Source organism: Spea bombifrons, chromosome 2 (genome assembly GCF_027358695.1).
Source record: "Spea bombifrons isolate aSpeBom1 chromosome 2, aSpeBom1.2.pri, whole genome shotgun sequence".
Lineage (NCBI taxonomy): Eukaryota > Metazoa > Chordata > Amphibia > Anura > Pelobatidae > Spea > Spea bombifrons.
Genome location: NC_071088.1, coordinates 35,724,427 through 35,942,518, shown reverse-complemented (window position 1 = coordinate 35,942,518; position 218,092 = coordinate 35,724,427). Strand labels below are relative to the sequence as shown.

The following is a 218,092-nucleotide window of genomic DNA, read 5'->3' as shown; positions in this document are numbered from 1 at the left end:
GTGAGTGTGTGTGCTAGTTAGTTACTGTCAATGAGTCGGGGCACTCAGCTGTAACAGTTCTCTCCTGGTACTTACTACTTACTATTACTTTGTTTACAGCACAACAACAGCAGTAAATTGATATGCTATATCACACACATATAACGGAAATTTTACAGTTCTGTTACCGTTAAAGGCCTGACAATTAGCTCTACACAACAACACAGTGAATTGGGTAACGCATAGCAGAGGGCACTGTACCTTTTTTGGGAACATATTTAAAGATTACAAAGCCTTTTTTTGGCGTTCTCTGTCAGTAACACATATTTTCCATGTCTCTTAATACAAGAAGATTTTTCTTTACATGGCAGCCTTCCAATAAAGCCAGCCAGGCAATAGTTCAGTGCAGCCTCTTAATTTGCAAGAATCTAGATAACTGACATTTAAGGTAGTATCGTTTCTCAGTTTGTGATTTAAAATGTGAGCTCAATAAAGGCACCTACAGCTTTTGAACACATAATGTTCAGTTCAGTTATCATCACCATCCCAAAGAGGCATCGACGGTACTGTTGGACTGGGGCAGATTGCTGCTTAGTAGATGTTGTTCTCTACACCTGCATTCTCTTTTCTGATTTCTTATTGACCAGAGTATGGGGTTACTGGGATTCTAATAATAATCATAGCATAAATAATACATATGAACGAGGTTATTGTGCTAAAGTAATATTTGATTTTTGGATTTTTAGGTTCTACATGCTATTTCCCTCATGGCACTCTATGGTATAAAACCCTGACAGATCGACTAGAATGCCGACAGTAGCAAACAGTGCAAAATGTAGTGTTTTTTTTTTTTTTTTTTAGTTACATACAGCCCTTCTAAGTAGATGCCATACACAGAAGTCCATTATAAAAGAATAACAAATCTATTTTCCCAGCTCAGTATTTCCCATCAAGGTTGCCAGATTTGTGGCAATGGAAGTGAGACTAAATGGGTATTATTTACTATAGGTCTTCCTTTGCCCTTATGCATAAATCAGCTGTTACTTTCAGTCTCCTGATTGGATTGGCATTTGTATTACTATTGACCATATTGTGAAAGATGAATTGAAGCCTTGGGCGTAGGGTTGGGACTACCTCGCTGTGCCATTGGGTTAATGGATCTCTATGATTTACACCTTCCCATGTATGGGCTAAGCTGAGTACGACGCTGTGCTGCTGCTGTGTGGATCATAGAAATTTGTACCCGAGAAGGTGCCCCGTTCCCCAAGATAAATGTACATCAAAATGCCAAATAGTAATATAGGATAATAAGCTGAGTTAGTTGATAGGTAGGTCCTCCTTGAGTTTTGGAACTAGACCTGTTTTTCTTATGTGATAAAGCATCAAAGCTCATATTCAGTGCCATACCATCAGCACAATATTAAGCACACTATAACAATAAATATTGGCGGCCATATCGCGCTATGCAATAAAGAACATTTTAATTTCCGTGCGTAGCTCTATCAAGACTTTAATTTCTACCATAAAAGATTGTAAATCACCTTGCACAAAGATGTTGGTGTAAGAATATTTATTGAAAAAAAACATGCCTAAAATGTTTTCTTTGAATTGTCATTGTCATCTGCTCTACAATGTTGGAAAAGAGTTTTCCAGCTGTAAAGTAGCTGAGTTCAAAGGGAAAATGTTTGGTGGATGCCAGAACTGATGGTGTGTATACCATGTGTAATATATAGCACAACCATATTCTATGGACTGCCTGCAATGTCTAACACCAGAATTGTATAGATGTGAAAATAGTGAAAAATGTTTTAACTTTTTCTGCATTAAATTGGCACTTTCCATTTAGTAAAAAACTAACAAGAAGTGAAATACAGCGCTAGCAAAACAGCAAGAAAAGCTCCAAACCAAATACTCAAGGTGGTCTCCCTTGAACACACCCAAAAACAATAAAGTGAAAAAAGAAACTTAGAGTAGGTGAGCTGTGGATAATAAATCACTAAATCAATATAAATCAATATGTAAAACGTGTTGTTCACACCCTGTGATATCAAAAATTAATATAAAAAATAGATACATATACTTATATCCGAATGTGGAAGGATCTTCTGTCTGAATATTTAGAACTCGTACCATGAAACATAAATAAACAAATAATACATAGCGCAACCTCTAATTACTAGATAAATAAGATTGAAAAATTGTGCTGTATCAAACTCACACTTTACAACAGCACTAATGAAGTGCTATATGCGTGGATCATAAAGAGTAAATAAGTTCAGTCAAGGTCCCGCAGAATAAACATATGCTTACAGTTTATTCAATAAAAATGCTTACAGGACCAATGTATACAGCCAGCATAGAAGTCCCAAACGGAAGGTAGAAAACCAAGTCCGTACATTGGTCCTGTAAGCATTTTTATTGTATTTGATGCCGGAATTAAACCTACATATAGAAGTTTATTCTGCGGGACCTTGACTGGCCAAGCATGTCACCAGATCTAAACCCTATTGAGTGTCTGTGGGGCATGCTCAAACGGAAGGTGGGGGAGCGCAAGGTCTGTAACATCAACCAGCTCCGTGATGTCATCATGGACGAGTGGAAGAGGACTCCAGTGGCAACCTGTGAAGCTCTGGTGAACTCCATGCCCAAGGGGGTTAAGGCAGTGCTGAAAAATAGACATTAATGGCTGTGTGTTGAGTTATATTTGAGGGGACAGCAAATGTACACTGTTATACAGGCTGTACACTCACTACATTGTAGCAGAGTGTCATGTCTTAAGTGTTGTCACATGAAAAGATATAATAAAATATTTACAAAAATGAGGGGTGTACTCACTTTTGTGAAATACTGTATATACAGTGCCCCCAGTCTAAATATACAGCGCAGTGAGGGGCCCAAAGCAAATGCTTGCCCGGGGTCCAATTAATATTAAAGAGTGGCCCTTACTGAAGATGATTTGTTGCATTAATGGCCACATATTTTTTTGTTGCTGATTTCATGTTGCAAGGAATCAAGTAGAGTAAAATGTTTTTTTTTTTTAATTGAGTGTGAAACTGTTGCATGCTCATGATCTCAAAAGAGGATATAACGAAACATACCAGTAATAAATTACTTCCTACATAATATTTTTTATGCTTTTGCAGATCGGTTATGAGATATTGCTAAAGCATTTAACCTGTGACCTGGATATGGTGACAGACTCTGAGTTAACTTTCGATGTATGTAGGAAAACAGGAGTATTTTAGCTGTAAAAAGGGAGCATTGCAGTCCATAGAAGATGAAAGGCTTCAATATTATTGTCAGGCCGAGAGGACCACTCTCACTCAGAGCAGGGGTCTCATACCTGCTACTGGTGACAATGGCGGACCAGGCTCATGGCATAGGCCGCATCCCCAGCCTCGCATAACTTGCATGCTGCATTCAGCAACGCGACTTGTTCTCGGCTGGGGGAATCCATGTCTTTTGTTTCAGGGCAGCTTCCTAATTGTGGTTCAGTGCAGCTTCATCCCCTGACCCTATATAACCCCTGCTCTTGCTTCAGTGAGTGCTTGTGGGTTTTAAGCTCTGGTGTCTGTCTTGGTTCAGGCGCCATTCATCTCTACCCTGGTTGATGGCATTTGATAACTGGTCTACACAGCCCTATTCTCATTTGCTGTGTACACTATATTGATAAAAGTATTGGGACACCTGACCATTACACCAACAGGGACTTTTATGGCATTGCAGTCTTCTTTTTTTCATAATATAATTTTTTGATATGCATACGTCCCCTACGAATTTAAACAGCATGGAGGAACACTCCCCACTTAGAATAAAGCTACAGATATACATGTGGAAAAAGAGAACAAAGACATGGCAGCACCCTCTTTTGATTGTGGTAACGTGTGATAAGGGCCAGGACAGAGGACACATCTGAGGCAAAGGAGGAACCATTGTCCTTGGCCAACTTGAAGTTCAGCGGAAAAGGAAAGGTATGCAAACAGAAAGCCAAGTAAAGCAACTAAAATATAGACATAGCTAAAAGGAAAATCCTTTGTGATGGCGGTGAAAGAGGCGCAGGTAATGAGTTCTCCTGATCTACCTAGTATATTGTACCTACCTATTCTTCTTTAAGGAGGAATTCAGGGGACAATCTAGACTCCCAAGGGACATCAACAACAAGAAAACTCCTATTTAAGTTCTGATGGTGTTGAACGTTTTGAGGCTGGTTATAGAAAGCAGGAACATAACATTGATATTTAAATAGCTTTTTCTATTTTTATTACAATGCCTGTTTTATATGGTTTATCTTTTACTGTAAAGGGGTGTTTTTAACAATATAAGACGTGTAAGCAGCATGGTTTAACCTTTTTATCTATTTTCAGCAGAAATCCCACATAACCAGAGCTATAAAAAAGACTGGACATATGGGTCACATGTATGGCTCTTTTTAACCCCTTTAGGACCAAGGCTATTTTAACATTTTTGCAGTGCTTGTGTTTAGCTGTATTTTTCTCCTCTTGTTTAGTGTCCCACACAAGTTATATATTGTTTTTTTTCCAGAACATGAAGGGGTTTCCACAGATACCATTTTGCATCATATAATCTTATTTCCTATAAAAAAAATGTTGATTTTTCTCACTTTTATTAGAAAAAAATTTTACTCATCGAGAAAAGATAATTAAAAATAACTACTAAATAAATTCTACTATTTGTCCTAAGTATACCCAATGTTTTTATGTTTTTTTTTCAAGTTATAGGGCAATAATTACAAGTTTTGCTATTTTAAAACCAGTTTTTTTTGGTTGTTTGGTTCTAAAAGCCCACATTTGGGAGCTACACATTTTTTTGTTTTCATTTTGACGTCTGGTAAGTCTGTCCCTATGTCCTAAACTATGACATCTATGAAGAATTCCATTTACCCCTTCAAGCCAAACAATATCCTTAAACTAGACACCTCATTGTAGCAGAGCATTTCAAATGCTAGTATTAAAACTCTTTCCATTCCAAGATTTTTGGAAAGATACAGCGCTAATTTTGCATTTGCTCATAAAAATAAAAAATGAAAATGTTTTTTTTTTACATTTTGTTGGAACTGAATGGTTCCTCTGATTGTGACATTGCATTATTATTTTCAATATATTTTTTTTTATTTTTTTGCGATTAGAAAGTCGGACTCCATTGACTTGGATGGATGAATGCAGTACCTTTCTAGATAGACCCTCTTGGAAACTTGTTTTCAATTTTGAAAATTTTTTTTCATGGGCGCTGCCATCTTGCAAGAGGCAAAAACTCTTGCAATGGCGCTTGTGACCCCTCTCTAGAGCAGTCACAGTGCGTCCTTGGGTAGATTTCATCATTTTAAGCAATCGCCTCCTAAGCTCTTTTAAAGCAGGCTTTCTAAGTTAAGTTAATTAATGGCACACCATTGGTCTTTAAGGGGTTTAAGATAACTACTGGTAATTTTTCTATGCTTTATGACTGTGTTTTTTAATGAGGAAGTATGGATAGTTCAAAATAGTTCTAAATACTTCAAATACTTTTTGTCACGTTCTGCCCCGGCTGCGGAGCTGCATATCTGTCTTGCTTTAGTTTCTCTGCTTTGCTTCGATCCATTCCTGGATTTCCTTTTGCTTTGTTCTGATCTTCCATTCCTTGCTTCTGCTTCAGCTCTTTGCTTCAGCTCTGTTTCCTTGATAAGGTGTGCCCCACCTATGCGTTCTGTTTGTCTCAGTCTTCAGTCTAAGGTTTGTCTCAGTGCTATGCGTTTGGTTTACATGTTTGGTTTGTTTCGTACCACTGTCAGCAGGGATTAGCGTTAGGACCCACCGTCATTGGAGTACTTTGGCGTAGTGGTGGGCTAAGCATGCTATGGCCATATCATGTGACGGAATCTCCAATTGTTATCTATCAGTCTTAGGCTAGTTCCTGTATTCATGTTTGTCTGTCTTTTATGTACCTTTGCCTTTCTTCCTTGAATCATCTGAGGATTCCGGTTCCTCTCTCCTCTCCCCATGTCCCAGTTAATATGTCCTATCCTTGCTTAAAGGAGAAGCGTCCGAGGGTTCCGGCTCCTCACTCCTTCCCCTGTGTTCCTTGCCTTCTTCCCTGTCCTTTGTTGTGCCCTGTATCATGTATATCTTGTCTAGTAATGTTTATTCCTTGTTTGGTTCACTGTAGTGCCCTGAAACATGTATGTCTTGTCTGGTTATGTTTCGTGCCTGGTCTCCCTGTCCCTTACTTGTTATGTTTCTGCTATACCCTTTGCTTAGCTTCCATACTCCCTGCCTGCAGCATCCTGCACGTATTCTAGTGATATGTTTCATGCCTGCTCCAGGGTGCCTACAGGATTTCGCTTTGTTCTAGACTACATCCGCTGCCATATCAGGGCGCTTATGTTTGGCTGCACAACCCTAGGTGCTCATCACCTGGGTGAGTGTGGTCACCCTGCAACCAGGCCCTGTCCAACTCCACTACTGCATTGTGACTCCTGCACACAATCTTTTGGCGCGCTGGGCCCTTTCAGTCATCTGCTTGGACCCAGTCCGTGACACTTTTAACCTGTGTGAGGATTACAAGAATACCTGGGAACTCTCCAGGTATGACCCAGAGAACTCCGGGGCAAGCACCACTTCTCCAGTGTCAACACCCAAATCCTCCGGGTTGCGGGAGCAGGGTCTTGACACACACCACTTCCTGCCAATTTCTCCTTTAAATGGGGGGTATTTCCTGTGATGTCTGAGGGAATGCCCACTGAGGACCTTTACCAAATGTAGCATGCCCAAGAGAAAACGGTTTTGATGATGATGATTTAATTGCATGGAAAGCAATAAACTTACCCCACATTAACGTACACAATGGGGTCCAGAGAATGTATGTAAAAAGAAAATGTACTTCAGGTTAGTTCCACCGCAAAACACAAAGCGCTCAAAAGGCATAAAAGAAGCTCAAAAAGACTGATGTGCTGGCGTACGCACACCAATGGTATGGTTGTTCTTACTTGTGAGTGTCCTTAAAGTGGGTTATGCCTGTACTACTTTTTCTTTTGCAAAAGCACCCCCGATACCATGCCTTGGACTGGTCGTATAAATTTGGACTTTGTTGCAACTTATTCTCAATACAAAATCTTGTTATCGGCAAAGAACACTTATGTTGACCATCACAACCACAATACAAGAAACATTATCCTTTAATATCTAATATATTTCTACCAATTTCTGTTTTATATATCCACAGTGTTTGCCAACAGATATATCATGGAATCAGAAGATGTATGTATTAACGTGTCTTAACTTTTTAGGCTTTCAGTGGGGGTCAAAAGATCTCATCTGACCCTCCAAGCTGTGAAATGGATTGAGGTCTGGGCTTTTGCAGTACAGATTAGAGTATTTAGAGCTCCCACGTGGCCTGCTCGTGACGCACTGTACCTGTCAGAAGCAGAGGAAATTCAATTATACATTTCAGCTTTTATTGCATTAGCATAAGAGTAAATCAAATAAAAACAACTAACAGTATAAAAACAAATGACCATAATTAACTTTTAATTCCTTGCTGGCCTTGTTGTCCTTAAGGTCCAGTGAATGTAATTTAAAATATAATTTTGTGGTAGCTCATAATATCTATTTTTGTTTTGTTATGTTAAGAGTTGCCATGTTAAATGTACCACTAATTTTAAACAATATATTTCAAGTGTTAAATGAAAGATATTTGCAGATATCAGTCTTTGTTAATGTCAAATCTTATCCTTAGCATTGGCCATTTAGGACTATTAGATATTTTTCTGCCCTTTTGTATCAACTTTTTCACTATTTCTCTGTGAATGCATTTATCAGGGGTAAGCCTAGGTAACAGGATTCTTTGGCAACCCCATAGCATGGCACTGCTAATGTGTCTGCCCTCATAGCATATCCCACTCCTTCCTAATCATCTACATAAATAAAATAGGGTGACACAGGCACGACCTCTTCTTGCCTGTGGGGGTTAGTCTAGGTTTCCCCCCTGTATCTAGCACACATACATTCTAATATCACACACTAAAATATATATTGACTCTTGATTGCCTTATGTGAGGCTCTTTTGAGAGCAGCTCACACACAGTGCTACCATGTGGTCATGTAACACTACATCATGCGACCCTACTCAGCTTCTCAATTACAGGTAAACTTGGGCGCAGGCCAACTCGTGTTTGTCTTCGCGTTCGTCTTCGTGGGGAAACATTTTTCGTATTCCACAAATATTCGCCCATTCCTGTGTTCGATTCAAGCGAATATTCGTGTACGTTCTTCTTGTACGTTCTTTTTCTTGTTTTTTTTAAAGAAGGGGTTAATACAGGGTTAACGCTGTATGCATTACGCAGGAGAGGGGCCTCCTCTGGCATCAACCAATTGGTTGATTCTAGTAGAGGCCCCTGCTGGCGACCAATAGTGTTGCTCTTATGGACCATTAACTCCTGATGGCAAACCTACGTATTTCGCTCTTGTTAACCCCTGCGATGCTGCATAGATAAGGTAGGCTAGTTTGGGAAGGGACCAGGGAGATTAGTAAACGAAAACAAACACGAAGATTCTTCGTGTTGTGTGTCTTCGTCTTTGTGTATGTTTTGCCCCAGCCATGTTCATTCTTTGGTATTCGGGCTAAACAACGAAAACGCACCCTTCATGTTTGTTTTCATGTTCACCCGAATGTGAATGCCCAAGTCTGATTACAGGGCATCCTGGGGTCAATGTGCCCACAGCACTCACCTCAGCATGACCCTGTCAGCTATATTGGAGTACCTAGGCAATTTTAATCATTTTATTTCCATTGTAGAGGGATCCATTTTTGAGGAGCCAAGGTGACATCTGTGCCTTGGAACAATGTCACAATCACAACTTGAAAATGTAATTTGGCTGCAACTCAACAGCAACTGGGAGGTTAATGAATAGCTCATTTTGCTGTTAATTTTCAACAACTTTAACAGTCAGGTTGAGTGAAGCAGAGTTGCTGTTAAGTGGGTAGTCGTCTTGACAATGGGTAATATTCAAGTTGAACATTTTATTCCCATTGTACAGTGCTATGAAATTTGATGGCGCTATATAAAACAATAAATAATAATAATAACTAGTTGGCAGCAATAGGAAAGTGTCCATGACAAGGTTTGTGAAGGTCCATAGAACATCATTAAATCGTACACCACAGACCCCAGTAAATGTCCACCATTAACAATGATGGTGCATACCCCTGCTTGTTGGGGAGATTTTCCCCTGCCAACTTGACTGCTCTGTCTTAAAATATAGATTTTTGACAAAACTGACACTAATCTAATTACAACAATAAAAAGCAACATACACATTATGTTAAACACTACACTAATGTATTCCACATTATAATTCATCTTATTATTATTATTTATTATATCACTGACTTCCCCTTTAACAGTGTCACCTTCAACTCTGTATCCATATGCTGTGGGTTGCCATTCCTTACAGGTCTGAACAGTTTAAAGATCATGTTAATAAGACAATATGCCTTCTAACTTTCTAAATCCTAGAAATGTGTTAATAAGTAACTTGTATTTAGCTTAAAAATTTACAGTTCTCATGAACATGTTCACTGGAATCTTATGTTTAACCCTTTGGATGCCATGGGTCAGACACATGTTTTTCCCCTGGGAGGTCAGGCCAGTTATCGTAGTTTCGTAGTTTTGCAATATATATATTGAACCTATATACACGTGACAACCCTATAAACAGTTCATACTTTGTATATATATATATATATATATATATATATATATATATAGGTTAAGCTATTCATGAATGTACATAAAATAACGGCACTAATACAAAAATGAGATTGAACACATTTGCCCATTATTTCCTTATGTATGACAAACCACATTATAAAAGATACAAAAGATAAGCATTTTTCCCCAAGTCTGTTTGTTCTGTCCTTACCTGAATACATAAGAGTAAAACTGAAATACACAAATACCAAGTAAAATATAACTCAATGAGTAACGTTACTATGGTAATGGAACAGATAGCATACAAAGAAATGGGGCAGTATAATAACTAAGATAGGTTACATCAGCATAGAACTGTAGTCTAAATGACACATAACACAAAATGGAGGTTATGGAGACTGGCTAACTAGTGAGGTAACATAAACAGTAAACAAGTAAAGAATCTAACCATATTATTAAACACAGAGAAGGAAAGAAATCTCTTTTTTGAATAAAAACGGCCAGGGATGATTATACGAATATTTACAATTCAATCTAGGACCAAATACATGTGAAGAAGCTCTCTTAGTTATAACTTCAGTTATAAATGAATGTTGAACAAAATGGCTCCTGCAAAGGTCAGGGGTAGCAGTTGCTATGAAGAATACAACCATAAGAAAAAGAGTAGAAATACAGGAAGGCACCACTAGGTGGCTCGAAAAAAGGTGCTTAACTGGAGCCACAGCACCATTACTTAAGTTTATCAAATTTGTGTAGTTTTACAGATTGCATACATATTACATACATACAGATTATGTAGTCAAAGTAATATTGCTTACTGATCACCCTCATTTAATGGGGTTATATACCCCGATTATGCATGTCTGCATGTAAGCAATGATTGGAGACTTGTTCCTGAGTGTTGACATGTTGATTTAACAATAACTGTGACAATTTATTAAGTTTTCCTACACAAGGCATAAAGACACCCACAAAGTTGACCTGAATCGCAAAATCCATATCCAACCAACATCATCCAGGACTCCCACCCCAGAGGGCTTAGGAAATGATAAAAGGGGGCAGATAGAAGGGCAGACCCTTGCTTTAAACATTGTCCCCCTCATGCATTGATTAGATAAAACTCACAGAGTTTATCGCTCGATTAACCTATACAGTGTGTGGAGGGGGAAAAAAACACTCTGCTTTTCCTCTCGCACCAGGCACCCCACGCAGGTTTTTTTTAAAAAAAATGTTTATTTGCATTTGCATTAAGTTGTAAATTACGTTCACTGTTAACTGCTTACAGGCAAGGTTTGGAGAATATTTGCTGTAAGGAACAGCTATCTCCTTGTATCCAGCATGTATAATGTAAGTTTTATGTATACATTTACACACACAGTTACAGGATATTACTCTTTTATATTAATTTTCCTTCACGCACGGGTATGTTTTTGTGTGAGTGTATGGTAGAGTGAGTATGTGTAGGTGTGTATAAATAAGTGTGAGTCAGTATGCGTAAGTGTGTGTGAGTGAATGTGGGTGTAGCAATTGGCTTTGCCTGCCACATGAATAGAGTTTGCACTCCCTACAAATTAGTTTTTACTTTTATTAACAAGATAAAACAAAGAACAATGGCTGATATCTTGATCGTGGCGCAAGCCATAAGGTTGGTAAAGGAAAAAAGCCACTATATGATCTTCCAATGTCCAGTCCATTTGGTAAAGTTACCTCGGAAGACAGCAAGACAGGTTATGTAGGGGAAGCTATGGATACTTTACCATGTATAAGATCTTATTTATTACCGTATATTTCATTACACATTACATTTTAATTAAGACACAGCATTGATGGATGACTTGCACTGAAGAAATCTTCTGTGATGTTAACTTCATTAGTGAAACAACAGGCAAAGATAGAGAGAAAAAAATAATGTGATGCTGTATCTTCATGTAGAGATACTGTGGCACACTAAAAAGCATAACAGATCAATTTTTATTAATAAAATATCCAGAAAAACGTAATTAAAAACGCAAATGTTCTTAATTCCACATTTGTATTTGCCTTGTGTTTTTTAACTATGTTGGACCATTTCTAAAGCAGACATACATAAAATGTTAAAGTATATTTGCTCTTGTTAAAGTTTAGGACAGTGAAAGTTCACTAAGAACATAAATTATGGTACAAAATGCCTTTCCAAAATTGCTGCCGTATCTGTCCAATCTTTTGCTGAAGAGTATTATTTATCATGCTCTTGAAAACTAAAGGCTGGTACCTTGTAGCAACAAAATATTATGATGGACCTCATGTGACTTTATCTTCAAAGCCACCATTTATGTTTATTTTCTTTGAGAATTTTTTAAGTGTTATTTAACTATTTGAGGATCAGATACTATAGTTAAAAAAGTGGCTGTGCAGCTGCTGCTCGAAGATCCTCATGACTGCACGGCCTGCAGGACTTGAGGTGCTCTTCACACACAACCAAGTGGAAGAGGTATCCCTTAATTTATACGTTATCTGGGAGGCTAGATTCTCAAGGTGCTCAGCTGTTGTTTGGCTACCCTGCTGCAACATGGCGTCTGATATCCTACCTTGTTCCTGATCCTGTACTTGTACCCGTCCCCGCTCCTGCTTCCAGTCTACCCACCGTACCTTCTTTCCGTGACCCCCATCTTGATCTTTTGGTACCGACCTTGGACTCATTCTTGACTATGATTTTTCTTTGCCCTTCGGTCTGAAATTATATTCTGGCTTTGACCTCAGCTTACCTCTTAATTTTAATATTTGCTACAACTACTACCATATGTCAGCATCCAGCTGACCACCAGGTCTTTGGCTCTAGTCTCCTGCTGTTTGCCAGCATCCAGCCATCTGCAAGCACCTTTCCGTTTGCCATCATCCTGTTGTCCCTCCATCCTTCATCCTCTGATAGGGCTGCCTCCTACTTACCTTGTCCTGTCCCTTCTACAACTAGTCATGTTCTCTACCAGTAATGAGTAAGTGAGCAGTGAAAACCATGGACTACCTGCAAAAGATTACAACTTTCCTGAACCCCAGGACCTCTTCTTCTGCAGAAATCAATGTGTGGTCCTTCTAGTACGTGTACTCTGCATGGTACTGAGATATGACATCATATCCTAGCTCTCTGCACTAGGTAGCACTGCTCACTCTCTGGCAGCTCCATGTTATGGATTTATACTTACTTTTTGAGGTGGTGTTTTCTTTCTGGAGAGACTAATAAAACTCACCATGCAGGGCTCCAAGAATTATAATGCTACCATGAAAAATACAAACTACATAAAAATGTAAATGTAACCTTGCTACCTGTTTTGGTTCATGAGCATCTAAAACAGTTGATGGTACATATATTCAAGAAAATCAGTGCTTCCTCCCAACCAGTCAGATATTGAAGATGAAAATAATTCATAAATATAAGAAAATGTTAGTAGAAAGGATTCTTTTCTTTTTTTGCATATGATCTTCAACGTAACCTTACATGTCTCTAATGTTTAGCAACTGGATGCTGAATAGTTTGACAAATGTAAAAATGACTAATAATTAATCAGTGATAAGAATAATTTATGCATTTTTACCAATTTTGCAAGAACACTGCACAAGGAGAAACATGTCAAGGGTGTTCCCTAGTATGTTGCAAAATGCAAAGTTAATGAATACCATCAAGGACTAACCTCAGCCTTATATGTATGTCTGTTGTGTCTTTATAGAAATACATAGTTACCTGGCCCTTAAACACGGAGCGTAATATTTACCTGATATGAGAACAAGTGGAGTACTGTTGGGTAGGTTAATTATTTGTTTTCCTTCCAACAAGGACATTATTTTTAAGCTTTCAGTTTTTATACGTTAGTAAAATAAATGTGTATAAAACATAATTATTTTGTAGTGTTTGGCAAAGTGTCCTTATCAACTGCTAATTTGATCATTTCAAGTGGTTGTCACTGTGATAAGACAGATTTTTTAAATACATCAAAATAACTTGATATACATAACCCCAATGTATAAAGCAAGGGGGCTTTTTAAATACATTTTTAATTCTGTATTTTGCATTTATTTTCTTAAACATAATTATTGTATTAAAATTCATGCATTTTGACTCAGGTTTCACAACAGTATATTTTAAACACCAGTAGAACATTTGTTTTAGCATAGTAATGTATATGTTATTACATTTTGTGTTTATACTATCAACATTGGAGTGATTTAAAGATGATTGTGTGAGTTATTACGGTGGTTATTATTATTATTATTAGGCAAATAAGCAGAGACACAATGTCAGGAAAACCTATGATATGAGACCACATTAAAAATGGGAAATTGTCTGTTAACTACCATCATGAAGGAACCTGAAAAGGCCCATCCTGCAGTTCTACTACACCGTTCATGTGACTAGCACGGCTGTTGCCCTGGTCACGGGACACCTTGCATGATATTTCAAAAATGCATGCAATGCACATAGTTACATGCTAAGATAATTCCATACACACCTGTCGATTCACATGATTGCAGAGTCACATTCACTAATGCATTTTTTGGCGCCTTTGACAGTGATGAATTTATGAAGATCAATGTCTTACTTATTTCCCAAGCCAGCATACACAACCCTATCGTGCAGAGGAGGTTCATCTTTTTCACCGAAAAGCACCAAGATATAAGGTGCCTCCACAATGTAACTATTCCGGTCTCACTGGAGATTACTAGGGAGAGCAATATGGTGAATGCCATCAAAAAAAGCTGATCGATGGCAGTGGTGTCTGCAGTGGATGTATTTCATGTGTCCCAATATGAAGGCCTTTGTTGACTTCATTTTTACTCGCATATATACAACCTTTTATCTAGCCCCTGAATGATCCAGGTTCAATAGTGGCTCCCTAGGACATAATATTATAAATTTCTTAGCATGTCTAGATATATATATCTTCATACAGGCTACAGAATGGTAATTCAGAGGATGAGATGGACACTTGGGGAAAGGCGAATTGGTTAATAACTGGGACATGCAAATAGGTCAGCATGGAGAAAATCTTACACAATTGTAAGATTTGAGGATTTGATGAACAAGTGCATATTGGAAGGGATGTCCATAGTGTTTATTCCTTCACATATTTGGTGAATGACATCATATTACCATTCATGAGTGAAGAGAAAGATAAATACATTTCGTGCATGATTTATTTTTTCAGATTAAATGATGGGTAACCTATATTCAAACCATCTTTACATGTATTTAAAGGGTGTTTTCAGCCTGTATTAGTGGGATAGGTATTTATACCCCATTCAGGACCCTCTTCATCAAGGCGTTTCGTTAGCACTGGGCGTCTTATTAGAGATTGCAGGGCCTTCCTTTCACTCTCCCAGGGCATCTCGTTTTCTCTTCCTGGGCATTTTGTTGCTCACCTTGCTGCATTTTGCTGCACCTCGTCTAGTCCCTCACGTCCATGGGTGTCCCTTTCTGTGCCTCCTGACATTCTCACTCAGCATCCACTCCCTCCTTCATCAGACAGGGTAAGCACTTTAATTTCCTTTTCATCGGCTATTCTCGGCACGGGCAGCAGCTGTACAGGAAGGGAGGGCTTCTTTAGGCAGAGCTGCTCAGCAGCTCTACTTGTTTCATGAGCAGGGAGGGAGGGATTCTCATTTTCTACTCATTTCATGCACAGGGAGGGAGAAATGGAGGCTATTCTCGGCACGGGCAGCAGCTGTACTCCTTTTATGTGCAGGAAGGGAGGGGGTCTCGTTTCATGTGCAGATAGGGAGGTAAGGGGGGCTGTGCTCGTTTCATATGTGAGGGAGGAGTTAAGGGCTTAAAGGCGCTTAATAATAAAAAAAAAAATTTCTACCTACATTCAGTTTTACCTTTTGCCACCTTCTGCAGTACTAAATCTAAAACTCCCCCCAACACTATCTAGTTATACAAAGCAGCATAAGGTTCTCCACATCCCAAACCTGGAACAAGAGGTGAGAAGAACCTTAAAGAACCTTATATCACATGTTTCATTAGCGCTTTAGCCCCCCCCTTTAGTTCACTCTTTCTGCTCCCCTTAGTCTCTATTCTCTATATTCTCTCGTTCCTATCCCTTTTTCTTCTCTTTTCCAAGAGGTAGGTCCCTATCCTATCTGGGGGGGGGGCATTTTCAGGGTCTAGGCACATTTCAGACCCACTGGGCATTTGCTCTTGTTTTACCCCTACCATAAATATTATTATAATATTATAAGCTTTTACCCATATAGTACCGACATTTACACAGGTGTTTCAACATAAAGTATATATTAAATCATAAAAAGGTAAATTATGAGCTCTGGTCTTAGGTGTACAAAGGAGCCTAGATTTCCCTGGTCATTAAGGGGTTGATGTATATAGTGTAAACAGTATTTATGTACTTATATCGAAATACATATATATCTTTCTAGTGTATGTTTGTTGGATCCAGAGGCCATATCTATATTATCACAGTACGTTATTATGTACTATTGATTTGCAGTACAAGGTACAAACCGATATAGCATTACATATTGATAAAAAGTAAAATAAGGTGGAACAGAGGTGATGCCTTTAGTAGGAGTAAAATACACAGAGGGTTATGATCAGGTGCAACTGTATGGTTCAATTAAAAAAATACATATTTTCCGAGGATAAGTAGGGAATTTGCTGCAGTCAATAGGTTCTTAATACAAATATTGTAGTATTCACTAAGTTACAGTAGTGTAGTGTAATATCGTCACTTTTTATTTGTTTGGTAAAGTTTTCTATATGCATCGCCACATGTTGTGATACAAACCACTAGTTACATATGGTAAGACATCCTCAAGAAGGAAGCGCGTAAAATGGTCTTGTCGCCTGTGTTCCTCCAAAACAGATTTTATGCACTCAGACTGAAGAGAGAGGGAGCTAAAGATCTATGAGTTTAGCTGCTGGTCTAAACTCATTCAACGTACACTGGAATGTTTGCATATAAGCCGTCTGCATTTGTATGTACATGACCTTGTAGTGTGTGTGTGTAATTATGGCAGTAAAATTTGCATGGAGGTCCTAAGATGCACAGGAAATTCCATACAATCAATGCATCACATGAGAGTATTTTACTATGGTCTCTTTTTATTCTGACAAAATATGAAGTGTGGAATTGTTCTGGATTATGCAAATCAGATCTTGGTGTGTAATACAATTGTTAAGAAATAAGACAGAAGAGAAATAAATGTGCCCTCAGCAAAAATGCATATAAAATGGTGTGTAATATACGGTATCTGTGCTAACAGCATCACCTGGAGTTTGACTCATTCTCCAAATCCTTGACAAACCGTAAAATTGTAGCACATGTCTGCCTGGTTCAGGAAATGTGGAAATTACTGCATTGTGTCGTTACTTGTTTTCATTTTTTGTGTTCATGTTTTGTGGCTTTTCTCTCCCCATCTTCATTTTGGCTTTAGGCATTATGCTTTTTTATGGGCAGCGCCTAGATCTATAACTATTTTAAACACAAAGTTAGTCTGTGTCTAAAGTTACGCTATGCAAACCAAACCTCTGTGTATTGCGGTATTAAGTGTTGCTGTCAAAATGTTATTTCTGTGAATGTATTGGACATTTAACAATACCAGGACTGGTTTCCAGAACCTTAGCATCCCAGCATGACAATCTTTAATTTCAAGTGTCTGTAGGCCATCTCATACTTTTTTTCTAGGTACATGATCAAGAGTCTATTGGACACTTGCTGTGTTCAGTAGCTGAAATCGTTTTTGCTGCTTCAACTTACAGCTGTGACAACCAAGACAGCCCAATAACAGTGGAATTCATCAGATACAAAGCAGAAATTACCTTGATCCACGAAGTCTGTTACGTATTCATCGTAATAACTCAACCAATCAGATTGTTTATTCAAAGACAATATGATGAACATGTTTCTAGAAAAACATGTGGAGGATAAATGTCTTAAAAATAATAATATTATTAATATAATGTTTGTTGCCAAATTTATGAATGTTATATCCAGTGATGTATTTATGGGGTAGATACTCTATGCCTTAACCAGGGATGGGCACTCAGCCACCCTCCTGGACCTACTCCAGGCCACCTGCCAGCTAGGAGCTGTGGTGTAGCAGAGAGACCAATTGCCCAGTTTGGTGATTGGCGCCTGATAAAGTGGCTCAGAGCCTGTCATCCCCCTGTATCTACCCCTCTAAGCATAACCTGCCTAGTTGAGAGTATACCACTGGTGGCACCATTTGCCTCATGGTAGCAAAGGTGAGGTGGCCTGCATAATTTTATTTGGAAAGGCCTTACAATTGCATTTTAGAATACAATCAATCATCCAGTGTGACTGACATTTGTAACAATCCTGTTTGCCTTTCTTGTGTGTTTTTGTGTATGTTGTCGTGTCTTTGTTTTACCTACCACCTCTCTTGTTTGTACAGGATGGAATTTTACCTAGTCACATCTTCATTTTAGACATTTTATATGGTGTCAGGAGGTTCATCTACGTTACTTGTAATTTGTAAACATTGCAATCGAGTCAATTGTACCACTGGTATTATATATAATCTTCTCAGAGGAACTTGTGTTTTATTGAGGCTTCATATTCCACCCCAAAACATGCTCTAAAAATCTCCTTGGTTTCATCGGCCTTTGAGCAGTTTAGGTTTATAAAACCTTACTTTTATTGAAGCACCAGAGTAATCCAGTACCGTGACCAGCTTGTCATAAAGTCATGCTTTGCACGAGGTAGATGCAAAGAAAAGCTGAAGATCCTGAAATGCTCATAGATTAAATAAAAGTTAATAGTAAGTATATAAGATTCTTTAGGTCACTCAACTCCTTTACCTTGAAGCCATGGCAACAAAATATAAAATGAAAAGTAACAAGGTTGCCTATGAATAGATAGCCAATAACTTGGTTTGACTTGTTTCAATAAACCTAATGCCTCAGCCTAGCCATACATTATGACGGTGATGTGATATGTGCTAGTGGTTATTTCAGCAGCTATGAACAGTGTCTGGAAGCAAGCAGTTACTATTCAGGCTACCCCCGGGAACAAAATATTGAGGCATAGCAGGAGAAGGTAGCAACACTCCTAGTGAAGGACATTTGACTAGATGCCCCATAAGAAACAATGTCTTGAGTACGGACACTTTGCCAACCTCTCAGTGAAAAGTATATGATTTGATACACCATTTTTAAATATTACATTTAAAGAAGAGGCCCCTGTTCTTGCAAGCTTTTAACCTATGATTCATTTTGCACAGCCATTTAGAACAAGACTCAGAATAAGTCAGTAGCCCTATTTTATTCTCACGTGTACCTAAAAAAATTATTTGTATTGGATTCATATTGTATTGAGAAAGATGTTATTAATATGTACATGAATGGCTGAATTTTTCCACACTGCACCCAAAGCATAGAAAATGTAAACATTTGTAACATTTTAACCCCTTAATGACAAAGCCCATTGTCCTTAAGGGGTTAAATTGACAATGGAATACCATATTCTACTAACAAAGTTCAAAATACTTACAAAATGACAAATGTTTCCATATAAAGGTCTAAGTGAGCCCATTACATGGTAACAAATTACACATAGACAAGAAAAAAACATTTTTGTGTGTTTTTATCTCAGTTGTACAACATAATGTGTTCAGTCTCTACATGAGGGCAACCTATCCATCACCGGCAGAGAACTCAAATGTTTTCTACCAAACTAATCAATCAAAAATGTATTTTACTATAAAGCTAGCAAAGCTTATACCAGAGAAACAATTCTTCTGATCGCTTTGGTCAGATTATGGTACGTGTTTTTTTTTTTTTATTATTAAATCCAAGAAAGTAACAAAAATAAACAATACAGTATTCCATATTGAGAGAACATACTGCAGGCGAAAATGTTGCACATTTTGTACCATAAAACCATTGATCAAGGCGTATTAAGAAAATATGTAAAGGATTCTGTACTTTGAGGAGATTGTTAGAGCAGCGACTGACTTTAGATAAAACAAATCCTCTTAAACTACAATTTGCAGGCAGTCTTAGTAATCCTCGGCATTGCGTTCATCATAGGGATAGAAGAATAAAAAAATATATTATAGAAGCCAATTAAGCAGATAAAGGTATTCTTTAGGGTATGGACATTAATGCTGGCAAATGTCCTGTCTGTAGAGGTGATGACTTCATGTACAGTGAAGACTTTTAAAGGGGAAGTCACATGAGAAACGCTTTTGCTTTACACATACAGCTCAAAATAGGGTTCCGTCCCTAAATTTTGGTGAATTGATAATTGGATTAGCAGGGAATAATTAGCTCTGCCATTAATTAAGTCCTTTACCATTCTAATCTAATTACTTTCATTATTTAGAGGGTCTATTTGGTTTATTAAGACTGGGGCATTCATTGTTTACCACAAGGTAATATGATAAGGATTTAGCGTATTTGTCTAAGTAGACTCTGATAAGATAACAGAGCTAAAACACATATATATAGCAAATATGCAGTTATTAAAAAGTGGAAACCTTTCACAAATCAACAGTATTTTTAAGTGATACAAGTAAGAAAAAAACATGGTGAAAATCAACATTTAATTTAGTATATATTATAATAAAACTACCCTCCAACCCATGTACTTAATATTAAATAAAAAGCAGCCCTGGAAATATGTGGACACCAGCCCCATATATTTTATTGTATGGTCGAGCTCATATTCCCACATACCGCACCAGGTCCATAACTAGAAACCACAGGGCCCCGGCTGCAAAACGTGTCCCAGGGCACCCCATCTTCACAAATATGTTCCACAGTGCCACCTTTGCCCCAAGGAGCTTGTCTGTGTCATCTGTTCCCTTAAACATGTCTGTGCCATCTTTGTCCCTAAAAAGATTGTCTGTGACCCAAACTGCCTGCCTGTGCCATCTCTACCCCCTAAACAGCCTGCCTGTGCTCCAAGACAAAGCTGTTTAAGCCCAAAACAGGATGTGCACATGGAGAGGACTCCTCAATGCAGCTTTCTATGGGATCTGTATTTTGTGTTAGTCCCCATTATATTTGTGAATATGAAACATGTTTTTTTTTATTAAATAAAACTGCAAGCTTAGGATAGTTTTCTTTTAACAACAAAATAAAGGATTTTTTTTAAAGCAAGTCAGGCATTGATCAACATGACTACATAATCAAGAATGATTAAAACAAAAACAAAGAATACGATTGTCAAATGAAATTGAAGTAGATGTATCACGAGAAATCAGAACATCAACTTTTGCATAATGGATGTTACCTTTAGCTGACTGGAAACACAATACATATATTGAAGGGGTTAACAAGCATGGTAAAGGAAGGAGTCCTCAACAAGGAGGCCATAGATGTCTAGAACAGAAGACTACATTGTTTCTGCCTTGTTGAGGAAAAGGAATATATATATAATTAAATTCCCAGGGACCAACTAAGTTTTGTTGGATTTTTGTCTATTATAGTGTTGTAAATAGGTACTAACCAGCTTGAGCTAATTATGTTGCTTACGTTACAGAAACGTTAACAAATTTGAATGGAAATTTATAATAAAAGCACAAAGTTACCATTTTCCTGTAAACATGAATTTACAATAAATTACTGTATTTGTAAAGAGGCCAGTTATATGCTTTGTGGGCAGTTTGTTCCGGCTTTGTTACCATAAATAATAAGTATGGCACACTAGAGCTAACACAAAGATTAAAATTAATCTATCATAGGTCATTTGTTCCAACGGCTATGATATGCCATAAGATTATACAGAAATAATTTACATAAGTAAGCAAAATAACATCTGTATTTGTTTTTACAGGACCATAACTGCCAAGGGACAAGAGAGGCGGATGCCCAGTGTACCACAAGGTGAGGGGTGCATTTCAGCCACCCAACGGCAATACCCCCTGCGGATCTGTCCACCTCCATAAGCAGATATGACCCCAGCAAGGCCCTCCAAACTGCCTTCGGATCCAAGAGCGCTAGTGACAGCTCTGCTCTCTCGCCGCAAACACATTTCCATTTGGGACACTAAGTGTGCAAGCAAACAATAAGCACAAATATTGATATTTTTGTTTTTAGGGGGAGGGGAAGGGGCAAACAAAGAGTCCACTCATTTCAAAACTAAAATATCAGACCCAATTTTATTATGCCAAATATACATTGATGCAAAAATCAGTACAGTTTTTTTTCAGGTTCTTTATAAGCAGTGTTTCCTTTGCTTGCAGAGTAGATAGTGGCCCCAAGCCAACTAATCATATCACTCAATCTCTGCACAGGTGATGAGGATGGTAATTGGAAGTTACCATCACCTATATTTTCATGTCTTTTCAAGAAAAGCTGTAAGTAGCACCATAGTGGGCAAGCGTGATAGAATCAGACCCTTTGTTTTTTAAATGTTCTACCATTCTACCACCACTGATGAAATTCTACTCCAAGCATCCGTCTTTTCCCCAAACTTTCCACTTTTTAACTATAAGTTCTCATGATGTTCGGCGGGAAGACATAAATGACAAATATAAAGTAAATATTTTTGGCACAATACATACCTGGCACAAAGTTCAAAATGTACATGAGATAACATGTAAATCACAATAAAAGAACATTTAATGGGTATCTCACCTTTCCACTAACATTTGCCTCCCAGCCCGTAGGTCATGCCTTTTTCTGTAAATCCACATGAAGTATTTATTAATATTGAGTCCTTATGAAGCTGTCAAAGTTATTTAACCCTTTGGCATTCACTCCACCACCAAGAGTTTACTTTTGAAACAATTTTTGAACCAGCAGACTACCAAGTTCAACCTCCACCTCTGGTATAAGATCAAATTGTGGGGTCCTTATGCCCACAGATGGATGGAGATGGATTTGTCACAGCTTGCCTGCTGGCTTAACAAGTCCCTTTTTGCCAGCCTCACCATGTCATATTACACGGCCTTCAGTTGGGCTGTTGGAATCTGAAATGTACTGTTTCCTCTAGTGTCAAAAAGACCACCTTAAAATATGGACTACGATAATGTTATATTAAATGTAAAAACATATTTATTGGGGTGTTTTCTTTTTTCCCTGTGCTTTCCTTTTTATAGATCTGAGACAAATGTATGTAATGGACCTGGATAATTTACTCAATTAGGTAAAAGACTTGTTTAGATCAAAGCGATGCATCTTTTAGTTTGGAGAGAATAACTTAACGACTTTACCATCATTGATGTTTTGTACTTGGAAAGCCACAAATCTCCCTGGTTATAAAACTTGAAATTAATTAACATTGAAAGCTTCTTTAAGCATTTTTAAGTAACCAGACAAATAAAACAAAGTGTTGGGCTGTTTATTTTCTCAGCTAATGACACACAACCATTGTTTATCAAGTTATTTCCTTACCCTTGGTCTTCCCTTATCAGAAAACCAATAAAGATAAGAGGAGTAGGAACAGGAATCTGTCTTAGTTGTTTAGTATTAAGTACTAAGGTGTATATATATGCTCTACAAACGCTACAAAAGTTTGGTGTCACTTAGCTGTGTTCATGGAAAACAAGGAAATTTCTAGCTGTAAAATATTTGCAAAAGGGTTTTCTAATGATCAGTTAGCCACTTCAATTTAAACTTGGAATAGCAAACACACCATGCCATTGAAACACAGGAGTGACAGTTTCTGATAAAGGGCTTCCGTATGCCTACGAAAATATTCCATTAAAAATTAGAAACACACCTTGTGTTTATATTATTGGGGGAACCATCTTTAAGAAAATTTGAATTGTCACTCATCAGCATACCTGGGAACTCTCTGGGTTTGACCTGGAGATTGCCGGGTGAGCGCTGCTCTCCCACTTCTCCGGGTCAAGACCTGAATCCTCCGGGTCGCGGGAGATTTTAAGATATTTTTTATTTAAAAAAAGACACTGTGACTATGAGTAAGGAGCAGGGGATGCATGCCATGCCATGCTGGGTGAGTCTTAATGGGTACTGATACCAAAGCAACCAAGCAGTAGCCACACATCACCTGCTTCTCTATGTGTATATATCTGGGTGTGCATCAGGGTCAGAGTTGTGTGGGCTAGTTAGATTGCATGTGGTTTTGTGTGAATAGCAAATCATAGTACACAAGAGTTGTCAATGTTGGCATATATATTGTATGTGTGCATGCAAATGTCAGTATGTCAATAAGTGGGCAGGGAGATGTGTAGAGAGTGTATGCCTATAACAGGGGTGTCAGTCTTTGCAAATCTAGAATGTTTGGACATATACTCAAACACCATACTCTAACACACACCCACTCTAACACCATACATTAACACAACTACCCCACACGCACACAAACCCTTACCCTTACCTTGTGTGGAGCTTGCACACAGTTTTACTACTGGTGTTACTTATGTAACCCTGCTGAGCACCTCATTAGTATTACAGGGTGGGTGGGTGCAGGGTACTAGTACACTCACCTCCGCATGCCCTCTTTATATATTTCTTAGTTTAGTCTGTAAACATAATTGCAAAGGTTTGTTTACTTCATTGAAGTGTACATTTTAAAACTAAAATTTAAATGTAAGATTTGGAAAACAGACCCACTTTAACCAAGAGATTATTTTTCATTTCCAAAAGGGTAACTCATAAAGGGTTAAAAGTTTGATTTTTAATTGAAAAATAAATAAAATCGTGAAAATAATTAACTGAAACGTAAGATCCTTGCAGGGCAAACTTAGTGCCTCCCACAGGACACATACATTGGGATTGCTTATTAACCCAGGCAGGGTCATGACTAATTGAAATGTGAGGTGCATTGCAACTTGCCAAAAAACAGGTGTTGTATGTCTCCCCCGTTGAAATAAATGGGCACAACATCAAAAGGTTTTGGGAGCTGGAAGCACTCAACAATACATCAAGTCTACTATTTTAAGTCCTTCAAGCCACAGGAAAAACAAGTATATGTCCCCAATATCTATTTAAAACTGCTGATACCCCACATACATAGTGTTCATAAATAACATGGTATGTGTTGAAGGTGAATGTCTTACAAATGAGGAAAGCAGAATGCCAGCAAAGTTAACGATTCTAACCATCACAGGCTGTGAAACAATGTAAGATCTATAACTGAATAACTAAACATAAGTCTTGTTAAATAAACAGCTTATCCTACACGAGTGATGCTCAACTCCTGTCCTCCAAAGCTGCAAATAGGTCAAAAAATTGGAAGTATCTTTTGCCTAAAATCCAGTCATTTCGTGAATTTTTATTGAGATATATGTGTTCAAGAGGAGAAGTTGTAATTGTAACCTGTTTGCAGCCCTCAAGGCCTGGAGTTGAGCACTGTCCTAACAGTCTGATATCTTGGTCAGAAGCTGTCCATTTTTTATATTATTTTGTATTGTTTTGATTTGGCCTTTTACAGTAGGATATTACAGCTGGATGGTAAAGGATCCAGAAACATTGATGGAGAAAATAAAGCATATTTCATTTGGTAAAAGTCTTCACTATTGAACATTGATCACTGTGACTTTAATATATAGAGTGGCTTATTTATCAAGAGATTATATTTTCAGAACGAAACAAGAGCATGGAAAATTATTGCAGTCAGCATATCTTTATATAATAATTTACTTGTGTGCCATTTATGGTGTAATTAAATGTAGTATTCTGGGCTTATAAAAGGCAGTATACCCACTATAACCACAGAAGGGTTTAAGTTAGACTAATATCACTGGCTGGAAAGAGGAGCAGAGGTGTAAAGCAGGTCATGCTGCACCAAGGGCCGGACTGGAGATGGTCTGGCGGCCCTGGCTACTTTTTCTGCTGGCACAACACGACCGCACACTGTCAACTATAGGCATAGGTTTCCTGGCACAATATGCGTGGTTTATTGTAGTAGTGCTTACAAGTGGCAATATGGATTTTTATTTTTCAGGGATTTTGTGTATTTTCACCATTACATAATTTGATGGGTTTCACATTTTGCCTTTAACTGGGTATCTATGAGTTGTCCTAAAACAATGGCCCAGGCTCCCAGGAGAAAAATGTGTCCTGGCCCTCTGACACTTAAAGGGTTAAGAAACTTGGCCAAAAAAAAAGAGAGAAAACGTAAAGACTAGATTATAGCGCCTTCATTCAGATTTACTTTCAAGTCTTCCTGATCTTCGTTAAATAGTCAGCTTTTAATTGTTAACTATGTTTACATTGACAACCAAAACAATGATCCTTCGCAGTATATACATTACTGTAAATGGAAGTCTCCCAGATGCCTTTTGTGGATAGTAGAGTACCTCTGGATTTAATATGCAGCCGATTGTTCTTTAATTCAAAGTGGACCATAAAAGAAAATGCACACAGGATGCCAAATTGTGTTTCATTGTAAACCCATAGCAGGATGTTTGTTCTGTCTTCAGGGATTTGCTTAAATAAGTGGACTGGAAAGATAATGTCTCTTAAATGCAGACCAATGTAACCATAAGTATATGCATTAGGGAAATAACCAAAAGAATACTATTTTGAATATAATGGCTCATGCTGAGGGAATCTTTACAGAGAAGGCTTTTGATATACCGGTTCACTGTCCAAAGTAGCGTCAGCCACTCGGTATATAAAAGGAAAATCAGTCTTAGCTTCAAGAGATGGGATTTTTTTAAATAGCAAGATATATAGAGTTATGCCTAAGGATGGTCATACAGGACACACTATTATAAATTGCATTGTCATTGATGATTAAATTCCTTGTGACATAAATAGTAACAGGTTTGGTGAGTGTCTTCATACCATCTTCTGTGGAGCTAAAGAGTTATCTTAGAAACATGCAACTTAGTGTCTTCTTTTAAAGCAATGCAAGTAACTGGATGAAATGTTGTTTATGTGTCACATTCCACTGTTAACTCCTGCATTCCATAAGCCACTACCTAAATAGAGTTATAACCAAGAACACATAGCTACCAGAGATGTAACGCATATTCGGCATGTATTTATATATATATATATAATCTCATAGCTCAATTAAAATCTGCTAGATTCCTAGCAACCAGTACTAGTTGCTGCTTTCCAACAAAAAAAACAGGTCAAATGCAATATTAGTACCTTAGATGACTTACATTCTCAACGTAGCAAGGGCAAATGAAGCTGAAAAGGGACCTAAACCTTGTCTTTTTGGTTTGTAAATAGACAGCAATTATGCTAGGCAAAAGTAGGTAGACTAGGTGGTTTTAGCTTTACTAAGATTCAGCTTTCTCATTGCACCTTAATAAGTCAGGCTCAAACCAGCCATATAAACAGCCTTCAACAGGCTGCAAAGGTGAAGGTGCATCTAACCAACTCGCAAACCATCAGTATGTCCTTCAAATCATTCTCAGGAAGCCAGGTGCCGAAGGTATTTGATGCTCCCATCAACACCATGAATCCAAACAACAAAATAAGCCTCCACTTTGGCAATGGCTTCCAAAAGTGTTTAATAACACTGCGGTTAGAAACGGTTACATGGAAATGACTCCACTAGTTGACAAGTGTACCATGAGGGAGCAGGCACTGGCATAACAGAGGCACCTGCAGCCCCCATCATTGTAGGAGCCCCTATGGCAGTGCCACCAATCCCTTCTCTGTGGGTTAGGCATACCACTGGGCCAGCAGGCTGCAGTCCCTCAGTCTGAGCACCGGGATACCGCGTGTAAGTATGTTTATATGGTATGTGAGCGTAAGTATGTTGGTTTGTGTTGGTATGTTTGTGTGTAAGTATGCTACTGTGTGTGTGTTAGTTTGTGTTTGAGTATGTCTGTGTAAATATTTTAGTATGTTAGTGTGTGGTTACAGTAGTGCGTATGTATAGTAGCTTGGGGCCCCTACCATAAGTCTCGTAAGAGGGGCCACGGCTTTTTTGTGTTACTCCACTGGGAGCGAGCACAGGTGCTAATTTCCCCTAGACTTATCTAAATTCTTTAAACAAGACCACTCACTGAGGCTGGATCACAATCTGAGGCCAAATATTGTAATGTTACGTAACATTTTGTGACCCTGCACTAATAGCACGGTTACTCACACGGTAGTAGTAGTATGAGTGTGTGTTAGAGAAAGTGTGTTAGCATGTGTGTTTTGTATGAATAGCAAATCTTACTACACAAGAGTTGTCAATGTTGGTTTGTGTATTGTATGTGTGCATGTTAATGTCAGTATGTCAATCAGTGGGCAGGGAGATGTGTAGAGAGTGTATGCCTATAAGAGGGGCCACAGCTTTTTTGTGTTACTCCACTGGGAGCGAGCACAGGTGCTAATTTCCCCTAGACTAATCTAAATTCTTTAAACAAGACCCACTCACTGAGGCTGGATCACAATCTGAGGCCAAATATTGTAATGTTACGTAACATTTTGTGACCCTGCACTAATAGCACGGTTACTCACACGGTAGTAGTAGTATGAGTGTGTGTTAGAGAAAGTGTGTTAGCATGTGTGGGAGTCACTTAACTTTACCTGTGTACAACCTCAACATACATATGTACATCTTAGTATCAATGCCAATTTAAAATTTCAGGCTTAAGCACATCCTATAATTATCACTGAACCCCCTCCTGACCCAGTGATGCCCCAGCCTCTCCCGTGGGACCTACCTCTGTAGCCATTGCCCTTTCTGTGGTGCAGTAGTAAGATGGACGTGTGGTGCCAGGTACTGCATTCTATGGAAGCTGTATAGGCTAGACATAGTCCTCCCTAGTGTTACTAGGCTAGCTGGGGGGATCATAGATCTCCCTTGTAACCGGCCAATAGTTTGCTGTGAACTGTGGAGTCTGATCACCTACTAGGTCTTCACCCCCTGTGTTCCCTGAGCTGTGCTGATCTTTGTTTACTGTATGGCCAAACTCTTTTCAGAATTTCAGTTTGCAAACTGGTAAAATTAGTCTACTTTATTTTCCCAGCATTTTTTTCCAAATCATTTTTGGATTACTTGACACATTTCAACACGAAGGATCAGTGGTGTATTCTAGGCCTAGAGCGGCAAGTCTTGCATGACGGAGGCCCCTCTGCCACCAAACTACAGTCATATCGCTCTGGTGGGAAATCAGGCTCCATGGTGTACCCCTACTTAATGGGCCAGTTACAAGGGAGATCTCTGATCTGGCCAACCATCCTATTCACAGTAAGGCGGACTGTGCCTGACTGGTGCAGTATGTTCTTAAAAGTTGGAGAGCCAGGATATGAGATCATATCATGGATAGGCCTAGGGCAGTGGCAAGTATAAATACATTGCTGAGCAGTACTATAGAGAACACAGAGCTTGGTCTGTTACATTTAAGCATTAACATATTCAGGTATAAATGTTTTTGAAAGCACAACCTCCCCAGCAACTCCACCATGACTGGACAAATAGTGTTATCAGTTGAGTCTGTAAGAACATAATTGATGCTTTAAAAGACATGTATGTTAAGGAGAGAAGTACACGGTATTGTGTGTTGTAGTTGTTGTTTCCTTTTTGTTGCATGAAACACAGAACTGAGCCTAAAGATCAAATTAATGTTTTATTGGGTGCTGCATTCCTGAAGGTGACATATTTTCCTTGGATTTTTATTACAATATCACTTTTTTTTATTACAATAACACTAAACCACCACAATGCAGTATAATTAGCTGAGCGGGTGAGATTAAAACCGAGTTGTAAGCCAAGCGAGCCTCAGTTATTTGCATTTCCTCTTGCCAATATTGCATCATAATGGAATAATTGTGGACTTTGTTACTAAGAGTTTTCGCAAGGAAGTCCTGTATCAGGCCCTGATAGTTTTATGTAAACACACACAGTAAGAATTCTTTAAATATATTGCTATAAGTACTTGTTAGTATTCCTTGTGAGAATAACATTTAGTACTTTTTATACTAAACGTTTATTAAGATGTTCATTGGATTAAAATAAGCACTTTAAAATGTTTTGCTGGATTTTGTACCATGCAGGTGTAACGTTGACATGCGAGTCGATTTGATTTCATGGTCTAATTGAAATTCAGTTTAAAAAATGTTCTGTTGCGTCTGACATTGGATTGACTGCGTTGTGCAATTATGTTTTCAAGTACCGTAATATTTATCACAGGTTAAGTTGCACAAGTTAACAGCATTTTGGCAAACAGGAAAAACCTGTTCACATTAGAACAGCGATTTCAACCAACCACCAGATGCCAATTAGAAAGCCACCAGAAAGAAGTTAACTCTATGAATTCCTATGAAGGTACAAATCGTTTGCTGTGCTCCTTAAGTTCCTTTTATCTGCTGAGGACCTAGGGAACAAAGGATATATATATAACAGCCTAATCATGAGATGAAAACTTGCGATAAAACACATTTTCTATTTAAAAAAAATATATATATTATAAAGCTTTTCATTAATATACTATATGTTACCTGAAATTACATTACAGCATGTCATGTTTTACGGGCCAAATTAAGACACTTGCCCTACCTACCTCCATCAAAATCAGAAGTGGATAGGACCTTTTCTAACTAATAACTAATATTTTTTTATATTTTTTATTGAGTTTGTTGGTCAGTATGTACTGTATTAAACACTGCATAAATTATGCTAAAAACGATATACATACAAACAAATCTATATATATATACAATAGTATAGTATAGTAATGATAATAAAATTAATAATTTAGCATCAATCAGATGACTGCATAGGCCCATGATCTGCCAATGGAGCATTTTCTTTGTAGTGTTTTGGCGATTGCCAGCGGGCCACTGGGCACAAGGTGTGCTAGATGGCCAGTCGGAGCCTGTTGTAGATGTCCTCATGAAAAGAGGCCTTCACTCTGAAATTTCAGATAATACATTTTCATATTTGATTATATCTCCATATTTCACAACACTTCACCTTGCCACAGACACATGGCCTTCTTAATATACCACTTTAAATTTTTGGTAAGCTTTTCTATCACCTTTTACAGCAATTGTGTGTATACCTGATTGGTGTTTCCTGTGTATATATGTTTTGTTCTGTATGTGTAATTAATGTATTTTGCTTTTTTACTGTACATTATTGTGTGTAATTTTCGTTTTGATATACCGGTATATAGTACAATACACTGTTACCTAGTTAGTAATAAGATGTACAGTAATTCAACCTATCAAACATCATATATACTATCATGCATTGGACCATGTCCTGAATTCATACTATAAATGCAGTCTTGCATATTATAGTATTTTTGCAAGCAGGTCATTTGAAAACCAACAATTACCACGAAAAAAACCCACACTATGCCTAAAGGTCCACGCTATCTAGCTCCCGGTATGAGCCAATAGATCCAAATTAGATTCCATGAAGCTGAATATGGTATGGGTGACGTATCAGATTGCTTCCACTAACACATCTATACTATACTTATTGATAAAAATATATTGCAGAGTATGCTTTGCACTACAGACCACCACATCACCTATCTCAAGTCATCAAAAAATAAGTTAATTAGTGACTAGTTACGAATACCAATTATCCCTATCAGTGATGACGGTGAAGGTGTTTGCACAGTAGAGAACCCCATTAAATGTGATGAGTTACTTGGATAAGACTGACAGACACCTTTTGTCTTAACTAGAGTGATGACAGAAATATTCATGGAATGACAACTAAAATGCACTTGTAAATATTAAGGCAAGATATGATGAGTGAGCTGATTACAGGTTTGGTAGTGAAATGACCCAGTAAAGGACATGCCTGCTTAGGCCTGGAGCCTATACCTATTACCTCTACCCAAACCCTTTAAATAAAGACAGACACCAATATGTGGGTAGGGCATTGGCCAGAGCTTTATTGTCCCATGTCACCTATAGGTAAAATAGGCGCCCACCTGCGGCTGCGGTCATTCAGTAAGCGGCTCGCGGTCACTATGGGGCGGAGTGAGAGCGAGTCAGCCAGTTAAGGGGGGCTTGTGGGGGTGGAGCCAAGGGGCGGCAGTAATGTTTTTCCTAGGGTGGCAAAAATACTTGCACCAGCCCTGCAGGCGGTTCTCACCCCAACTTGCCAAGAGTCCTATTCCAGCGAGTGCCATGAGCTGCCCACTGGACCCACCTCCCCAAGCCCAGCAGATTCTGCATCACTACTACAAGTCAAGAGTACATAGTTAACAATTAAATTAGAATTAACAATGCACAAATTTACAATTACAGACACCCCACTAACACATACCTCTGTGGCTGCAATCTTCTATACTGATCTTTATCATGTGATATCATGTCTCAGTGCCCTGCATTTTAAGGACACTAATTTGATATGGATATGGAGTTGCTTGGCAAACATGGTTTGAATAACGGAATAATATTGGTGAAGAATTAGAAGAATGATGACATGGATGATAACAATTGAGAAACAAGAAAGAAAATAGCATATAGGGAAAGGGTGGATAATGCCATTGATAGAAGAAGGACAGTATGTAAAACATACAGGAACATACAGGAATAGAGGATGATACATAGAGTGAAACAAGGACAATAATGCCATTGAAAACGGGCAGAACAAATATAAATAAGAGATTGGACGAATAGGAAGCTAAAAGCACATGTTAACAAGTGTAGGAAAAAGGGGGTTCTAGGAGGATGATAATAATCCGCATTCTTGTGTCATTAATTCATTTGTTTTCATTTCCAGTTCAGAATGTCCCATTCAGATTTAAAGATAAGACTTTTTTTCACAACCAATGACTTAGGCTTTATACCACTGTCATTCACTTCCCCTAAGAACTCTACTCCTTGTTTACCTTGGAATAAAGAATTATTTACTTAAGTTTGCAGCACCTAACAAGTCTCATTATCAATGTGTATTTAGTGAGTGAACACAACTGACTTGTTCCACCAGATTATATATATGATATATATATATATATATATATATTATATATATTATATATACAGACATTGTGGAGTCTCATATACCGGTATATATATGAGACTCCACAATGTCTGCTTTCAGTTTAATAGTCTCAATAGATTGAAATATGCTGGGATACTATACACGCTATCAAGAGCTATCATCGCACAGTTTTTAAGAAAACAAAGTGCGGTAGAGTACCTTATGGCCCAAGTTTGACGCAACAAAATTGTTGATCACAATTTTTCTTATTTAACAAACAAGCCTACTTAATCAGACCGTCAAAAGAGTAACTTGAATGATCTCCAAATTCAGGGCAGTCTTTTCTTAAATCCTGGGAATTAACCTTTAGCTTATTGTACACAGGAAAATAGCCAGTGAGAAAGTTCAAACAATGCCTGCACTGTTTTGTCAATTACCTGCACATTGAATGGCTTGACTTTATGCCAGTAACTAAGTTTAACAACATTCAGTATAGTCTGACCCTGCAGAGTAAATTCTTGGGAAACTTTAATTAGTATCCCTCTTATGTTGTGGCCTTGTCATAATTATTGTTCCTGGTTTGAAACTTTAGAAAGGATTCTTAGAGATTTCATTTGAAACCCATCATTAAATCTGAAATGCCACATTTGGTTGCAGACAATTCTAGCTTTCCGCAAAAATAAGGCTTAACGGGCACTAGACTTGTTGGACTAAGTACACTGCTCTAGTCCAGCTATCAGTCTACTTGATATAATATTTTGTATGGAAGAAAATGCTTGTAAAGGAAGAAAAGTGTTGGGATATTGGATCGATCATTCATTTATCTGCTATTTAGTCAGATTTTTTGTTCTGATTTTAACCCTTGGGCAGAATTTTTTTTTACATTTTATATCCTTTTTCTTGAGCAATACATGTTTTGTATATTTTTCAACAAGTTTTGGAGTAAAACTGCTTTTTGTCTTATAATGGCTACTTTATTTACTCTACAATTGGAGGAAGCTCAAATGTGACCTTCTCACTCATTGACTCATGAAATTCACATTTACTTGTCTGGTTTTCTTGACTTTATTTGAGTTTGTCAATTTTGTGCTTAGCACTGACCCCTTATCGGGTGTAAATATTTTCAACAATTCAAAAGAGCGAGATTTAGTGTAACTAGAAGCTTCACCAAACATTCAAAATCAACAGGAAAGGTATCACTTACCACAATTCAAACAAGGGTTATTGATCCATAAAGTGGATACTGACACCTGGCTGAGAGATAAAAACATACCCATTGTACGTGTATTATGGCTTACTTGTAAATAGGGATGCACGATACTGATACTGGTATTGGTATTGGTATCGGTGCAGATACACAGCAGTTGCACGAGTACTTTTACTGCTCCAATGCCGAAACCGATACCCTACCTGAATCACTGACAGATATAGGGCCGGACTGGCCCACCGGGATACCGGGATTGAAAGCCGCCTCCTCCAGCCGCCGGCGCCTAATGAAATTAAAGGAGGCAGAGTACCCCATGATATGCCTTTTAACCCCCTTTATGCCACTCTGCCTCCAGAAATGCTTTTTAACCCCCTATATGCCACTCTGCCTCCAGAAATGCCTTATATCCCCATATATGCCACTCTGCCTCCAGAATTGCCTTATACCCCCCTATATGCCACTCTGTCCCATGATATGCCTTTTAATCCCCTATATGTCAGAGTACACTTGTTTGTGTTCTTAGCTAGTTCTTAGCCTTAATGCCTTAATAAAAAATGTTATACAACAAAAAAAAATAATAACATAGCTTCTTGTCGACAAGACTATAAATACATCCCAGTGCCACCACTGGTCATTTTTTAATACACTGCTATTTGCACAGAATGGATTACATTTTCGTTTATTTATCTAGCACCTGGCCTCTATTTTCTTAATTTTACTGTTTGTAGGGCCACTTTCCCTGGGCCAGAGATGAGGACACTAGGATGTCATGGCTTGAATACATCATTTTTCCCCACTACCTGTGGTGAGGGCATATGGGTATAAGGGGTAGGATGGGTTTATAGTTCTAAAATAATACTTAACAGTCACTCCCCCTCACACCCCAAAGGGCAAGTGTAAAGGGAGGGGGAGGCAAGGTGCAATTGAAAGCATTAAATTCCAAGGAATTTAATCCCCCTCAATTCAATGGGCAGGGAGTGGAAGGGGGAAACAGAAGCCCCCTTATTCTTCTTATTATTCTATTAATAGATTATACTTACAGAACACAGCACGCAGGAGAAAGGTTAAAAGGGGTCCTGGAGACCCCCATTTCTTTCTATTTATTTATTTTGTGGTTTTACTCTTCATAACCATTTCATATACTTATGTTAAAGCAGGGAAAAAGGGTTTAATTTTTTTAAAAAAAAAATGCATGAATGTACATGTTTTCATTAAAAAAAAAATTCAGTCACGGGCACTCTCATGCTCTCACAAACAACTTGTATATTACTGAATATACTAGTTGTTTTGTGAGTGTTAGCATACGAGGAAATGTATCCATTGATACATCGGTTAAGGTCAGTCATCTTGTAAAAAAGTATTCAGTATGATCTTATTAGTGGAATTTGCATGTCAACCTAACATAATGTAATAGCATAGTGGTTTATGAGTGATAGTCAAAATGTATATGAGAAGGGTGGGGGAATTAATGTTTGATATTTACATACGTTCAATTACTTAAACGTATGTATTAATTGCACTCTTTGTATGGCATAACAAATTAGAAGCAGGTAACGACTTCCATTTTTGGATTTATGCCTGAGTGTCAGTAGGTAACACCTTACTTTCATGCACACAGAGACAGGCACACATTACTAGAGCTCTGTCTATAAGACGTTGTCTGCAATTCAGGGACAGACACCAATTAAATATTTTCTTTGTATACACAAAATGCAGATGTGTACACAGTGTCTTTGTTAGTGGGAAGCTCATGAGCATTTACTTAGTCATGTTCTCGTTTGGATGAAATAGAAAAACCTGAGGCTATTTATCTCAAACTACTATTAATAAATTACTGAGTCAAAGTGTCCAGGCATGTAATGCCTTCCCAGATATGCTTTTTGGCGTGCGGTAATTATTGTTATACCTGAGAACTTGCACAGCCTCTCACTTAATCTCAGGGTCCAAATGGCAAATTCTCAGTGTCACACCATCTGGAGCTGCCAGCCTCATCCTCTATATTAATTTGGTTTATATCCAAACATCCTAATTTGTACTTTTCTCACTGGTAGCTGACATATGAAATCCCTGCTTGAATACAGGTGACAATTCATAATATTTTTTTACCTCCTCACATGTATGGGTTTTTATAAGGACTATTATTATAACCATTTGGTTGCCAATCATTGTCGGCCACTAGTATACAATCTTGTTATGAACTATTACAATCAATTAATAATCAATGAATTAATATTTCTACCACCAATCCAGACATTTTAAGGGTTTCATTCATGCTCCATTGCAAAATGGTGTACTGAAAACTCATGTATCTGGTTAAATTCTTCTTATATCTGTGACATAACTAATAACATTTGTAGCAATCCATATACAGTGTATCTAATTAAGATGTTCTAAAAAAAAACACACACTTAAGCAACTTTTACAGTACCTACCATCAACGGTTAGTTCAGTATTTATTGATAGGAGTTACTCTGTACTACTATCAATGTCTGGCTAATAGGAGTTATGCTGTACCATATCTGTTCCGTTAATTGTATTTATTCAAATGTATTTAATTTATTTAATTATTAATTTTTTAGTTAATTATTTTTTTTTTTTTTTTTTTGTCTAGTTTTTTCCCAGTGGACATAAATTTACAGTTTACAAACTTGTGAAATAAATATTCTTGCCAGCATCAATTTTTTTGTGGGTGTTTTTACATTTAAATGTGGGGGGGCACATGCAAGATCCGCCCTTGGAGCTCTATGTACACCCTTGGGAAATAGCCTGTTTGCCTCTCAATTGCCCAACACATAATACTACAGATTTAAAAAACTGCAGATGATCCAGAATTAAAAAATAAAAAATTAAATGAATGTGTACCTACTTAAGGTAACGATCAAAGGACACTGAAAAAACATGACAGAGCATTGAACGGAGAATCGAAAACAAAAACACCAAATGTTAATTGACCAACGAACATGGATGCATCTTAAGTAGTAGAAATAGCTCTAGTTCCAGCAGTACTTCAACGTGTAAGACTATGGACATGTGATTTATCTTATGGGGCGCGTGAGAGTTAGAAATCTATCATAGAGAGAAACTTTTTTGGAAGACTTGAATGAATGAATTTATTGTGGAGATTCAGTCCCTGTTGTGGTTAATTAGCAGAAACAGGAATGTAAGAGAAAAAATCATATAATAATGGCACAATATCTTAACTACTTGGACAACACTAACTGCGATGTAAGATCTCTTGTATGCCAAGTCTGATGTAACCTGCCAGATTTACATAAATGTCATGTCTATCTTTCTTATTCCCTTGGGACTCTATCGCATCCTCCCACTCAGACAGCAGTGAGCTCCAACCTACATGTTTTCCCAGGTACGAACAAGTCTGAAGAGAAAGCATAACTATCGTCACTGATCAGACAGGGTATTTGCTAAACTTAACCCCTTCAATACCAGGGTTTTTTTTGTAAACTCAAATACCAGGACTTTATTTTACCATTTCAACCATTATTCCCCTTTCCTGCGAATAGTGCACCCATGTAAACTGTATATTGTTTTTTTCAAGGTGAGATAGAGCTTTCGTTTGATACTATAATTACATGAATAGCCGAACATTTAGTATGAGTAATTTAGTAAAAGCTAGAGAAAAATAGAAAAAAGTTAGCAATCATTTCCTGTGCTTTTTTCACCAACATTTCTAGCCATACTTGTTCAGCTGTATATTACGGAAATAATTTTTTTCTGGACATTACAGGCACAATGTGGAATATGCCCTTTACCGTTTACAAACAATTTTCACATGTTGTATTACTTGTCCTATGTCTCATTTGGGACTGTTAAGCATGCCTACCTCAATTCAAAATCCCCCCATAAAAGCATATACTTATGTAAAGCAGACAACCCAGAGTGTTTGGACCCTTTTCATACATCTATCTGGCCACTTCTGTGTTGCTTATGAATTTTTGCACAGGTTATGTGGGAAATTCAGCCCATTTTGTTTAGCTACACCTCCTGATTACAGAAATACCCCACATGTGTTTTTTATGTGTGTTTTTTAATTTCCAGGGCAAAAACGTAGTGCCAATTCAAAATACCCCCTTTTCCCGTTGTGGCTCACCATAACTGAACGTAAAAGAAGATAAATATATCATATAAAAAAATTATCTGCATTGGTATGATATTGTGCAAATAAAAAATCTGCTGGGAAGACGCAGAACATTTTCATCTTGCACCTTTTCTTTTTTAAAAATCTAATTGGAATTCTAAGAAAGTAATGGTCATTTCTTGTACAGCACGTACAAATTGAACATGGCAACCTGGGTCAGAGAGGTGGCAACCTTTTTATACCATGTTTTGTTTTTTCGTAAACTTTAATCTGAAACATCAGGTGTTGACAACTGCTTATTCTGTTTGCTCCACCACCACTCCATTCACATCAACATCTGTCCCCAGTTACCATGCTCACAATCCTCTTGTTCTTCTTTTCACTTTCCTCTATTTATTATCAGTAGAACAGTTATCTCTCTTGAGCCACCAGCACCTCCACGTTATGTCTGTATTGCACCATCATTATTTTCTTCTCCCCTTCTCTCATCCCAAGCATTTTTCAACTTCACCTCCTCCCTTTCCCCCCATCTCCCCTCACTCCCAGCCAGGCCCGGACTGGGAAAAAAAATAGGCCCGGGCATTTCAGACTGAGCAGCCCATTTTTATGAAAAAAACATATATGTACATACATATACATAATACTTGGTCATTCAACATGGGAAGCCTGAAGCCACAATTTACTGCGACTAATCCTTGAAGTAAATATTATAGAGTAAATAACACAATACCTTATCTTTTCCACTAAATGATTTCAGGGCCTTGAATGTTTTGTCCCCTGAAGTCACTACAAATTCAGGAGGGCATTTTATCTCTGGATAAGTAAAAATGAAATAGTTCCTACTGTAAATTAAGGAAACAGATAACCAAAACACACACACCAGGACAGGCTTTTCCATACCGACACCCAGACACACACACCAGGACAGGCTCTGCCACACCGACACCCAAACACACACACACACACACACCAGGACAGGCTCTGCCACACCGACATCCAAACACACACATACCAGGACAGGCTCTGCCACACCAACATCCAAACACATACACATCAGGACAGGTAAAAAAAGAAGAAATGGTTTAGCACTCAACTCCCAGGAAGCTGGGAGCTAGCAGGAAAAACGGGCAAAACGAAAACAGAAAGCATAACAAAAATAGCAACGTTTTGGCCAAACAGGGCCTTTTGAGCTTGACAAAGGCCCTGTTTGGCCGAAACGTTGCTTTTTTGTTTTGCTTTCTTTGAATAAAGTAACCTAAGGATTGGAAGCTGATTTGAGTGCTGGGGTTCTTTTCTGTGTTCATACATACACCAGGACAGGCTCTGCCACACCAACACCCAAACACACACCCCAGGACAGGCTTTGCCACACTGACACCCAAACACACACACTAGGACAGGCTCTGCCACACTGACACCCAAACACACACACACACCAGGACAGACTCTGTCACACCAACACCCATACACAAACACACACCAGGACAGGCTCTGCTACACTGACACCCACACACAAACACCAGGACAGGCTCTGCCACACCGACACCCAAACACACACACACACACACCAGGACAGGCTCTGCCACACCCACACGCAAACGCACACACAACAGGACAGGCTCTGCCACACTGACACCCAATCACAAACACCAGGACAGCCTTTGCCACACTGACACCCGCATCCGGAGGGTTTCCACGGACGGTTTCACTCAGCCTGCCTGTGACATCTTTGCCCCCAAAACAGCTTGCCTGTGGCAACTTTGCCACCAAAACATACATACACCAGGACAGGCTCTGCCACACCAACACCCAAACACACACCCCAGGACAGGCTTTGCCACACTGACACCCAAACACACACACTAGGACAGGCTCTGCCACACTGACACCCAGACACACACATCAGGACATGCTCGGCCACACTGACACCCAGACACACACCAGGACAGGCTCTGCCACACTGACACCCAAACACACACACTAGGACAGGCTCTGCCACACTGACTCCCAAACACACACACACCAGGACAGGCTCTGTCACACCGACACCCAAACACACACACACACCAGGACAGACTCTGTCACACCAACACCCATATACAAACACACACCAGGACAGGCTCTGCTACACTGACACCCACACACAAACACCAGGACAGGCTCTGCCACACCGACACCCAAACACACACACCAGGACAGGCTCTGCCACACCCACACGCAAACACACACACAACAGGACAGGCTCTGCCACACTGACACCCAATCACAAACACCAGGACAGGCTTTGCCACACTGACACCCGCATCCGGAGGGTTTCCACGGACGGTTTCACTCAGCCTGCCTGTGACATCTTTGCCCCCAAAACAGCTTGCCTGTGGCAACTTTGCCACCAAAACAGCCTGCCTGTGGCATCTTTGCCACCAAAACAGCCTGCCTGTTGCATCTTTGCCCCCCCCTTACACATCCATGCTATCACACACACATATTCATTCACTTGTTCACAAATATTTATTCATTAATTCACAGATAATCATTCACTCATTCAGATATTCATTCATATATTGATACTCATTAATTCCCTCATTCAGATACTCATTAATTCCCTCATTCAGATACTCATTTACATATACTCATTCACAAACATTCATTCACTCAATCCTTCACAGATACTCATTAATTCACTCTTTCATTCAATCTCACATACTCCATACAGCCTCTCTCACCACCTTACGTGAACTGATGATGTACGCGCCGATCGCAGTCTTCCGCAGATCTGCACAGGGGAAGCAGATGCGAAGCAGGGTCATGTGACGTACGTCACATGGCTCCGTTGGATTCCTGCGTCCCCCTGGCCTTAGAAGAGACCCTGCTCGTGCGCGTCTGCCAGGTAAGTAGCGGGCCCGCTGCTAGAGTTGCGGGCCCGGTCGCAGTTGCTGCGGGCTTAAGGGGTAGGTGCCCCTTTTGCCCTGCGTTAAGGACGGCCGCATAGGCCCAGTCAGTCCGGTCCTGACTGGGCCTATTTTAAGGTAGGGGCCTGGAGCTGCAGCTCCATTAGCCCCTAAGTCAATCCGGCCCTGCCGCGGCCCGTGCCCGATGGCCAGTCCGGGCCTGCTCCCAGCTATCTCTCTGCTCACACAAGTCCTATTCCCACCTCCTCCCACTCTCTATTCTACTTCTTTTAATGGCTGGCGATATTTCCCCAAATCATGACCCTCCTTTGGTTCTCTCTTCCTCATCCTCTCCCAGTCAACATTCCAGAAATGTCAATAATCTTGTCCACATACCCTGCTGCTCCTCCTACCCCCCATTTACCTTTGCTCTCTGGAATGGACGTTTTGTCTGTAACAAACTAACAGCCTTACAAGACCACTTTGCCTCTAGTTCCCGGCACCTTCTCGCTCTAACTGAAACCTGGCTAATCTCTTGTAACACCGCTTCTCCCACTGCTCTTTCCTATGATGGCCTCCACCTCACCTACACTCCTCGATCTGAATCCAGTGAGGGTGGTGGGGTAGGCTTCCTACTCTCCACAACTTTTCAACCCATTCCCTCTGCTACATCACTCTCTCCTCATTTGAAGTCCATGCTATCCGACTATTTAAGCCCATCTCCTTACGCGTAGCTGTTATATACCGTCCCCCAGGCCCGGCTAACTTTATTGACCACTTCTCCTCATGGCTGCCTCTCTTTCTCTCTTCTGGTATTCCTTCTGTTATCCTTGGGGACTTCAACATCCCAGTTGACACCCCATTAAGTCCCATGGCTTCAAAATTTCTTTCTATTATCTCCTCTTTTGATCTCACACAACATATAAACTCCCCTACTCATGATGATGGTCACACCCTGGGCCTTATTTTTTCTAGCATGTGCTCTCTCACTAACTTCTCTAATTCCCCTTTCCCCCTCTCTGACCACCACTTCCTTTCCTGCTCCCTAACCTTACCTCCTACTCCCCTGCACCCTATCCTCGCCTAACCAGAGACCTCAGCTCTATTAACCTTCAGAAGTTCTTAATCAATTTACACCCTCTCCTATCTCTAACATGTTGTGCCCTAACAACGCTACCTCTCTATAACTCCACTCTCACATCTGCTTTTGAGGATGTAGCCCCAGTTACTACTCGCTCTTCACGACACTCAGGTTTCCAACCCTGGTACACAACTGTAACACTGCTGAGCATAGTTGGCTAAAGTCTCATTACCATGGCTGACTTTCTGCACTACAAATTTATGTTACATTCCTACTACTCCGCTCTCAACCCTACTTAAACTCCCTCATCTCCTCCCTGTCTCATAACCCTAAACGACTCTTTAGCACTTTCAATTCCCTTCTTCGACCTATCCCTACTACAACTTCCACTAACCTTAATGCCTCTGCCACATATTTCAATAATAAAATTGGTATTATCAGATATGGCATATCTGTACAGTCCACCCTGCCCTCACCCTCCCTCTGACTATGCACCCTCCTACTCACTGACCTCTTCTCCCTTCACTACATTACATCAATTCTCTGCTGTCACTGAGGTACGTTGTCTTCTTCTTTCCTCTCGTCTAATCACATGCCCCCTTGACCCGATCCCTTCCCATCTCACCCAGTCTCTCAAACTACATCCCCTATGACCCTCAGCCAGTGCGGTATGTTAAGCATCATGGGAAAGTGAGTACTCAACAACTAGAGTGACAAAGGTTGGCTTTTGTATCTTTATCGATTGGTACTGCAGCTGCCATGGAATGCTCATTTCATGATTCTCAGCCTTCCATTTGGTTGGCTAAACATCATGAGAAATGTAATAACAGCATTTGTGCCAAGTTTTAGCCACAACTGCTGGAAAAGTACCAAGTGTCCTATTTTGGTTCCAAGCCGTTATGCGCCTTGTTTACTCCCCTCTAACTAACCTCTTTTTTGTAATGCCTCAGAATGTTTGTTGTGGATTACAGAGCTACACTACACAACTGCAACTCCCAAGATGTTGAGCCAGCAACATTGCTAGTCGGAGAATAGTAGCCAGTAACTGTAGTTTGGGCTTGGGGGGGCACAGAGTCTGCAGTGCAAACACTAACTTTTGTTGACTGCATCTACTATAATATTCAGCCAGCCTTATTGCTAGCTAAACATCATGGGAATTGTAGCTATTGACTGGGGTTATGGTGGCCTACACTACACACTAACTACAGCTTCCATGGTATACAGTCAGCCATTACTGGATGAACACCATAGGAATTGTAGACTGGGGTTAATCTTTATCACCCTAGCTATTGTAAACCAAAGTTCTCATGTTGCGCAGGCTCCTGATGGTCTGTTAGCTACTACTACCCTGGTTATATAGTTTTTCCTATTAATGGGTAACTAACATTTGCCTCCCACTAGAAAACCCCTCTCCTGAGTCAACCAAGGTAGGCAATGAGGAGGAAGTACGGAGGTATTGGGGTAGGCAAGAGGAAAGGTAGGGAAGATATTTCTGGCCCTCCTACATGACCACAGATGTAAATTTAGTGGATGAAGAACTTTAACCATAATAGAACTAACAATCATACATATTAAGTATTAACATTAACATTAAGTATATTAAATAGTATCAACAGCCTAGTGGATTACATGAATAAATAAACGGGCTCAACGACCTCAAGTAACATAGCAGAAATGAAATCATAGGATAGTATGGTTATCTAAAGATAAGGTCCAGGCAAATCATTTACCAACTAAATTATTAAATTGCTTTTATCCACAGAATAGTAGTAGTAGAAAACGGAAGATATCCACAATGCTATTGGATAATAGGCCTGGTAGTCTTCAAAAGACTTGGATGGTCATACGAAAGAAGAGCAGACCGCGGGATCTGAGGAGTCCTTGCGGAGACATCATTAAGAGACTCATCATTATTTCTCTCTATATTTTGTATTTAGTTCAGTTTTTTCTCTATTTCTTCTATCCACAGAAAACAACTGGAATGTTGAAATAAGTTTTTAGACCATTTTTTGTAATTAGCTGGCACACAAGGAGGAGCTTGGAATAAACCTTCTGGTTTATACAAATGTTGACAGTGTTTTATGTTGGTAAATGGATACCTATGCCTTAATAAGTTTTTTGTTGTTGGGGGGGCAATACCTAATCAATATCTACTTCACTGCACTAGTTTGCCTACATCACAAGCCATGATTTAGTAGGAAATGCATCTTTGTTACTTATCCAGCTGCTGCCTCCTGACATGAGTTCTCCAAGTGTGCTAGGCTAGTAGGAATATGTCCGTTTAGACGTATGGGCTCCCAGTGGTCCCCCAATGTGGTTGGATTTGGCATTGTTAGGCAGCCAGCAGCCATAAGGGGTCAGTTAGCTCTGCATGTTACAGAGATCCAGGAATACAGAAATGTAAAGATTAGCTGGCTTCGTTGAATCAACCTAAACTAAAAACTAGAACAAATGAAGTAAATGTAAAGCCGCATGCATTTTGCATTCCAGATGGAGGAGTTTCTTAATAGGATGCTAAATTACACCAGCTAATCCACATCGACATGAAGAGGCAGAACCTAAGCAAATGTATAATTGTGACTAATAACAAAATAATAGTAGATAATTGGTACTTGTCTCAATAGTAGTTGGCACTTTTTTAATTACATTTTATCAATGTAGAGGAGTCCTTCAATATTTTTGGCACGAAACACAGCTGTTGCTACCAGCTCCAAAATTGCATAATGTGCATTTTGAAAAAGCGATGGAGTTCAAAAAGAAAACGAATCGCTGGTACAGATTGTCCCACGTGCCTTTTATTCAGCATGTTGTGCAAATGAACTATTGTGTTAATTCATTGCAATAATATTTTTGCTTATCTGAAGTCATGAAAATTCCAAAGCTATAAGAATGTTTTTTTTTTTTCCCCCATGTTATTTTTAGACAAAATCACTGAAACAATTTCCAGTAACAAATATACGACCTGTTCTCATTCATGAAGATTTGGCAATGTTATACCAGGATGTGCAGGTCTGATTGCTTTTTCATTATTAGTTTTGACTTGGCAGCTCAGGAAATGGAGAGATTCTGTTCCAGTTGAATATTGTGTGTAAATAATCCCTCTACACAATTGTTCTTTGGTTAGTAGCCACTTGCAGCCTTTTAGTAACATTTAATAAGATAAAAGCGACAATCAGCAATTAGATATTTTTACTAACAAATTATTTATTAAAACTGCTCACCTTTTTTTTGTCATTCATTATAATTGTTTTAGGTATATTTAATCCTTTTGATTCCAACTTCATGTGTAATACATACAGTGAAGGAAAACATTATTTGATCCCCTGCTGATTTTGTACCTTTGCCCACTGACAAAGACATGATTGGTCTATAATTTTAATGGTAGGTTTATTTGAACAGTGAGAGACAGAATAACAACAAAGAATCTAGAATAACGCATTAGAAATAAATTATAAATTGATTTGATCCCCTATCAATCAGCAAAATGTCTGGCTCGCAGGTGTCTTTTATACAGGTAACAAGCTGAGATTAGGAGCACTGCTCATGTTATGCTTTACTCATATTTTGTGCTCGGTGTCAGTGTATGCGATTAGCATGCGTTTCTGTGTTACTGTGTGGTGTTAGCATGTGTCAGCATATGTTGTTAAAAGTGTGTGCATTATAGTGTATGTTAGCATTAATGTGTATGTCAACGTATGGTGTTAATGGAGCTTAAGAGAGGGGAAGAGAGGGGAAAAATGAGGAGAGGGGGTGTGTGTATGTGTATGGTGTCAATGGGTGCATGTTAGAGCAAGTATGGGGGGTATTAGAGTAAGGTGATAGTGTCAGGGTGCTGGCCTTAGTATATACTGTTAAGTGCCTTCTCCTCCTTCACTCTTACAAAGGCATTTAGAAATACTTACCTGTCAGGGTACCAGTGAATCAGGACGGAGGCAAAAAGGTACTGGTTTTATTAATGTTTATTAAAATAAAATAATAACAAGAATCCAAAACATAAGACAAGCGGGTGGTCATAGAACAAGCCAAGGTCAGGAGCCAGAACGGGTAGTCATACGAGCCAAGGTCAGGAGTCCAGAAATCCACGTAGTCCAAAAGCAGGCAGGAGTCAGCACCAGAATGGGAGTCAGACAGGCCGGGTCATACACAAGAATCAAACACTGGAAGGAAGCACGCACAGGTCCGGAACCACGAAAGGGCAACCAGCAACTGAACTAGCTGGTTAATATAGTCACAGCCTGCAGGAAGAGGAGGGGTTAACTTGGACATAAAGTTGGAAGAGGAAGGGGGCGCGGCCTAACAAACACAGAGCCATGAGGAGGAAAGCCAGTGCAGGTAGGCCGAAACCCTGACAGTACCCCTCCCCTAACGACCCCTCCCCCGGGGGGAGGGACCAGGTTTAGAGGAGAAATGCGTATGAAAGGCTCGTACCAGTCTAGGGGCATGAACATCCTGGGCAGGCACCCAAGATCGTTCCTCAGGTCCATATCCTTTCCAATGAACTAAATACTGCAGGCGACCCCTGGACACACGAGAATCGATGATAGACTGAACTTCATATTCATCATGACCATTAACCGGAATCGGGCGAGGAGCTGAAGCAGTGAATCGGTTGCAAACAAGTGGTTTCAGCAGCGAGACATGGAAGACATTCGGAATACGCATGTTGGGAGGAAGATCTAAGGCATAAACCACCGGATTAACCTTATGCAGAATACGGTAGGGACCCACAAAACGAGGGGCCAGTTTGTGAGAGGGAACCCGGAGGTTCAGATTGCGAGAGGATAACCAAACCCTCTCCCCGACCTGGTAGGAAGGAGCCGGAAGCCGTATGCGCTCAGCCTGGAGCTTGTACCGTCGTGCTGATACAATACAGACATAGGGGCGCATGTACATGTGGGAAAAAGAAAAATAATAATAGTGTGATAATGTATGATACTGAAAAATTATAGGTAAGTGTTGTGAATGCACTCACAAAATGTAGAAGGTAAACAGGCTCTTCAGAATAAAATGTATCTTTTATTTCTTCATGTTTCTAAAATATCCAAATAAAAGAGAGAAAAAAACCAATGGTGCAGTATTTTCTTATAATGATTTAAGAAAAGTTAGATTGCACTTACAAGATAGTTGATAAAAACAGGCACTTCAGTATAAAGTCCACGGGTACAAATGAAAAAGTCCTTTGAATAGTCCTCAACGCGTTTCGCCTTTAGGCTTCCTCAGGAGAACAGTAAAAGGTTATATCCGCAATGAGAGTTCATAAAAATGAGCATCTATTTATACGTTAAAGCATGTTCCGTTTTGTCCATTCCGTCCGTCGTCTTCATTTCCGGGTGTGTTGTCATCACGTTCCTTCCGTCGTTGCTAGGCAGCCGGGATGTTATTTTTCGTTCTGTGAATGCCGTTACCTTCACTTCCGGGTGTGTCGTCAATCCGCTCTCTCCGTCATTGTTAGGCATCCAGGACGTTGTGTTAGATTCCACCTCCAAGCGTATCGTCATCACGTTACCGCCGTCGTTGCTAGGCTACCTGGACGCTTATTTCTGTATGTCTATCCGTAACTCTTCCCGCTGGATAAATACGCATCTTCTCGCTTTCTTTTTTTTGTAAAATCATCGGTCATCGTTATTATAATCGTGATGCTCGTTTCGTGGATATTTTATGGGGGGAGAAAAGAAGACATATCAGGGATCTAATCGTGGTGTTTATGTAGATCCACAATATGTAGGAGAGAAACGGGGATGGTGTGTATAAAAAATATAAAAAATATAGGTGAAAAACCACATAGAGTGGAGGAAGTAAAGGTAGTGTAGTAAGTCCAAAAACGGGGTTAGTATTAGAAGATAACGAATAGCATTCAATAAGGTGTAAATATAGAGAGACATATGTTAAGATATTACAACTTATTATTTTTGTTTTTATAATATTAAAATTTGATATTTAATATTTAAATTCATGTCTTAAAATTATTAAATTATTTCTAATAAATTACTAAAAAATAAATAAATAGATTACTATATGATAATAGGATGCTGGTATAAAAATGAATGAATAAAAATCCAGATCAGTATATTAATAAATTAATCAGTAAAAGTATGTATATATATTTTTAATGTCCAGATAAGTATATTGATAAATTAATCCATATATATATATATATATATATATATTAGTGAATGTCCAGATAAATTAATCTGTAAAAGTGTGTATGTATGTTTGATGTCCAGATCAGTGTATTAATGAATTAGTATGTTTTATTGATGAATGTTAATAAATTAATATCCAAATAAATTAATCTATAAAAGTATGTATATCCAAATACATACCGTCGTGCTGATAACTGGAGTGAGTCCTTGACCCGTGCCCACATGAATCGGAGTTCGCGTAGACGGTCCTCGAGAGCAGGGATGCTCTGGGGTGGAAAGCTATCGGGTAGCACGGCAGGTTGCATCCCCTAGTTTACCAGAAAAGGCGAGAGACCAGAGGCGGTGGATACATGGCTATTATGAGCAAACTCCGCCCAAGGCAACAGGTCAGACCAGTTGTTCTGATGATCTGAAATGTAACAACGAAGGTACTGCTCCAAGCCCTGGTTCGAGCGCTCTGCGGCTCCGTTAGATTGTGGGTGGTAGGCCGAGGAAAAGGAAAGGCGTATCCCCAACTGGAGACAAAAGGCACGCCAAAAGCGAGACACAAACTGACTCCCTCTATCCGAGACTATTTCTTTAGGTATTCCGTGCAGCCTAAAGATCTCCCTCGTAAAGACGTTTGCCAATTCTTGCGCAGACGGGAGTTTCTTAAGTGGGATACAGTGGCACATCTTGGAGAACCGATCCACTACCATCAGTATGACAGTATTGTTCTGGGAGGGAGGGAGTTCCACAATGAAGTCCATGGAAATGTGTGTCCAGGGTCTTTCGCCATTGGGAATAGGTTGCAGTAAACCCACAGGAAGATGCCTGAGATCTTTACTTTGAGCACAGGTCTGGCAGGAGGCAACAAATTCCTTAATATCATTACGGATCTTGGGCCACCAGAACTGACGGGTCATACCCCAAATCATTTGATTCTTACCAGGGTGGCCCGCGGCCTTAGAACAATGGTAAGTGCGCAACAAGGAATGTCGAAGGGGAACAGGTACGTAGCACTTGCCAGGCGGTGTGCACGGTGGAGCCTGATTTTGTGCAGCCAGGATTTTCTGCCCCAATGGGAAGGTCAGACTGGTACGGATGCTTGCCAGGATGCGATCGGGAAGAATAATCGGTGTCAGAGGCACTTCTTCTCTGGAAGAGGAAGTGAATTGTCGAGATAAAGCATCCGCACGTACGTTTTTCGAGCCCGGGAGGTAAGATACCAGAAAATTAAACCTGGAAAGGAATAAGGCCCACCGAGCTTGCCGAGGAGTCAATCTTTTGGCCTCGGAGAGGTAGGTCAAATTCTTGTGATCTGTTAAAATCAAAACAGGTGTCGCGGTCCCCTCAAGGAGATGACGCCATTCCTTGAGTGCCAGAATTATAGCCAGAAGTTCCCTATCACCAATCTCGTAGTTGCATTCGGCTGGAGAGAGTTTTTTTGAGAAGAAGCCACACGGGTGTAGCGGGCCTTCAGGTTTAGGACGTTGAGACAGAAGGGCGCCTACTCCTGTCTCGGACACATCTACCTCCAGGATGAATGGTAGTGTCGGGTCTGGATGGACCAAGACGGGAGCGGACGCGAATGCTTTTTTCAAATCCTCAAACGCCTGAATCGCAACCAGAGGCCATCGTAAAGGATCCCCATCTTTTCGGGTGAGGTCAGTAATGGGTTTGACTAAATCAGAGAAGTTGCGTATGAATTTGCGGTAATAATTAGCAAAACCGAGGAAGCGTAGGACAGACCGAAGACCAACAGGACGAGGCCAATTAAGTACCGCAGAAACCTTTTGAGGGTCCATAGAAAAGCCCTTATCAGAAATAATATAGCCCAAAAATGCAACCTGGTTTTTATGGAACTCGCATTTCTCCAACTTACAGTATAAACCATTCTCTCTGAGGCGTTGGAGGACACGTTTGACGTCACTGATATGGGTCTCGAGAGAAGGCGAGTGTATGAGTATATCGTCAAGGTATACAACAACACACTCCTGTAGCATATCTCTGAGTACGTCATTGATAAACTCCTGGAAGACAGCAGGGGCATTGCATAAGCCAAAAGGCATAACCAGATATTCATAGTGCCCACTTCTGGTATTAAATACTGTCTTCCATTCGTGTCCTTGCTTAATGCGTACCAAATTGTAGGCCCCATGTAAATCCAACTTGGTGAACAGCTTGGCCCCTTTTAACCGATCAAAAAGCTCAGTGATCAACGGTATTGGATATGCATTTTTGATCGTAATTTTATTCAGACCTCTGTAATCAATACAGGGCCTAAGTTCACCCCCCTTCTTTTTTACAAAGAAAAAGCCGGCACCAGCGGGGGAAGTGGATTTACGTATAAATCCCCTAGCCAGGGCATTTGAGACATAATCCTCCATGGCCTTATTCTCAGCAACTGACAATGGGTAGACTCGACCACGAGGAGGAGCAGCGCCTGGCTGGAGTTCTATGGCGCAATCATAGGACCTATGGGGAGGTAGGGAACCAGCCCGAACTTTGTCAGAGACATCAGCATAGTCCTTGTATCCTTGTGGCAACACCGGGGTAGCATCAGTACAAAGGACCTTGATAACTTCGCAAAGACACTCCTTTTGGCAAGAAGGCGACCAGGCTAACACCTCAGACTGCCGCCAGTCGAGGGTAGGATTATGTTTTTGTAACCACGGATAGCCCAACACCACAGGAAAGTAAGGAGAGGAGATCATCTGGAACTGGATCTTCTCCTGATGGAGAGCCCCGATGGACATGGAGAGAGGAATAGTCTCCTTGGTAATGAGCGAAGGCTGCAGAGGCCTACCATCAATAGCCTGGACGACCAAGGGCTTCTCCCTGTTAATAACAGGTATACAATGGTTAGCCACAAAGGAGGTGTCACTAAAGGCATCGGCAGCACCTGAGTCTATGAGCGCTTTGGTAACAATCGAAGCCACTGGCCATGACAAAACAACCGTAACTAGAGGCTTGTTTTTGAAGATGTTAGGGGACCGGGTAAGCCCACCTAGAGTGTGTCCCCGACCGGACCCTAGGTGCGAGCGTTTCCCGGGCAAGTTGGGCAGGAACGTAGCAAATGCCCGCTTTGGCCACAGTAAAGACATAGGCCCTCCCTCCTACGGTACGCTCTCTCAGCCTCAGAGAGCCGGGTAGCCCCCAAGTGCATGGGCTCAACGCCCTCCGGCAGGACATCCACAGGAGGCGCGGGAGGAGAGGGAGGAACGGGTGGGTTCAAAAAGGTTGGCGCCAACCTAAAAGGATGCCTCCTCAGGCGTTCCTTGAAAGAGGGTCTCTCCCTAAGCCTTGTATCAATAAGGGTCAGGAAGGTGATTAAGGCTTCGAGGTCAGTAGGGAGATCCTTAGCTGCTACTTCATCCTTAATGGAATCGCTCAGACCATGGAAGAAAGCAGCCACTAGAGCCTCATTGTTCCACCCGACCTCTGCTGCCCAGGTACGGAACTCAATCGCATAATGAGACACAGTCCTAGTCCCCTGGCGAATGGACATAAGGTGTTTGGCAGCAGAGGTAGCGCGGGCCGGAATGTCGAAGACTCTACGGAAAGAAACCACAAACTCTGCATAATTTTGCACAACAGGCCGATTCGCCTCCCAAAGTGGATTAGCCCATGCTAGAGCTTTGTCGGTTAGTAGTGAGATCAGGAAACCAACCCTGGCCCGCTCGGTCGGAAAAGCCTGAGGCACCAATTCGAGATATATGCCAACCTTGTTCAAAAAGCCACGGCACTGGGTGGGGTCCCCTCCATAGCGTTGGGGCAGAGGAGTAGTACCAGTGGTTCAGCTGCAACAGCTGGTGCAGGAACAACATAAGGAGCCGGAGCTATAGGTCGTGCAGGTGGTGGTTCCAAATGCGCTGTACGGTTAAGGAGTGTCTGTACTGCAGCAGCCAACTGGTCCAACCTGTGATCCTGTTGGTCCAACCAGGTGAAGACTGTAGGAACAGGAAGAGTACCAGTACCATCAGGATTCATGGCCCTTTCGTAATGTCAGGGTACCAGCGAATCAGGACGGAGGCAAAAAGGTACTGGTCAAAATGTTTATTAAAATAAAATAATGACAAGAATCCAAAACATAAGACAAGTGGGTGGTCATAGAACAAGCCAAGGTCAGGAGCCAGAACGGGTAGTCATACGAGCCAAGGTCAGGAGTCCAGAAATCCACGTAGTCCAAAAGCAGGCAGGAGTCAGCACCAGAATGGGAGTCAGACAGGCCGGGTCATACACAAGAATCAAACACTGGAAGGAAGCACGCACTCACAGGTCCGGAGCCACGAAAGGGCAACCAGCAACTGAACTAGCTGGTTAATATAGTCACAGCCTGCAGGAAGAGGAGGGGTTAACTTGGACATAAAGTTGGAAGAGGAAGGGGGCGCGGCCTAACAAACACAGAGCCATGAGGAGGAAAGCCAGTGCAGGTAGGCCGAAACTCTGACATTACCTCCATAAAATGTTGTAGCTCCAGTAAGCTGCCATGGGCATTTACCTTTGATTTTCTGTAACGAACACTGTATGTGAACTCAGGGGTTATGTATAAAAATGTGTATTTTTTCCAGTGTTTTCTCCCCCTGCCTGGAGTGAGTCTGGCACAATGCACAGTATTATGCTGAAAGAGGCTACCTCACCATCAATGGAAAAGGAGAGTTCTGTGATTCATTCAGAAACACTCAGAGCAGGAAGGGAAGGAGAAACTAAGATGTAGAAAAACAACAATCATGCCAAAATCTTTGACATGGCTGTTGCTTTAATATTAGTATATGCATAGTGTAATAAGAAATACACGTTTTGAGAGAAGACTCAATTTTGAACATGTTTGTGTCATCCCCCTATCTGAAATGCGACCTTGTGCCACAGCATGCAAATTAACTACAACTACATAGAAAAAGAAACTGGATGCTGTGCCAAATCATGAGATCATTAATAAAGATCAAAGGCAAAAAATATACACTTTTTTCTCCATCCATCAGGACACTGAGGGCTACAGGCAGATCCAGAGGCACCTACCTTATGCCACCAGAGGCAGTGAAGCTGAGCGCAGGGATATGACATGCAGCTTTATTACATTGCGAGGAGGCCATATGGATGCAAATAATTTCACAGCTCAGTGGGCCGGTCAGGGAAATCATAGGGTCTCCAAACCGGCCCGTGATCCTCAATCCAAAGTAGAAAAGTGGGGCTGGTCTGGAAATTTGAACATGACTCTCGGCAATGTGTTTACCAAAGGCAGCTTCAGGGACAAACTCTAGGGGTATCTTTGGCACAAGTGTGGGGAGCAGCCCTGACCTCCCCCTGCTGCACAATCGCTCCATGCGAGCAACTGTGCAAAGTCAATGCCTTGATTGCCCCAATCACGGGTAAACGCTTGTGTCTTCAGTCCCCAGAGGCTTGTTAGGTCACTAATCATTGACCTAACCTGGTGGGTGCATATTATACACAAGTACTTCTTTTTTCCTGTGTATTATACATGGGTTCGTATTATAACTCAGATATTACAGTAATCACTGGGTGTGTTAGCAGCTTCTGGTCATCCCCACTCCCACACTCACAGGTTCCACTCACCCCTGCCCCTTTTACTACTATTTGGGGTAAGCTAAGAAGTTACGTACAGCTGCACCTTTCCCACCCTCAACCCCTTTCCAACTCTTATAAAAAGCAGGCGAGGTAAAGCTCAAGGTGACAGCAGATCTGGAAGTTTCCAGGTATGAGCACAACCCACCACCCTCAATCAATTGGTGTCTGGAACTTTACTACACCACATAAGATAACATTTACTTTTCTGCCCCCTTTTAGAAATTCAAGGCAAAACAGTGTTATTTGGTTGGGTATTTAAAAAAAAAAATCATACAGATATACAAACATTGCAGCTATTCTCCAACATTTGGTCCAATAATATTTTACTATTGAAGATTAAAGAACAAATACTCATTCTGGATTTAATCTATTCTTGCAGATTTCCCTAGTGAGGTACAAGCACCTGGCCCTGCAAGGCCAAAATCTGCTCCGTAGTTAAGAGCTGAGGCGACGTGTAGCGTGTACAAACTGCACAAGCCTGCTTTATCTCATTTATTCTGTGAACAGCTTAAAGGTGACTATACGGTTGCAACTGGAAGCTGACTGGACATCGAAAAGCAGTTATCGTTGCCCTGCACTGTTTTGGGACTGTAAATCTCAAGAAATAAACTGCAGCGGTAACATACGTCTGATTTTCTACAAGGGAAATTCTGGCACTCCCTTTGCTTTCAATTACTCGCTGTCCATATAATGTTGGAATATGATTGAATGGTGGCTATGGCCATTCAGACAAAACCTGTTGTTCCATACCCTACATCTACACATCTACATGTATAGAACTGGTGTCTCACTAGTGTCAGGTCTAATGAGGGGTATGTTAACCATTTCCAGCATACATGTGCATTTCAGAGGTTGCGTTGTTGAGTAAGGTGCTGCCCTGCAGCATAAGAGATGTGTAATATTTGCAGGTCAGTGACGTGAGAAATATGTGCTCTAGATAAAAATGGTCAATGTGGTCACCCTAGTATTCCTTTATTCCAGGGCTAGGGTTGAAAGCTGCTACAAAGGGTTCTAGCAGGGTTCATTTCTGACCCTGGTTCAAGACACATCGGCACAAAAGCCTGCTATAAATACTTGTGCTGAATATTTTCAAGGAAGATGTATTAATATTATAATTGGTTGCACAAGTATCTGAATCTGGCTTATTTACTTATGATGTTTAGAAAAAACTGCTGTGATATACCTATGGTTTCATCTTTTTGGGCGCAGAATCTCACTAGTAATAAAATAATGATTATGTTTATCTTATGGAAGACTTAATTGGATTACCAATCGGTTCTATCGTGCAGAAACTAAAACTGGAAGTTATAGTGTACCAATTCTTTAAATTAAACATTAGATAGCGATTCCTGGAGTCTGCCATGACACATATACTTAAAGGGAAACTGTCATATGTCCCAAATCTTAAACATAGTGTATGTATTAGAAATCCACATTATAACTCCCAGTCTTCAAGGATCTGCATGATTTTTCATTCCAATTAAGCCATTGTTCTCCTATTAAATTGTTTATTTGTGTTAGTTGGTTGACGCCGCCTTTAGGCAAAGAAAACGGAGATAACTTCCTGGCAGGAAAATGATTTCTTCAATAACTTTTTTCTTGCTTGAGCTTATGTAGCCTCTTCATTTTAAAAGAATTATGATGATTGGGAAAAAATGGTTTAGGTAATTTTGACACATTAACTAAAATGTGTAAAGACAAAAGTTCTCCTTAATACTATTTAAAATGACATAACCGAGCACAAAAGAGGGACACTTAATCAGAGATATAATGCAAAATGTAATTAAGAGTCAGACACATCAGATGTGAGTGCCCTCACAGTCCATCATACTTCCAAAAAGTGCCCACAAGACCCCATCTCCACGTCCCAAGTATCATAGAATCGGCATTGGGATTAGTTTTAATATTAGGCTTTACATGGTCCTGGGTAAGACATTAAGGAAAAGAATAATGCAACTTTTTTACATCTTTTAGTTTATCTTCTGTAAACATTATTGTGACTTTTAGGAGTGTAAAAAACATTCTGAGCTACAATAAAAGAGGGACAGAGGGGTTTGAGTCCCAAAGTACATTTGTCTTCTCAACTTGGTTGGTACACTTATTTAGGAAACCTGACCTGGATGATGGGATGTTTGCACTTCTCTATAAGCAAAATCATTGTCATTCATACTCCTCGTTAGCCATGCTAAGCACTGGTCATAAAAAAGTAAAGCAGAGATTCATAAATATAGTTGAAAAGTGCCTCTCGTTTTAGTGGCTTTTAGTATTAATAATATAAGCGGCACTATTTAAGGAACAACATCGTCACAGCTTTCCAATAGTAACATACATATTTAAACAGAATATTCATTTAATTCTTTCCATTCCCAATCACTTAAAACCTAAAGGCATGGTGACAAGAGATGTTTGGGGAGACCAGTACGTGAAAGTACGTGAGTTTGTATAACATTCACAATGAAAACACATATTAGCAAGGTAAAAAGAATGGGCAAATATCACAACTGACCTGCAGTTTACAAAAGGGAGACAGGTCAAGTTAACATAAAGCCCCACCAGTTTGTTTCTGATAAATTCTTACAGAATGGGTATCTGCAAAGGTCTACAGCAAAGGACCTGTGGCCGATGACAGTCAAAAAATATAATATAATATTTATTGATTTACATGGACCTATCACATACCACGGTGCTGTATAACTGACAACCAGGTGAATATAGGACCCTGCAATGCTACAAATTCAAATCAAATACATATATATTCAATAAAGATTTCAATCTGTAGAAAGTGGGCATTGTGGCAGCCATCAACCCAGGCTCCAAAAGTGCAACACATGTGTTTGGCATGCAACATCATTGCATTGCTGAAGGTTCACGTGACTTGTGATTATCAGAGGAAGAACAAAACACCCCACTGCAGCAAAGTGCTAAATTAAATTACTGATTGGATTTGTGGATGGATTTAGTTTAAACCATTTCTACCTGATTTGATGTTCTGTTGTGGCTGAAGGCAGGGCCAGGACAGACTGCCCCCTCACAGTTCCAAAAAAAACGAGACTGTCCTATGGAAAGCAAGACTGTTGGGAGCTATATACTTTATGCATGGAAATGTCAAATATAGGATTTGGGAAATTTGGTATCAACATAGTAAGACTAAAACTCTGTAAGACACCACTTGAACAGCCTCATGGGCCAAACAACAACGGCTTTACTCCCCACTGTCTTTCAGCGTATGAGTATGCTTCCTGTACCAATATGCGAGTCACAGAGATGAAAGAATGGCTGCTTTTTTGGTGATAAGCCTTTTAAGAGCTCAAGTGAGGTAATATACTTATTATATATATACACAGGATCTCACAAAAGTGAGTACACCCCTTACATTTTTGTAAATAGTTTATTGTATCTTTTCATGTGGCAACACTGGAGAAATGACACTGTGCTACAATGTAAAGTAGTGAGTGTACAGCCTGTATAACAGTGTAAATTTGCTGTTCCCTTAAAAATAACTCAACACACAGCCATTAATGTCTAAACCTTGACAACAAAAGTGATTACACCCCTAAGTGGAAATGTCCAAATTGGGCCCAAAGTGTCAATATTTTGTGTGGCCACCATTATTTTCCAGCACTGCCTTAACCCTCTTGGGCATGGAGTTCACCAGAGCTTCACAGGTTGCCACTGGAGTTCTCTTCCACTCCCCCACAGATGCTCACAGATGCTCAGTAGGGTTTAGGTCTGGAGACATGCTTGGCCAGTCCATCACCTTTTCCCTTTAGCTTCTTTAGGAAGGTGTGTTTGGGGTCGTTATCATGTTGGAATACTGCCCTGCGGCCCAGTCTCTGAAGGGAGGGGATCATGCTCTGCTTCAGTATGTCACAGTACATGTTGGCATTCATGGTTCCCTCAATGAACTGTAGCTCCCCAGTGCCGGCAGCAGTTCCAGACCATGACACTCCCACCACCATGCTTGACTGTAGGCAAGACACATTGTCTTTGTACTCCTCACCTGGTTGCCACCACACACGCTTGATGCCATCTGAACCAAATAAGTTTATCTTGGTCTCATCGGACCACAGGACATGGTTCAAGTAACCCGTGTCCTTAGTCTGCTTGGCTTCAGCAAACTGTTTGCGGGCTTTCTTGTGCATTATCTTTAGAAGAGGCTTCCTTCTTGGACGAGAGCCATGCAGGCCAATTTGATGCAGTGTGCGGCGTATGGTCTGAGCACTGACAGGCTGACCCCCCACCCCTTCAACCTCTGCAGCAATGCTGGCAGCACTCATACGTCTATTTCCCAAAGACAACCTCTGGATATGATGCTGAGCAGGTGCACTCAACTTCTTTGGTCGACCATGGCGAGGCCTGTTCTGAGTGGAACCTGTCCTGTGAAACCGCTGTATGGTCTTGCACACCGTGCTGCAGCTCAGTTTCAGGGTCTTGGCAATCTTCTTATAGCCTAGGCCATCTTTATGTGGAGCAACAATTCTTTTTTCAGATCCTCAGAGAGTTCTTTGCCATGAGGTGCCATGTTGAACTTCCAGTGACCAGTATGAGAGAGCGTGAGAGCGATAACACCAAATTTAACACACCTGCTCCCCATTCACACCTGAGGCCTTGTAACAATAATGAGTCACATGACACCGACATGTTGCCAAGGTTTAGACATTAATGGCTGGGTGTTGAGTTATTTTTAAGGGTTATACAGGCTGTATACTCACTACTTTACATTGTAGCAGAGTGTCATTTCTTCAGTGTTGTCACATGAAAAGATATAATAAAATATTTACAAAAATGTGAGGGGTGTATATATATATATATATATATATATATATATATATATAGATAGATATGCCATACTTCACCTGCATTGGACTTTTAGCATGGGACAATAATGTTTAACTGGGGTGTTCCCTTCATTTTACAAATTTAAAAATGATGCCTTAAACAACGTCTGTAAGTAGCAATCCGTGTTATAATAAAGAGGATTGTGTCTAAAAGATTTTTTACTGTTTGCACTTTAATGCATATGATAGCTGCGTGATCCCTTTAAATGTTATTGGGGTCCCTCTTGCAAATGCATATTCCTTTGCTCTTTTCCTCACCTCCCCTTGCCATGCTAGATAAATGAGGTAGAGATGGGTTCATAAACAGTAGGGGCGTTCTATTTACTTAAAGTAAAGAAAACTTCTTCAGGACTTCCTGGATATGCAGACAAATACAATGACAAGTGATGTCTTCGCTTCTGACCCAATACTGGTGTCTTTGATGGATACGGTGTCTACTCCCACATGGGTCTTAACATCAAATTACTCATCCTTTGGAATGGAAATGAGCCGTGATAACACCTTAATTAAAGGGGAAGTTTTAGTTGAAACACTAAGTGCTATAAAGTGTATTGTACCGTAGACACATGATGTGTTTTGTGCTTTAATGTTCGCTTTTACTTTGTTTGCTGACCTGGAGCTCCTAATTGTAAATGACAATGGGATTACTGTGTCCACTGCCCACCTGGCTGCACAAAATCCACACTGTGCTCATTATATGTATGGCAGAGTTTTTTTCAGCCTCGCAGGCTTAATTAGTCTATTGTCAAGCATTCCATTGTTTCCAACAATGCAGTGAAATTTGCACGTTTATATAGCAGATTGGGAGAGATAACAGTTGAAAACCGTAAGTCAAATAAAGAAAAATCTACTGAAATGTTAAGAGAAGAAAAACATACCTCCTCTTTAAAAAATGGAGTCTGTGGTCTAAAGACAAACGTGAAAAATTTGAGAAATGAGGATTATGTCCGGTGCAAAAATGTTCTATTTTCTGTTTCTTTGACGTTGGACACGTCTTCATGGGCTGCCTAAATAGGTATAGCCTTAATAATAAGGCTTTTCACCAGGCCAAGTTTTATAGAGATTTCCTGAATGATACAATAAAAATATACACGGAATTCAGCTGTAGTATGTTTTGGGGGGGGGGGGGGTTTACGTATTTTTTAAGATTTTGACCAAAACTTGTGGTGGTGCTGTTGCTATTTTAAAGGAAAGAGACATAAAGACAAAAGCCTATTGTATGATATGGTTTTAAAGTTTAAAGCATTTTTTTTGTTGATTTTTTGTAGTTGGTACTTTTTCACACTGCCCAATATTTCAAATGACCCCAAAAAGACACTTGTGTTTTGAGGTAAGGTAAGAGATTGTGCTAAGGGGTACGGCTTCGATTTGAGCCTTTGTGACCTGTATATAAATATACAAATGGACAAGGCATTTAGAAGAAAGTAATGTATATTATTTAGAATATAAATAATATAAATATACTTCTGCTGTCCATATACTCATTATTGTGATTGATAAGGCTGGATTATCAATCAAAGGGTTCGGGTGACCAAGATGGCCCATTCCTCCTAAAGAATAACACTTGGAAGGTATATAGTGTATATATAGTTTTAGACCATTGAAACAAGTACTCCATATCTACATATCATACACACAAAAAGGTTAAGCAAAGACTTGGGGTGAAACATATTCAGTGAATGAAATATATTTTCATTCACTATTTGGATCCCTTGTACTTCAGCTTACTGCTTTACAAAGTGGAGTAATTTCAAAGAGACCGTGGGCAGCCAAATGTACAACCTGACGATTTAGGAATATCTGTCATCATCTATGAAAAAAGTGAATGAAACAGTTAAAAATACTAGCCTGTCACAATAAATCTAACGGCCCAGGTGACACCTGCCTTCTTCCGTCAGACAGAATACCTCTAATCCCAACAAACGTTAGGTCAAACCTAAAGACTGATGAACTAACATGCCCTTACAGCCACTTACATCTGTTTGACATACGTGAGACAACATATGCTTCTCAATTCTGCCATGTAAAAACTCTGGATGATGCTCCAAAGTGATAAGTCCATGGTCAAAAAGGCAACCCCTTTGTTTTATCCTAGGCTGAAGCCTGACAAGGACGGGATTGTCTGGCCCACTCCGTGAATATTGGACCCACTGGAGTCAGCCCACCAAAAAGTCTTCAGGTACCTGGCTACGGTGTGGAACCATATCATGAAACCAAAAATTGCAAAAACACACTCCCCAGTCATGACTGGTAGATTAAAATAAAATACCCCTCCGCCACCAGCCATTGGCCAGGGCAATTAAAATGAGAGGTGAATAATAATAAAGAACACATGCAAAAATGAATGGGTCTGAAGAGGACATAACATGCTTACCAACCTGATCATGTGGAATAGAACAATGTGCCCCGCAGAGGACTCATGAGCCAAGTACCCCAGCAGAGTGGGGGGACACTATGAGGAGCCCTCGGACTTCATGACACAATCGTAGCCTTAAGGCCAGATGACCAATGTCACTGGCCAAGAGCTTGCACTGGTCAGATGCAACCTTCGGTCCAACTTGACACTATCCTGAGTCAGGGTCCCTCACCAAGGGGGCATATGAAAATGGTTAGCAGAGATCCAAAAATGTTATTGCATATTTATAATTTTAAACATATATGCATTATGGAAAAGTCATGGTAACCAACCTGCTTGGTGAGTGTTTCTATGACATGACGCACTAACCCGTTTAGTAAAGAATGTGTGTTCCTAATGGCACACAATCGCTCAAAAACATTTAGAGGTCATTTTCCACTGGCCGGTCCCATCCACAGTCACAGTGGTGAATAGGCCGGGCCTGTCTGTCTATATCATTTTACACAGTGTGTGCACCTAGCGGGCACCATTTGGCAGGGCCTACTACCCAGACTGATTCAGCCTCCCCTGGACAGGCTTAGGTATGACTGGGCGAGGTTCTTCTTGGTTTTTTTTTAGACTGTATCAGCTGTATTTGTAAATGTACAATTTTTATAATAAACATTTTAATATTGAACGATGATATAATAATCTTCAGAATGAAGAACCCATCATAACAGGGACACACAAAACAGTATGTTCTATATGAGAAAGTGCTTCCCATATAGAAAATGTTCCTTATATGTCCCAGGTATAACAAACAATCGATTGTATATATGCTGCCAAAAAAAAAAACATTCTGGCATCTCTTGACACAACAGTCTCCGATTTCATTGATGTATCATATGAACTCATTTACTGTCTACTATGGAACTAACAAGGATCTGTATTTTTATCACAGCAGCGGGGATATGAACTCCTTATCTAGCAATAAACTGGATAAATGAGACACCTATGGTAGTGGAAGAAATGCCTTTGAACCGGAGTCGAATGTGCTTGTGACCTTGTACAAAGTGGTTAATAATAAATCCTCCCTTTCCTCCCTCCCCCTCTCATACACCTGCTATAGACTAAGGACCATTGCTCCGGGAGGGGACCGCTGAAAAGCAGCGAAGAGGTTGTTTCACCAGAAGATAAAATTAATCAAGGTCCACACATCCTGCTCATAGTTCAGTACTGAGAGCAATGCTGCCACCCAGTCCTGAACTGGCCACCTGGCACACTGGGGCAATGTCCGGTGGGCCGCTGGTCTTCAGAGCCCCATGCTCACCTGATCTGCTGCTCCAGCGCTCACGACTGCACCTATGTCATCAAGCGGCTCCTGGACTGAGAGTGCCGGTCATGATCGCCACTCCGGCCCTGGTGCCATCAATACATACAGCAATAGCCTTTACAGAACGCCGCTTGGTGTATTTTATGCGCTCCCATTTAATGGGGCATCTGGCTGCCTATCTTCTGGTCATGGCTCTCAGTATATATTTATTTATTGGATGCAAAAAGATTTACTTAGCGCTTTACAGTTTACAGTATAATAAAAGAAGTACTCTCAATAAGTCCTTTTAATGGGCACTAGGTATGAATGCATTAGGAAATGAGCATTCCTGGCAACCTTTAGGGTTTCTGTCCCAATATCAGGGTCAAGGGGTGAGAGGGCAGATTCTCAGGGTCACACAGTCTGGAGCTGACTCCTTCCTAGCTACACTGCTGTGATCACATATAACATTTGGTGCTTTTGCTACCGGTATGTTATGGTTGATATTGCTGCTTGAATGCAGGTGATTCAATTAAATATTGACAAATCAAGGTTTCCATGAGCATCCGTATTATATACATTTGCTTAACACATACGACGAGAATCTCCACGATGGCCCATGAAAGGGTTAATGTTTCCAGCATCTCAGGGTCAGCTCAATGAATGGAAATGAGGTCACTGCCCCTTGGAGCTGACAATCTAACGAATCCATTGCAGGGGGGGTGGTTTCTGCAGCGTTTGGGTGCACTCCCCACTCTCTATTAAGATTCTAGCTGTGTTTATGTACACTGAGGGATCTGTTCCCCGTTACATGCAGGCCCATCCAGTGTGCAGATTAACCCTTTGCTAAAGTACAAACCAGGAGCTGCAACAGAAAAAGAAAAAAAAAGAGCTCCTTAACAATGGGCGGTTCTCTGTATTAAAGTTTAACGCTTGATGGCTCTCTCCGGGTGTCACGTGACGTGACGACGGGGAGGGAAACGCTTGAAAAGTTCTTCAAGGGCAAACAGGTGAAGAAATCAACCCGTTACCGGTCGCAACTCGCCGGTGGATGGGCAGCCGTGGATCGCGTGCATGTACATCTAACCGGGCAAGCTTGGAGAGCCTTGTATGTTTAATGGTTAATCAAGCAGCCTTTTCTCCCTTTCCAGAACAATACACCTGTAAGGGATTATCGGGCTGTGATGAAATAACGGCTTGTACATTTGCTTGAGGCAGTGGGGTTATGGGCGTTGTCCGTGGAAACGTACCTGACTGCCTGTATTTGTACAGTGGGTGATGAGTGTACGTAATAGGGGACATAGAGGCACTTCACTGGCTGTTGCCCATAGAGATGCATCGTGTGTGTATATGTATATATTTATTATATATGTATAATCTCCCCTACTAGTCATCATATCACTTATCCATCAATCAAATACCCTCCTTCCCTGCCTGTCCTTGTTAAAGGACACCACGGCAGCAGCGTGAATCCGATCGGCCTCAGCATCTCCTTCTGTCACGACTCAAACGCTTCTATCACGACTCAAAGAACCGGTCTGCTGAACTAGAAACCCCATTCACTAGCCTGTATTGCCAGGGGCGGGTGGGATGTTTTAATGTTTTTACTCTTAAGGCATTGAAAGGGTCCTGCTCATCAGGACCAGACAGCTGACGTTGTACCTTCCAGACACCAAGGTCTACGGGTGGGGGCGGGTAATGGGGGCTTTTAATGCCACAAGGAGACTTCTGACAGGGCGTGCGGCGGGATTATGCATGAGGTCGTGCGGTGCTGCAGTGTATTTTTTATGCCCTTTAAGATTCTGTCTGGAACATTCGATTCGCTGGTACGCTCCCTGACATTGTCGGGGGATACAGCGGTATCGAGCATCACAGAGAACACGAATAGCAAAGTGCACCTTGGAACCGAGAGAAGGCCAAGGTGCCGCTTTAACCGCAGGCTGTTCTGCACCAGTGCTTTTATTACACAATGTACCTTGGATTGCGGTCCCCTCTGTACTTTGCACCACCCTTAGGCTTTACAGAAGGTATATTTCCAGCTGAGGTAGTTATGAAGTCTCCAGCACCCTTAAGTCAGCAGCCTCCCCGTCCTTGGAAGAGGGAGTACTGTTTGCCCCGCCCATCTTCCACCCCCAGGCGAGAGAGTGCGTCTTCCTCCGCCTATTGGTCCTTTGGTTCTGGTGGGCGTGGTCTAGTCGGGAAAGAAGGTAGATAAATTCAGAGGTTGGGCGTAAGGTTGGTCCTCGCCGGGTCCAAGTATCTCCCGTGATCTATACAGGCATTGAAATCGCCTCCCATACAACCGCTGCCTTCTCATCCCCTTTACTGTATGTATTACCCACCAGCGACTGGCACCCACCCCACACACACCAACTGATCACCCCACGTTCAGCCTTGAAACAGCACAAAATATACAACAAAAGGAGAAGGAAGCACAATTCTTACGAAAAAACAGAAATAACGTCGTTTTTTTTTGTTCTTGTTATTTGAAGAAAAAAAAAAAGAGAAGCCAAAACATCTGCCAAGAAAAGAACCAGAAGAAGGCGTCAGTCAGTGGAGACTTGGGCATTTCTTTCAAAGCGATCCAAATCCAGTAAAAAAAAAGGCAGCTTAAGGAAAGAAGGAAGGAAATATGGCCAGAGATAAAGCGAAAGAAAACGGCGGAGGCTGGAAGAAATTCATCTGGAATTCCGAGAAGAAGGAGTTTTTGGGGAGAACGGGTGGCAGTTGGTGTAAGTAGCTGGCCTTATATATGTCTTTTTATTTTTTCCCCCCTGATCTCGGCTTAACCCCTTTGGTGCCGAAAGAGCTTGTTAGCACAACTGGCACTCAATGGGTTAAGATAGCCTCTTGTGGGTGGCAGTGTCTGGTTACATCGGGAGAATGCCCTTTAGATGTGTGCCAGGTGCTTGTGGCAGACGAGACTTAATATATAATATATATGCATTAACTCTCTCGGCGCCGAATGAATTTGTAAGCTCGCCTTCCCAGCATCCAAGCGGTTAATGGGAGTGTGTTATGGTTGCGTTAGATTATTTTATTATTTGTTTTGCTCACCCCCCCCCCCCGTCACACACACACTCCCTTTTTACTCTCCTTTTTTTTTATAAGTGTGTGATTATATACCCTTTTTTTTTTCTTTTTCGGAAAAGGTCATTTTGAAGGACGCCTATGTAGCCAATCTATACGCGCTGAGAATAGAGGGAGGGGGAAGCCCCCTCTCTGTGTGTCTGTCATCGTCACCCACTACACAGCTAACACGAGGGGGGGTTGCAGTTGTTGCCTTGCCATGGAAAATACGCAGACGCGACATAGTATTAGACTGTGTGGGGAGGAGGGGGGGGCAGTGGGCACTCCAAGGCTGTTTTTCTAGAAACCTTCAAGATATGTGTTTGTTTGGGCACCTAGATGTCCTGGGTGGTATTAGGAGGTGTAGGGACTGCAGTCAGGGGTCACCAAGATGAAGTAGGTATGGAGTTAATAATGCATCACTGCTCAAGGTTAGTCAAGGTGACTGGCTGGGTGCATGGCTGCTCCCTTGGCTTGTGCGCCTGGCACTCAGCGGTGTATTGCAGCAGGCGATGTGGATGTGGGCACTCCAGAATGGGAACAATTTGAATGCATTTTCAGGTGTGTGAGGTACACCTAGCCGGAGGCAGAAGAATAGTCAGGAAGGAACAGGTCCTTGAAAGGTCGTATCCTAGCAACAGGCTGTAATTTGAGTTAGGCCTCAAAGGTGCACAATAGAGCTGCCATTTCAAAGTCCAGCAACAGCTGCAAGAGGCTTTGCTTTTCTCTATGTAATTCATGCGCAGTTGTTGTTGTTGTTGTTGTTATAAAAACCTTATTCAAATTTTATTTAAAAACAAAATCTGTTTTTTCTTTTGTTAAATCTTCCAGATGCCCTTTTATTGTTTAGGGAATTTTTAATGGTATTTTGTGTGTAATACAGGCACGTGTGTAAATTCCACACGTTATGAGCCCCCACCAGTTGAGAAAAATGAAATCTTTCATCCAAAGAGGATTAATCATACATTAAAACTAGACATGGGTGCTTCTGACTCGATTCACGGGGTCCGGAGACTATGGTGTGTGTACCGTCTAACAAGTGCAGCCTTGGTGTTTCCTGTTTATTGACCATCTTATATTCTCGGAATTTCACACCATAGTTTAGACGGACCTGACACTTAATCCCGCGTAACTGATAGCTAGTCACTTTTCACCTCTGACCTGTATTAACCCTTTACTTGGGGGGATCTGGCGTTCAAGCAGTTAACCTTGCAAGTGTGAAGGTGGTGTGTTGCGTGGGCGTAATCGATACAGGTTTATAATTCTCTGTGTTTACCAACTGTGGGGGGCGCTCTACTCGCACAACCTGCAATTTGATGGCAACCGACCGAGAATACAAATGCGATGCTTGTGCCAGGATTCCTTCTGAATGTTTCCTGATTGCCAGATGAAAGGCAATCGTTTCATTAACAGACTTTGGGATCTCCTTATCGATATCAGCTTACACACAAGGTTAAACGTGTAAGAAGTAGAGTGCCGGAGAAGATGACTCACTGCCATATCTCATGTCGCGCATGTGTTTTGCACAATGCGGTTGGTTGCCCCGCTCCCCATACAGTAGAAATGCGTCCACAATGTTTGAATGCGCAGTGTCTAAAGACCTGCACACACAACAAAAAAGAAAAACCGCTGCGTCTTTTCTCTCCTATGGTCGGGCTGTGGAAAAAATTTCCAAATCTCTCCTGACGTCACTGACACTTGCTCATTGCTGCCTGGATACCAGCGTTAACTCTTTCCTGTACGTGAACCGAGTCACCAGGCCTCGTTGTACTTTAGCTTCTGATTGCACTCTGATCTCTTTTTAATTAACTCACTCACTCTGGGCATTCTCGGTGTTAGCCAAACAAGGTTACGCTGGAAGTGATTCAAATGCCTGGATTGTAAAGCGGTTTATGCCCCAAATTGAGTTTTCTGTGACTCTGATCTGAAAATGACCCTCGTTGTTCTAGGGGGAAGCAAGTTACAAATGCGACCATAGTTGCCATTTTAGCATCCGATATGTCAACTCTATATATTTTGGTTTCCATGGTGATTGCGCCATATGTTAAGCTTTGTTTATGTTGTAGACATTACCTGTCTACAAAACAAGCGTGTGTGTATTTATATGAAAGAACGATTGTAGGCGAAGCATGTGTAACATGTTCTCTGTTTTTGTTTTGCAGTTAAAATCTTGCTATTCTACTTGGTCTTCTATGGCTGTTTAGCTGGTATATTTATTGGGACCATTCAAGTGCTACTTTTAACGATCAGTGAATATGAACCAAAGTATCAAGATCGTGTGGCACCACCAGGTAAAAATTAATAAATTCATGAATGAATTGGAAATTTAACAAATCTGTAATGTACCTTTTTCAAAATGTATTGGTGTCATATTATTTACCTAAATGTGGGATGTTGCCCTTGGGGTCTGAATTCTCAAAGGGTTCAATATATTTACGGTTATGAGGGATGTAGGTTTTATGTTCTTAAACATTCCACCCATCCTGTTCGTTCGTTATATTATTGTTTTGAAAGGGTGGTGTTCCTGTTCCTCGGTCGGTCGGGAAAACATGACTATTCAAATCTGCCCGATTGTAAGTTCAATAAACTCTATGGCTACATAGTGACGCGCACACACACACAAATCAATACAATAAGGTATATCAACTGTAAGCTCCAGGCCTCTTAGTATTAAGCACAGTGGAAGCTCTTCATTAGCCCCTTACTTTTTAATATGATATTAGGAATTCTCGATTAGATTATCTGCCATTTTGAAATAAATAAGGCTATCCTTTGAGAAACCACTGTGGCTTTGTTGGTGTCGGTCAGCATGAATTACTATGTTCTAGAACGTGTGGTCTCTGGGGTGAAGGCTGTAAATTGTCTCCCTAGCCAAGGTCAATAAATCCCTCCCAAATGATGGTCTTATGCATGGTAAATACACAGCTGTAGGTAACATTCCCGGTCAGCAGTGGTGTGTCTGATCCTATTCCCAGACATTTGCCTTTATATTATACAATCAGATTATTGCAAGCAAGGATCCTGCTCCAGCATCTATAGGCACTTCAATGCATATGATCCGTTTGGCCAAATAATAAAAGCCATGGCTTTTGCCGTAGAAGCATGGCTGACATAGCAACAGCAGGTAACAAGAACCAAGAGCGGAAATTACCGAATTCTACAAATACAAAGAGCTGTTATTGGGGGTATATAGTGGTTTGTTACCATGCTCTGTTTACTATAAATGATAGGAAGAAAGGTGTCGTCTTAAGTTGAAGACACGCAAACAAATGCACAAGGCAAGACCTTTGCCAAAAAATAAGGTTATGTTTGTATTTCGCTGACTGTACTGATAAGTGTGCAACATAAGCAGTGGTATCTTACAATACAGCTGCACCCCCGCTCAGTCACATAGTTATTTAATTTCATTTTTTTTTAAATGCTATTTATTTTAACTTTTTGTGTATTTTAAACATTGTAAGAGTCTTTTAATGCCAAAATGAAAATCTTTTAGTACTAATAGGTTTATTGTTACTACATACTACTAAACCAATTAGTCCCTAATCCTCTGTTAAAGATCTCATCATCCTGTTCAGTCTATTTTTAGGGTAAAATATTTTTTTTTTCAACTAGCAATTTAAAAAAACAAACTGGGAATATTGGGAGTTTTTCTCATTTTTATCATTTTAATATCTGACTGACCTTACAGCTGCTTGAGCAATAATCTATTTGTGTGCCAGCGAATTGCCAGATCAATCTGCTTCCTCTTTCCAAAAAAATAAGAAAAGAACGATTGCAGCATAATTCTCTTGCGGTAACGCTGAGCAGATGGATGCACCCACAAACAAAAAAAAAAAAAATCTTTTAATAAATTCTAGGCCATAGTACTACGTACTAGGGAGTTGAACTTACAATATTGATTTCTGATTCATTGTAAGGTTGCTAGTCATAATAATCAAAGTGATTGTTATCAGAAAATGTTTGCATTGAAAATACAGAAAATGTGTTACTAAAGAAGAAAACTATTAAATATTCTGCGGTGCTACACGCAATGCAAGTTCTTATTCGGTGGCAATGCCCCTCTGTTCTCTCGTTAAAAGGATTGACACAGGTACCTAAGGCGTTTAAGACTGAGATCTCCTATAAGCTGAACGACCCTGCAACGTATGAGGAGTACGTGAAAAGCATCGAGAACTTTTTGGCAAAATACAACGAAAGCTTACAGCGTGACCCAAAAGTCTTTGAAGATTGTTCAAGTGAGTGAAAACTAAACTTATGACGGTATCGTTTTTAAGATGTTCCCACCCATTGGAGCCTTTGTCGACGTTTTTAGGCTAAATCTATCACTGGGCTGTACAATGTATACTTAAATATGCGTGTGTGTGTGTCTATATATTTTAAGAAGGAAAAAAAAGCCCTTGGAACCCAGATGATCTATGGTGGTAATTCTGCACCAATAACTTGTTTCCTTCAAGTACTTAATTCTGACGTGGGTTACATAAGTAACTAACCTGTTAGTGGTGTGTGAGATCACTCTGTGACATCAAGCACATCTTGTGTGTCTGGAAGACTTGCCTACCCATCACAAAATAAAGGGTGGCTGAACTCTGTCCACCTCCTGAACATATACGATGGCAAAGTTTATGATTGATCTTTACCTCTATCATCTGTTTCTTAAGGGATTATATACTGCTGTTTGTATGGAAGTTTCCCATTACGAAATGGTTGAATTAATTTCCGTTGAATGTAATATGAGCACGATATTACCAACATATCCAAGCTATTTTTTTTTTCTCTCTTTATTTTGTTTAGAGGTGCCTGGTACCTACTATGACAGGGGAACTCTGAAGACTCATGAACAGAGGAAATCATGTGTGTTTGACCGTGCCTGGCTTGGGGACTGTTCTGGCCAGAATGACCCAACTTATGGATTCAAAGATGGGAAGCCGTGCGTGATTGTTAAATTGAACAGGATTGTAGGCTTCAAGCCACGGGTAATATATTTTGATATCCTCAACCACCTTCACATAAAGATAATGCCACTTAACGTGAGGGTGTATGATATTTGAGTGGCATCCCAAACCTGCATTTGTCCCTCTGTCTTTGGATATATATTTTACAATATAAATAATCTTTTGCAGCCTCCTGTAGACAACAGCAGCCTACCAGCAGATATTGCTTCTTTCAACCCATTCACCATTCCAATTCACTGCCAAGGCAAGGTAAGATGACAACTTGTCCGAGGTATATGGCTTGAAAGTAGGTGTGCTTTATTGCTTTCATTTTGTAAAATAGAACTATCCAGAACAGTAATACTCAGTCTCTCCTAACCAGAAACTGTCCTAGTGTTGCCGTCACATGACATTTCACTGCTTCTTCCCAACTTCTCTATTTCTTCATCTCCCAAACACCACACTTCCTTTGGTCCCGCATAGGGTACATGCTGTCACTACTGTCTTTAGATGTCCTCTAAACGCAAGAAGCACAATGAGTCACAGCCCTACCCCTGCTTGTCTGCTCTTACATACACCGCCTCTCGGGATTTGAGCTATGAGGCCGTATTAATTTCATCCGTTAGCAGATTTTCTTTGCTGTGGCCCACATAGCATTAGGTGGCCTAATGGATACTTGCCAGAGTTCCATGGTTATGCTGCTGCTAATATAGCTTGTAGTTGAACAGATGAAAAGACTTTAACATAATAGGCGCTTGAAGGGTGTGCAGAATGTGTGTATCGGGTATTTCTGTTGAAAGTTAACTCTGCCCAGATGCAAAATGAATTGTAACGCTTGTCCAAGTGAGATTGGGGTGTGATCTTTTGTGGGCTGAATTTGAGCAATATGACATGATGATCTCCCACGGCACGCTCTTGCATTAGGCCATATTAGATTTTGTATGTAACTGGGTTTCTTTACAATTTGTGTATGAACAATGCAGTTACCCTGACTGTACTGACACACACTTTACATTGCAGAGAGAGGAAGATGTGCCTAATATCAAATCGATTGCTTACTTTGGAATGAACGGGGAAGCGGGATTTCCCCTGCAATACTATCCTTACTATGGAAAGCTGCTCCAACCCGACTACCGCCAGCCCCTCATTGCTGTGCAATTCACTAACATTTCCTTGGTGGAGGAAGTTCGCATCGAGTGCACGGCATACGGTGAAAATATAAAGTATAGCGACAAAGACCGTTTCCAGGGACGTTTTGATATTAAGTTTGACATAAAGAGTAGCTGATCATAGCACAATCTGTGTAAAACCCAATTAAAATATTTAAAAAAACGAAAAAAAAAATCAAACCCTTCTAGTCTTGAACAAACTGTCATGTATGGGACCTACACTAAGTATATATATATGCTTTACACTAGCTTTCGGCATTTACTAGGTTAGAATGTAAAATCAAGTGTAGCAATAGCAACAAATATTTATTCTACTGTAAATGATAAAGAAAAAAATTGAATGACTTGAACCTTGGGACATGCCCATTTTGCTTTAAATGTATGATTCCATAATCAAAATGTAGTTTCAAGCAGTGTGCCTGGCCCCAAACTATTGCTACTGTTGTATTCTATTTTTTTTTCTGTGTGTACTTTGTAAACATAACACATGTACCACACATTTTGCAATTTCTGCCAAGCCATGTTTTGTTGTATTTTTCTTCTTTGTGAGCATCTTTGCAGTTCGGGTTGTAAATACTCTGTAATGGGAATAATACTGGCACATTTTTTTTTTTTTTTCTTCTCATGTTGCAACGTGAAACAGAAGTGAGAGGTGGGTGGATGTGGCCAATCAGCAAAATCATTTAACCCTTTGTGTTTCAAATGCATATGCTCTCATCCTGGGTTAATAGCACTCCATGAAGCCCTTTTTTAATGCTTTTAATTTTTATTCGGATGAAGGGGAGGGGTTTCTTTACCTTAATTTTTTTTAATTATTCTTATTAAAGCTTCACTTTAATGCAAGCGGTGATGGGTTTTGCTGTGTCCCCCCCCCTCCATTTTATTTAATGCTTCTTTCAAAAATCCTCCCTCCCCCTTAATAGTATGAAGGTGTGAAAGGCTTGGGTCCGACTGTGACTATTGCGAGGAATAGGGCTATTGTGTTGCGTTCTATATATATATAGTTTCTTTTTTTTTTTTTTTTCGTTTTGTTCAGGAAGCATCACAGTTTGGTGCTGTGTCTTTACAAATGTTTTAACCATTTTCATGGTGGAAGAATTTTATATTTATGCAGTTGTACAATTTTTATTTTTCTTCAAGAAAAAGTAATGTATGAAATAAACCAAAGTCACATGTTGAAAAATAAATCTTTATTTTAAACAACTTTTAGAAAAGGCAATGCAGTATCCCATAGGATGTATTAATGTCTACTGTGCGCACATTGTTCGAACATCTGTAACATTTGCCAGGAGTACAGTGCTCTTGTTCTATCAGTCAAGTTGGAACATCAGACAAATAAAATTAATAAACCAAGTCATCGGTTTGTGTTTTTCTTCTGTGGATCTTTAGCTGTCCAAAATTTTGAAAAAATATTGTACCTAAGAGATCGGGGGGGGGGAATAAAACATGGATTACGATTGGCACTGAAAACCATCTCCCAGTGTGTCACAAACCCAACAGAGGATGTGCCGAGATTAAAAGGAAAAAATACATTCAGTAATACTAAAACAAAATGGGACATTCTCAGGACACCATTATGAACCATGTGTTTGAGCATTTCCAACCAGCCAGATTTAATATCTGATTTAAAATAAGATAAAAGCATTTTTCTCAGCATTAAAATTTACTATATTATAAGATTGTGTTAATCTCCCTGGAACCCCAAAATGGTTTATGTTGCTGGGTCATCTAGAATTGTTAAAAAAAAAAAATATACAAACTTGACACGCCAACAGATGTTAAGACAGACTGGTACAGAAGGAGAAGTCAGGACCTGCTCATGTGGGCTTACAATAGCTCGACAGTGAATGGGTTTTCATGCAAAGAATGGTAAAAAATAAATTCCATGGGGAAAGGTAATAGAATGCTAACCTCGTGGATGCTTTTAATGTTTTAATAACCCGTCCAGTCCACTTCTTCACATTTGCATAAATTGATCTAGTGCCCAATTCAATGACCTATCTGTGTCCTTAGATTGCCTGCTAAAAGCATATTCTCGGTAAGCAATTCAGCTCCTGGAGCAAAAATCCCAACCAAATTGGTCAACTGCTCAAACGCAAATATATATTAAGCACAGCAAAGCATGTGCCCAATTCCACACAAAACCATCGCATGTCCAATAAGATAAAACAAAAACATTTGTTTGTGGAGGTTGTGGCCACAAAAACTTAGTGTGTTAAGGTTGTGTACTTTGCCCATCTGCAAGTAGTTAGGGTGTTTATTTCAGTTTATGTTTGTAACATTTCTTTTCAGGTATCTTGGTTATTTAGCTTTTTTTAACCATTTGGAGCATACATGGAAAAAAAATGTTTAAGTTAATGATGTGCACCACTTTGAATCACTTAGATGTTTTCTATTTGTTTTTAGATTACTATTTTCTATTGATTACTGTGGCTTTTTTTTTTTTGCAGTTGTAGAGTTGAATCCAAGATCAATATAGCCAACTAATGAGGGTGTTTAATCACAAAGCATGCATTTTCAAAAATGGCTAATACCAGATGTGGTTTAGGTCACCCAATCAGACCTCCACAGTCTCTAAACGCATAGAAGGAAAGGAATTAATGGTTGATCTTCCCCTTCATGTCCTGGCAATTTATGCATTTACCGATCTTTCAAAGATCATTCCTCTTTTAAAGCAGTTATTTGTTTTACTTGAAAATTTATGTAAAAGCAGATCTGTTACACCCATGTAATGTAGTGTTTAAGGATTGAAATAAGTATTACATTTCAGTTCTTGGGATTTGCAAGTTGTGTCAGTTCTTGTAACCGTGGGATGAGGAAAAATGATCTTTATCATTGTCATAGGCCTGAACTTAGGCATTACTCTTACAACCTCTGCTGCCGGCACTTCCGGAAGGTCATGTGACACCATCGCTCCGTCACAGAAGCCCCGGCAGCAGCGGGAGTTGTCTGCGCACATCGCACAGACCTCCACCGGCTGCCAGAGAGGAGGATCCAGGTCCCCTGCAGCGCTGCAGGGGATCTGGATCTTAGTCTTGTAGTCAGACCTGTTTAGAAGACGACATCGATTATAAGACGATGGTATTTTTCAGAGCATTTGCTCTGAAAAAACCTTGTCTTATAATCGAGCAAATACAGTACTTTGTGTATATATGTGTATTTGTGTGTAAATGTATGTACATATATATATATATATATGTGTGTGTGTACATGTATATATACACTACCATTCAAATGTTTAGGAGCACTTTGGACAGTTCCTTGCTTTTGAAAGAAAAACTATTTTTTTCCATTAAAACAACATCAATTGGATCAGAAATACAGTGTAGAAATTGTTAATGTTTTAATGACTATTGTAGCTGGAACTGGTTTTTAATCTTCACAGGTGTACAGAGGCCCTTTATCAGCAACCATCAGTCCTGTGTTCCAATGGCACTTAGTGTTAGTGAATCCAAGTTTAAATCGAAAAGGCTAATTGATAATTTGTAGTTATGTTACACAGCTAGAAAGTTCTTCTTTTTCCATGAAAACCGCTAAATGACCCCAAACGTTTGAGCGGTGGGGTGTGTGTGTGTGTGTGTATACACAATGCGTGTGTTATAGGGTGAATACATTATGCTATATATATTATCTATATTATATCTCTCACATTCACATATAAAATGCATTTTATATCATATAAATTATTAGGAAGCCCTGGGAACCATGTTGATTTCAGATTTAATAATATACTTATAATGTCCGTAAAATCATTACCAGACATGAGCAGTTTCAGATAATTAACCTCTCTATTACCAGACATCAGCAGATTTAGATAATTAACTTCCCTATTACCAGACATGATCAGATTCAGATAATTACCCCTCTATTACCAGACATGAGTGGATTCAAAGAATTAACAAATCTATTACCAGATTCAAAGAATTAACCCCTCTATTACCAGACATTACACACACACAAACAGGCAAACACAGTCACACACATGCTGGCTGCAGTTTACACTGAGCTTATTGTGAAGGAGGGAATCTGCCTATCAGGAGTAGCTGAGAAGTCTCTCCTGATTGGCTGAGACCTCCTTCACTCAGAATTCTCATTGCATTGTCCCGGATTAAGGCTGCCTGGGACTTGGGACTCCATTGCGGGACTGTCCCAGGCAATCTGGGACATGTGATGCCCCTCGTGGGCTAGGGCAGAATACCAGTTAAAAAGGATGACAAATGTAAAAGGCAGTCAAAGTAGAAGAAAAAATGGAAAACTATACAAAAAAGTGAGTAAAACATGTCAGAAGTGAGGTGGAAAAAAAGAACGCTGAAAACAGGGGAAAAGAGTTTGCTAAAGGAAGGAAATACAGAGAAGGAGCCATTCATGTGTAATTGCAACAGGGCCCATAACTCCTTAAATAAGGCCTCAGTTTCCTTAAGGTAATATAGTCCAAAAAACAAGGGTTGACAACCAAATTACAAGCTCCAATTCATTTTTAGATTTAAATTTTAGGGTTGCACCAAAATGGAAATTCTGGACCAAAACTGAAAATTCAGGATTCACTTGGCCGAAACTGAAACCGAAAATGACCCCCCCAAACACACACCTTTAAAAAAAGTAACACACCAAAATTGGACAAAAAAAAATCAATAACAATATATATATATGATTGTTAACAGCAATCACACTCCTATCATGCCCAGGCAATCATATATATTTATTAATATTGCTATTGAATTTTGGTGTGTTACTTACATTTAACAAGTGTGGTTAACACACCAAAATTGGACAAAAAACCCCAATAATATATCTATATATAATAGCTAACAGCAATCACACTCCTATCATGCCCAGGGAGCCAGTACATGCTAGAACATGAGCATGATAGGAGTGTGATTACAGGCTCCCTATGCCATGCTATCTCCCCACCCATGCTATCACACACTCATTCACAAACATTAATTCACTCATTCATATACTCATTCATTCAGATACTAATAATTCACAGATGCTCATTCATTCCCTTAATCACGCATACTTGCTCATACATCCTCCCCCACCCCCTTACAAACTTCTGCAGGGGCCCTGCTGCTTCTGTCTGTGTGAACAACTTCTCTTGCCCCACCCCCAGGGGAAGAAGGAACGGAGCAGAGTCATGTGACGTGCATTCACGTGACTCTGCTGGGTTCCTGCTTCCCTTGGCCTTGCAGACACTGCTCGCAAACTGTGTGCGACCAACGGACAGGTAAGCAGCCTGGCCCCTGCGGACGATTATTTTCTGCTGGTCTTTGTTGTATTTGTAGCTAAATACTGCGATAGTGTTGCACTAAGTGTAGGTATGGGAGCCTGCAGAGTCCAAAAATTGCACTCGATAGGATGCACTATAATTACTTTTAGTTATAATATCTGTAACTGTTCTGCACATCTAAAATGCAACACAAGGCCACATTTATACTAAACATGCATTTATACATACATAATGTAGAATGGTATAATGTTTTGGTTTTTTCTACATACAGTAATTATACACACACACACATTATATATATATGTATATACACACACACATTATATACATACTGTATATAGTTATATGGATCATAAATCCATGAAAAGATAAAAAGTAAATAATATTACCTCTAATACCGAATCCTCTGGCAAATCAGTGCAGTGAACTGCATTTTTTATTTTATTTTTTCCAAAACGAGCACGGAGGGTCCTGGGTCGTAGATGACGTGCTATTTCCTTAAAAAGAAAATATATTATTAATGATAATACTACATACCATCTTGGCATCTTGAGTGGAAAGTCAAGTCTCTTGAGAGATCGTATTAACCCACTACTATGGCAATTCCCCTCTATACCAAACAGACACAGCCCCCCTGAGGCAATCTCATACTGACTACTTCACCACATTAAACATGATCACTCTCAGGGAAACACACATTGCTCACAGGTAAATAACGCTAGGTAGACCTTAGATTTCACTTTCATTTGCCCCACATCTGATTTTAACAGCACTGTTCCATCAAATAATACGTCATAATTTGATTAACATACTGAAGAGTGCAATTAATGTCTTGTTATCCAGGTGAGAATATATAAAAATAATAATATTAATATTTAAAGTGGACCACGGAATTCACATTTTTATTTATATCCATTGATGACTTACAGACTTCTCAAGTAAAAACATAAGCGATTTCTTGCGTCATCAATAGTGCTGAAGCACAGTGCAAGCATTAAAAGGATAAAAAGATCCAGAAATCTTGGCTCAAGTAAAAATAAACATTTCTCTTCCGCAATAATCTAACACATCGAGAAAGGAGACATGAAAAATAAGAAAGTCCTTGACCTATGTGCAGGTCCAGACAGAGCTAAGCAACAGAAAAAAAGTACATAAACTACCAATCTACAATGTACAAATGACAGTGAAAGTATAAAGCAATCACAATAATAATAATAATAATAAGCACAAGCACAATTAAGGATATTGTCTTCAAAACCCAGCAGATAAGCAAAATAAACCAGCCTAGTGGCTACATGTGGAACTGCAAGGGAAAAAAAAGGCTGGCAGTAATGGCCCAAAATCATAAAATTGCTGCCCCATGGTGCAGTTCCCCCTTGCCCTTCCTGCCAGCACTTCTTTCAAGCAAACACTATATATAATGTATTTAAAGTTTAAAAAAATGTATATACAAGAAACTAACTCTGCCTTATCTTAAAAAAGAGTTCTACAAAGGACAGCTGACACTAAAGCACAAGGCCAATTAAGAATTAAATTTAGAATTTAAAAAAAAAAAAATAGGCTAAAGGTCACTAGGCCTATACTAGTGCGCACAGTTGTAATGATAAGACTCTTCGTGTCCCGCAAGGAAAGATTTTTATTGAGTCTCGGGATTTTTACACCAATGCCAGTGTCTCAGGGGGCATTGGGCAAATGATCAGGCTCACACAGTCCTATGTATGTGTATGGATATTAGCATCCAGTTAGGTTTACCATATTGGCCATTTTTTTTCCCCATAACCTAAAAACATTTTACATGTTACTGACAGACATATATAAAGTGCTGTACGCCAGTGTAAAATGTGTCCTAGAACTTTTCTCATTAGTACAAAGAGAGGATTTTGGCATATCTACCGCCATTATGAAAGTGTTACGATTTAAAGGTTCTCAAGTCAACTCATTTAGAAAGTTCTTACGTATAAGTACATTGGCCTTCAGCCACCCTGGACTTTTATAAAACTTTAGAATTAGGGGTAGTAAATATATGGAATATATGGAAATATGCACATTTATTACTTACATTAGACTCAACAGTAGTTATGTATAAATAGCAACTTCCAGTTCCATTGGTAGCTAATGGGGTTGGAACCATACTACTTTACACTGGAATCCCTCTTCATACATTAGTCCTGTTTTTTTTCTAGTAAACCTATTAAATATTAGAAAGCAGAAGACACTAGATTTGTAAGATAAGGTTAACAGGCTGTAGGAGGTTGATTATGGCATAAGGCGTCCATCAGAGACACTGCATGCTGCAGATATATTGCATGGTATTTCATTTACTGTAACTCATGTTGCATATCCAGGATAGAAAAACATATCATAAATTACTCCTTCACCAATGACTAATAACCATTTTATATTCTCCACATGTGAGAAGTAGGGAATGTGAATGCAAGCAAGAGTGTTTTAACCCTTGCATGTCAAAATAGTGGATTTTTACACTACATATTATATAAATAGATATAATGTAGATGTAGAATAAAGGCAGGCAACACATAACCTCCAAATACTGATACTCCAAAGAGGTGAGGAGACCAGTATTTTTGGTAATTTCTGGGGAAATAACAATATTGCTTACTCTATTATTTTTGTAAATGTATAATGCATTACAGATAGCAAATCAAGTTTAATTAAACTGCTTTGAAATCCTAGTCACACACTTTTGAAAATCTGAAAAGGCTAATTGATCATTAGAAAACCCTTTTGCAGAGCAATCCATTTCCCATGAAAACCGCTAAATGGCCCAACACTTTTGTACTGTAGTGTATATATATTATACATATCATATCAACTTTTACAGTTTTTGCAGCAGCGTAATAAAGTAGGGACCACAAATCTTGACAAAATGTGTAGTGAGGTATTGGCAAATCATTTTTCATTCATTAAAACATTCCTTTAAGTTAATATCTAATTTATTAACTCGACTCGGAGCTGAACCAAGACACCATCCTTGAGCTCCATAAGACGCAGTTCCTGTTCTAATGACGCAAAGCAATCATTATTTCTAAGGCACTGCACCCTAAAATCACTGTGGCTATATACAGGACCAGACTGTGGATAAAACCGGCCCTTGCACTCTAAGGCTAGTGGCTAATGCACGTATGTGCAGCTGCCTGCTGGACACACATAACCACACACTACACTCTTACACTCTCACAGTGTGTGGCTGTCACACTCTAAGGGACCAGACCTGCAGTACAAATGCCAGTTAAGGTATGTGTGCAGCAGCATCAGACATGGGACCTCCAAGCATTTGCCCACTTTGTCAGATGGTAAATCGAGGCCTGGCTATATAAGATTAAAGTGGCCGCCTCAAAAGCTACTGAAGTGGAGTGCCAGGATATGAAATCATATCCCGGTGTTCTCCTTTAGGAGATCGCAAGGTGACTGCAAAGGCAGGTTAATGGTCCTGTCATGTTTTTAACTATGCACCAGACCCACCTGACAAACATGTTACACTTTGGGCACCAAAAATGATGTTACTATGTTTACAACGGCTCAATAACAGTTATTCTATTATGTGTGGTTCCAAGCACCAATTTCTCTGTAACGTATAATCTCTTTCAGTAAACTCTCTAGGACTTTAGCCTTTCCTTAGTTACATACCTGTAACTGGAGGTTGGGTTTCTTAATGCCACTAATGATGCCTGAAGGGATCATGTGACAACTCAACACACATGCCTCCTTATTATTATTTATTGTTTTATATAGCGCCATCAAATTCCATAGCGCTGTACAATGGGTAGACAGGACATAAGTAGTATGTAACATAACAAATTGACTGAAACAATCTTACAATCTTTTATAAGTAGAAAGATCAATTGGTATTTATTTTATTCAAATTATAAGGTTCAATGGTCTTGGGTTTACAATGCAATATGAGGAAGACAAAATTAAATATAAATTACTGGGTGGTATATGGGGACATACTCACTAACCTGTTGCAGGTTAAACATTGAAGATCCCTAAAGGACCAGCCAACAGTGAGCTTTTTCTCAACAAGGGCTGAGCTGGTCATACAAAAAGCATAGTTAATTCAGCAAAATCCCATGGATTTAGCTAGGCATTCCATAAGATCAGTTCAGTCTAGGCTGTCCAAGCATGTGTACTAGTCCATTTTCACTTTGTTGAACTGGTGTGCAAAAGGGACAGTAAGTCAACTAAAATTGTCTATGCAAAAATGCATTCAACACATCTAAATAATTTAGGAAAAAAGGTAAATAGAAAGTTCTTATATCGAGTCATTTGTGACCTTGGCCTTATAAGCAGAAACTTGCAAAGTAATAAAACTATCTTAAATCAGTTGTTTCTGTGATAATTCCAGAAAAAAGGATTAGATGATCAGGGTACACAAAGGAAGCAGCTCAAGATTAGAAAACACGATCTCCACAATCTGTCCCACAAGGTTATAAATCAAATCCTTATGTATTCCCTAGTACACTGTACACCTAAGTGTAGCTTCTAGGAAATAATTACCTACATGTGACAGTAAAACTTATCTGGATTTACTAGACTATTTCTCAATGGTCTAATTTATGTCCCAATCCGGCAGGCCTTTCATTGGACTTTTTTCTTTGAAATTAAATGCAGGTTATTGTTTTAGCCGTTCATATGAAACTCTAAAAATGGCGGGTCATGGGAAACCAATTTTGATTACAATCCTAAAAAAAATGTTCAGACTTTTCAAAGAATGCTAGCAGATATTTGTTAAAGAATGGTGGACAAAAAACTAGACCATTTTTAGTGTGTGACGATATTTCATGATGGATTAGCCAAATGTTTTATCACTGATAAGAACTTTCTGGAAACCTGTAGAATTAATCTCAAATCTTTATGCCTCAAGATGTTTGGCAATCCCGCTGCAAAGACACAGAAGAGCCTCTTAGCTGTCATATACATGTGGGCAACTATGAATAATATAGATAATTAATTCGGGAGACTAGAAAATAATAATACATTGTTTTTAGTGTAAAATTAGCCACTAATATAAGCCCATATAAAGATTTTGTAAGCAAACCAACTTGGATCAACATAACGTGGTTAACACGCCTGTCTCTAAAACGATCCTTTTGGGCTTGTTTGCACTCACTTTCTATGCATTCTTTGATGTGTCACTGACATACAAACACTATGATCCTGGGTGGAGTTGCCCTTTGCTTCAAGTCAGGTTTAAGAATATTTTCTTATTTGGCCTAGTTAATTAATAATTTAACAAGCAGGTCATTAGGTACATCATATTTTCTGTTATCTAATAGGAACTTTATATTGAACATATACAATCTTATAAAACCATTAAACCAAGGTGATTATCTGTTTAAGATATATGTAAAGTTTATTACGTTCAGTGCATGTGATAGCGGAGTGTCACCTTTAATAAATGAGGTTGGCTGAACACATCTGAAGCAAGAGTTCCAGTTGGTTTAAAGAGACTCCCTGAACATGTAGGTCCTCAGCCAAACCTGAAGTGTAATATGGACAGCAGAGGATGTGGTGCATTGTAGCTCTGGTACCTCATATATTTTAATTGTAAAGAATGCATATTAAAGTACTTAAAGCAGGTTAATATGCATTGTTCATTGGTGGTGTTGTATGGAGTACCAGACTGCTCATTTACAAGAATTTAAGGGACACCCCAGCCATGGTACACACTTCATGCATATGATAGCTGAGTGTCCCCATTCAATTTTTGTTTGGTGCCCCTTGAAGAACATGGGGGGATTCTGCTAAATACCTGTTTCCCTGCCCCCGAGCTTCTATGCTTGGAGGAGTTGTGTTGGTGAAACACATCTTCTGCCAGCCTAAGCTCATGCCCAGTATATTCATCACCAGCCTGCTACTTTATATCAATATATGTATTTTTTGTTCTTTTAAAAAATTACAGGGGGAAAAACTGGGGGGAGGGGGCTTACAGTGAGAGGAGGTGCCTGGGTTGTCATAGAGACAGATCTGCTTGTTAACAGGGATCAGACGTTTTTTCGTTTAATGTTAGTACACTTTGTCATATGGTATACATATGGCACTCAAGGGTTAAATTCAATATCTTACCAAAATAAGTTGCTGTTGCACTTCTGAAGGAACTTCTTGGAGGCTGGTGGTGAATGTTTTCCTAATAAAAGTTAGTTCCTGTTTTACCTCAGTATGTGTCCTGTCTTGTTGTTGAGGTAGGCCTCGGTGCTGCCTTTGTCAGGGCGGTAAAGCACTGTATTGCTATGCTTCTGTATACTACAGTGCCGCTGAGGTTCCCGAAGAGCTATGTTTCCTGCTGTCTTCGACATTTAAGACTTTAGACATTTAAAGCTGCTTTTTTTTGGGGGGGGGGCAGCAGACAGCAATATGGTGGATGTTTTTCCTGTAAGGTTATTTACCGTATTGGCTCGAATATAGGCCGCACTTTTTTCCCCCACTTTAAGACTTTAAAGTGGGGGTGCGGCCTATATTCGAGGTCTAGTGCCCGACGCCCGGGACATGCAGTCCCGGGCGCCGGGCAGGCAGCGGGGTTAGGATACAGATCCCCCGCAGCGGTGCAGGGGACCTGCATCCTACTCTCGGATGTCCTCAGACAGCCTCCCCTGCCAGCACTTCCCACGGGGGGGTGCCGGCACGGGAGGTTGTCTAAGCGCATCGTCTGGACGGTCACCGGCTGCAGCGATGCGGGTAAACAGCCTCCGGGTTGTTTACCCGCATCGCCGCAGCCGGTGACCGTCCACACGATGCGTTTTACCTCTGCCCCCAAGACTTACCGGAGCAGACTCCTGGGTGTCTTGCGGGGCGCCGGCGGGGGACATCTACGCAATACAATACAACTTCCGGTTGTATACGCGTATTGCGTAGATGCCCCCCGCCGGCCCCGCAAGACACCCGGGAGTCTGCTCCGGCAAGTCGGGGGGGGGCAGAGTGGCATATCTCGGGAGGGGGGAGGAGGAGGACAGTGGCAGCATATCGGGGGCAGAGGCAGCATATCTCGGGGGGGGGCAGTGGCAGCATATCTCGGGGGGGGCAGTGGCAGCGGCAGCATATCTCGGGGGGGGCAGTGGCAGCATATCTCGGGGGGGGGTTGGACAGTGGCAGCATATCTCGGGGGGGGGTTGGACAGTGGTAGCATATCTCGGGGAGGGAGGACAGTGGCAGCATATCTCGGGGGGAGAGGACAGTGGCTGCATATCTCGGGGGGGAGGACAGTGGCAGTATATCTCGGGGAGGGAGGACAGTGGCAGCATATCTCGGGGGGAGAGGACAGTGGCTGCATATCTCGGGGGGGAGGACAGTGGCAGTATATCTCGGGGAGGGAGGACAGTGGTAGCATATCTCGGGGGGAGGAGGACAGTGGCTGCATATCTCGGGGGGGGAGGAGGACAGTGGTAGCATATCTCGGGGGGAGAGGACAGTGGCTGCATATCTCGGGGGGGAGGACAGTGGCAGCATATCTCGGGGGGGGGGGAGACAGAGTGGCAGAATGTTTTTTTTTTTTTTTGGTGCTTTTTTAAAGAAAAAAACTTTTTCTTTAAAAAAGCACCAAACTTTTAGGGTGCGGCCTATATACGGGGGCGGCCTATATCCGAGCCAATACGGTATTTACTTATTTATTTAAACAATAGAGCAGCCAAAGTTATTTTAAGAGTTTGCCACACAAAAGTGATCGCTGGGTGAGGGCTACAAGTTGCTAACAAACAATGATTAGCTCAATAGTGGATATAATGTCACAACCCCAAATCTAAGAATTGTACAGATATGTGTTCATTGTTAAAAGTCCTTGGCCCTGGATCACAATGTTTTTCCACTCTTCTCTTTTATAAAATGTGCAGTGCCTGATGATTATTATACTCTGTATGTAGCACACTGTATGTGTAATATCAGCTAACAGGCAGCAGCTGTACTCGTTCACACTATAAGACACCTCATATCAGTTTGAGGTTACAATAATATAGAATCTCCCTTACATAAAGGTCAGGCTCTCTGTAAACATGGGAAAATTGGAATATATATATATATATAGCGGCAGCAGATTCAGTAGTGCTGTCAATTTCAAATAACTTTAACATGTTAAAGGGACAGTTTTTCACAGTCTGTTTTTCAAATGTATGGAGGGGGGATTCTGGATTTGCCCCTTTTCACATTCCCCAGCTAAAAGACATGCAGGAGATTGGCTTTAGCACTGGATCGGGAAAAAGACCCTTGTGCGCAAGTGTGGAAGTTCTGCCAATCATTTCAATGGGAGCATTTCCTACCACTGATGGGCTGCATCAAGCAGTCAATCAGTGGCAAAAACAGTTACACCATGGAGGAGGAGGGTATGGTCTAAAGCAGGACAGCCTCTTCCATGCTTTGTTTTTCTAAAAGCTTTGTTTTTCGTTTTGAAAGACTGCATATTAAAATATAGTACAGGGAGATTATACTGTCCCTATAAGACACACAGGTCGAGAGGGCCCTGCACTTTTAGATTTTTCTTGTATGAACAACAATTGATAACCGAAGGAAGATATGTGCGCTACTCAGGTACTGTGGCCATCTACATTCCAATGCATTCATGCAATGTTTGTTGACAAAATAAAAGGCATTTATGGTTAGCGTGAGATTTGCAACAAAAATCTTGTTAAAGCCAAGTCCAATTGTATCTAACTAGGGATGCACCAATATAATATATATAACTGCTCACAGTAATCACACTCCTCATGCCTAGGCAACCAGTACATGCTAGAACAGGGGCCTCGAGGTGCGGCCCACGTAAGATCGGTTGCCGCACCTCGTGCCCTGCCACTTACCTGTGGGAGGTTCTTCTGTACTGCATAGAGGAAGCGGAACCTAGCAGAGTTCACGTGACATCACATGACTCTGCTCCAGGCCTGCTTCCTCTGTTACCTACTTTTATTACAAATGTGAGTTTTTATTATTATTTTTAAAGGTGGGGGGTCATTTTCGGTTTTGGCTAAGTGAACCGTGAATATTTTGGTCCAGAATTTTCATTTTGGTGCATCCCTAGAATAAATAGAAGTATTTCATTTTTAATTATCCTGAATTTGCAGTCACAAACCTTTCTAGGCCCAGAAATTAGTGAGAGGAAAAGCAAAGGTTTTGTGTCATTTACTTTATTTTAATCTGCATATTTTATTAAAGGCCATATTTTCTCACAGTGAAAAATGAGTGCGGCCCTCGCACGTATACAATTCTGATGAAGTGGCCAACTGCAGAAAAAACTTGGACACCCCTGTGCTAGAACCTGGGCATGATAGGAGTGTGATTGCTGTTGGCAATCACACTCCTATCATGCTAAGTCAGCCAGTACATGCGCTGGAATCTGGGTATGCCTAGGCATGATAGAAGTGTGATTGTTGTTAACAATAATATATATATATATATATATATATATATATATATATATATATATTTATATTTATATATATATATATATTGATTTTTTTGTCTAATTTTGGTGTGTTACTTGTTTTTAATAAAAGTGTGTTTTGGTTTGTTTTTCAAGGAGGGGAGGGTCATTTTTGGCTTTCGGTTTAGAATTTTCATTTTGGTGCATCACTATATCTGACCACATCCAGAAAGAGTTTACTTTCTCATACCTACAGTCCAAAAGAATAATATGAATTTCATGTGAGATCAAGGTCTCATCAGCAATCGGCAAATTAAAAATGAGAGAAAGATAACTAAACAGGAAGGAAAAATCATGAAGATCCACAGGAATTTGAGATGATTGCTTACATGGTATACATGTAGAGTGGGTATTAAATACACACATGCTTTTTATTTTAATATGTTAACTCATAATTATATTTATTATTCACAACTATAAAATGTAGGATTTGCCATTTTTGCTACTGGCACAGGCAGCATGATGAATGGCGGTGGCCATTTGTTTATTGGCAGCGGCCTTTTTGCACAGGACTTTGAAATATTTTACTGCAGAGTCTGAGCCCAATCCCCACAGCTGTTCAAACACTACATATTAATAGTTACCTGGTTAAATTTATATATATATATATATATATATATTTGAACAGCTATGGAGACTGGGCTCAAGTATTAAGAGATTTTAAAGTCATGGCCACCATCAATTAACAAAATGGCTGCCACTATTCTTTAGCATGTCCACGCCAGTAACAAAAATGGACACTGCGCAAGCAGAAAGGGACGCTTACTACAGCTGTCCTTTAAGATGAGAAATCATCTGTAATTTCAAAAAGCAGCCACCAAGCCTTTGGTCTCAAATACAATTACACTGAGGGTAAATGAAATAGAAATATATTTACAACAGACCGTTTTGATCAATACCTTCAAAGCTGTCAAGGTGACATTGATCACGCATAAAAACCAAGTCGGGTATAATTTTCAACAATAATCCTATACATTAGGGATGGAGTAATCTGTGTAGTATGGGCTGATTATTTTACATGGAATGCATGGTGTTTATTTCTAGAACACTAGCATGCAAATACGGAATAATCTAATTTTATTTATGTTAACTATTACCTAATAAAATTTTCTATAGATGTCACCAGATGGGTTATTACTGCTAGAAGCTAGCATGCACTCCCACTCCCCCAAAAATGGCTTAGAGAATCCACCGTGTGAAGTGGAAGGTTGGTTGTGGAATGAAAGAACTGAATGCAGCCAATGGGAAATATAATATCTGTCTGCCTCCCATTGGCAGCACACATTGTTCTAGTTTACAATGGTGGAATGTAGAGACAGGCAAGGACAACATTGGGGAGTGCCCATTTAATGGTTATTGGAAAAGAAAAATGATTCATGTGCATGTGGCATGGAACAAAATGCTTAGAAACATGCCAACTGAAAAAAAAATGTAATAGGCTGGATTCAATTATACAAGACAAAGCTAACACAGGTAATTGAATAGCAAACCTCCAAGAGACAGCAGTGGAAGAATGACATAAAACACTGATAACATTTCAATGTCAGTTGTTAAAATTGGACTTTATTGTAGATCTTTTTTGAGAGTTATTATTATTATAAATCTATAGTTATAAATATTATACATTATTTACTACTTGTATTACTTCTGCTAGATTTATAAGTACATAAAGGGATCACAATATGTATCTAAATGATCTCAATATGTATATCTAGGAGGAGAGAAGGCAGAGGTGGGGTGGGATGGACACATTTAAATTAAGTTATAAGCCAAAGACTTAAAAGTAAGGCAATGAAGTTTTACTTTGCTGAAAGGGAGGTAGATACGTAGAATAGCCTCCCAGCTATTGGTTGTGGTGGTAGAGGTTACTAAGTAAGGGAATTGCATGGGACAAGCATACGGCTAACCTGAATCTAAGACAAGATCACAGATTGATTTAAGTCTTTAATACAGGAAAAAGAGGCAAGTCTAGATGGGTTGAATGGTTCTTATCTGCTAATTTTAATTCTAAGCTCCCATTTATCTCTAGCTTCGGAACGTGAAAAGGATTCCGGTGTGAAAAGGATTCTCTATTTATGGGCACGTATAATGCTCTTTGCTTTCATATCTAGTTCAATATGTTCTATTAAGAAAGGTGTATTTTATCATTTAGAAATGCATTCTAAGAGAGCCACACCAAGGAAGTCCCCTTAACGGCAAGGTATAGTGCAAAGAAGAAATCAGATGCCCAGGGCTACGGAGGATCCTATCATATTAGCTGGGAGGCTTTGATTCCTTTGCAAACGTAAAACACTGGTTGTGCTGGAAATGTGATCTGTCAGGTATGGTTTCGGTTGCTGAATGCAAATTTAAAGCGTAGATAGGAAATCTGATATACAGGAGATGATGAAGCGTAGAGCTGGATGGGTACAGGTTCACGTGAATTGCGAGGAAATGGCTACTTAGATCATTACTGTATAGTGAAGTTAGAAAATTCATCCAGTGCAGAGTCCATTGATAGCCAGGAGACCATAGAGAACTGTAGCAGAAAGCTGTAAAGGCTACAATGCCCTCATTTTATTTTAATTATTTTTTGTGATTTCACTACAGTGATTTGAATAATGTACCGCATTTGCTCGATTATAAGACGCCCACCCAAAATTTGAATATGAATTTAGAAAAAAAGAAGCCTGAATATAAGACTAGTAAGTCTACTAGTAAATATGAATTCACATGTAAACTATTGTTCATATTAAATAAAAACTATGATTGAGAAAAATGCATTTCTTGTTTTTATTTCCAGCAACCATCACTCCTGATTCAGAAAATTTTTTTCAGGCTTACTTTTTGGCAAGATACACAATGAGACTGAATACAAAATCAATAAATTATGAATTTAGAGCTTTGCAAGTCTGGTCCATCCAGCCTATGAAATTTTACATTATCTGTACTTACGGGATCAGAAGGGCCGCAGTATTCTCTAAAACGTTTCGGAGCGTCAGCATCACGGATTTCCAAAGCAACACAAGGACCACAACATAATTCAGCCACCATTTCCTACAAATAATTGTGTTGTTTAGTAAATATATATTTTTTTTTATTGTACATAGATAATTCCTTTTAATTGCATATTAAAGCCTTTCATACTATTACCCTTCCATACATTGTTTCCCAGTATAATACATTGTATTTTCTGAGTAATAAAACTGCTTGCTTTACTAGGACTATTGAGTTTGCACAGTGAAATCATTTTATTTTTATTGTAACAGCAGGTTAGGGCAAATGTGTCCCTCCAGCAATAGTTTAGCACCCAATGCCAATGTCCAGATCAATTATTAAGGTTAATTGCAGTTGTATTGCCAATAGGAATAACACAGTTACCCCATGCTTAAAATCTATAATATCATTAAGTTATACTGAATTTACATGAGCATTTCTCTAAGGTGATTATGCTATGGACCAATATTGCCTAAGACATTATAAAAAATAAAACTTTAAATTTGGAGCATTCACCAAAATGTATGAGGTGCTGATACGGCAGTTCGCAGTAGAAACTTAGCATTTGCTAAACATTAGGGGACATACCCTATATTCATACCTAGGAACTTTCTTAATGAGCTGACAATGAGATTCATGAAATATTAACACTTTAACAACAAGATTGTTTATTTATTTGTAGTACACTTTGGGTCTATTTTAACGTTTTCGCAATGTTGCTGTTTAACTGTAGTTTTCTCTTTTCTCATTTTATGCACCCACACACATTATATATATTTTTTTCAGGATAAGCAGGGCTCTCTTTAGATATAATTATATCATATCATCTAAGTTACCATAAAAAATACAAGACATGGTGACATCGTTTTTTTTCTGACTTTAATTTGATATTTGTTTTACTCATCTGCAAAAGCCGCTAAATAGATCCTAATATTTGTCCTGAGTTTATAAGTACCCAATGTTTTTGTTGCGTTTTTTTTATACAACTTATAGGGCAATAAGTACAATTAGCATATTGTTTTTTCAAAAAAAAAATCAAATCTGGTCATCCTGGGCTCATTTCCTATCTGGGACAACTTTGAAGCTGGCCAGATCAATTTTCACTCAATCAAATCATATATTTTTGTAAGCTTTTTCAAACGCTGGTATTTTAACTCTTTCCAAACACTAATTCTACCAACAGCACTTGTCAAACTTTGTGGTCAGTCTGTGCCCATGCCCTATTTTTAGGACATCTTTGTCCTAAACCCCAACAAATCCTGCATTTTTTTTTAAACTAGACACTCAATCGGCATTTAAAATGCCAGTATTTTAACTCTTTTCAATGGGAGAATTTTTGTGAAGGTGTAGCGTCAATTTTAGGACTTGTTCATAAAATAACTTTTTTTTTATTTTATTTTTTTATTTTTTTTACATTTTATTGGAACTGGGTGGTTCCACTGATGGTGACATCAGTGGGGAATTGTGTTACCAAATCTTTCTTTTTCTTATTTTATTTTTACATTTGTTGTATTTATTTTACTTTGTATTTATTTTAATTAATCATTGTGATTAGTAAGCTGGGCTCCACTGGCTTGCATGGTTGAATGAAGTACCTGTATTCAACCTGCCAGGGGCATCTAAAGAGTTCTCAGGGGGATCTGGATGCTCATCTTGTAAGTGGCAGCAATGTCACTCCCTGATGGCTCTTGTGGTTGCTCTTCACAGCAAGCACAAGGCGTTCGGGGGGGTGGGTTGTGTTGCTGAATGCCTTAATATGGCGGCATGTCAGCAACACCGAGTATGCTTAGAAAGCAATTGCTGATCACTTCCTAAGCTCTGTTTTAGCTGGCTGCCATTTTTGTCGATCGGTTCAGCGGCGGCTATTTGGGTGGGGAGGCTTTCCTCCCCAAACACCTCAATTGCAGCAATTTTAACACTTCCGGGCTTTGCCATGAAAGTATTAAAAATCTATTGTGAAGATTCTATTTAGTTTCTCGCCAAATGTATTATCCAAAAGGCTCTAATTACATCCTTAATGGAAACCTTGCATTGTCATAAAAATACACTTCATTGACTTGGATTCAAGGTGGGATATCAAATATAATATACTGATAGCAAAAGCATCAACTAAGAGTCTTAAATATGATCACAGCAGTGTCAGACAGGAAAAAGCCAGCTCCAAACTGTGTGATTCTAGGAATCTGCCCCTTCCCCCTGGAATTGGTGTAAAAGTGGCTTTATATTAGATGCAGTAATAGTCAGCATTTTGGACATGTAACCTAAACCCATGTATGGAACATCACTGATTGTAGTATCATATATATTTTGTTATAATAAAGTTCACACTGTACGTTGTAAGCTTCAGTTACTGCATGCAAACATAATAATCAGAATAATAATACATTTACCCCAAGCTGTAAAAGCAATACAATTACTCAGGGTATGTAAACATGTTGGGTTAGCAGAATAACAATGGCAGCATACACAGAAAAGGATTAATCTTGTCATCTAAGCCTATTACGTTAACATGCAGTGAAATGCAGAATGTTAAAAACAGATTTAAAGAGAATTAACTTTAAACCAATTAACTAACTGACAAGCTTTCATTGGATGAGAAAACAGACCTCTGGGCTTATTCACGTTAACAGCCTCTAAATTTATTATGCATTAGAACAACTTAAAGATCATTTTCTTACACAGAAGCACAGTTTAAGACAATTTGGAGGTAAAAAAAAAGATAGCAGAATGTGAGTCACCTAATTATTTTGTCTGCATAACATTATATTTGATGGAAATAGACTTTACATCATTTAATAACTATGCACTATTTAAAAAGAACCAGAATCTGGTTTTATATAGAAATGTCTGTCTATTCTTCAAAAGAGAGCTAGAATAAGTATATGTTCTGGGTCCTGCACAATTATATGCCAACTTTTCTAGAGGGTATATAGTCATTATCTTAGTTTTGCAATGGAGACTGGGAAGAAGAAGATGCATATTGTCCAGAAATCCTAAATTCATGCTGCCCTTCTTCTCTAGAACAAAGATGAGAGTCTATAGTCCTGTTACTCTTGGCAGGAGACTGGTCGGATATGCTACACATTTCCTGCTCTCATTTCTGTAAAAGAAAATTCTGGAAGCCTCTTTGGAAATCTGGGATAAAGATTTGCCCTATCTACCCAGCACCTTTTTCCTTGTTGCACTTATTCAAAACGTTTTCTAATAGATTGTAAGCTTGAAAGGGCAGGGCCTTCTTCTCCTCTACCGACATGTCTTAATGTATGTAAGTGCTCTTGTCAGTTTTATATATTAATGGTTATCTCTACCATTCCACAGTGTTAAGCAATTTAACAGGACTCTTTATATCAAATGAAATGCTTTTGGCAATGTGTTCTTAAATTCACCCAGAAGAGGTTAGTTCAATGTTGGCTTCCAGAACAAAAGACAACAGAGGAAAATCTTTAGTACTACTACTTTTAAATTAGCTAACTTGGTCTCATCATTAACATTGTTATATCGAAAGTTATATAAAGTGGGGTAGCAAACTATCGAAGTTGCATTTAACGCGTAAGAAATGCCTTAAAAGAAACACAATGTAAATACTAGACTTTCCTCTCTCTAGGCTTATCGCGACACTACCAACGTTTGCTATCTTCACAGTGAAGACAGAAAGTTTGAAGAGGTTAACGTTTCACAGGCATCATCGAAAGACCGTCCAACAAATTAGTGTTTGGGAAAAATAATTTTTTTTAGAACACTAGTTCATTTAGCCACCTTGTGCCCTACAGAGTGTATTTTTACGAAACCAAATGCTCTCCAAAGCTATTGTGTTCTTCTTGCAGTGGCTGATTTATTCTACAATAATTGCATTGTGTTTTGGGTAGCAGCTACAACAATGGGTTAAACATGCATGCAAGATGTGTAATTTAGTACTGCCACAGCATCTTACAGCTGTAAACCATGCAAAATAAAAGCCACGAAGAACCGAACAATAGAGCTGCGATCCTGCGTCTTAGCTTTTGCTGTGACTCCTGTGAGTAGTAATCTTCTTACCTGCGTACACTTGTGTGTAGGAGTTGGTTAGCACATTATAAAACCTTTTAGAAACACTCCGAATGTATTAAAGCGCCACAGGAGGTAATCCATAACTAAGTAGCTATCCAGTTCAAAAGTATATCTATAAAAATACATCTTAGTTATAATAATTTGCCTATAATTTATATAATAAATGCCTCAACGTTCCTCTGGTTTAATGTAACATTCTATTTAGAAATGGGGGGGATATTACCAAATATTAAGGATTTTCTTAAAGGAAGTAAACAGATCATTCTAGAGAAGCAAAAAATGGATGCTGTGAATGTCTACACCATTTGTCTATCCACTGTAAGTGCCAGTCTATTGTCGTGTCATGTGACACAGTGAAATAATTCATTGGCCTCCAACACTACCCCCATCTAATCCCTGCCACTATAATCATTAAAAACATACCACTGTATGCTTTAAACACTTGGTTTACGGAGTTCCTACTGTTTGCAGTAATCCATTTGTAACCGTTTCACTACCATAGTACTTCAACCAATGTCTTAGATATCCACTCAGGTCTTATTTCCCGAAAAAAAACAAACAAAACATTTATTTCTCATGTTTCAATGCCAAGACATCAAAAAGAGCATTTGGGATGACAAATGGTCATTCTTCAAATATTTCAAGGTATTTATTAAATTCCCAAAATACTCTACTATGTAGGAGTTGAGTTCTCTCTATCCATCTAAGCTGTAGCGTTGTTAAACCTTCTTAACACAGTTTGCTGGGAGAATATATTATGTAAAAATATAACAAAGGTGATTTATGTGTTTTTCTAAAGAAATAAGTAATAAATATTTCTCGCAGTATTATACTGTACATTGGTGGCCATTGTAAATGTAATCATACTTACATTGTATTCTGCTACAACACCTTTGTATATTTCATAAAATTCTTCAGCGTTGGCTTTCTCCATGGTAAACTAAAAGAGTTAAACAACATACCATATGCTTTAGATGTCATTAAAACGGACCAAACAATTAGCATTTAGTTCATATTCAGTATACTCCCTTGAAGCTACTTAGAAGTTGGATGTAGAAAAAGCAGGTGCACAGGATTAAAGGAATTGAATTTAGCACATGAGATCTGGAAAACACACATTTTATTGCATTTAGAGTCAAGAATGAGCTCTGAAGACACATCATATAAGACATCTGAGTAAATTAATAGCATTAATAGATAATACGTTTCTTTATTAGGAGGAAACATAGACAGTGTTACATCAGCAAACCAAGTCCGAGGTAGATGTACCGACACACAAATAAGAGTTTTCATAAGTATTAATACAATAAGAGATACAAGTTACACATTGATACAGACCATAGGGTCAAGGAGACGAGAAGCAACCCATGTTTTAACTTTACCACTTCCTTAACAACAACAATGGCTGCTTCAGAAATGTTACAGAACATTGCGTGAACAGAAGTTAAGAAAGCAAAAAAGGCCCATGTACTAAGCTGTCTGATTTTTAAGGAACAGAAAGTTAAACATATCATAAACATGCATTTACATTGCTTGGAGATGGAGCAGGGGTTGTCAAAAATAAAAAAAATAGTTCTCTCAATGGGAAATATTATAGATTTATGATTGGTAACATCAATTCCCTGTACAGATGAGGAAACAGCAGTTATATGGTCTTCACATGTTGAATAAACCCATTCTAGGACAAATAAAAGGACATACATACAGCAGGGCTCGACAAATCCCTAGGTGTTTGTCAGCCTGTTACATCTACAAAAAATTGCCCCCGCGTCACCACGCGGGGGCGCTGCTGCTGCTGCTGTCTGGCCAGGAGTCTGGGCAGACAGCACAGCCACTTCGAGCCCACCCCCGAGCCTGAGATCACTCCCACGGAGTGATCCTGTAAGCTGAAAACGCGGTTGCAGGAAAACCAGCAATCGTGGTTTCTGCCACAGGCAGCTTCAGGGAAGGGGGTTTTGTGTTGATTGGGTAAGTGGGCTGATGATGATATATGCGACACTGCAGCGTTAACCCCTTCAATGCCACAACTGTGTATCACACATTCGTGGCATTGCAGGGGTTAACATTTGTCCCCAAAAGCTTGTGGGGACTAAATATCAGGCAATGCTGTGCTCCAATGGAACATCAGCATTGAAAGAGTTAAAAAATAATAATAAAATAAAAAAAACCAGCACTGACCTGGAAGTCCAGGGTGCTTCCAGGTCAAATGCTGTGAGTTTAGTAAGTGGGCTGATGATGATATATGATATATGATATATACATATACAGTCACATGAAAAAGAAAGTACACCCTCTTTTCTATTGTTTTACATATCAGGACATACTAACAATCATCTCTTCCTTAGCAGGTCTAAAAATTAGGCAACTACTTATTTGAGAGAAGAGGCTTTCTCATGACACAACAACCCCCTGCTGCCTGATCGCTCCATGAGAGCGACAGTGCAGTGTAAACCCCTTCAATGCCGCGATCGCGGCATTTAGGGGTTAATTCCCGTTTTGCAAGGGGCTCTGCTGCTGGTGGTCTGCCTGGAAGCCCAGGCAGACCAGCAACAATAAAAACGAGCCCCCACAAGCCCTGTGATGACTCCTGTAGGCATGGAAGCCTACAGCAGTCATCAAAGAGACTCCCCCTGCAATAGCTGGCCTATAGACCAGCAATTGCATCCCAGCTGCCAGAGGCAGCTTCAGGGACAGGAGGAGAGGGTTCTTCGGTCTCCACATGAGTGTGGAGACCAGCCCCAACCCTCCCCTGCTGCCCAATCGCTCCATGAGAGCGACACTGCAGCGTTAACCCCTTCAATGCCACAATTGTGTATGACACATTTGTGGCATTGCAGGGGTTAACATTTGTCCCCAAAAGCTTGTGGGGACTAAATATCAGGCAATGCTGTGCTCCAATGGAACATCAGCATTGAAAGAGTTAAAAAATAATAATAAAATAAAAAAAAAAACAGCACTGACCTGGAAGTCCAGGGTGCTTCCAGGTCAAATGCTGTGAGTTTAGTAAGTGGGCTGATGATGATATATGATATATGATATATGATATATACATATAAAGTCACATGAAAAAGAAAGTACACCCTCTTTTCTATTGTTTTACATATCAGGACATACTAACAATCATCTGTTCCTTAGCAGGTCTAAAAATTAGGCAACTACTCGGATGAAAAACAACACATGATTTATTCAGCAGAAATGAAGCCAAAATGCAGAAGCCATGTGTGAAAAATTAAGTACACTTTATGCCTCAATAGCTTGAAGAACCTCCTCACTTTGTTGTGGAGGAATTTTGACCCACTCGTCTTTACAAAGTTGCTTCAGTTCATTGAGGTTTGTGGGCATTTGTTTATGTACAATTCTCTTAAGGTCCCACCACAGGATTTCAATCGGGTTGCGGCCTGGACATTGACTGGGCCATTGCAACACCTTGATTCTCTTCTTTTTCAGCCATTCTGTTGTATAGATGTGTTTGGTTTTCGCCCAACACGGTGTTGTGCATTATGGCCAAACATCTCCACTTTGGTCTCATCTGCCCAAATTACACTGTTCCAAAAGTCTTGTGTCATTTGTTCAGATGCAACTTTGCAAACATAAGCCGTGCAACCATGTTCTTATTTGAGAGAAGAGGCTTTCTCATGGCAACCCTTCCATACAAACCCTACTTGTTCAGTCTTTTTCTATTGTACTGTCATGAACTTTTAACATGCTAATTGAGGCCTGTCTGCGATGTAACTCTTGGGGTTTTTTTTGCAAATTCCCTGAGCATTGCACAGCCTGACCTTGGGGTGAATTTGTTGGGATGCCCACTCCTGAGAAGTTTGGAAAGTCTAGAATTCTTCCCACTTTTGAATAAAGTTGTTATTATGTCCTAATATGTAAAACCATAGAATTCAAAGAGGGTGTGCTCTCTTATATATATATATATATATATAAATGTTAGCATGTGTTTCTCATATGAAAAGGGCAAGCTAAGTGGAATAGCCTCCCTGGAAAAGTTGTAAAGGTTTATGCAGCGAAGGTATGTAAGCATGCATCAGACAGACATGCTTATGAACGCTATGTGGTTGCCCCAGAGTTCTGCAGTTGGTTACTGGGCCCCTAAAGCAAATTGTTGGTGAAATGGTGACATGGAGTCTTTAGAGTAAATTCTAAGGATGAGGACAACAGCAGTTTTTTTAATGTGTCCCATATACAGTTATAATTTGTTCAAAAACAACACAGAGAGAATACCTTCAGAAACAATGCAGGGAATATCTAAATTAACTTACCATTTGCATTGCAGAAATTTCAAAACCCGTGCTCAGTATGTCATTTAGTATTTTTCCTGTCAGACCTGAATGATAAGAAAAAAAGGAATAACATATTAACAAATGTCACTAGATAAATAATACTGGAGTATTACTGGGGAGTATTTACAATATCGCCATACATTCAGTTAGGTTTCCTAAATATTATATTCTGTAGTTCAGTTTATTAAATAAACATATGTAATGTACTCAGAGGTCTCTTCCTCAGATGGTATGGATTACAGTCAGGGGCGGGCTGGGCCGGGGGGCAATTGCCCCCCAGGCCGCCCAAAATCAAATCTAAACGGCCGCTGGGTGCTGATGCCGCCGGCCGGCGCTACTTTAATACTTTTTTTAAAATTTTATATGGCAAGCCGGATCGGCTATTAAATGAAAAAAAAAATAGAATTAAAGCAGCGCCGGCTGGCGGCATCAGCACCCAGCGGCCGTATGTGATGGCCGCCACGTGATGGGAGCAGCGTGAGGGGTGAAAGCTCCGCCCCCTCGCACTCACCTTTCACCCCTCACGCTGCTCCCATCACTATGCGGCCATCAGATTGTTGGAAATCGAATCTAAACGGCCGCTGGGTGCTGATGCTGCCGGCCGGCGCTACTTTAATACTTTATTTATTTATTTTTAATATGGCAAGCCGATCCGGCATATTAAATAAATAAAAAAAGGATTAAAGTAGCTCCGGCCGGTGGCATCAGCACCCAGCGGCCGTTTAGATAAGTTTTCCAGCAGTCTGATGGCCGCAGTGATGGGAGCAGCGTGAGGGGTGAAAGGTGAGTGCGAGGGGGCGGAGCCACTTCACTTGAATTGCCTTAGGCTGCCAGCCCTCCCCTGATTACAGTCCATCTCAGGAAGAGACGTTTGAGATAGACTCCGGAAAAAAATGTGGATGCATCCAATTTCTTTGTGTATTTCTGAGTGGGAGAGATTAGTGCCCCCTACAGGCTTGCTGGTAAAGATTCCAATTACAGTACAGAAATCACCATCTCATTTTACTGAATCTATGGGTTATTCATTTGGCAATCTGAATGCAGATTTATAAGAATGAATGCAGTTTGATTCACAGTAAATCCCCTTCGTCCACAAAAAGAAGTGGATGCCTAACATATTTAAAAACATTATGGTTTGGAAAAACAAACGAAAGGCAACAAACATCATTTATTCATGATGTGTGGTGATGTCATACCAGACTTAACTCTGTGGGTTAAGTTCTGGGGCTAAGCATGTCCTTGGTATTGTGCACTCATCGCTCCGCTCGCAGGTGTTCAGGAGTATAAACTAGCCAGTTCAACAAAAGTGAAGGGATCCAATGAATAGCAGGGTGCCAGTATAACATTAGGTAATAAGAGAGCAAGTTATCCTTCAGACAAAGCCTCAAGTGATACTCTACTTCCTGCTACTGTCAAAGGCAGCCAAGGTCAGTAGAATAACCTTGCACTGTAACAATTAGTGTGCTTGTTCTTGCTCACTGTTGGCAGAATTAATGGACTTTTTTTTAAGGTATGCCTGGATAAACCCAACCCAATGCTTCCGGGGGGTCCAGTCAGCTGAGACGGTTCCTCTCCTTCTGCGGTTACGTCCTCATCTAAGGACATTTCACATGCAGTAGAAATATCTGCATGGTTGTGCCACCAAAGTAAGTTAAGATGGATGCTTCAATGGTACACATGCATAGTGGATGTCTAATAAATATACTGCTTATTATAATGTATAAAGGACTGGTACCTAGGTATATTTGGCGTACTGAAGTGTAGAAGCTAGAGCTCAGGAAGTGATAGATCCATTTTAAAGGGACATTATGGCCACCATAGGATCTTTCATGTGTATAATAGCAGCGTGTCCATGTGAATGTAATGATGTCCCCGTGCTTGTTCTCCCTGTGGTCCCTGCTGGTGATGGCAATCATTTGTAAACCCACAGGTAAGGCTGCGCCTCTAGCAGGCAGTGTGAATCCGTATATAAAATAAACAGGTAAAAAGACAAAAAATATTTTATCCAACGCTGTAGAAGTTTACGGAGTAAAAGCATGTTGTCATTACTAGGAAGAAAGTTACAAAACTTCCATTCATTCATAATCCTTATCAAGAGTGGGTTCCCATAGTTGGGAAAAAGGTTGTAAAATCATCACCGGCATTTACAGGATGGAATACATACCAGTGCAAATCTGCGTCACAGCTGCTAGAACAGCTGATAAATACATGGCATAATAAATAGTTTTTAACCGTCACACTCAGCAGACCAGACAATTAACGACTCTTCTACGTACAGCAATAGCTCTGAATTTCACCAAACAATTACGCAAACTGGATCTATTCCCAGACATTTCTGGGAACAAAGGAAGTAGGAGATACCTCTTCTTGGCCCAACACAGAAAAAGATGCAGACCCATAACACACTGCTTGTTAGTTTGGCTTCTATAAATGAAGAATATGTATGCACAATCTTGATAAGTGTCTGCCTTAAATAATTACATATACATATATATATATATATATACATATATACATATATATATATACATACATACATACATACATATATATGTAAATTTCCATGATATCACAAACTTTTTTTTTCTTGGTCAAGTTCTAGAATAGTGTGTGAATTACATCAGTGTGTGTATAGTTCTGGTCACAAAGTTATTTTACTGCACCAAAACAAGTGTTTTTTTAATTATATATATATATATATATATATATATATAACAGTGTTTTGGGGTATCTTTTAATGTGGACTATGTTTTTAATTATATATAGTATATATATAATTATATATGATATATATTATAACATAGTCCACATTAAAAGATACCCCAAAACACTTGTTTTGGTGCAGTAAAATAACTTTGTGACCAGAACTATACACACACTGATGTAATTCACATACTATTCTAGAACATGACCAAGAAAAAACAAAGTTTGTGATGTCATGGAAATTTACAGTTCTCAAATAAATATGATTTGAATAAAGCGTTTCAAGCTGATGTCACAAAGGACATGGAGAAACAAAGTTGTTTTTTTTATTTTTCATGCACAGTCGAATTTAAGCCATCGCATTCCACTATTCTCAGAAAAAGCAAAAACCATGATAAGTTATAAACCCATGTGAAACGGCACTTTTAACTGTAGAAATATTCAATGTGTATTTTGCATTGTACAATAACTTAGAAATTAAAGTTATAAAGTATCAGAACATTAAGAGATTTGAAAGTTAAGTTATGTGGCTATGCTCCTACAGGTCTTTCAGTACAGAGCTCCCCATTGTATTAGTTTCCATGTCACAAAACCCTTGTTCAAGTTCTTTCTTTTGCACGCTCAGCATGATCAATCCTAGGTTTTGGACTTTGCTGCCTAGCTACTGATATTTGTCATTTAAGTCTTGACTGATCAATGAGCCTTTGCTCTCAAGAGAAAAAAAAGAAGTAATTTTCCATGGCTCTGTAAATCAGGGAGGAAAGAAAAATAGCTTCAATTTTTTCTGAAATGTGTGAAACAAAAAGTTACAAATTAACAAGCCAACAGTGTGGACAATGGGTGCTTGTGTATTGATGTACACCATGTGGATCGGAAGGTCAGCTGGCTTTGGCAACACAAAAGAGTTTCTTTCAAAATGAAATAAGCAGGTTCTACTGGATCTAAATAATAGTAAAGATAGTATGAGTTATGCATGTGACATGGGATAAGGCAATGGGGTAAAATCTACAGAGTGTTAATTGCTATACTAGCAAAATGTCGATAGAACAATCTGGATCAATACGTTATTTGTTAAGTTGCCCAAAGTTTCTAAGTGTAAATGAGCATCTAGACATTATTCCATGGTAAAAATCGGTTGACCTCATGCTCTTTGTCTCACTCCAACACTCTCCTGCAATTGATTATGTTTCATCTTGTCAGTTGCCAGTAAGAGCCATCAAGTCTGCTGTAGAGGTAGTTGTGCAGAATTCTGTATCATACTGTGTGATCTCGAAGCAAAGATAAAGAAAGCAGCTACTCTTAATTTTAGAGTTCAGGTGAGACCTTCCCTTTCACTGATGAACAGGAGTTTTTAATGGGTCAAAGCCAACTTCTGAGCAGAACACGGTCTGACCATAGTTGCAAAGTCATTAACTGATGGACACTCAGTCAAACAATTATTTCGCAAGCCAAAAAGCTTGAGGGCAGGAAAAAAAGGCAAATGCATAGGAACTGTTTCTGATGAATTCCTCAATATATTTGCAAGCTGAAGAATTTATGATTTAAGGAGGACACTCAGCTATCATATACATTAGTGCATATGATGGCTGGAGTGTCCATTTAAAAGAATAGGTGTGATGGAGTGTGAAAACTGGAGTTGAGTGCCAGCAAGAGATGAAAGGATTCAGGAAAAAGATCACATGATATTATGCAAAAAAAGGGAGTAGTGGAGAATGCGATAATGGTTCTGTTGTCTAGGACTGTTAGCAACAGCAAGGTACTGTGTCAAGGAGATGCTGTCATGTCAAAGAGGGAAGATTTGTGTTGGGAGCTGCTACCAAAAAAAGCTCTGAAATCAAGCGGCTGACAGCTGGCATCAGCCCACACTCTGTATTACAGAACTGACACGCTGTGTGCATTGCGCTGCATCGAGAGAGTTACTTTGCCAGGCAAAATATCAGGCCTTCGCTTTGCTGGTGTCACTGGGGGACTCCTGTTATAAGCAGTCATGTTCCAGAAAGATCATTGGCATCAGAACAGTAAAGGTTAAGGTCTACTGTGACATAGGGGCTTCTAAGACTAAAAGGAAACTGTTCTAAGTATGTTTTAAATAATAAAAAAAGAACTTGGCAGATAAGCACCGTTCAGTCCATTTAGTCTGTAAAAACGTGAATGAGTAAATTTTTTTATGGCTACATTGTTTGCAAGCATATGGGATTTTTTTTTATTTTTGTTTTAGGAATAGAAATTATTATTCTTTCATTTTTGCTGAAAAAGAATGCAACACATTATATTAAAGTTATAAGGTTAAAAATAATAACAAAGCTTGCCATTTGGACAAGGCTAGTTCTTCAGACTGATCTTAGGAAAATATTGTATAAATAAAGTACACTTAAAAAGATCTCTTCCATATAAAGGAGTACCATTACCCATAAATTACAGCTTGCAACATAATCTTTAAAGGTAAGCAGTTTGGTAAGTAACAAGTTCTTTAACATCATATAAAACAAATAGAGGATGAATAAGCAACAAAAGAAATACAAGGTATTGAACTGCACCAAGCTGATGCAAGACTGTATATCTAAAGCATGTTCGCCCAGAGCCCTACCATTCCCCTCTTTATATGGAGTCAGGCATGATTAAACGCATGATTAGACACTGATGAGTGGAGGTTGGGCTAGTTAATCTAGGAGCATTTGTATCCATGAGCTGGTGGGCAGTGGGATCAAGCATGACTACTCCATACTGAAAAGTCAAAAGCCGCTTTAAAGGCCAAGTAATCGGCTTATCCTCTGGGGCACACACAGCGAGCTTCCAGGTATCACTATGTATCATGAAAAACTAAGTTGCTCCTTCTTTGAGAAGAAACTCACAAAAGGACTCGCTGGCACTCAACTCCAACTCATACCATCGGGGTATTCTGTAATCTGCTCTAATCAGTTCCATGCATCTGCACTGCTGAACTACAGACATTTGTTTTTCTAGACACATTCAGTTTCAGTTCTTTTGATAGCATGCTTATACTTCTGATTTTACACACTCTGATCACTTATATCACAGATATCACACAGTGTATCCATTCTACTAGCGATGCTACACTTGAACTATAAATAGCTCTTATCGACAATAGACTGCTCCTTATTTTCCAGATGTTTCTACGTGCTTTATTTCGGAAACCACACTCTGCCTGTAGATTTTGAACATCACACAATTATTTTAGCATCATTAAATATAGACCGATACAAACAATTGTTTCCCTGTCCTGAACTAACCCCTCATATCTCTTCACTTCTTTCCTTACAGAACTGTAAAGAACCCAAAGACAGTGAGATATAACTTTTGAGGAACATTTGTGCAAATTCTGTGACAGGCAGTTAAAGCAGCTCAGTTACCATAAAAACAAAATATACCAATAAATATATGCAAGTTATTAAAAAAAATAATGCAGTTTTAAGCTTTTTTAAACATATCTGCATATCATATTGATTAAAATGGTTGGCGTGTCTGATAACTATATATTCACACACATACACTGGCCACTTTATTAGGTACACCTGTTCAATTGCTTTTTAACACAAATAGCTAATCAGCCAATCACATGGCAGCAACTGAATGCATTTAGGCATGTAGACGTGGCCAAAACAACTTTCTAAAGTTCAAACTGAGCATCAGAATGGGGACGAAAGTGGATTTAAGTGACTTTGAAGGTGGCATGGTTGTTGGTGCCAGACGGGCTGGTCTGAGTATTTAAGAAACTGCTGATCTACTGGGATTTTCACGCACAACCATCGCTAGGGTTTACAGAGAATGGTCCAAAAAACAGAAAATACCCAGTAAGCAGCAGTTGTGTGAACGAAATTGCCTTGTTGATGTCAGAGGAGACTGGGCAGACTGGTTCGAGATGACAGAAAGGCAACAGTAACTCAAATAACCACTCATTACAACCAAGGTATGCAGAATACCGTCTCTGAATGCACAATATGTCGAACCTTAAATCAGATGGGCTACAACAGCAGAAGACCACACAGAGTGTCACTCCTGTCAGCTAAGAACAGGAAACTGAGGCTACAATTCGCACAGGTTCACCAAAATTAAACAATGGAACAATGAAAGAACGTTACCTGTTCTGATGAGTCTTAATTACAACTGCAACATTCAGATGGCAGGGAAAGACTTCTGCGTAAACAACATGAAAGCACGGATCCATCCTGCCTTGTATTAATGGTTCAGGCTGGTGGTGGTGTAATGGTGTAGGGGACATTTTCTTGGCACACTTTGGGCACCTTAGCACCAATTGAGCATCATTTAAATGGAAGAGCCTACCTGAGTATTGTTGCTGACCATGTCCATCCCTTTATCACCACAGTGTACTCATCTTCTGATGGCTACTTTCAGAAGGATAATGCACCATGTAACAAAGCTCACATCATCTCAAACTGGTTTCTTGAACATGACAATGAGTTCACTGTACTCTAATGGCCTCCCAGATCTCAATCCAAGAGAGCACCTTTGGGATGTGGTGGACGGGGAGATTCGAATCATGATATGCAGCCGACAAATCTGCAACTGCTTGATGGCATCATTTCCATATGGACCAAAATCAAACCAGGTACTAGCAAGGTGTACCTAATAAAGTGGCCAGTGAGCATGTGTGTATATATGTGTGCTTTACTTATATTAATTAAGCACAAGGAATGCTATGCTGGCCCATATATGCTCACACACTCAGAGGTGCTTAAAAGATGCTGTTCCATCTAAGAGGCAGTGGCGGAACTACCGGGGTCGCCCTGCCAAGGGGCCGCCCGAAATCGGGCAGGGGCGTCCAACATGCGGCCCGCGGGCCAAATGCGGCCTGCGAGACCTCGAGGTGCGGCCCGCGTAAGATCGGCAGCCAGGGCAACCGATCTTACGCGAGCCGCACCTCAAGCCCTGCTACTTACTTGTGGGAGGGTCTTCTGGACTGCACAGAGGAAGCGGAGTTCACGTGACATCCTACTTCATCTGTGCTTTAGCAGAGAAGGCAGAGGGAGGCCGCGCCCCCTGCTGAAGTCTGTGAGCGGCATCGAGGAGCTGCAGTGCAGGTAAGGGGGTGGGGAGGGTGTTTGAATGAGTGTGTGTGATTGAGGGAATGAATCTGTGAATGAATGATCATATGAATAAATGAGTGTGTGTGTGTGTGATAGCATGGATGTGTAAGTGCTGGAACCTAGGCATGATTGGACTGTGATTGCTGTTAGCAATCACACTCCTATCATGCCAAGTCAGCCAGTACATGCTGAAACCTGGCCAGCTGCCCCCCTTGTGTAGTGATGCTGCCAGCAGTATGGGGTCTGCACTTACAGCCACCCTGTACCAGCATGTACTGGCTGACTTGGCATGATAGGAGTGTGATTGCTAACAGCAATCACAGTCCCATCATGCCTAGGTTCCAGCATTTACTGGATGGATGTGTAAGTGCTGGAACCTAGACATGATGGGACTGTGACTACTGTTAGCAATCACACTCCTATCATGCCAAGTCAGCCAGTACATGCTGAAACCTAGCTAGCTGCCCCCCTTGTGTAGTGATGCTGCCAGCAGTATGGGGTCTGCACATCACTTACAGCCACCCTGTACCAGCATGTACTGGCTGACTTGGCATGATAGGAGTGTGATTGCTAACAGCAATCACAGCGAGCACAGTCCCATCATGCCTAGGTACTAGCATTTACTGGTTGCCTGGGTATGATAGGAGTGTGATTGCTGTTAGCAATCACACTCCTATCATGCCAAGTCATATTGCTAATTTTGTCCAATTGTGTGTTACCTACTTTTATTAAAAATGTGAGTTTGTATTATTATTTTTAAAGGTGGGGGTCATTTTCGGAACCCTGAATGTTTTGGTCCAGAATTTTCATTTTAGTTCATCCCTAGAATAAATCTAGGGAATCCTGAATTTGTAGTCGCAAAACTTTCTAGGCCCAGAAATCAGTGAGAGGAAGAGTAAAGGTTTTGTGTCATTTTACTTTATTTTAATCTGCATATTTTATTAAAGGCCATATTTTTTGTCACAGTGAAAAATGAGTGCGACCCGCGCACGTATACAAGTCTGATGAAGTGGCCCACTGCAGAAAAAACTTGGACACCCCTGGATTATGCCCTTTGTACATGCGCCCCTTTTTCTTTGATTTTTTTACAGATATGATTCAATATGTAAATTGAATTTGTTGAAAAAAAATTGTTGGGTAAAAATCATGTTTTTTTGGGGGGGTGAGGGGGTGGGGGGGCCCTTAACAGATTCTCGCACCCGGGCCCTGAGGCGTCTAGTTACGCCCCTGCTAAGAGGCCTCTTAAAATATCCTTAGATAAGTTCTGCATCATGTAGAGAGTTTTATCTTTAATGCTCCTCGTCTCTTAAAACTGTGCTTAAAGGCTTATTGAAATATTAGAGTTGCCTAGAAAAAGAGTCCTATGATTCCTCCAAAGCCCTCCTCTAATATAACATCACAGCAGCCTGACCACCCGCAGCCATGCCCACCTGCCATTTCATGCTCATGCAAAACAATGCTTTACCAATCCTAATAAATAGTAATGGCCGCATTGACCAGTGATGGGGAACGAGTTCAACGTTTTAAGCTTGTTATTTTGGGAAAGTGCTAGATTTAAGACAATAGGGAAATATTAGATTATCCAAGCGTGTGTTGGCAATCAAATACAAATGCAATGTTGTGGAGTGAAAAGTACACTAATAGTATCCAACTCTGCCTTGGGACTGATCCAGCAAATATGTCATAGTTTTAATTTAACTAGTCAAAATTTTCCACCCATTGGAATTACCCTCTGGGATATTGTAACAAGCAACATTGGATTTTTATGATTTCTTTGGAAAGAAGGAAAAAGTTTAATTGTCCAAAAATATTGACCTAGTATTAAGAAAACGGCAAATGAAAACGGCAAATGAACTGCCCAAGTATATACAAAAATATATGCACCTAAACATCAAAAAGTCAAAAGATATTGGTATATATAACTATAGGTATTTACTAAATGCATATTTAAGGGAACAGTTGGCCAGTATTCAGCACACGTGTCATATTACAGATGTCTATTGTAAAAATAAAGGAATATTTTACCTCAGGGATAATATGTGAAAAAACTAAAAATCGATCCTTACAAATGGTACCAGAACCAGTGATGACCAGTTACTCAGGGTTGCTGCCATCGGCCTGACCTAAGGCTGCCATGCTGAGGAGGCCCTTCTCCTTTTATGTGGGTCTTCTTTGTGCAGACCCCCAGTCAACATCATAAGCTGGCTTTCCACCTTAGTTCAGAAATAATACTACAGAGGTTGACTTGGAATAAGCAGGCCACTTCCACCACAGTAGGCATGGTGATGAATAATCGTGTAAATGCTCACTCCAATCTAACTTGTGGAGCTTGCTGTGTTGCTCATCACAGATAGTCCTGGCGCATGACCAGAAGAGTGACAGTATGATTCACTGCCAGAGGGCAAGGAAGAACTTAAACTGGGTTTGGCTTAGCGCTGGTTTTTGCTTCTCCACTTTCCACCAAGCCAGGGCACGCTATGTGGCTCCACAATGCTGTGGCTTGCCCAAACCCACAACATTGTTACATTGCCAAGTTGCCTTTTTGGAAGAGAAGCAACATCAAGGACCAACAGTTTAAGATAATATTTAACTGGTTTCATGTAAAAAGTGTTAGTTTACATTTTACAGAAAAGCACATAAAACTCAAATTACTTATTAATTCTTCAAAGAATGTGTTACTTGTATCTGCACTCTATGAAGTGGGCATCCTAGCCTGCTTCAGAGGCTTTCAATATTTGACATGAACACTGGCCATTGGTCACATAAGGTCACACGTGCCCAAAACACTGTTTTTCATGGACAGCTTTCAACTCAAAAGCAGAAATGAAATACATTAATGTATGCTCAATGTCACATACCAATGTTCCCTGAGTTAGTGGGAAAAAATATCTTAACTTTCTTACCTTCAGAAACAGCATGGGGCTTAATAATACAGCAGGTGCAATCTGTAAGCTTTGCAGTGTTTTTTGGTCCAGGACCTCCACTCGATGGAAAGAAAAACTCTAACTCCTACAGATGAGTAAAGGTAAACATATTAATGCAAGCTACAACAAAATAATTCATTCATAATGACTACATAATCTATAACTATAGAAGTTTTATCTATAGTTCTACAAAAACCTACAAAATAGTCATATATCTTCATCAGAGGCTCTTACTTATTTCAGGTCAGGCAAAATCAGACAAGAACCTACAAGAACAAAACCTCACTGATGATAAATTATCCTGAAGATGTTTTCAGACTGTGGGGGAGTAAGAAGCGGACATAGAAGAAGATTTAGATATGAAGGGACCTTCAGCCATAATGCATATGACAGCTGAGTAGTCTCGTTACATTTTCATGGGCTACCCTCTGCAAATGCATAAGGGAATTCTGCAGAAGCATCCACACCCATTTGCCCTGTTTCTTGCACCCCAGCTATTTAGCTGAACACATCTGTAATCAAAGATTTGACATAATATTTCATAATAATACATTAAATGAGGGTTAGAGGTAAGATGGTTCCAGACTTTATGTGATAAGCTAACTCAAGATCAGCAAACTAGTCATTAATAACAAAATGTCTTCCTGTCTTTCTTCCTTACAGCATTGTAATATTATATGCTCAAGTTGTTCATGTTTAACTAAGATATGTTGAGTTATAGTCAAGAATTTCCATTAACAGCATCTTATGTTCATCTCTCAGGAATCTTGGGTAGTAAACTTAGGACAAGTGGTAATTTCCACACTGGAGATATGCAATTGTCGTTTTGCTTCTGTATTGGTATGGTCCTGACACTTGATCAAACCTGATAAAGAAATAAGAGCCTCTGCTGAACAGATCCAAAATGTGTAAGCCATGCAGCATAACAGATATGCAAAGAAAATGAAATAAACACTGGATACTTCAGTAATCTAAACTAGAGAATCTAATCCGTGCCATATCAGCATACCAACTTGTTTGTGCGAGACGATGTGTCAAACATCCCGTTCAAGTCAAGCTAAGTGAAGAGATGGGAACGTGAGTTGTTGATGAACCCTGATGTATTTGTCATTTTAATGATATTTATCAGACCAAGATAACATAACTTGAAACCCCCCTTGATATTTTCCGTGTAAGGGTCATTGAGACCCGGTTGTAGGTCATTGGTAGATTCTACAAACTAGCACATTCTACTTGGTGTGCTGTTTCCGCAGAGCTGCAAGGATCACTGGCGGGAGACCAAAAGTAAGGCTTCAAAGGTTACTGCCAGTCCTGGCATGGATTTACACTGATATTTTTAAACATAGTCAATGGGTAATCAGGTACAGTGCTCGGTCATTAAGCCATAAAAGAAATGTCTTGAGTATATGGAAGTCCAACGAAATACCTCTGAGTTAATGCTAATGCAGCTTAAAATAGCTTGGGTGGGTTAGAGTTACTTCTTAAACATAAGAGCATATTTACTACCGTTCCCTTTTTGTTATAAGAACTGGAACATCCAGAACTTTAAACAAAGGTTACGTTTTTGTTTAGGGTGGTATTTTGTATCACTTTAATAGGCCAAGTATGCCTTAAAATAAATAATTTTTTTTAATATAAAACAGTACACTAACAGATTTGATGAGTAAAACTTGCAAGACTTGACTATAAAAAGCCCTAGATTTTAGGGAAAATTAGGGAAAAAATAGGAGAAACTAGTCAGCTAGGTTTTAAATTATGGTCACTAACCAGAAAACAGAGATGGAAAGAAATGAATGACAGCTACCTTACTATAAAACTGAAAAATAAGATTAAAAAAACACCCAATAACATTTTGTATATAGTTAATGATAATGTTCATATAAACTGAAAATATTCTGCAGCATCATTGTATTACCATACATTAGATGAACAAACTAACTTATCATTAAGTGATCTATGTATTTGCTTTTTCAGGATTTTAGACTGGTCTGGCTCAATAAATCTGAACATACTCTGGCAGCCGAAGCAATGGAATCTGAGCCGTGAGCGGCGTTTTTTGTGCCGTCGGTACCAAATCTTGCCCTTATGCTTTCCGGCGATTCACTTCTTGCAATGCCAGCGTTGGTTGGACCCAACAGTTTTCTCCAGGAAGCTACAGCATCATCTCCAACCACCTCCAACGCTACAATGGGTCCACTGGTCATAAAATGAATAAGATCACTGAAAAACAATCAGAATGCAATTTAATTTAATAATAATTATTAACTGAATTGTAAAAATACCATGTTATCCTCCTCCAAAGAAAGGTAAATGTTATTAAAATAAAGATATATGATTTTACATTAAAGAAATCAGCCAGCTTAATTTTTCAATATAGCCTCCATTGGATCTTGGTACTCTTCACAAAAAATGCCAGCAAAACAGCAGGAGGCCCTTCTAACGGCACTGACGTCAGTCAACACATCACTAATTCTTGTAAATATTGCAGAGTAAGGATAGTGGAAGGGACTTCAAGACAGCAAACTAAGGATTATACTAGTTTTGCCACCGTTTGCCACAGACCTCAGCTCCCCTCAGGCAAAAGAGTATTTTGCTTTTACTTATAACATTATAACATTTAAAAATACATTGCTTGTAAAACAATTTATAAATACTCTCACTAAATCAACGTTTAAATAAACCTTAGCAATCTCCAAAACAAACATAGTATTTTTTTTTTTGCCAACATTTATGGCCATAGACCTTTCTTGTAATCAGGCAGGAATGAAGAACATGATCCAAGAACATTTCTTCTACGGATTTAATTCATAAACATGCACTTTTTTTTGTAGTAGTGAATAATAAGTCACCTCCTCTATGTTTTGGGTTTTTTTATGGACAACTAAGAAAAAAAAGAAAGATACGTTTCAACGAAGTATGTGTTACGGCCTACGCTTGAGACCTTTTAATTATTTACTGGCGTGACATTGAGTGGAACAGAAGGACTGCTCCAGGGTATTGCAACTGAATGATACGTAACGACATAACAAGCTAGAGTGTAGTAGCAGAAAGGACAAACGCTCATTAGGCTTCCTTGCAGAATTCCATTGAAAAGCAAACAAACTGTGTGTTTGCCGTATGAATTTCTTTACTAGAATTATTCAGCTCCCAGACAACATGCACATAAATAATGGAAAATGTATATAAAACACACGTGGTAACGCTCCAAAAGGTTTACCCTAAGACTCAGGGTCTGCGAAGGTAGCAGAAATACAGATTCCATGTATGGAAATTCGCATTTCATCGTATTAATGTGTCATAGCACGTTCACAACCGTTAGATTGATGGTTTGCTCCTTTAAACAGATCCCTAGCTGCATACAATTGTAAAAGTATGCGGCCCAAATGTCTCTTTGTGAATGCACAGAAACATGTATGTTCGCTGCCAAGTGCGGCAGAGTGGATTTCAAACTTACATTTAATCATATCCACATATATTCTATTATATTCGCTTTCTTGCTTGTTTTCTGCCTCTTGCTGTTGCCTTGTGTTGGGAAAGTTGCAGATTCAGTTTTCCAAGCACACGAAAAAATTACAAGATCTTTGTAAGATCACTATTAGCTCCCTTATGAGTTCTGATCACAATCATTATGGTCACCAGGGCATCACGTGCAACTATATATTTTATTTATTTGTTGTTTTACCAGGAAGAATATATTGAGATTTCTCTTGTTTTCAAGCATGTCCTGGGGACCAAGTCCAGAAACGCTTTTTACGTATAGGCTGGAGGAATGCCAACAATCCATTCTGACCTCCACTATCTTGGAAGGACAGCATGAGGTCCTCAACAGAAGCAGAATATTCCTGCCAAGGCCAACACTATTGGGTGAGCAGCTGCTCAATGATCTCCCTTGTATATGGTCCATTTACACATGGAGGTCTTCAAAACATTTCTTCCTATGTACTGCATGTCCTTTAGAGGTGAAGCACTGGATTATGAAATCATGGTCTTCAGTGCAGAGGAGATGTTATGCGAATAAGAAATTCAACTTGAGTAAGGTCCTAGAGCCACCGTCCCTGGTCAGGCCTAGGGCAGCAAACACCACCGATATTCAACTACTCCGCAGTATATATATGTCCACTTTTTCTAGTGTGTGTGTGTGGGTAGATGTATTTTTTTCAGTGGTGGCGAATATCATATTGCGAAGGGGCATGGTGGATAGTAAATTTAAAAATTTGAAAGATATAAAGATTTTATATGAAACTGAAGGTTTTGGATGTTAGACCAACTAATGGAGATTTGTGGTTTTACTGGATCTCAAAAGAAAAATGTCGAAAAGGCTCAGGGAACATATTGTAAAAATATTTACTCACGGGTTGTGAACTTATTAAAACACATAAGGTTATTCCCATAGTCACTAAACAGGGTGATCAAGTGAGTGTGAAGACTTTCTGGACATGTTCAAAAGAGGTTCATGGCTAGTTATATAAATGTTTCAGGTGTAAAGTAATGAAAGGCTTTATGAGGCGGTAGAGAGTCAGGATAGAAAACCGGATATAACTTACATGTATAGTCAATAATGTAAAAGAAAATATTTCAATAACTTTTACAAGTGAGAATCCTACTGTAGTTGATGATCACACTGCTCACAGAGGACTAAACCAAGGTCGAACGGGCTTTTATCATAACAAAATTAATTCATGAAATCCACCTATAGATCGTCCCAATCATCAGCAGCTTAACAATAGTAGAGAAATATTTTAATTTGGAGGAATAATCATATAGATCCCGAGAGGTTTTAATATTGATGTCTTGCCTATTTTATTTGTAGATGTTATTACATGGGTTTATTTAGTGAATACAGCTGCAAAATGTAGGCTTTTATAAAAAAAAAAAAAACCAAAAAAATAAAAAACACTTTTAGTTTATACCATATCCAAATTTAACTTTGTCTCTATTATTACACTTCATAGAGCTAAAAGCTTTTATATTACAATTTTGGTGCCTGGCAGTGTCTGGTGCCCATTACTGACAGATTCTGTGATTTTAATGAGTTAACCAGACTCATTGCATAAATCATCAAAAGCTGACCGATACATAAAATACTGCTTTCTCCTAACATTTTATAAACAATATAATATTGTGTTAGCTGTAATGGGCTATATGCAAACATAGTATTGGTGGCTCAAGAATTCATTTAAAAAGTACTCTACTACTTACTTGTTCTACATATCAAAAACTGATTTTAGTTTAAGGTATCTTTTTAAACTTGTCATATATGAAACAAATGCATGAGTCAATTCTAAAAATGGCTCTGCTTTCAAGTTGCTGCTCGCTGATACTTCCTGTTCAGTTTAGCCCGAGTGTCACTTCCTAAGATCTTAGATGAAACATTGTTGTCTCCTCCTGTAATGTAACTCTAGATAAACACGTGTTGGTAAGATAAGCCTCAAAAGCAAAGAACTGCCATGTTTTATTAAATTGTGAAAAAACTGATATTTACCAACGTAGATATATGCAAATCTACACAACACAAGACATGTTTAATGATGGATACGAAACATTTTCGGGGTTTCTTTTTTTTTCACCAGGTCCATTGTTTACAACTATATTTGCCTGTCCTACATCCACTGGAAGCTTAGTAGGTAGGTACCTACTACCCATTCTGTAAAGTAAAATTTTCCCACATTGTACAGCAGTCTTCTGCCCAGTTTAAATCACGCCCTTTAGTTCTAGAACTAATCTTTTCATTAAAACCCTTCTCTCATGGACATGATTTACTCATATGCTCCTCTCTCAGCTGGTAAGAACTTATGTTTAGGAGATCTTTTTTTTTTTTTTGCGATGTTACAATTCTACAAAATAGCATTTTTCCCCATAAACTCACCACAATCAGCTGTTCACCTAAATAATAAACACCATTATGCGAAAAGTGTTCACATTTCCAATACTATATACGGCAATGGTGGTGTGCAACTAACAAGAGCCACAATCAGACATTTGGAGCAGAAAACCCCACAGTTTCACCTTTATCTTCTTTCTTCATTTTAAATTACCCCTCTTTAGTGGGCCTCGTTAACATCTTCTGTCCCCCCACTTGTCTTGTTAAGCCTCCTATCAGTTTATGTTCCCCTTACCTACACTTCAATTCGGTTCTTCATGTCTGTCAAGTTCACTCACCCCTCTTTTCCTGTCCATTGTATCCATTTCCCCTCTTTCTACAAAACATATTTGCTTCTTATAAACATATATCCTGCTGAGTGCATGCTGGGATGTAACGGTCCCTGTGATGACCATCAGCCAATATTAAGGTAGACATAATGCATTTGTGCTATGCATATGCACTAAGCCCCTGCTTTGTTGTGTGTATATATTGATCATCTTAGCAGCATCTCAAAGTTTCAATTTATTTGCTTGTTAGGATAAGCTTCCATTTTTTGTACCTTTTCAACAGTATTTTTTACTTAACCATCAATCAGGAATGTGCTGGTATTGCACAGTAAGAGGAGCCAGATTGGGACTCCATGTGGCTTGGCATCAGCCATACCCTCTTATAGAGATCCTACAACAAACTAAGGTTTACAAGCCCACCATCAGTGACTTTGTTAATATTTAATCAGTTATAAAAATATGTATATATATCTAAAGCACCAACTTACTTAAAAAAGGATTTTGAGTGGTGTTCTCTGTAGAAATCCATTGCTTCAGCTCTGCAAACAATAAATAAAAAATACTAATGTATTATGTGTAACATATAATTAAACATATATATATATATATATATATATATATATATATATATATATATATAAAACATCATGTGCATTGAATAAAACATTAAGATTGTCAGGTAGCAATTATATAAAAAAAATATATTAAAATATATTTTCAATGAACATTTAAAACACAGCCTGTAGTGCCATTTAAAGTATTTATTCAAAGTACATCTAATTTAAAAGAACTCTGTATAGTGTGATACAGTTAGAAGTATTTGTTCATACCAAGGATAAACCTATAAAGTTTACTGGACTGTGCACATTAACTTTCAGCCAACACCAGTTTGGGTTCTAGTTCCAAGCAGTTACAATATAATGGATTTGAGATAACAATCACTTAGAAGTGGCTACTGGGTAACGAGTTACACAATTCAACTAAAAAGTAAAGGTCCATGTATTATTTTTCATACACTAAGTTATAGAAAAACCTTTTTTCCCCCAATGATTTTTCTTTTAACCTTATTGTCTTACAGACAAAAAATACAGCCTTATTTTTATCAGGCTGAGAATTTAGAACATGAGTATGATGGATTAAATAATAATAACAACTATTTGTTATTATTATTTATTGTTTTATATAGTGCCATCCTATTGCATAGCGCTGTACAACGGGTAGACAGGACATATAAATCCAACATAAACTAAAAACAGAAAAATAAGGTGTGTTACTTTAACCAATTAACGTCCAATGACGGACCAATGACGTCAGACACAAATGACCAATGACGTGCGTGGCAAAAATTTATGGTTAGATGGGGTAAATTGAATTAGCCGGCTTCAAAGATGGCCCACTTAGGACATGGGGGCAGTAGGACCAGATGTCAAAGTTCCAAGTTGAAAAATGTGCACTTCCCAAATGTGGCATTTTACCTCCTAAACACTGTACTCGGGAGATGTTGCTGAATACATATTGGGGTGTCTTATAGTGACGTATACCTAGAGTTATAAATTTATACCTGAAGTACAATTTGTGTGAAAAAAAAACTTTGGCAAAGGCTGGTGGTAGAATCTCATGCATGGAAAGGGTTAAAATAGCAGCATTTGAAATACCTTGAGGCGTCTAGTTTTCAAAAACATATGGTTTGATGGGGTAAATTGCATTGGCCGGCTTTAAAGATACCCGAAATAGCACATGGGGCAGAATGACCAGATTTGGAAAAAATAATTGGTTTTGAAATAGCAAAACGCTACTTGTACTTATTGCCCAATAACTTGCAGAAAAAAGCAAAAAAAAGATAAAACCATTAGGTATTTCTAAACTCAGGACAAACAGTAGAATCTATATAGCAGCTTTTTGGATGAGTAAAAGATTTTTCAAAGAAAAAATCTTATATTATATTATAACACAATAAATAACTTTTCCACTAAATGATTTCAGGTCCTTGAACGTTTTCTCCCCTGAAGTCACTACAACTTCAGGAGGGCATTTTATCTCTGGATAAATATAAATTAAATTCCTACTGTAAGTTAAGTGCCAGGAAACAGATGACCAAACACACACCAACACCAGGACAGGCTCTGCCACATCGACAACCAAACACACACACCAGGGCAGGCTCTGCCACACCCACATCCAAACACACACACACACCAGGACAGGCTCTGACACAGACACCCAAACACACACCCTAGGACAGGCTCTGCCACACCAACACCCAAACACATACCAGGACAGGCTCTGCCACACCAACACCTATACACACATACCCGAGGACAGGCTCTGCTACACTGATAACCAAAAACACACAAACAGCAGGACACAATCTACGTCACAGACGTCTCCATCAGGATGGATTTCACACTGCACTGTCATTTATACCCTCCTTAGTGTTTTTGCCCCTTGTGTATTGATGACCCTGCTTCCCATATTTATTAATATTAGCCCCAGTTGCCGATAGCAGGTATAGATCAACACATTAACACACAAACCAAGCTTTGCATGTATAGATCAACTGAAATTCACTTGTGATCTCAGCACTGAAGGTATATATCAAATAAACAGAATCAGACAAACAAATCCTGTATTTGCAGGTATATCATAGTATATCAAACATAGCATTGCAGGTATAGATCAAATTAATACATGGAAACAGCATTGCAGGTATTAATCAACTGAATATTTGCAGGTATACATAAATAATGTATGGAAACTTATAGATATGTATCTACAGAAAAACCCAGCTTTGCAGGTATAGATCAATTGGAATTCACATAAAAACACGTCATTAAAAGGTATATTTAAAACCCCCTAAATTACAGACATAGATCACAGGTTGCACACCCCAAAGCCAGCCCTGGCGTCCACACTGCCCACACAGCAATCACACTCCTATCATACCCAGGAAACCAGTAAATGCTGGTAACTAGGCATGATGGGACTGTGCTTGCTGTGATTGCTGTTAGTGATGTGCAGACCCCATACTGCTGGCAGCATCAATACACAAGGGGGGCAGCTAGCTAGGTTTCAGCATGTACTGGCTGACTTGGCATGATAGGAGTGTGATTGCTAACAGCAATCAAAGTCCCATCATGCCTAGGTTCCAGCACTTACACATCCAACCAGTAAATGCTGGAACCTAGGCATGATGGGACTGTGATTGCTGTTAGCAATCACACTCCTATCATGCCAAGTCAGCCAGTACATGCTGGTACAGGGTGGCTGTAAGTGATGTGCAGACCCCATACTGCTGGCAGCATCAATACACACAATACACACATATACAATACATCAAAGTCCCATCATGCCTAGGTTCCAGCACTTACACATCCATGCTATCACACACTCATTCATTCATATACTCATTCATTCACAGATTAATTCCCTCACACTCATTCAAACACCCTCCCCACCCCCTTACCTGCACTGCAGCTCCTCGATGCGGCTCACAGACTTTATGCGGCCTCCCTCTGCGTTCTCTGGTACTGCACAGAGGAAGCAGGACTGGAGCAGAGTCATGTGATGTCACGTGAACTCTGCTAGGTTTCGCTTCCTCTATGCAGTACAGAAGACCCTCCCACAGGTAAGCAGCAGGGCTCGAGGTGCGGCCCGCGTAAGATCGGTTGCCCTGGCTGCCGATCTTACGCAGGTCGCACCCTCTCTCTCCTCCGCATTAAAAATAAATAAATAATAATAATAAAAAAAAGACGGGATTTAAAGTCGCATTGCAACTTTATTCCAAATTCGGCCCCCCTTGCCCCCCTGTAGCGACGCCACTGGTCAGGAGGCTAAATCCATTCAAAAGACCAGTATTTAATTCATTCATCGAGGTAATCTTTGTGTGAATGTGCTCCTAGACTATCTGTGTGGGTCTCATTCCACCAGCCAACCTCACAATGAAGTCACAATTAGAAACAGCTACTCACCGACTGAGGAGAACCATTTTAGCTTTAGTGATTAGGAATCCGGAATCTAAGATCGATTCAATAATTGAACCCATTTTCATTACAGCATCAGGCTTTATCATAGCCAACGTCCTACAGGAAGAAACAAACAAATGAATATAACTTTCACATATACAATTATGTTTTAGCACATCCATCAATCTACAGAACACACACATCCAAGTGATATGACTGTCACTATTAACTATTAAATTCTAACACTGGCCAATTCTCATCATGAGTATGTTCGCACAGGTGGACGGATGCAGGATCTCATTACTGACTGTATCACCCGAAGAACGTGTCATAGAAAGGCAATTTTACCAGCTGTGGTAAGAAGGTCATCCATACAGCATTCGGGATGCACATAAATGGACCTCAAAGATTTGAAAAAAGAATGCAAACGCTCTTTCATATACTCCTACTGCTAGAGCTGGTGGCACGCTATTCATGCCTTCTGGAAGCCTCTCAGGCATGCCAGTGCCTCAACCTCACCAAACACAATTGGGTTTTGCTTGCATTGTCCAATGACTTAATTTCTCCTATTTATTCCAGTTTATCACTACTTGTGATTAAATTTCTACATTTTATCAAACACCCTTTGTTTACAATCTTTAGTTTTTATTAATTTTAAGATTTACAACAATCTACTTTTCTGAGGATGAGTGTATTGGTATAACACCTATTAAAAACAGTCTCTTTGAGCGTTGAGACATACTGATAAAGTGACTTAAATAATAAAACATTATTAAGTAGTTCACTTCCCTTCTTGTTCTCATAGATTATGAACAGTTATTTAAAAAAAAAAAAAACTCCAACTCACTTTTCTTTTTTACTGCCAACCTTGCGAGCAGTGTACTGATCTCCATAGTCAATTAAATGGAGGAGGCGAGAGAAAACATTTATTTTGTTGCCAACAAATAAATCTTCTTTTCGTAATTCTTCATATTTTGTTCTCCTCAAGAAGATTCGATGGTTCTTTACATCATACTGTTGAAAGTATAATAAGTATTAGCAGAATGTTTTCATAAATGACTTAAGTGTTATGAAAGGGGTTGAGTTTCTCCAGAGGGAATGAGTCAGATTGCGCACACTGACCGAATTACGCAGTGTGTAGGGACCTTCGTGCAGAGAAAGCTTTCCAAGTTGGTCCTTTGTAATGCATAATGAGATCAACGATTTGAAGATGCAATTCTCCTGCAAACCACTTTAAACACTGACTGGTTTTTCACTCAAAACAATACCCAAGGTCTTTTTTTTTTGTTCATTATCAAGTGATTCATCTGTAATGTTTTCTTTTATTCAAAACTAAAGCTATACTGACTAAAATGTAGTGTGGTCTAGTCATAGATAAGGCAAGAACACAACTAATAAACAATTGAATATCTCACCATTTCAACAGATTGATCCTTAGTGTAATAGATGAGCTGGTAACGTCTCTGAAGGGCAGCATTTGGATCATACCATTCTGCAATAAACACATATCTGTCCTCTTCACTCTGAAATACAAGTAACATTAAATAATAAAGTTAAGCAAAACTAGGGTACATTATTCAAGGAGTTAATTGGATTAAAGTGGGTCATCACTTCAGACAATATATTCAGATAACATCTTCCTTATGGCCCTGGTGTTTCCTTAATTGCTCTTTATTGTCCAGACTATGGAGGCACACAGCTATGGTATGTAGCCATAAGAAGGATAGTAATGGAAGTAAAATGTCACTGTTGTTTGCAATTTCTGCTGAACATGAAAAGTGCAGAGTTGGCGAAGTGGGAATGTGAGGTGCAAAAGTATTTATTATAACATCAAGCAAGCTAATGACTTTAGCATTTATTGAACAATCAGTCTCCTAGTTTGGGAACACAAGGTTCATTTATTTCTAGAAAATACTGCTAAATTTAGTTTGTAATTTGTATGCTGGCAAATCAATGTACAAAGCATATTCCCAGGTATTTATAGCTGTTGACTAAAGATCACGTGGCTTGTTCTAATGCACAAGTCGGTGTTGAGAAGCTTTAGATATTCAGCTTTTGTTCCAAACACCATAGTAACATCGTTCTCTGCATTCAAGAAAGGTTTCTAGTAAGAGGTTTGCAGCTATAGAGAAATGCTCTGGTCTCAGTTTTGAGACATGTTGTTTTGTGCATTAGTCTGATGAATCTACTCAATTATGGTTGAATTGGCATGAGATATGAGATTTGTTATGAGAGTTTAGAGATGGACCATTGGTAAACAACCCTAAAAACAGCTACATTTAGATGTACCCTTAAGTTAGTTATGAGACAAAACCACCCTATATGTTAACGTGGGGAAAAAGATCTTCATAAGGTCTTTTCAGCTGAGGATTGGCAAGAGGTGGGAGGACAAGAGAAACTTGCCACCATGCGCATAGCACAGACGCCCACCGGCTGCCAGAAAGGAGGATCCAGGTCCCCTGCAGAGCTGCAGGGGATCTGGATCTTAGTGTTATAGTCCGACCTTTATTTGAGGTCGGATTAAAAGATGAGGGGTATTTTTCTGACCATTTGCTCTGAAAAAACCCTCATTTTATAATCAACAAAAACGATTCAACTAATCGATAGTGAAAAAGATTTTCATTATAGATTATTATTGATCGTATTGATTAGTTGTTGCAGCCATATTCACAATCCCCCACAACATAAAATCTTTTTAAATAATATAATCAAAGGCGCTCTGCAAAAAATGCTTATCCAACTTAATCACTGTATGAAACCAACTAACAAGATTATAATGTGGAGAATACCAAGAACATTACTATACCAACTACAGGCCTATACTACAGTTCTGTTAAACATTCAATTACATCTTGTCTCCTGCTAGACAGTATTAATACTCAGAGTCGTGTGACCTGTGTGGTTAAATTAGGTCACTGAGATGAGGTTTGAACCCACCACAATTAGAGGTGAGGAACATCTGCAGCAGATAACACTAGCTTGGCTATTACCATACCTGGGGGCTCTCTGGGTTTGATCCAGAGTCTTAGAGTCAGTTTCTTTTCCCCTAGGACCATGCCCAATCCCTTCTACACCCTAGCCCATTTTCCCCTGCTCACTGACCTTTAAAAGGCTACCCAAGGCTAGCATCACCCCATGTGAGGCTTGCGCCGGTGTCTTTCAAAGCCACTACCCTAGAAGAGGGAGAGCTCTAGGTAGCAGTGTGCTGGCAGCCAGCTCTATTCCTTGTGTAAAGTTTGAAAAGTGGTCTTATCATCATAGCAACCAATGCAATCATATGATCATCTGTAATATTCCATTGGTTGCTATGGTAAGCACTATAATCACTTTTTATACATGTCCCTTAAGGAGACTCGTGCTGCTAAGGAACAAAATACAGATGGTCTAAAGTGCCAGGTCTGTTGAAAAATGGTGGTGTCAGTTCCTGGCTCCACCATTGACCCTTGAGAATTTGGCCTTTCACTCTGAGATTCATAATGTAGAATAAAAACCCTGGGACCCTTGAGAATTCTTCATTATGACTAGGGGGTTTAACTAGTAGTGCCCTGCTGGATGCATTTTTTTTTGTAAACTTCCATAACTTGAGATGAGGTCTCAGATAAGATGCACATAAGAAATGGCGATACACAGTTCTGCCTCTTCCAAGGACATTCCAGTGCTAACAAAAAGGCCGGCAACAGCCAGCCTTGTGCTTACATATACATACATTCAATTTAACAACAGTATAAACTCAAATATATTCCAGTTACAGTTTGTTATTACTATAGATATATTTTTATACATGATTTTACTATGGCGAGACTGCGATGGAAACAGTTTTGTAACAAACTGGTAATGGAGGTTTCTAAATTATAGATCTGGTAAGCCAAATGGATCGATTCACTGGTATGTTAATAAGGAGGGAAGAAAATTCTACGTTTGTAGCCAGACACGGGTGTCTTGGAAGGTGTGCATTCACTGTAACTAATCAAAAAGTAACCTTCAACCGGCCGATACCAGGGAGCGTCAGAAATTAGTGGCTAACGTGAATGTTCCAAAGTGCACATTCATTTTTCATTTAATGTGAGTCTTGTGAGGACATAATGAACTTGGCAATTTATTATCTTTCAAGAAGAGTATATAAAAAGGGACCAACAATTATCTCAGTCACAAAAAGAAAGTACATAGTAGTAAAATGTTTAGAAGTACAACAAGTTTTACCTTTTTTTTTTTTACTACATGGCACTAAAAGTAGCTGAGTGAATGGGGTTTACTTTTTAAAGCTTGTCCAGTTAAACATTAACATTTGATCAAGTGTGTATTCTTAGGTTACAGCTCAAGTACAAAAGGGAAAAAAACAGTTGTAGAAGTCACCCCTGTTATTTTTTTAGTTTTACATAGTCGCTGTAGGAAGGCAAGACTGATTCTTCAGTGTTGATGAACTACAAGGGTGACCACAAAATCAGCTGTAGCCTTGGTAGGGGAATCTGTTTTCAGTGAGTTTTGGAGCTACAATTCAGTGAGGAGCTGTCAGGGAGCATCTTGCTTAACCCCTTCGAGACAAAGGCTGATTTTACTTTTTGTACCCTTTGTGACAATGGCCTTTTTAACATTTCTGCGCTGCTTGTGTTTAGCTGTAATTTTCTTCTTTCCCGTTTACTGAACCCACACACATTAGATATTGTTTTTTTCAGGACAAGAAGGGCTTTCTTTAGATGACATTGTTTTGATTGTATCATATTATTTACTATTAAAAAAATTATAAAATATGGTGAAAAATTTAGAAAAAAATGACTGTTTCTAACTTTTAGTTGAAAAATCTTTTACTCATCTATAAAAGGTAATGAAAAAACCTGCTAAATAGATTCTACTATTTGTCCTGAGTTTAGAAATACCCAATGTTTTTATGTTTTTTTGCTTTTTTCTACCCATTATGGGGCAATAAGTACAGGTAGCGTTTTGCTATTTCAAAGCCATTTTTTCCAAATCTGGTAATTCTTCCCCCCATGTGCCATTTCGGGTATCTTTGAACCCGGCCAATGCAATTTACCCCATCAAGTCATATATTTTTGAAAACTAGACAGCCCAGGGTATTTCAAATGCTAGTATTTTAACTCTTTCCATGCACCATATCTACCACCAATCTTTGTCAATCTTTGTGGTAGTCATTTTTTTGCATTTGGTTTTCCACACACATTTTAATTCAGGTATGAATTAAAATGTTCTCGTATATGTCACTATCACAAAACACCCCAATATGTGTTCGGCAACATCTCCTGAGTACAGCGATACCTCACATGAATGATTTTGCCTGGCTGTTTTGGGGCAAAAGGGCCACATTTGGGGCATGCGCTTTTTTCAAAGTTGAACTTTGGCATTTGGGATCCACTGCCCATGCCCTATTTGGTACATCTTTGAGCCGGGACATTTCAGTGTGCCCAACAAAACCATATATTTTTCAAAACTAGACACCACAGGGTATTTTAAATGCTGGTATTTTAACTCTTTGCATACACACATTTTACCACCAGCATTTTTTCAAAGTTTGCAGTAATATTTTTGTGTGTGTATTTTTCCCACACACACCTACTTTATGTATGAATTTACAGCTCCTGGTATATGCCGCTGTCACACGACACCCCATAATGTGTTCAGCAACATCTCCTGAGTGCAGTGATACCCCACATGCATGGGTGTGTCATTTTTTGGGGGAACTAAAAGGCCACATTTGGTACGTGTGCATTTTTCTAATTGGAAATTAGATGTGTGGCCATCCTTCCCCCGGCGTTAATTGGGACGTTGTTGAACCTGGCCCATTCAATTTACCCCATCAAATCATACATTTTTTAAAAGTAGACACCCCACGGGCATTTAATATGCCAGTATTTTAACTCTTTCCATGCGAGAATTGTTTTAAGCTAATATGCTTATTTTAGGACTTGCTCACAAAAATATATTTTTTATATATATATATTTTTTTTTTTATTATTTTTTTTTAAAAAAATTTTAACATTTTTTTTCAACTTGGAGGTTCCCCTGATAGTGACATCAGTGGGAAATGATTTTTACATTTTACTGTTTTTTTACTATTTTTTTCTAATTATTATTAATTTTATTTTATTTTTTAATTTATTTTTACTAATCACACTGTGATTAGAAAGCTGGGCTCCATTGACTTGCATGGTGAATGCAGTACCTGTATTCAACCTGCAAGTGGAGCCAAAGTTCTCTAGATGGTCTGGACCATCTAGCGAAGTTTTAAAATTTGTGGTTCCTGTTACAGGACGGCGGCCATCTTCCTTGATGGCGAAGATTGCCGGCAGCTGCGGCTGTGACCGCTCTCCGGAGCGGTCACAGCCCATCAAAAGGTTAGTGTTTGGTGTCGCTGGATGCCTCCTGATCGAGGCATTCCAGCGACACCATTTAAGTTTAGGAGGCGAACGTCGATCGCCTCCTAAACGCTTTTAAAACGGGCGTCCGCCGCCATACAAAGTATGGCGGATGTTGACGCCCCGTGGAGGGGCCAGAGATGGCCCCTTCGTGCCGATCGCGGCGTTGCTGAATGCCTCGAGGTCGAGGCATTCAGCAACGCTTTTTGGGTGCAGAAAGCGATAGTAGATCGCTTTCTGCACCCGTTTAAAGACGTGCCGGTCCTGGCACGTCAATTGTCGTAAAGCACATGCTTTTCCGTGCCGTGCCAGGACCGGCAATTGTCATTAAGGGGTTAAAGACAGACCACGAACCACAAATTATTTTAGTGTGAAATCTTCTGAGGTTAGTAATGGCAGGTCCTTATAAATTCATACGAACACAGTAGCTTACCAGATGCTCAGCACTGAGCTTTATTGTGTTTATGCTGTTAAACAATTCTCCTGAGTGTGAGTCTGGAGTATGTAACCACCAGATCGGCTGCTTATATGGTTGAACCGATGCTTTGGTGAGCTGGATATATGTGGCTGCACACTATAAATGTTTCCAGAAAGAGTCCTTATATATGTTATTTCAGGGTTGTTGGCCTCAAAGTGCGAGTGCTCATTTTCATCTTCAGTTTGTTCCTGCTTCATAGGCACCACAATACTTATCATGAACTCCAGCGTGAGGCACTGGGAGTAGCAAACTGGCTCGGATAGGATTGTTGCTCGACCAGGCTACTTGCAGTTGTGTTAACATGTGCTTATGGGATTCTCTGCTATAGCCCAAAAGCTTAGTGCCCTACTAGGCATTTGCTGGGTCTGACCAGTCTTGGCTTATTCCCTTCCTGAGTTGATGAGAAGTACATCATGCTGTTTAATGTTGGTTAATATCACCACCCACAGCAAAACTGTATATCACAGCACACCTTGGTACTAAAGGCTACAAATATCTAACACTTGAATTTTTATTAACAATCAATCACACTTGGTGAAAACTGTGGTTTATTAAATATGCCGCCCTACCAAAAGAAGATCATTTTTATTAACTATATATAATTATTTTTTTGTATTTTTTTTACTTAACCAGGCATGGTTCAGAGAGCCTGTACAAACTGGAAATAGAAGCCTGGCTATGTTAATCATTTTGATTGAATAAAGACAGCTCTGAATTATTTAAGCTGACAGCATGTAGTTGTGTTTTGGGAGATCATGGAAACTCCACAGGGCTCCAGGTTTCAGTGAAGAAAGGAAAGATCCTGGCAGAGGTAGCTCTTGTAATAGCATGAGGTACAAAAGACAACTCTGTTCATCTGGCTTCTTCTTTTACAACTGACACAGACAAAAATCATAATAGCGGGCAAAATGTTAGCAAATGTATCAATACTTTCAGATGATCAGTGCTACCCTACAGGCGCACTTGTAACTCTTTCCATGTTCTTGCCACCTTGTTGCTCATTTCCCGCCTTGAACTCTGGTAGATTTGTTTCTAGACCTGCCTGAATCTCTATCCAGTTGATTAGTTTTTTTGGTTACAGTTGTTGTCCTAAAATCCTGATTATCTTCTTAGAAGCTGTGTGGTGGTTCAACTGCCGGGGCTCTCTCAGTGTGGGTGCTCTTGGTACTACAAACACATGTTCTTATCTTCTAGCAGTCAAAAAACCAAAGAGGGCACGAGGTTAGTGGTCTAGCTATATGAAGCTACAGGCTTGATAGATATCATACAAAAAAAGTGACATGACTGTTCCTTTAAGGGTGCATAGTGGCTTGTGAACAACGAGGACAAAACATGCACTTCATCAGGCAAGTGACATTTTAGAAAGCTTCTGTATGTGTGAAGAGAAGAGGCTTGATAAAGGAGGAGTGGTTTTGGCAGTCTAGTGGTAGTCAGAGAAAAGGTTTGTAACCACGACAGAGCAATGTTGACATGGTGAGGAGGACTACTACAGCAGAATCACAGATAACATGCACACCGAGGATGTTACACAGGGAATAAAGAGAAAGAAAAAGTTTGGAAAGACAGAATTACAGTAGTGCATGCAGAATTAAACTATTTCTGAGATACTGACATCTCCATCTAAAACATGTTTCAAGTATATTTAAAACTCCTGCCAGTCCTGCAAGGCCCATCTTGTCAGAAGGCAAAGAGAGTGTATTTCCAAAATAACCCCCCTCCACACACCTCTATCTTTGGGTGCTCAAGTGAGTGTCCCACCTATCCCTAACAAACATATGCACATCTTAGGAACCTGTTTGAGTTTTCTAGCAGCCAGGAAAGGACAGGTAGAAGAGACCAGCTGAAGTGGAAAGGCCCAACTCATGTGTCATTGTTTTAAGAGGTCAAACCAACAGTAAGTTATGACTTTAAACAAAGACCAAGGGGAACATTTGGGGACATGTTGCTATTAAGCATTTCTATTTTTAGATTGTTTTAGTTTAAATCATTTCTTGGCAGGGTTGTGATAAAAGTTGCAATCTGTGCTAAGAATGAGTGTATTTAAAACATAGCAGATAAAGGGGTCTACAGCCAAAATGTTTTCCTGTAATAAAAGGTGTAATATGAAATGAACAGATAAACAGATGTTGGGAAAGCTTGTTGGGAAAAAGAAACATTACTAATTAAGCCAACTATACACAAATGAACATTTCTGCTCTTCTGCTCAGGACAGGATGCACAACTAGTACAACTGCACAACTGTACAACTAGCAAACCAAGGGTTAAAACCAACAGAATAGTTAGTATAGCCAGGTCGGTTCACGAATCGGGCAGTCACACAAGCCAAGGGTCCGTACAACCTTGGCTGTACACCAGGACATAGACAAGTCAAACTGGTACACGCAGAGAACAGGCAGAGGTACAAAATCACCAGATAATAGAATAGTCAGGCAGGCAAAGGGTCAATAATTCAGAGATCAGGGACACAGGCTTCAATATGCTGAATAGAACCACAACAGGGTGCAAAAGCAGAGCATTTCCGGATTATTAATTTTTCTGCACCAGCTCTAAACCCCCCCCCAACCTGTGTCACAGAACAGGTAAGTACATGTCTGGCTGGCATCCCCCTGCCTACCCAGACAGATCCTTGCGCCGCCTGAGTAGGGGGACGGAAACTCGACCGCTGACAACGGGGACCCGTGGGGACGTGACGGATCTGGGGCTGTGACAGTGTCATGATTTATTCAACAACGACAAAGCCAAAATGGAGAAGCCATGTGAGTACACCCTTACTGCTTCCATAGGAATTAGGATGCTAAGTAGCAGACAGGTGCTGCTATTCAAATGACCTTGATTAACTGACCATGACCATCTTTATAAAAGCCCAGATTTGCCGGTCTGGAGCATTCTGATGTGTGCTAACACAATGCCAAGGAAGAATGACATCAGCAATGATCTTACAGAAGCAATTGTTGCTGCACATCAATCTGGAAAGGGTTATAAGACCATTTCCAAGTAATTTAAAGTTGTCCATTCTACAGTGAAAAAGATTATTCAAAAGTGGAAAACATTCAAGACGGTTTTCAATCTTCCCAGGAGTGGACATCCCAACAAATTCACCCCAAAGTCAGACTGTGCATTGCTCAGAGAAATTGCAAAAAACCCAAGAGTTACATCTCAGACTCTACAGGCCTCAGTTAGCATGCTAAATGTTAAAGTTCATGACAGTAAAATTAGAAAAAGACTGAAGATGTATGGCTTGTTTGGCTTGTAAGAGTTGCAAGAAGTCAGCCTCTTCTCTCTAAAAAGAAAATGGCAGCATGGCTAAGGATCAACATCCTTTGGACTGAAAAGACCAAAGTCGAGATGTTTGGCTATAATGCACAGCGCCACATTTGGCAAAAAAAACAACACAACATATCAGCACAAACAAATCATTCCAGCTATCAAGCACCACAGGGACTGGGAACCTTGAAGTCATTGAGTCGACATGAGCCCTTCTATATAGCAAAGTTCTCTAGAATGTGAGGCCACCTGTCAGACAGCTAATGCTTGGGTCATGCAGCAGGACAATGATCCCAAGCGCACCAGCAAATTCAAACAGAATGGCTAAAAAGAAAAAAATCATAGGTGCAATGGCCCAGTAAAAGTCCAGACCTCAACCCAATTGAAATGCTGTGGTGGGACCTTAGGAGAGCTGTGCATAAACGAATGCCCACAAACCTCAATAAATTGAAACGTTGTAAAGAAGAGTTGGCCAAAAAAATGTGAGAGACATGATGAAGGATGGAAGACTCTTATTAGATGGTGAACTTGGAGACTTGAAGGCATGAAAAATCAAGTCTCACACTTACATAATTATTTAAGCGTGACAGCTCCAGAATTGATAATAAAAGTTCAAAAGCATGTATTGTTCTTTAAGAACAGCTGTAAATAAAATTAATACAAAAGTTATAATAAAACAGCGTATTAAAACACTGGAATGTAACATCCTCCGATTTGTAATTTTTTTTTTAATTATTCTTTATTAAATTATTTAAAAGAGAAAAATATAACACACAAATAACCACATAACACAAATCAGTATATAAGTCAAACATAACTTAAGTAACAGACAAAAGTCATTGTTAGTGACTGACATAGGTCAACAAAGAGAAAAAAAATAAAAATAAAAAAAATAAACATTGCTCTATGGTAACTAATCCTGATAAGATGAAGTTTTTAGGTCTTAAGAGAAGGGAGATTGTGTCGCTGGCGTAATACGTTGGGGTTGAACTCACTTAAAGAAACCCAGTCGCATAAGAGTTCCAACCAGCCCAGATTTTATTATAACAGTCTAAATTACTTCGGAAAAAGTATCTCTCTGATGTTGCCTGTGTCTTAATTTGGTTAAGAATTTCATCCCACGATGGGGTATTTTGACTCTTCCAGTGTTGAGCTATACAGATTTTACATGCTAAAAATATATTAATCAGTAATATTTTATTAAATCTAGAAATTTGTGGTAGGTTTAAATGAAATAAAAAGGTCTGAGGTGTCAGGCAGATTTTATTACCAGCAATTAGTAGAAATAAGAGACTTACTTTTTCCTTAATAATTTTAAGGTTTTGACACTCCCACCAGATATGTAGGTGTGTTCCAGTGGCTTCATGACACCGCCAACAAAGATCATTAGTAGTATTGTACATTTTACTTAATCTATGTGGTACCAAATACCAACGGTGTAATAATTTGAAATACTGTTCGTGTAAATTTAGGCAGTGAACTGCTTTTCTAGTGTTCTGCCATGCTTTATACCACTCTTGGAGCTGAAACTCTTTTTGGAGGTCCCTTTCCCATAAGGTAAGTGTTTTGGATTTTTCCTGAGGTAACAGATTTGTTAATGTTTTTGATACCCTCGATATTATATTTAATTGTGGAATTTCCAAACAGAGTTCATCTAGTGTATCATGTTTTCTTGGTGGATTTGCTATCAGAAACTGTTTGATACGTAGGTACGAGAAAAGTTCTTTATTTGGTAGATTAAACAAATGACCTCACCAGTTGTCCATCCATTATGTCACTAATGTTTACAATGCCACTATGTCTCCATCCACAAATGTTCAGATCTTTAATATAAATACTTAGGGTTTCTATAGGTGTCAAATCAGATATACCTTCTAATAGGCCATATTTTTTCCCAACTTTAAATTTTATATTTAGGATATCTTTCATTAAAGGGCTAGTTATTTTTAAATCCGTCGTTGTTTTCCTTTCCAACCATATTAAATTAAATGGGTCGTTAATATTACTTACATTTCTTTCTATGTTGTACCAACCTAAATTATATTTATTTTTCTGCCCCCAAGCCATCATATGAGATATAAAGGAAACCTCATAGAGTTTAATTAGATCTGGATAACCTAACCCCTCCTGGGAGATGCTCCTCCTCAGAGTATTTTTTGTAATCCTAGGTTTTTTTTGCTGAACATACAAATATAGAAAACAAACTTTCAAATTCATCTAGTATTTTCTTAGGAACCTTATATGGTATAGTTCTAAACAAATACAATATTTTTGGTATTAAATATGCTTTAACTATATTTATGCGTCCTAACCATGAAAGTTCAATTTTTTTCCATTTTAACGTTAATTCTTTAATTTCCTCTAACAAACCAATTGTAGGGAACAGCTCACGCATGGGGCGGCAATGACAGTCTTCACACCGGTTTCAAACGTAAAGCGGGTTTATTTAGATGCTGTAGGCACAGAGCACCGTATAAACAAAACAAACTCTAAGCCTGTCCGGCTCTAACTAAACAGCAGGATACCTCTCTACAAGCCAAGGTCTGGCACAAAGCAAAATAACAGGTTTTGCATGGGTAAAGCTTCATACCTGGTGGGCTGCAGCGCTGGCTGTAGCTGCTCTTTCACTCAGTTTCTCCTCTCTCTGCAAACCTAACAGCCCTCTCTTTTAAGGCTTCCTCCCCAGTAACGAGCTTAGGAAGCCTCACCTGAGAGCACCTGGGTTTGCTACCATGCCTGGCTGAGGTAACCAGGTGAGATATATATCCCATCAACCACTCTCCCATACACTTTACCACATATCCCCCCCGTCGACTCCAGACCAGAGGTCTGGACAGCGTCAGCAACCATACAGTACACCCTGGACAACGCATCCGCATTCCCATGTAACTTCCCTGGTCTATGCTCCACTGTAAATCTAAAATTTTGCAAGGAGAGAAACCATCTGGTCACTCTTGCATTTCTCTCCTTATTCTGTTTCATCCATGTCAGAGGAGCATGGTCAGTCACCAACACGAATTCCCGGCCCAGCAGGTAATATCTCAGGGACTCCAACGCCCACTTGATGGCGAGACACTCCCTTTCCACTATGGCATAATTTGCCTCTGCTGGGGTCAGTTTCCTACTCAGGTAGAGCACTGGGTGTTCTTCCCCATTAACCACTTGCGACAAAACTGCTCCCAAACCTGTAGCAGACGCGTCTGTCTGAACCAGAAATGGTTTCCTAAAATCTGGGGAAACGAGCACTGGCTGGTCACATAGGGCAGACTTCAGACTCTGAAAAGCCTCCTCTGCCTCGGGGTTCCACTTTACCATCACTGACTTATCACCCTTCGTTAAGTCTGTCAATGGTGTTGCCATTGAGGCAAAGTTGGGCACGAACCGACGGTAGTACCCGGTTATGCCAAGGAAAGCCCTCACTTGTTTCTTAGTTACTGGCCTAGGCCAGTTCTGTATCGCCTCAATCTTATTGATCTGGGGTTTAACCAGCCCCCTACCAATGATATAACCCAGGTATCTTGCTTCCTCCAGACCCACTGCACATTTTTCAGGGTTTATGGTTAGGCCTGCATCACTAATGGAGTCTAACACGCCCTGTACCTTACAGAGGTGACTTTTCCAGTCAGACGAAAAAATTACCACATCGTCCAGGTAAGCAGCGGCATAATCACGATGCGGTCTCAAAATCAGATCCATCAGCCTCTGGAAGGTAGCAGGGGCCCCATGTAACCCAAATGGCATTACAACATACTGGAACAGGCCCTCTGGAGTGGAAAAGGCAGTCTTCTCTTTAGCCTCCTCAGTCAACGGTATCTGCCAATAGCCCTTTGTAAGGTCAAGTGTTGTGATGTACCTTGCCTTCCCAAGCCTCTCAACCAGTTCATCCACTCGGGGCATGGGGTACGCATCAAACTTTGAGACCTCATTTAATCTCCTAAAGTCATTACAGAACCTCCACGTCCCGTTGGGCTTTGGGATTAGCACTATGGGGCTTGACCATTCACTAGTAGATTCCTCAATAACACCTAATTCAAGCATGCGCCTGACCTCAGAGGATACCGCCTCTCTACGTGCTTCTGGTATCCTGTATGGCTTCAGGTTCACTTTACTGTGAGGCTCAGTTTTAATATGGTGTTTTATGAGGTGGGTACGGCCAGGTAGGTCCGAAAACTTGCGTCTGTTTTCCTGCAGGAACTCCCTCACCTCCTGCTTCTGGGGCACTGACAGTGCCTCTCCTATTATTACTGGGGGAACTGGTTGCCCCACTTCTTTGACCCCTGCCTGGGTCGCCCCCAAAGACTCCCGATCTTTCCACGGCTTGATCAGGTTTACGTGGTAAACCTGGAAAGGTTTTCTCCTGCCTGGTTGATGGACCTTGTAGTTCACCTCACTCATCTTCTCTACAACCTCATAGGGACCCTGCCACTTGGCTAAAAACTTACTTTCGACGGTGGGCACTAAAACCAGGACTCTGTCCCCAGGATTAAAGGCCCTCAACCTGGCAGATCTGTTATAAATTCTGCTCTGGGCCTCCTGTGCTCTTTGCAGATGCGTTTTAACTATAGGCATCACTGTCGCTATTCGGTCCTGCATCTGAGCCACATGTTCAATAACACTTTTATATGGGGTGGCCTCGGTCTCCCAAGTTTCTTTGGCAATATCTAACAAACCCCTTGGATGTCGGCCATAGACTAACTCAAAGGGGGAAAACCCTGTAGACGCTTGGGGCACCTCCCGGATAGAGAACATGAGGTAGGGTAATAGACAGTCCCAATCCCGACCATCCCTTTCTACCACCTTTTTTAGCATATGCTTTAGGGTTTTGTTAAACCTCTCAACTAACCCATCTGTTTGAGGGTGGTACACTGAGGTACGGAGGTGAGTGATTTTAAACAACTTACACAGGTCTTTCATGACCCGTGACATAAAGGGCGTACCCTGGTCAGTAAGAATTTCTTTAGGGATCCCCGTACGAGAGAACATGTAAAACAACTCCCTAGCAATATTTTTGGAGGCCATGTTTCTTAAGGGTACCGCCTCTGGGTACCGGGTAGCATAATCCAATACAACCAAAATGTATTGGTGTCCCCTAGCAGATTTGACAATGGGCCCTACCAAATCCATGGCAACTCTTTCAAATGGTACTTCAATGATGGGAAGTGGCACCAAGGGGCTACGGAAGTGTGGTGTTGGGGCACTTTTCTGGCATGTGGGGCATGACTCACAATACCTTTTTACTTCTTCATACACCCCAGGCCAATAAAACCTTCGGAGGACCCTCTCTTGTGTTTTATTAGTCCCCAAGTGCCCCCCAAACACATGGTTATGAGCTATGTCCAGCACCAGGTGTCGGTATGGTTTCGGCACCAGAAGCTGTTCCACAATTTCCGTGTTAACTTTGGTGACCCGGTACACTAGATCCCCATTCATGGCAAAATGTGGAAATTTCTGGTCAGCTTCGGGTTCCTGTGGTACCCCATTTACTACGGTAACATTTGCCCGTGCAGTTCCCAGAGTGGGGTCTCTCACTTGCTCGGTCCCGAAGTTACCCCGAGACATTTCTAAATCTAAGACCTGTTGGCCGGGTAGGGAAGTTTCTTCTTCTTCCTCCCCAGCTAACACCTGGAAGGGGAAAGAACCTTCACTATACATTTCAGGTGGGCCTACATCCTTCTCATCATGCCCCTTACTGGTATCATTGTTTCCAATGGCTGTCTCACATGACCCATTATTTACAGGGAAGGGTACAGACTCTGCCGGAGTTTGTTCCCCAGCTGCAGAAACGTTCCCCCTTTTCCACAACTCCCAGAACAAGGGGAAATCGCGGCCTAATATAACCGGATGCATAAGTCTTTTTACAACTCCGACCTCGTAGGTCACAGTTCCAGATGGGGTCACCAACTTCATGGGGGCCACAGGATAAGCGACAATATCCCCGTGGATGCATTGAACTCTTATGTGCTTGTTCGGCACGTAGTCCATAGCCACAAGACCGGCCCGAACCAAAGTCACCAGGCTACCCGAGTCCAAAAGTGCCTTCACGGAGCAGTCATTTATTGTCACCATACAAAAATGTGGCTCAGTCTCTGACTCTGGAACGGCTGCACAAACAGGTTCTGCAAATAGGGACTGACGCCGACTAGCGTCACACACCATGGGTTCTGAGTTAAGAGGGCAATAGGCGGCTATGTGTCCCCACTCATGGCACCTCCAGCACTGGGGGGTCCCTGGCCTCTTTAGTAGGGAGCCCTTTCTAGGACTGTGGGGCCCCAGGGGTTCAGGATCAGTCTTTTGCCCTCGCCCAAACTCTAGAGCCCTGCTCTCGCTCACATTTTTCCATACACCTCCAGCTGGAACTCTCTTACCCAAAGATGTCGCGGGTCTGACGGTCTTGGAAGGTGTTGGTGCTGCAGGGACCTCACGGAGGAAGTCCTCGGTTGCTATGAACCTTTCCACCATGTTGACAAGCTGCTCAGCAGTTCTGGGGTCTCCATGCCCAACCCACCGTTGTAGCTCTGCCGGGAGGGCGCGGAAGTAGTGGTCCACTACCACCTTTTCCACCATCTGGGCTGGTGTAGTGGATTCTGGTTCCAGCCACTTACGTACAAGATGAATAAGATCATACATTTGGGACCTGGCAGGCTTGTCCATGGTGTATTTCCAACAGTGGACTCTCTTGGCCCGAACAGCGGGCGTAACACCCAGGCGAGCAAGGATCTCCATTTTTAGTTTTGTAAAGTCCCGGACATCCTGCTCCCTGAGGTCATAGTAGGCCTTTTGCGGTTCACCAGTCAGAAAGGGTGCAATCACTTCTGCCCACTCTGCAACTGGCAGTCTCTCTCTCTCCGCCACTCTCTCAAATACAGTGAGGTAGGCCTCGACGTCATCGTCGGGCGTCATTTTTTGTAAGCCCCGCTGAACGGCCCTCCTCACATCCACAGTCTCAAGGGGGCTTGCCTCCACTCGTTGGGGCTGAGCCACAACAGTCTCTCTGAGCGCAGCAATCTGCTCCATTAACAGGCGATTCGTTTCCTGTTGTTGGGCCATAGTCTGCTGTTGCGCATGTTGCTGGGCTTCAAAAGCCTGCTCATGTCTCAGGTTAGCCTGTATCAGCTGCTTTATCACCTCCTCCATTGTGCCGGATGGGCCGTACAGTGCTGCAGCTTTCACTCAGGACATATGCTTCCGGCCCTTTAAATGTCCACAAATTTCAGATGCAGTGTTGTGTCATGCCGTTGCTCCTAGCACCACTATGCCCGCATTCTCCACCAATTGTAGGGAACAGCTCACGCATGGGGCGGCAATGACAGTCTTCACACCGGTTTCAAACGTAAAGCGGGTTTATTTAGATGCTGTAGGCACAGAGCACCGTATAAACAAAACAAACTCTAAGCCTGTCCGGCTCTAACTAAACAGCAGGATACCTCTCTACAAGCCAAGGTCTGGCACAAAGCAAAATAACAGGTTTTGCATGGGTAAAGCTTCATACCTGGTGGGCTGCAGCGCTGGCTGTAGCTGCTCTTTCACTCAGTTTCTCCTCTCTCTGCAAACCTAACAGCCCTCTCTTTTAAGGCTTCCTCCCCAGTAACGAGCTTAGGAAGCCTCACCTGAGAGCACCTGGGTTTGCTACCATGCCTGGCTGAGGTAACCAGGTGAGATATATATCCCATCAACCACTCTCCCATACACTTTACCACACATTATAATTCAGAGAAACTATATCTGAAGGATTTTTACTGATTTTTATGCCCAGATATTCAATTAACTTCTGAGGTTTGATTACGTAATTTCCTTCTGTAAGAAATCTGCGTTGGTTCTCATTCAGATATAATGTTATTACTTGTGTTTTTGATAAGTTTAATTTATAATTAGAAAAAGATGCATATTCCGTTATTTCTTCTAACATAGAGGGAAATGATTGTTCTGGATATGACAGCGTTAAAAGTACGTCATCCGCATATAATATAATTGAATGTTCTTGAAAACCTATTTTTTAGGGCTGCAACAACTAATCGATAAAATCGATAATAATCGATAATGAAATTCATTGCCAACGAATTTCATTATCGATTAGTTGAATCGATTATTATCGATTATAAAATGAGGGTTTTTTCAGAGCAAACGCTCTGAAAAATCCCCCTCATTATATAATCTGTTTAGTCTGACTCACAGCAGCAGCTCCTACTTACCAGTCCCTCCCTGTAATCACTGTGGCAACTGGCCCCGCCCCCTTCCTTCTCCCAGAAGGCCAGAACCACATGGCTGTGACAATCATCTAACTGTAAGTATAAAATTAATATTTGGGCTACTGAAAGTTAGGGGAGGTGGGGGTTAATTTAGGGGCAGTTATGGTTAATGGGGTGTTTAGGGTTAATTTAGGGGCAGTTATGGTTAATGGGGTGTTTAGGGGCAGCTATGGTTAATGGGGTGTTTAGGGTTAATTTAGGGGCAGCTATGGTTAATGGGGTGTTTAGGGTTAATTTAGGGGCAGCTATGGTTAATGGGGTGTTTGGGGTTAATTTAGGGGCTGTTGTGGTTGACAGGGTCTTTAGGGTTAATTTAGGGGATGTTGTGGTTAATGGGGTGTTTAGGGTTAATTTAGGGGCAGTTATGGTTAATGGGGTGTTTAGGGTTAATTTAGGGGATGCTGTGGTTGATGGGGTGTTTAGGGTTAATTTAGGGGTAGTTATGGTTAATGGGATGTTTAGGGTTAATTTAATGATGAGGACTGAGGGTTAATTTGATTAATTTAATAAAGTTAACTTAAGGTGCAGTTAGAGATAAAGGGGGGCAAACTAAGGGGAATCTAAATCCTGGGGGCAGTGAAGATTAACCCTGTACTTATTTATAAAAGTATGGTGTCAGCGTGCTGTGAACAGGTCTGTGACTCTCTGGGGGGACTATGAGATATCGGGGGGGTATAAGGCATATCTGGGGAGGACAGAGTGACATATCTGGGGGTATAAGGCATATACATTATATAAGGCATATGTGGGGAGGGCAGTGTGGCATGTCTGGGGAGGACGGAGTGGTGTATCAGGGTGTATAAGGCATATCTGGGGTAGAGTGGAGTGGCGTATCAGGGTGTATAAGGCATATCTGGGGTAGAGTGGAGTGGCATATGTGGGGAGGGCAGCGTAGCATGTCTGGGGAGGATGGAGTGGTGTATCAGGGGGTATAAGGCGTATCAGGCACAGTGGCATATGTGGGGGTGGAGTGGCATATGTGGGAGGCAGCGTGGAGTGGCATATATGGGAGGCAGCGTGGCAGTGGCATATGTGGGGGTACAGTGAAGTGGCATATGTGGGAGGCAGCGTGGAGTGACATATGTGGGAGGCAGCGTGGAGTGGCATATGTGGGAGGCAGCGTGGCATATGTGGGAGGCAGCGTGGAATATGTGGGAGGCAGCGTGGAGTGGCATATGTGGGAGGCAGCGTGGAGTGGTATATGTGGGAGGCAGCGTGGAGTGGTATATGTGGGAGGCAGCGTGGAGTGGCATATGTGGGAGGCAGCGTGGAGTGGCATATGTGGGAGGCAGTGTGGAGTGGTATATGTGGGAGGCAGCGTGGCATATGTGGGAGGCAGCATGGCAAGCCTGGGCTCAAATGTGCATAAATTGGGGGGCTGGTTGGGAAATAAAGAAATGCATTTTATCAAAGTTTTTTTATTCTGCTGTTTGTATTTAACATCATTTGTTAATTAAATTATTTTAAATAAATGAAAAATTTACATTCATTTTTTTCATCCGATTAATCGATTAATCGACAAAATAATCGGCCAACTAATCGATTATGAAAATAATCGTTAGTTGCAGCCCTACTATTTTTATCCCGTGGATCTTTTGAGAATTTCTAATTGAGGCTGCTAGAGGTTCCATGACCAAGGCGTATATCAATGGTGCTAAAGGGCAGCCTTGGCGGGTGCCATTTCGGATTATAAAGGATTTAGATTCAAAGGCAAGTCCTTTTATTTTAGCTGTAGGAGATGAGTATAGTGCCATAATGTATTTTAAAAATCTTTCATTTAGTCCAAACATTTGAAAAGTTGCTTTCATAAATTTCCACTTGACTCTGTCAAAAGCTTTTTCTGCGTCTAATGCTAGAAACGCTGAGGGAATTTTCTTACTATGGACTTCTTCTATTATATTAAAGAGTCTACGGGTGTTGTCTTCTCCCGATCTACCTGAAATAAAACCGGTTTGATCCGGACGGATAAGGTCTGGTATAACTAATTTAAGTCTCTGAGCTAATATTTTGGAGAAAATTTTTACATCTACATTGATTAGTGAAATTGGTCTATAGTTTGTCACTATTTCTGTATCTTTCCCTGGTTTTGGTATTGGGGTTATTATGGCTTCCAACAATTCAGTTGGAAATTCACCTGTTTCTATTTTTTCAAAGAGTCGTTTAAAAATCTGTGATAGCTCAGTACTCAAAGTTTTATAAAATAGTGATGAAAATCCATCCGGGCCTGGTGCTTTCCCTACTTTCAAGCTATTGATGGCTTCCTCTATTTCTATAATAGAGAATGTTTGGTTTAATGTGCTCAGTTGCTCTGTTGTTAATTGAGGGAGTTCTAATTTCTTCAAGTAGGAAAATATTTGTGCATCTGTTTTATTTAGCTCTTCCAGATTGTACAGTGATTCATAATAACTTTTGAAAGCATCACCGATTTGAGACGGGGACAGGCAGGTTTTATCTTTAAAGCGTATTTGTTTAATCCTATGATTCTGGTTTTGAACTTTAAGTTTATTTGTTAGATCTCGAGAGATTCTGTTGTTACTACAATACCATTTCTGTTTTAAACGGGACATGATTTCCTCTGTTTTAGTTTGTAATTTAGTTAATATTTCTGCTTTAATTGAGTTTATTTCTTCCAGTTTATCTTCATTAGGATTAATCTTATTATTTCTCTCTGCTTTTGCTAATGTGATATGCAGGTCTGCCAAGTTCTTACCCCTAGATTTTTTGATCCACGATGCTTTTTTGATTAGATGTCCTCTCAAAAAGCATTTCATTGTGCACCATAAAGTGGTCACTGAAGTTTCTTCTGTATCATTGGTTTCTAAAAATAGCTTCGTTAAGGAGCGTAGTTCTTTTTTTTATTTTCTTCTGATTTTATTAATTGCTCGTTCAGACGCCATCTAAATCTCTTATTATAATTTGGATTGTCCACAATTTGCATATAAACTGGTGCATGGTCAGACCATGTAATACTACCTATCAAAGAGGAGGAGCATCTCTCCAGTGTTAGTCCTGACATAAAAAAGGTATCTATACGGGAATAAGATTTATGGGGTGCAGAAGAGAAAGTATAATCTAATTCGTCTGGGTGCATAGTTCGCCACATGTCATACATATTATGCTTAGATAAGGAAGCTGAAAACATTTCAGCTTTCTTATTTAGTCTTTTATCGTATGTTTCTGTTTTCTTTAATGATTTCCTGTCTAGATTAAAGTCTTGAATACAGTTCAGATCTCCCCCTATTATTACTAGACCTTTTTCGATTTTTTCCAGAGTTTCCATTGAATCATTGATGAATTTAACTGATAGGTCTGAGGGGGCATAGATGGACATCAATGTATAGAAATTATCGTTAATTTTACAAATTAAAATTAAGCGTCTACCTTCTTTATCTGAATCGTGTGTAATATATTCAAATTTGACTCTATGAGATATTATAATTGCTACGCCTCTTTTCTTTTTCTCTGTCATAGAAGCAGTAAATATATGGGGATATTTACGATATTTCCATCTTAGTGTTTGTTGTTTTTGCCAATGGGTTTCTTGTACAAATGCGATATCTATGTTTTCATTTAACATGGAATCATAAAGAAAAGATCTTTTATACGGCGAGTTCAACCCCTGAGCATTAATTGTTACTAGTTTAAGAGTCATAAGTTTAATTAATAAAAAATTAATATGATGTAAAGACTCATAATCGTCGCCAGTCCGACACTCCTCCATTTTAAGACCTTTTTAGTTTCAAGAGAGAGACCATAGAGCTTAACACTATTCAAAAAATAAACACTGACTTGAGATACAAAAACATACATTAAAACATTCACACTATCTCCAAATTTTAGGAGGGGGTAATTTACCATCCTCCATTTATGGAGAAAAAATCCCTGATCCATCTGGATTGGAGGTATATGGGGCTTCATGGTGAGAGGAGGAGGAGAGAAAAAAAAAAAAAAAAAAAAAAAAAAAAGGGGGCCAATGTTGCTTAACCGTATATCAGCTGTGTTATGTGCTTACTTAGTTAATCATATATTTTACATTTAATTGTTCTTCCTTACAGGTGGGTATAGAAAAATTACGTTATAATGTGTTTTTAATAGATATTTAGACAAAAAAAAAAAGATTCTCCGTATCTTTAGTTTATTTGAAGATCTAAACAAGAACAGAGAGGAAAAGAAAAAAAAATAATACTAATACTAAAAATTTAAATATGGTTCATTACCAGTGAAAAAAGAAGAAATTTCTCTAGTGTGTGTAAATTTCCATCTCGCACCTGTGTTGTATATGTTCTTATTTTATCATATGTATAAAAAAATTAAAAGAAGAAAAGAAAAAAAAAATAGTGCAGTATCTGAGGTTCACTGCATTAAGCCCCAGGAAATTAATTTAACTTTAAGCTGTTCAGGGTCATGGAAAATTAAGGAACTTTCTCTATAGTATGTAAATTTCCATATCTCGACTGTGTTATATATATTCTTATTTTATCATATGTTTTAAAAAATTAAAAGAAGGAGAAAAAAAAAAAAAAAGAAGGAGAGGGAAAAAAGACAGTTTTACTTGTGGCGTATATCAGCTGTGTTATGTGCCTTCTTAATTACCGTATTTATCGGCGTATAACACGCACTTTTTTTACTAAAATATGAAGCTGAAACCCTACCTGCGTGTTATACGCCGATAAATCCTAGAGCCAGTGGCGGAACTACCGGGGTCGCAACTGCGACCGGGCCCTGGAGTTCTGCCAGTCAGGGGGGGCCCAAGGGGTGCCGAGCGGTTGCTGAAGACGACCGCTCGGCAACTCTCGGGCCCCCCTGACTGACAGAAATCCAGGACTCCTCTGCTGGCGGCCGCCGCCGCCTGCCTCAGCCGCCGCCGCCTGCCTCAGCCTCAACTGCCGCCTGCCTCAGCCTCAGCCGCCGCCTGCCTCAGCCTCCGCCGCCTGCCTCAGCGCTTCAACTCCTGTGTTGGAAGCGTGAGGCGTTTGTCTCGGGTGCCGGCGGTCAGCAGTGAAGCGCCGGCACCCGAGACAAACGCCTCACGCTTCCAACACAGGAGTTGAAGGTAAGTGACCGGGGTGGGTTTAGGGAGAGAGAGGGGAGATCCTGAGAAGGGGGGTTAGGGTGTGTGTGTCTGAGTGTGTGTGTGTCTGAGTGTGTGTGTCTGAGTGTGTCTCTGAGTCTGTTTGTGTGTGTCTCTGAGTCTGTTTGTGTCTGTGTCTTAGTGTGTGTCTTAGTGTGTGTGTGTGTGTGTCAGTGTGTGTGTCTGAGTGTGATTGTGTCTTACTGTGTGTGTGTCTTACTGTGTGTGTGTGGTTTCCCAGATAGCAGTGATTCTGATGAAGTTTTTTTTTTTTTCAGTTTTTTTGTTCAAAAATGGGGGTGCGTGTTATACACCAGTGCGTGTTATACGCCGATAAATACGGTAATCATGTGTTTTACCTTTAAATATTCTTCCTTATGAGTGAATATAGAAATATTTCGTTCTAATGTGTATATAATAAATATTTAATCAAAGAAAGAAAAGAAAGAAAAAAAGGAAATCAGCTATATTATGTGCATTAAGTTCTCCGTAACTTTAGTTTGTAACAGAGACAGAGAAGAAAAAGGACAGTTTTACTTGTGGCGTATATCAGCTGTGTTATGTGCCTTCTTAATTAATCATGTGTTTTACCTTTAAATATTCTTCCTTACGAGTGAATATAGAAATATTTCGTTATAATGTGTAGATAATAAATATTTAATCAAAGAAAGAAAAGAAAGAAGAAAAAGGAAATCGGCTATATTACCGTATTTGCTCGATTATAAGACGACCCCGATTATAAGACGACCCCCCAAAATCTAAATATTAATTTAGGAAAAAAACAAAAAGCCTGAATATAAGACTACCCTATAGGAAAAAAAAGTTTTACTGGTAAATATTAATTCATGTAAACAATATTTTCATATTTAATAAAAGCTATGATTGAGAAAAATATATATTTTTTTATTTCCTTTTATTTGCCAACCTGCCCCCCCAGTTATGCACATCTGCCCCCAGGGTTGCCACTCTGCCCCCAGAAATGCCTTATACCCCCTATTTGCCACTCTGCCCCATGATGTGCCTTTTAACCCTCTATATGCCAATCTGCCTCCAGAAATGTCTTATACCCTCCTATATGCCACTCTGCCCCATGATATGCCTTTTAATCCCCTATATGCCAGAGTGGCATATAGGGGGTTAAAAGGCATATCATGGGGCAGAGTGGCATATAGGGGGTTAAAAGGCATTTCTGGAGGTATATATATATATATATATATATATATATATATATATATATATATATATCTGCTAACAGCAATCACACTCCTATCAAGCCAAGGCAGCCAGTACATGCTGGAACCTGAGGATGATAGGGGTGTGAGTACAGCCTCCCTATGCCATGCTACCACCACCACCACCCTTACACATCCATACTAACACACACTCATTCACAAACATTTAAATACTCATTCATTCCATTAATCACACATACTTCACACATTAATCACAAAAACCCTCCCCCACCCCCTTACCTGAACTGCAGATCTCCCACTCAAAGACTTCTGCAGGGTCCCAGCTGTGCATGCAACTTCTCTGGCCCCGCCCCCAGAGGAAGGAGGGGGGAGGCAGAGTTATGTGAAACTCTTCTAGCTTCTTGTTCTCTTGCTGCTCGCGATCAAAGCCCGGTAAGTATCATGGCCCCAGCAGACATTTTGAGGTCTGATTAGAAGACGACCTCGATTATAAGACGAGGGGTATTTTTCAGAGCATTTGCTCTGAAAAAAACCTCGTCTTATAATCGAGCAAATACGGTATGTGCATTAAGTTCTCCGTATCTTTAGTTTGTATAAAATCCAAACAGAGACAGAGAAGAAAAGAAAATTTAAATATTGTTCATTACCAGTGAAAAAAGAATAAATTTCTCTAGTGTGTGTAAATTTCCATCTCTCAACTGTGTTGTATATGTTCTTATTTTATCATATGTATAAAAAAATTAAAAGAAGAAAAAAAAAAATAATTGTGCAGTATCTGAGGTTCACTGCATTAAGCCCCAGGAAATTAATTTAACTTTAAGCTGTTCAGGGTCATGACAAATATAAGTCTTTCCGTTATAAGTGACCCGAATTTTAGTCGGGAAACCCCAAGTATATTTAATATTGTTTTCTCTTAAGCATACTGTAAAGTCCGCAAATTTCTTCCTATTAGTCCTTGTAGCCTTAGAAAGGTCAGGGTTAATGATACAAATTTCTTGTTTTTTTGAGGATTTTCCCTCCACTCCTTCAGTAGCTGTTCTTTAATCCACAAGCTGGAGAAAAAAACTATGGTGTCTCTGTCTTGATCTTTATAAATAGGATTAGGTGGTTTTGAAATTCTATAAATCTTATCAATTGGTGTTACTCCAAGAATTTTAATATCTATATATGTAGCCAAGAGTTCCTTAATATATTGGTCCAAGTTTGTAGTTGCTTCAGGAATCCCTCTAATTCTTAAGTTTTTTCTTCTAGAGTTATCTTCAATATCTGCTAATTTATACACCATTTTATTGATTTCCAATTTATTTTCTTCATTTTGTACTTTTAATTCTTTAATAGTCTGTTGAAGGGTAGAAATTTCCTGAGATTGAAACGTTGTAAAGAAGAGTTGGCCAAAAAAATGTGAGAGACTGATAGTCATACAGAAAACGATTACTTCAAGTTATTGCTTCTAAAAGTGGTTCTACAAGCTATTGAATCATAAGATGTACCTAGTTTTTCATACATGGCTTCTCCATTTTAACTTTATTTTTGTTGTATAAATCATGACCATAAAAAACGATTTTGCTTCAGCACTCGATGACCCCACTCTTTAAGTGTGTGATCTACCTTTTCATTGCTTAGCCATTCCTGGACACTTCCACTTCACAATAACACTTACAGTGGACTGGGGCAAATCTAGCAGGGCATAAACTGACTTGTGGTAAAGGTGGCATGATGAAGCATGATGAAGGATGGAAGACTCTTATTAGATGGTGAACTTGGAGACTTGAAGGCATGAAAAATCAAGTCTCACACTTACATAATTATTTAAGCGTGACAGCTCCAGAATTGATAATAAAAGTTCAAAAGCATGCATTGTTCTTTAAGAACAGCTGTCAAAAAAATAAAATTAATACAAAAGTTATAATAAAACAGTGTATTAAAACGCTGGAATGTAACATCCTCCGATTTGTAATTTTATTAGCATGTAGAAGTCACGCCATGACTCTACCAAGAGGTAAAAGTAACCAATGAATTTTTTCTGGTGTTAATTACCTTTTTTGCCCTTCAAGTGGATTTTCCTCTAGGCATACTTTGGACCTGTTTGGTTTGTCCACATGCAATGTGCAATTTGTTTGTCTACTAAGCAGTTTGTCTACTAAGCTACATAGCTACATAGCTATGAGAAAGCAGCTACACAACAATCAGCTACTCAAATTGCTGCATCTTCCTCTTCAATACAGAATATGTGTTTCTCTTTAGGTGGTCTAAGTATTAACTGCATACCTTGCTGTTAATGAAAGTTAATAAAGGTTACATGGTTCTCTCCTTTTATTGTTTATCCATTCCTAGCTTCAATAGCCAAGTATTATGAAACTGACATTTTTGAAATCACTGTACAGAAACCCATTATATCATGTTTTGGAATCCACCACAACTAACAGCACTTACGGAAGATCTTGTTCAAAGTGTTCACAGGTCAAGGTAACTCTAATAAGCAGGACACAATAGCTTCCCACATGTATAGGAATACTGTCATAGAAAGAGGACAAAGTAAGAGAGATGGGTGAAATGTACAATATATTCTTGTTCCAGTCTTTTGTCATGTAGTTTATAAGAGTACCACTATGGATTTATCTGATCCCCGATCCTACAAAAGCAAACAAAACTGATCGAAAGACGGTGACGCTGCATACAATCAGTGGCAGCGGCAAAGTTGACAAAAAGTAAAGTTGCTGCCGTGAAGAGTCGTGGGCTGTTGAGCTGGGTATTGTCAGTCTCCTGCCAAGGTGGGTTGACCTGACAGCTGAAGAGCCATTGAGCCTACCAGTCCAGTTTGTCAAAGACATTGGTGATCAGGGATTCTGTCAGGTGATGTCAGCAGTCATGCTATCAAGTCTGCAAATCCAATTGAATTTAATCAGTTCCAGGTCAACTCTTCTTCCAACGGCGTCTAGTTGATTTTGTTGAGTCAGACTTTTCTTTTAAACTTGACTGCCAACTCAGCTCAAATTGTCAACTTGTGTAGACAAGAAGCTAAACATTTCAAAGGAACTTGTAAGCTGGAAGTCAAGTCTACCAGAGTGGGCAGTAGATTTGACTTTAGCGCCTTTTCAAGTGTAGTTCTCCTAATGAACTGGACTCGATTGCCACCTTTATCCTTTGTCAGCAGACCCCATCGTGTGCTGGTCTCTGGAAAGGGTGGCAGCAGAACAGCGCAAGCTTCTAAGAGTCAACAGGAAAGCTACCTGCTAGAACCCAATGCTCTTGTATATGTGTTTCTCAAACGTTTTGTGTATAGCACACACTTTTAAAGGACATACACCCCAAGCACCTATTGTAATAGCAAATAGCAAGTCCATTTTTTTATTTTTTCTCACACATTTAGTTTCTGAAAATATAAACCTTCATTCATACATAATATTCACATTGGAAAGGCCTGAGGAGAACTAACAGTTCATTCCTTTTCTGCAACTGGTTCACATTTGACTTTCAACCAATCATTTGCCGTCACCTTTATATCAAGGTGAAACTCAATCTTTTAAACATAATTAGATTGCACAAGATCCAGGGATTACTGGTATATTGGTGGATATAATTACCAGTACATAGGATAAAACTCTAGTACAAGTAATAAAATGCTACTTACATAAGACTCCTATCACTCCAGCAGCAAACAAGCAAGAGTGTAAGGATCTCTTACACATAATACATAAAAATGATTACTAAAATAATTTCAAATGCAGTCTATTTTCAGCTAAACTAGAAAGAGCTTAGCCATTAAAACGTCTAATAAAAACCTGAAGTTATAACACCGGTGACTTATTCACAAAACCAGTTCAAGCGTGCAAGGTACTTGAGGCATGTTTTAAAGGGCAAAAGTGCTATTAACTTTAAATGGCAAGTGTATGCACTTGCAATGTCTTCACTATATATTTTATATGCTGTACATATGTAGATTTATTTGTATTGAATATTTACATCCACAGTAAACTTTTTTGAGTAACAGAGGACTTAAGTTGCCCTTATCGGTGCCCGTTCTCTCTATTATTTCTTCAGTGATCCTTCCCCTTGTGGGAAAGGACCAAGAAGATCCAGCCCTCCCGCAGGCCGGGTAGGGAAAGAAGGAGTCGCGTATCCCTAAAGAGAGTGCAGCCCCTGAGGACAAAGAAGGTGAGGATCTGGTTCCATCATCGGCCTTAAAAAGGACAAATTCGCCCCCCCCCTTTACTCAACACTTTAGCAACACGTGGCTTTCCTCATGGAGATGCTGGCTACACAGCTACACCACCAAATAAAAAGAAATGCGGGTCCCCCCGTTTAAACACGATATCATGGTGTATGATAGCAACTTGGCTGGTAAAACATATCTTAACTAATCAATTTGCAAGGATGGTTCATATCGGAAGCATTGAGCGTACATTGCTATCAAATAGATTAGGAGAGAGGTACTTTTAAAGCATCCATTACCTGGATACTGACCCTTTCACATCATAAACAGAGATGTTTTGAATCATCCACTTACCATTCCAACTTGTTCTGAAGCACAGCTTCTCTAGAAAAAATATGACTTATCGATGTAAAATTTTTCAGCCTCCATTAATTGCTGCCTGGGAGCTCTTAAGGTTTGACCCAGAGTCTCTTTTTTTGCCCCAATCTCAGGGTCCCAGGGCAGATTCTCAGGATCACACAGTTTGGAGCTGCCTGCTTCCTGTGATCATAATTAAGACTCCCAATTAGTGCATCTTTAAATTATGCTATGTCTGAGTTTCTATGAGGACCTGTATTAGAGTTATTTGGTTAAACCCATTTTGGCGAGTCAGTACACAGAATCTTCACAGTGGGCTATTGAAAGTCTTTGGGTCTTGGAGAGTATATTAGCCTGATTAGCCTCCATTTAAACTCGATATAACTGTGTTTCAACAGACAGGTAGGATAACGGTTATATGATCGCTAGCAGTGCTATTAATACCAACACCATGAGAAAAGATAACACAGTCCCACCTGTTGGGACGCTGAAATAATAAACTAGATGTAGAATCAGCCTAGACCGTAGTCCTGAGTGTTCCCTGTAATGCTATCCACTGCAAGTTGGAAGGACCACTGTAGCCAAAACGGATTAACCCTCTAAACTATGGAAAGGAACCTTCCACACATTGGAAACGGTGCATGAAATGAAAAGCAAACAGTGAGATGCTGAATGCAAACAGGGCCCTGGCATGGCTTAGTTGCTAAACTGGCTTCAGCAAGCTTAGTTCTTAACAATGTGATGAAAAGGTTTAACTAACCTCACAACACACAATCTTTTAGCAGTTTTTTCTTAGAAGCATTGTAGCAGGAACAAATATTGCTGGCTCGCCTTGTAACCTGCTGTTACATAGAGGGTCCATAAGGGCATTAGAGAGTAAAGCTGCTGGTTTTAAATTTGATTTTGATGAGTCCTGTTTTGTTAAAGGTCACTAAAGCAGAGGACATAATGAATACATCATTGAGTCATCGTGAGACAGACCCAGAAACCCCAAGAGACGAGCTGATTTTCCAGGTCTTTGGGTCACCACGGAGAAACTGCTGGTCAACGGGGTGGCTGCACAGCTGACTCCCGGCCTGCTTTCCCTCCAACCACGGCCAGTTTCACGGTGTGTGGGGCTAGCCCCACAAACAATGTCAGCAGGACCGCCCCACTTACATCAGTGAGACTGCCAACCTGCATCCCGAAAAGGGAGGGCTCTGGGCAGCTAGAGTTTGGATGTTCCCAGGTATGACTATAGTCCTCAAGGGCTCCCAAGAGTAAATATTTTCAGGTTATACTCAAATACAACCATTTTAACAGGTACACTAGCACAGCTGGAAGGGAAAGAATATTAGCCAGAGCTGAGATAGAACCTTCTGCAAGTCTGGAAGACTGTAGTGCAGATGATGGCCAATCCGCTCCAACATTGGCTAGGGCAAAGCTGGGGGAAGGGGCCTCTGCCCATGATTGTCTGCTTCAAGCACCCAATCAGTGACAAGAACAGTCAGAATATGGAGGAGGAGCAGCTTTTTCTGCAGGGCAGCCTCTGTGTCTAATTACACTTTTAATTTAATTGTATTAGTTTGTTAAGCACGTAAACCTTAGTAACTTGGTCATTTATATTTTCTTATGAAGGTTTAATGAAAAACCTACACAGAAACCTTTAACAAGCTTTTTCTGACAACAACCTATCAGTGCCCGCTTTTGTGTCACGGGAAAAATGAATGAAATTTTAGGACATTAAATATTTATTTTGTGGGAAGGAACTAGGAGCAATGTTTCCAATGCTACAATAGTGTCAAATTCATTAGAGTAGGTGGAACATCATTTTAAATGTAACACTGAAAAACCGAACTTGGTGGATTCACTTCTAATCAAAACAGGCGGCAGCCTAGCATCCTTCACTGAGCTGGTGGGGAAGGGGTGTAAGGAGGGGATCTGTGTCTTCCTAGAGTCTCTAGGGAAAGTTTTAGGCCTCGAGCTATTGTCTGGCTTCGGGACTGCTAGATTCAAGCTAATCCTGCTCTGAAGACAACAACATACCACAGAAACAGTAGAAAAGAAAATCTAAAAGGCATTGCTGACTCTTTAGAGAAGTTCAAACGTGTTTTAAAGCTTTATAATGTATTAATAGTAATTATGGTGGATTATCTCGTCACATGAATTGGATTATGAAGAAAATAAGTAGTCCATGCTAAAGCAACATGCATGGAGACATAATTCTACTTAGGAGACTCTTTGTTTCCAGAAATTCTTCTTATAATTAATATGCAGCTCCCCCAGCAGCATCTAGCAAGCTTACATGCAGAATATTTAGCTATTTTAAATAAATGTTGAAAAGGTCTAACCCACAATGTCAAAAAATGTTTATCGAGATGTAAAATGAACAATTTAAAAGTCGATCAGATAGATCAATAGAATGAGTAACTACCTAGAATCCATTGATTGTATCACTCATGATGTTTAAAGCAATAGTACAGGTTTGTTTTTGGGGGGTTTTATATTAAACCAACTATGGTGGAAATTGCTGGTGCCTGGACTTCCTGTGACCTCTGCCTTTTCTCTTTAGATTCAATATATGTAAGGTTGACTTAAACATTTTCTTTAAATATGGTATTTTTTTTTAGATCAATGGTGTATATGGCGTGCTTACTGAAACCCCAACCATAAAGTCTATGGCTGCCTTACCTTGTGAGTTTTACAGCACAAAGAGGGACATTTTTGCACAAGCTCAGAATGTGGACCTGAGTGTAATGCAGTTGACCCTGGATATGGATGCTATGCATTTTGTCTCTAGCCACCTAGTTCCTGTATAGTCAACAGGTCACAAGCATATGACAGTCCAAAGACATGGGGACAGCAAGCTAACCCTGAGACAGTTCCATACCTCCCAAGTTTCTCACTTTATGATCCAAACCCCTCTGGCGCTCCATCCTTCCCTGATGTCAATCTTCAAAGGTGCTCAGCATGCTTACTGGGTATGGGTTCTACAGCCCTAAAAGCCACAATAATGCATACAGAAACAGCACAAAATATGCTAGATGCTTTCCACCATCACATTTATAGCTATCAATAGGTCACAAAGTTCCACAAAAAAATGGGAGTGCTTTCCGCACATGTGCGCAGGGGGAGGGGGGTTCTGATGCAAGCCAGATTGCAAAATTTGATGAATCTGTCCAAGTACAATGGAAAATACATTAATAAAAGTCTGACACTCTGATGCATTAAAGTGTATGTAAACGCTGGTTTGTCCAATACAAAAAGAAAGAACTACTAGAAAGCTAAAAATCTTCAACCATGTAAACTTGGCTGGATGTCTCAACAAGATTAAAGATTTGAGATTTGTTAGGGATTAAACAGAAATTTAGACCAATCAGTACTGTGAGAAAAGATTACCTGCCTCGGTTATCCAGGGGACAGGGTTAAATCTCAGCCATTTTTCAAGCAGCGATGTGTGTTTGAGAATCAAATGTTCTTTTAACTGGGAAACATTTGAAGGAACAGCTGAATGAATCATTTGTGCAGTGGCTATAAAAAATTGGTATATGGGTATAAAGAAATGCTTTGTTTGGCACCTAAGGTTTCCCTTTAAAAAGCAGACCAAGTGTAAGCAAGGTGAACATATGGTAATCTGGGTTTTGTTCTCTTTTGTGCCCTTTAAATCCCAGCCCTCTTTGCAGCTCCCTGTGAAATCCAGTTGGAGTTGCGTAATTATACTGATTTATTACCTTAAACTATGTGGCCATTGAAGCATTGGAAGGCAGTATACCCTTAGAACCCTGTTTCAAGGTCAGGTGTCACTTCCCACCGATTCACAGGTCATTCACCTAGACCTCCTTAACCAGTTCACAGCTATATACTGTCCTCTATACACACTCACTGCTCACCAAGAAATCCGAGATTTAGAAAATTGGCTTATAATATATATAACAAACACCTAAAAAAATGAATGAATGAAATCCCATAACATGATCTCCAATACACCAGCACCGACATCATTGTAATTTGCATAGTTACTTTAAACATATATATTACAATATTTAGAACTTTATTTATGATTTAAATAGATTGTCTATGTTGATCCAGTATTAATAATGAGAAGCTTAGTTTATGCACTCTATATGACTGTATGCAGAGGCTGGAATTCACTGTTTTTTACAGGTGACCCTCAGGATTACAAATAGAAGGGTGGTAATTCCCAAAGGGGAGCCTCTTATGAGGTGGTCTAATGACAAACCCCTAGACCCACTGACTTACAATTGCCTCCAAGGCTGCTCTGATTAAGTGTGTTGTCTGAGAGATCCATCTCTGGTTAATGTATAACTAGCCACTTGGATAGATTCCCCCCGCCCTGGACCGAACACCATACATGCAAACATATACAATCGCTCTCAGCCACACATATTCCTCATTGTCGTCTCTCTCTCTCCCAAGTACCTATCAGCACTATCTCTCATGGGCATTGAGACCATGTCACATGATCCAATTAAATTTCCTTTCATAGACTTCAATTTAAGCTCCAGGTATGACAAGACAAATATGGTGGATGACCTTCAAAGAGTATCTATCACGCTTCTGAAACTACTCCATTGTTAGTCTACTTACTGTCTATTGTTAGAGTTGCCCTTTGTTGTTGATGGCTGGTTCAGGCAGTGTTTGTAAGGTTGGGAGAAAGAAACAGGGTGATGACACCTTTTGCTATGGATCATTAGTTTAACTGAGGTAAAATAATCCCTTATTTTTATGCTAAGTATGTCCAAAAACAATCACACTCAAAAATGAAAGCTATAGGCAGCTAAAAGTGGTGATGGAAACAGCATCCCCTTAAAACCTGTTAATGTCATCCTTCATTCGGTTTCTGCTTTTACTTTGAAGCCAGTGCCTGATCTTACATGACATTACAGGAGGAACGTTTTTTGTGTGTGAACAGCTTGTGCTTATCCACAATTCTTGTTCCCACAATACACTGGAGCAAAGCCAACAGACACTTGATCGAAACAAGGGGGGTAAACAAAGTCGCGTGTGGAAATTCTCCTGGGTCTCTGGGTCATTTGGCTCTTTCTCAAGGGAAGGGGAGCAGCGCTTAGCCACACCCACTTTCATACAGTTCAATACTATATGCGGGCCTACTCCTGCCTAATGGCAGCCAGCACCGCTAAATAGTGCAAGCCAATACCTCAGAAACTTCCCGGGTCTGACCAAAGCATGATGCAAAGCACACTTTGAACATGTGGGGCTGGTGGGGGCTTTTCTTGAGAGGAATTGCCTCATGGTTGCACTCATAGGCAGAATTAGTATGATAAGCTGATTTTCTTCTGTAAATGAAGTGTCATGGTAACGTTGCTCTTTGGTGGTTACGGCGTTGGATCAAGTCGCTTTTTGGAACCCTGCGCTTTTCATTGTTACCCGGGATTGACGCCGCTCCCTCGGGAACACCCTGAAATGGTCACTTTGCCATTGAACAGTATGGAGGCACCGAGCTGTGGGGTAGTTGATGGAATTATACTCCTGATCCAATTATGTTGTGTGTATAAATATCTGTGTTGTTCCCAATAAAGTCAGTTACTGTTTTACCTCAATACGAGTTCTGTCTTGTTATTGGGGTATGTCTTGGTGCTGTCATTGTCAGGACAGTATAGCACTGTATTGCTATGCTACAGTGCCACGGACGTTCCTGAGGAGCGGTGTTTCCTGCTAGTTCCACCTGACGATTAAAGTCTTGTATTCGCGGTGGCTATAGGGAGAAGGAAGCAGCGTCTGGCCCATGTACCCAGTGAGGGTATGGGTCGTTTCCGTCACATGAAGTACACTACAATTTAAGACATCTGTGCAGGGACTCACCAAAGTTGAGGTGATCTACTGATCATTTTCAGATAATCTCACATGGACATAAAATATTACAGAACTACCATCTTTTCAAATTAATTGCCTGTTTGCCTATACCATCCTGGACTTTCTCAAATAAATCCAGTGTAGCGCATACATCTCTGAGCCTTTTGAAATGGAATAAAGTGTAAGTAAAACAAGTGTGAAGGTGAAGTGTGAAGGAGAAGAATCTCATAAATCATTTACTGTATCTCCTGAAGCTATGACTAGCAGTGCAAACAGAATCTGAGCTTCTCTTCAAATTCTAACACAGTATCTTGTTCATGCCCTTTGTCCCTTTGGTTTATGTAAGCGGCACCAAATCAGACTCTATCTTACAATAAACGGCTGGCTGGAGACAGTTTTTAAGTGCAGCAGTATAGATAACGTCACACAATATGTTTCAAAAACAGGGGGGGTTGATTTAGTTTTAAACTTTGATCTAGGGGGCATGGCCAAACACAGCTCTTCTGCCTTATGAAAGAAGAAAGTGATCCAGAGACCCCTGGGAAGCAGGGCTCCACCAGGAGACTCCAGGGCAAACCCAAAGAGTCCCCATGTATGAATATACAAAGCCGAAAAACAAATGTTAAAGGGAAATTAGAAGTCTATTTTTATATACACCAAAGGAGGACACTTTTATTCTAGGAGGTGGTTAGAGGTTTGATTAGGAGTGGGACTTCACTTTTTACAATATTGTTACTCTAAGGGTTCCACAAACATTCTGGGTTTCGAGAACTGAGGGGCATCGGAACAGGAAAGATGCAAAATTCCTTCAATGTACCCTGTCTCCTTCAATAACAGCAGCAACATCTCACATCCTATTGGAGAATTGATATTACAATTACAGATGAGTAACAAAGTCTTCTAATTTTGGTCTTCACAAGACGCACATGTAGAATTTTTTTTACACAAGTCCAGATCTACGTTTCTAGGAGCCACGTATGTGGAGGTCCATCTGTATGCTTAAAAACATGGTCACAGAACTCAAACGTTTTTAGCACCAGAAGTGCTTCCTCATGCTAGATCCTCACAAAATACAATGTATAAAGTAGATCTGAGGCCATTACACAACAATGCTTTGCATAGAACTACATAAATTATGTTTTTATCAAGGCTACACCCACCTTCTCTTTTGTACTTAGGTCCTCTATACCGGGAAGTGCTACAGTGCCACCTACCAGCGTTTTGTCATTATTTCCAAATACTTTCCTCATACAGGTCAATGAATCACTACAAACTCTGTCGCCCGGCCAGAGGCTGTCAACTTATTATTATCTTATTTATATAGCGCCAACAATTTACGCAGCGCTTAATACAATACATATGCTCAAGGGGTATGACAAGAGGAGAATTGACAGACTGAGACAAACCGATACATTAGGTGGAGAGAGCCCTGCTCGCAAGTTTACAATCCTGAGGGATGTTGATTATATCAACAGTAACAGCAAAAACACTACATTTATTGCTTCAACACTCAAGTAACAAATCTGACAGAAGATATCTTATTTGTTTGCATAACATGGATATCCTCTATATACAATCTTAACACCGTTAGCCGTATTATCTTTGATTTCCCCTATTCTCAGTCTGAGGCCATTACCACAGCATTTACCAGCAGCATTATCTAGTGGTTGGAATGCTTCACAAGAGGAATACGGGTAAATAAATAAAACAAACAAATATATGCTTTTCTACATGCATTAGCTATGCAATGATTATTTGTATTTTTCCACACAGAATACACTAGGTAGATACCAGATTCCCCAGTGACAGCACTAATTAAAAGCTTTTTAATATTATTTATAATAGTAAAGTCCCATACATATTTAAGATAAAACCACGGGTAACTACATGGTAACTCTAACAACAAATTGGCTGAGATTCCGGGATCCATCCGTCACCTTAAAACCTGCTGTGCTCTGTTTCTCAGTTAGTCCTCCTGAGTAGCAGTTATCACGTTTAGATATTTTTTCCTACTACAAAAGTATTCTATTCTTGAACCATAATGATCTCTTAATGCATGAGTCACAATCAGTCTTCAGCACTTCTAAAAATAGCTCGGGGAGAAGAAAAACTGCAGATATCTTCGATTTGTACTGAAAGTAAGCTGATCATGCGATCGGAAAATGTCTCAGGAATGCCTAATTGCCATTCTGAACTCTACACTTTTTTTATTTTACCCGATACGTCACTGTTTCAGGTAAAATATTATGGCATTCACTAGATTGAAAGAAGAATAAAGTTAAGAGATAAGGCACACAAGGAGAGTATACATGTAATAAGAATAAAAGCCAAGGGTAAGCCAGTTAAGTGGAACGGCCCTTATAATGAGATCCAGTGGAAGATATGTGGCAAGCGGACAGTCACCTGCTGAATACACACAGAACTACAGGACGGGATCAGCTGCATGAGCAGCAATAACAGTTTGTGGGAAGCATTTGCCTGGTGTGCAACAGACAGTCTAAGCCAGTTAATATTAATTTAACCCTGCGAATACCAGGAGCCAGATCATCACTCCTGTCTCGTTATAGTTATACTTAGGTGACAATCATCTCAACAGTGTATAGCTAAGGACAAACCGTGCATCACGCAAAATAATCACCCATGAAATGTACCCCAACTAAATTTAAAAAATGACCAAAACTAAACAAATAATGTAAAAGCTCCCACTGTTCCAACTAGAATGCCTCTTAAACCATAAGAGAGAAGTCATTCACACTTTATTGCTGCAGGACTATATTTCCCATAATGCTCTTTCAGCTAAGGGGCTGGCTGAGGAGTATGGGAGATGTAGTCCTGCAGCAGCTGGAGGGCCGCAGGTTGGACACCCCTGCACTAAAGCCTTCCACCGTGTATTACAGCACAGCAGTCTGATCTCCTACAGCCACTTCTGCCTGCTATTTCATGTTCGTGCCTGCTAAACAGCAAAGCTCTACAGACTAGAATCAAGTGTGATGGGAGTGATGTGTGTGATATTTGTGATGAGAGTGATGTGCTTGGTGTGTTAGGTGCGATAAGAGTGATGTGTGATACATGTGAGGGATGTTTTGTGTGAGGGGAGTGATGTGATGGAGTGAGTTATTGTGTGTGTGATAGGTGTGGTGGGAGCGATGTGTGATTTGTGTTGTAGGCGTGATGGGAGTTATGTGTGACAGGTGTGAGGTGTTTTGTGTGATAGGAGTGAGGCCCCTTTAAACTATAAGACCATAAAAGTAATGCCCTTTCTGTGACACCAGATAGAAAACTAAAAAATACAGCAAAACTATATGTTGTTTAAAAAGGAATAGGTTTATTTAAGGTGCATACCATAGTAGTACATAATAATATAAGACTCTGGGAAAGTTGGAAAACATGAATGTGGAGCAGCACCTTTAAAGGTCCACTCCAACTCATTTGAGCAGAAACCTTCTTACCTCTTATTCCTGTAAGTCAAATTGTTATGTTATACACTACTTGTTATGTCCTGTTTACCAATTGTGCAGAACTGCAGAATATTACGGAGCTATATAAAACAATAATAATATTGTAATAAGAACTGCCTGTATACATTTTGGATGTCCCCACATTTATTTTGCTTTGCAGAACATGTGTTCCAACTGCACAAGATTTCCCTGGGGTGTAAGGAGACCACAACCCATGCACGTTTCAGTGGGACGCTTCCCTGCCAGAGACTGGCTGCACAGCAGTGTGGGTATCCCTGTGCAGCTGCACAGTTTTCAGAAGATATATGGACATGTTCACTAAATCAGGGCTCGACAAATCCCAGGCGCCAGGTCGCCATGGCGACTGAGAATTTTGCCCTGGCGCCTTGGTGTTTGTCAGCCTGCTACATCCCCCAACAAATGCCCCCACGTCGCCACAATCGTGGTGATCGCGGGGGTGCTGCTGCTGCTGTCTGCCCAGGTGTCTGGGAAGACCAGCACAGCCACTCCGAGCCGGCCCCCGAGCCTGTGATCACTCCCATGGAGTGATTCTGTAGGTTGAAAACGCGACTGCAGGAAAACCAGCAATTGTGTTTTCAGCTGCCACAGACAGCTTCAGGGGATTGTGTGTTGATTGGGTCCCGACACAAGTGTGAGGACTTGACACAACATCCCCCTGCTGCCTGATCGCTCCATGAGAGTGAAAGTGCAGCAGTCGTGGCATTTTAGGGATTAATTCCCTTTTTGTACGGGGCTCTGCTGCTGGTGGTCTGCCTGGAAGCACAGGCAGACCAGCAACAGAAAAAACGAGCCCCCACAAGCCCATGGAAGCCTACAGGAGTGATCAAAGAGACTCCTCCCACCAGATGCCGGTCTACCGTCTGTGTCCCAGCTGCCAGAGGCAGCTTCAGGGACAGGGGAGAGGGTTCTTCGGTCTTCACATGAGTGTGGAGACCAGCCCCAACCCTCCCTTGCTGCCTGATTGCTCCATGAGGAGACATATCTTGCTGTGTTTTTGTAATCAGTGGCTTTCCAGAAAGGAGTTTAACTCAGCATTCTAGGGAGGGAAGAAAATAATAATCTCACTGCGTACCTTACTGTAGAAAATCACCAGAACATCGCTGATCGCGCACATAATGTGATCAGGAAAGCAGGACTGCAGACCCCTGCTTCCTGATCGCTGTTTGATTAGCAAGTCATGCGATCGGCATGAGAAGACGGAGAAACTCTTCCTCTTTAAAACAATTGGAAAAATTAAAACAAAGTAAATCTTTACAGGATCCCACTGTCTAGCTACAAGAGATGCCAATGCAATGTCTACGCTGATGAAAGCGGGGCTAAAAAGCTTTTAAGTAGATGAACAAACACCTTGCAGTCCTAGAAAAATATGGCCCTCACCACATTTTGAGTTGTGTTGGTCGTATCTATGCCCAAAGGTTCTGCCCCTTTCTCCTGGATATCTATGCCTGAGATGGTATATGTTGCCTACATACCTTGGTACATTTCTGGAAGCAATGAGCAGCAATGAGCACAAGGCTCAGAGATACTTTTGCCCTGACTCCCCAGCAGTATCTACTGTAATAAGCAAACCTATTTTGGAAATAGCATTCGTTTAAGTGCATTGCTGCGTATCATATTTTCCACTGTGACGGTGCAATCACATAAGGTCACTTACTGTACTTTAGAGAAAACACAACACAAAACAGTCTAATTGGAAACCTGGGATGATCTCAATATAGAGTTGTTTTCCCAATATGAATGTATGTGGAAATAGTTGTTCATCAATTGGTGGTGTAACCATAAAAAATAAGAATAAACACAATTAAAGAAATGCCACAAAATCATTATTTTCATAATATATCAGGTATAATACATACTTGTACATAACATGCAGAGTTATTTAGACTTGCCCACAGTTATGGACTTTATGTCCATAACTGCGACTGAGCCATCAGCATTATTGGTTTGGATAAAACACCTTGCAAGATTTCAAATGGATAAGAGGAGAGTTTTCCTTGTAGGGGTGATGACAGGAGGTATGGAATCACCAGGAGAGTTATGTGCTTCTGCTCAATCACAGCTGCCACTTGGCCATTTGGCAATATATTGAAACATAGTATCATGATATGACTTCATATCCTGATATTCTGCTTCAATACACAGTAAAGTGGCTGGACTGTAAGGAAGTTTGATGATCCTGACCCCAGTCCCATTCCTTAAGTACAGCTGAAGGGTACCGGTATATTATACCTTTCCATCCCAAGTGATGGCATCTAAGAATAGACAGAAGGTATGCAGAAGATAAGTGAATGGGGTTTATTAATACCCCATAATAAGGTTTAAAAGGTATGAATAAGGTTTGCTTAATCATTTTCTTAAAGCAACCCTTCAGCCATCATATGCATATATGGTGCATATGATAACTATCACCTTAATATTTTTCCCCATGGATTCATCAGAAACCATCTACGCATTTGCCCTGTTCCCCTGACCCCCCAAGCTACTTGGCTTGAGGTGATGCTATCAGTAGAATGCCTCTCTTCCTCACTAGTGCACAAGAACAAACCTTGCAGAGCATCTAACAAGACCTACACTACCCTTAATACATTTGGGGTCGCTTATTTCCTTGTTTTCCATGAAAACAGCTAAGTGACCCCAAACTTTTGAACATTAGTTTATGCATCAAAAGAACTTTCATTGCTTTTCTGCCAGTGAGATCATTGAAGTTGCATTTCTGTAGCTGAATTTATTTGTCTAATGGTTGTATGTGATTTCCCCCCCTTATATAGTACCTTAATCATAACTGGGAACATCTAGGCTCTGGATAATCGGAGCCCCATCTCTTCGGGTAGTGGGTGAGCAGGCCTGCTGGAATCGGCGGGCGGTCCCACTGGCATTGCGTTTTGGGCTAGCCCCAAACGCAGAAAAAGTAAATGCGATAGGAGGGATAGTAGGCATGGCTTCCCACCACTCCCATGATCCGGAATCTCCATGGTGACCAGGAGACCTAAAGAAGCAAAGCTTCAGCCAGTGTCCAGGCAAAAAATGGAGAGGTCCCAGGTACGACTTTAATATGCATTCTCCGTTGGCAGGCCTGTATGGGACTGTCCCTTTAAACAGATATTTTGTCTTATTCGTTTGGCACTGACACTGCCAGCCTCGGGGTTTACTTTCAGTTGTAAACTCGTAACTATAAGATAGGCAGCTTACCTGCAATGTCTTTTTATTGTCCTTTTATACTCACAGTGCTTTATTGTTGCTACCAAAAGAATGTGTTTGTGACAGAGGTGAAGATACATTTCACTTCAAATAAAAAGCACAATTACATTTGTAATCATATTATTCATTAACCTTGCTTTGTGTCTCTGGATGGCTGCGATTGAATGGACTATTGGAGCACAATAGGTTATTTAACAGGCCTATGGAGCTCAATGGAGGTTAGAGAACTGGTAACTCTTAAGGTTTGACCCTTAATCTCAGAATTTTAGCCCAAATCTAACGGCGAAAGGGGCAGATTCTCAGCGTCACACATTAAGATACACTTAATAGAGTCACCTGCATTCAAGCAGGGATATCAACCATAACATACTGGTAGCAAAAGCACCAACTGGCAATGTTTTATGTGATCACAGCAGTTTAGCACAGGAAGGGATCAGCTCCAGACTGTGTGACCCTGAAAATCTGCCCCCTCACCCTGAGAAGGGGCGAAACCCCTCAGACTCAGGCTCAAACAATGAGATTTCTCTTGTATGTACATCGCTTAAAAGGGTTATGGCTCAGAGCTCCTGTAGAGTGTTTCTGATAGAATGGTACATGGGGTCTTAGGAGTTTTTACTTTTCTATTAAAATAAAATAATAAAATATTGGATCACCTTTCTTTTAAAAAAATGCATGTTGGTCAGGGCCTGCCCTAGGGGTGTGCGAGCTGTGTGGCCGCACAGGGCGCCATGTGGCCGTCCCATCACCAAGGCCAGGGCCACGTCAAGGTGGCAGGGAGAGAAGAAGAGAAAGGGTGCCGAGTGGTCACAAATGGAAACATTTTTAGCAACCGCTCGGCCCCCTTTGTCTCTTCTGCTCCCTACCGCTGCCCTGACTGCGGTGGTGGGAGCTCGAGGCCTTGGTCGCGGTGCTTCATGATAAGCGCCGGAATATGCGAGAGATAATAAATGAATTAATGTCTGTATGAACTGTGTGAATGTGGGAGATAATGAATGAATTAATGTGTGGATGAATTGCATGAATGAGTGAGAGTAGAAGTTAATGTGTGGATAAATTGTGTGAATGAATGAATGAATTAATGTGTGGATGAATGGTGAGAATGCATTAATGAATATGTGCTAATGATTTGTGTGAATGAGTGAGCGACTGTATAAGCGTTTTGTGTGTATCATAGATATATAAGTGATTTGGGGAAAGGCAAAGATGGCATAAGCAGGGTGTTTGAGCTTTGGGGACCAAGATGGCACACTCAGGCTGTTTATGGGACAAAGATGGCACAGGGCTGGCTGCTTGAGGACAAAGATGTCTTATGCTGGGCTGTTTGGGGACAAAGATGGCTCAGGCTGGGCTGTAATTTGTGTGTGTGATCTGGGTGCTGGTCAAGTTCTATGTAGACACCAGGGCTGGCTTTGGGGTGTGCAACCTGTGATCTATGTCTGTAATTTAGGGTTCTTTTTATCTATACCTTTGATGCTGAGTTTATTTGTGATTTCCAGTTGATCTATACCTGCAAAGCCGGTTTTGTGTTATTCTGTTGATCTATATCTGATATGCTATGTTTCCATACATTATTTATGTATACCTGGGTTTGTATATCCTATTTATTTGATCTATACCTTCATTGCTGAGTTTGTGTGTTATTCTGTTCGACTATACCTGCAATGCTATACACGCAAGTGTTGTTTACATTTTATGTTTATTGGATCTATACCTGAACTACAGGGAGGAAGGTGTGGGAAGGGAGAAAAGAGAGGTGTGGCTTAGTGAATGAGGGGACAAAGGGGCTCTGGGGATGATTAAGGGGGAGTGGACCTTTCAAAGTCACAGTAGAGTCAGAAGGAGGGAAGACTGCACTGACTCTCGCAGTCTTCCCCTAATCTGGAGTCAGTGTGGCAATTTTAATTTTTTTTCGGTGTGGGAGCAGAGGGAGTGATTGCATGCTAGGGTGCGTGGAGGGAGTGCAAAGGAAACAATTGCCTAGGGTCCAATTTTTTTCCCTATATTTAATATATTTAAGGTAAATTATTGTTACCAGTGTTTCCAGTTGTACTTGTTTGCACTTGCACATAAAAAATCTCTAATTAAAACTAGCTGCTTGTTACAAGATTCTTTTCCCTTTCTTTTTTGTCGAGGGGGGCACCAGAGAAGTAGTCCGCACAGTGCGCCTGAACACCTAAAGTCGGCTCTGACTCTGGTATATAATACAAAACAACCTTATGCAACATTTTAAAACAATCTCATAGCCCAGAGAAGCTTTACCAGCAATATGAATGCAATATGAAGGACCCTTTTGCATACATAGACCCTAGCGAGACAAGAGGTTCTGCAGTACCCTGGCTCGTCACACCGTGTCGTTAACGCAGTGGCATCAGCATTTTAATTTTATCATAACCCCTAATTAATAGACCTGTCCCTGAGGCAACTGGGGAGCAGAGCGACCCCTGTATGTTAGTACGCTTGATCCAACCAAAACTCGAATGCTGGTTTTGTGATCTTGGAACGCTACAGGTGACCCCATTGTACATATTTAGAATAAGCAGATAAATATGTTTATACCATAGAACCTGATCATCACACGGCTACATAGCCATAGGTAAATATCCGAGTTTCTATGGAGATTATATGATTCTACATGAATTATGTTATTTCACTTTGGGATAGATGACGTGCAGCAATCTAGCAAAGGGAGCAGGCAAATGACTGAATTTGATTTTTAAGCCCTACCATCATTTGCACTCTAAATTAAACCGACCCCTGAATATATACGATCTACACGTATATTAAAACCTTGTCTTCTGCATTAAACTCACCATTTTGAGTCAGTTGCTCGGTTCAGCGTTATGTTGTCAACAACCCAGCATCAAACTGCAACAGCAGCGGCCCTGCGTTTCCCTGGTAACACCGACGCACCGGAAGTAATTACGCGGTTCACCTAATCCGGCAAGTGTTCCCGGAAGTGACGCACGTAAACCCCCCCTCGGCAGACGTGTCTTGTTCACAAAGCGGAAACTATCGGGCGTCTCGAATATTTACGAAAGTAAGTGTTATAAAGTTGTTTATTTGCTAGCGGAATATGCACTACAGCCAGACGTGTGTAAACAATGGTGTTGTTGTGTTTGTAACATCTGCTGTACAGTATTACCCTACTGTATTGTGGTTCCCCTTCTCTCTCGTTTATTATATAGATATGGCTTCCACCCTGGGCTGGAAGGTATCTTTTGTGAACAAATAACTTTTGTGTATATCTTATTTGAAATGTTGTTTGTGTGATATGAACACACGCCATGAGCCCTGGTTTCATATCTCTACCATGACATCATACTAGTCTTCCTCTCTGGTCAATCACAGAGTAAAACCATAAAAGGTTTCAGGGGGCATTGACCTTTTCATACTACTTACAATCACTATTTGCCTTTAATTTTGCCGTTTTTTGGTTTGCAATCTATGTTAATGTTTTGGAGATACTGTAAGGGACAGTATACACACACACACTGATTTCAGCACTATACATTTATATACACACACAATGACTCCAGCACTATACATTTATACACACACACCCTGGCTCCAGCACTATACATTTACACACATACACACTGACTCCAGCACTATACATTTATACACATACACACTGACTCCAGCACTATACATTTATAAACATACACACTGACTCTGACACTACAGTATACACATACTGGCTCCAGCACTATACATTTACACACATACACACTGACTCCAGCACTATACATTTATACACATACACACTGACTCTAGCACTATACATTTATACACATACACACTGACTCCAGCATTATACATTTCTACACACATACACACTGACTCCAGCACTATACATTTATACACATATACACTCTGACACTACAGTATACACACACACTGACTCCAGCACTATACATTTACACACATACACACTGACTGACACTACAGTATACACACACTGACACTACAGTATACAAACACACTGACTCCAGCACTATACATTTACACACACACACACACACTGACTGACACTACAGTATACACACACACTGACACTACAGTATACACACACACACACTGACTGCAGCACTAAACATTTACACACTGATTCTGACACTACAGTATACACACACTGACTCCAGCACTAAACATTTACACATACACTGACTCTGACACTACAGTATACACACACATACACACGGACTCCAGCACTATACATTTATACACACATACACGCGGACTCTGACACTACAGTATGCATACACACATACTGACTCCAGCACTATACATGTATACACATACACACTGACTGACACTACAGTATACACACACACTGACTCCAGCACTATACATTTACACACATACACACTGACTGACACTACAGTATACACACACACTGACACTACAGTACACACACACACTGACTCCAGCACTAAACATTTGCACACTGGCTCTGACACTACAGTATACACACACACTGACTCCAGCACTAAACATTTACACACACACTGACTCTGACACTACAGTATACACACACACACACTCCAGCACTATACATTTATACACACATACACACTGACTCTGACACTACAGTATACATACACACATACTGACTCCAGCACTATACATGTATACACATACACACTGACTGACACTACAGTATACACACTGACTCCAGCACTATACATTTATACACATACACACTGACTCCAGCACTATACATGTATACACATACACACTGACTGACACTACAGTATATATATATATATATATATATATATATATATATATATATATATATATATATATACACACTGACACTACTCCCCCTCTCACTTCGTGGAGACCCAGTCACGCCACTGATATTGCATTTAAAAGTTAAGGGCAGCTTTAACTCAGGAAGCATGAGCTCTGTGCTGTAATGTGACAGCTATTCTGAATTCTCTCTCTTCTCCTCCTTCAGCTTTACAAAGGCTGACAGAACAAGCGAGGTTTCCACAAAAAGTATTACAATCAAGATGACGTCTACCATGGCATAAGTATAAGGTTTGTATTGAATACAACATAATCATAGTACATTTCATGCTTTAAATCCGTTTAAAAAGAAATAGCAAAGAATTCCTGCATAGACGTTCATTTTGAAGTATAATCCAAACGCTTTGTTTTCGATATATGAGATGGAGGATAGTGTGCAGGATTATTGCCTAGTGTTAACTTTACAAATGTCTCAAAATAAGGAAACTCTTGGGGAACCACAAGAGCCTGTTTACTTTTGTTAGGCATAGTTAAGCCTATATTAAGCCAGACCATATTATCACTTCAGAATTACTAAACTATTTGCTAGCATGGGATCCTCATAACTAACAAATCGTCCGCCAATATTTATATTGCAATACCTAAAATGTGTTTAAAAAATTATTGAAACTAGTGCTGTTTTTTGCAGTTTGCGGTCCTCTGAACCAATACAATAGAATGGCGACCATCACAGGGACTGTTAAAAGTAAGTATGTTATTAGTGCACATCTTCACTTTTCCATTTTGCATATTTTTATTCATTTTCCTTCAATATATCTCAAATGTTAGCTTTTATAAGGAAACATTTGGTATTAAATTATGCAAGCTTTGTAAATAATCATTAGTGATACATTGAGCTTTATTCTTTGGAATAGAAACATAGAGTTTGACAGCACATGAGGACCATTTTGCCCAACTAGTCTGCCCATTTTTCCTGATGTAAATACTCGAATGTTAATCAGTCCTTGGTTTCTTGTTAGATTCAGGATAGCCATATGCATGCCCTATGCGTGTTTGAGGTCCCTTATTGTATTAACCTCTACCACTTCCGCTGGGAGGCTGTTCCACTAATTTACCCACTGCCTCTGTAAATCTTTCTTATGGTAAATCTGTCAGACACATCATATATTTACACATTAGCTTGCTGGCTTTCTGGCCTAACCTTTGTGTGATTCCTATTATGGATCAATAAAACACATGTAAAGTGCGTAATCAAGGCACTTAATGTTGGCCACTTTTAAAAAGTCAGCAATGCACAATTCTTTTAACCCCTTAAAGACACTCGTGTTTAGCTGCAATTTGTCTCATTTACTGTACCCTCACAAATTATATATCATTTTTTCAGGACAAGAAGGGATTTCTTTACGTACAATTTTGATCATATCCAATTTACTCTTAAAAAAAAAAAAAATACAATGTGGTAAAAATAAATAATTGAAAAATCTTTTACTCTGAAGACAAAATCTACTAAATAGATTCCTATATTTGTTTAGAAATGCCCAGCATGCTTATTTTTTTGTGTTAAGTTACAAGTGTCATATTTTAAAATATATAAAAAAAAAAAAAAGATAGGAGCGATCACATTTGCCATATTCATTAAACGATTGCATCCTAAACTCAGTCGGCGTTGCTCGATTTTGAGGCATTGAGCGACATGACATGCCTGGCACATCATTGTCCGTTAAGGGGTTACAAATCAGTCACGCATAGTAACAGTTGCCTCGCTCATCCCTGTTTTAGAGAAATTCAGGCAAATATTGAGGAGGGCTAAGGAAGAGATCATCAAACACCCAGCAGATGCTGTTTAAATGCATCCAACTGCATATAGTCACACTATAGGGCCATGTATTGCTTAGCCCGCCACTAGGTTACACAGTATATGGCCGTATAGTGTGACTGCCCAATATTTATGCTCCAGGTAGGTGATTTTAAATAGTATTTACTGAGTCTGCGCTGATCTCTTTGCATGCATGTTGATCATTTTAGCATAACCCTGTAATCTGAATGCACATGCTTTAAAGGGTGTGCTTCCCTTACTAGAGAGTAGGAATTATTCCTTGTTCAGTTTGTTTCTTACATGCCAAATGTATGAATTATTTACCTGTTTAACTGTAAACTTAAGCTCACAGTATGGAATTACGTCTTTAAATACCAAAAGGAAATATAAAAAAAAAATTAAAAAAACATAATAAAATATTTTAATTCAAATGTGAAATACATGTTTGCTTTAACAAATGTATCCATTGTGATTTTTGTTTTGTTGAGCAGTGGCAGCTTCCCCACCTATACGCGGTACTGGCGATGGGATGGAAACAGAGGAGCCTTTAAAATCCTCAGAGGTACAGGCCCCTCATGCCAAGGCAAGGCAAAGCCCGAAAAGAAAAACTATGCCGACTCCATCGCTAAGTCCCGGTGTCCTCCAGCTTGGAAAAATCCAGAGCGACAAAGCAGTCGAAATTGAAGCTTTCAGAATTCAGGTGCCCAAATCTGCCATAACACATACAGTCCTACCTAAACATTCAAAACACCTGGAGGCAAACGGACATTGCAAGTCAGAAGGAGCAGATGGTATCATTGATCCTTGGAAACATATCTCTGAATTAAAAAGCACTATTGAAAAAATGAAGAATTCCGAGAGGAGGTTATTACAAGATAAGGAGGGCCTTTCTAACCAGCTAAAAGTGCAAACTGAGGTAGGTGCCGTCACCTATAAGGAAAAAACATTTTTTTCCCCTTAAATGGGAAATTAAAAAAAAAAAAAAAAAGTTTTTCTTTTATCTGTTCCAACCAATCCTTTAGCATTATATATATATGTATTAAATATGACCACAAGAGATCTGATTGGGGATAACATTTATATAATATGTAGGATTTTTTTGGACTATGATATCGGCCAACTCGAAAAAGGCAAAGGATAGACAAATTCTTTGAAGGCTGAGGATTAATAACATTTTTAGGGTTGTTAGCACACTGTTAACCCCTTTAAGACCGGGACGTACCTGGTACTTCCTGGTCACGTGTCATCAGCAGACCGGGACATACCAGGTCCGTCATTGATGATGAGCGATCCAGTGTCGCTCTGAACGCTGGGATCGCGAGGGGATGGCTGCTACTGACCGCTGGGTGACCGTGATCGATTCTGAAGTGAATCACATGCACAGAACTAGGAAATTTAAATGGGTACGCGGTCTTCAAGCAAAGACACAATACCCAAATGCTGGACTCGAAGGGGTTAATTCAGACCCTGGGTCATTTGTTTTGATTATATGGGGATGAGACATTCAGGCTTATTGAAGGCTGCCTTGACATTCCCGCTATACGCTTCTAACATACATTATTAACCATAATATTACTTAGCCACACATGGAAAATGTTGTATTTGGGGTCAAAACCATCATTGTGGTGGTGAAGCGTGACTGGTGTTAGCATTTGAAGACGTGCTGGGACTTGTAACTAGAACATTCTCTCCACAGTGCATCATAAAACCTGTCTTAAGGACAACCTGTGGGAATTTAAGTCTAGCTCTTATTTTTCCCACGCACGGGGCAGAATGCAGATTTCATAGAATGCATCTGAGACAGATAAATAGGGTTTTTCGAAAATGTTGATGAAATGAGACTCCCGTGATTTGCAGCCAAACTTTGGATTGTGTAAGTTGTGATTTAACCATGTTTTGCCAATTGCCGTGTTTCTATCCAGCATTTACATGTCAAAGTTTGGTACCAGTTAGTAAGCAGGTAAGTAGAGCTATAATAACAGTAGCGACGTCAGACGGTGCAACACTTCAATACAGATTCCCAGTTCCTACTGTATTATGCAGCATTTTTACCTCCTTGCACCAGTAACCAGAGTCAAGGAAGGTTTGCAGGTGTGTTGTAGTTTAACTCTGGCTTCACTATATATAATGAAAGGAAGCTCTATAGTGGTCCTGTATAATGTGTAGAATGTAGATACATTGGTGAGAATTGGGTTTCCTCAATCATTCATGCTTTATACCCGGCACTTTGTCCTTAGTACTATTGGAACCTACTAGTGTTTGGCCCTTCATAATGAAATGGGGGAGTTGAAGCCAAATCTTTCCTGCCGGCTCTTCCTCTAATGACTGCGGACTTAATCTTTTCGTCTGTTTTACCCTAAAGCATTTCCAGACACTCAAGTTTGGGTAATAAAAAAAAAAAAAAAGAGATAAGTGATGCCTTTTTCCCTATATTGAACCAGATTTCAACACCACCAATAAATAATACTACTCCCCCCGCCGACTTTTTTGATCTTTTTTGCTTGTACTTTATATTCCAGTACAGCTAATAGCCGATTATTGGTTTTTTTGTTACTTGTTTGTTTTTTTAGCTTCATATTTTGAAATATTCCCTTTAAGGTTAACCGCGAGCTTAAGAAGTTACTTGTGGCATCCGTAGGAGATGATTTGCAGTACCACTTTGAGCGTGTAGCCCGAGAGAAGAACCAACTTATTTTGGAGAACGAAGCCCTGGCGAGGAATACCACCCAGCTATCTGAGCAACTGGAGCGGATGTCTATACAGTGTGATGTATGGCGCAGTAAGTTTTTGGCAAGCAGGTAAGCAAAATAATAAGTGTTCTTAAAATCAAACACAATTTACTTGGGCGTGTTTTTCCCTTTGTTCATTGTTTGTTGTGTTACATGCGTTCTGTCTGCATGAATGTGCTTTATAGGGTAACAAAGGAGAGCTTTTTCCTTCGCATAAAACCAACCGCTTCAGGGGTGTCTCCCAAGCGACTGTTGTCCTGCGGCAATTTAGAGAGAGATATAAATTAAACCTAGTAATCACACTGCAAATCCCTGTGACAATAATTACCATGATAACCTGCAAGAATAAATACAAAGCCTTGTACAATGACAGAAAAGTATTGGGAATGCTGTTGGGATATTTTAATACGTATTCACTACACTGCTGATAAAGAGCTACAGCAGTCCTTTATTGCCCGTTGCAGACAGCAGGCATATATATTTACGTTATTGTGGTTATTTTGCTTATGAGGAGGTAATATGATGTCATACTCAAACTGACATTGAGCTTATTTTCTATATATAATCCACTCGAACAAGAGCCTTGGTCTTTTGTTGAACTTTCAAGTTGCATGTGAGTCGATAATATAATAGCTTTCTGGACCTCTACCTTCTACTCGGGCCCTTCATTGTAACAGTGGGCATAGTAAGAGTGGGCAAAAATGTAGAACAAGGAGAATATACTAGTTCTTTTGAACTTGTCAACTGTGTTTATATAGTTGTCGTTCTGTTTCTAGTTGAAGTATCTAACGGTGAAAAGATTTTAAAATATTGTGAAATCCAGAGGTATGCTGAACATGCTGCGGTTCTTTTCCATTTGCAGAGTGATGGCTGACGAATTAACCAATTTAAGGACAAATTTGCAGCGGCAAAACAGGGATGCCCAAAGTGCCCTTCAGGATCTATTAAGTGAGAGAGAGCAATTTCGCCAAGGAATGTGTGACACGCAAAAGTATGTTTTGGGACTTCTATATTTGTAAAAGTAAAACTTTCCAGGCATATATCTGTGTAATAAGTTATCTGTGAGTTGAAATACGCAAACATCTAGTTTAGTGAATATATGTGAGGGAGTACTTCTTATATCCCATCATAAAAACCGGATGTAAAAACAAATAATTGAGAACTGGGTATTTGTTTTCTGCAATACATGCAGACATCTATATGTTTCCAACATGTACTTGTGGGGGTGGGGGGTGGATATAAGTGCCTGATTTTCATGAAGCCTTTGAGGTTCAATATTTTTGATTCATTTATATTTTCACATTCTGGGCTCATTCGTATGGGACTAGGTTCAGTTTTAAGCCATTGTCCTGTCCTGTTGCTTAACAGAGGTCTACTTTACCATCTTAGAGAATCTCAGATCAACTTGTGATTGCTGTGTAAGGCTCTGTGTAAAACATTTTCTTATTATGATATTGTCACTCCGTAGGTTGTTAGAAGAGCTTCTGGTTTCTCTGCAGTGGGGGAGACAACCGACCTACTTCCCTGGGCCTAAGCCTCACACTACAGCAGAGCTGGTAGCGGCTAACCTCCGGGTAGCAACGGCGGTCAAGTCTCATCTTATAGGAAATATTGGCTGCCCAAGTCCAAAGCAGACATCAGCGGCAATCGAGTTTTGCAGCACGCCTGCTGAGAAAATGGCAGAAATGGTGAATAATGTTTGAAAAATGTTTGTTTTTTTCGAGTTTGATTGTTGTCTTTGCTTAAATGCAAGATGTCTTTTGTTATTACATCAGTTCTCCTAACATAGCCTCCAGAGGCAGGTCGTTGCCATTTCTTTAAGCAGATAATGTATGCTGCTGGGTTTTTAATTGCGGTAAAAGCCGTATTTTCACCTTCTGGGAAAGTGCAAGTTTCTAGTAAATGTGTGTTTATTTCTCCAAATTGCTTTTTTTAAAACATCATTTCTAAATGCCATCTGACTGCATATCCATAATTAGGGGTTATTCCATATTACACTGTGTGCCCTATCGACCCCCCCCCCGTCGTGTATAATGACAAATGACTCAGCAAGAGTAGAGGTTGACAACAAGTTTCTCCATCTTCTTAGCAGTTTGTTGTATCGCCTGCATTATTTAAAACAATGCTAGCATCAGAAGCATAGAAGGCTCTGTTGGAAGCTGCAGCCCCTCCGAAAGACTCGGTACCATGGAACATTTAAGGAACAATATGGCTGGACACGTTTAGATATAATTTGAAGTCAAAGAGATGCCAGGATCATTCTGTTTGAAGAAAAAAAAATCTAAGTTCCTCCTGCAAGATGATAAATGCATTATCTTAAGAGCAGAAATTCACTCGGGGGAGACCTTTAAACCTTCCGATCCCAGTGGGGTTATGAATCACGTAAGGGGTGCTGTCATAATCTCTATTTTATGCACCTTTAAACAAAATGAACCCCCCCATAGACTAATTTTATAGTTAACATTTACATTATATAGTTTACACATACACAGAGCAAAATCTGCTGTAGGCCAGTGTTCTTGTTAATAGCAGCTGTTTCCTGACAAACCTTGCATCCCCTTCTTGATCAGGAGATGATACATCTGCACATTTAACTACCTGTTTTCGTTTCTTGTAGGTGCTGAGGGTATTGGATCCGACAGCCTGTACTGAGAGTTCATCAGATGTTCCCTTTCCTGACTCCACATCCTCATCCATCTTAGTTGCAACGAAAAATATTGGCCGATTTCATCCTTATACCAGATATGAAAATATAACCTTCAATTGCTGCAATCGATGCCATGGGGAATTGATTGCCCTATGACACGACACAACTTCTTGTTTCTTGATTTTCAGTATTTGCAGTGAGATGCTACTTCATAGGTCAAAAAGGTGACCAGTAAGGCGTCAGTCTTAGCCCAGACTCATATAGCAGATCGTTTCTTGCCCTCTGTGGCATTAAACTCATGACGTCTTACTATTAAATCACTTGAAAGTACATTAAAAGTATTTGGTTTGAGATTTGCTTTCCTTATAGATATCATAACCACCTTTCAAACTATGCAAAACTTGAATCACTCTAAAGACCAAAACTGCATTTTTGCATAAAACTGTTTAGTACTTGGATGTGTGTGAGATGGTTTGTTCATTGATATCTGATTTTACGGTTTTAAAGTTTTCTTCTTTGTTACAGTATTTTTGAGGAGAAAAAAGGTTTATCCATTCCAGTATTTAAGTTGTTACTCAAATCCAGATATTTCTATTAAAAATTACCAGTTTTACATAACGGTTTGCCATTCCTTCCTTATTCCCTCCTCTTCCTTATGCCTGCTCCTCCTATTAGTTGAGTAAGGTCAAAATGTGTGGTGTTGCTCATAAATGTTATATAAAGTAGCACACTTAGGACATTTCAGGTAGTAATTGTAAAGGTTATAATTTGGCTTTTTTATTCTTCCAAACAAGTGCAAAATAAAGTGTTACTGTCACAATTAAAGGGATGGTTTACTGTCCGTGACAGCACCGCTTAGGAATAATTAAAGTACTCTGTGAGTACTTTGACCCCTCAATTACAGAGAGAAACATCCATCTTTTACATATCACCCCATGTTGTATTATTTTTAATACTACTGGCTTAAGGGGATTGAGAGGTAGTAAGGTTCTATTTATATATTTGTACTTGTAGCTCTAGGACAAAGGACATTGCGGCACTTGAAACTTGGGAGAAAAATAGTTTTTTTTGCACTGTTAGGATAGAGATCCCTTACGTCTTATGGATGTCAATGTCACATTAACATCACAGGGCTCCCTATAATATGTATTCCTTTTGTTATTTGTTTCATAGAAATGCATACCGTCAACGACAATTGCCACATCATGCAGTTAAATAGGTTTAGAAAGCAATGATGTTGGGGTCTTCAGAAACACAGAAAACTGCAGCAGGGCCCCCGTCTGATCGCTCCCCGAAGCATCAACATGTGCAATTTCCTGGGGCCTGCTTTAAAAGAAGTTAGGAAGCAATACATAAAAAACGAAAACCGAAGTGACTTGTCCCTTATATGTTGTTTTCTTTTCTGGTTTCTGTATATTTTCTTTTTATTTTGCAAAATTCAATACATTTCAAGTGATAAAAAAAAAACCACCTTAGGACCCACCGTGACATTGTACTTCCTGAGAACTCTCCCCCTGCAGGTTGAATAGAGGTATTGCATTCGACCATGCAAGTAAAAAATAAAAATTGGTAGCATATAAAAATAATTCTCCAGTGTTGTCACCATCAAGGGGACTATCCAGTTCCAACAAAATGTAAACAAAAAAAATTATATATTTACAAGCTAGTCCTAAAATTAGTTCTATATCTTCACAAAAATCCTGGCATTTGAAATACCCATGGGTTCTCAAGATTTCAAAAATATATGATTAGATCTGGTAAATTAAACGGGCTGTGTTCAAAATTTCCCAAATAGGACATCGGCACATACTGACCAGATGTCAGAAATCAAAAAATGTGCTCCTCCCAAATATGGCCTTTTACCCCAAATGACACTACAAGCCTATGCATGGGTGGTATCACTGTACTCAGGAGATGTTGCTAAACACATATTGGTGTTTGGCAGTGACATGTAGCAGGAGCTGTAAATTTATGCCGGAATTGCAATGTGTGTAGGGAAAAAAACTGAAAAATTACTACCTCAAAGTTTGACGAAGACTGGTGGTAAAATTAGTGCATGTAAAGGGTTACAATACCAGCATTTTAAATACCTTTGGGTGTCTAGTTTTCAAAAATCTATGTTTTGATGGATAAATTGAATTGTCCAGCTTCAAAGATGTCCAAATTAACACTACAGGGGTGTGAACGGGTTAATATGTATTCTTTAAAACAAGAAAAAAAGTACTTACCTGAGGTAGAAATGCAGATGCAGCCAATCAGTGGTGAGAAAGCACGCCCATTGAGATCAGTGAGAACTTTCTGTGAATGTGCACTAGTTAGACCCCTGCTCTAGAGCTAGCTGGCAGAAAGTAGATTACAGAAAATTGTTGGGGTGGGGAAAAGGGGGCAAATGTAAAAGGGTTGTATTCTGTAGCATCCCAAATAGGCATTTGCAAAAGGGACACTGAATTTAAAGGGACCTCTCAGCTGTCATATGCATTAAAGTGCAAATGGCGGCTGAAAGTATGCAAATGTCTGCCTCTTTGGATGATCACATCAGTCTTTCTTTCATGTAAAGGGAATCAGTTACTCAGATACTCATCTACAGACTGCATGGTAACAGTAGTTAAAAACAAAAACTGCTAATGTAGTCATCCTGCTGCTTCTAACCTCAGAAACAGCAGCGCAGGGGCAAAAATATCTTATATTTTCCTGGCGTATTTGTAATAATTAGCAATTTCAGTTTTAGTGTCATATAGCACCATTAACGGACACAGTGAACACTGTGTTCTTCAACACGGGTTCTGTGATAACAGCTGGTGTGCCTTTATGTTGGCAGTACATCATAGTGGTTAGTCAGGGCTGTTGAAAGAATATTAAGGAACCATGATTATATCAACACAGTGTAAACAAAATGACTAACCCTTAACAAATGAGTTCTTGTAATTTATATATGTATATGTAAAAGCCTACTGCCTGAATGCCTTGCCTGTTATCTGGTTCATTCAATAACATACATTATTGGAATGTCTTTTAGCTATATCTACCATTATGGAGGTCACCCTGCTTGAAATTCAATATTACTTGGAATACGGTTTCTCAATAGATTGCTATATTAGTTACTTTAGGGGAGGGTATTTAATGTTGAATTGTTCATTTTAACCCCTTAAAGACCAGGATATTTTAAAACAATTTGCAGCGCTCATGTTTAGCTGTAATTTTCCTTTCTTTCGTTTAATGTACACACACAAGTTATACCGTATTTATCGGCATATAACACGCACTTTTTAAACCTAAATACCAAGCTGAAACCCTACCTGCGTGTTATACACCGATAAATCCTAGAGCTGCACGATTTGCAGCGACGTCTCCCTCACTTCCGGTCCTGGGGAGGGTGCGTGTTATACGCCGGTGCGTGTTATACGCCGGTGCGTGTTATACGCCGGTGCGTGTTATACGCCGGCAAGTACGGTATATTGTTTTTTTTTCAAAACAAGAAGGGATTTCTTTAGATACCATTTGTTTTATCATATCATCTAATTTCCTATAAAAAAACACTGGTGAAAATTTGTAAAGAAAGCACTTTTTATCACTTATTTAAAAAAAAGTTTTCTTATGTACAAAAGCAAATAAAAAACTGCTAAATAGATTCTAATATTTGTCCTGAGTTTAGAAATACCCAATGTTTTTATGTTTTTCTTGTAGCGTTTTGCCAAGTCTGAGTCTAGTAATCCTGTCCCCATGTCCTGTCTGGGAGATCTTTGAAGCTGGTCAATTCACCACATCAAACCATATGTTTTTCAGACACACAGTATTTCAAATGGTGATATTTTAACACTTTCCATTCACTAATTCTACTATCAGCCTTTGTCAGTTTGTGGTAGTAATTTATTTTGTTGGGTTTTTTTCACACAAATTGTACTTCAGGTATATATTTACAGCTCCTGGCATATGTCGCTTCAAAACAACACCCCGATATGTGTTCAACAATATCTCAGTTTTTTTCTGCTGGACTGTTTTCTGTCCCAATCTTTTCTGCTGCTTCCATTCTGTCCTTTGCTGCTGGTTAGTTGTTTATTTTTCCTTTCTTTGTCTTTCTGCCAACCTTTGGTTTTTGTGGTTCATTTTCAAGTTATTAGCCCACAGGAACCAGAGAAGAATTCAAAGCCACACAAAAGGCGCAAGACTCCCAGATGTCAAACTTTTGATAACAATGCCATCCAGGGGAACTGCTTTTGTGAAGTGTCTCAAGGAAGCCGCAGGGACCTCCGCCATGCCTCTAGAAGATATGTTGACCTGAGCATTGCTACAGAGTTTCGTTCTAAGGCCTCTATTGACTTTGTCTGTATTTTGGCTTGCTCTATGGCCTTCTCAGTGGCTGCTAAGAGAAAGCTCTCTTGTTGAGGTCATGGGTTGCAGATCTCCACTGTAAGACCAGCCTTAGCTCCCTCCCCTTTCAGAGGCATATGTTATTTGGCAAGGACCTGGACAAAATAATTGAGAGCGCTTGAAGGAAAGAAGCTTTCCCTGCACAGCAGAAGGTGTTCTTTCCAGGGTTCAGGGTCAGACTGAAGAACCTTTAGGAACCCGGGCCCTTTTTGTGACTCCAGACAATACAGGCCTGGCAAGGAGTTCAGGTCAGAATGAGATGGCCTTGCTTTTGGAGTCTAAAAGGGCACCTAAGAAAATTATTTGCTGAGAAAGGACCAACTGACTTTTTAGATCATTTATGATTCAACAAGACTCCTGCAGAAGACAGAAGGCTTGTATCGTATGGAGCCTGAAGACCTCTCAAGACTTGTCTGCCATCAGGATGTTGTCCAAGTAGTCAGAAATATGAGGGCCGTAATCAACTTCAAATTTTGAAAAGGCCCTGGGTGTGGTGCTTAGACAGATAAGTAAGGCTCGGAATTGAAAATACATCTCTGCTACCAGGTGCCCTCTTCAACTCCAGTGGCAAAACTGTCTCTCTTCATAGAACGCCAAGAGAGGTCAGGTCTTGTCTCTTCGTTCCTTTACAGAGAGGGAAATGATGAGTCTCCAAGGCACCCTTTGCTCCATGTAAGGTGGACACAGTGGCATTTTGCACTGGGCCTTGTAAGGTGGGCACAGTGGCATTTTCGTCCTCTTCAGTATTCTACCGGGATCATTAATTTTAGGGTCCCTGGCACTCCAGACTGTCGTTCATTCCTTCCAACATTTTGGTATTGAGAGGAGTCCTCATGGCTCTTCAACCTGTTACTCCTTGGCTTCGAGGCAAATGGATCAAGTTAAGGATAGACAACAAGACTGCAGTCTCCTACATAAATCAGCGGGGTGGAACAAAGAGCCTTTGTCTCCTAAGAGAGATTTGTCTTATCATGATGTGAAGGCAACACTACGCACAGAATATGATGGCAATTTACATACCAGGCCCAGACAATTTGGTGGCAAACTTCCTAAGAAGCAAGTTGGATCAGAAGGCGTAGCACCTCTCCACTTACATATTTCAGAGGTTGGTCGACAGATGGGGTCTCCCCTAGATAGGCCTTCCAACGAGGAAGAAGTCTACCTCTACCGCTTACTACCAGATCTGGTGAGTTTTTGCCTCTTGGGCCCAAGAAACTCAATTCTCTCCTTCATATCCTCTACTTTGGCGACTTCTGACTTCCTGCAAATTGGGTTTAACAAAGGCCTGAGTCTATACACGATGTGCAAGTGCAAGTTTCAACTATCTCTGCCCTTTCAACTGTCAGAGGGGCCAAAGAATCATGGCTCACATGGAATCTACAATCCAGCTTTTTTCTCCCCCTTGGGACCTGCCTCTTGTTTTCCAGGCTCTAACTTCCCTTTTAAACCTATTGAGTCTATCCCTATGTCTACCCTATCTCAAAAGCTGGCATTACTGATTGCCTTAACCTCGGCCAGAAGGCCTTTTTATGGGAGGATTTTTTTTACTGTTATCCGTCCAGATAGAGTGATGTTATGACTGATCCCTCAGTTCAGTCCTAAGGTTGTGTCCTCCTTCCACCTTAATGGAGAATTTATTCTTTCGGCCATTCGTCCGAATCCCTCATCAGAACAAGAGGAGGACTGGTACAAGCTGGATCCTGGTAGAAGGCTCTGTGTCTACATAAAGGGCTCTGCATCATGGAGGAGGTCAACTTAGCTCTTCATTCTTTTAGTTTTCACATAATACAGCTGAATATGAGTCGTATGTATGTGTTGTAGCTCTGTTATTTTAGCACTATATTATACACAAAGACAATCCTTATCATATTGCTGTGTGGTAACAAATAGAATGCTGTTGTCTTCATTGTCCAGGGGCCTGTCAGCCTCATGAAAAGTCTATGGAAGAAATTACTTGATTAGATAAACAGAACACCATTAGCACTGCCATAGAGAATCTGCTTAGTTTGGTGTTAAATCAGGGAATGTCATCACATGACTGCATACAATGGCAACCTGAAAAGAAAGGAAGTTTAATTGGAACAAACTTAAATCATCCACTTTTCTTAGGTGCTAAACTACAAAACTATACACATCACAGCATTTAATAGTGGAAAAATATATAGTTTTCCAAAAATAATTAGATTTGATATATAACAACCAAGGTTTTGAATAAAGATAGCAACATTTATTGAGGACATTACTTTTGCTTAGAAACACTTTTTTTTTTTAAATAGATAAACTGCTTCTTAGAGTTGTTTATTATTTTTAAATAAAACTATGACAGTTGATCTTTAATTAAGATCTTACAAGTCCAGCGTCAAGAAATTATGTTTCTGAGTTACGCAGATATGTCAACCTTAAAATATTACATAATATTTAGAAGCGTACCAGAAAACAATATTTTATATGTTATATTTATATATGTGCAAATCTTTATAATTAACTAATATATATATAATCACACATTCACATCTCGAGCCATTTTGATGCAAAACTTGAAAAGCGGTGTTATTACTATAGCAACATATGAAATGTTTCAATTAGTAGGAAGATTTTTTTAGTTGCTACGTTAATGAGACCATTGTTTAATCTTTGTGTGAGTCACTTTTTATTTGTAACCCCTCTTGTTTTTTTCAGGATTGTCAGCACTGTTTTTGGTTGGCTTGTGGCCCTCAAATAATGTGTTTGACACTCTACTCGCAACAAGATACTGCCTATATAGTGAGTCTTCATAGTGATGACCTTACAAATATATTTCAATATATAGGGATTCATTGAAAATTTTTTTTTTGTAATTTAAGAGTAACACTGCTTTTGAAGGAAGTGTTATTTTGATGTTGAATCTAAATGATTTTTTTAACTGTAACTGTCAACATAACGAAAAGTTTTGGAATCAGATATGTTGTACAGTAAATTGTGCATGTGCTTTATTCTTCTGGCTTCTATTAGAAGTCTTCTAGATCTTTCTTTGGCTGCTTGATGTTCAGCACGTTTTTGCATTCTCTTCCTTCTCAACCACCTAAGAAAGAAAGAGAACATAAATGAGCCATAATAATACTCATTTTTTCCAATAAAATAACATCTTATATGACATATTATGGCCAAATCTCCCATAATGCAGAACACCTGCCACTGACCATACAAGGGCATGGAATAGCCTATAAAAATGTAACATTAATAATAAACAACATTAAAAAAATAGCTTATAGCTGCGCTTTCTGCATACCTTTTAGTATTTTGCAACCTTATTAACATAGTTGCGCTTTGAATATCACACAGCAATTCCCTTCTATGGGAAACTTTTCCCCTCCGGTCCGTATCAGTGATTTTTCTGAGTTTTATTAGTGCCGTTGATTTGGCAGAGACAAAAATGTTAATGAGCACAATTTCTAGTGGCATAAACTATTTGTTCAAGTCACTTGGCTCAATGAGTTCTTTGTGAGTATACTGCAAGACGTATGAAACTTTTTTTTGCCAAAATAACTTCTTTTTAGGGGGTTAAAACTGTTCCAGGCTGATATGTAATGTTTTCCCATGGCCTGATACTTACTCTGCAAACGCCCTCTCACATTCATCCCTTTCATGTATGTACATAGCAGCTTCTAGTTTCTTTAGCTCATCCATCTTTTTTTCTTTCAAATGATCCTTGTGCTTTTTCCTGAGCCACAGTCTATATGCTTCACCTGGATCTCTATCCTCATCCTTTAACAAAGTCATAAAAAAACTGTTAAGTGGTGCATTTGCTACTTAAGAATCATTGTTCATTTATGATAAATTTATATTGTTCAGGTAAATTAATCATTTTGAAAGATTCACATAAACATATGGAAATACAGAATACAAATTGCATCATGGTGTTCCCTCTCCTGTTTATTTTGCCCAAGCAATCTCTGTGCTGTCTTGGTAGTCCTACTGAGAACAGTGCTGCCGTCTAGTGATAAAAGTAGGCACAAACATTCTTGGTCATATTCCCCTGTACACACTGCACATATACATTATAAATCATATATAAAAACATTATGACCACCTGCCTAATATTGTGTAGGTCCCCCTTTTACTGCCAAAACAGCCCTGGCTCATCCAGGCATGGATCACAAGACCTCTGAAGGTGTGCGGTAGTATCTGGCACCAAGACGTTAGCAGCAGATCCTACTCATAAGAAGCCTGGAAACAATAAGAATATTGTTTGGGAGGACTCTTTGCATGACCATGTGACTGCGCGATGACGCAAATGCGTTCCGTTACGAGAAACCCGGAAGGACCATTACTAAGATGGCGGTTATAAAGAAGGACACGAAAGAGTTCAGTATACACCTGGTAAAAGCCCACATAGGGCAAAACGTGTTGCGATTGTATACTGGACATTGGGAAGAAAAGGACTTTAATTTTGCAGAACATTTTTATTTATTTGTTATTCTTTTTAATTTTGTGGATGATGAAAATAAATATATTTTTTGAATCAATCAACATTTACCTAGGCATTGTTATTGGGGAAACACTAACCCTGCATAGATGAGTCTTTTTTCTGTTCTATCCTTCTGAAGTTATTGGGATTTCTATCACAAAGAGATAATACAAACAAGACCCTCTGAAATGTCTGCTGATATGTTGACTACATGTGAGTGCAATTGATGCATATTAATAATCAAGGTGTTTTAACCCCTTCAGTGCCAGGGTTTTTTTGGTTTTTTTTACCATGTTTGTGCTAAATGACCAGAGGAGTTTGTGTTTTTGTTATTCAGCTGTGATTGCCCACTAGCTTCTGTTCCAGTGACTGCAGATGGGATGAGTGTGAAGCCAAAATCTGGTCATGGCAATCTTGGCTGGTGGAGAGACGAAATCATGCAGCAGCCATGTTGGAGACCAAAGACCTATTGCGGTGGCCATATTGGAGACCAAAACACTTGGGGCAGCCATAGTGGAGACCAAAAAACTTGTGGTGGCCATACTGGAGACCAAAACACTTTGAGGCAGCAGGCATGAGGGAGCTTTCGAGGACCTGGAAATGCTAGGAGGTAAATGAGATGGCAGCAAAGAGGCGCAGACGACCTTGGGTACCTGAGGATGCTGCGCCGGAGGTAACACACTATGATCAGCAAGCAAGGTACCATTGACTTACATTGCTGATTGCAATGTATGGTCAGCCAGCAGGGGGAAAAAATCAGAGATCCCAGCAGGGTAAAGGTTTCACAAGGTAAGTAAGCAGGGTGTGTTACTATGTCCGGGTATGTTTGTGTATGTACAGTGAAGGAGAAAAATTTTTTCTCCTGATTTTTCTGCTGATTTTGTACATCTATAATTTTACTGGTAGGTTTATTTGAACAGTGAGAGACAGAATAATCCAGAATAACGCATTTTAAATAAATTGTAAATTGATTTGCATTTTACTCAGTGAAATAAGTATTTGATCCCCTATCAGTCTTGGCTCCCAGGTGTCTATTAAAGGGAGTGCTCCTCATCTCAGCTTGTTACCTGTATAAAAGACACCTGTCCACAGAAGCAAATCAATCAGATTTCAAACTATCCACGATGGCAAAAACCAAAGAGCTGTTCAAGGATGTCAGGGACAAGATTGTAGACCTACACAAGGCTGGAATGGGCTACAGGCAATGTTCCTGTCACGACACAGCGTACAGAGGAGACACCGAAGTCAGGTAGGACTGGCAAAGGATGGTCCAGAGAGCCGAGGTCAGGATACCGGAGAGCAGGATAATCGAGGAACAAGCCGAGGTCAGGATACCGGAGATCAGGATAGTCAAGGAACAAACCGAGGTCAGGATACCGGAGATCAGGATAGTCAAGGAACAAACCAAGGTCAGGATACCGGAGATCAGGATAGTCAAGGAACAAGCCGAGGTCAATAACAGGAACAAGCAGGAAATAACGCGTACTGGGAAGGCACTACTGAGATAGGCACGACCATCAGAAGGCAAGGTCTCAGAGTTCTGAAGTCTCTTTAATAGGCACAGGAAGTTAGGCACTAATTGGATATTTCCCGCCAAATATTCAAAGTGCCGTTACGTCACTTCCTGTGCGGCCATCTTGTGGTTGGCGATTACGTAGTCTTCCCATATAAGTTGATGTAGTTTCCACGGGCGCCACTAGGTGGCGTGAAGAAGAACGCGTCCGGACACCAGAGCTGGACCTGTGCTCCGGCTGAAGCTGCTGGGAACGCGACATGGATGAGATAAGTCCTCCCTCAAGCTGCAGCGGCTGCCTCCGCTGTGCAGAAGCGGGGGGTCTCCCCCTTCTCCGCGGCGGCTGCGTCTGTTGTGCAGAAGCGGGGGGTCTCCCCCTTCTCCGCGGCGGCCGCGTCTGCTGTGCAGAAGCGGGGGGTCTCCCCCTTCTGCGCGGGGACTGAGGTTGCCATGCGGGAGCAGGGGGTCTTCCCCTACCTCGCGGCGGCTGCTGCTGCCGTTCAGAAGCTGCGGCTGCCGGACCGAAGCGGGGGGTCTCCCCCTACCTCGCGGTGGTTGCCGTTGCCGGCCGGGGGACCCAGCGGATCTCCCTGCCGGTAGCGTGACAGTACCCCTCCTCAAAGGGGCGACCTCAGGGCGACCCCTGCCCGAACCATGCTGCCCTTTAGCATGGAATGCACGCACGAGATGAGGGGCGTGGAAACGAGCTTCAGGAACCCAGGAACGATCCTCTGGGCCAAGTCCTCTCCAATGAACAAGATACTGAAGACTCCCTTGTTGTCTGCGACAGTCCAGGATGGCTTGAGGAATACGCCCTGAAGTCCCCGCGACAGGGGGTCTAGTAGAAAAACGGTTGCAGACCAGTGGCTTCAATAGTGAGACATGAAAGACTCGAGGGATACGGAGTGTCCTAGGCAGAGAAAGTTCATAGGCAACAGGATTCACCCGACGGACGATCGAAAAGGGGCTGATGAAACGCGGCGCCAGCTTCATGCTGGGCACGCGGAGTCGCAAGTATCTTGTAGACAACCAAACGTGGTCCCCAGGAGAATACGCAGGAGTACCGGAACGTCTCTTGTTGGCTTGGAGTTCCTGTCGTCTACCAGCCAGTTCCAGAGCCCTCTGCACCGAAGCCCAGGTGGACTGGATATTAGTCAGTCGTTCCTCCAATGCAGGATCAGTAGAATTCGGAAAGGCTCCAGGGAAGGGTTGCGGATGAAGACCGTAAACACAATAGAAGGCGGACTCTCCCGTAGACTCTTGCACCGCATTGTTCCGAGCAAACTCCGCCAAAGGAAGCAGGTCAACCCAATCATCCTGATGTTGGTTGATGAAAATGCGCAGATATTGTTCAAGGTGCTGGTTAGCCCTCTCTGCAGCACCGTTAGACTGTGGGTGATAGGCTGAAGAAAACGCTAGTGTAACACCCAATGCCCTCGTGAACTCGCGCCAAAAACGTGCTATAAATTGGGTGCCGCGGTCGGAGACGATCTCGGTGGGTACTCCATGAAGACGGACTATATCCCGCAAGAATATGTCTGCCAATACTGATGCCGTGGGAAGTTTCCTCAAAGGAATCATGTGCGCCATCTTTGAAAAACGATCAATGATCATCAGAATCACGGTATGTCCCTTAGAGTTGGGCAAGTCCACTATAAAGTCCATGGCAAGGTGAGTCCAGGGCCTTGAAGGACGGGGCAATGGGTGAAGCAACCCAGCAGGGTGTCTCCTGGAGGACTTATTGGCGGCGCACTTGAGACAGGAGCGGACGAACAGGGCAGTATCCTTAGTCCATTCTGGCCACCAAAATGTCCTCGAAACAAGGTCCTTGGTACGTGCTAGCCCTGGGTGGCCGGCAGTTCTGGACCCATGGGACAGGCGAAGCACGCGGGTACGGAGGTGCGTGGGAACAAACAGTCTCCCAGCTGGCAAGGAGGCTGGAGCTCGGGCTTGAAAACCAGCGATCCGGTCAAGCAAGGGAGTTCGGCAACAAGTATGTAGAACAGCAAGGACCTTGGTAGCAGGTATGATGGGCTCGGGCGCACGACCCTCCTCCTCGGGGGGCACATGCATACGGGAGAGAGCGTCCGCCTTGACGTTCTTGGAGCCTGGACGATAAGTCAGTACAAACGAGAAGCGGGAAAGAAACAAGGCCCATCTGGCCTGCCGGGGGTTCAGGCACTTGGCAGTCTCTATATACTGTAGATTCTTATGATCTGTCAGAATCAGCGTGGGAATAAGAACACCCTCCAGAAGATGACGCCACTCCTCCAGCGCAAGGATGACAGCCAGAAGTTCCTTGTTCCCAACATCATAGTTCCTCTCCGCCGGGGAGAATCTCCTAGAGAAGTACCCGCAAGGATGGAGAGGACCACTATAGGAGGCCCTCTGTGAAAGAACAGCCCCGACTCCAGATTCAGATGCATCGACCTCCAGAACAAACGGTAACCGAGGATCAGGATGACGTAAGACAGGAGCGGTGGTAAACTTGGTCTTGAGTCGGGAGAAAGCGGAAATGGCTTCAGGAGACCACTCCAGGGTGTTGGCCCCTTTTTTAGTAAGGGCCGTCAGGGGAGCTGCGACCTTGGAGTAGTCACGGATGAAACGTCTATAATAATTAGCAAACCCCAAAAAACGCTGCAGGGGTTTTAGGCCCAGTGGTTGAGGCCAATCTCTGATGGCCTGTACTTTGGATGGGTCCATCTCAAAGCCTGAGGGCGTAATAACGTATCCTAGAAATGTCACCCTCTGGATCTCAAATTCACATTTCTCGAGTTTTGCGTATAGTCCATGGAGCCGTAGTCGGGACAAAACGCGCATAACATGGGTGCGGTGTGACTGCAAATCGGAAGAGTATATCAAAATATCATCCAGGTACACCACTACAAACTGTTGAAGAAAGTCTCGAAGGCAATCATTAATGAACTCCTGGAAGACCGCCGGGGCGTTGCACAGCCCAAACGGCATAACGGTATATTCATAATGTCCTGAACGAGTATTGAAGGCGGTCTTCCATTCATCGTCAGCACGGATTCGGACAAGATTGTACGCTCCCCGGAGATCCAGCTTGGTGTAGATAGTAGCCCCACGTAGCCTGTCGAAAAGTTCGGAAATCAGTGGAATAGGGTAAGTGTTGCGCCTGGTAATCTTGTTTAGACCCCGATAATCGATGCACGGACAAAGTTCCCCATTCTTCTTCTTCACGAAGAAGAACCCTGCACCAGCGGGTGATACAGACCGGCGGATAAATCCTCGATGAAGATTCTCCTCTATGTACGATTCCATAGCTTTGGTCTCTGGAATGGGGAGTGGGTAAACCCGCCCCCGGGGTGGCATGGTCCCAGGAAGCAAGTCAATCGGGCAATCGTGCGGCCTGTGTGGTGGTAGCTTCTCAGCTTCCTTCTTATCGAATACGTCCGCGAAGGCCCGGTACTGTTCAGGCAGAGAAGAGGTCTCCCTTGAAGAAGCTGTAACCGTGGTATGCTTTAGAGGGGTGAGGCAATGTGCCTTACAGGACGCACTCCAGGCCGTGATCTGAGTCTTAGTCCAATCAATAGCAGGATTATGTACCTGTAACCACGGAAATCCCAATATAACGGGAATGGAGGGCGAGCGGATGATGAGTAGTTGTAAACGTTCTTTGTGTACAATCCCGACGGCAAGGTTGAGTGGAGCTGTAGAGCGAGAAATCTGATCAGGACGAAGCGGTCTGCCATCAATCGCCTCAACAGCTAACCGTACGGGCAGGGATAGGGTGGGAATGCGTTGCTGCTCACAAAACACTGAATCAATAAAGTTGCCGGCAGCGCCGGAATCCAGGAAAGCCTCAGTATCAACGAATCCAGAATCCCAGACCAGACGGACCGGAACAGTCATGCGGGTAGTGAACAGGTTAGGGGAATAGTTCACCACACCTATGGTAGGTTCCCCTGGCCTACCTAGGTGCGGGCATTTCCCGGCATACTAGGACAGTGTCCGATGAAGTGACCCGAGAGTCCGCAGTAAAAGCATAATCCCTCCCGTTTCCGCCTGTTCCTCTCACGTTCGGAGACCCGAGTGGCTCTCAACTGCATGGGTTCCTCAGATGATTCGTTCGAGGGATCGGCAGAAGAAAACTGTGGCAAGAAGCGTGTAGTAGGTCTCCCACCCTTGTCATGTAACTTCAAATTCTCACGTTGGGCTTGCCTTTGGCGGAGACGCAGATCAATCTGGGAAATATACGAAATCACGGAGTCTAGGTCCGTGGGCAAATCTCTGGCAGCAGTCTCGTCCTTGAGGGTCTCAGAAAGTCCATTCAGGAAGGCAGCCACTAATGCCTCATTAGTCCAGTTCACCTCTCCCATCAGGGTCCGGAACTCTATAGCGTACTCCAGAAGCGGACGGGAACCCTGACGGATGGTAAAGAGCGAATTAGAAGCAGTGGCCCTTCTACCCGGAGTATCAAATGCGGCACGTAGACAGGAAACAAATTCAGCATAGGAGCGCACCGTAGAGACGTTCCTCTCCCAAAGCGGTGAAGCCCATGCCAAGGCTTTATCCGTAAGGAGTGAAATGATGTATCCCACCTTGGCACGTTCAGTGGGAAAGGCATAAGGAGACAGTTCAAAGTGTATCTCACACTGATTCAAAAACCTCGACAGGTTGCAGGATCACCATTGTAGCGTTGGGGTGGAGGCAAGTGAGCAGGAACCGTGGCTACTGGTAACGGTGGTGGAGTAGGAGCCGCCACAGGATGAGGTGCTTGCTACGCAGGATCAGTACGCTGAAGCAAGGTCTGAAGAGCTTGAGCAAATTGATCCAGACGGTGATCCATCTCGTCAAGTCGAGCCTCAGTGGACCCTTGTCCTACCGAAGCGGGTCTCATGATGGCCTTCTGATTCTGTCACGACACAGCGTACAGAGGAGACACCGAAGTCAGGTAGGACTGGCAAAGGATGGTCCAGAGAGCCGAGGTCAGGATACCGGAGAGCAGGATAATCGAGGAACAAGCCGAGGTCAGGATACCGGAGATCAGGATAGTCAAGGAACAAACCGAGGTCAGGATACCGGAGATCAGGATAGTCAAGGAACAAACCGAGGTCAGGATACCGGAGATCAGGATAGTCAAGGAACAAGCCGAGGTCAATAACAGGAACAAGCAGGAAATAACGCGTACTGGGAAGGCACTACCGAGATAGGCACGACCATCAGAAGGCAAGGTCTCAGAGTTCTGAAGTCTCTTAAATAGGCACAGGAAGTTAGGCACTAATTGGAGATTTCCCGCCAAATATTCAAAATGCCGTTACGTCACTTCCTGAGCGGCCATCTTGTGGTTGGCGATTACGTAGTCTTCCCATATAAGTTGATGTAGTTTCCGCGGGCGCCACTAGGTGGCGTGAAGAAGAACGCGTCCGGACACCAGAGCTGGACCTGTGCTCCGGCTGAAGCTGCTGGGAACGCGACGTGGATGAGGTAAGTCCTCCCTCAAGCTGCAGCGGCTGCCTCCGCTGTGCAGAAGTGGGGGGTCTCCCCCTTCTCCGCGGCTGCGTCTGTTGTGCAGAAACGGGTGGTCTCCCCCTTCTCCGCGGCGGCCGCGTCTGCTGTGCAGAAGCGGGGGGGTCTCCCCCTTCTGCGCGGGGACTGAGGTTGCCATGCGGGAGCAGGGGGTCTTCCCCTACCTCGCGGCGGCTGCTGCTGCCGTTCAGAAGCGGGGGGTCTCCCTCTTCTTCGCGGCAGCTGCGGCTGCCGGACCGAAGCGGGGGGTCTCCCCCTACCTCGCGGCGGTTGCCGTTGCCGGCCGGGGGACCCAGCGGATCTCCCTGCCGGTAGCCTGACAGTTCCCTCTAATTTTTCTTAGGCGGTGTGCGCAGAAAATGTCTCTTGTGCAAAAATTTTCCCACAGCCAAAATTTTGTGCGCACAATATGCTTCTGCAAATGTTAAATTTAAATTGTTAGTCTATATATTTGGTACAGCTCGCTCATGGTTAATAACACTACATTATAGTGTGATAATGTAGTATTAGTTACACAACAGTATTACTTACTGTAATGTTTTTTTAAAGGTGAAATTCTCACTGCATAAGTAAATTATGAGCGAATCACGAGCGGAGGCTCCAGGCCGCATCAAGGATAAAAAAAAAATTGGGAAAACTGTTGTCCGCAGGGGCGTACCTAGAGTATTTGGCACCTGGGGGGGATCCTGTACGTGGGACCCCCCCACACACACACACTTTAAAACTGCATAGCTTCTATCGTTAGGCAAACATTGACAGGGGTACAGCATAACTGTTATCATTATTTACTAAGGCAGACATTGACGGTGGTACAACATAACACCTATCACTATACATTGAGCCAGACATTGACAATAATGCAGCATAACCCCAATCACTATATACTAAGCCAAACATTGATGTGGTGTAGGCCTACCCTACTAGTGTCTGGCCTAGTATATATATATATCTATATATATATCTATATAGATATATATATCTATATATATATCTATATAGATATATATATCTATATATATATAGATATATATATATATATCTATATATATATATATATATAGATATATATATATATATATCTATATATCTATATATCTATATATATATATATATATAGATATATATATATATATATATCTATATATCGTATTGGCTCGGATATAGGCCGACCCTGTATATAGGCCGCCCCCTAAAAGTTTGGTGCTTTTTTAAAGAAAAAGTTTTTTTCTTTAAAAAAGCACCAAAAAAAACATGCTGCCACTCTGTCTCCCCTCCCCCGAGATATGCTGCCACTCTCCCCCCCCGAGATATGCTGCCACTGTCCTCCCCCCCGAGATATGCTGCCACTGTCCCCCCCGAGATATGCTGCTACTGCCCCGAGATATGCTGCCACTGTCCTCCTTCTCCCCCCCAAGATATGCTGCCACTCTGCCCACCCCCCGACTTACCAGAGGAGACTCCCGGGTGTCTTGCGGGGCCGGCGGGGAACATCTACGCAATACGCGTATACAACTTCCGGTGCCGGCAATCAGCGGATGTGCCGGCACCGGAAGTTGTATACGCGTATTGCGTAGATGTCCCCCGCCGGCCCCGCAAGACACCCGGGAGTCTGCTCTGGTAAGTCTTGGGGGCAGAGGTAAAACGCATCGTGCGGACGGTCACCGGCTGCGGCGATGCGGGTAAACAACCTCCGCTGCCGGGACATCTGCACGATGTCCAGCGGAGGGTGTTTACCCGCATCGCCGCTGCCGGTGACCGTCCGCACGATGCGCTAAGACAACCTCCCGTGCCGGCACCCCCCCTCCCGTGGAAAGTGCTGGCAGGGGAGGCTGTCTGAGCGTATCGGAGAGTAAGATGCAGGTCCCCTGACCCGCTGCGGGGGATCTGTATCCTAACCCCGCTGCCTGCGGGGTATATAGGCCCCGAATATAGGCCGCACCCCCACTTTAAAGACACACACACACACTATATATATCTATATAGGGATGCACCGAAATGAAAATTCTGGACCTGAAATTTTAGCATTCACTTGACTGAAACTTGACTGAAACCGAAAATGACCCCCCCACAACTTTAAAAACAAAACAAAAAAAAACATTTATTAAAAGTAACACACCAAAATTAGACAAAAAAAATCAATAACAATATATATATATATATATATATATATATAATATTATATATGATTAACAGCAATCACACTCCTATCATGCCCAGGTTCTAGCATGTACTGGTTGCTTCGGCATGATAGGAGTGGGATTGCTGTTAGCAATCAAATTGTTCTGTACAATCTAAGCTGTGCACTTATCGAATTGTTATGTACAATTTTGGTGTGTTACTTACTTTTTATAAAGGTGTGGTTAACACACCAAAATTAAACTAAAAAATATATAATTTCTAACAGCAATCTCACTCCTATCATGCTCAGGCAGCCAGTACATGCTGGAACCTGAGCATGATAGGAATATGATTACAGCCTCCCTATGCCATGCTATCCCCCCCACACACACTTACACATCCATGCTATCACACACACACACACATTCATTCACAAACATTCAGTTTAAACTACAGCATAACACTCATCAATCTCACACACTTACTAATTCACTCTCACAGAATGTTTTCCTACCTTTTCTCTGTCACTTTTCCTCCTCTTCGTTCTTCCTCTTCTGTGTCCTCTCCTTCCTTTGCAGTGGAGGCGGTGGGCGTGGCTTCAGTGCTGTGCGCCGGGATATGACATCAAATCCCGATGCACAGCATCAGTTGCCGCGCGCATGGAAAGGAAGCAGGATCGGAGGTCTGCATTAACAGACCTCCCGCTCCCTTGATTTTTTTTTTTAAGACAGTTAGAGGGAGATCCTTGATCTCCCCAACCGAGCTTGCTCCTCTAGCGGCTCTGGAGGGGTGCCGTGTGCACAACCAGTAGCGGACCGCCCCCCGGTACCGGTACGCTACTGGTTGTGCACACAATTTTTGTTCGTGTGCGTTCCCTCTGAAAGCTATGTGCGCGCGCACAAGCGCACAGCTTAGAGGGAACACTGGCTACAGGACCATTGCCAAGCAGCTTAGTGAGAAGGTGACAACAGTTGATTATTCGCAAATGGGAGAAACACAAAATAACTGTCAATCTCCCTCGTGCAAGATCTCACCTCGTGGAGTTTCAATGATGATGCAAACGTTGATGAATAAGCCTACAACTACATGGGAGGATCTTTTCAATGACCTCAAGGCAGCTGGGACCATGGTCACCAAGATTGGTAACACACTATGCCATGAAGGACTGAAACCCTGCAGCGCACGCAAGTTCCCCCTGCTCAAGAAAGCATATGCACAGGCCCCTCTGAAGTTTGCCAATGATTCAGAGGAGAACTGGGTAAAAGTGTTGTGGTCAAATGAGACCAAAATCAAGCTATTTGGCATCAACCCACCGTGTTTGGAGGAAGAATGCTGCATATGATCCCAAGAACTCCATCCCCACCATCAAACATGGAGGTGGAAACATTATGCTCTGGGGGTGTTTTTCTGCTAAGGGGACAGGACAACTTCACCGCATCAAAGGGATGATGGATGGGGCCATGTACTGTCAAATCTTGGGTGAGAACCTCCTTCCCTCAGCTACGGCATTGAGAATGGGTCGTGGACGGGTATTCCAGCATGACAATGACCCAAAACACACGGCCAAGGCAACAAAGGAGTGGCTCAAGAAAAAGCACATTAAGGTCCTGTTGTTGTTAAGCCAGTCTCCAGAACTTAATCCCATAGAAAAAAGGGGAAGGGAGCTGAAGGTTCGAGTTTCCAAACGTCAGCCTCAAAACCTTAATGACTTGGAGAGGATCTACAAAGAGGAGTGGGACAAAATCCCACCTAAAATGTGTGCAAACCTGGTGGCCAACTACAAGAAACGTCTGACTTCTGTGATTGGCAACAAGGGTTTTGCCACCAAGTACTAAGTCATGTTTTGCAAAGGGGTCAAATACTTATTTCACTGAGTAAAATGCAAATCAATGTATAATTTATTTGAAATGCGCTATTCTGGATTATTTTGTTGTTATTCTGTCTCTCATTGTTCAAATAAACCTACCATTAAAATTATAGACTGATCATGACTTTGTCAATGGGCAAACATACAAAATTAGCAGGGGATCAAATAATTTTTTCCTTTACCGTATGTTAGTGTGTGTTGTGTGTGTGTCTAGGTATGTTAGTGTGCATCTGGGTATTTTAGTGTAAGTGTGCATGTCTGGGTATGCTAGTGTGTGTGTATCTGGGTATGCTAGTGTAAGTGTTTGTGTCTGGGTATGCCAGTGTTTATATGTCTGGATATGTTATTGTGTGAACATGTTTGCTTGGGTATGTTATTGTATGTGTCTAGGTCTGTTAGTGTATCTCTGTGCATGTGTTTTAGTCTGAGTGTCTGGATATGTTAGTGTGAGGTCTGGATGTGTTGTAATATGAGTATCTTGGTCTGTTAGTGTGAATGCCTGGGTATGTGTGTTAGTCTGAGTGCCTGGTTGTGTTAATGTGAATGTCTGGGTATGTGTAAGAGTGAGTGTCTCTGTACATGTGTTTTAGTGTGAGCTTTTGTGTGAATGTCTGGGTGTGTGTTAATGTCTTGGTGTGTTTGTTAGTGAGAGTGTCTGGGTGTGTGAGTGTATGGGTATGGTTGTGTGTTAGTTTGAGTGCACGTGTGTTCGTTTTAGTGCCTCTGTGTGTGTGTTAGTGTGAGCGTCTGGGTGTGGAGGCTGCATTAAGGACAAGCTGATCACTCACATCCAGACACACACGCTAAAACAACCAGAAAGACACTAACATAATAACATAACACATATGCACACACGCTAGCATACACATTCTGGCACTCACACTAACACACATCCAGACACTACCACACATACTAACATACCCACACATCAACATACCCAAACATTAACATACCCAAGCACACACTAACATACCCAGACACACAACAGACATCCAATTCACTTACCATGTGAAGCTATTGATGTGCCGCTCCTTCGGGGTTACACAAGGTTACGTGACCCATCTTAATTCTGCCTCCTTATTTGAAATCAGGGTAATTAAAAGAAAAGTCCAGTAGTCAGGACTTACCTCTTTATCCCTACTCATGGAGCATGTCCAGTAAAATCCTAAGCGCCAGGAAGGGATTTTTTTGTCGCTATGGCGATCTGGTGTTTGGGGATTATCGAGCCCTGAATTATGGTATAGTATCTGCTTTTAAGAAGTCAATGGAAAATGTTTGACATTTCTTTAAAAATACCTTTAAATTAAGCTTAGACATATTTCAGATATTTACTATAGGGTCATATGTTGTTAGTGTGTTTATATAGAGTTTTCCAATACATATTAGAGGAACAGGTATGTATTTGGTAAACCGAGCCATGTGGCCAACTATCTCAGCAGATCAGAACATATTTGTGAACAACAAAGTCACAAAATGGGGCTGCATATCATAAAAGATCCTATAATAGGAGAAACAAGTCAAGGCATTATGTAAACAATGCATAAAGTTAATCTAGACACCCAGAATATTCAAAGGAAATCAGAATGGAAGTAATTGCCCTCCTATGCTACTTGCCACATTTTCCCTGTAAATCCTCCCATCCGCCAGGATGTTTCTGGTCAGTTATTGTGCATGTTACTGTTTAGCAAATAAAATCTTCTTCATACAAAGCATAGGCATCAAGAAGATGGATCTACAACATTACCTGTAAACTTCTTTCTTTGTCACAATTAAAATAGAAAAAACATCCCTGGGTATAGGCATCTAAGGGGTATATAAACAATTAACAAGCAAAAATGAGATTAACTATAGAATAATATGATAACTCACTGGAGTGTTTGTATTTTCTAATTGCTTAGCTTGCTGAATTCTCCTTTCTTCAAGCAGATGATCTTTTTTCTTAAGCAGCCAAGATTTGAAGGCTATTTCATTTTCTTTCTTTTTATTTTCTTCTTCGGCTTTCCTGCGTTCTTCTTCCTTTTAATAAGACATGAAGAATTATAATTTATAGCCTGATAATACGTATAACATGTGAAAATGTATTTATTGCTGCCATTTGATCACTCTTTCAGATGTACTGTATTTGCTCGAAAATACCGGTAAGACAAGTTTTTTTCAGAGAAAATGCTCTGAAAAATCCCCCAAGTCTTATATTCGAGGTTGTCTTATACTCAGACCCCAAATAGAGGTCTGAATAGAAGACTAAGATCCAGATCCCCCGCAACGCTACAGGGGACCTGGATCCTCCTCTCTGGCAGCCGATGAACGTCTGTGTGATAAGATCAGACAACCTCCACTTCTGTCAGGCAATTCCGCTTCTATGACGGAGCGCCGGCATGACATGACCTTCCTGTGCTCCATCATAGAAGCCCCAGCGAAAGTGCCAGGAAGAAGCAGAGGCTGTCTGTGCGCATCGCACAGATGTCACTGGCTGCCTCCAAGAGACACCAGGGAGTCTTGGTAAGTCATGGGGGGCAAATAGGGGGTTAAAGGCAAATCTGGAGGGCAGTGTGGCAGTGTGGCATATAGGGGGTATAAGGTATTTCTGGGGGCAGAGCGGCATTTAGGGGGTATAAATGCTTACCTGGGGGACAGAGTGGCAAGTCTGGGGGCAGATGTGCGTAACTGGGGGGCAGGTTGGCAAATAAAAGGAAATAAAAACAAAAAATGCATTTTTCTCAATCATAGTATTAAATATGAAAAAAATAGTTTAAATGTGAATTAATATTTACTACTAAAAAAAATTCCTATAGGGTAGACTTATATTCAGGCTTTTTCTTTATTTTCTAAATTAACATTCAGATTTTGGGGGGTCATTTTATAATGAGGGTAATCTTATAATCAAGCTAATACGGTAATATGCCAAGCGTTTCACACCTTCTGTGTGATGAGTATGGGTTCACTCAGACACATTCTTTGTGAATGTAATTCTCTGACAGTTTACCAAATCAGAAAAACAATCATTTTTTTCCTTTCTCACTTAACCACCAGTTAAATGTTTTTACTGGTGTTTAAGTGTACTGGCTGCCTGAGCATGGTAGGAGTGTGATTGCTAACAATTGCTAGCAGCTAACATCAATCACACTCATATCATGCCCAGGCAGCCAGTTCAATAATTTTATGTAATATATATTTTTTCAAATTTTGGGCCCCAAAATTAAGATGCGTCTTATACATGGGGAAATACGTTGCTTTTAACTTTTGACATTTTCTCGTTCAATACGTTATAGCTAACAAATCAGTGTTCTATAATTTGCCACCATAATTTTGTTACATCCTTGATAACATCATCAAGACCTACTTACATCAGAATCACACCAGCTTGAGTGTCAATACTTTCATAAATCTGCCTGTTGCGAGTCATACTGTATATTGGCTTTATTGAAAAGTTATTTTTTTCAGTATAAACGGCTGCAATTGATGATTGGCTGGTTAATAAGGATGGTTAATAAAGTGTCATTCTGCTTTTATGGTAAGGCATATTAATGGGTTTATTGTAAAGCTGAATTACTTTTAATCATGTCCACTGTTTAACATTGTGCTCTTTTTAAAACACGGAAGGGCCACTGCTCGTTTTAAACACTATAGGTACTAATACACATACATCTCCATACACATAATAACCTTGTCACTGTGGGAATTGTTGATAAAATTGGGCAGGGCCCAGTCAGAGTGCATGTGGTAGAACGGAAGAGAGAGGTAAAATGTGATGCAGAGGGAAGTTTTGATTTGGTACTGTCATAATTAATGACGTGAAAGCTTTGTTGGGTTTGCATGTTATCATAGAACCAGAAATACAATAGTAATCTTTGTGTTATGAAGTGGTAAAATTTCTTACCACCGTTCAATGTAACATGGAACTTAACACATGCAAATTCTGACAAAGCAGAATGTGCATGTTACATGTAAGTGGAACATGTGAACAGATTTAAAAGGCAACACTTACTTCTTTCTTAAGTTTTTCTTGCCTTTCTTGAATCCTCTTCTGCAGCTGCTTTTGCTCCGGGGACAAGCTGTAGGTAGTGTTTCTAGGTGGCAAACTTGCAGACTGCACTCGACGTGGTGATTTTACTTTATGGGCGGAATTTACTGTATTAGCCGCAGAGCTGGGACGGGCCTTAGGTTGAGAAGGTGGTTTGGGGTAAAAAATTTCATCGGCGCTGTTATCATTCTGGTTCAGTATATCCCTTTCACTAGTACCAAACATGGTTGAAGGTGGAGACTTGGAATGTTCCCTTTCATTATTTATGGGTGGTAGAAAGTGCTGGCTTTCCATGTCACTTAAATTTAGAAGCTCAAACTTCCCATCTTTCTCCACTAAAAATTTCTGATTCTTCTTCTCCTTTTCTGTGTCTCTGCTCTCAATGTGATGATTTTCTTTCTGCGAAACATCAGAAAAATGTAATCGCGATAAACTGTCAACAACATCTTCGTCACAGCTTTCATTTCTATCAGTTTCAGCATATTCCAGTGGTGGGACTTCCAAGTCTACCAAATTGTCCTTGAATTTAAGTTTTCTCTCACGCTTTTCATCTATTGTTTCCTTTTCCAGCTGCTTGTTGGCTTCTTCAATCTTCTCTGCTATATATCGTTTAGCTTCTTCATCGTCAATATCATTCTCTTCATATTCTGTCAAATTTTCAAGTAAATGGTTACTGATCTCATTAGGTTCACCATGAGCGTCATCTGAAGAAGGGCTCTTATCTCCACTGTAAGAGTTATCACTGCCATTTTCTTTATTCACTAATTCATTGGTGTCCGATCTTAAATCATTGGCCTGTTCTTCATCATTTTGATTCTGCAGTAAATTAATTACAAAAAAAAATCAGTGCATATGTCATCATGTGAATTTATAATCTAGTGGTGGTTGAGGTGAAAGTGAAACAGTAGGAGAGGACTATTTGGATGGGGATGAGTTAATTCATCGACAGAGGTTGTTGATCATTCTAATGGCTTGATTAGGATGCTAGCTGAATGAGGAAATGTTGTGCAGCTTTTAAAAAAGGTGGGTTTTTAGGTAGCTTTTGAAATTTACACATAAAAGAGAAAGTCTGGCAGAACGTGGTAGGGAATTCCAGAAAGGGAATAAGCACATGTGAAATCCTGAATACGAGAGTGGGAAGAGGGAATGACAGTATAAGAGAGGCGCAAGTCATGAGAGGAACAAATAGGGAGTTTAGGGGTGAATTTGGATAAAAGGGATGTAGGAGGGTGCAGAGTTGTTAAGGGCTTTGTAGGTCAGGTGTTTAGAATTGATCTTGGAGGGAATAGAGAGTCAATTGGCCGACTGGCATAGTTGAGCAGCAGATGAGGAACGGTGACAAAAGAAAATTAGTCTAGCCGCAGCGGTAAAAGGAGGGAGAGGGGGAGACCAGTTAGCAGGTAGTTGCAATATTCCAGAAGGGATATAACAAAGGAACAGATTAGTATTTTGGTTCTTTCTTGTGTAGGTAATGGGCAGATGTTTTTCAGGCGAAGGCAGCAGGATTTGGTGAGCGACTAGGTGTGAGGGATGAAGTGTGTGTATCTGTGTAAATGTATTGTGCTGGAGTCAGTGTGTGTATGTGAATACTGTAGTGTCATAGTGAGTATGTATATGTATAGTCTGTGAGGGTGTGTATACTGTAGCATCAGTGTGTATATGTATAGTGCTAGAGTCAGTATTGCCAGATTCAGTGTGTATGTGAGTATGTAATCTTATATATGTGTAGTGTGTGTCCGCGTGCGTTTTAAAATAAGGTGCTAGCATGTACGGTGTTGTTTATGTTACAGTATGGCATTAGCATGAGAGTGTGTGTCAGTATATATATATATATATATTTATAAATAGTGTTAGAATGTGTGTATTGGTGTATGGTGTTAGCATGGAATACTAGCGTGTGTGTTACTGTAAGGTGTATGTGTTTGTGAGCATAAGATGTTTGCGGATGTCTTTTACTGTATGGTGTTAGAGAGTGTAAATGTATGTTAGTGTCTGCCAAGGCTCGACAAACCCCAGGTGTCTGGAAAATAAAAACATGATTGTGGAAAAGCTGGCTCCTAACTTTTTGGCTGGCTCCTAGATCCAAACCAAATTTGTCGACCCCTGTATTAAATAATATCACCAGAACTGCCACGATATAAACACTGAAAATAATGTTGGCATATATATCATAATGCAGACTATCTTGCTGTTGGAGAGCTGATAAATCATACCTGTGCATCTCCGTCAGCCTCATTATCCTCGTTTATTAGCCAGTCAAGATCTTTCTCAAAATCATCTTCATACTCTTGAGCCTCAACAGAATCAGCTCCCTCCTTTTCACTCATTTCTCTTTTCAAGTATGCTTTTCTTTCCTAAAAATAAATGTAAAAAATCTAGCAGGTCACAAGCAAAAAAAAACCAAGCATTTGAAATTCAATGATCCAGTGTTTCTTGAAAAAGTCATGTTATCACCAAGAGAACAAATGCAATATTCCTGCTGACTGGATCATTATATTGATTGCTATAGTAATAAGAACACATTACAAACTTTGCACGTGAATCATATCTCTTATGTCGTTTCCCAGGACTATCAATTTCACCATCTCGTCTCTTTTTTAACCCTTTTCTCAGGAAATATTTTTATATGTGTTATAACTCTGTTTATGATAATTTGGAAAAACAATCCGTTCTTCAATTGCCATCTATCTATCGCCTATATTGTCACCAGTAGCAAGCACCAGGTTCCTCTGTGTAATCACTGTACCTCCTATAATTTACACATATAATATAATATATATGGAGTTTTGTTCTATGTTCTAGTTGCTCTTATCTCTGATGATGAGTGCCAGAATAAATATCTCTTAAGCGATTAGACTATTGTGGCCTTAAAGGATTTGGTTACCACGGAGAAGCTTAGAGTGTTATCATTGGTTTTCAAAGGGCTTTCAATTAGTTACTTAGATACCATTTTAGAAAGATTTTGTTTTATCATAATGTACATAGAGAAAAAGCTATGAACTCCTTTTAGTAACTTATAGAAATAAAAAAATAAATTATAAAAATATCCTTTGTTGATTCCATTTAAGGTAGTTTGCACTAGTAATGGACTCTAAAAATGGTGGGTCAAACAAATGAGCAGGTGCTGTGTTGACAGTCATGCATGTCTATGATGAGAAGGCACACTATGTTAGGTTTACGTTAAGAGGGAACACAAGGATGTTTATGTACATTATATCAGCCCACCCTGGGGAAAATCCACACTACAGCAGTGGCTCGGCATGTTTAATTGCCCTAGCTATTCCTAGAGTTTCTGTTGCACCTGTTCTGTTTAATTTAACACCACTATGCCTATGGACAGCTTTAGAAACAACATTCCAAGTACTGCTGAATTCCTAAAGTCTTCCAAGAAATAATTATTTCATGAAGTTAAATTTGTGTCTGGAGCACATACACACACATACACACATACTCATACTCTACATAGATTTGATTCAAAAGTGGGCACTTATAAGCTGTAGCCATAGATACAACATTTTTTAAGTGATTCTGTCTTCGGATGAAAGAATACCACAACACCATCTATAGTAGATTTGCCTAAGCTAACAGACACTGCAATTAATGTTTTGTCTTAGTAGATAGAATGTTTACGGACAAGCATCAAGAGGAATAGACGTTAACGCTTATTTGTGAAGATCAGAATACAGTAACGGTGTGACCTACAAAGGTAAAAGCACACAAACAAGAATATAGGTTACAACAGCTAACCAAAGGTCCAAACATAACCAAGCATGTCTACAAAATGACTCCTCACCATGATCTAAGTTTTGTGTTTCTTGGCCTTCACTTCCTGATAAATTCTTTATGGTTTAATGTTGTAAGACTAATTATTTCTGTGTTTATTAAAGAATACATTAACTATTGAATCTGATATGGTGAACGTCCAGTTATAATGAATAATCCAGCCAACATCCACTACTAGATCACCATTATTTGTTTCCTTGGTGTTTATGAAATGAGATATGAAATAATAAATGCAGAAGAAATGGTGCATCTGAGTATTCAGTTATCTGTAAATGGTTTGGTTTATACTATATAGCTATATTTTAGACTTACAGGTGTGTGCATATGTGTAAAATATATACATATATATATAGTTAGAACTACAAAAATGATGTCGATCTCCTGTAGAGAATGTCCTATATACCAACCCTATGCAGTGGGCTCTCTGTTCCTTTTTTTTTCTTGAGCCCTGGCAACGATATCATTCAAACATGACGGAATCATAAACGTTGTTTACCTCTAGGATTTACCTTTATTCTGACGTGAAAAAAAACACACGCTGAATACAATATTATCATCCGAGAACTCAAATGAATGTACACATGTCTGCATGAATACATAGTTTGATACAATTAATATTGATATTAATTCAAGGAATTAATACATAGCATTAGATGTATAGATAACTAGTAACATTACTTATTGCTGGTCACGTCTGCAACGTAAAGAATTTATTGGTAAAATGTATAATCGTCTAGCTTTGAGTGCCTAGACGGTACTTCAATGATATAGCGTCACACGCTCAGCACTAACCTAAGAAGATTTAGTTGTCGCGAACGGCGGTTGCTATGGTTACAGTCCAAACTGCCCGTGACTGCCATTAACCCGTTACACATTCTGCTCGATACACACCTCAGGTTACCCTCTGCTCTCTTTAAAGGAAAGCCAGCTCGTGTGCCCGGGTCCCGACGCCAGATACGACTACCGACTCCCGGTATCCGTTACACAGACCTCCTCATTCTCCTCTCAACATTAGCAAAGGCTTTAACGTCGCCATGGAGACCTGGGCGGGTGACGTCGCTTGATGTCTCGCGATAACCTGGGCTTTGCGCATTATGTATTGCTTGGTCATTTGTGTTGCCTGGAAGCAGGTTGCCGGTAGCGCTATCTATTCCCGTCCTGTCAGTGGACTGCTGGAGTTTTTAGCGTTTCAATAGGTCAAACGCTGTACATAGAAAGCAAGGTTATAGACACATCGATAGCCCTGGCTGATCCAGAGCATGATCTAGGGAGGGGCGCTTACACTGTGACACACACAAACACCCACTAACCCACACAGACACTCACACAGACATTAACAAACAACCAGACATACACACTAACACAAGTCACAAACACCAGAGCATTCAAGGCAACACACAACCAGACATACACACTATCCCACCCAGACATTCACACTAACACAAGTCACTAACACCAGGACATTCACACTAACAATCAGACATACACACTAACACAAGTCACTAATACCAGGGCATTCAAGGCAATACACACTATCCCACCCAGACATTCACACTAACACAAGTCACAAACACCAGGGCATTCACACTAACAAACAATCAGACATACACACTAACACAAGTCACTAATACCAGGGCATTCAAACTAACAAACAACCAGACATACACACTAACACAAGTCACAAACACCAGGGCATTCGAGGTAACACACAACCAGACATACACACTATCCCACGTCACTAACACCAGGACATTCACACTAACAAACCATCAGACATACACACGAACACCAGGGCATTCAAAGCACCACACAACCAGACATACACACTAACACAAGTCACTAACACCAGGGCATTCACACTAACAAACAATCAGACATACACACTAACACAAGTCACAAACACCAGAGCATTCAAGGCAACACACAACCAGACATACACACCATCCCACCCAGACATTCACACTAACACAAGTCACTAACACCAGGGTATTCAAACTAACAAACAACCAGACATACACACTAACACAAGTCACTAATATCAGGGCATTCAAACTAACAAACAACCAGACATACACACTAACACAAGTCACAAACACCAGGGCATTCAAAGCAACACACGATCAGACATACACACTAACACAAGTCACAAACACCAGAGCATTCAAGGCAACACACAACCCGACGTACACACTATCCCACCCAGACATTCACACTAACACAAGTCACTAACACCAGGGAATTCACACTAAACACTAGCACACACAAGCAAACACACGCTAACCCACCCAGACAATTACACTAACATACCCAGACTCATGCTAACACAATACACAAAACACATATGGCACTGAAACTAGCATACACCCAGACCACACACTAGCTCACACACAGATATTCACGCTAACACACGCACAACCAAACACCAACACCCAGGCACAAACACCAAACCGTGTATATCTTCAAGGCTGTTTGTTAAGTGATGTAGATACTTCCCCTTTAATTTCTATTATACCTAAATGGCACCTCTTCTATACTTAAAATCACAATTAGACATTGGCCTGAGTTCACCTTGTAACTGATCATTTTTGAGCAACATTGTGTTAAGAATTATTCGAAAATCATCCCTAAATGTAAGATGTTCTATTATCATTACAGCTGTCGCTCTAGCTGGGATGGTTCCCCAATCTCAGAAAGGAATATGAAAGTCACAATAATATAATATGTGGCTGGCACCGTGTGGTAAGGAGTTAAGGAATGGATACTCACATTTTTGGGGGACTTAAGCAATTAGTCCCACAAAACTTGCATGGGCGATACAATCCTCGCCTGGGGATATCTTTAGCAGCAGTCCTGTGTAGTTCTTTTTTTTGGTTCTCAGGATAAGGTGCACATAAAAAGTTAAACAGAAATAGGCATAGTGCTTTCTGTATAATAAAATGAATAAAACAAATAAAAACAGTTCACTATATACTCACAATATGGTGAGCAATAAATGGATTGCTCACACCTTCTGGCGTAGGTGGAATGATCCCCACCGAGGATATAAACTTGCGTGTTTAAAACAATAAAAGGATACCAGGAGCAGAAAAGAATGGTTTTTTAAAAAAACTTATTTATTTTCAGCTTTCTGGTTAAAAACCATTGAAAAGTCAATAAAAAATAGCACAAACGCGTGCTTTTAAATAAAAATTACACACGTAACACAAAAGAAATAAAAGGGACATTTTTAAATGAAGAAAAAGGTTTTTTCAAATGTAATACATGCTTAGCCTGCAAGTCAACCAATAAAACACAACGCAGACAAGGTTCTTTCAAATCTAATATCACACAGAAAGAATACAAGATAAATTAATGTATAACTTGCGACACTAAATATGTTATTTATTTATTAGAATGTCCTTGTGGATTACAATATGTGGGTATGACGACCAGATGTTTAAAAGTGAGAATAATGGAACATTGTCGAAACATTACAAATGGCGTCACTACCCACAGTGTCTCTAAACATTTTTTAAAGCATAACAAAGACCCCAATCTTCTAAAATTTTTAGCGATTAAAAAAATACCTATCCCCTGGAGAGGAGGCAATATGAGTAAAATTTTGGGTAAAAATGAGATGTTTTGGATATTCACCTTAAAAACATTGAGACCAAACGGTTTAAATGTAGATTTTGATCTACATCTCTTCCTTTAAGTTTTTATCAGGTTTCACTATTTTATTGCCTTCTGTCACTTTAAGTACTAACCACCTGTCTCTTATATACAGAGTTGTCAAAATACTATTATTTTACTTTTATTTTTCAATCCCCCCCCAAAATAAATAAATATTAAAAAAAAATGGTGGAAACTACATTTCCCAAGATCCTCTGCTTTGTTTACAAAAATCATCAGTTTTAGTAAATTTGCTTAATTTTTCTAGTTTTGGGGATTATTTATTAGATTTGAGTTTGTCTTGGGTCTTGCTTGTCTGTAAAATTAAAAAATCATATTTTCATGTTGTTTGTTAACATTGAGAGCTATCTTTGAAAATGTAAATGGTTTGTTTTTTGCTGACTATTCAAAATTAAGTTTTTTGCCATGGGCATCATATATCAGATGTGTATATACTTTGTAAATTACTTTACTTCCTGTTATTTTTATTATGCCTTATGTTTTTAAACATGTGGATTGTTGCTGATGATGCCATCAGCCACACCCCTTAATTATGATGTCATTTTGGCGCAATTTCACACTGTTTGAATTTATTATATAAGGATTTCAGTACCAGGAGCTCTTTTAGACACTCTGAGGAAGCCTATTTAGTAGGTGAAAAGCTGCTGGGCTTTAGCTGATCGCTTCTCGGCTTTTGGATAAGATCGAGTGTATTCTATACAGGAGATCTGGTCAGAGGTCCTGGTGTCAGCAGGGTACGGCCCTCGGCCGCCCGGCATCGGCCCCTTTAATGGGGTCTTAAGCCGGGTGCTGCTATTGGGGGTCTCGTCAGAGCTGGCATCGGGAACGGGTAGCGATCGAAGAGATGGCGGTTCCTAACTTTCCTAACACAGTACGTATGTGTATTGAAGATGAGGAGCGTTGTCGTTTCATCACGTTGGAGGAAGTCCAGGTTCAAATCGTTGAAGGTCTGCTTCAGATGCCCAGAGAGGAGATTTTCTGCCTGCAGGATTTCGGCTATCGTGGTTTTTTTTATATCAACTTCAAAACTATTTGGGGAGCGCGGAACTTGATGGAGCGCAGTTTGAATCATGCGGACCACGTCTTGCTGAGAGGTATTGTTTTTCGTCCTTCACTTGCGCTAAGGAAAGCATGCATTACAGTACATATGTATAATCCTTTTGTACCGGACGATGCGATTTGCGCGTTTCTTAGTCGCTATGCATCTAAGGTGGAGAACCCAGAATATGTACGGAATCCGTTTGGAGTATATAATGGTCGAAGAAGGTTCTGGGTAACCTTAAAGCCCGATGAAAAAGGGTACGGAGGGATGATGCATCCGCCGCAGAATTTCTCGATCGGGGGGAATCAGGGATACCTTTTTTATCCCAACAGTCCCATATACAGCCGTAAATGCTTTCGGTTTGGACATACTAGCGAACACTGTATCGAGGAGCAAAAATTTTTCCGTAATTGTGGCCAGAAGGGGCATGTGGCATTTGAGTGCCAAAAACCCCGCAAATGTGATATATGCGGAGACATCGGGCATGGGGCTTGGTCATGCCCGGTGTTGAAAGAACAGCGAAAGAAGGCTGCAGAGAGACAGGAGGCAGATGATAAGAGGAGGGAGGCCGAGCTGTCTGCTTATGTGGAAAAACTGGTGGAGCAAGGAGCCCCTGTGTCCGGAGCGTCTGTCAGATCGCTGCCGGAAGATAGACCTTCGGTTCCTGTGGTGCCTGATCAAGTGGCTGAAGATGTTGTTGTGGATCCGGTGCAGAGTGGTGTTGCTGACGCTGAGAGTACACCTTTGATTTTCGAAAGGGAAATTGTGCAACAGCAGGAAGTTTCCATGTTGGAAGCACCTAAAGATCCTTCACTTAATGTCTCAGATCTGCCAGATATTGGCAGTATGGAGCAGGAACCAAGGCGGGTGGAAGTTAGATCTGTAGAAGATGTGATGATGGATGCAGGGGAAGGATGTAGTGTGGAAAAAAGAGTTCGGGAGGTAGAAAGAGGTTCTTTGTCTGATTCCCCCCAGTTAGGCGAAGTGGTGGAGAGCAATGGGAGTTTCTCTCCGCTTTCAGGGAGTTTCTCTCCGCTCTCAGTGTGTTCGGAAGACCTGGGCTTGCAAGGAGGCTTTTTCAGCCATAGAGTCGCGGATCCTGGAAGGAGTTCTTTGGGACTGGTGGAGGAGACATTGGTGGAGAAAGGAGCTAAAAAGTTCCGATCTGGGACGTGAGGTGTGTGGTATGGAGAGTACTAATGATTATTAAGTTATGAGGTCTCTCTGTATCGCATCCCTCAATGTCAGGAGCATTAAGGGGGCTGCTAGACGTGTTGTGATTTTTCAGACATTAGTGGATCAAAAAGCTGATGTGTTTTGTCTGCAAGAATGCAACTTGTCTGAACCTCTGCAGGGCCAACTTTGGACCTTGGGTCCTTCTGTATTCTCTTTTGGGGTTAGACGGAGGTGTGGGGTGGCTGTTTTATTTCGGAGTTTTGATTTTCAGGTGGTTAGGGTAGTTGAGGTGGAATGTGGAAGGGTGGTGGTAGTTTTCTTTATGTATGGGGGTGTGGGGTTTAAGTTAATCAATGTGTACGCACCGGTAGATAGGAAGGAGAGGGTGACGTTGTTTCAACATGTTAAACTGTGGTTACCAGGGAGGGAATTGGTGTTTTTGGTGGGTGATTTTAATTGTGTTCTTAAGAATGAGGATAGGGTGGGTCGTAGGAGAGGTGCGAATTTGGATGGGTCTAGTAGGGAGTTGGGTCAAATGGTGGAGGATTTTGGGTTGATTGATTCAGTTCGGTTGCATATGTCGTCTGAGACGTTTTTTTCTTTTTTTAGTGAGGATGGGAGTGTATGTTCTAGGATTGATTTTATTTTCTTTTCAAAGTATTTGAGTGGGGTGGAAATGGTTGGTGTGCGTTTGCATTTTACAGATCATGCTTGTTTATTATGTAAGGTGGAATTTGCGGTGAAAGTTGTGATGGGTCGTGGGCAATGGAAGTTAAATGTGCTATTGATGGAAGATGAATGGGTGGTTAAATGTTTTGAAAGATTTTTCTTGGGGTTGCGGAGGAAGAAAAGGTGTTTTATGTCGATTGGTAGGTGGTGGGAGTTTGTTAAAGTACAGGAGAGAATTGATGATGTGGCAGAATCGATTGGAATACTTGAGGAAATTGAGGGGGTTTGGTTTGGATGTAAAGAATGAGTTGATAGAAGCAAGACAGCAGGTGAATCAGTATGTTGAGAGGAAAGGTAGGAAGATAATGTTTCAAGCTAGGGTGAAAGTGTTAGAGGAGGATGAGAAATGTACGAGATTTTTTTTCAAGAAAGCGTTTGGTGGTAAAAGTTTGATCGAAAGTGTGTTAAATAGGGATGGTGTAGTTGTGGAAGGGTCGGGGGTTGTGGATGTGGTGTTGGATTTTTACAAGGATTTGTATGTAGAGAAAGCAAAAGATTTGAAAGTGGAGGATGAGATTTTGGATGGTGTGGAACAGGGTGTAGATAGTGTGGATGCAGAGGATTTGGTGAGGGAAGTGACGAAAGATGAATTAGAAAGGGTGGTGAAGTGTATGGCTAAAGGGAACCGCCTGGATGTGATGGGTTACCTGTTGAGTTTTATTGTAAATTTTGGGATTTAATTGGAGATGATTTTATGGAAGTTTGTGTGGAAGTGTTGCATAAGAATGAGTTGCTTGCTTCAATGAAAGAGGGCGTGATTGTGTTATTGTTTAAGAAAGGAGATAAAAGGGATTTGAGGAATTGGAGGCCGATAACGTTGTTGAATGTGGATTATAAGGTGGTGGCTAAAGTGTTTGCTAATCGGTTGAGGATGATTGTTAGTAGTTTGGTTGGAAAAGAACAGGTGTGTGCGGTTCCTGGGAGACAGATTAGTGACAGTTTGATTGTGTTGCGTGATGCTTTGTGGTACTGTATGGATAGGAAGTTGGAAGTGGCTATTGCGACGATTGATTTTGAGAAGGCGTTTGATAGGGTACATGGTTTTTTGTTTAGAATATTGGAGAAGTTAGGGATACCTGTAGAAATGTTACGGTGGTTGCGAAGTTTGTACGATGGAATTAGTAGTAAAGTGATGGTGAATGGTTGTTTGACGGAGAGTTTTTGTGTAAGGTCAGGGGTGAGACAGGGTTGTCCGTTATCACCGATTTTGTTTATCTGTGTGATTGAACCTTTGTTAAAGATGATTAGATGTGATAAAGTAGTAAGAGGAGTAGAAATACCAGGTAGTGGGTGCCTTGGTTTTATGAGAGAATTGAGCTTGGAATTAGAAGGTATGAGTTGCAAGATGTGACAGTGTCTATGTGGGAAGAAAAGAGGTGTGTGTTGAAGATGATTAGGGATCGTGAGTTGGTTGTTTGTTTGGGTGGTTTGACTGAAGGTCAAAGCAAGCAGGTGTGGAAGATGTTGTCTGATGGAGAGTTGGTTAATAGACAGAGAGATGTGGGTTGGATGGCGGTGCATGGGTGTTTGCCAACTAGGGAGTTTCAGAGAGGGAGGAGGTTGTGTGTTTCAGAAGTTTGTCCTAGGGAAGGGTGTTATAGAGTGGAAAATGTGGTACATGTGTTTTGGGCTTGTGAGTATGCTGTGCAAGTGTGGCAAAGAATGGGGAGGTTTGTGAAGGAATTAGTAGGGGTGGAGGGAGTGGGGTTCGAGGAAGTGCTTTTTGGATTATGTGATTTAGAGAAGAGGAAGAGGTGTTTGTTTTGGATGTTGATAGGCTGTGTGAAGGAATCTTTGTGGGATGTGAGGAATTTGTTAATATTTAAGAAAGATTTGGTTGAGGTTGATGGTTGTGTAAGAATGATTCGGGGACGGATGTATGTGTATTTTTTGAGATATTTACGGAGGTTGGGGGAGGTTGATGCGGAAGGAGTTTGTAAAACCAAGAAATGGAGGGATTGGGGTGGTGGTTGAGGGAGGGATTCGGGTGTGGTTGGTGTGGTGATAGATTGGAGTCGGGTGGTGATGTGGGTGGTTGATAGGGTTGCTAAGGGTTTGTTTTTTTGGGTTTTGTTTTTTTTGGGTGGAAGCGATTTTTGTGGAGTAGTTTGTATATATAATTGTACATATGGTTTTATGTTGCACTATGTGGTGTGGGATTCTATGGGAAAAATATACCATGAGGATGTTGTCTCTAATGCCGTCCGGAGTATCATCTGAGGGATGTGCGTTGACTGAGTGGTATTAAAAAAAAAAAATAAAAAAAAAAGTTTGTGCTATTTTTTATTGACTTTTTAATGGTTTTTAACCAGAAAGCTGAAAATAAATAAGTTTTTTTAAAAAACCATTCTTTTCTGCTCCTGGTATCCTTTTATTGTTTTAAACACGCAAGTTTATATCCTCGGTGGGGATCATTCCACCTACGCCAGAAGGTGTGAGCAATCCATTTATTGCTCACCATATTGTGAGTATATAGTGAACTGTTTTTATTTGTTTTATTCATTTTATTATACAGAAAGCACTATGCCTATTTCTGTTTAACTTTTTATGTGCACCTTATCCTGAGAACCAAAAAAAAGAACTACACAGGACTGCTGCTAAAGATATCCCCAGGCGAGGATTGTATCGCCCATGCAAGTGTTGCTTAAGTCCCTTAACTCCTTACCACACGGTGCCAGCCACATATTATATTATTGTGACTTTCTTCTCCTCTATGCGCAACCACTATCTCCTGTGACCTCCAAGTTATTTACCAAGCCAAGAAGAGGAAACCTTGGTGAGTGGGCTGCTGCTATTTATAGGACTATTTATTTTATTGCTGTTTTTATTGATCTTAGCGCTTTTACCTTCCTATTTTTTGCTGCATCAGAAAGGAATATATTCTTTTCCACCATAATGGGAGTTAATCTCCTTTTTAAAAAAAAATGTGAAACTTTTAAAGAAAAATATGAAGTAACCTTAAAAAAAGAAATTAACCCTTTTTATAATAATAGAATATTTAAAAAAAAAAAAGGAAAAGGAGCATGTTAACCGCAGCTATGTCAACACAACATACCAAGTCAGCCAATGGTGGATTGCATCCCAAGTTTGTGCATAGGCTAAGGTGCCCTGTTATTATTGTCTTTGCCCTGATGAAGACTTCAGTGAGGTGGGAATTTTGACACAAGTGAAAACTTTTTTTTATTAATGCACTTATTGTAGAATTCCTATGGCTACTTTCCTTCTTTTCATGGCGTATTGGGATTGTGTAGGGTAAAATCCCATGACCTGATGCACCTCAATTACATAAGTTCTTGCTAGTTTGTACACACATACACCCACTCAAATTATTGCACACTAACATACTCAGATATCCACACACAGACACACTAACACACACACATATACTCACCCACACCCACACTAACATATCCAGGTACATACAGACACTCACACTAACATACCTAAATACATAGACACACTCACACTAACATACCCAGATACATACACATAGATATTCACACTTACACTTAGACAAACACACACTAACACAAGCAGACAATCACACTAACACACCAGACACTCAAACTAACAAATCAGGCACACACTAACCTACATAGACACAGAAACATACCTAGACACATACACACTCACGCAAACATACCCACACACATACACACTCATGCAATTCACATATCTTTAAAGCCTTTGCCTGTCTTCAATGCAGTTGCATTACTGCACTACTTCAACTGGGTCACACAACATTACGTTACTTGATCCTGCTGAACCCCACCTACTCCAGGAAATTGTGGACATAAAGAGGTAAGTCGAGGACTTGGGGCTCTGGGGCTTGCCACCATATTTTTTGCGGGAGGAAGCATTGTCCTGCCTCCCCTCCCTGGATTGGCCCATATGGGATAGATATACACATTAACTAACCTTGTACAAAGTTTCCACAATTTACAGGTACAGAAGTCCAGGATTCACATACTCTTTCCTACAATGGCATATATATATATATATATATATATATATATATATATATATATATATATATATATATCAATCCAAGAAACGAGTGCACTCACAGGTCTTTTTTAGAAAGAGTGCACTCATGTTTTTGGATTGCTAGATAGTTGGCAGTGGAAGCACCTGGGCATTTCAGTACAAGAGTATTGGACTACATGTGTGTATGTATACTCCAGCCAAGTATTTTATGTAGACCTTAGAAAACCAGTCCCTTTATTTTTTCATCAGAAGGTCTAATCAAATAAAATAACACAGAAACCTTTCAGATGCTTCGAGTTCCATGTCAACAACCTGCCAGTGACAAGTGACACAAAATAAGTGAGAAGACTTAGTTTCCAGCAAAAAGCATTAAAAAATGAAGCAGGAAATTATATGATTTAACCATTATTCGTCAGCAGTGTTTGGACAAGTGTGGGCCTGGCAGCATTCCACCCAGAGGGTAACTCCAGCCAAATGGCCCAGGAATAAAGCAACCCCAAAAAATAGAAATGGCAGACAACACAAGGTCCATTATTCTGTTTTGTTCACCGCAAACTTTCAAAACAGGAATGCATAGAAACATTGAAAAGAACAAAAACGATCTAGACGCCAAGTAAATGCTGTCGTAAATCTTTGTTCCTTTAGAGACCATGATGGAATTATGAAAAAAAAACCCCCAAAGAAAACACTTTCAGAAAGTGTCTCAAGATGTAAAATCATATCAACCCAAGAGACAAGCTGATCTAACAATGGATCAGCAGGAAATCTTAGTTCTTATCTTCTTTTGGTTGCCTTATAATTTCACATCTAAAAACTGAGGTAAGGGTGAGTTAACACTATAAAGCAAAGAGGAGCAATAATGGCCACAAACTTCGGGGTTCTATTTGCTCAATATCAACTCATCCATGAGAAATAAATAAATTAAAAAAACACAGAGTGTTTGCAAGAATTTTAATAATTTTGAGAAGAATTTTGACCAACATCCCCCTTCCCACATAGATTCTTCAGTTCTTGGGTGACTAGTGGAAGTACATTGATTCATTTATATCAATTATAGTTCTTCTTATGTGAATTAAACTGCTTAGGCTGTTAAGAACCTGATATAATGATAACAACTGGTGGTCACATTTACTCAAATAACATTTCACGTTTAACACTTTGACAATGCAGATTTATTTAACTTTAAGGATATTTTAAACATGGCATTAAAAGGGTAACATACCGAATCTGTCGCAACTCAGAGACGACCTTACCTTTATTGAACATATGGAGGCATTGACATACACTAAATCTGACCGTTTAGAAACCCACAATAAGATTTGGACAATTTGGCACCTTTTGGCGTTGCCGTATTTGAATTCGGCCATCCTCTTAGATGGGTAGGGGGGGTTGCTCCGGGTGTGACCTGCTCCTCCTGCGTCATAGGTCCCACGTCGCTCCACGATTAGAGGTTGGTATTGCTGGCCCGTCGCCTACTCTTGAGGGAAAATGGGTCTTACTATCAGACCAGATGGTTCTGATTAAAGAGAGGACACATATTACCTGTATAATGAAGGTTAACTGAAGATTGCTGCATTCCATGCATATAGCACTTCCTCTGTTTTTTTTCTTTTTTTTGTTATTTTCTTCTTATTTTTTGTGTTATTTCATAACTACGTATTACGAATAACACCGTACGCTCGTATGGTAAACATAGTCAACATAATGTTACATTTTTGTTGTGCACTGTTGTTTACATATTATGGTTCACAGCTGGTCCTTGGGAATTCTTCTTTCTCTTGTTTTTTAGGATGCCATTTCTACACACACTCATACACCCTTCAATTATACTCTTTACCAATGTGTTTGTATTCATGACAGTGATATGTTGTCTCCTCAGCAATCTTCGTCCTGTGTAGATTCCACTCTGTCCATGTTCTAAGAGCAATTTCAGACGAGATGTATCTTTGACCAGTAATGTACTTTATTGAATGTTTGTGATTTATGAAATGTACACATGTACCTAGACCTTTTTTTTTATATGACCAATAAATCACAATTTTCAAAAAAAAAAAAAGGGTAATGTGCATTGATGCAAGCACTAGAACAACTCATAACTAAAAATAAAACTTAATACTATATATTCACATTTTGCTAACTAATTTTACTTACAGCGTCCTTTTTTCTTTGGCATCCTCTTGTACATGTTTTCTACGCCAACCTCTTTTTTGCTGGAATGTACATATATACAACACACAGTGCTAAATACTATCTATACTGTTGTATTTTATATTCTATGTGTACTAAAAAGCCTAAAAGAATTATAGGTTAATTGGTTATTTGGTAGTTCTACTTAACAGACTAACCCTGTGCTTAATAGTTTTCACAGTAAGGTTTCCTATGATTCTCATTTTCATTTTAATCAGTGACCTGACTTGGACAGCAGACATCCTAACAGATTTACAGATTTCCTCCATAAACTTTTATTAGTCAGTGTGAGTGTCTGAGTAATTAAGACTGAGCAATTCTATTGTTTATTACAATGTAGCATGATAAGGAGTTAGGGTCTTTGTCTAATAGATTAGGCAATTATAACAGAGCTGGAGCACATACAAATGGCTAATATACCGCTGCTCAAAACATACCGTATTATGCCAAAAACTAGAACTAGCTGCACAATATATTTGAATACGTTGAACATAATTTGTGAATTATTTTGATAATTGGCACTATGGGTTTGTGTTGATCTGCTTTGGCATGCTGTAACTCGTATGAGTTATTCTCACTACGTTTGTATTTGAGTTTAAGTGGGTAGAATTTGTTTGGATACGCGGAATATGAGTTAAATCACTTACTGAGTATGCTAGTGTATTAGTTATGTGAGCATGCAATCTTTTTTACAAAGTCTAATATCCAGCCTGATGATTCTAATGCTGCGCCTTTAACTTTTTTGACAGTTTTCTCCAAGACACTGGACTTTCTCCAGTGTGCTCTTTATTGGATTAGTGTGTTTATCAGGACCTTCGGGTTTAGATTACACCCCAGTCTGAAGTTGCAAGCAAACTTCAAATAGAAAGGCATGGTGAGACCAGGTGAAATTGCAGTACATAGTAATAAACATGTATATGAAATAATAATATCCTTTTTTATTCCCTTTTTTTCCTACATACTATGAGCAAATGAGTATATCATGCATTTCTTGACATGAAGATTAGCAGTAAACTATGTAGACATGTTTTATGTAAAATAAACTCAATAACAATGTTCTGTCATGACTTTTTAACTGCTAGTAACTTTTCATATAGCCCGATTCCTACTTCCACTTCCCCATTGGTGTTCTTATGTTTTCATAATCTGTGGTCAAGGTTAAGAGCCACCAAAACGGCCTAATGAAATCAAAGCGTTTGATGTTCTTATTTCCCTGCTGTTCTCTATTTATATACTTATATTCGTATACTTTTATACAATTCTATTCCTCTGCACTGCTATGAACAAATCCTAGGAGGTTTTATTTCCTTGAGAAGGTCAGAAAATGGATTACTGCCCTGTTATTTATAGAAGTGATAGTCTGCAAAGCAATGACAGTTGGTGGCAAACGAAATTAAATAAAACGCAGAACTGCCATGCGATACACTTGGTTGTGATGAGCTAATGCTGCAGGATTGTAGGAATTAACCCCTTAAGGACCAACAATGTACAGGGTACGCCATAAAAGAATGACATTGCGATGAAGGGGAGCCCCTGTGATGCCAATAGAGATCCCTGGGGTCATAGAGAGAAGTGTAAAAAAAAGCATTAAAAAAATATATAAAATCCCCTGTTGTCTTATTTATCCCTAAAAAAACCTTTTCCATCCTCTAAATAAATAAATGCCCGCAGTATATACAGCTTTTTATAAATGGTTTATGAGTGTAATTTGAAATGGGGACGATTAACTGAGCAGATTGTACCCTTGTACCCAGGGCTGATCATTTCTTCCCTCTAGACGCTTTCAAACTTGAGCGTTATGACACAGGTGCAAGTGTAGGGCCAGTGGCATCTGGGTGCAGTATTTCTTTGCCACCTCCTTGAAATTAACCCACATACTCACTGTAATAACATACACATACATACACACAACCGCTCTTCTTCCCTCCCCACTAACTCCAGAGTCACTACTGACACCATACACGCACACACTTATGCTAACACAAACATTCTAAGACTATACAGATACTCATCCGTTTTTTTCTCTCTCTATCACCACTTACACCCCCTCTCTCTCCTCGTCTTTAACCCTCTCCTCTTCTTTCTCACTCTCTACTTCTCTACCTCTCCTCTACCCCTTGTTCATGGAGCTCTCTCTCTTCACTGCAGCTCCCACTCACTGTACAAGCTGCCGGTAATACTGAGAGGTCACACAATGTGTGTTACCTGAGCCGCTGAGTGCTTCTGTTACTGGGACGCCCGGGTGCCATGCACCCACTGAACCTGCATCAGCGCACCCCTGCAGTGCTGGTACGGACATGGTTCATGGTGGACATTTTTACAATTTTTCTAATACAAAATATGTTTTAAAAAATATAATCATTCTATTCTCTTTAGGCCTAAAACAGTAATAGCAATCGACAGACTGTCAAAATACACACACATATAGATATATATATATATATATATATATATATATATATATATACATATAGATATATATATATATATACATATAGATATATATATATATATATATATATACATATATATACATATATATATATATATATATATATATATATATATATATATATATATATATATATATATATATATATACACTGCTCTTAAAAATGCCTGCCCAAACACACCTGCCAGTACACACATACACACACATTCAAGCTTGCACTTACACACAAACATCTTGCCCTTGGACACACTTTCCTAAACAAACATATACTTTCAAAACACAAAAACTCTCTTTCCCCCCTTTTATGTTTTCCTTCTCCATTCTCCCTACTTGAATAGTTCATTTATATAGGCTAAGGCTGCTTGTTAATGCAGTTGGCACGACAACATGGGTTAAAGATCATTTCCAACTACATTAATTAAACATCAGAAGGGCATCTTTACCTTAACATTTTATTCTCAGATTATATATCTGATCTCCGGCTTTAATACTAAACAAAGAAACACTCCCACTCTGTAAAGTTGAACAAGTTGCTAGGAAGCCTGTTGTTCCTACTAGGCTTGACAGTACAGTACAAACAGTTGTTACATAATAGTTTAAATGAAGGGCATAGATCCTTTACTTTTAATCATTATAAATTTTATTTAGAGCAATGTTAACTTTTAATAAGAAAAACTATATTTACCGTATATGTGTTTTGCCATGCCCGGGGCAGATGCTTTCTTTTTAGCGGTACCAAGTAGGTAGTAAAATTGACAAGACTCTCCTGAAGAAGAATGACCCTACCACATAAGCAAACTAGGTGTCTCCCTGGGATGCTGAACTGATAGCTGGTGCCACTAACCCCACAATTAAGTTATTTTCTATGTTATCAAACAAGTGCATGTTTGCCTTTGCAGAGTTGGTAGCAATTGGCTCAAATCCATCCAGGTTGCCCAGTACTAAAGCAGCCAAACATATATCTGTCAGACAGCTCACTTTATGAGCATGATATAGTCCACTCCAAAACACATTTTGAGAATGTAATAGAAAACCCATAAAGAAGCAAAAGAGAGAGGACCCGGGCACAATGTAAATGCTTGGGTCCTAGAAAAAGTTAGAAATCCTAAATGTATTATAGCACACTTACTTAGAAATGTAGCTGTTGTGGCCTCATCATAAGTGGACAGATAATAGGAGTTACACATCCATCCATCCCTGGTCTTCATGCTTTCTTCAAATACTCATCTAGCAATCATTTAGCATCATCTCCACCAAAACTTCCTCTCTTACAAGTATGTTTATGATTACTGAACCCTGCATCTAATACACCCTGAACCCCTCATCTCCTGCTTAACCCTTGTTTTAACCTTGTATGCTAATTATTACTGAACCCAGCATCTGATACACCCTGAATCCTTCATCTCCCAGATAACCCTTGTTTTTACCTGGTATGCTTTTCATGACTGAACCTTGCATCTTATACTCCCTTAGCCCCTTATGCTTAACCTTTGCTTTTTCCTGGTATGTCTCTATCCTGCCTGTCTACATCCCCTGCTGATTTCAAAGTGTTAACTTTGTTTCCCTCTTGTCTAGCTTAACCCCGTCACATCCCGTGACTTACCAGGTACGTCATGGCCAAGTGGGTTCATTGGTTTTGTGACGTACCTGGAATGTCATGCAAACAAAATGCCCCTACATCGCCACAATCATGGTGATCGCGGGGGCACTGCTGCTGCTGTCTGGCCAGGTGTCTGGGCAGATGAGCACAGCCACCCTAAGCCCCCCAAACCTTTGATCGCTCCTACAGGAGTTATTCTACAGGCTGCCACAGGCAGCTTCAAGGAAGGGAGCTGTGTGTTGCTTAGGACCTGCCAAAACAACCTCTGTTTCCTGTTCTTAGCTGACAGGAGTGTGGCACCCGGTGTGGTCTTCTGCTGCTGTAGCCCATCTGCTTCAAGGTTCGACGCGTTGTGCGTTCAGATATGGTGTTCTGCATACATTGGTTGTAACGAGTGGTTATTTGAGTTACTGTTGCCTTTCTGTCATCTTGAACCTGTCTGCCCATTGTCCTCTGAACTCTGACATCAACAAGGCATTTTGTCCAAACAACTGCCGCTCAGTGTATATTTTCTCTTTTTCGGACCATTCTCTGTAAATCCTAGAGATGGTTGTGCGTGAAAATCCCAGTAGATCAGCAGTTTCTGAAATACTCAGACCAGCCCATCTCGCACCAACAACTATGCCACATTCAAAGTCACTTTAATCCCCTTTCTTCCCCATTCTGATGCTCGGTTTGAACTTCAGCAAGTTGTCTTGACCATGTCTACATGCCTAAATGCATTAGTTGCTGCCATGTGATTGGCTGATTAGCTATTTGTGTTAACAAGCAGTTGAACAGGCGTACCTAATAAAGTGGCCAGTGAGTGTATAATCAACTAACTAAATGTCTCTTTACAAATTCTCTACTTGACACTCAACATGGTTTCCGTCCACAGCATTCCACGGATACCTTACTCACTAAAATTACTAACCTCCTCCTCACTGCTAAAACAAAAGGCCATTCTCATTACTCATACTCTTGGACCTCTCTGTAGCCTTTGACACAGTTGACCACCCCTCCTTCTACAAACCCTTTATGCTCATGGCATCCGTGACGCAGCTCTTTCCTGGTTGAAGTCCTACCTCTCTGACGGTACCTTTAGTGTCTCCTTCACTGGAACTTCTCTCTTCCCTACCACTATCTGTTAATGTTCCTCAGGCCTCAGTTCTTGGGCCTCTACTCTTCTCCATTTACACCTCTTCATTTGTACAACTCATATCTTTCTTTGGCTTCCACTACCACCTACATACAGATGATACCCTAATCTTATCCCCCTCTCCCCACCTTTTACCCTCTCTTCTAACTCGCTTCATGGATGGTCTTGCATTACCTAACGCTCAACATCTCCAACACAGTTTATGGTAATGCAGCCATCTTCTTTGTCCACAATTCCTGACATCTCTTTCACTGTTGACAACTCCACTATCCAACCGACATACAAAGATCGCTGTCTTGGTGTTGCACTTGACACTTGATCTCTCCTTCATCCCTTGCATCCAGTCCCTCACCAAATCCTGCAACCTTCACTTGAAAAACATCTCCAGAATCCACCCATTCCTCACACAATAAACAACCAAAATGCTAATATCCCGCCTGGATTATTGCAACTCTTCTAACTGGTCTCCCCCCCCCCTTTAACTGCTCCAATCCGTCCTCAACACTGCAGGTAGCTAAATCATTGGCTCACTTTCCATACCCTCCAGAGTCAAATTCAAACTTCTGACCCTGTCATACAGAGCCCTTAACAACTCTGCAACCCATATATCTCTACTCTCCTGTCCAAATACATCCCTTACCACCCTCCTTATTCCTCGTATGACCTTTGTCTCTCTTCTACCGTCATTTCCTCTTCCCACTCCTGCATTTCAGCTGTACTCCTTCTCTGGTATGCAAATTTCAAAAGCTTTTTAAAAACCCATCTCTTTCAAGAAGCATACAACCTTTTAAATGACCATCTAAATGACCAACAATGTTGACAGCATGCTGCGATGCAGCGGAGAACACAAGCATTGACAGCTTCACCAAGTATATTCAGGCATAATGTGTGTACAGTCAATTATATTAAAAACAGTACACCTTCGATGTCAATACACTCATACACTGTATGTACAACGCTATGGAATGAGCCGGCACTATATAACAAAATGTAATGTATACTGTTTTGCTGCACATCGCTAACAACAATTTATGCATTCATCAGTAACATACTATATAATATAGAAGCAACAGTC

At 40.3% G+C, this 218,092-nt stretch overlaps 4 protein-coding genes across 7 annotated transcripts; 2 read left to right on the top strand and 2 right to left on the bottom strand.

Annotated features, from left to right (window-relative positions):
* Positions 1–64,132: 64,132 nt before the first annotated feature.
* ATP1B1 (ATPase Na+/K+ transporting subunit beta 1) lies at positions 64,133–72,439 on the top strand. Its single transcript, XM_053457505.1, has 6 exons — positions 64,133–64,651; positions 67,151–67,279; positions 69,068–69,223; positions 69,780–69,961; positions 70,109–70,189; positions 70,940–72,439. The coding sequence occupies exons 1-6, from the start codon at positions 64,552–64,554 to the stop codon at positions 71,204–71,206; spliced, it is 915 nt and encodes a 304-aa protein (XP_053313480.1). The 5' UTR covers positions 64,133–64,551; the 3' UTR covers positions 71,207–72,439.
* On the bottom strand, positions 72,264–162,401 carry NME7 (NME/NM23 family member 7). 2 transcript variants are annotated; one of them, XM_053457501.1, is made up of 13 exons: positions 162,288–162,401; positions 119,272–119,379; positions 118,704–118,870; positions 117,863–117,973; positions 114,383–114,433; positions 109,757–109,964; positions 108,754–108,801; positions 107,724–107,829; positions 97,031–97,095; positions 93,634–93,702; positions 88,674–88,775; positions 76,708–76,815; positions 72,264–72,506 (listed from the first exon to the last, which is right to left on the bottom strand). In XM_053457501.1, the coding sequence occupies exons 1-13, from the start codon at positions 162,288–162,290 to the stop codon at positions 72,474–72,476; spliced, it is 1,179 nt and encodes a 392-aa protein (XP_053313476.1). In that variant the 5' UTR covers positions 162,291–162,401; the 3' UTR covers positions 72,264–72,473. The 2 variants fall into 2 exon arrangements, with proteins under 2 accessions (XP_053313476.1, XP_053313477.1); XM_053457502.1 differs by lacking the exon at positions 108,754–108,801 and having other exon boundaries at positions 162,288–162,400.
* Positions 162,402–162,439: 38 nt separating this feature from the next.
* Positions 162,440–172,042, top strand: BLZF1 (basic leucine zipper nuclear factor 1). 2 transcript variants are annotated; one of them, XR_008346429.1, is made up of 9 exons: positions 162,440–162,514; positions 164,451–164,523; positions 164,921–164,977; positions 166,540–166,964; positions 168,647–168,846; positions 169,640–169,768; positions 170,246–170,465; positions 171,395–171,639; positions 171,753–172,042. XR_008346429.1 is itself a non-coding variant. In XM_053457500.1 (8 exons), exons 3-8 carry the CDS (start codon positions 164,950–164,952, stop codon positions 171,578–171,580), a joined length of 1,188 nt encoding a protein of 395 aa, XP_053313475.1. In that variant the 5' UTR covers positions 162,440–162,514; positions 164,451–164,523; positions 164,921–164,949; the 3' UTR covers positions 171,581–172,042. The 2 variants fall into 2 exon arrangements, 1 of the variants encoding a protein (XP_053313475.1); XM_053457500.1 differs by having other exon boundaries at positions 171,395–172,042.
* Positions 172,043–178,432: 6,390 nt separating this feature from the next.
* Positions 178,433–200,088, bottom strand: CCDC181 (coiled-coil domain containing 181). 2 transcript variants are annotated; one of them, XM_053457499.1, is made up of 6 exons: positions 199,827–200,088; positions 197,465–197,605; positions 195,216–196,067; positions 193,100–193,246; positions 179,385–179,536; positions 178,433–178,853 (listed from the first exon to the last, which is right to left on the bottom strand). In XM_053457499.1, the coding sequence occupies exons 2-6, from the start codon at positions 197,576–197,578 to the stop codon at positions 178,691–178,693; spliced, it is 1,428 nt and encodes a 475-aa protein (XP_053313474.1). In that variant the 5' UTR covers positions 197,579–197,605; positions 199,827–200,088; the 3' UTR covers positions 178,433–178,690. The 2 variants fall into 2 exon arrangements, with proteins under 2 accessions (XP_053313474.1, XP_053313473.1); XM_053457498.1 differs by having other exon boundaries at positions 199,926–200,088.
* Between the last annotated feature and the right edge of the window lie 18,004 nt (positions 200,089–218,092).

Bases quoted from the DNA above. Each gene is read 5' to 3' on its own strand.
- ATP1B1 (XM_053457505.1), top strand. From the start codon at position 64,552: ATGGCCAGAGATAAAGCGAAAGAAAACGGCGGAGGCTGGAAGAAATTC. The intron at 69,224-69,779 runs GTGAGTGAAAAC...TATTTTGTTTAG, and splicing joins AGTCTTTGAAGATTGTTCAA to AGGTGCCTGGTACCTACTAT. The intron at 70,190-70,939 runs GTAAGATGACAA...TTTACATTGCAG, and splicing joins CAATTCACTGCCAAGGCAAG to AGAGAGGAAGATGTGCCTAA.
- BLZF1 (XM_053457500.1), top strand. From the start codon at position 164,950: ATGGCGACCATCACAGGGACTGTTAAAA. The intron at 166,965-168,646 runs GTAGGTGCCGTC...ATTCCCTTTAAG, and splicing joins AGCTAAAAGTGCAAACTGAG to GTTAACCGCGAGCTTAAGAA. The intron at 169,769-170,245 runs GTATGTTTTGGG...GTCACTCCGTAG, and splicing joins GGAATGTGTGACACGCAAAA to GTTGTTAGAAGAGCTTCTGG.
- CCDC181 (XM_053457499.1), bottom strand. From the start codon at position 197,578: ATGAGTGAAAAGGAGGGAGCTGATTCTGTTGAGGCTCAAGAGTATGAA. The intron at 196,068-197,464 runs GTATGATTTATC...AATTTACTGCAG, and splicing joins AGGCTGACGGAGATGCACAG to AATCAAAATGATGAAGAACA. The intron at 193,247-195,215 runs GTAAGTGTTGCC...TCTTATTAAAAG, and splicing joins AAGAAAAACTTAAGAAAGAA to GAAGAAGAACGCAGGAAAGC.
- NME7 (XM_053457501.1), bottom strand. The intron at 114,434-117,862 runs GTGAGTAGCTGT...TATTGTTTGCAG, and splicing joins AAAATGGTTCTCCTCAGTCG to AGCTGAAGCAATGGATTTCT. The intron at 97,096-107,723 runs GTAAGAAAGTTA...CTTATCATTCAG, and splicing joins GCCCCATGCTGTTTCTGAAG to GTCTGACAGGAAAAATACTA.